We start from the raw sequence: 280539 nt of genomic DNA, 5'->3' as shown, positions 1-280539 counted from the left end.
TAACTGGCAGCAAACTTCCCCTTCAGAAGAAAAATGGCTTTTCTCTGATAGCCTCTTTGGTTATGAAAGGGAATGCACACATTAGCATGACCAAGGACATGACAATGAGAGAGCTGAATTGTTCTACGTGTTTGTATGGAAAGAGCTTTGTATTGCCAGGAGGGCAGATTAGAGAGAGGTGAGAGGAGGAAGAAAGAAATGTCAGTTGGCAGAAGGCCAGGGAGCTGAACTTTTCAAAACAGGGGCCAACTAATACTCGATTTTGAGGGATCTGCTTCAGTGCAACTCCCATTTTTACCATAAAATCTTTATGAACTTTCCTACTTCCATGAGTGGTGTCTGATGTAAATGAAGGAGAAGACATAGTGTTATACATTTTGGTTGACTCAGGGCATAGACAAGGGACTAGACATGGGAGTCAAGATGACGCGAATTTGACAATCCAGAGAAGCAGGAAATTAGGGCAATAAATGACTAAGAGGACGAAATGCTCCTCTGGGAATCCTGAGAGATGTCTGAGGGATGCTGTGTCACTTGTACTTTGTCAGACAAGCAGAACCACTGTATGGGATTGACTATAAGGATTACATCGCAGACAATTGTGGGAGCTGATGAGGAATTCTAGGAAGACCGTTGCCTCTTTGTCTGCCATGGGCCAGAAGTTTCTGTAGAGCCTCAGGACCAGCAGTTGAAAAGAAAAGCTGGACATAAAAAGGGGAAACCAGGGACAAATTGGAACCCACTATGGCAAAATGAAGCCCTCATCTCTCTCTCTCTCACCACCTCCAACCTCGACAACCTGCAGAAGGAAATGGCACTCTTCTTCACCATGGAGCTGTGCACTCGTCTGGCCTAGGATTTGGAGCCGCTGAAGGAGTTGAGCCAGCTGGAGCTAGAAGACCCCGGGGCTTGGCTGCTGCCTTGAGGGAATAAGATGCACAGTAGATTAGTGACAACGCACCTGAATACTTACAGTGACAGACACCTCCTGCTAAACTTCAATAAATAGTGGTTCGCCACGGGCAGTAGTGAAAGGAATCACTCTCATTTTCACATGGTTTTCCTGGACCTGTGGATCCGAGTGCTACAAGAAATAGCATCATATACTAGTCACCAACTTAGCATATGCCACAACCTGGAAGGCTTTACCTCCGTTCTGCAAGGTGTTGCTACCTGAGTGGCATGAAAACTTGATCTTCAGCATTCTGTCAAGACCAGAGACCTCCGGGTGGTGGGGGAACATGGTCATGAGTCCATTGCTCCACTTCAACTGCTATTAAGTGAGTTCCTTGGTCAGGAGCGTTGCTGTGGGAACACCTTGCTGCAAATCATATTATGTAAGTCCACAGATGGCAGTTTTGGCAAAAGCCCTGAGGGCAAGGAAAACAAATCCATATCTAGGATGTCTCTTCCAATGAGAACAAAGCACTGCTTCTTCCAAGATGGATGTGGTCCAATTCAATCAAACTGCCACCAGGTGGCTGTCTCGTCCTTTGGGGAATGATGTCACATCAGAGGCTCAGAGTTGGCCTCCGCTGTTGGCAGGCTGACAGATCAGTCCTAGTAAGTAGAAGAGCATGTTGCTGAGTTCATCCATAACCTCCATCCCTGACACTATGGCCGCTTTTTTCATAAGCCCATTGGGCAAGGAAATGGTGACTAGGGAAAAACCCTGAATGATATCCACAGAGCAGGGCATCCTGTCCATCTGATGATTTAGATCCTCTTCTTCTAAAGTTGCCTTTTGATGAATAGTCACATGAGGCAAACAGCTTCATGCCCTATTCCCATTCAGAAAACTCTCTCCACACATCTCCTTGTCACCAATTTTCCAGTTGTGTTTCTTCCTGAGTAGACTCTCTGTAGCTGGGTCCTCAGGGGACTCTAAGCCAAGGGTGGGTGACGGCCCAGTGAGGTCAGAAAAATAACCCAGAGACCGCAATCAAGTCATAGGTTAACTGGGGGAAATTACACTCAGGAATTTCAGGAACAGCCAACTAGACAAAGCACCTGCTGCTGGGATCCACATGCAACGAGCTACATGTAGCAACTTAGCCTAGCAACTACCCGTAGCCTCCTGCACAGCCCATGTTCCAAGAAAATCAAGCCTTGTTATCCAGACACTCTTTGTTACAAAGGAAAAGCCCCAGGTTGGCCACCTCCGGGGCCTCTGACCTTGAACACCAAACTATGCATTCTCCTATACATTCTGCTTTATGGGAGGACAGGGTTTCTACATTCTCAAGATAGTGACTAGCAGGGACATTCAGGATGTGTTTGCACAAACAAGTCTTCCAGCACATACCACAAAGACCCAAACATTCAGTCCATAACACTGGTCATCTAGTCAAACCACTAGCCACTGTCTATGAATCAATATAAAGCCATATCCTGGGCCATCTCTCCTTCCAGGAAAAAATGAGTAACCAGATGTATTCCTTGGAGCACCGTACAACAGAATATCCCTTCGCTGCTATACTTTAGAGTCACCTCAGTGTGGGCCAGTAGTAGTGAGCTATCTGCTTTTGGGATGTGCCAGCGTATCCTGCAAATCCATAAACCAAGCCTGAATCATTTCCTTCCTCTGTCATTAGTCACAGGGAACTCCCCAGGAGGCCATATGTATGACTCAGGAAAGAGGAAATAAGAAAGCAAGAGTAAGGTCCGTAGGCATTTGTGCCACCTGCTCATTCAACTCCCTATGCATTCAGGACCTGCACGAGCTGTACTGAATGCCAACTTTATGGTTCGATGGCCCACCCAAAACCGGGTTTATAATAGGCGGCTCAAGTCATCCAGCGGCCCATGGCCAAGCATTGAGTCTCAACTAAGGCCCAGTAGCAAGCCATAAGCTGTTTCTCAAAAGAAGAATTCAACCGTCTACAAAATAGGGCAGAGCTTTGCTCCAAAATTCTAAGAGGAAAAATGCGGTGTAATTCACCTGTATGGGCCTGCCCAAGTTCTGCCAACGTCTCAGGCTACGCAGACACTTCCAGGACCGTCAGATACACTAGGTCACATGGTGGAGCACTTGACCCAGCAACCTGCACCTGTTGCAGAGCCTTCTCTTTTTCTGGATGATATTTTGGCCCATTTCTGTAATCACCTGAATATACACCTGATATACAATCACTTCTAATTTTTTCTCCACAGACTTAGAACTTAAGTGAGGAAAGCGGGCTATTTGTTATGTGTTCCTCAGATTCTCTAACATGTGTGGGGACTCTAACTATTCTTATTGAAATATTTAAGGAAGGAAAGGGTGGCCCCCTAAGGCTGGCATTCTGCAGGGCACCCAGGAACTGACATGTGTGACATAAAGGTCCTACAAACGGAGGAAGCAGCCAAACAGTGATGACCAGAAGACCACTTCTCTGACACCAGAACAATTTGTTACCAAGTAAAAAAAATTCAGTTAATCATCTCTTTGGTTGTTTCCACTGCACTAAGCATGCAGTTTGATGGATAGACCAGTCATTTTGGTCCTACAGACTGTAAATAACAATCCCATGCTTCCATGAAAAGGAAGGCCTGCAGTGAAATGGAGAATCATTTGGACTACGTGAACATTATAGTTCCAAACTATTTGCTTCTTATCATATTTACTTTGTATTCTTTCAGGTCAAACCGAACAAAAATGCTAATTTAACCCAGTCTGAAAAACAAAGAGGACAGAGATTTCCCTTGAAATGGGATCGTTCTTATTCTTGTCATCTCCGCCTCGGACATAGACATTTAATATTTAAATGTTATTCCCTGTGAGACCTGGACTTTCAGCATTTTGTGGCTATGATAGAATTCAAATTTCAGATCCTACCTTGTGTGAAAATATCATTTCAAAGTGTGTGCCCCAGGAGAATAATAATAAACCTGAGTGTTGGCATTTTTAAAATGAACTTTTTTCAGAGGTCTCTTAAAATATAGCTTATTCTCTCTGCTTCCTAGACACCAGAAGTTAAGCCATGATGCCTTTCATTTTCTCCCATATTCAGTCTGAATCTGTTATCAAATTACTTATTGTAAGCAGAATGAGTAGTTGCAAAATGAAGGAAGATTATTGTGTCTGCATTTAATACATTAATTACTATATATTATAAATGCTAACCTTGCCCTTTTATTCTAATTTAAAATGTTACATTAATTATCTCTAATTATAATTTGACTATTAAAAACATGCCCGTTGTTTTTTTTGTTATTAGTATAATCCTGAAAACACCTGTCAACAATCTACTAAATTCTAAGGTTATAGTGATTAATAGTAACAAATCATATGAAATCACTTTTTATCCTCAAGCAGTCTGAATAAATTAGGCCATTAAAATATCTTAGTTTAAACGCTACATTGTTCTAGCATGTTTCACAAGGTTGCATCAATTGTCATTTTGCATCCCATAATTCACACTATGTGCCAAATGCAAGATTTAACCATATAGTGTCCAGTACTGTCTGTGTCCTGGCAAGGCTTTGTGGCATGTCCTTCATAAAAACATTTCTAAAATTATGGAAACAATAGTTTTAAGATTTTCTTCAAAAAAAGAGAGAGGTGGAAAACAAACCATAAGAGATTCTTAAAGAACCACCTCACACCAGTCAAAATGGCTAAAATCAACAAGTCAGGAAACAACAAATGTTGGCGAGGATGCAGATAAAGGGGATCCCTCTTACACCGTTGGTGGAGATGCAAGCTGGTGCATCCACTCTGGAAAACAGTGTGGAGGGTCCTCAAAAAGTTGAAAATAGAGCTACCCTATGATCCAGCAATTGCACTACTAGGTATTTCTCCAAAGGATACAAACGTTGTGATCTGAAGAGGCACCTGCACCCCAATGTTTATAGCAGCAATGTCCACAATAGCCAAACTACAGAAAAAGCCCAGATGTGCATCCACAGATGCATGGATAAAGAAGATGTGGTGTGTATATACAATGGAATATTACTCAGCCATCAAAAGAAATGAAATCTTACCATTTGCAACAATGTGGATGGAACTGGAGGATATTATGCTAAGCAAAATAAGTCAATCAGAGAAAGATAATCATCATATGGCTTCACTCATACATGGAATTTAAGAAACAAAACAAAGGATCATAGGGGAAGGGAGGGAAAAATAAAATGATGAAATCAGTGAAGGAGACAAACCATAAGAGACTCTTAACTATAGGAAACAAACTGAGGGTTGCTGGAGGGGAGGTGGGTGGTGAGATAGGGTAACTGGGTGATGGGAATTCCGGAAGGCATGTGATGTAATGAGCACTAGTGTTATATGCAATTGATCAGTAACTGAACTCTACATCTGAAACTAATGACACACTATATGTTAATTAGTTGAATTTAAATAAAATAAGATAATTAATTAATTAATTAATGAGACCTTGCAAAGTTTTAAAAAAGAGACTCTTACAGATGGAGGACAAACTGAGGGTTGATGGAGGGAGGTGGGGGGGGATGGGCTAGATGAGTGATGGCCATTAAGGAGGGCTCTTGTTATGATGAGCACTGGGTGTTTTACGTAAGTGATAAATCACTGAATTCTACTCCGCGAAACCAATATTGCACCATATGTCGACTAAGTAGAATTTAAATAAAACTTTGAAGAAAAAAAAAAGGATTTTCTTTAAAGATGATTTTCTTGTTTGGATCCTTCCAGACTTTTTACATGGTGTCTATGGAATAGTATTCAAATGACTTCCTGAAAGAGAATTGACTTTAAGCAAATACACACTGTAAGCTCTATGTTCTGATGTGCTAGAATGACCATCTAATTTCTGCGTTAATTAGAGTTGGCTCTTTTGCGGTGGACTATTTATATGACTAAAAATGTAATTAACAGAAAGGTAGAAACATTAAGGAAACCATTATCAGACCTCTATTGAGCTTTTTGTTTTCTAAGTTTGTTATGGTCTGTTTTTATGAATTAAGACCTTCTGCCTTGATTGAATCTATTAGCATATTCCAAAAAAAATCTGAGTTTTACATCAGGAAACCAGAAATGGCAAGTATTTTAAAGCCTTTTACTACTGTCTCATCAGCATATGTGGCAACAGGAGATCTCCCAAATTTGAAGACAAGTCTGAAAATGAATTTGCATTCAATCAACCAATAAAATAAAAGTGCAATAACCAAAATAAATTGTCAGAAAATGTAACCCACCTTAACCAATATTCTGAAAAAAATGGCTGAGAAATTTGAGTACACCCAAATTCTTGTCATAACTTCAGAAGCAGAGAACTGTTAAAATTACTGTATTATATACCCAAAAATAATATAACACTGCATGTTAACTAATTGGAACTAAAATAAAAACTTCAAGTAAATACATACATACATATGTACATACATACACAAAAAGTATAAAGAGTTACTCATACAAAAAATATATCACACACCTACAATTCTATTTGTAGTATGACCAGTTGCATGGTTAAAGAACAAATTAGTGGAAGAGTGAGTGGGACTACTGCCCAGAAAAAGCAAAGGACCAGACCCCTTGTAGATACTTCCTCAGAGTAGAGAGGGATTCATCAGGATCTCATAATCCAAAGACACCAGACGGTAGAATCACTCAGCCACCTCCCTGGCTCCAATTCCATGCTGGTACCACCTCCACAGGTAATTTGGCTTCCCAAGTAAATTTCCAACAGAAACACTGCTGAGCCACAGAGATAACATTCTGGTCCCCTTAGAGTTATTTATTCAACAAATACTAATTGAGCAACTTCTAGGTACCAAACACCCTGCCAAGCACTGGCCAATATGGTAGTAAACTATTGCCCTGTGGACCAGAAGTCTAGCCAAGGAGAAGACACTAAACAAATTAACACAAATAAATGTATAATTATATATTTTATTAAGTACTATGAAGGAAAGATAAGAAACAATAACTAGAGGGATTTAACTTGATTGGAGGGTCAGGAAGGGACTCTGTGCAGAAGAGGTATTTAAGTTGATATTTGAAGCATGCAGTAACTGGGGGAAAGGTTGAGAAAGAACAGCACCTGCAGAGTCTGGACCAGCAGGTTGGAGAACCTGGAGGCAAGAAGGGCTTGGAGCCTGTGAGGATCTCGATCTGAGAAAACACTAGTGTGAATAAAGTGAAGTGGGATGGAAGAGAGTGGTGGTGGAGGCGAAGCTGGAGAGGGAGCAGGGCTCAGACCAGACAGGGCCAAACTCCTCAGAGTTTAGACTTCATCCTGATAGTAGCCAGACACAGAAGGATTTAAATACTGAGAGGGACATGATCTAAATGATACTCCTTAAAGATCACTCCGGTCGTCCTGTGGAAGAAGAACTAGAGGAGAGTGAGAATGGGGGTGGGGAAACAAACTGGGAGCTCTTATGGAGGTCCAGAAGAAAGGTGAAGACTGTGAGCTGGAATGCAGAGAAGTCATCGCCAATCATAAATTACTAAAATGACATTTCAATTAACCATCAGTCTCTTCTGATTTTGATCACAGGGTTTCCATGGCCAGCTCTAGCTACAATGCCAAATACAGATTCCGCACCTGGTTGACAGCTGCCCTCTTGTTCTGCTTCACCCAGAAGCAGAGACTAAGTGACCTCCCTAGATGCCATCCTTATCCCCTCTCACCCCAGATGCAACATTTGAACAAGACAAGTCCTTCAGTACATGAGCCTTGGGAACAGGGATGTATGAAGAATGTGAATTAGCGAGTTTGAGGAACATAGCCCCCCCCTTTTGTAGTTATACCAAGAGACTAGCGCAATGTTAAGAGTTCAAGAGTTCAATCTCCATTAGAAAACCTCTGCCCCAACAGGGCATTCTCAACTGATAACAGTAGTTACTGAGCGCTCACAGTGTGCCAACCCCTGTTCTAAGCACTTTACTTGAATCCACTCATCTCCATGCATTGAAACATTGGAGTGTCCCAGGGCTCAACCCTCAGCCCTCTATCTGGATTCATGCCCTAAATGAGCTCATCCATTTCCATGGTTTCAAATGCCATCTATATGCTGACAGTTCCCCAGTTTCTATCTCCTCTCGCTCTTGAACTCTAGATGGCTCTACAGCTGTCTCCTCAACATCTCCACTAGGCTGGCTAATTGTTATGCATCTTCCCAGACTGAACTCCTGATTCCTCCCCTCCAAAGGTAAAATATATCCGTTAGCATTCCCCACCTAAGTAAATGGCAATCCATTTTTCCTATTGGAAACCTTTTGTGGAGACAGATGAGGTCGGTCTGCCCTAGCTATTTTTGTTCCATCTTCTCACCAGGCGGGCACACAGGGCAGAGAAAGGGCCTTGTAATGGGTGCTCCTATCTTTGGAGGCTGGTACCCTTTGGAAGTGCACACTGCTATGTCTTTCTTTCAGGAGGCGTGCTTGAGGTCTTCCACTCCCTCCACTCCAACAGCAGTTTCTGGAAGTAGACCTCACAAAGACTCTTCCTATTGCAGATCTCTCATCTTAGGTAGTGACCCCACTACCACCTTCTACAGAATTCTTTCCAGTCAAACTCAGGCTGCGCCCATTTTAGCCCTTTCTCCTTGCTCTGTGGTCAGGGGCATCTCCAGCCAGTCTCTCCTTGACATTCCCCAAAGAGAGCCAAAGCACCCATTTCTGCTTGGGAGCAGTGATAAATCTCACCATTCTGTGACTCATATGTGAGAACAGAAAAAAAGTATCTTTATTTTCTGGGACTGATCTCAGCTCCCTCTCCATCCCAATTCCCAGTGGTGGTGAAAGAATCCTGATCAGGATTTCCCTAAACTCCAGTGGTTACTTCTAACCTCCGCTCCCCAGAGACTCAACTGTAACGGAGAAGGTGGATCAAGGCCCTCAGGCCAGCCCTTTGCCCTTTCCTCACCCAACGCCCTCTGCCCCACCCCCACTCCTTCTAAACTCTAAGCTCAGGCCTCCAAATTTGGGAGTTTTATTATTTAAAGGGAAGCTTTTGGAATTTAGAAGGCATGTCCTTTTCAACAAAGCCTGGCTTTCAATCACTGTCTTACTGTAGATTTAACAAATCTACTGTAAGTCGAATGAATTGGACAATGACAAATCAGCTATGTGAAAGCACGAAACTCTTTGTTTTTGTATCTGAACACATTATTCTTTGACAACCTTCCACTCCCACTTGACAGTAAGAAAACTAAATTTAGTCCAATCCACCAAATTTGGCCCAGTCCAGAAGTGTCTTTTGATCCATTTGATATACGGTCTCAGTCAACATCATCCAAGTCCCTTTCCAGCTCCTTTTACTCCTTCCCTTTGACTCTACAGCCTGGGGAAAAGGTAAGGCTGCAAACCAGCCACTGCCCCACTCACTTCTGCAGGTGGGTCCTGGGCACAGAAGCTCAAGTAGCCTTGCCACGCCACGTGGTGGGAACCCAGATAGTCTCCATCCCTCTCAGCTGCACCACTCCATGGTTTTTTCATGTCCACTTTGACAAGACACATCCGTCAGCCCCTTGTCTTCACGGGAGCTCCTGGAAGAAGCAGGCACCAGCTTCATGTTCTAAAATCACCTTTTGGGTCCCCTGGGACACTCTCAAGACCCCCTGCAGCTGGTGGAGGATGCAGAGAGGGAGAGCAGGGCAAGTATCCTCCACACCCCCACAAAAAGGAGAAAGGAGAAGGGAACAGGTGCCCAACGTAACACCTCATGAACTCTGCCCTCTCTACGAGAGTCCCTTCTCCTCTTCAAGATGGCTCTACATTCTCCCCTCCAGGCCAGAAGAAGTTGAACCGGTTCCGGGATCACAGTCGTTTTGGCTCAAACATGACAAGCTGTCATTGGGTGTGGCCTTGGCTAATGCAAAGGTGAGTAGTCACAAGAGAAAGAAAGCTGACCTCCCGGTCCGATGTTTTAAATTATTTCCACACGTAATTACTTCATAAATGATGCCTCTACAACTTGATCTTTGAAGGTCGAGCTTGTGATTTATCTCTTGTTGCCCAAAAGGTGTAGCACACCAAAGCCTAATTAATACTTTGGAATACTGAACATCGATATATGAACCGGCGCTTTGAAAAGCTCCTCACCATCACTCCCTCATATTTCTTCTGCTTCTTTGGTCCCAAGTCCTTACAGAGAAGAGTCCACCAATGCCTCCTGCCCCCAAGTCAGGAGTAATATAACCTGGGGGTTAAGGTGCACAGGCGCTGGATTCAGACCAACCGGAACACAAGCCTGGCTCTCTAGGAACAACCAATCAATCAAGAATTGAAAAGATGGGATCCTTGGGTGGCTCAGTGGTTAAAGCGTCTGCCTTTAACCTGGAGTCCCAGGATCGAGTCCCATGTCAGGCTCTGTGCATGGTGCCTGTTTCTCCCTCTGCCTGTGTCTCCTCCTCTCTCTCTCTCTCTCTCTTTCTTTCTCTGTCTCTTATGAATAAATAAGTAAATAAATAAATAAATAAATAATCTTTTAAAAAAAGAATTAAAAGAAGCCAAGAATTGGGTCAAGTCTAAGGAGTTAGGGTTGGGTTCCAGTTCTTATTTTATTAGGAAAGATTATCTGTTTATCTTCAGGTCAATCAAAATGAAGATCTTTGAAGCTTTTACCCTTTTATGTTGTTGCCACATACTGACTAACAGGAATATAATGCAATATCAGAAAGGGAGACAGAACATGAAGACTCCTAACTCTGGGAAACGAACTAGAGGTGGTAGAAAGGGAGGTGGGCGGGGGGTGGGGGTGAATGGGTGACGGGCACTGAGGGTAGCACTTGATGGGATGAGCACTGGGTGTTATTCTATATGTTGGCAAATTGAACACCAATAAAAAATAAATTTAAAAAAAATTTTTTTAAAAAGAATGCTCTATCGCTGTCTCCTCCCTCTCAACATACACACGCATGCACACACACAAGAGTTGTACACACAGAGACAGTATTCCCCAGTTATTTTAAAGGTCAGTGAGACAGTATATGTACAAAGTTTTGTAATCTGTAATAGGCTTTGAAAGCATAAGTTGACTTTTGTATAGAATGACAATTTTTATTACATCTCTTGAACCACACTCATGGAGTGTAGGATTCTCCCCTTTGCAACAACATACTAGACATGACTATGGCAACTGGCATCATGAAGACATGGATTTGAACTGTCACTCACTAGCTGGAACCCTGAGCAATGTTCTTAAACTCACTGAGGCTCAATTACACCATCTGTAAAATGGAGATAATAATACTTCAGAGGAGTGTGGTCAGGATTAATGTATATTTAGGGGCATCTGGGTGGCTTAGTCTGTTAAGCATCTAACTTCCACACCCACAACCTTTATAAGTAAGGTTGTAAGCCCTGGGGTCCTGAGATTGAGCCCTACATCGGGCTCCCTGCTGAGTGGGAAGGCTACTTCTACTTCTCCCTCTGCCCTCTTCCCCCCACCACCACTGCTTGTGCTTGCTTGCTATCTCTCTCTCTCTCTCTCTCTCTCTCTCTCTCTCTCTCTCTCTCCCTCTCAAGTAAATAAAATATTTTTTTGGGACACCTGGGTGGCTCAGCAGTTGAGCGTCTGCCTTGGCTTAGGGCATGATCCTGGAGTCCCCAAGGTTGAGTCCCACATCGGGCTCCCTGCATGGAGCTTCTCCCTCGGCCTGTGTCTCTGCCTCTCTCTCTCTGTGTGTCTCTCATGAATAAATAAATAAAATTTTAAAAATAAATAAATAAATAAGAATTTTTAAGAAGATTAATGTATTTTAAAGTACTTAATGAATAAGTAAAGAGTTCAGTAAAGAGCCCATTATTACTTTTTACTACTTTGAATTTTTTTTTGCTACTTTTTTTTACTTCTGCCAATATCATACTTTGCTTCTCTTGGACCATTACTCAATAGTCCAGAAGAATATACATTCCTAGGAAGCTGGGCACTCTGCTTGGTGAGCATCCTTCACACAAGTGTTGTAGGAGGCTTAATTGGTAAATATCAAAAACCTCTCTAAACCTGAAGCATCATCCCTTATCTTGGAAAGCCATTAGAAGCTAAACAAGAAGCAGAGGTGATTATATCACACCATCTCACAAGGGGTCCTAGCATCATGAGCAACCTTTGCTCAAGTATTTGGCAGTTCCCAACCTTACTATATATACCCACTGCATCGTACATGATGAATTACGTGTGTAAGGGCTTTGGCACAGATGAAATATGCTGCAGGTTGTATACAATTCCCCCTTCTCCAGCTCTCTCATCCTCAAAGGCTCACAAAAATGCCTGAGTCCCATGTCCTTGGATGACCTCATTATATAGATCACCTTAAGTTTCCTCTAATTTCTAGTGAGTAATTCATTTTAAAACTTCGGTAACTATTATTAATTACAAATTACTTGTGACACACCCCACAATGGACATACATCAATTGAGAACTGCTGCTCCTGGTGAGGGCTACTGGAATTAGTTAAAAACATTGATGCAAAGTGATAGCTATTAGGATTTGCAGTAACCTAACCTATCCTATCGTCTATTTTCAGTTATATGTTATATTTTATGATTATTCATTTAAAAAAATCTCTACTTCATTACTTATGTTTGTTCTTCAATGATCCAAAGTGTTTAAAAAGACAGCATGTTTTAGAAATGGTTTGTTACATTTTGTTATCTCAAATATTCCTCATGTAGCTGCTCATGGCCATTTTGAATGTCATAAATTAACTGCCACCCAGCTTTTATTAAACAGTTTTCAATAATGCAAGACTTATAAGGCATCTCCGGTTGAAACATGTTTCAATTTTTTTCTTCATGCAGTATAATTAAGATTGAAATATATTTGCTCACCAGCATGTGCACTCCTGTACAGTTCATATTTGTGAGTATTTGTAGAATAATTAGATGGGAAGTAAATAAAATTAAAGATACTTATTATAAATGTTTACCTTCAAGATACATATTAAACTGTCTGTAGATTTGGTCCTCATCTCAATGGGCAACCAACAGATGGAGTGCTCTGTTTGTCACATTATTTTGGAGCTTCTAAATGGGCCTAGTGGGAATTCCATCACTTACACCAGCTGTACAGGTGACCTCCTTGACTTCCACTTGCCAGATTCAGAATATATGAGGCAGTTTTAAGCATGATTTTAAAATACAACATATGCAAATATGGCCATACTTGACATATTTACTCTGGTGCAAAAAAAAAAATTCTGTTTTAGCCCCTTTCTGATTTAGCCCCTGGAATTATGGGATATATGGTTTTCCATCTTCTGAGTCTTTTTGCAAAAAGTTATTTAATGATCTTCTTGATTGGGAGAAACTTTAAGGTGTTTTTTTTAAATAAATACAGAAGAGAAATATGATTTCTGTGGGAAAACTGCATAAAGAGTTCTTATTTTCTTATCAAACAGAATTAAATGATTAAAATGTAGAATTTAAAAGACATCTGCTCAACCTGGAAATATCTTCTTTCCCAATGCCTAAAAGTTCTCCCTTAATGATGTATTATTTGCAGTTTAGCAATCTCTGTTCAGCCCCCTTTTTATAAAATGCAAAAAGCAGAACCAAGTTTGAAATCCACTTTCACTTGCTGCAATGGGTCTTGCATTCCCCTACAGCATACTGCTTCCCTTGGAGAACAATCAGTTACAAAGTACAGTTGACCCTTGAAAACTACACGGGTTAGAGGTGCCAATGGCCTCACACAGTCAAAAATTATACATGGATTATATACATCCTCCAAAATTATACATCCCCCAAAACTTAACTACTAATGGCCTACTGTTGATCAGAAGTCTTACAAATAACATAAACCATCATTAACCATATTTTGTATGTCGTATGAATTATATAATGTATGATTACAATAAAGTAAGCTAAAGAAAATGTTATCAAGGAATCATAAGGAAGAGAAAATACATTCACAGCACTGTACTGCTTTTTTAAATCCTCATATAAGTCGACCTGCACCGTTCAAACCCATGTTGTTGGAGGGTCACCTGTAACCATGAAGGAGTTTTCTTCCTAAGTGAGAGGCAAAAAAAAAGTACATGAAAACACTGAGCAAAAAGAGCTGAGAACATAGGGACAGGGCAAAGGGCATAGGTAAAGAAGCTGGGAGGAACAACATCTGCGTCAGTTGGCCTCGGCTGGCCATGACTTGAATCTGACCTCCAGTAAGAACTCCATTTACAACGTCCCCTAGCAGTAACCTATTCCGCCTTAAAGATCTCCTGTCTGAAATTCCACTTCAATGTTCCCTGTTTACATAAGGTATGACAACATAGCAGATTGCGCTGAATTAGAAATGGAACATCTAGCTATTTTCATTCTCTACCTTATCAAGTGTGTTGTAAAAAAAAAAAAAAACCCCTTTCAAACCACTGCAGTAGCAGTGAGCACCTCTAGCATCAGAGGGTATATCATTTCCCACTAAAAGAAAAATAGCTCCTTGAATAAATGACTCATTCCAAGTCTAGAGCCAAAGGTGCATCAAGATGAGTCTGGGTATGGGGCATTTGGGTGGCGCAGTCGGTTAGGCATCTGCTGTCGGCTCAGGTCATGATCCCAGAGTCCCAGGATAGAGCCCCGTGTCAGGCTCCCTTGTGCATCGGGGAGTCTGCTTCTCCCTCTGCCCCTCAACCTGCTCCTGCTCTCTCTCTTGCTTGCTCGCTCTCTCTCAAGTAAATAAAGTCTTTCAAATAAATAAAATAAAACACATATGAATGCTATGGACAAATAAAAAGGAGGAGGAAGGAATCCCTCGGTGGCGCAGCGGTTTAGCGCCTGCCTTTGGCCCAGGGCGCGATCCTGGAGACCCAGGTTCGAATCCCACGTCGGGCTCCCGGTGCATGGAGCCTGCTTCTCCCTCTGCCTATGTCTCTGCCTATGTCTCTGCCTCTCTCTCTCTCTCTCTCTCTCTCTCTCTCTCTCTGTGTGTGACTATCATAAATAAATAAAAATAAAAAATAAAAGAGCAAAATTGTTCTTTATAAAAAAAAAAAAGAGGAGGAAACCATCCTTGACTAAAATAAATTGAGCACTGGGTGTTGTATGTAAGTGTTAAATCACTAAATTATACACCTGAAACTAATATTACACTGTCATTAACTGGAATTTGAACAAAAACTTGAGATAGATGATAGATAGATAGATAGATAGATAGATAGATAGATAGATAGATAAATTTAGCAGACTGACTAGCAGACTGACAATCAAATGCATTGTTTGGTCCTTGCTGAGAGATCCTGTTTCAAACAAACTTAACTCTAAGAAAACATGGGGCGAGCTTGCATATGGACTGGGCACACATGATATTGAGGTATTACTGTTAATTTTGTTGAGTGTAATAATGGCTTGGTGGTTATATTTAAAAAACAAAACAGAATTAACAGGGATTCAAACAGAAGAATTTTCATATGAAATAACTAATTTCAGGAATTTGTTTTATAATTTGTTTACAAAAAAAACAGTGGAGTCAAGGAAATAGATAAAATTGGCCAACTCTTTATATTTATTGAATCTGAGTGATAGATGCATGGAGGTTGACTATGTCCTTTATCTTTTTATTTAAAAGCTTTATATATATTTAAATTTTTAATTTTATTTAAATTATCTTTAAAGTTAAATTGTTTTAAATTTATTAAATTATGTGAAAATTTTAAATTTTATATAAGGCTTTTTATTCATTGCATTATTATACCTGGACCTACATGACAGCAAAATAATGAGTTGAGATGAAAAAGGCTTTGTGGTAGCCAGCCCTCAAGATGACCACCATTGACAACTCTTCACATCCCTGCCTAGCCCCCTTCTACAATGTTTCAGGGTTGGTCTGGGAGACCAACAGAAACCAGTGTGAATGATGGTATGTGACTTCTAATGCTAGATAATAAAAGACATTCATGCTTCAGCTTTATTCCCTTGGATCACTCACTTTAGGGGATGTCAGAAGCCATGTCGTGATGATATTTAAGCAGTTGCATTGAGAGGTTTACAAGGCACAGAACTGAGGCCTTCTGCCAGCAGCCAATACCTCCTGCCAGCTATATGACTGAGCCCTCTTAGAAACAGATCTTCCAAGCCCAGGTAAGCCTTTGACAACTACAGTACTGGCCATATCTTGACTTCAACCTCATGGGAGACCTCAAGCCAGAAGAGCCCAGTTAAGCCACTCTAAATTAGTCAGAATTCAATCAAAGAAGTAAAACCAGTAGGCAATATATGGATTTATTACAAGGAATTGCTTATGAAATCATAAGGGCCAGCTTAGCAAGTCAGAAGTCCACAGAGCAGGCAATGGAAGGAAGGATCACAAGCAGGCTGGAACCCCAGGGACAAACACCAAAGCTGTCCACAAGCAGTCATGAAGAGATGATTACAAGCAAGCAAGCAAAGCACACAAGGTGGAACTCCAGGGACACAGGCAGAGCTGTTGACCACAGACAGGAGTCTCTTTCTCTCTCTCTCTCTCCCCACCCACCTCCCTCTGGCCTAAACCCTCTTCTGAGAGCTTCCAATCATTTAAGTCATGCCTGCCACAGATAATCTCCCTTCCAAAGGGATAAATTAGGTCTACCCAACCTAATCTCCCTTACTTAAAGTCAACTATTTAGGGACTTTAATTACATCTCCAAAATCTTTTCTTTTTTTTTAGATTTTATTTATTTATTCGTGAGAAACACAGAGGGAGGCAGAGACACAGGCAGAGGGAGAAGTAGGCTCCCCATGGGGAGCCTGATCTGGATCTCAATCCCAGGACCCAAGCCAAAGGCAGACGCACAACCACTGAGCCACCCAAGTGCCCCTGCAAAATCTTTTCCCAGCAGCACCAAGATTAGTGTTTGATTGAATAATGGGGGAGATATGTGAGCTACAAGCTTGTTGCTGCTGCTCTTCTACCCTCCAGCTCTCACAAGACACCACTCCAGTCACCCACACTATCTGGAAACATGATAGAAAGGAAATTCTGGGGAATATTGCATAGTCTAGCCAAGCTGACATATCCCAAATTCCTGACCCACAGAAACTATAAAAGATAATAAATATCTGTCACTGTTGTAAGCCTTTGGGTTTTAGGTAATTTGTTACACAGCTGTAGAGACCTAATACACATTTGCCTGAACCGATTATCTGGGATCAAGTATAACAACTAATTAAAAGCTCTTGCCTGAAGTCACTTGAGTTCTATTAGATTTGTACTTAATTCAGGGAGTACCTGGGTGGCTCAGTGGTTGGGCATCTTTTTTTGGCTCAGGGTGTGACCCTGGGGTCCTGGGATCGAGTCCCACATCGGGCTTCCCACAGTGAGCCTGCCTCTCCCTCTGACTGTGTCTCTTCCTCTTTCTGTGTGTCTGTCATGAATAAATAAATAAAATCTTTAAAAAAAAAAGATTTGTACTTAATTCAAATAGTGATTGTGAGTATAGAATATGTGTGTATAGGTGTGGCTGGGGTGTGCTTATTTATGGATGTGGTTGGTTTTAGATACAGCCTTCCTCAGAATCAGACTAGCAGAATAACAAAGTACAGGAAGACATTTTGATTGTCTCTCAAACAACCCATGGGTCTTAGAAATGTGCTGGGGAATAAGGTAAAAAAGACATACAAACTTCAGTTAACCCGACTTCCCTGACCTACAAGGCCTCAACCCTGAAACTGATCCTCTAACCTTAGATGAGATATGAAAGGGAACAGTAGTCATAGTCAGACACACCTGGGGTCTTGTCCCGACTCCATCTCTTACCAGTTGTGTGACCTCATCCACTTTACATAACCTTCTCGTTATAAACTGAATTGTATTCCATCAAAATTCATATGTTGAAGCCCTAACCCTATTCATGATGCCCTATGTGTTATTTTCTGTTTAGTGAAGAAGAGAGCTCTTATTGCAGGAGGTGGTGCTCCAGAGATAGAATTGGCCCTGCGGTTAACTGAATATTCACAAACATTGAGTGGCATGGAATCCTACTGCGTTCGTGCTTTTGCAGATGCTATGGAAGTCATTCCATCTACACTAGCTGAAAATGCTGGCCTGAATCCCATTTCTACAGTAACAGAACTAAGAAACCGACATGCCCAAGGAGAAAAAACTACCGGCATAAATGTCCGAAAGGGTGGTATTTCCAACATTTTGGAGGAACTGGTTGTCCAGACTTTGTTGGTTTCAGTCAGTGCACTGACTCTAGCAACTGAAACCATCCGGAGCAATCTGAAAATTGATGATGTGGTAAATACTCGGTAATCGGATTAACACCGGTCAACTGGTGCTGCTGTGGCCTCTAACAGTTCATCTGGAGTGGAAGATCACCTTGGTGTTCTTGCTGTTTGGAAGATTTGTTTCCTTTATGAATCCCTAGGCCTGGTCTTCCAGTTGGCACTTGCTTGAAAAATTGTATTGATACAACTTGGTTAAAATATTAAATGTTTAATTTCAAAATAAATAAATAAATAAAATAAAATTGATGTGTCTGTATTTGAAAATAAAAACTTTATTTTTATTTTTTTTTTGAAAATAGAAACTTTAAAGGGGTAATTAAGGTTAAATGAGGTAGGGATGGTGGAGGGGCAAGACGGCGGAAGAGTAGGGTCCCCAAGTCACCTGTCCCCACCAAATTACCTAGATAACCTTCAAATCATCCTGAAAATCTACGCATTTGGCCTGAGATTTAAAGAGAGACCAGCTGAAATGCTACAGTGAGAAGAGTTCGTGCTTCTATCAAGGTAGGAAGACGGGGAAAAAGAAATAAAGAAACAAAAAGGCCTCCGAGGGGGAGGGGCCCCGCGAGGAGCAGGGCTGAGGCCGGGGCGAGTGTCCCCAGGAAGGAGAGCCCCGTCCCGGAGAAGCAGGAGCTGCACCAACCTTCCCGGGCGGAAAGGGGCTCGCAGGGAGTTAGAGCAGGACCCAGGGGGGCGGGGATGCCCTCGGGCTCCCGGGGACACTAACAGACACCTGTGCCCCGGGAGAGTGTGCCGAGCTCCCTAAGGGCTGCAGCGCGCGCAGGGCTGGACCCAGGGCAGCTCGGAGGGGCTCGGGCGCGGCTCCACGGAGGGGGCTGCCGGGCGGGAGCCCGAATCCACCAGCGCAGGCCCCGGAGCACAGGGCGCCGGGACACAGCCCAGGATCCGGCCTCCCCCGGGACAGGCAGAGGCCGGGAGGGCCCAGGACAGCAAGGACGCTCCTGCCCCGAGCTGAGCAGATCAGCGGCCCCGCCCAGAGCCTCCAGGAGAGCTCTGGAGTCACTGCGGGAGCTGACTCCAGGACTGCAGAGCTGCCACCGCCACTGGGGTTGTTCCTCCTGGGGCCTCAAGGGGTAAACAACCCCCACTGAGCCCTGCACCAGGCAGGGGGCAGAGCAGCTCCCCCAAGTGCTAACAGCTGAAAATCAGCACAACAGGCCCCTCCCCCAGAAGACCAGCTAGAGGGACAAGTTCTAGGGGAAGTCAAGGGACATAAAGTATAGAGAATCAGAAGATACTCCCCCGTGTTTTTTTTTTTTCTTTTTGATTTCTGATTGCTTCCCCCACCCCTTTTTTTTTCACCTTTCTTTCTTTTTCTTTCTCTTTTTCTTCTCTTTTTTCCTTTTTTTCTTCCTTTTTTCTTTTTCCTTTTTCTCTTTTCTTTCCTTCTCTCTCTCTCTCTCTTTCTCCTTTTCCCAATACAACTTGTTTTTGGCCACTCTGCACTGAGCAAAATGACTAGAAGGAAAACCTCACCTCAAAAGAAAGAATCAGAAACAATCCTCTCTCCCACAGAGTTACAAAATCTGGATTACAATTCAATGTCAGAAAGCCAATTCAGAAGCACTATTATACAGCCACTGGTGGCTCTAGAAAAAAGCATAAAGGACTCAAGAGACTTCATGACTGCAGAAGTTATATCCAATCAGGCAGAAATTAAAAATCAATTGAATGAGATGCAATCCAAACTAGAAGTCCTAACGACGAGGGTTAACGAGGTGGAAGAACGAGTGAGTGACATAGAAGACAAGTTGATGGCAAAGAGGGAAACTGAGGAAAAAAAAGACAGACAATTAAAAGACCATGAAGACAGATTAAGGGAAATAAACGACAGCCTGAGGAAGAAAAACCTACATTTAATTGGGGTTCCCGAGGGCGCCGAAAGGGACAGAGGGCCAGAATATGTATTTGAACAAATCCTAGCTGAAAACTTTCCCAATCTGGGAAGGGAAACAGGCATTCAGATCCAGGAAATAGAGAGATCCCCCCCTAAAATCAATAAAAACCGTTCAACACCTCGACATCTAATAGTGAAGCTTGCAAATTCCAAAGATAAAGAGAAGATCCTTAAAGCAGCCAGAGACAAGAAATCCCTGACTTTTATGGGGAGGAATATTAGGGTAACAGCAGATCTCTCCACAGAGAACTGGCAGGCCAGAAAGGGCTGGCAGGATATATTCAGGGTCCTAAATGAGAAGAACATGCAACCAAGAATACTTTATCCAGCAAGGCTCTCATTCAAAATGGAAGGAGAGATAAAGAGCTTCCAAGACAGGCAGGAACTGAAAGAATATGTGACCTCCAAACCAGCTCTGCAAGAAATTTTAAGGGGGACTCTTAAAATTCCCCTTTAAGAAGAAGTTCAGTGGAACAATCCACAAAAACAAGGACTAAATAGATATCATGATGACACTAAACTCATATCTGTCAATAGTAACTCTGAACGTGAACAGGCTTAATGACCCCATCAAAAGGTGCAGGGTTTCAGACTGGATAAAAAAGCAGGACCCATCTATTTGCTGTCTACAAGAGACTCATTTTAGACAGAAGGACACCTACAACCTGAAAATAAAAGGTTGGAGAACCATTTACCATTCAAATGGTTCTCAAAAGAAAGCAGGGGTAGCCATCCTTATATCAGATAAATTAATATTTACCCCAAGGACTGTAGTGAGAGATGAAGAGGGACACTATCTCATACTTAAAGGATCTATCCAACAAGAGGACTTAACAATCCTCAATATATATGCCCCGAATGTGGGAGCTGCCAAATATTTAAACCAATTAATAACCAAAGTGAAGAAATACTTAGACAATAATACACTTATACTTGGTGACTTCAATCTAGCTCTTTCTACCCTCGATAGGTCTTCTAAGCACAACATCTCCAAAGAAACGAGAGCTTTAAATGATACACTGGACCAGATAGATTTCACAGATATCTACAGAACTTTACATCCAAACTCAACTGAATACACATTCTTCTCAAGTGCACATGGAACTTTCTCCAGAATAGACCACATACTGGGTCACAAATCGGGTCTGAACCGATACCAAAAGTTTGGGATCGTCCCCTGCATATTCTCAGACCATAACGCCTTGAAATTAGAACTCAATCACAACAAGAAGTTTGGAAGGACCTCAAACACATGGAGGTTAAGGACCATCCTGCTAAAAGATGAAAGGGTCAACCAGGAAATTAAGGAAGAATTAAAAAGATTCATGGAAACTAATGAGAATGAAGATACAACCGTTCAAAATCTTTGGGATGCAGCAAAAGCAGTCCTGAGGGGGAAATACATCCCAATACAAGCATCCATTCAAAAACTGGAAAGGACTCAAATACAAAAGCTAACCTTACACGTAAAGGAGCTAGAGAAAAAACAGCAGATGGACCTGACGCCCAGCAGAAGAAAAGAGTTAATTAAAATTCGAGCAGAACTCAACGAAATTGAGACCAGAAGAACTGTGGAACAGATCAACAGAACCAGGAGTTGGTTCTTTGAAAGAATTAATAAGATAGATAAACCATTAGCCAACCTTATTAAGAAGAAGAGAGAGAAGACTCAAATTAATAAAATCATGAATGAGAAAGGAGAGATCCCTACCAACACCAAGGAAATACAAACGATTTTAAAAACATATTATGAACAGCTCTACGCCAATAAATTAGGCAATCTAGAAGAAATGGACGCATTCCTGGAAAGCCACAAACTACCAAAACTGGAACAGGAAGAAATAGAAAACCTGAACAGGCCAATAACCAGGGAGGAAATTGAAGCAGTCATCAAAAACCTCCCAAGACACAAGAGTCCAGGGCCAGATGGCTTCCCAGGGGAATTCTATCAAATGTTTAAAGAAGAAATCATACCTATTCTACTAAAGCTGTTTGGAAAGATAGAAAGAGATGGAGTACTTCCAAATTCGTTCTATGAGGCCAGCATCACCTTAATTCCAAAACCAGACAAAGACCCCACCAAAAAGGAGAATTACAGACCAATATCCCTGATGAACATGGATGCAAAAATTCTCAACAAGATACTAGCCAATAGGATCCAACAACACATTAAGAAAATTATTCACCATGACCAAGTAGGATTCATCGCCGGGACACAAGGCTGGTTCAACACTCGTAAAACAATCAATGTGATTCATCATATCAGCAAGAGAAAAACCAAGAACCATATGATCCTCTCATTAGATGCAGAGAAAGCATCTGACAAAATACAGCATCCATTCCTGATCAAAACTCTTCAGAGTGTAGGGATAGAGGGAACTTTCCTTGACATCTTAAAAGCCATCTACGAAAAGCCCACAGCAAATATCATTCTCAATGGGGAAGCACTGGGAGCCTTTCCCCTAAGATCAGGAAGAAGACAGGGATGTCCACTCTCACCACTGCTATTCAACATAGTACTGGAAGTCCTAGCCTCAGCAATCAGACAACAAAAAGACATTAAAGGCATTCAAATTGGCAAAGAAGAAGTCAAACTCTCCCTCTTCACCGATGACATGATACTCTACATAGAAAACCCAAAAGCCTCCACCCCAAGATTGCTAGAACTCATACAGCAATTTGGTAGCGTGGCAGGATACAAAATCAATGCCCAGAAATCAATGGCATTTCTAGACACTAACAATGAGACTGAAGAAAGAGAAATTAAGGAGTCAATCCCATTTACAATTCCACCCAAAAGCGTAAGATACCTAGGAATAAACCTAACCAAAGAGGTAAAGGATCTATACCCTAAAAACTATAGAACACTTCTGAAAGAAATTGAGGAAGACACCAAGAGATGGAAAAATATTCCATGCTCATGGATTGGCAGAATTAATATTGTGAAAATGTCAATATCACCCAGGGCAATTTACACGTTTAATGCAATCCCTATCAAAATACCATGGACTTTCTTCAGAGAGTTAGAACAAATTATTTTAAGATTTGTGTGGAATCAGAAAAGACCCCAAATAGCCAGGGGAATTTTAAAAAAGAAAACCATATCTGGGGGCATCACAATGCCAGATTTCAGGTTGTACTACAGAGCTATGATCATCAAGACAGTGTGGTGCTGGCACAAAAACAGACACATAGATCAATGGAACAGAATAGAGAACCCAGAAGTAGACCCTGAACTTTATGGTCAACTAATATTCGATAAAGAAGGAAAGACAATCCACTGGAAGAAAGACAGTCTCTTCAATAAATGGTGCTGGGAAAATTGGACATCCACATGCAGAAGAATGAAACTAGACCACTCTCTTGCACCATACACAAAGATAAACTCAAAATGGATGAAAGATCTAAATGTGAGACAAGATTCCATCAAAATCCTAGAGGAGAACACAGGCAACACCCCTTTTGAACTTGGCCACAGTAACTTCTTGCAAGATACATCCACGAAAGCAAAAGAAACAAAAGCAAAAATGAACTATTGGGACTTCATCAAGATAAGAAGCTTTTGCACAGCAAAGGATACAGTCAACAAAACTCAAAGACAACCTACAGAATGGGAGAAGATATTTGCAAATAACATATCAGATAAAGGGCGAGTTTCCAAAATCTATAAAGAACTTATTAAACTCAACAGCAAAGAAACAAACAATCCAATCATGAAATGGGCAAAAGACATGAAGAGAAATCTCACAGAGGAAGACATAGACATGGCCAACATGCACATGAGAAAATGCTCTGCATCACTTGCCATCAGGGAAATACAAATCAAAACCACAATGAGATACCACCTCACACCAGTGAGAATGGGGAAAATTAACAAGGCAGGAAACAACAAATGTTGGAGAGGATGCGGAGAAAAGGGAACCCTCTTGCACTGTTGGTGGGAATGTGAACTGGTGCAGCCACTCTGGAAAACTGTGTGGAGGTTCCTCAAAGAGTTAAAAATAGACCTGCCCTATGACCCAGCAATTGCACTGTTAGGGATTTACCCCAAAGATTCAGATGCAATGAAACGCCGGGACACCTGCACCCCGATGTTTCTAGCAGCCATGTCCACAATAGCCAAACTGTGGAAGGAGCCTCGGTGCCCATCGAAAGATGAATGGATAAAGAAGATGTGGTTTATGTATACAATGGAATATTCCTCAGCCATTAGAAACGACAAATACCCACCATTTGCTTCAACGTGGATGGAACTGGAGGGTATTATGCTGAGTGAAGTAAGTCAATCGGAGAAGGACAAACAGTGTATGTTCTCATTCATTTGGGGAATATGAATAATAGTGAAAGGGAATATAAGGGAAGGGAGAGGAAATGTGTGGGAGATATCAGAAAGGGAGACAGAACATAAAGACTCCTAACTCTGGGAAAGGAACTAGGGGTGGTGGAAGGGGAGGAGGGCGGGGGGTGGGGGTGAATGGGTGACGGGCACTGAGGGGGGCACTTGACGGGATGAGCACTGGGTGTTATTCTGTATGTTGGTAAATTGAACACCAATAAAAAATTAATTTATTAAAAAAAAAAGGTTAAATGAGGTGGGGATGCCTGGGTGGTTCAGAGGTTGAGTGTCTGCCTTTGGCCCAGGGCCTGATCCTTGAGCCGCAGGATCGAGTCCTGTGTTGGGCTCCCTGCATGGAGCCTGCTTCTCTGCCTGCTTCTCTCCCTGCATGGAGCCTGCTTCTCAAGACAGTGTGGTGCTGGCACACCTCTGCCTGTGTCTCTGCCTCTCTCTGTGTCTCTCATGAATAAATAAATACAACCTAAAAATTAAAAAAAAAAAGGTTAAATGAGGTACTAGGATGGTACCTAATCCAATAGAAGCAGCGACCTTATAAGAGGAGAAAGAGATGGCAGGGGAACTTGCACCATGGAAAGACTATGTTGAGGACACAGCAAGAAGGCAGCCACCTGTGAGCTAAGGAGAAAGGCCTCAAGAGAAATGAAACCTGCCAACACCCCGACCTTGGCCTACCAGTCTCCAGAACGGGCGAGAAGATTTACTTCTGTTGTTCAAGCCACCTGGTCAGTGGTATTTTGCTAAGGCAGCCCTAGCAAGCTAACACACTTCCTGAGCCTCGCATTCTGCATCTGTAAAATATGAATATTTTGAGCTCCCAGGATCCAGACCTGCCTTTAGGTGTCAGCGTCTTTGGGGGGTTAAAAAGAGACAGGACGCTTGGTCAAGAAGAATCTTAGATTTTCCTGAAGGATGAGGTTCCAGCATTGGGAGTCAGTTCACACCAGACTCAGAGGCTTTATAAACCAGAATGTTACCATATTTTCCCAGTCGTCTCTGAGAAAACAGCCCCTGCAAACAACCCACATAACAAGGGTCTATCTTGTCTGTGGGCTGTATTTGCTATGATAGTTCATGATTTAAGTAAGAACCAACCTGGGTTCTCCATTGTTCTCTAAAGAAGGCACTTACCTGTGTTTTCATATTCATGAACCTGGTTCCTATTAGAGAAATGAGAGAAGGAGGAGAAGGAGTTTGTTAGGAAATAGGAAGGGTTAGCTAAACAAGTCACTCGGAGCAACAGGAAGATACAAGGACTCTCCATTCTGTGAATAGCTGGACCTTCACAGCCACACAAAGCCATCCTGTTGCCATCCTTTTTTCTTTTTTTTTCTATTGCCATCCTTAGGGGAAACCGGAGAAAGCAGAAAGACAAACTTTCCATCTGTCAGGTTCACTCCCAAATTGAGTCTCATATTAAAATTCCTCAAAAATAAAATAAAATAAAATTCCTCATGATTAATAACTATTTAATATTAATAGCTATTTAATAGCCTCAAGAGGTTATTATGAGGATTTCTATAATACCTTCTAAGGTCCCAAAATATAGGAGGTGCTCAATAAATGCTCAGTCCCTTCTTCCCTCAGTGCACCAATATCAATTCCTTGTGCAAGTTTTTATATCTTTCAGACTTCTCCTGTATGTGCCAACACACACACACACACACACACACACACCCCTGTTAGCCTGGTTTTTCTGAAGAATACAAATAAAAGAAGGCTCCACCAGCAAGTTCTATGAGGTGAGGGATTTTCAAGGGGTATGTCATTTCCCCACAAAGGAACTCACCAGAAGTTGTCTTCTCTTCTTGGAGACCTAAATGGGTCGTCCAGGTCCACAGGGATGTGATTTATCCCTCACCGTCTACTTCACAACGCCTCTTCAGGAACAGAGAAGCCATTAAACCTGGATTCAAATCATATGGTTCAAACCCAAAATGACTTTAACATTTGTTCCTTTCAGAGACCTGCTTGACAGAGTTTTATAAGCACCATTTATATCGGGCAGGATCTCAGAGTTTATATCTTCTCCCTTTTTCCTCCTGGCAAGAGAAAGGAAGAATTTTGAGAACAATATATATTTATTCAGCCCAGGAAAAAGAGGGGGAACAGGAATGTATTTATGTCACTTAAAACACACACACACACACACACACACACACACACGCACACATTTAAACCAAGCGCTCAGTACACAAAGAGATGCCTCCAGAAACTGAAAAGGGATAAACCTGAGCACATTTAATGTCAGAATCTGGCAAAGAGTTCTAAAGGTTGGTTTCCAAATCTCTGCCCTAGAATCCTTTCTTTCTCTCAGCACACGGATCCCAGGGAGCCAGTGGACCAAAGAAGGTGGATGGATAATTGGGCAGCAGCACAACTCATTTCTCAGTTGGCAACCTTTTAAAGCCTTTTAAATCCTAAACAGCAACTGGCCTTTCCATTCCTCCTTTTCCTCCTTCTGGCTGATGCCTGCAACAGACTTTGCTGCCTCTGCTCTGATGGGCCTAAAAACTCTGTCCACTGCCTCTGTAAGGAAAGCACCGATGCAAACCATCTGAACATAAACAAGCAGCTATTTACTAGCACAGAGTGTTTTCCTGGTATCCAAGTCCTCAGCTTGCGCTGCAATAAGGGAAGTTGTTCATCTTGTGAAAGGTGGTGAAATAGAACAGTCCTTCCTTTGGTCAGCAAGTATTCAAAGACAGCAGAACCCATAACCAAGCCTCCAGCAGCTCCACACGGGGGCAGAACCGTGGTGCTACACACACCAAGCAGGAATCCCCAAGCTCATAAGGATTTACAGCAGGCTCTTTGTACAGTTGTTTTTTGAGGGAGCAGATCTTAGCAACACCGAGGTGAAAGATATGGTATTTAAAACATTAATTCTCAATTCTGGTTGCACCTGAGAATCAATCACCTGGGGAGATTTTTTTAAATAGGAATGCCTGGGTTCCACCCCAGAGATTTTGCACTCTTTATTTTTTTTTTTTTGTATTTTTTTAATTGGAGTTCGATTTGCCAACATATAGCATAACACCCAGTGCTCATCCTGCCAAGTGCCCTCCTCAGTGCCCATCACCCATTCACCCCCACCCCCCGCCCTCCTCCCCTTCCACCACCCCTAGTTCGTTTCCCAGAGTTAGGAGTCTCTCATGTTCTGTCACCCTCACTGATATTTCCCACTCATTTTCTCTCCTTTCCTCTTTAATCCCCTTCACTATTTTTTATATTCCCTGTATGAGTGAAGCCATATAATGATCATCCTTCTCCGATTGACTTACTTCACTCAGCATAATACCCTCCAGTTCCATCCACGTTGAAGCAAATGGTGGGTATTTGTCATTTCTAATGGCTGAGGAATATTCCATTGCGTACATAGACCACAGCTTCTTTATCCATTCATCTTTCGATGGACACCGAGGCTCCTTCCACAGTTTGGCTATTGTGGACATTGCTGCTAAAAACATCGGGGTGCAGGTGTCCCGGCGTTTTACTGCATCTGTACCTTTGGGATAAATCCCCAGCAGTGCAATTGCTGGGTCGTAGGGCAGGTCTATTTTTAACTCTTTGAGGAACCTCCACACAGTCCTCCAGAGTGGCTGCACCAGTTCACATTCCCACCAACAGTGTAAGAGGGTTCCCTTTTCTCCGCATCCTCTCCAACATTTGTGGTTTCCTGCCTTGTTAATTTTCCCCATTCTCACTGGTGTGACGTGGGATCTCACTGTGGTTTTGATTTGTATTTCCCTGATGGCCAGTGATGCAGAGCATTTTCGCATGTGCGTGTTGGCCATGTCTATGTCTTCCTCTGTGAGATTTCTCTTCATGTCTTTTGCCCATTTCATGATTAGATTGTTTATTTCTTTGCTGTTGAGTTTAATAAGTTCTTTATAGATCTTGGATACTAGCCCTTTATCTGATACGTCATTTGAAAATATCCTTTCCCATCCTGTAGGTTGTCTTTTAGTTTTGTTGACTGTTTCCTTTGCTGTGCAGAAGCTTTTTATCTTGATGAAGTCCCAATAGTTCATTTTTGTTTTTGTTTCCCTTGCCTTCATAGATGTATCTTGCAAGAAGTTGCTGTGGCCAAGTTCAAAAAGGGTGTTGCCTGTGTTCTTCTCTAGGATTTTGAGTATCCACTGGAAAAAGGACAGTCTCTTCAATAAATGGTGCTGGGGGGATCCCTGGGTGGCGCAGCGGTTTAGCGCCTGCCTTTGGCCCAGGGCGCGATCCTGGAGACCCGGGATCGAATCCCACGTCGGGCTCCCGGTGCATGGAGCCTGCTTCTCCCTCTGCCTGTGTCTCTGCCTCTCTCTCTCTCTCTGTGTGTGTGACTATCATAAATAAATAAAAATTAAAAAAAAATAAATGGTGCTGGGAAAATTGGACAGCCACGTGCAGAAGAATGAAACTAGGCCATTCTCTTACACCAGACACAAAGATAAACTCAAAATGCATGAAAGATCTAAATGTGAGATTTTACACTCTTAAAAAAAAACTTCACCAGGAATTCTGATGTGCAGCCAGTATTGGGAATCACTCACTTACAAGGGGGAGAAAACTTAGAAATAAAGACCAGAAATCAGAACCCTGTTTTCAGAAAGGAACATTCCAGAGAGGATTGACCTGACAGTTGAAGATCAGCAGGACCTGGACAACACAGACAAAGCAACCTGCATTACCTCCATGACCTGCAATAGCTCTGTACTGGAAAGTTCAGTTTTTGTATCAAAACCATGTATTTATATATGTATACACGAAACTTATATACATATATGTGTTTGTTATATTGCATATACAATGTATACATATATGTGTATATAACAATGACCATAGTAAGGTCATTGTTTAGTAGAGCATTCAGCTGAGCCAAAACAGGAATGCAAAGTCTAGTTCCTCACTACTCAAAACATAGTCCTTAGACCAGCAGCAAAGGCATCACCTGGGAGCATGTTGAAATGGACATTCTGACCCAGCAATTGTACTACTGAGTATTTACCCCAAAGATACTGATGTAGTGAAACGCCGGGACACCTGCACCCCAATGTTTACAGCAGCCATGTCCACAATAGCCAAACTGTGGAAGGAGCCTCAGTGTCCATCGACAGATGGATGGATAAAGAAGCTGTGGTCTATGTATACAATGGGATATTCCTCAGCCATCAGAAAAGATGGATGCCCACCATTTGCTTCGACGTGGATGGAACTGGAGGGTATTATGCTGAGTAAAAAATGTCAATCTGAGAAAGACAACTATCATATGGTTTCATTCACATGGGGAATATAAGAAACAGTGAAAGGGATTATAGGGGAAAGGAGGGAAACTGAGTGGGGAAAATTAGAGAGGAAAACAAGCCATGAGAGACCCCTAACTCTGGGAAACAAACAAAGGGTTGCAGAGGGGAGGAGCCTGGAGGATAGGGTAACTGGATGTCAGGCACTGAGGAGGGCACATGATGAGATGAGCACTGGGGATTGTACTATATGTTGACAAATTGAATTTAAATAAAGTATTTTGAAAAAAGAAATGGACATTCTCAGCCCTACCCCAGTCCTGCAGCATTGGAATCTGCATTTTTTTAAGATTTTATTTATTCATGAGAGACACACAGAAAGAGACAGACATATAGGCAGAGAGAGATGTAGGCTCCCTACAAGGAGCGGGATGCAGGACTCGATTCCAGGACCCCGGGATCACAACCTGAACCAAAGGCAGACGTTCAACCACTGAGCCACCAAGGTGCCCCCAGAATCTGCATTTTTAGCAAGCTACTGTCAGGTAATAAATTTGCTCATTAAGGTTTGAGGAACAATAGTCTTGCTATTTTCGGAACTGTCAAGTTAGTGATCCCCCCAGAGACTTGTTTTTATGAAGTGATAGGAATGATTGATGGGAAGGTTGCTTTATTTGTTTCATTTCTGGTTTGGTTTAATTTGCTAAAGAATAAGGATTTTACAGTCCTCAGAAAGTTAAAAAATAGAACTACCCTACAACTCAGCAATTGCACTGCTAGTATTTACCCAAAGGATACAAAAATACTGAGTCAAAGGGGCCCGTGCATCCTGATGTTTATACCAGCATTGTCAACAATAGCCAAATCATGGAAAGAGCCCAAATGTCCGTTGACTGATGAATGGATAAAGATGTGGTGTGTGTGTGTATATACATATATACACAATGGACTATTTCTCCGCCACAAAAAAGAACGAAATCTTGCCATTTGCAACAATGTGAATGGAGCTACAGAGTATCATGCTAAGCAAAATAAGTCAGAAAAAGACAAATATATGATTTCATTCATATGTGAAAATTAAGAAATGAAACAGATGAAAATAGGGGAGGAAAAAAAGGCAAACCAGAAAACAGACTCTTAACTATAGAGAACAAACTGAGAGTTGCTGGAGGGGACACGGGTAGGGGATGGGCTAGACGGGTGATGGGGATTAAGGAGGGCACTAATGATGAGCTCTAGGTGCTGTATGTAAGTGATGAATCACTAAATTCTACACCTGAAATTAATATTAAACTGTATGTTAACAAAATAAAATAAAATAAAATCTTGAACCAAACCATAAAAAGGGGGGTGGTGGTTAGTACCAGGGTATTTGAAAAGAAAGGAGGAGACAAGTCAAAGGGCTCTAAGACCAATAGAAAAACGATGATGATGATGATGATGAAGTCAACAGGCAAAGGAGTACTTTTCCTAAAAGACTCAGTGAGAACCTGAACCCAGATGACAAACCAAGACAGAGGAAAGAGAAGTCTCCCACTGCTCTCCACAACCCAGCACTGTGCTAACACAGCCAGGGTCGCTGGGTGAAAAGCACTGATGGAGAGTGGCCTTGCCACATACATGGGCATTTTCAAGACATGTATCAAGCTCAGGGGCAATGGTAAGTCTCCTTGTCAAGGCAGCCACAGTACCAGCAGAACGCCTAGAATAGTTCCTAAGTGCATGTGCCTGGCACATACCAGGCATCCAACAAATATCTGCTGAATGGATAAGTGGATGCGAGACGCCACCAGGAGACTTTAGGAATAATTAGAGGGAGAGAATCTGAAGGGAAACTGAGTACTACAGAAACAGAGATGGCACAAAGAATCATCAAAGTGCAAAGACGAATTTATGTGACCTTATTTGTGCCCATAGTGCAGTGTGTCATTATGACACCCAGGGGGTGTCATATCAAGAGGTTCTTGCAGTAGGTGGACACTCACCTGACCATTACTGCAAAACTCATCGTCCCCAAAACTTGTTATTCTGAAAACTGGTACAGAAAAAAAATAATAAAACATTTTAATGCCTCCCTGTTCTCCATGTGCAAGTAGCCAAATAGCCAGTGAACGTTCTTAGTAAGAAAATCCCAGTGTTAGGAAAACTAGATATCCACAGGCAAAAGAATAAAATTGGACCCCTATCTTATCTTACATTTACAAAAATTAACTCGAAATGGATTGGAGACTAAAATCATAAAGCCTCTAAAAGAAAACAGGGAAAAGGCTTTTGAAATCAGTCTTGGCAATGATTTTTTTGGATATGAGACCATAAGCACAAGAAACAAAAACAAAACAAAACAGGTGGGATTACATCAAACCAAAAAGCTTCTGCGCAGCAAAGAAGGCATCAATGGGATGAAAAGACAACCCATGGAATGAGAGACATTATTTGTAAGCCATGTATCTGATAAGGGCTTAATCCCCCAGATATATATAAGGAACTACTACAACTCAATAGCAAAACCAAAAAAATCCAATTTTCAAATGAGCAAAAGACCTGACATTTTTCAAATGAAGATATATAAATGCCCAACAAGTACATGAAAAAAACTGTTCAACATCACTAATCATCAGGGAAATGCAAATCAAAACCACAATGAGGTACCACCCCACATCTGTTAGAATGGCCAGCATCAAAAAGATAAGAGATAACAAATGCTACCTTGTATGTGGAGAAAAAGGAGCCCTTGTACACTGTTACTGGGAATGTGAATTGGTGCAGCCACTATGGAAAACAATATGGAGGTTTCTCAAGAAATTAAAAATAGAACTACCATATGATCCAGGAACCCCATTTCCAGGTATTAATCCAAAGGGAAAAAAATCAATATTTCAAAGAGACATCAGTACTTCCATGTTCATAGCAGCATTATTCATAAAAGTCAAGGCATGGAAACTATCTAGTATCCGTCAACGGATGAATGAATAAAATGTGGTATAAATATACAATGGAATAGTCTTCAGCCTTGGGGGAAAAAAAAGAAATCCTGCCATTTGCACAGATGAAAAGTGAGGGCATTATGCTAAGTGAAGTAAGTCAGACAGAGAAAGACAAATACTCTCACATATATGTGGAATCTAAAAAAAAGAGAGAGAGAACTCATAGAAACAGAGAGCAGATTGGTGGTTGCCAGGGGCAGGTGGAATGGGAGAAAGCGGTCAAAGGGTCAAACCTCCAGTTCGAAGATGAAAATGTTCTGGGGATGTGTGGTGACTACAGTTAACAATACTGTTCTGGGGATCCCTGGGGGGCGCAGCGGTTTGGCGCCTGCCTTTGGCCCAGGGCGCGATCCTGGAGACCCGGGATCGAATCCCACGTTGGGCTCCCGGTGCATGGAGCCTGCTTCTCCCTCTGCCTGTGTCTCTGCCTCTCTCTCTCTGTATGACTATCATAAATAAATTTTAAAAAATTAACAATACTGTTCTGTATACTTGATAGTTGCTAAAAGGGTAGATTTTAAAAGTTCTCACCACACACACACACACACACACACACACATACACACCATACACAAAACAGCAGTTATGTGAGGTGATGGGGTATCTAACCTTGTTTTGGTAATTATTTCACAATGTATATGTATATCAAATCATCTTGTACACTTTAAACCTATACAATGTTACATGTCAATTGTATCTCAGTTAAACTGGGGAAAAAACAAAATCTCAGCTAGTAGGTAATAAAAATAACAAAATATCACCAGGTGGAAACTCCTAATGAAATGAAGGATTTAAGCCAGCAGTCATCAAGCTTAACTGCACTTGGGAATCACCTTTGGGAGCTTTAAACATCCTGATGAAGACTGGACCCCATCCCCAGAGATCCTGATTTAATTTGCCTGGTGAAGGGCCTAGAAATGACATTGAGGAGGGTTAAAATCTCCTCCCATGATTCTAATGAGCAACCAAGGTTGAGGCTATTGATACAGGCAATAAGCATCAAGGCCACTGAAACTATCAGATAGAAGGCCAACGTCTACAATATATAGGTCAGTTAGATAACAGCAGAAACCACTGGTTGATCCTGCCACCACAAAGAGACGTGCTGCAAATGGAAGTACCCAACACCTACTATGAAGTATTCTCTTCAAAAAGTCAATCTGGATCTGATCAAGCCTCTTAATTTAACTGTCCCTTATCTAAGAAATATAAGAGACCTACGGGAAATAAAGGACACCCTCAGGATGCAATCAGCAAAACCTAGAATGTGGGAAAGTCTACGGGACAAATAACCCACTTTCTTCAACAAATAAATTATAAGAAAATAATATAGGACAAGAAATCTACAGATTAAAAGAGTCATAAAAGACATATCAGCCAATGCACTATGGTGGACCTGATTTGGATTTTGATTTGAACAAGCCAAGAATGGAAAAAAACTATGAGACAATCAAAGAAGTCTGGATATTGCTAGATATTTGATGATATTAAGACATTTGTGTTGGGGCAGTCGGACTCTTGGTTTCAGCTCTGGTCCTGATTTCAGGGTCATGACATTGAGCACCATGTCAGGCTACCTGCTTGGGATTCTCTCTCCTTCTTCTTCTTCTGCCCCTCCCACTCATGCTTGCTCGCTCGCTCTCTCTCTCTCTCTCTCTCTAAAAATAAATAGATCTTGAAAAAAAGAACTTTGTGTTAAATTTTTAGGTCAGTAACTTTGTCTGTAAAAGGCCAGATAGTGTTTTAGGCTTTGTGGATCTACAGTCTGTTGCAACTACTCAACTATGTCACTGCAGCTTATAACAGCGATAAACAATATATAACAAATGGCTGTGGCTGTATTCCAATAAAAGATTATTTACAAAAACAGACAACAGTATGGATTTTGTCAACCTCTGTTTTAGAGGTATATTCAGAAGACCCTATGGATGAAAATATATGATGGATGGAGTTTGGCTCTAAACCTTCCACTGGAGAGGAGGGGAATGTGAATGAGCAGTACAAATGAAACAAGGTTGGTTGTTAATAATTAGCTGAGGATGAGTACATGGGAGTTCATTATATCAGTGGTTCTCAAAGCATGGTCCCTGGACCATCAGGGTCAGCATCATCTGGAAACTTGTTATAAACGCAAATTTCAGACTCCACCTAAGACTTACTGAATCAGAAACTCTGGGGGTGGACCCCAGCTACCTGTTTTAACAAGCCCTCCTGATGATTCTAATGCACACTAATGTTACACTCTCTCTCTTTGTTTGAAATTTTGCACAGCAAAAAGTATTTTTCATCTGATTCCCAAAGTGGCCATACCAGACAAGCAGTCCCTTTTGGGAAATAACAATAGCTTTAGATAGAGTATGATACATTGCTGAAGCAGGGGAATTTAAAAATTCAAATGAAACAACCTCTTTCGAAATCCTCATTAGATCTATTAGTTAACTCAAAACAAATGACTAGCACACACACATTTTTGTATAGTCCTGGACTTTTTTTTTTAGTAGTAGTAGTAGTATTACTACATTTAACCCACTAAAAGTTTATTTTTTTATGTACCATCCGCTAAACATCTTCATCAACTTTTTAGGGAAAAAATAAGTTCTTTGATCTAGAAACACCTCTATTATCAAGAACATACTATGTTTCCATATATATACAGATCTCAAATCATGATGTCAAACACCTGAAACTAATGTCATTTGACAATTACATCTTCATAAAAAAAATATTTTTCCTAGTACTCTACTTTGTTTTATCAGATACTATTTTCCAGATTTTGTGACATTTTAACAATGATTTACAGTATTTATTATTATGATGTCTTGAATTAATTTGAATTGAAAAATGTGCCAGATTTCTCAACCTCATCACCAACAGATTTTTTTTAACCTTCCATTATAAGCCAGTAAATAGCTTGCTGTTGTCTTGGAAATTAAGTATATGGAGCATTTCTCCATTATTCTTTAAAATGTATACTAGCTATTATAGAATGAAAATGCTTTCTGTGTGGCAAAACACTCTGTATGTTGTCATTTTGTTGTATAAATTCATTACTTATTCTCATCCTTTCGTAAGTGAGCCCTTCCTTGTCAGCACCTAGCTATATCAATTACTATTTCTAAAACTATTGACGGTGACAAGGAATCTAGAGGAGCCATCCAAAACATGTTGTATCTAGTATAATGTGAGCAGAGGTTACATCATTTCTATTTCTTGGTTTGATTTTCCTAAACATCTTTAGTCCATGAGAATTGAAATATGTTACCAAAAGCTGTCATTTTTATGTTATACAGTCATATCTTAAACAGCCTATTCCTTACAGAATAACTGATCCAGGCATATTATATCCAACCTGCACAAGATACAGATCCTACCCTAAAGATAAACTAAGTTATTTTATCAGTTAAGATGATCTGGTTACAAGAAATAGAAACTGTCTGGCTAACTTAAGTAGGAAAAAAAAAAGAATGTGGGAAGAAGATAGGGTAACTCACACAATGGAACAAAATATGGAACAGACTCGGGACCAGCAGAGACTAGAGCAACCCCAGAAAAACAGAAGCAAGACCCACCTGAAATGGTCAGTTTGGGGAGTGCTGCAGACATCAGTAGTGTCAGCCATGTGAGGCCTTTATATCACTCTTCTCATGAATGTAAATACCTTCCAGCCACCTGGCTTAGGTCAGGAGTCATCATGTCCCTGATTGACAGTCCCATCAAAGCAAAACTGGGATGCTGTTAAGAAGAAGGATAGCAGATGGGAGGCAAAAATGATAAATCTCTACTGAAATTAATTTTAAAACATGGGCAAAATACCACATAAAGCATGTCAATTATAGGAATGGCTTCAAGACACAAAAGTTAGCATGTCTTTAATTCTGGTCATGGTCATATAAATGAACATACACACACATACACACACACACACACATCCACCCAAAAGTATAAATAAAAATTATGAAAAGTACATAAGTGTGAATCATATTCAGCCTAAAAATATAAGGGGTTCATTCAATTCATTCATCTACAAGTATTTAGGCATTATGCTAGATACTAAGGATACAGCACCAAAAAAGGTGTTTTTAATTCCTGCCTCATGAAACTTTTATTTTTAGTCGGAGAGAGACTAACAAGAGATAAAATAAACAAGTAAATTATGTAGCATCTTAGAAGGTGTTATGGAAAAAAATAAACAAGAGAAGACTGATAGCACGTAAGGAGTACCAGGTCAAGCTTGCAAATGTAAAGAGATTGATTAGGGAAGGCCTCACTGAGGTGACCATGGAGCAAAGACCTGTAGGCAGAGAGTAAGTCAGGCAGGCAGGTATCTGGAGGAAAACCTTCCAGGAAGAAGGAGCAGTAGGGTGCAAGGCATTGAGGCAGGTGTATAGCTGAGGTGGTCAAGGACCATGAAGAGGCCAGTGTGGCTGGAGCCCCTGAAGTGAGCAGTGGGAGAGGGACTGGATGTGAGGTCAGAGAGTGGCCAGGTCACAACAGGCCTTGTAGACCACTGGAAGCCTCTGATTTTTTTCTCTAAATGAGATGGGGAAACCACACCAGAGACTTTTTTTTTTTATTTAAATTCAATTTAATTAACATACCATATATTATTAGTTTCAGAGATAGAATTTAGTGATTCATCAGTCTTATATAACACCCAGTGCTCATTACATCACGTGTCCTCCTTAGCGCCCATCACCCAGTTATCCCATTGCCCCACCCACCTCCCTTCTGGCAACCCTCAGTTTGTTTCCTTAGAGTTAAACCTCTCTTATGGTTTGTCTCTCTCTCTCTGCTTTCATCATATTTTCCTTATTTTCCCCTATGTTCATCTACTTTATTTCTTAAATTCCACATATGAGTAAGATCATATGATATTTGTCTTTCTCTGACTGACTTAGTTCACTTAGCATAATACCCTCCAGTTCCAACCACATCATTGCAAATGGGAAGATTTCATTCTTTTTGATGGCTGAGTAATATTCCATTGTGTATATTAGACCACATCTCTTTTATCCAACCATCTGTCAATGGATATCTGGGTTCTTTCCATATTTTGGCTACTTCGGACATTGCTGCCATAAACATGGGGGCACCTATGCCCCCAACGAATCTCTATATTTGTATCCTTTGGATAAATACCTAATAGTGCAATTTCTGGCTTATAAGGCAGCTCTATTTTTAACTTTTTGAGGAACCTTCATACTGTCATCCAGAGCGGCTGCACCAGTTTGCATTCCCACCAACAGTGTAAGTGGGATCTCCTTTCTCTGTATCCTCACCAATATCTGTTGTTTCCTGAGTTGTTAATTTTAGCCATTCTGACTGCACACCACACAGAATTAATGCCCCAACTAAGAACTCATCCTTCCCTTGAATCATCTTTCTATTCCAAAATCTATTAAATATCAACACATTCTTTTCCCCCTGGCTCTCAAGGCCTATCTGCACATTTACTAGATGACTAGAGATTTCTGCAATATTGGGCAGCCCTGGGGGGCTCAGCAGTTTAGCGCCGCCTTCAGCCCAGGGCGTGATCCTGGAGTCCCGGGATTGAGTCCCACGTTGGGCTCCCTGCATGGAGCCTGTTTCTCCCTCTGTCTGTGTTTGTGTCTCTGCCTGTGTGTGTGTGTGTGTGTGTGTGTGTCATGAATAAATAAATAAAATCTTTAAAAAAAAAGATTTCTGGGATCCCTGGGTGGTGCAGCGGTTTGGCGCCTGCCTTTGGCCCAGGGCGCGATCCTGGAGACCCAGGATCGAATCCCACGTCGGGCTCCCGGTGCATGGAGCCTGCTTCTCCCTCTGCCTGTGTCTCTGCCTCTCTCTCTCTCTCTGTGTGACTATCATAAATAAATAAAAATTTAAAAAAAAAGATTTCTGCAATATCTAGGCATTGTCTAACTCCCATAACATTACTACTCATCTGTATCAGTCAGTGTCCAACCAGAAGATAGAAACTACACAGTAATTTTAATAAGCAAAGTTTAACAGAAGATTCAATAATGGGGCATAAGCTAGTAAGAAGTAAAGGAAACTCTAAAGAATATAAGAATTGCAGATAAAAGGAGTAGTTACTACCCCTCGGGCTGAGATAGAGTACCCAAGGAAGAGCTCGCCTCCTCCTAGTGCTGAGATCCATACTTTATCTGGGAGAGCTCCATCATAGCTCACTGGATAGTTGCTGACTTGGCAATACTGATGGAACTTGTTGGAAACCCATCCTCCAGATTGCAAGAGAAAGCCTTTGACAGAGAAATACCATGCCTTAGAACTTGCTGCAAAGCTGCCTAAGGGGCTACCAGAGGAAAGCTGCTAGATGTAGGATGCTGCTGGTCGCAAGTGGTAAAGAAAGTCATGCCTTCCACTGCCAGCCTATGAGGGAGAAGTCACAGAGCAGGAGTTTGCCAAGAGAACACACTTGAACCAGGACCAAAACAAAACTAGACAAAACTCTCTGCACCGGTATCCCTCTAGCACCCTCTACCGACAAAGCTAACATCATGCCAGCTGGCAATGGAGAAATATTTCAAGAGCCCAACTCTATTTTCATAGAGCAGGCTGTAATGGATAGACTTGAAGCTAAGAGGCAATGAATTGATAACCGGCACGCCAGCTTTTTTTATTTGGATGCAATCTTCACAGCATAAACTGCTGATGAACTGCAATATTACACTTTTGGAATTGTTGCTACTTTCTAATGCAAGATATACTCCTACCCAAAAAAAAAATCCAAAGACATGCCCAAGGGTGAAGCTCCAGGTTCTGAAAAACAAAATGCAGTCTATTTATTCTTAAAATTCTACACTTAGAAAATGCCTGAATATCTATTTAGGGCATTGGAAAGTCCCCTTGTTAAATAATACCTAGTGTAGGCCTGGGTGCATGTGGTTCTATATAATCAAAAAAGTAATTGATTTTATTCCACTTTAAATACTTGCCTCTTAGTATGTGCCTTTGTTTTTTCTTCCTGAGATAAGCACACAATCGTTGTCATCTTCCTTCTACTTGGATGCATTATGCAATAAATGGCCCAGTAGATGGAGGGCCTCCGATGATGGAGGGAGCACGGGCTCTTTATCGGCCGGGACCTGGTCTTAAATTCTGAATCCACCATTTTCTGGTTATGTGGCTTTCAGAAGATCCCTTAATCTCTATGAACTTTAGTTTCCTCATCTCTAACTGTGACAATAGTACCCACTTGGCAGGGTTTGAAAAGACTATTTGGAGCAACTGGTAGACTACTTGCCCCAGAGAAGTACCCTTTTTTTTTTTTTTAGAAGTATCTATTTTTTTTAATTTTTATTTATTTATGATAGTCACAGAGAGAGAGAGAGAGAGAGAGAGAGAGAGAGAGGCAAAGACACAGGCAGAGGGAGAAGACACATGCACCGGGAGCTGAACGTGGGACTCGATCCCGGGTCTCCAAGATCGCGCCCTGGGCTAAAGGCAGGCGCCAAACCGCTGCGCCACCCAGGAATCCCTAGAAGTATCTATTTTAAAAGATAGCCTGGATCTGTGAATTTCACTGTTCTTTTATCTGTTCGGAATTTTATTCAACTGCCCATGGTGAAAATTGTAAGCATGCCAAGTTAATTTAAACTTTCATTCCAAAGACAGCCACAAAAGCACAAAATAAAATTTTGTAAAATGTTCCACTAATTACCATAGAACTTCCAAACAATATCCAGTGTTGTTGGGGAAAAAAACATTAATTGGCACAGACATCAAAGGTTAATAGAGATTCTCAGAAACATTACCTCCCCCTTTGCTGCCTTTCCTGACTTTTGTCATTCTTTATGAGGAGAGACCATTTTTTCAAAAGTATAATTTTCTGGGCAGCCCAGGTGGCTCAGCGGTTTAGTGCTGTCTTCAGCCCAGGGTGTGATCCTGGAGACGCAGGATCGAGTCCCACAAAGGGCTCCCTGCATGGAGCCTGCTTCTCCCTCTGCCTGTGTCTCTGCCTCTCTCTCTCTCTCTCTCTCTCTCTCTCTCTCTCTCTGTCTCTCATGAATAAATAAATTAAAAATCTTTTAAAAAAATCTAAAAAACAAAAAGTATAATTTTCTTTCCTCTTAAAAGTATCTTGCTATAATAATTCTATTCTCACTTCAAAAGTTCAAATAACTACTTATAGGAATATGAGGCATAAGCTTAGATAGAATGCAGCTGTGGATGACAGTTCGCCAAACAGAATGAGAAAGGATCATGAAAATAAAGGTCCAACATGAGATCCTTACACTTCGGTTAGAAACACCAGAATGATCTCAGACTCAAGGTTCCCATCACAGTAAACTAATTTCTAGAACTTTCATGTAGTTTAATCTCAATTTCCAAAAATCACTGTGCACTTTCTAGACCATATGTTCCCTTGGTTCATTGCGTATCACCAATGTTTTTCATATTCAAATTATACCTGTTGCCAATTTTTTTTTCTACTTTTTGAAAGCAGATGTAGCCAGAGAGGAAAGTAGCTCTTCCTTGGCAAGAGGGTTCTGAAGTTTCCTGTAAGCCTACTGAATTCTCAACACAAGACCAGACAAATAAGAATATAATGGAACCCAGGTGTTAGACTAATTACTAATCTAACCATAAATGAAGAAAAGGGAAATATTAATCCTTGATGCAAGTTGTTGTGTTAATACAGAATCCATCATAATGAAGTAATGACCTCACTGGGCTCAGAGGTTAACTGTATGAATGGTGCTGTATTGACCGAATGTTAATAAGTTGTGTGTGTGGCAGCAGGTAAGCAGGATATAGCAGAAGGAAGCTATTGTGGGAGCTACGTAATTACCATGGAAGTCGTGTCTTGGGTAACGAACACAATTCACATCACATCTTCTCGGTCACAGCACAATTCTCCAGCCCTGTTTATAGTAATCTGTGGGATTATTTGACAGCAGGATGACATTTTGACTTTGCAACAAATTTTTCTCATAGAAAGCACAATTACCCACTGATATTGTGATATGCAATTAGACACAGCCATGCTGGGCAACTTAGATTTTTTAAACATACAAGTAAGTAGTGGATATGTTGTTCATTAGCACACAAGATTCTTCAGTCCTTGTACATAGCCTTCTTGGCTAAATGTCTCGGTCATATACAATGGATGCATTCTGGAATTTTTTAATTGCCTATTATTTAAATTAGAAGTTTCAAAATTTTAAATATAGAAGAGCCCTGGCAGCTAAAACTAATATCTGTGATGGATCAGAGCTTTATTGTATGCAGAGACTGTGTTTCAAGGAACATTATTTGGCTCATATTCTATCTAAACCCATTTAACCAAAAAATCCATATTGTAAAGGAATTTTATTATAGTGTAAAATGCAATACACTGGAAATATGTATGAATTCTTATGAGTCCAGTTGTTTTATTTAAACTCACTGAGGCATCAGTAATGCACCACACTGAGTATGTGAAAGAGAGAAAACCTCTTTTTTTAACCTTTCCAGATTTTGCCAAATTCAGAAAGGGAATTCTTTCTCTAGAGGGTACGTGTGTGTGTTTGTGTGTGTGTGTGTGTGCATGCGCACGTACAAATACATTCATATTTGTCTACATGTAGCCATCTCTCAATTAACTGCATGCAAAATGACCAAGTTTTTATCTTTCACTGATTTCCCCTGCCATTATTTAGAGCCACCTTCCTCTTTCCTCCAAGTATATTCAGGAGAAATCAGTATTTTTAACATTAGCCCAAACAAAACACAATTGAGTGGAAGAGTAGTTTAAAGTAATTATTTGTTATATAGCACAATCAAATAAATTAAGCTTCCATAATGTGCTTAAAATCACAAAAAAATAAGATAAATATCATATATACCTTCTGTGGTATATACGATATTTAAAATATACTCAGGAAACATTGGAAACTCTATAATTCTATTACAGATTATGAACTGTCATTAGTCAAGCAAAATAAGAGAATCACACTAACCTCTTAAGGTGATATTATCTGATTGCCAGAGATTAGCAGAAATCCAGTAGTCCCCCCTTAACGGTGGGAGATGTTTCAAGACCCCCAGTGGATGCCTAAAAGCACAGATAGCACTGAACCCTCTGTGTACTGTGTTTTTTTCCTCTACATACTTACCTATGGTAAAGTTTAATTTGTAAATTAAGCACAGAGATTACCAATAGCTAATAATAAAATACAACAATAATAGCAATATGCTGTATTAATTTGTGTTTCTCCCTCTGTCAAATATCTTCTTGTACTATACTAACACTTCTTGTGATGCTGTGAGATGGCCAAATGGCTATGTGATGGGTTGCAGTGAGGCGGATGATGTAGGCATGCACCACAGCGCCAGGCTACTATTCACCTCTGACAATACATCAGAAGGAGGCTCATCTCCTGTGGTTGACCGCAGGTAACTAAAGGCAAAACCACAGACTAGGGGGGACCACTGTACTAAGCTTCTACAGTATTATTCACCTATATCAGGGGATCATGTAACCACTTCACGAGGTTTATTGTGAAAATATAATGAGATAAAGCAGGGATCAGCAAACTATGAAGCATGAGCCAAATCTGGTCAACCACCTGCTTTTTTACATCCCACCACATAAGAAGAGTTTTTACATTTTTAAGTCGTTTTTAGAAAGCAAGAGAATAAAGATACTTCACGACATGTGAAAATTATGTAAAATTCAAATTTCGGGGTCCATAAATACAGTGGTATTGGAACATAGCTACTACTCACTCATTTTCATTTTGTCGGCTTTTGGACCTGCGTGGCTGCTTTCACACTGCCACGGCCGGGTTGAGTAACTCAAGCAGAGCCTGCGTGTGACCCTCAACACCTAAACTGTTTATCCTTTGACCCTTAGTAGAAGAAATCTGCTGATCTCTGAAATAAGAATGAAAATCATTTAGCACAATGCCAAGCATGTTGCAGGGGCTCAATAAGTGATATTTCTATATGTAAGCGCAGCCTTAGTATATTCATATATAGGGACTAACAATTTTTGGTCCCCCGAGTGCTGCTCATGGCTACAGTGTTGTAGTATGGAGAGACACACTGAGCCACACTGGGCCACTAAAAGGCTTTCTACATCCCGCCCCACCTCCCCAGGACTTGCTTCCAAACACCTTCTGCTCTGCAGAGAGGTTAGAGGGGCATCTTCTGTGTGTCTCATCTGTGGCTTTCAATGCTGTTTAGAATATTGCTCAGAAACATTCCCTCCCTCCTCCACCATCTCCACAGATGGAGTATACTTTGGGAATGACCAAAGGACTTGCTTTGGAATAGAATATGAGCAGCCATATCATAATCTACTGGAGTCCTCATTTTCAGAATATTCATTCTAGACCTCAGTTACCAGAGAAGCAAAAACCATTAGAAGTAGAGGCAACCCACTAACAAACTGGCCACCTAAAAAATTAGTTTGAAATTTCAAATTTTCATAGCCACTGGGGTGACTCCTGCCCATCAGATCAGAACCTTCCAATGAAACAGTGTTTCTGCCTGTTTGGACCCAAGATCTACCCAGCCAGCCCATATATCCGCAGCCCAAACAGTTGTTGAAGTTCCATTTTTGGTCTACATAATACTGAAATGGATGATTCACAAATATTAAGCCTCAGTAAAATTTATTCTTTCTGCCAGCCACATGGAAAAGAAAAGTTCTGGTGCAAACATAAAATGCAGTCAGCTGGGGTTACAGCTCATTTGTGCATGGGATCAGCTTCAGATTTTCATCTAGACTAGATTGTTTTCAAATTCATATGTTTAAAAGTGAGGAAAGAAAGAAATTGGATTTATAGTCATTTCAGCAGTAAAAGGTCTATGAGCCACATTGATACCCTGTCTTGAGACCCCTAATCTCTCTGCTACTAAGTAATTTGGAAGGAAAAAAATGGATGAATGTGTTATTATTTATTGGCCCACTGAGGATTTGGGCTGGGTAAAATATCTTCCAGAAGGAGACCCCAAACATTACTCCATGGGTTTCCTATGAGGCAGGGCATATGCTTCTCACCATCATTCTCTAACAGCATAAAGAAAGGATTTGTGTCATCAAAAAAGAACAGGGAATCCTATTTAGAAAGGACCTTGCCTCTGAAGATTCCACACCAGTAGAATTCTTGGCTCAATTATGTAATGAAATTATCCAAATGCTTTTCTACTAACACAATCCACTCTGCCCAGACTTTCTTCATCCCTGGTTCATTACTTTAATAATGTTTTTAACTTTCAAAAAAATTTCTTGGTTTTGAAAAGCTTCTTATGTAAATATTCAAAGCCAATTCAAGTCCTATTTTAAAGTTATCTCTTGGGGAGAGGAGGACCTGCTTCTTTGCCAAGGGCACTTTGATTGCTATTTTCTATTTACAAGAAAGGGTGTATTTCCATGTCTTAGCACTTAGACAGGCATAAATGAATAAATTAGCATTTCCCTACATTTAAATCTTATAATCTAAACTATTGGACAGCTGACTCCAATTGACTTATTATTGTGCAGAGTTCTGTCTGCCAAATGAAGCCAAATGTTAAGGTAAAGGACAAGTTACTAACCAAAAAATGGTATGTCGGCACCCTGGTTTGTTTGTTTTTTGTTTGTTTTTGTTTTTGTTTGTTTTTTGTTTGTTTTTTTGCCAGGTATCTTTTTATTTATTTTTTTAATAAATCTATTTTTATTATTGGTGTTCAATTTGCCAACATATAGAATAACACCCAGTGCTCATCCCATCAAGTGCCTACCTCAGTGCCCGTCACCCAGTCACCCCAACCCCCCGCCCACCTCCCCACGAGAGACTCCTAACTCTGGGAAACGAACTAGGGGTGGTGGAAGGGGAGGTTGCCGCCCTAGTTTTTGAGTTCAGAACACTTCCTGTGGCCCATGATTGAGTACTGGGTGATCCTGATTTTCTTCTTTTTTTTTTCTTCTTTAAAAAAAAAGATTTATTTATTTATTCATGAGAGACACAGACTTAGAGAGAGAGGCAGAGGGAAAAGCAGACTTCTCACAGGGAGCCCAGTGAAGGACTTGATCCGGGATCCCAGGATCACAACCTGAGCCAAAGGCAGCACCCAACTGCTGAGCCACCCAGGCATCCCAATCCTAATTTTCTTCTGCTGCATGCTTTAAACATGTTTATTTGGTGTGCACAGTCCATTCTTGGCCATCTATTTGAGGTCTTGGGCTTCCATAGATTGTGAAGTTGGTTTTGGCTCTAGTTTATCTCATTATCCAAAAGCCAGCTATACTTAGGTACATTAGGCAGTACCCAGAAGTCTCAGTGATGTTTCTGTGGTTTCTGAGAGTAAAACCCATCATCCCTCACATCACACCCTTCACCTATAAGTACAACCTCTGCAGCCTAAATATTTATGTGCTTTGATAGACATCATCCATCCTCATCCATATATAGACTTATTTTTCTTACTAAACACTCAAAAAATTAGACTTCCCAGCACTCTTGCAGTTAGAAGGGGCCATACAACTGGTTCCGGCCAATAAAATGTGAGAAGTGATTTGTGTCACTTGCAGGCTGAGGTGGTGGCAAGACACTATGCAATTTTTCAGCCTCCCTCCAGTCTGTCTCTTGCCCAGCTGGGGCAGAGACATTCCAGACAGTGGAGCTGCTATCAGGCTGGTCTCTGAGTGATTATATGGGCAGAGCTCTGCTACTACCCTACTCCACACTCTGTACCCTACTCAAATTAGATGTGTAGCTTAAGCAAGAAAGGAAGCTTTATGGTGTAGGCTCCTGAGATTCTGGACCAATATGTTCCTGTAGCAGAGCAGAGCCTAGCCTGACTAACAAGGTAGTAGTTGTCTCAATTAAGTGATGTACATCTCAGAGGAATTCCTTCTTCATGACTTCTATGCTATTGTTGCTTGATTCTCATGGAAAAAGTCATCTTCACTTACTCCCTCCCACTCAAGACCAGAGATTGACTCCAAAGGATAAATAAGACTTGGAAAGATGAAGAAAGGGAAGAGAGCACTCCACACCACAGAAACTGGTTGAGTTATTCTGACCACTGCAGGAAATAGTATGACTTAGTAAACACATTTCCTTGCTGAAAATTGTCGATGAAAATGAAAGATGCCCAGTTCCAACTCAGTCCTCCAAGTGACAGGACCTGGATGAACAATCACAAACCACAGGCCGATGTTCTCCATGGATTTGTTCATTAGAAAGAGTTTCTCCCATGGCATCTGGGTGGCTCAGTTTGTTAAGTGTCCAACTCTTGATTTCAGCTCATGTCTCAATCTCAGGGTCATGAGTTCAAGCCCCATGTTGGGCCCCACACTGGGTGTAAAATCTACTTAAAATATATATATTAAAAAAAAAGAATGAGTTCCTCCCTTCCTACACATGACTATATCAAGACATGTGATTATGTCAAACCAGCTTCTTGAGTATCTGTGTGAATGCATAGCACCCAAAGGGAGTTGGGCTAGACCAAGATCAGTTTTCCACCTGAAAAGACCTGTCCCTGTGCCCTCACCACAAAAATTTCTGACAGTTTTGAAAGTGGAACTAGCTTCAATAGTGGTTGTTGGAGAGGGAGGGAGTCTTAAGGGAGGAGTTAGTGTGTCTTCGCAATTTGTCTGTTTATGTATCTGTACATGGTGGGTGGGTGTGAGCATATGTGTCATGAAAACATCACTTACACTTGCCATTGTCCCAAGGAGGACGATAGCATGAAAGATAACATAACTTCTGAATTCCCTTAGGGAAAAAAAAGTATTCAATATAATATTTTTTAAGTAGAAAAGTGTTATATTGGATAGAAATATAGAATTATGAATAGAAAAAATACATTTTTTAGTATTCTAGTTCAATGCCAACACTACTGAAAGCACCTTATATGAATTCCTTATAACAACCATGTGAGATGTAGGAAGAATTATCTTTATTTTATAAATTTGTAAAACTGAGACACAGAGTGATTAAATAAGATCTCACAGCAAGTGGTGGAGCCAAGATTTCAATACAGCAGTCTGACTCCAAAGCTCATGCTGGTGTGGAGATTGATACACACATACTCTGAGTTTCATTAATACATATGAACAATTGAGTTTCCTTTTAGTAACATCAAAACTCTGGAAATCATCTTCCTTGGGCTATGGCCAGCTTCTCTCCATCAGGCAAAGTCCTGAGTCTTCCAACTTACTAAGGGCTTCTGCTATTTCTATCATGTGCTGAATATTTTGGAGGAACATTAAATGGTTTTTACAATTAATGATCTTTAAGTCTTCTTGAAAAATTTTTTATTATGAAATTTTCAAACATCCTGAAAAGAGAGGAATAGAACAGTGAACTCCTATATCCCCATCATCATCTATCTCTTCACAATCCATTTACCCCCCCTTTGGGTAAATTCTGGCTTCTGCCTCCACCATGCCTTTGAAGCTCATCAAGTTTCCAATGACCTCCTTTGAATCACAATCCAAGGGATGTTTTCCAACTTGTTTTCATTCTTTGAGAACTTTCTCTACTCCTGGTACAATCCTGAGCACTTTTTATACATTATTTCATTTAATCTTCAAAACACTATTGAAATAAGTACTATTATGATCCCCATTTTCAAAATGAGGAAACAGGATGGCAAACATTCTTCATTTTGAGGAATGAAAATGAGGCATAGAGGGAATAAGTAAATTTAACTTGGATCACCCTCTCTCCACCCTAGTCCAGGTTTGGGGTCCATCCTTCATGCTCCCATGGCACTCTGGACTTCAGAGGCAGAAACTGTAAGTTTACTCAATATCCTTTCCTCCCTTCTTTCTAAAGAACTCCAATTCTCTTCAGTGTACAATGTGTCCAGTTAAAAATACTCATTGCCTCAGACTACTTTGAGCCAGAAGAGATCACATGACCTACGTTGGTCAATGATATGTCAGTAGCATTCTGTTGGGTGGGGATCCTGGAAAGCTATGATTTTCCTAATAAAAATAGACAGACTTAGCTGGCCCCGCCCTTGTCATTTACCCTTTCCCTGTCTTCCTGCCCAGAACATGGTCAGAGCACCCAGAAATAGAACAATCATCTTGCATATATGAGGATGAAAGTTAGACACAGAGGATGGAAGAGCAGGAGTTAGATAGAGCCTGGTGTTGCATAGCTTACTTGAGCATTTGGACCAGTCCCGGACTGCCTTCCCCTGGACTTCTTGTTACAAGAGAAAAATACACGTCCATTGGGTTAAGCTACCATTGTTGGGTTTCTGTTATATGTATTCAAACACAGTTCTGGCTAATAAACTCTCCCTTTCTCTTATCACTTATCACATTTAATAATTTGCAATTACCTATAGTCTGAGTCCACCAGCAACTAAGATTCACAAACACATGGCTCTTTTTATCAGACTCCTCTTTGCCTTATCTCTCATCCTCTTGGCCCGCTTTTTAGTTAGTCCAGCTTTGGCCATGGCAACTAGCAGATGAAAACTGACAGAACATTCTCTTCACTTTCTATTGGTGGAAGGGGATTTCTTTGCCTCTGCTAGACGACTCCAAGAGTCACTCAACCATTCTGATTCTTACATAAACTTAGAAGTGGAGGGAGTAAACACCCTCAGAGATGATCCTTATTCAAGGGATTGAATATTGCCCACTTCCATAATTCAAAGGGGCAATGTTGAGGGGCCTCCTTATGGTTCTTGGGAAGCCCTAGAGGGACTGGACCCTAATTGTCCACGGTGATAAGCCAGCTTGGGAACACTGAATTTCTTTATTTTATTATTTCCAGTTCCCATTCTCATTTATTTCCCAAACTAAAGCTTCCTACCAAGCCTTTGTCAGCCTCTGCTCTTAGAGGGAACACGAGCTAAGACAGCTGTGACTTTCTATCTTATCAACACCTAGTGTGGTGCCCAGCTCTATTTTTCAGTGAAATATTTGTTCATTGATGCATAACTGAACGTACTTCTTTTGCAATTATAGTTCTTTGTGAAAATTGCTTTTGATTTCATTAAAACACTATAATCATTTGAAATGTTAGGGGTAGGGATCCCTGGGTGGCGCAGCGGTTTGGCGCCTGCCTTTGGCCTGGGGCGCGATCCTGGAGACCCAGGATCGAATCCCACGTCGGGCTCCCGGTGCATGGAGCCTGCTTCTCCCTCTGCCTGTGTCTCTGTCTCTCTCTCTCTCTCTCTCTCTCTCTCTGACTATCATAAATAAATAAAAAAATAAAATAAAATAAATTTTAAAAAAAGAAATGTTAGGGGTAGAGTTTAATGTCTGCTAACTTCTACATAAAATACGAGCCACAGGGGCACCTGGGTGGCTCAGTGGTTGTGTGTCTGCCTTAGGCTCAGGTCATGATCCCGCGGCCCTGGGATCTACTCCTGCATCGGGCTCCCTCGGGGAGCCGCCTTCTCCCCCTGCCTCTCTGTGTGTCTCTCAGGAGTAAATAAAATCTTCAAAAAATAAAATAAAACAAAACAAAACAAAATACTAGCCACAGAGGAGAGAGAGAAACATAACAGCAAAATCTACCCAGATTTCAACCAGTGAGGTTTCACAACGTATTATGATCAACCAGGTGGGAATCCCTGAATTACTGATATTATTGTCCTAAACACAATGACTCTTACGCTCTAAGCCTTGGCCTATTGATAATTTGAACATTTAAGCAGATAAAAATCTTAAAATATCACCAAAATAAAGAGATTTATTTAGGAAATCAGCAATAGCCATGACTATACAATCATGTTTTCCCAAACAATGTGACCCCAGGCTCAAAATAAATCTTCAAATCTGAAACAGCTATAATATATGCCAACCAGTCGTTTTACATTATCATACAATCAAAAGAAAAGTAACTAGTTTTTAGGATAATAAAAAATGTTAGGAATAAAGCATTATTAGAAAATACTGAGCAGCATTCTGCTACCATGGGCTTTGTTTTTAGATCAATGATTTAATAAAAATTCATGTGTCCCCTTCTATTTATTTTTAAAAAGAGATAAAAACCTACCACAGTAAAATGCCCCTGGGTCTATGCACAGTCCCTTAGAATAAAAAAATATATATATTATCAAAGGATGACTATAGCCTCAGCTCATCCAAAGAGCTCCTCCTACTGTTTTTTCAGAATATAAAAGGCGTCCGAAGAGAAGAGCTTTCACGGAAGAACCAGAGCATGATCAGGAGTAGGAAGCAAGAGAGTTAACACTTCCAAGTCAGAGCTGGGTCTCCGATGCCCTGAGCAAGAGGAGCCAGAGGCCACACTCTGACACCAAAGGGCTCCCCGAGATTCTCAGGGCTCTCCTTCCCCATAAACTGCCTTGGCCAGGAACTGTGCTTACTTGCAACTTTGCAGGGGCTTTCTGGCAATAATAGCTTAAGTCACAAACTTCAACTCTATTCAGATAGTAGCTTGGAATATAGTGGGAGAGAATTTTTGAGTAAGGAATTGCTTCTCCTTGTCTTTAAACACTCCTTCAAGGGAAATCTCTTTACACACAAACCATCTTGAAGAGGAAACCAAAGGTTCACCTAGGGCATAAAGAAATTTTTTTTCAATGGGTGGTTATAATAGTTTCTAACTTAAATTAGAATTATTTTTTAATTACTTTTTAACTAATTTTTAATTACTTAAGTAATCTTGGATACTTTTGGTGAATGGGCAATAGATTTTGTTTTTCAATCCATGGACATGAGGTCACACACCCGAGCCATGAAGAATAAACTATAAATGTGGCAAATAATAAAAGCTGGAAGGCTACACACCAAACTTAATATTGCTATATGTGAGGAAGTGATAAACTGGGGAAAGAGTGGGGAATTTTTTTCTTCTTACTTGATATAATTCTTCACTGTTTGGATCTTTTTTTTTTCTTTTTAAGATTTTATTTTTTTTAAGATTTTATTTTTAAATAGTTTCTATACTGCATGGGGCTCAAACTTACAACCCCAAGATCAAGAGTTGCACGCTCTACCAACTGAGCCAGCCAGGCATCCCTGTTGTTTGGACTTTTTACAAGAAGAATGCTTTTATGTGTAACTTCTGAATTTTTGTTTTGGTTTGGTTTTTTGTTTGTTTGTTTGCTTCTGAATTTTTAAAGGATTTGTTTGTTTGTTTGTTTGAGAGAGAATGAAAGCATGGGGAGCGGGTGTCAGTGGGGCAGAGAGAGAAGCAGACTATGTGGGGCTCAATGCCAGGACTCTGGGATCATGACCTGAGCCACCCAGGCTCCCCAGAAGTTTTATTTTTTTTTAAGATCATCTGCAATAATATTATTATCTGTGGTCTACTTAGCCATCTAGGCAATAACCCATGTTCTCTGTTTGGTCACTTTGTTCAGTCATTCCGCACTAGTTCCCTTAAGGCACCAACTCCCAAATCAGGCACTACAGGAGCTTCAAAGACCATTCTTGCAATTACAGACATTGTGGAGTGCTGGTTACATGCCAGGAACTGTCCCAGAATTTTATCAGAACTATTTAATCTTCACCCAAATTTGTCAGTACTAGGATTACACCCATTCTTCAATGAGGAAACAAGACACAGAGAGATTAAGATGGGATGAGCACTGGGTGTTATGCTATATGTTGGCAAATTGAACTCCAATAAAAAATAAATTTAAAAATATGTATATAAGAGCTCCCTCCAGTGCCTTGAACATGCCAAGTTTGCTATTGCCTCAGGGCCTTTGCACTTGCTGTTTCCAGTGCTAGGGATGCTCTTCTCCCTTATTTCTTATAATTGACTCCATCTTGTTAAATAACACCCCCGCAGAGAGGCCTTTTCTTTCTTACCCACACCCCTCATTCTCAACCACATTACCTAGTTTATCTTCTTCATAGACTTTACGTAAACTTTGTTGTCTTTATTCCCACTGGATAGTAAGCTCTAAAAGAGCTAGGACTTCATCCATCATATTCACCATATCCTAGTGCCAAAAATGATCCCTAGCACAAAATAGGTGCTCAAGAAGTATCTGTCAAAGAAACAAATACAGGTATAGGAAAAAGATTTTTGGTTAACTGAATCTAGTGATGATATTATCCCACTACTAGAGTTACAGGTGTTAAAAACTTCTCTTAGACAATTGATTACAGAGTCCTGAATCACTCAAGTTGCCCTTAACAAGTTTATATCAGATTTGTGACTTACTAGTGGTGCTGGAAGAGACTGCAGTCATTAAGCCTCAGGTTCAATTCTTTTTGTTTTGCATCCTCAATTTCTTAATGTAGGGAATTTTAATGTTTATAGATGAACTGACCTGTATCTTCCTGGCACAGTGTACTTATATGAAACAAAGATATCAAGGCAGAAAGCCTGAAAATGGTGCCAATTTGGATCAAGACACAAATTATTCTATTTATATTGTCAGATAGGTGCCTCGTTCCCCTAGGAAACTATCCAGAGTAGTAATGTCATGAGCCACTTTTATATAAAAAACACCCAGGTGGACATTCTCTGCAATTCCTAGTGAGTTCATAGTTCCATTGCAAGCACGTTTCCAGAAATGTCCACTATTTTTCAATATTAAAGTAAATCTCATAAGGAGGACAAGGATTAGGTGTTGTCAGTATAAAGAGAAAATAATCATTCTTAATCATGACTTCATTATGTGAAAAAATTACTTCCTTTCATTGGATTTTGGTTTAAACTGTTGTACTGAAATTGGCTTCTGAAAAGTTGTCTCAGGTAACTTATTTACAGTCATGATGTGGAAAAACACAATTTGCCACCAGTATCCTATTATTTCTACACTGCTCGGTTATTTGTGACCTGAATAAATAAGGTCTGCTGGTTTAATAGGATGAGAAGGCTGCAAAGATATGTAGAAGCAAAGATAAAACCTCTTGCCTATTCTCTCCAAGTAGATGAATTTGGTTAGAGGGAGGTCATGACAGTCAGAGGTCATAGGTCATGATAGTTCCCAAAGCAGGGCTGTGTGCCCAGAGCCCTGCTTCAAAGGGATACAGAGGGACTGGCTTACATAAGGTGACTCGGGAGGAAAAATCTATTTTTTAGTCTAGGCATCTGAATGCCTCAGAAAAATATATTTCAAGATGGGATTATCTGGATTATATTTCATCATTTTTACATTTCCTTTTGCATATCTAATCACAACTGAATATTTCATTTCCAGCTCCTCTATTAATGGTACAACTCTGAATTAATTTCATTTTCCCTGTTGGTAGCCTGCTCCTTTGCTTGATAAGGCTTTAACAGATTCTTAGAAAAGGGTGCCAGACTCAGGTGAAATACCACATCTCTAGAGAAGAAACACTATGGATTACTCTGGCTTAGTGAGAGCTTTCCAGCCACCAAAATTACTGAAAAGCACCTGCAATTCTTCATTCTTCAAACTCCAAATCCTTTGACGGATCCCCTGATACAGATATCCACATCCTTCATTTGCTTTCGTTCGTCTAACAAATGACATGAAGATATGATGCACTGATTGAGGTGAAATTGAGTGTGTGTGCACTTGTGTGTGAAAAGGAAAACATCTGTTTTCCCAGGGTGTGTCAAAGATGTATGACTCTTAATGACTTCTATCTAGGATTTACTCATAATCAAATGTTGAAATTTCTCATCTTCGAGTATCTGAGCCATACTAAATTAATGGAAGAAAAAGGTAATTGTTCACTAGGGGAACAAAACAGAATGCCACATTAAGAAATCATTGGGAACTCTGTTATCCGCTAACACCACCCTACCCTAAAAATTGGAAGAATGAGATCACAGGAATTAAAGTTACATCCCCATCCAAACTAACAGCATTTTTACTCCCTAACTGAATTGTAGAGTCTTCTATGATAAGGTCTGTGGCATACCTCTGGATCCTAACTCAATGCCCTACAGACAGGAGCTAAATACATTTGGAGAAGATGATGAGAATAATGAACCAATTTCCTTAATTCCTACTATGAAATATATTCCTTATATGTAGTCATCAGACCCATGTTTCTCAAAACATGTTCCACAAAAGGTACAGCATGTCTTGCAATATTAAGGGTGTTCTATTAAAGATAGAGGGAGAAAAGGCTCATTAGCCAATCAAGATTAGGAAATCTGAGTTGTACAAAGCTAAATGCTTCACTGCCACAGAATTTCTTAAGAAGCTTTAGAACATCTTCGTGTATTGTGAACTCTAAAAGACGATTAAGGTTTGCAACATTTCCAAAAATTATTTCATAAGGAAAACTGAAGAAACTTTGAAAGGCACCAGTGTCTTTCAGAACCAAGTTTGGGAAACGCTCCATTAGACGAATGTTAAATGAATACACTATTTGCAAGAATAGTGTCCATAGACATTGTGTCCTTTCCCACAGCTTCAGTGTTTTTGTTTTGTTTTGTTTTTATCTGTAAACAGATGAAAATAACACCTACCTCACAGAGTTGTCATGAAATCAGGGATCCCTGGGTGGCGCAGCGGTTTGGCGCCTGCCTTTGGCCCGGTGCGCGATCCTGGAGACCCGGGATCGGGTCCCATGTCGGGCTCCCGGTGCATGGAGCCTGCTTCTCCCTCTGCCTCTGTGTGTGTGTGTGTGTGTGTGTGTGTGTGTGTGTGTGTGCCTATCATAAATAAATATAAAAAAATAAAAAGCTTTAAAATGAAATCAAACATGTGAGCTGCCAAAAATTACAACACAGACCCACAATGAATGCTCCTTCTCTGTCTGTATAGCAGTTTTGTGGCGAAAATAAAATTATCCCAAATTTAACTAACCTAACACACTTTTGAGGACAGAACTATAGCACGTGACACTCCATTCTCTGGTTTAGGAGTCAAGGCAGACCTGCCATGGCCATCTCCCACCCAAATGGGATCTTTGCTTCCTTCACCTGGTAAAGCTCCACCAGCCAGCACCCTGGCTAATTAGACCTCTGATCATTCCCACAATCACACATACTTGCATACCAAGCATTCAAGCTTAACCCAGAAGCACAGTGCTTCCAATTCCCAAAATAGGCTAAAAAATACATTTCTTAGCCAAGGATCTTGGACAAAAGAAATAGATCATTTATGGCAATGCGAGTGCGCAACAGCACACTGGCACTCTGTTTAGTTTCTGATCTGCTTTAGCAACACTGCATGGTGAGGTCGACTATAATAAATATTTCAATAAAATCTAAGTTGCACAAAGCATTGCAAAAAGGAGTCTTTTGTGACTCAAAATTTATCAGTGATACTTTGGCACCCTCTGCTGCTGAGATTTTCCAACAGCTCAGATTGTTCAATACCATCTTTTCCTTTCCCTTTTTTTGTTGTTTGTTTGTTTTCTGTCTTCTTTTAAGAACATGCAGCACTTTGCTTTGGTTCCAATTTTTTACACATAAATTAGTAAAAATCAACAGTAGAATGGTAATCAGAATGCACAGAATTGTGCTTCAATCATCACCTCAAAGAGGTATTCTGGTCAAAAAAAAGTTCCTATTGAGCTATATCATCAGGGCATATATTACTGCTGTGTAAATTGTAAAATTAAAATATTTCATAAAAGGCATTTTGCATAGGCATTCTGCTAGCATGGATATAGGTTCCAATTTTTACTAATTATAGATATGATTTACTCCACATTTTACAAGGCCTATTTCTGACAGTTGCCAGATTTAACAAATAAAAGTATGTCCCATGCACTTGCGTAGGATATACTCATACTAAATACTCAATACAAAAAAAATTACTAAATTCTTGAGCAAAAAAGCATCCACTGTTAATCTGAAATTCAAATGTAACTGGGTTTTCTGTATTTTATCTGGCAAACTTACCTATTTTTACATGCACTCTGAATTTTATAATTGAAATTCTTTTCTCTTGTAATAATCAGAGTTTGCCCTACCAAAATAATGAATAAAAGCAAGACATCTCTTTCTCTGTTTTCTATTTCTTCCCTCACATTTTGTGAGACACCAGATAGGTTTTAATATATCAAAGCTTAAAGTAAGACTGAATTAGCTGGGTGAGCTAGGCATGAGATTAAAAAACTTTTTTTTTTCTTTAAAAAAAAAGTTGTTTAGGGACGCCTGGGTGGCTCAGCAGTTGAGCGTCTGCTTTCAGCTCAGGGCATGATCCTGGAGTTCCGGGATCGAGTCCCACATCAGTCTCCCTGCATGGAGTCTGCTTCTCCCTCTACCTGTGTCTCTGCCTCTCTCCCTGTGTCTCTCATAAATAAGTAAATAAAATCTTAAAAATCATTAAAAAGAAGTTATTTAATTAATGAATGGATTGAATGAGAGAAATCCTGAGTTCCCAGGCTTCCTTTCAGCAGCAACAGAGATACTACATAAAATATATTTTAAGGTTTTTGTTTGTTTGTTTCATTCTTAGAATGGCAAATTTGAAAATAAGGGCACCTAGATGCATCATGCTTTTAAGACGGTGAATCTCAATCAAGCCGGCAGAGTGGAGTCGAGTCTCCTGCGGAAGTTTTAAAACTCAAGGATCCCCAGGCTCCACCTGCAGGCCAATTAAATCGGAATCCCTGAGGTTGGAATTCCAAGGAACCTGATGACTTAAAAGCAGCCCAGAAAAAAAAAAAAAAAAAAAAAAAAAAAAAGCAGCCCAGGCAATTTTAATATGCAGCCAGGGTGGCCAACCACTCTCCTGAGGCCATCAAGTCCCTTTGGGGAATGCTTCTGCTTTTGATGGGCCTGTGAATCAATACAGGTTGACTCAGTAGAATGCGGGATTTCTAACTAGCTCTCAGTTGACGTGCCAGGCAAGGGACCACACTTTGAGGAGCAAGATTTTGAGAGAGGCCAGAAAAGAAAAGGCAATTTGTTTCAATATGGAGTCATGACGTCTGTTTGAATTGAAAATGCGGATTACTAACAACCAGATTACTATAATGGTAACTGCCACAGAAATGAAGGAGGGGTGGGACAGTGAAAGAAAACTTCTCTTAACAGCTCTGCAGTGGGTGACTGTCGTCTCCTGTTATGTTACGGTTTAATGTCACAGCATCCTTCACAGGCCAAAAGGAGTTAACATTTGCTCCCTGGACACTTTTTCAGAAACCATATGAGATTTGCATTAGATCATTTTATATGCATCATCTCAAACATGCAGTAATGCAAAGCATACACGCTTAGAAAGTCTTGGAATTTAGTTCATAGTTCATTTCCATTGGACCTTTTTTAACCATTTTAGTCTGTCGGAGCTTAAAGCAGCAAGATGCAGATTGTGCAACCATGTGAAGCTGATCAAATCAACCCTTGAAAGTGTAATTGGTAAATCTCCTCATGTGCTTTTGAAAAATTAATCAAGACAGGTTTGGTGAACCTTCGCTGAGAGAGTCTCTTTAGGACAAATGACTTGGCTCTCAATGTATTGTCATAAAGGAAGACTCCAGCTGCGAATCCCAAGGTGACCCATTTATCTCGCTTGGATGGAGCATAATGACTTCTTAAGCACTGCAAATAATTCTGCTGGTTTAAAATCAATTTGGTTAATACAATTAAATGAAACTATTTGATCCTTCAGGTTCAAAAACCATCTATTTGACTCAGACCTTAATATTTTAATATGGAAACAGCCACCATAATCTTTCAATGCCTTCTAATAATGTTCTATAGGGATATGTTGTAGAAAGCAGCGCACAGAGTGTTGTCTTTAAAATCTCTCCCAAATTAGTCATGAGAATCGAATCGGTATTAAAATATTTATTCCTCAAGCACTCTAAAGCAATCAAAGCTAATGCCTATCTAAGGCCTTTTGCATGTGTTCACCAGAGAAAGCAGAAGAGCTACAAATGGTGCCCCAGGTTCCACTAGATGGTCAAGCTCCCCATCCCACCACCGTCAAAGCTACGAGGCCTACTTGGAGCACACAGGGATGGTCAATGAGATTTTTAGTTCTCATTTTAACGACTCGGTTGATGGTATGTAACACAGGTGACCACTCCGCCTCTTGGAACTCTCTTCTGTTTTTCTTATAGGACACCCTTCCTTCTCGTCTCTCTGACCACAGTTGTTCCATCACCTTTCTCTGACAAAACCTTAAATGCTGGTATTCCTCAGTTTCTTATCCTCTGCCCCTTCCCTTTCCGTTTACTTATCCCCCCTCTCTTTATGGCTTCAACTATCACTCATAACTCCATCTGTAGCTCCAGACCTCCAAAGCTGAGACCCATCCATGCTGTTCATTAGGGGAGCTACTAGTTACAAGTGGCTAATAAACATAATTAAAATTAAATAAAATTTCAACTTCCATTCCTCAGTCATACTAGCCACATTTCAATACTCAACCACGTATGTCTAGCGTACGCCATATCAGGTGGTTCAGATAAAGAACATATCCATCTTCACAGAGAGTTCTATTGGACAGTGATACCTAGATGACAACAGCCAGTAATACAAGTGCCAGGCTCTCTGCAGGTCTGTCATAGGTAAAATAATTTAATCCTCACAGTGAACTTCTGAGGTACATACATTAGTCAACATTACAGAGACAGGAAGTAGAATGTTGGTTGCAGGGAGTGGTCAGGGAATGGAGATTGAGGAGTTATTGTGAGAGTTATATTGAGTCTAGTATTTCAGTTCTGCAGGATGAAAATAGTTCTGGAGATGGAGGGTGGTGTTGTTGGCACAACAGTACAAATGTACTGAATGCCACTGAACCGTATGCTTAAAATGGTTAAGATGGGGAATTTTATGTGTATGGTGGCACAATAAGAACAAACAGTACAGATTTGGTATGCACTGCAGGAAACGGGTATTGAGGTTCCTCACTATCACAGAGAACTTGCACCAGCACTAAGACTACTCAAAGAGAATCCAATTAAAATGGGAACTTTTAGGACACAGTTAAAAGGGGGTACACCTGGGTGGCTCAGTCCATTAAGCATCTGCCTTCTCATGTCAGGTCATGATCCCAGGGTCCTGGTATCATGCCAGCGCACCCTGCTGGGTGGGGAGTCTGCTTCTCCCTCTTCTCTGACCCTCCCACCAGTTGTGCACTCGCTCTCTCTCGTTCTCACTCTCTCTGGCTCTTGCTCTCACTCTCACTCTCACTTTCAAGTAAATAAAGAAAATCTTAAAAAAAAAAAAAAAAGATGTGCCTGGAACTACAGCTTGAAAAGTGAAACTAATTTAATGGAAATAAATTTATCATATATTTAGCAAAATCCAGGTTAACACTGCCAACTATTTGTTCAAACTCAGAACGAACACTCTTTGGTTATTTGATATAACAATTTTGAAAAAATTATGAAGAATAACAGTAACTGAATGGGGTTTTTGGTTCTTAGAGTCCACACATATGTGAGATCATACAGTATTTGTCTTTCTTGGTCTGATTTATTTCACTTAGTGTAATGCCCTCTGGGTGCATATGTGTTGTCACAAATGGCAAGATTTCACTCTTTTTTATGGCTGAGTAATATTCATATATGTGTGTATGTATATATATATGTATATATACATTCAGTACACACACACGCACACACACACACACACACATTTTCCCGATATATACAGATTTACATTCCCACCAACAGTGCCTAATGTTTCCCTACTCTCCACATCCTAACACTTGTTATTTCTGACGTCTTTGATAATAGCCATTCTCCCTGGTAAGAAGTGGACATATCATTGTAGCTTTGATTTGCTTTGCCCTGATGATGAGCGATATCAAGCATCTTTTCAGGTACCTATTTGCCATGTGTATAGCTTCTTTGGAAAAATATCTACTCAGATCTTCTGCCTATTTTAAAATTTTTAATCTGATTGTGGGTTTTTTTTTGCTGTTGAGTTATAGGAGTTCTTTATATATTTTGAATGTTAACCTTATATTTTGTTTTCTCTCAGGTTGCTTTTTTACATTGTTGATGGTTTCTTTTTACTTTGATGTGCATCGTATTTTTTAGCCCTTTTTTTAACATTTTATTTATTTATTCATGAGAGACACAGAGAGAGAGAGAGAGAGAGGAAGAAGCAGGCTCCATGCAGGGACCCCAATGCAGGACTCGATACCCAGACCCTGGGATGACGCCCTGAGCCAAAGGCAGACCCTCAGCCGCTGAGCCACCCAGGCGTCCCTTTTTGAACCTTATAAATCTCATACGTGAAAATATAGTTTCATAGTTTACACATGTCTTATTATGAACAAGGTCATGTTAAGATTTATGTTTTAAGAGGCACTCATTTGTATTTTCTATTAATGTCATTTGCTCACTTTACTCTTGAGTTGGTTTTTTATATAAATGTAAAAAATTTATAGTCATCATTTTATTGTGACTGATATCAAATCTTTGTGATATATTGTTGAAAATATGATCTTTTATTTAACTTTATTTTTTGAAGATTTTTTAAATGCCATTAAGGATATCAATATTATTTTTTATGGTTTCATGATTTTTGTGTTGCCTTCTGCTCTCCCATACTAAGATAATAAAAAAATTTTCCCATGTCCTGGTATTTTTATGGCTTTCTTTTCTATTAACATCTTCAATATCTCGGGATTTATTTTGGTATAGGAATGATATAGGGATTTAACTCAATTTTTTTCAGATATCTCCAGTTTTCCCCAGACCATTTACAGAATATTTCATTCTTTCCCGCTGTTTACCTTTTTGATTTGGTACTCAGGTCACATAGCTTCTCCTCTCCCTGGGAACTGGGTGCAAGTTTCCTTGGTGACCAGGCACATTGTTCAACATTATCCCTTTCTGTAGACCTTCTCCCATCACCCCTGCTCTATTCTAAGGCCTTCACACAAAAGATCTCCTCTTGTCTGGAAGTCTCCTTCCTCAACCCTTGCTACCCCTCCTCACCCTCAGGCCTCAGTTATATGTCACTTTCTCTGAGCTGGGTGCCATCTTACATATTCCCAAATCACCCCATATTTTTTCCTTTTGGATCGCCCCCAGTGATAAGAGTCCAATCCGTGTTGGTCACTTCAGTGTTCCTACTACCTGCATCAGTACATAATAAACAGTGAATACTTGATAAATATTTACTGAATGAGTGCAATGTTTATTTTTCCCCAGATTGACTCTCTTCCTCATGCAGTGGTTACAGAATGAGGGGCAGCTGTGGTTCCCTCAGTGAGCCCTGAGTCCAGCACTGTGACTCTTCTGAGGCTTCTCAGGGCCTGGTGCTGGTAAGTGGCCACTCTAGCAGCCAGCCTGGCCCCTCCGGGCATGTCTGGCTTTGACCCTACAGATCAGATACGGAGGGTGCGTGTAGCTTTGGCCTTTGCACTAGGGCTCTGTGACTCACTAATTCTCAGAAAAAGAAGCATATAGCAGGGGACAAGGCTCAGTTTGAACTTTTTCCCTTTTATTTTACTACCTTAGATGTGAAGCAATATGAATGCAGTTAGACTCAGAGAAGCTGCCACTGACCACTTAGAAGGTTGCATGATTTTTTTTCCTTTTTTTTTAATTTTTTTAAATTTTTATTTATTTATGACAGTCACACAGAGAGAGAGAGAGAGGCAGAGACACAGGCAGAGGGAAAAGCAGGCTCCATGCACCGGGAGCCCGATGTGGGACTCGATCCCAGGTCTCCAGGATCGCGCCCTGGGCCAAAGGCAGGCGCTAAACCGCTGCACCACCCAGGGATCCCCTTTTTTTTTTTCCTTTTAACTTAGCGTTAGTACCTGTTGAATGAACACTATTGTCCTTATAAAATCCCAGATATTCTACTGGGTGATTTCTGTAGAACCAAATCCTGCTGTTTGAGATCCTAACACTCACGTTGTAAAAGTTAGAAGTAGAAATTCACAGGGAAGAAAAAGAAGAGAAAAGTACAGGTTATTAGCAGAATGCTTGGCTTTTGCTTCTCAAATATTTTAAATTCAGAAATAAGTTTAAAAATTCAAGTGCAACATTATCATCAACATAAATTAACATTTAATTAATTATGCACTCAGGGTATTGCTCTGAAGTAGGTTTAATTAGCAAATAACTAGGATTTGGTAATATGTTGGCTGGATATCTCTATCCCCTTGAGAAGGGGAGGTTGATTCGTTGATATAGCGTGGTCTGACTGCTGCAGACTAAGATTATCCTGTTCCATTCTTGTCTGCCCTTCCTTCTCTCTCCCAAGGGCAGAAAGGAACAAAACAATGGTTTCCTAATTGTTTAGCATTCAATTTTCTGCTCAGCAAAGACTGTGTGGTTACACCAGTTCTCATATAATTTCTTTTAAAAGAAAGGTTATTGCCTTTAGAATTCAGTGCATACTAATCTTTAACTCATTTCTCCCTTAAAAAAAAAAAGACGTTATTGTGGAAAATTTTCAACAATTACCAAGTACAACAGAATAGTATAATGAATATCCTTGGACCCATCACTCGGGTTTAATGATTATCAACACTCTGCCATTTTCTTTCATCTGTACCTCCGCTGACTCTCCACCTGCCCAAATATTAACTGTACAGCTTTGGCAATGGGTGTATCTATGTAGCCCACGTCAAAATGAAAATATAGGACGTTTCCACCACCCCAGAAAATTACTTCCATTTCCCCATTAATTCTTTGTCCTCTCCCCAAACCTCCAGGCAACCACAGTTCCGACGTGTTTTTTTTTTCAAAAACATACTGGTTTTTGGCCATTCTATAATTTCATATGCACAAAACCATCAAATATGTACTGTTTTGTATCTTATGCTTCTTTTAATTCGCAAAATGTCTGTGAGCTCCATTCATCTTATTACATGTATCAGTAATACATTCCTTTCTATCGCTGAGAAGTGCAATGATGTGAATATATCACAATTTTCTTACTCATTCTCTTACTGAGAGACAGTTGTTTCCTTTTTTTAGGTATTATAAATAAGGCTGCTGACATTCTTGTGCAAATCTATTTGTGGATTTGTTTGCATTTCTCTTAAGTAAAATATTTAGCATGAAATAAGAGAGTCAAAGGATAGGTATATATTTAACTTTATTTAAAACTGCTAAGCCTGGGATCCCTGGGTGGCGCAGCGGTTTGGCGCCTGCATTTGGCCCAGGGCGCGATCCTGGAGACCCGGGATCGAATCCCACATCAGGCTCCCGGTGCATGGAGCCTGCTTCTCCCTCTGCCTGTGTCTCTGCCTCTCTCTCTCTCTCTCTGTGACTATCATAAGTAAATAAAAAAATTAAAAAAAAAAAATTTTAAAAAAAAAAATAAAATAAAACTGCTAAGCCTTTTTCCAAAGTGATTGTACTATTTTCCATTCCTACCAGTACTATATGAAAGTTCCATTTGCTTTGTATCCTAACAAATATTGTTAAATTTTTGCTTCTCTAGAGGGTGTGTAGTGGTTTCTCTCTGTGGTTTTAATTTCCATTTATTTTTTGATGACTAATGATATTAGACATTTTTCACATATTTTTTGGCCAATTATGTATCTTCCTTTGTAAAGTGTCTGTTCAAATTTTTTGTCTTCTTTTTTATTTGGTTATCTTTTTATCATTGAATTATAGAAAGGCTTTATATTTTCATGTGAGAGTCCTTGTCAGACAAATGAATATTTTCTTCCAGTATGATGTCTGCCTATTTATTTTCTTAATATTTTCAGTGGGCAAAAGTCTTTAATTTTGAATTAAGTCTAATTTAGCAAGTAGAAACACTTTATGGTTTTTAGTTCCTGTATCTTTAACCCAGTTTGATTCAATTTGAGTTAATTTTTGCTTATAGTGTTAGATAAAGGTCCAATCATTAGTTTGCATGTGGATATCTAGTTTTCCCAAAAGCACCTACAGGTCATCTTTGCCCCCATTATATGGTCTTGGCACCCTTGTCAAAAATCGTTTGAGCATATACCTCAGAGTTTATTTCTGGGGTCCTTATTCTATCCCATTAGTCTGTAAGACCTCAGTTTGGTTTGTTTTTTCCTATATTGTTTTGGCTATTCAGATTCCCTTGAAATTCTATATGCATTTTAAGATAGGGTTTTCTACATCTTGAAAAAAGAATCTTTTTAGACATTGCACTAAAGCTGTATATTGCTTTGGTTAGCATTGACATCTCAACAATATTAAGTTCTTCCAATCCGTGAATCTGGGATGTGCTTCCATTTTTTTTTTACATTTTTTTTATTTCAATCCAATTTGCCAACATATGGTGTAACACTCAGTGCTCATCCCATCAAGTGCCCTCCTCAGTGCCTGTCACCCAGTTACCCCAACCCCCACCCACCTCCCCGTGCTTTCATTTAGTTAGGTCCTCTTTAGTATCTTTCAGCAATGATTTGTTGTTTTCATTATACAAGTCTTACCTGCTCGGGTAAGTTAATTCCTGACTATTTTATTCTTTTTGATACTATTGTAAATGGAATTATTTCTTTAAATTTCCTTTTCAGATTGCTCACTCTTAGTGTATTGAAATGCATCTGAATTTTTTAGAAGGTTTTATTTACTCACAAGAGACACAGAGAGAGAAGCAGAGACACAGGCAGAGGGAGAAGCAGGCCCCATGCAGGGAGCCCGATGTGGGACTCGATCCCAGGACCCCAGGATCACGACCTAAGCCAAAGGCTCAACGGCTGAGCCACCCAGATGACCCGAAAAGCACCTGATTTTTGTGTGCCGACTTGATAGCCTACTACTTTAATGAATTTGCATATTACTTCTAATAGTATGTGTGCGTGCATGTATGTATGTGTAATCTTGAGGGTTTTTATATTCAAAATCATACCATCTGCAAACAAAGATAATTTTATTTCTTCTTTCCAGTTTGGATGTCTTTTCTTTCTTTTTCTTGCCTATTGCTCTGGTGAGGACTGCCAGTAATATGTTAAATAGAAGTGGGAAAAACAAGCAAGCATTCTGCCTTCCTGATTCCTGACTGTAAGAGAAGAGTGTTCAGTCTTTCACTATTGAGTATGATGGTCACTGTGGGCTTTCCATATATGGCTTTTATTATGATGAGGTAGTTTTGTTCTATTCCTAGTTTGTTGAATGTTTTTTATCCTGAAAGAGTAGTGAATTTTGTCAAATGCTCTCTCTGCATCAATTGAGATGACCATGTGGGCTTTTTCCCTTTATTTTGTTGATTTGGGGAGGAGGGGCAAGATGGCGGAAGAGTAGGGTCCCCAAGTCACCTGTCCCCACCAAATTACCTAGATAACCTTCAAATCATCCTGAAAATCTACGAATTCGGCCTGAGATTTAAAGAGAGACCAGCTGGAACGCTACAGTGAGAAGAGTCCGCGCTTCTATCAAGGTAGGAAGACGGGGAAAAAGAAATAAAGGAACAAAAGGCCTCCGAGGGGGAGGGGCCCCGCGAGGAGCCGGGCTGAGGCCGGGGCGAGTGTCCCCAGGACAGGAGAGCCCCGTCCCGGAGGAGCAGGAGCTGCACCAACCTTCCCGGGCGGAAAGGGGCCCGCAGGGAGTTGGAGCAGGACCCAGGAGGGCGGGGATGCCCTCGGGCTCCCGGGGACACTAACAGACACCTGCGAGCGCAGGAGAGTGCTCCGAGCTCCCTAAGGGCTGCAGCGCGCACGGCGGGACCCGGGAGCAGCTCGGAGGGGCTCGGGCGGCGGCTCCGCGGAGGGGGCTGCGGGGCGGGAGCGCGAATCCAACAGCGCAGGCCCCGGAGCACAGGGCGCCGGGACACAGCCCAGGATCCGGCCTCCCCCCGGGACAGGCAGAGGCCGGGAGGGCCCAGGACAGCAAGGACGCTCCTGCCCCGAGCTGAGCAGATCAGCGGCCCCGCCCCGGAGCCTCCAGGCCCTGCGGACGGAGAGCTCTGGACCTACTGCGGGAGCTGACTCCAGGGCTGCAGAGCTGGCCCCGCCACTGCAGCTGTGCCTCCTGGGGCCTCACGGGGTGAACAACCCCCACTGAGCCCTGCAGCAGGCAGGGGCAGAGCAGCTCCCCCAAGAGCTAACACCTGAAAATCAGCACAGCAGGCCCCTCCCCCAGACCAGCTAGATGGACCAGTTCCAGGGGAAGTCAAGGGACTTACAGTATACAGAATCAGAGGATACTCCCCCGTGTTTTTTTTTTTTATTTCTGATTGCTTCCCCCACCCCCACCCCCGTTTTTTTCACCTTTCTTTCTTTTTCTTTCTCTTTTTCTTCTCTTTTTTCCTTTTTTTCTTCTTTTTCTTTTTTCTTTTTCTCTTTTCTTTCCTTCTCTCTCTTTTTCTCCTTTTCCCAATACAACTTGTTTTTGGCCACTCTGCACTGAGCAAAATGACTAGAAGGAAAACCTCACCTCAAAAGAAAGAAACAGGCCTCTCTCCCACAGAGTTGCAAAATCTGGATTACAATTCAATGTCAGAAAGCCAATTCAGAAGCACTATTATACAGCTACTGGTGGCTCTAGAAAAAAGCATTAAGGACTCACGAGACTTCATGACTGCAGAATTTAGATCCAATCAGGCAGAAATTAAAAATCAATTGAATGAGATGCAATCCAAACTAGAAGTCCTAACGACGAGGGTTAACGAGGTGGAAGAACGAGTGAGTGACATAGACGACAAGTTAATGGCAAAGAGGGAAACTGAGGAAAAAAGAGACAGACAATTAAAAGACCATGAAGACAGATTAAGGGAAATAAATGACAGCCTAAGGAAGAAAAACCTACGTTTAATTGGGGTTCCCGAGGGCGCCGAAAGGGACAGAGGGCCAGAATATGTATTTGAACAAATCCTAGCTGAAAACTTTCCCAATCTGGGAAGGGAAACAGGCATTCAGATCCAGGAAATAGAGAGATCCCCCCCTAAAATCAATAAAAACCGTTCAACACCTCGACATCTAATAGTGAAGCTTGCAAATTCCAAAGATAAAGAGAAGATCCTTAAAGCAGCAAGAGACAAGAAGTCCCTGACTTTCATGGGGAGGAATATTAGGGTAACAGCAGACCTCTCCACAGAGACGTGGCAGGCCAGAAAGGGCTGGCAGGATATATTCAGGGTCCTAAATGAGAAGAACATGCAACCAAGAATACTTTATCCAGCAAGGCTCTCATTCAAAATGGAAGGAGAGATAAAGAGCTTCCAAGACAGGCAGGAACTGAAAGAATATGTGACCTCCAAACCAGCTCTGCAAGAAATTTTAAGGGGGACTCTTAAAATTCCCCTTTAAGAAGAAGTTCAGTGGAACAACCCCCAAAAACAAGGACTAAATAGATATCATGATGACACTAAACTCATATCTGTCAATAGTAACTCTGAACGTGAACAGGCTTAATGACCCCATCAAAAGGCGCAGAGTTTCAGACTGGATAAAAAAGCAGGACCCATCTATTTGCTGTCTACAAGAGACTCATTTTAGACAGGACACCTACAACCTGAAAATAAAAGGTTGGAGAACCATTTACCATTCAAATGGTTCTCAAAAGAAAGCAGGGGTAGCCATCCTTATATCAGATAAACTAAAATTTACCCCGAAGACTGTAGTGAGAGACGAAGAGGGACACTATATCATACTTAAAGGATCTATCCAGCAAGAGGACTTAACAATCCTCAATATATATGCCCCGAATGTGGGAGCTGCCAAATACTTAAACGAATTATTAACCAAAGTGAAGAAATACTTAGACAATAATACACTTATACTTGGTGACTTCAATCTAGCTCTTTCTACCCTCGATAGGTCTTCTAAGCACAACATCTCCAAAGAAACGAGAGCTTTAAATGATACACTGGACCGGATGGATTTCACAGATATCTACAGAACTTTACATCCAAACTCAACTGAATACACATTCTTCTCAAGTGCACATGGAACTTTCTCCGGAATAGACCACATACTGGGTCACAAATCGGGTCTGAACCGATACCAAAAGATTGGGATCGTCCCCTGCATATTCTCAGACCATAACGCCTTGAAATTAGAACTCAATCACAACAAGAAGTTTGGAAGGACCTCAAACACGTGGAGGTTAAGGACCATCCTGCTAAAAGATGAAAGGGTCAACCAGGAAATTAAGGAAGAATTAAAAAGATTCATGGAAACTAATGAGAATGAAGATACAACCGTTCAAAATCTTTGGGATGCAGCAAAAGCAGTCCTGAGGGGGAAATACATCCCAATACAAGGATCCATTCAAAAACTGGAAAGAACTCAAATACAAAAGCTAACCTTACACATAAAGGAGCTAGAGAAAAAACAGCAAATGGACCCGACGCCCAGCAGAAGAAGAGAGTTAATTAAAATTCGAGCAGAACTCAACGAAATTGAGACCAGAAGAACTGTGGAACAGATCAACAGAACCAGGAGTTGGTTCTTTGAAAGAATTAATAAGATAGATAAACCATTAGCCAACCTTATTAAGAAGAAGAGAGAGAAGACTCAAATTAATAAAATCATGAATGAGAAAGGAGAGATCCCTACCAACACCAAGGAAATACAAACAATTTTAAAAACATATTATGAACAGCTCTACGCCAATAAATTAGGCAATCTAGAAGAAATGGACGCATTCCTGGAAAGCCACAAACTACCAAAACTGGAACAGGAAGAAATAGAAAACCTGAACAGGCCAATAACCAGGGAGGAAATTCAAGAAGTCATCAAAAACCTCCCAAGACACAAGAGTCCAGGGCCAGATGGCTTCCCAGGGGAATTCTATCAAACGTTTAAAGAAGAAATCATACCTATTCTGCTAAAGCTGTTTGGAAAGATAGAAAGAGATGGAGTACTTCCAAATTCATTCTATGAGGCCAGCATCACCTTAATTCCAAAACCAGACAAAGACCCCACCAAAAAGGAGAATTATTTTGTTGATTTGGTGTATTACATTGATCAATTTTCACCTGTTGGACTATCCTGGCATTCCAGGACCAAATCCCATCTGGTCATGGTATGTGTTCCTTTTAATATGCTGCTGAATTCAGTTTGCTAGTATTTTTCTGAAGATCTTTTCATCGATGCTCATAAGGGATTTTGGTCTATATTTTTCTTTTATTATAATGTCTTTGTCCAGCTTTGGTATCAGGATAATTCTGCCTCAGAAGAGGTTGGAGAGTATACTCTCCTCTTAAATTTTTTTGGAAAAGTTTGAGAAGTATTGGTATTAGCTCTTCTTTAAATGTTTGATGGAATTCACTAGTGAAGTCAATACGTCCAGGGTTTTACTTTGAAGATTTTTTTAAAAGATTTTAATTATTTATTTATTTATTTATTTATTTGAGAGAGAGTGCATGCAGGAGAGAAAGCATGAGTGGGGGGTGGGATTCAGGGAGCGGGGCGGGGGGGGGAGAGGGGAGGAAGCAGGCTCCCCGCTGAGCAGGGAGCCCCAGGCAGGGCTCCATCCCAGGATCCCAGGATCATGACCTGAGCCGAAGGCAGACCCTTAACTGACTGAGCCACCCAGGGACCCCTGTCTGAAGATTTTTTGTTACAGATTCAATCTCCCTACTAGTTTAGGTCTAATCAGATGTTTCTATTATTTATGGTTTGGTGTTGCATTTCTAGGAATTTGTCCATTTCACCTAGGTGATCCAATACGTGTGTGTACATTTGTCCACAGTCCTCTCATAATCTTTTTTATTCCTGTAGTTTGTTAGTAATATTTTCACTTTCTGATTTTAGTAATTTGAAGTCTCTCTTATTTTCTCAGTCCATCTAGCTGAAGGTTTGTCAATCTTGTTGACCTTTTGGTTTTATTAATTTTTTCTATTATTTTTCTATTCTCTATTTCACTGGTCTCTTATCTAATTTTACTATTTCCTTCCTTCTGCTAACTTTGGGTCTAGTTTCTTTATCTAGTTCCTTATGTTGTAAAGCTAGGTTGCCGATTTGAGATTTTTCTTGTTTTTTAACATAAATGTTTATAGCTGTAAACATAAGCACTGCTTATTCTCTACCCTATAATTTTTGTTATTTTGTGGTTTTGTTTTCATTTGCCTTAAGTATTTTCTAATTTCCCTGTGACTTCTTCTTTGATCCATTGGTTGTGTGCGTGTTCTTTAATTTTCACGAATTTGTAAATTTTCAATTGTCCTTCTGCTATTGATTTCTACTTTCATCCCTTTCATTCTACTTTATATGATATCTTTTAAAATATATTGATATACTAGTCTGTGGCCTAACATAGAGTCTACCTTGGAAAATACCTCACGTCGCTTGAGAAGAAGGTGCATGCTGTTGGTTAGTGTTCTGTGTATGTCTGTTAGATCCAGTTGGTTTATTTTGTGGTTCAAGTCCTCTGTTTACTTGATTATCTTCTATCTGGCTGTTCTATCCATTATTGAGAGTGCGGCAGTGAAGTTTCCAACTATTATTGTAGAACTATTTCTCCCTTTAACTATGTCTCTTTTGCTTCACCTATTTTGGTGGTCTGTTAATAGACATGTAAATGTTATATCTTCCTGCTCTACTGAAGCTTTTATTAATATACAATATCCTTCTTTGTCTCTTGTAAACTTTTTTTTAATGATTTTTTATTTATTCATGAGAGACACAAGGAGAGGCAGGGACACAGGCAGAGGGAGAGGCAGGCTTAGAAGGAGCCTGATATAGGACTCGATCCCAGGACTCCAGGATCACAACCTGAACCAAAGGCAGATGCTTAACCACTGAGCCACCCGAGTGTCTCTCTTATAAACTTTTTTGATTTACAGTCTATTTTGTCTGTTAGTATAGCCAACCCTGCTCTCTTTTGGTTACTATTTGCATAGAATTCCTTTTCCACCATTTCACTTTTAATCTATTTGTGTTTGCATCCTAGCTGAGGCTTTTGTAAACATCTTATAGTTGGGCTATTTTTTTTTAAATCCATTTTGCCAGTATCTTGCCAATCTTTTGATTGGAGAGCTTAATCCACTTACATTTAAAATAATAACTGAGGGGCGCCTGGGTGACTCAAACTATACAACTCTTGATTTCGGTTCAGGTCATAATCTCAGGGTCATGGGATTGGGCCCCGCCTGGAGGTCCATGCTCAGCATGGAGTCTGCTTGCCATTCTCTCTCTGCCCCTCCCCCCACTCATGCTATTTCTCTCTAAAATAAATAAATACAATCTGTTAAAATAATAATTACTGATAAGAGGAAATTTACCTGAGGCATCTTGCTACATATTTTTCTAATTAAAATATGCGTTTCTGTCTCCCACGTACAGCACTACTCTTTATTTTTTTGTAATGAAACATTTAAATTCCTTTTTCATGTCCTTTTGTGTATATCATATAGCTATTTTGCTGTAGTTACCGTGGGGATTATATTTAGCATCATAAAGTTTTAACACTCTTTATTTTGAATTTATACCAGTTTAACTTCAACAACATACAAAAATTCCACTCCTTTAAAACTGTCTTTATCTTTTTCAGTTGCTGGTGCCACAGAATTACACATTTATTCATTGTGTGACCCAAACACAAACTAATAACTTTTTTAATGTATTAGTATCTAATATTATATAGAAAAGAAAATGTGGAGTTACAAACCATTATTTCTTCAAATATTCTCTCTGCCTCTCTCTCTCTTCTCTTTCTGGGACTTCCACCATGCATATGTTGGCCAACTTGATTTTATCTCTCAGAATGTATCTTATGCTCTGTTCCATTTTCTTCAATCTTTTTTCTTTCGGTTCCTTAGACTCAATAATTTTCCTTTTCTTCAAGTTTACGGATTCTTTCTTCTGCCTGCCCAAATCTGCCTTTGAATCCCTCAAGTGGATTTTTGTCATTTCTTATTGTACTTTCTAGGTCTTTTTGGTTTTTTTCTCTTTATTGATATTTCCATTTTGTTTGTACATCATTTCTTGACTTTCTCCACATTTGCCTTTAGTTCTTTGAGCATCTTTAAGAGAGTTGTTTTAAACTCTTTGTCTGCTAAATCCACCATCAGGTTTTTCCAGGGCAAGTTTCTGTTAGTTTATTTTCTCCTTGGAATGGGCCATACTTTCTTGTGTATATCTTGTGTATCCTTTGTATGCCTTGTGATTTTGGGGGTTGAAAACTAGACATTCGAATCTAATAATGTGGTAACTCTGGAAATCAGATTCTTCTGCTTCCCCAGAGCTAGCTGTTGTTTTGGGTTTTAGTTTTTGGTTTTGCTTTCAATTGGTACAGGCTGTCTCTGTGTCAAGGATCAGCCTGTGGTGTAAACTCGGGGCTTGTATTTTACTGAGCCTGTGCCTTTCCCCAGACATGCCTGATGACTTCCTAACTCCCCCTGTATATGCCATTGTTTTCCATTTGGGTGGGGTTTGTTTTTAAGATTTTATTTATTTATTTATTTGAGAGAGCGAGCACAACAAGGCTCAAGCAGGGGGAGTGGCAGAGGGACAGAGAAAAGCAGGCTCCCTGCTCAGGGCTCTATCCCAGTTCCCTGGGATCACGACCTGAGCTGAAGGCAGGTGCTTAACTGACTGAGCCCCCCAGGCGCTCCTGCCATTGTTTTTCAATGGTCTAGTTTTCAATGTCTGATACCAAAGGGGAAAATGAAGGACCAAAAAACAAAAACAAGAACAAAAAAAGGCACCAGCCCTTTAAAGACCCTGAAAGTCACTTCAGCCGGATGGAAAGTAGTTTGCAAAAATGGAAGGGAGGTACAACAATGTCACCACCTCTCTTTGAACCTCTATGTTTAGAAGCAGCAATCAGAGCAAGTCCCAAATACATGGAAGACAGGGTGTTTTTTGCCCATGCTGGCTCCACAGTCTGTGCACAAGCTACTCCAGGAACACACATACAGCCGTCTGCCACAGGGCAGAGTGCTCCGAGATGGGGCTACTGTACTAGGCTAAGAGCTGCAACTGACCAAAAACGACAATTTACCACCTAAGCCTTTCCCTCCAAGTTAGGAGCCTTCAGGCTCAAGTTTCAGAATGTTTATATAAGACTCTGCCAGTGTAATTTTGTCTAGGTGGGGAGACATATTTCTGTTGTTTCCTACTCTGCTGTCTTCCCAGAATCCTCAAACCTTGTTGTTTTTTTTTTTTTAATTTTTATTTATGATAGTCACACAGAGAGAGAGAGAGAGGCAGAGACATAGGCAGAGGGAGAAGCAGGCTCCATGCACCGGGAGCCCGACGTGGGATTCGATCCAGGGTCTCCAGGATCGCGCCCTGGGCCAAAGGCAGGCGCCAAACCGCTGCGCCACCCAGGGATCCCTCAAACCTTGTTTTTAATGTTTAGTAAGTTATCAAGCTTGGGTATCACTTTACAATTTAATCAAATTTTAGCTCACAAGAAATAATCCTGCCAACTTCCTTGTCTTTAAACCCTTAATAAGCCACATGTATACACAGGCATCACTGTCTTTCAGTCTGGACATAGGCCAGGAGACATTTGCCAGGGACAGGTGGAAGATGCAGCTCTCAGTTAAGGGGAATAGATAAGATGACGTGTTTTCTGAATCTAAAACTCAGACACAGGGCCTGACAAAAGATTTGAGAATGATTATACGAAAAATCTTATACATACATAAAAATTAACCTCAATTACATTATAAATTTAATGCACTGCCTTTACAAAAGAAAAATCTAATCAGGACTGTCCTCAGAAAATTAAGTTACGTATATAGTCCCCACATATATGTTGAAAGAAGAGGGAGAAGGGAGGCATTGATCATAGAATGAATCATTCCCAATTTTCATTCTTTGCATTTTTTACCATAACATCTCAATAAACATCCTATAATAAAATCAGTACATTTTTCTTTACGTTTAATGTAAATACCAACAGTAGTCACCTTCATATATCAACAGTAGTCAACTTCATATAAGGACACATTTCACAGTTTTCATAACCAAATTTTAATATATAACAAAAACAACTCACAATCTTAAAAAAAACACACAAATAAAAAACACAAGTATAACACAGAAAATACAAAAATGCAATTTATTTGCCTTATTTATCAAATGGTTAACTATAAAGTTACAATTTTTGCCTTGGAGTTTAAGGCAGTTTCCCTTTTACCACAGTTACTTCTTCTGATTGTATGCTAGAATCAGTATCTTCTGTGTTTTATCTCTATTTAATTGATCATTTATATTTTATATGTTTGTCCACTTAAGAACCATATTTTCTTCATGATCACAGAAGCCCCATAATATAAAATGTCATTGTCTTCATATATTTGAGTAATACCGATCACGATTTTGAAAGTCTCTATGTGCATATCTTGCATAAGTCTTGTTATGTGGGATCCTTCCAAAAGGTTCCTGGTCATTGAAACAAGATTCAAAAACTTCATCAACAGCCTTTTGGGCTACTTCTTTGCTGATATTCCTAACAGCCAGGATAGAAAGAATGGCTCTGTCTCGCACACAAGTCTAAGGAAAAAGAAAAGTATGTGGCTTTAATTTTATGTGGCAATTTCATCATGAAATAATGACATTTTATATAATGTCTGACCATAATCATAATTTTTTTTAAAGATTTTATTTATTCATGAGAGAGACATACAGAGAGAGCGAGAGAGAGACAGAGGGAGAAGCAGGCTCGGCTCCATGCAGGGAGCCCAACATGGGACTCGATCCTGGCTCCCCAGGATCAGGCCCTGGGCTGAAGGCAGGCGCTAAACCACTGAGCCACCCGAGCCGCCCCATAATCAGAATTAAATCCCTTTCGAACCCCCTTCCACTGTTGGTGGGAATGCAAGCTGGTGCAGCCAATCTGGAAAACAGTATGGAGATTCCTCAAAAAGCTGAAAATAGAGCTACCCTACAACCCAGCAATTGCACTACTAGGTATTTACCCCCAAAATACAAATGTAGTGATCTGAAGGGACACCTGCACCTCAATGTTTATAGCAGCAATGTCCACAATAGCTAAACTATGGAAAGTACCCAGATGTCCACAGACAGGTGAATGCATAAAGATGTAGGATTTATATACAATGGAATATGACTCAGCCATCAAAAAAATATATATAATCTTGCCATTTTGCAATGTCATGGATGGAACTAGAGGGTGTTATGCTAAGCAAAATAAGTCAATCAGAGAAAGTTACCATATGATCTCATTCATCTGTGGAATTTAAGAAACAAAACAGAGGATCACAGGGAAAGAGAAGGAAAAATAAAATAAGATGAAATCAGAGAGGGAGACAAACCACAAGAGACTCTTAATCATAGGAAATAAACTAAGGGTCACTGGAGGGGAGGGGGAAGGGGGATAGGGTAACTGGGTGATGGGCATGTGATGTGATGAGCACTGGGTATTATATAAGACTGATGAATCACTGAGCTCTACCTGTGAAACCAGTAATACACTATATGTTAATTAATATGTAAATTTAAATTTTAAAAAATAAATGGAAAAAAGAATTAATTCCCTTCCATATTATTTTATTAATTTCTGTCATTCTAAGTAGAAGTAGAAACATAACTCTTAAATTATAGAATATTTTTAACTCAATCTAAAATTATTTAGGTATAAGTAAGACCTCCATTTTTTTCATCTTCTCCAGATGTTATTCTCTGAAGTTGTAGGCAGTCCAACAAACAGTAACTCCCAATTTGCAAAAATCGAACAAACACACAAAACCCTACAAATAAGGTTCTGGTTGGATTTTTAATAAAATTTAAATAGATTTAAAATATACTTTACTTCTATGCCTTTTTCTTCCTTTACTTTCCAGTTGACTAATACTAGATAACCTTTCCTGCATGGAGGCTTTAGGAAGCTACACATACATATACACAAAATCTGAGGGTGTTTTGATTTTTCAGGAGAAAAAAAATCAACTTTTTTTTTTCCTGAGTGTTCTCTGCATAGGTATTAAATTGTCTACCTAAGAAAATAAATTATCTAGTTACATAGTAATTGGCTAGAATCTCTCAGTATTCTAAATATGTTAAGAAACAGAAGGTCTTATCATTCCAATTCTTGGAGAGCTTTAAATCCATTTATTTCTCCACAAGCCCAAACTAAAGTTAAAAAGAAGGACATCTAACCTTTTCATGAAAAATAATCTGTCATTCATTCATTTTCTACATGTGTTCCCTGCTTCACTTCACCCTAGGCAGCATGCCTGAGCTGGAGATGCTCACTACTATTAGAATATAAATCAGTGCTTCTCGACCTAAATTACACTAAACATTGATTTTAAAAATAAACCCCAGGCATAAAAGAGTGAGAAAGAGAGGATGAGCCATGAGGAATTATGACAGCAATTGCCACTAAGAGGAAATTTCTCCCTTCCAGGGGGGGAAAAAAAAAAAGATGGTAAAAAGTTGTCTCCTGGAGCTACAAGTTTGGGAGGCACCACAGTTCAGGCTTACTTCTTTCCAAATGTAATATAAGTTTCTGCTAAAACTATGTGAGTCTACCATATTTTACCATCGGTTATGGTAACTGATGTTTGTATCTTTGGGGTACATGCTGTACAAAAGCAGGGACTCCATTCTCTCAGACTGTTCTCTCTCAACTGAGCCCCTACTACCTCCACATAGTTTCCAACCTGTTGCTAGTTCTATTCATTTTCCTTTTTTTAAGATTTTATATATTTATTTGACAGAGACAGAGAGGGAGAGAAAGCACAGCAAGGGGAGCAGTGGCAGAGGCAGAAGTAGGCTCCCCACTGAGCAGGAAGCCTGACATGGGGCTTGATCCCAGGGCCCTGGGACCATGACCTGAACCAAAGGCAGATACTTAACCAAATGAGCCACCCAGGCACCCCTGTTCTATTCACTTTCTGCTGCTGCTACCCAAGGGAAAAAGAGGAGAGACTTATCATAGTCAAGTCTGTGCTAATTCAAAGCTTTGCTATTATGTCGTACAGCCTTTAAAGTTTAAAGGCACATTAGTATGCAGCCATAACCTGTGCTGCAGGGTAGTCTCTGTTCTGAAAAGTACTACTTCTTTGTCTCGGGAATACTGTGGGAGTCGCAGAATAGAAGTCCAGGACTGCGGGGATCAAAGTTAGACAGGCTGTGATTTTGTGTCCACTCTTCATCCACCTGCTTCCAAAAGGATCCCAAGAACAAGATCATATAGTTCTTTTCACTATTAAAGTCTCTCACTGAGTCACACAGCTTGCCTGTAATTAAAAAGTAGAACTAAATTCCATCTGTTTGGCATAAACAGTATATATTCTGAATTGTTTCCACAGTAGTTCTTTCACATTTCAAATACCAAATGTACTTCTCTTTATGCATTATTTCCACTCACAGCACTCTGGAGGGTAAGTGATTTCATATGTTAGTTTTACCTGATGATGTCGTTTCAATCCAAAATGCAACCTGAAAATTTCATTTACAAGTGAGCAGTCTCCACTAAGGTTAGCAGCTCGAACCTATCACAAAGACAGAGAGGCAAACAGAAAGAAAGAAAGTGCTTGTGCTCTGTAAAAACTCTGTAAAAGAATTTAAAATTAACATGCCTTTCTGAGAATAGAGTATCCACAGGACTTTTTTTTTTTTAAAGATTTATTTATTTATCATAGACAGAGAGAGAGAGAGAGAGAGAGAGAGAGAGAGAGAGAGAGAGAGAGGCAGAGACACAGGAGGAGGGAGAAGCAGTCTCCATGCCGGGAGCCTGACGTGGGACTCGATCCCGGGACTCCAGAATCGCGCCCTGGGCCAAAGGCAGGCGCTAAACTGCTGAGCCACCCAGGGATCCCCTCCACAGGACTTTTTTTAAAGGATGTTTTAAACTTTGACATAAGACTACATTAAGAAAAAGAGCTGAAAAAAAAAAAAAAAGAAAAAGAGCTGATATCCATGGGCTAGACAATGCAAAATAAACTGTGGGTTGGGACAGGGTCAATCATTTATCAAAGGGAATCTTCAAAACTTTACACTGTAACCTTGTTGAAAGAACTAATTTCTTTTGAAACCAAAAGTCAGAAAGTTGGACCTCAGAGTGGAAAAGTCCATGTTCTCTATGAGATACAAACATTTCTAGAAATTACCAAAAGGACTGCAAGAAAGCATTCTTCCAAAGATCTACAAACTGAATTTCAACGTAAGCTTAAAATTAAACACATCAGTATCCAAGACATTTTAAGAATAGAAACCTCCTGCCCTTAGCCCAAAATACTGAAACTCTCCTGGAACCTTCTTAAACCTCTGTAAATTCATGCTTTCCTCCAGGGCCTCAATTGTCCTATGAAAAATTAAGTTCTTGAAACTTAACCAAGAACATTCCAAGAACAAGAACATTCCAAACTGGTCAGGCAGGACAGCCTGAAGTTAGGATATATTTTCTAATTCACTATATTTTTAAGGTAAATTTTAGCTTCGATAGATGAAAAAAATGTCTTAGAACTACCTACATAGATGCTACTGCCAAACGGGCCACATTTTTTGCTGACATACTGCAAACAGAATGGCCCACTTCCTGTTACTTCTACAATAACATGGTCTCATTCCTCTGAGGAGTGGAAGGCACTTAACACACTGTAACTAGCTAACAGGCATTAATTCTCATAACACTCGAGAGAATTCTATTTAAAAACTCAGGTTTCAGTCTACTCTCCAAATAATATGAGTTATAATTAAATGCAGTGGGGCTGCTTATTAGTTTCAAGGGAAAGAGAAAATAACCCAAGTTATAAAGTATAAGCTTAAATTTATATTAGTTTTTTTTTTTTTACTTCTCAGCACACGCACTCTTCAACTAATGAAATGCAAGTATTAAATACATATGTCTAAGAGCATAAATATACTGCACTTCTGAGAGCAATCCAAAGTGCTTAACAATAAAAAACTTTTTATATGTTTTTGAGACTACATGTTTTACTCTAGAGCAAGCAAGGAGCTTTGCCTACAGAAGGCAGACAGCAGGCTGGTTAAGAACCCTGGTTGTGGGACGCCTGGGTGGCTCAGTCAGTTAAATGTCTGCCTTTGACTCAGGTCATGATCCCGGGGTCCTGGGATTGAGTCCCTCATCAGGCTCCCCACTCAATAGGGATCCTGCTTCTTCCTTTCCTCCTCACTTGTGCTGTCACTATCTGTCTCTTTCTCCCTCAAATAAACAAAATCTTAAAAAAAAAAAAAAAAAGAACCCTGGTTGTAATCCTGCCTCTGCCACTTATTAACCATGGACCTCAATAAATGTCTCCCTTTCAACATGTAGACCATGAGATCATAGCGTCTACCTGGATGGACTGTTGAGAAGACTCAGTAAGAATCCACAAAAGGAACAGTGTTTGGCATACAGTCCCCAGCCAGTGTTAACCAGCATTAGTTTTTACATTTATAGTTTACTCCACAGGAAAATTGCTTATTTGGTTAAATGGTTAAAAATGGTTATCATAGGGACGCCTGCATGGCTCCGTGGTTGAGCATCTGCCTTTCACTCAGGGCGTGGTCCCAGAGTCCCAGGATCGAGTCTCACATCAGGCTCCCTGCATGGAGCCTGCTTCTCCCTCTGCCTGTGTCTCTGCCTCTCTGTGTGTGAGTGTCTCTCATGAATAAATAAATAAATTTTTTTAAAAAAATGGTTATCATATTACTTTATATATATTTTTGTATTATATATATCATGCTATACTATATATATTATATACCAAAAATGGTTATTTAATTAAAAATGGTTATTATAAAGTCATTACTATTATTAGGATTTAAAGGTTATAATTAAGACAATTCTAAGAAGATACTTAAAATATCTCTTGTTGTATTGCAAAGGTGTATTCAGGAGTTAAAAATGGAAATCTAAGGGGCAGCCCAGGTGGCTTAGCGCCGCCTTCAACCCAGGGCCTGACCCTGGAGTCCCAGGATCAAGTCCCATGTCGGGCTCCCTGCATGGAACCTGCTTCTCCCTCTGCCTGTGTCTCTGCCTCTTTCTCTGCATGTCTCTCATGAATAAACAAATAAAATCTTAAAAAAAAAAAAAAGGAAATCTAAGGGTAACATGGAACTATGACAGAAGAAGAGGAGTATGTTTAAGTAAATCATACTTCAATTAAGTTTTGTTTTGTTTTTTTAAGATTTATTTTTTAGGGACGCCTGAATGGCTCAGTGGTTTAGCACCTGCCTTCAGCCCAGGGCGTGATCTTGGAGTCCCAAGATTGAATCCCGCATCGGGCTCCCTGCATGGAGGCTGCCTCTCTCTCTGTCTCTCATGAATATTTGAGGGGGGGATGAGGGGCAAAGGAAGAGTCTTAAGCATTATATTTCAATTAAATGTTCAAACTTAAGAGTGTTCCAGGAGAAAAAAGTATCTTTTACAATAAAACTCACCTCTGAGCAGGCCAAATGTCTGACATCAGTGAACCAGTTGACATGAGCACGACAGTGATCGAACGCATGAACGAGCTCGTGGGTGACCACTCTGTTCATATGGGCCTGATTACGGATGTTGTTCTGGCACAAAACAATCTAGGAGGCACCAAAATAAGAGAAGTTCCATTATTTCTAACATCTACTCTATTTTGTAAATCCCATCTTCTCTATCTCATCCACCCACCTTCTCCTCCAACCCCCCACACCTATCCATCCATCAAGGCCTGGTCCTAACATACATGCTCCAACAAACCTTCCCAGTGACCAACTTCTCCCTCTTCTCTCTGAACTACAATAGCACTTAAATGCCATCCTCAGTGGGCTGCTGGACTCCACAGCATCATATTAGGAGTGGGCTTTGGAATGAAGTGGATTCAAACTCCAGCCCCACTCCTTACTAACTCGGTGACCTTGGGCAAGTTTCTTAACCTCTCTGTGCCTTGGTTTCCTCAACCATAAAAAGGAGATAATTAGAGTACCTACCTCATACAATTGTGAGAATTAAATGAGAATACATGTAAACTGCTTCTTAATCAAGTTTCTGAATGAGCAATGAATCAACAATGAATGACCACCACTGTCTCATTCTACTAGAATTGCCAGGGAAAATCCTCAGAAAGACCTTCAGAAAGAAGTGCAAAAAGCCAACAGCACACTGAGCAGGACCCTATAAGAATAATAAAGACATGAGGGATCCTAATAACAATAGTTACCACTTGTGGTGTACTTACTATGTGCCAGACACCAGGGTATGTGCCAGATATTTTATATACATTCATCCAACATTCATCTTTCAACTAATATTTCTTACAACCTACTAGTAGATTCAGAGTCTATTTATAATTTATTATCTGTAATTATAATTTAATAATGTATGATCTTCTAATGGCACTAGAAATTAATCAAATATTTACCAAAATGTTTAAAGACATGCAATGACAGTTGTCACGAAGAAAAACCCAGGATGTCATGAGTGCATACAATGAGAATGCCTGATATGGTCTAAAGGATTGGAAAAGGCATCTCTGCAGAAGGAATGTTTAAATTGGGATCTCATCGATGAGAACGAGTTAAATTTGAGAGGTGGGGAAGGGAGCATTTCAGACCAAGCAACCTGTGCAAAGGCCAGGGGCACTGAAGGAATAGAATGTCTGAGACGCTGAAAACAGGCCTGCACTGCTGTAGCACAGAACTGTAAGTGACAGGCACGAAATAAGGCTGGTGAGGTTGGCTAGAGCCCAATCATCTTATCCTGAGAATAGTGGGTAGTCACTGAAAAGGAAGAGTGGAACAGGGGAATCCTTTTGTTTGTTTTTACCCTTTTGACTATAGTTGGAAAAATAAGCAGAAGATGACCAAAACTGGATGTAGAGAGAGACTAGCTCAAGACTAAGGAGGTGTTCTAGGCAAGAGATAATGGTATCTGAGCAGGGATAGTAGGTAACCTCAAAAAATATTTAGGTAGTAAGTTGGACAAAAGTTGGTGATGGATATGGAATATGGGAAGGGAATCAGAGGTGCAAGGATGATCTCTACATTTCTGCCTTGGGTAATAGGATAGATAGTGGTACCATTCACTGAGATACGCAAAACTACAACACCAGGTTGGGTGGGGACAAGGGATGGTATAAACCATCAGTTTGAACTTGGACAAATTTGTGAGGTCTCAGGGGCCTCACAATTAGGTATTAGGTAGGTATTAAGTGGGCATTTGAATATACAGATGTGAAGCTAAAAAAGAGAGCTCTGACCTAGGAAAATAAATGAGATCCCCTTGGCAGAGAATAGAGGAAAAAAAGAAGGGGATTTAACACAAGGATTAAGAGATTTCAACATTTAACAGCTGACACAGGAAGGTGAGCTAGCACAGGAGTAACCAGCAGAGTGTCGTATACTGGAAATGAGGGGAAGAAAGTGTCTGGTATTATCACCACTGAAATCAAGTGTATGCAAACTATATGACCCAGCAATTCTGCTCCTAGACATATACTCAGGAGTAACTTTTGCACATGTGCACCAGGAGAAAAGGTGAAAAATACTCACAGCAGCATTGTTCATAATAACAGTCAGAAACAATATTAAATACAGTAAACTGCAGTACAGGCATACAGTGGAATAGTATACAGCAATCCAACTACATAAAGGTGTTGTACAACAAAATAGAAGAATCTCACCACACTCAACAAAATAATTGTTACAGAAGACTATATACCATATGATTTCACAAAACCACAAAGTATCACATAGAGCTCAAAGTATTCCACGTATAAAACTTCAAAGCAAGGCAACTAAATAACATGTTGTTTGACTGTACACAGAGATGTTAAACCATTCAGAAAAGCGGGAAATGATTATCACAAGAGTCAGACTAAGAAAGGGAGAGAAAATGTAGTCCAAGAGGGGCACACAATCTTCTGAAGTCCTGGCAGTATTCTATTTCTCAAATCTGGGTGGCAGTTAGACAGGGATTCGTTTCATTACTATAACCAAAAGCATACATACAGGTTTCTTACTCTTGTGTATGAATGAGACACCTCATAATACAAATATAACTTAAGGGGATCCCTGGATGGCGCAGCGGTTTAGCGCCTGCCTTTGGCCCAGGGCGCGATCCCGGAGACCCGGGATCAAATCCCACGTCGGGCTCCCGGTGCATGGAGCCTGCTTCTCCCTCTGCCTGTGTCTCTGCCTCTCTCTCTCTCTCTGTGACTATCATAAATAAATAAAAATAAAAAAAAAATAGTAAAAAATAAATAAATAAATAAATAAATAAAATAAAAAAAAAAACAAATATAACTTAAGAAAATAAAAAGAGGGATCCCTGGGTGGCGCAGCGGTTTGGCGCCTGCCTTTGGCCCGGGGCGTGATCCTGGAGACCCGGGATCGAATCCCACGTCGGGCTCCCGGTGCATGGAGCCTGCTTCTCCCTCTGCCTGTGTCTCTGCGCCTCTCTCTCTCTCTCTGTGACTATCATAAGTGAATAAAAAAAAAAAAAAAAAAAAAAAATTTAAAAAAAAGAAAATAAAAAGAGATGGACAGCCCTGGGTGGCTCAGTGGTTTAGCACCTGCCTTCAGCCCAGGGCAGGATCCTAGAGATCAAGTCCCGCATCAGGCTCCCTGCGTGGAGCCTGCTTCTCCCTCTGCCTGTGTCTCTGCCTCCCTGTCTCTGTGTGTGTGTGTGTGTGTCTCATGCATAAATAAATAAAAATCTTAAAAAAAAAGAAAGAAAATAAAAGGAGAGAGTGCCCAACTATGCTCAACACTGCTGAGAAGATAAAAGTTCAAAATGTCCACTCTATTTAACCCCAAGGGGGAAATGAATTCACCTAGACCCATTTTGAAAGCTATACGTATTATTATTATCAGCTTCCAAATGAGAAAACTGAGAATAATGCAAATAACTTGCCCAAGCCCCACAGCTAATAAGCAGGGGAACTAGATTTGAACGCAACTCTACCAGACTCCAAAACCGAGACCTTTCACTCTTATGCTCTTATGCCATGTTTCTTTTTCTCATGATTACTGTGAAGCAGCTATAAGTAACCAAAATACATGTACAATTCCCCAGGAAGAAACAACTAAGTATCATTAAACAGGGTTATATGTTCAAGATGGAAAGAGTTACTTATGAAAACTTCATCCACCCTCATCACAGGTCCTAGTTCTTCTACCAACTCCAAGATGCTGTCAAAACCCTCCAATTACTTAAAACTAATATTTATTGAACACTTAACTAGGCTTACTATGATAACCACCTTACACAAAGTATCTCATTTAATTCTCATAACTATAAGTATAGATAGATATACTATAAGATATAAGATAGATATACTATAGATAGATCATTACCCATATTTTCCAGATGAGAAACTTATTCCCCTAATCAAAAATATTTAAACATATATCCCTTCTCACCAGGGAAAGGTAAAACTCTTTAGTTCAGTATTCAAAGCCTCCCACCATATGGCTTACCTTTCTTTCCAATTCTATTTCCCCATATTCCCCACACATTCCTGCCCCCCAGCTACACTAAACAACGTGCCACTCCCCAAATACGCCTTGTCCTTTCCCAACACACCACCTTTGCTCATGCTACCCCTTCTTCGGGCAACAGTCTTCATCTTCTTTGCCCCTGAAGAAGCTTTATATGCACTTGCTGAATCTGTGGGTATTTTGCAATCATATCACTGTCCCATTATGGTAACCACATCCCCTACAATAGTTTAACCTGCCTCAAACTTTATGACTGTCTTATCTCCCCTGTGAGAACATAAGCTCCTTAAGAGTGAGAACCGTAACTAATTCATTTTAGTGGCCGAAAAGAATGGCCAACGTGCCAAGGTGTTAGCAATTATCGGGAAAGAGAACAACTTGGCAAAAATGCCTACCTGAGATGTCGAAGCATCAAAACCTCCACTGACATTGCCATTACAGTCTTCACAAGAAAAGTGTCTTTCTTTGTTAACAGCACTAAAAGGCAAGAATGGATTAAAGAAACAGCGTCCAAATCAGTGTGCATGTGGTTCAGGGGGAAAAGCCCTGGGCGAGGAATCAGGAGCTCCACATAATCAACACCCCCTCCACCACTAACACATAAGAAACCTTGGGAAACCTTCACGACTAAGTTTTCTCATCTGTGAAATAAGGAAATCATCTCTGCAAAATCTGTCCTAGATCAACTTCCATGACATGATCCCATAATGCATTTGGTCCACTGATTAAGACCGCATTAGAAATATGCTAGAGTTGCTACCCTCAGGCCAGGAGTTTAAGAAGTGGACCTCAGAGGTCAACCTCCTCTAATCTCCTCAAAGTTAAACAACACCTGGAAGGCTCCTACCTAACAAGCTGAGATTTCTTCTCCATGAAGGACAATGCTGAGGCTGGAAGAACGGGAAAGCCAGGTTCGGTAATTATTTATAAGACTTTACATGTGGTCTTTACTAAACACTGGAGGTAATGGTAGAGCCAGAGACTTAAGAGTTAGGGCAGAAGATGTAGGAAGAGAACACCACCTGCCTGGAAAGAATAGCCCATCACCACCTACCATATGGAAAAGGGTTTGTGGCCTAAAGTGAAAAACTGCAAGTAGCTCCAGTTTGGGGTTTTCATGTTTTTAGCAACCAGAACAGAGACGAGCAGTATAAAAAAGATTACTTACCAACCTGAGTGCTTCATGGCATCAAGCAGAAGTTTGACATAAGGATCTAAAAAGATATTGATCCAATTAAGTATGCTAATTAGAAAAATAGCACCAATTAAATTACCCAAAAAGCAGTATATTATCAAAAAGTAACACACAAATCTTAATGAAGTAATACTATCTTAAAATTGTTAAAAATGGATATGAAAAGACCAGCTTAAGTCAACATAAAAACAAGTCTTTAATGCAATAAAACACTGATACAAATATCAAGATGGGCACTATTAAACATCTTCAATAATATAAAAAATGATTTTAAAGCCCATTTTTAGTTACATGATCGAAAACATTGTATTAAAGCATATACCGAAATAATGCGGGAATTTGGGGTCACATCCGTAGAAACGAACTGCAGCACGGTACCCAGATTAGAAGAAGGTAGTTAAGTAGCCCCACTGGCATCTTTCCTGGTCAGACCACAAGCTAACAGTAGACCTTCCTAAGTACCACACTCTAAATAGGAACTGCCAACTGAAGCTCTTCGATGGGGAGAAGGCAACTAGAACAGTACAGGCCTTCGATCAGTAAGAAGAAAGGAGCTGTGGATTTGGAAAGGAGAATAAAAAACTTAACTAGGACCACAATGGCTTCAAGTATTTGAAGGAGTGCCATGTGGGAATAAATCCCATCAATATTTTTTTAAAAGGCAGAACGAGGACCAAAGAGTAGAAGTCACAGAACAAAAAAGGATTTTTCCAACAATTAAAAGGTGTTAATAAAATAGACAAATAGCCGGGGCACCTGGGCCACTCAGCGGTTGAGCATCTGCCTTCAGCTCAGGTCTCAATCCCAGGGTCCTGGGACTGAGTCCCGCATCGGGCTCCCCGCAGGGACCCTGCTTCTCCCTCTGCCTGTGTCTCTGCCTCGCTCTGTGTCTCTCATGAATAAATAAGTAAAATTAAAAACAAACAACTACCTGCTGCCCAACTTCTCTAGTCTCAGGGACATTGCACTAGAGATTTGTTAACTCCTTAAGAGTCTTAAACCTACCTGTCCTAAAGCAAGGTTACTTCATAGCTGCCAATCACAGTTCAAAAGTTAAGCACCCAAAGATTTTCCAATCTTCTTGAGGTTACCTGCATACTGGGGAATCAAGGGAGTGGGGAGGAGGAGCGGGGTTATGGGAATGATGAGATTGTATCCCCGTGGAAATGTGTATGGAACGCCTCCTAGGTTCTGGTGTGGGGAAATTCAAAGATGAGTAAGGACCAGGACTGTGCCTTTTAGAGGTTTGAAGTGGAACTCAGTGGAAAGAGCATGGGCTGCAGTTAGACATGGGTTCAAATTTGTATCCCTTCCCTTATCGGGTGTGGAAGACTCGCTTAACTTCCTGATCCCCTCCATCCCTATCTGCACACACAAAGAGGGAAGGGTCGGGGGATAAAAATTTCTCTCTTCGGGTTGTGAGAAGTAGGTTTTATGAATGTAAAGTGTGAGCATATATGGTGAGCATATATCCTGACACCTGATATACACTAAAAAAATGCTTAGTACTAATAATTATTTTACTGTTAACACTCTTAGGAGGGGGCAGGATAATAAAGCAGTAACCTATACCTATCTTTCTCATCTCTCACTAATTTTTTTTTTTTACTCACCTGTTTTTTGCTTTCAACACTTAAAAAAAACACCCAACTTTGATTCCTTTTCTTTTTCTATGTTTTGGTTTATATCATATAGCCAAATGTATTATGGCCCAGGACTCCAGGGACAGACCTGAAGGCTCAACCACTGAGCCCCCCAGGCGACCCGGGCAGCAGGGAGTCGAGCTCCTGTTTAACCCACAGCAGAGGTTCTGGACCCTCTGGAGATCCGGCCTCTTCGAGACTATGGCGGAGTTAGGAACTTTCTCCCCAGAAAAATGCATTCTGGTGCGCACACACGATTTTATAGTCCGTTTCCGAGGTTTCTACCCTCGGCAGCCCGGCAGGCGTAGGAAGGTTAAGAACGCCTCACAATCAATCAATCAATCAATAAAATAAAAATGAATTTAAAAAATCAAATAATTAAATAAAATTTAAATAAAATAACGCCTCCCAGCCAAGGGCAGCTGGCAGCACGCGGCTGCTCGGAAGCCGCCCCCCCCCCGGACCCGGGTCGCCCCGACCGCCGCTGCCCCCTCGCTGCCCCCTCGCTGCCCCCTCGCTGCCCGGGCTGCGCGAGCGCGGAGGCCTCCCGCCCGCCCTCCGGCCCGACCCGGGGCCCACCCGCCGCCGCCGCCCCGCTCCTACTTGTCTGCAGCGTCTTCAGGAGCAGCCGCTGGCACCCCTGGTCGTTGGAGAAGACGCTGGAGAGGAGCCCTTGCCCGGACCCGCCCTGGGCCCGCCGCTCGGGGAACACCTGGCACGCGACGCGCTGCTGCTGCTGCTGCGGCTGCGGCTGCTGCTGCTGCTGCTGCTGCGGGCCCCCCGCCGCGCCCGCCATGCCGCCCGGGCCTGGCCGCTCTGGCCCCCCCCCCGCGGCGGCCGGCACGAGCCCTGGGACCGCCAAGCGCCCTCCCGCCCCCAGCCGCCCAGATCCTCCGCCGCCCGGCGGGCCGGGCCGCAGAGCGCCGCTGAGGACGTTGGGGCCGCGGGGCCTCGGAGCCCAGCAGCACGCGGGGAGGGGCGGGGCGGGGCGAGCGGCGGGGGGAGCGGCGGGGGGAGGCGCCGGCAAGAACAGGGCGCGGGGCTGCGGACCTGCGGGCCGCCGCCGTTGCCGCCGCCGCTGCCGCCGCCGTTGCCGCCGCCCCTCAGCGGGGCGATCCGGACCCTCCGCCCTCAGTACTGTCCAGGAGCCCCTCGCGCCCTGACGATCTCGGGCGCCCCCACCCCTTTTCCACCAGCAGGCCGATGGCCATCTCCCCACCTATCTCCTGACGTCCCAAGCCGTGGAAACAGCAGTACTTTTCAGAAACGTTTGAAAGCTGCAATTACAATTACTGGGTATATCAAAACCCTCCAAATGTGAGACCCAACTACTTTTTTCCTGCCTGCCCTGGGCCCGTTGGCCCATCCTACTCTCTTGCCACCCCAAGTAACTTTCTGCTAACAAAGTACAACCAGTTTACTTCTAACTCCAACCCTTAACTCGCTACCATCTTTAAGCCCCTTTCCTCAGTCCTTAGGATCCAGGTCCTGATCAAGTCTACCTACCCCAAAGGGCATTGCCAAACACCTTAATCAAAATTATTCTCTCCTGGGACGCCTGGGTCAGCGGTCGACCGTTTGCCTTTGGCTCAGGGCGTGATCCTGGGTCCCAGGATCCAGTCCCACGTCGGGCTCCCTGCATGGAGCCTGCTTCTCCCTCTGCCTATGTCCCTGCCTCCTTCTCTCTCTTGAATAAGTAAATCTTTTAAAAAAAAATTATCCTCTCCTGATCTCCAAATGTACAAAGCATTTTACATCTGTTATCATTCTCATCACAGCCACCCAGGTTTTAACTAATTTGTGTTTCTCTTTTGCCATTAAAAAAATTTTTATGATTTATTTGAGAGAGAAAGCATAAGCAAGGGAAAGGGCAGGGGGGAAGGGGACCCAACATGGGGCTTGATCCCAGGAACCTAAGATCATGACCTGAGCCAAAAGCAGATAGTCAACTGACTGAGCCACCCAGACCCGTTTTTCTCACTAAATTACTCAGTTTAGCTCACATGTTTATTCAGCACCTACTCTGAGGGACCAAGCATAATGGCAGAGACTGAGGAAGCAATAAGAGAACTGATGAGGTTAAGGAGTAACAAATGATTCATGTGAGAAACATATAAAAATAATATAGGCTCAAGAGACCTTGAAGATTATGAACAGTGCTTTATGTCATGGGTGCTTAATAAATATCTAGATTGAATGGAAATCAAAACCACAATGAAATATGACCTCACACTTGTTAGAATGGCTATTATTATCAAAAAGATGAGAGCTAACAAGTGTTGGTGAATACATGGAGAACAGAATCCCCTCGTGCACTATTGATGGAAATGTAAATTGGTAAACCCACTATGAAAAACAGAATACAGATTACTCAAAAAATTAAAAATAGAACTACCATATGATCCAGTAATTCCACTTCTGGGTATTTATCCAAAGAAAACAAAAGCACTAACTTGAAAAGAAATGTGCATCTCATATTCACTGCACTATTGTTTATAACAGCCAAGATATGGAAGCAATCTGGGTGTCCATCAATGAATGAATGAAGAAATCGTGGTGTGAATAATCAATGGAGTATTTTTCAGTCATAAAAAAAGAATGAAATCTTGCCATTTGCAGCAACATGAACTTTGTATTGACTGGGAAGTGATAAAAGTACTAATTTGTAGCAGATCTATTTAGTCAAGGATACATGTTGTAATCACAAGGACAGCCATCAAAAGAATAGCATAAAAGGGCAAAACTAGTGCACTAAGAAAAGGGAGAAATTAAAAAAAAAAGGGGGGGGAGAAATGAAAAATAAACAAATTGGATGACATGCTAAGATTATACATCATTTGAAATCTATACATACAAACACCTCCTATGTACAGATTGCTAGTGTTATAATAGTTTTAATAAGCCACTTTTTATTGAGCTCACCTTGGAAACATTATTTCTAATCTCCACTACGACCCTGTAAAATTATTATCACTATTTTGCTGATTTAAAAAAAAAAAAAAGTGGGCTCAGCCAATATTGAGTAATTTATCCAGGACCACACAGCTAACTTTCAGTCTAGTTAGGGAACTAAAACATAAACAGAAAACGATACTATTACAAGTTACTGAAATGAGTCTGCAATACTCAGGAAAAGGCTAGAGAAGATGGGGCCTGTAAGCACATGAAATACTATTGAAATATTATTCAGCTACAGGAATAAGCAAAGAAGCGCAGGGCAGCCCGGGCGGCTCAGCAGTTTAGCGCCACCTTCAGCCCAGGGCGTGACCGCGTGACCCCGGGGTCCCAGGATCGAGCCCCACGTCGGGCTCCCTGCGTGGAGCCTGCTTCCCCCTCTGCCTGTGTCTCTGCCTCTCTCTCTCTCTGGTCTCTCATGAATAAATAAATAAAATCTTAAAAATAACTAAACTAAGTATATTCATAAAAATTAAGCTCCAGAACAGCATGACCAGTATTTCCACTGTGAAATTTCAGATCCACATGCGCAGGAAGGGGCAGGAAGGGCCCGGAAGGCTACCCCGGCGATCACGCTGCGGACCAGATCTGGGTGTCCCGTTTTCTTTTGGCGTCTCTTCGTTTTCTTTTTTTTTTTTTTTTCTCTTCGTTTTCTAAAGCAAAACACAGTCGCTTTTTTATTGGAAGCTGTTTATCTCGCAGCAACACACGAAGCTGCATATCCTCTCGAAGGTCTTTCCATCTTTCGGCTTCTGCTGCGGTGGGAGCTGGATCCGCCAACGCGCCCCAGGGTCACCCGCAGGCGCCCCCGCAGCGCCCGCCACCCCCTCACCGCGTGGCCCCGCCCACCTCCCCCGGTGAGTTTACAGCCTTTCGGCAGCTTTCCCGCCATTCTGAACGCGGGGAAACATCAAACCAGCCGCCGTCGCCCTCCGCGCTCAGAGGCCCCATCGGCCGCCGTCAGACAGGAACCCTACTTCCGGAAGGAGCCTGCCCTCCCCACCGGAAGTGGAAGAGAGACGGCGCGCGGCATTCTGGGAAGACCTACGGAAGCCGGGCTGCTCGGGGCGGGGGTTGCTGGCTGTTACCGGGGCAACTAGAAGCGATTGGCGGTTTTCCGCAGTTTGAAGCGGTTAAGCGCCAGAGGCTGAGATGCTCGGAGGTCTTTGGGGTGAGCGAAAAGGGCCTGAGGCCTAAGAGAAGACTGTCCTATCAGGAGGACAGTTATCCGGTCGTGCCCGCGGCGGGAACGCCTGTCCTGGGTCGCGCCCACCTGGCTCTTGCGCGTTGCCCTGCAAGTAAGTGTGGCCCAGGGGCTCCTGCCGCTTCTCTGATCTTCTTCCGCCTTTTAGAAAACCTAAGTTGGCAATTGCGATATTACATTGCAGTGTGTTCTGACAGCAAAGTACATTTTTTTTACAGTTGAGGAAAATTACAAAAGAAAAAAGAAAACTCACCAGTCATCCCAACTGCCTAGCAGGGACTTAAATTTTTCATGTATAATCTATCACTTTTTTTCCCCAGCACAAATATATTTTTTTTACACAGTTGAGTTTATTTGGGAACGATCATTTTATATCCTGCTTTGTATCATATATATCATATATGTGTATGTGTATGTATGTATGTATCATATATAGGATATAATTGCTGTTAAAATCTTAGCAACAAGGAAGGCCTGGAGGATCTTTTTTATTATTATTATTATTATTGGAGTTCGACTTGCCAACATATAGCATAACACCCAGTGCTCATCCCGTCAAGTGCCCCCCTCAGTGTCCGTCACCCATTCACCCCCACCCCCCGCCCTTCTCCCCTTCCACCACCCCTTAGTTCGTTTCCCAGAGTTAGGAGTCTTCATGTTCTGTCTCCCTTTCTGATATTTCCCACACATTTCTTCTCCCTTCCCTTCTATTCCCTTTCACTATTATTTATATTCCCCAAATGAATGAGAACATACACTGTCTTCTCCGATTGACTTACTTCACTCAGCATAATACCCTCCAGTTCGATCCAGGTTGAAGCAAATGGTGGGTATTTGTCATTTCTAATGGCTGAGGAATATTCCATTGTATACATAGACCACATCTTCTTTATCCATCCGAGGCTCCTTCCACAGTTTGGCTATTGTGGACATGGCTGCTAGAAACATCGGGGTGCAGGTGTCCCAGTGTTTCATTGCATCTGTATCTTTGGGGTAAATCCCTAACAGTGCAATTGCTGGGTCGTGGGGCAGGTCTATTTTTAACTCTTTGAGGAACCTCCACACAGTTTTCCAGAGTGGCTGCACCAGTTCACATTCCCACCAACAGTGTAAGAGGGTTCCCTTTTCTCCACATCCTCTTCAACATTTGTGGTTTCCTGCCTTGTTAATTTTCCCCATTCTCATTGGTGTGAGGTGGGATCTCATTGTGGTTTTGATTTGTATTTCCGTGATAGGCCTGGAGGATCTTAATGTAGGTCTGTAGTAAATTGAAGAGACAGAGATGAAATGGACACAGCACATGAAGACAATTCTTTCAAGAAGTTTGACAGAAAGGAAAAGAGAAAGGCCAGAGAAGAATGGCAAGTTTTAAAAGTTGGAGTTTTTCTTGAAGAAGAGGACATTCGGTGACATTTATTAATACAAGCGTAAAGATCAGTAATCAGAGCTGAAAAATACTGCCAAGAAAGAGAATAACTGATTGGATGATTCCCTGAAGAAATAGGATAGGATAAGATCCACACATCAAGAACATAAAATTAGCTTAGGAGGTGGAACTGGGTAGGAGGATGTCAAGGTGGATTATGGGTGTTAGTAATTTTAAGACTATTACAAGTTGGCAAGAGTAATAAAGATAGATAGATAGATAAATAGATAAATAGATAGATAGAGCCAATAATAGGTATGCTTAGCCACATTAGTAGTAATATAAATGGAATATTAAATACCTATTAAATTGACCTAGATTTAAAAGCAAACAATATGTGTGTTGGGCAGGGGATCAGTTAAAGAGACACTGCAGGTGGGAATAGAAACTGGACTTCTCTCCCCTCCCCCAGGGATTTTAGAACCATATATATATCCCTGAAATGTGTGCATACTTTGACTAAGCAAGTATACTTCTAGGAAGTAATCAAAACTCACACATGTATTAAGCTGGGTGGAGTTAATTTCAGCTTGTCCACCAACGAAAGATGAGTGAAATATATTATACCCATACTTCTTAGAGACATGGATAACATGGATTCAGATAAGAGAAATTCACTTATATTAGTTTCAGTAAGAGGATCTTCAGATTTTATGGGAAGGGAACGTGGAGTTGCCACCTGATTGACTACCTTGATACACAATCAGGGGGATGCTTTAAACCATTAAAAATTATTTAAAAGACTATTTAATGATAAAGAAAGATATGTAAAATACATTGTTACGAGAGAAAAGTAGGGTATGATATATGGATTATTACCACATGATGGGTTTTTTTGCTTTTTAGGTATTCTGCTTATCTCTATTATACATAATGTATATTTTATAAGGACATATAAAAGTCATTCTTTTAAAGATGTGAATAGCTTTATAAGAGGGAGGAAGATGGGGAAGCACTCTCCTGATAATCTTGAAATGGATGATGGCTCTCTGTAAAGTAGGAAATCAAAAGAAATTAGATGCTTTAACAAGCTGTAAGAACTGTTTTTTTAAATGTATTTCATAGATGCATATTTATCAGTGTCCCACCAGTCTCACAAAGGATTGTGCTCAAAAAGAGATGTACACCATAGTAGGAGAAAGTGATCAGAACAGGCAAAAGGTAACTGGAAAACAAAATAAAATCAAACAAAGGCAAGAGTTTGTTAATACCCCCAAAAATCATGCTGACAGATCCTTCATAATTGCAAGAAGAGTATACACAAATTAGTCTCTGATGTTCCTCACAACTAAAACAGAAGGAAAACATTGTTCAAAATTTCACATGATCTGTAAGGGATTTTTTTTTTAGATTTATTTATTTATTTATGATAGAGAGAGGGAGAGGCAGAGACACAGGAGGAGGGAAAATCAGGCTCCATGCCGGGAGCCCAACGTGGGACTCGATCCGGGGACTCCAGGATCGTGCCCTGGGCCAGGCGCCAAACCGCCGAGCCACCAAGGGATCCCCTGTAAGAGATTTTTTTAAGCTGCTTAAGAGAAATATAGTTTGATATAGAAACCTGAGAAAAATTGCTCCCAAGGTCTTTATAAGGGAATAATATGAGATTTGTCTATTACTATTGTGTTTATTCTATTTTGATAGAATTTAGAAACCTTTGGGATCTCTGGGTGGCTCAGCGGTCTCTGCCTCTCTCTCTCTCTGTGTCTATCACAAATAAATAGAAATAAATCTTTAAAAAAAATCTAAGAAAGGTTATTCTCCTATTTATTAACTACAAGCTCTCATTAAGTACTGTGAGAAATAAAAAAAAGTACTGTGAGAAATAGAAACACATGTCAGACAAAGTCCCTGCCCTCATCTTTTGTGAAAGAATAATATATAAGGGATCCCTGGGTGGCGCAGCGGTTTGGCACCTACCTTTGGCCCAGGGCGCGATCCTAGAGACCGGAGATCGAGTCCCACGTTGGGCTCCCAGTGCATGGAGCCTGCTTCTCCCTCTGCCTGTGTCTCTGCCTCTCTCTCTCTCTCTCTCTCTCTCTCTCTCTCTCTCTCTCTCTCACTGTGTGACTATCATAAATAAATAAAAATTTAAAAAAAAGAAAAAGAAATTAAAAAAAGAATGATCAGTTTAAAAAAAAGAATAATATATAAGAGCATGTTTACAATATATAATGAAAACCTAATAAGACAAATAATTAGCATGATGAGTACTAGAATAACTAATATGAATAACTATAAATCAAGGCAACGTGAAGTTTGGTACAGATTTTTTTAATTTTTAAGAGTTAGGGCATAGTTCACCCAATAAAAGACTCAGTTCTCAGGGCCAGATAAAGCAAGAAGAGATAAGCACAGAGACCTTGAACCTGAAAATTCTATGTGAGAGCCCTGGATGGAGAATTTGAGGGATACTAGGTCTAGATTAGGGGCTCACCTCAGCCAGGTGAGGAAGGGATCTAATGGCAAGTAATAGAATCCTATTACATATTAACTATGTAAAATTGGTCAGGTAATGTAAGTTCTTTGGACTTCAATTTTTTTTTATCTCTTAGAGGAGGAGAAAGACTGTCTGACAAGATGATCTCTTAATATCTCTTCTAATACTAACATCTTGTGATTACATAGGCCAGAGAATGCAAACTCATTTCCTTCATAATGTTTCATAAATGATTAAATGAATTTGATGTAAGAAAAATGAGGAGTGGTAGAGATTAGAGTGGTAGCTTAGATGTCCCATCTAAAACTCCAGCCAATCCTTGCATGAGTGAGGACCCAATGTTGTCATGTTTTCTGAATTTTCATAAGAAACAAGAATACCGTATTTTTAGGAATATTATATAAAAGAAACAAAACACCTCTGCTGGCTGGATACAGTTCATGGATCACTAATTTTCAACCTCTGCTATAGATAAAAGGGCCTAAACAAGAATAATAAGTGTTTAAATGAAAAGAACTAAATATTAAGAAAGAAGAAAGAATCAAAGAGAATACCAGGATTTCCCCTAGGTAATGAGGGGGAGGCAGTAACATTAAGATAAATACTAAAATCAATAGAAGGTTTGGAGGGAAGGTGCTTGGCTGTGAGTTTTTTGAATACAGGACAAACTTCTCAGTCATAGATGTCCACAGCACATGAATCAAGTTAAGCTGTTGAGTTTGAGAAATCTATGAGATTTATCAGGGCAAAAAGGTGCAGGAAATATAAGACAGGAGTTTGGGGGGAGAGGATAAAACAGGAGTTAAAGATGTAAGATTCATTCTCTCAAAGTTTCATTAAACATATATCACAATATGTATTTGTTATTTCTTAAGACTATAAATTCTATGAGGGCAGAAACCAGGTATGTGTTTTTCACCACTTAGCCAGCACCTAGCATAACGCATGGTAGGTGCTTAATGTATGTTGAATAAATACTAAATATACCATGTGCTTCACAGTATACAAGGTACAGGGTTGAATTAGAAAATGTTCTCAAAGAAGCTGATAGGCTAGAAAATGACTTACTTATATATAATTAAGTTTGAAAGTACTTCCATTTTTTTTAAAGGCACCATGGGTTTCAGAAGAGAAAAGTATTTTAAAAGAAGTTACACTGGGGCTTTGATAATGGATAGTTAAGATGGCTCATGCAGATGTTGGGAGGAACTGATCAGAAGCATGTACATTAAAGGTACATACTTTTCTTCTAAAAGTAGAGAAGTGTTTGCGACTGCCAAATAGGGAATGGAGAAATAGTTTGAAGCCAGAACCTTGAGAATCATTCAAATGTAAAGAAGGTAAGGAAGGAGAACCAGCAAAGTAAACAGAGAAGAGGTTATCAGAAAGCCAAGCAAAACATCAGGAGAGTGAGTTACATAGAACCTAAAATCCCTGTTTCAAGAGAAAGCAGTCAATCAGTATTGTCAAATACTATAGAGACAGCAGGCCATCAAGAAAGAGGGTCTAAGGCCGTTGGATTTAGTGACAAGGAAATCATTGATGACTTTCAACTAAACAACTTCTTTATAGTTGACCAGTTACTAAAAGGAGAGGAGCGTAAAAGACTATTAGAATTAAGATACTTTTGATTTGCTGAGGGAGGAAGGGAATGGAGTTACTTAGGAGCAGGGGGAAAACCTAGAAGAGGAGAGGATTAGGTTGCAAAAAAAAGGATAAATTCACAAAGCAAGATTTTAGAGGATCTAAACAGTAGTAAGTACAAGAAAAGAGAGAAGAGTCATGGCATTTTAATTCTAACAAAGATTACTCAGTAGGGGCACCTGGGTAACTCAGTGGTTGAGCGTCTGCCTTTGGCTCAGGGCATGACCCGGGGGTCCTGGGATCGAGTCCCCACGTTGGGCTTCCTGCATGGAGCCTGCTTCTCCCTCTGCCTACGTCTCTGCCTCTCTCTCTGTGTGTGTGTGTGTCTCTCATGAATAAATAAATAAGATCTTTAAAAAAACAAAACAAAACAAGTAGCAAAGAATGTATTAGTTAATCTCTCAAAATATTTTCCCTACTTACCTAGTTTCTTTTTATCTTTATGGCTCCAAAGTAACTTTTGATATACTGAAAAATAGTAATAGAACTTTAGCTTCATAATATTTCTTAATGCTTCCTAAAAATCCCCTTTTTGTAAGTAAATAGGTATTTTATAGTATGAAACTCCTTCATTTTTTTTGTTACGCCACATCCATTCAAGAAACCACTCCTCCCCAACTATAACTTGTGTAGTTCATGTGGGGTTGATTCCCAAATCCCCACCCAGCCCCCACTCCTATGCTTGATCCCAGATCTGGCCAATGACAATCATCACTGATACTTTCACGTGTACTATAAGGAAAAAGACCATCTTTCTCTGACATTGCAGGTGCTAAAGGCCAGGTGAGCTTGGAGCTGATAGGCTACCTTTGCCACCACATGGAGGCTTGTTTAAAATTAAAGCTAAAAAAGCCAACATGGAAGATAGAAACCAAATCCTGATGATATTGTTTGAGCCCAGCGATCCAGACATGCCTCAAGACTAGTTTTACCACTGGACTTTTCAGTTAAATGAGCCAATAAACTTTCTTTTGTGCTTAAACTTGGGTTTTATCTGGACTTTTTCATTTACTACTGAAAACATCCTAATACAGGTATACTTCATTAAGTCAGCATTATTTCTGTTTCTTCTATGCCTCATTTTTTTAAGATTTTATTTATTTGACAGAGAAAGAGCACAAGCAGGGAGAGCAGCAGGGAGAGGGAGAGGGAGAAGCTGGCTCCCCGCTGAGCAGGAAGCCCAAGGCAGGGCTGGATCTCCGCATGACCTGAGCCAAAAGCAGACGCTTAGCCAACTGAACACCCAGACGCCCCTGTATGCTTATTCTAAATTTGTTACTCTAGAATGTATGTGTAATATATTCCACAGTTCTCACTAAATTAATCCACAAATTTACTACAATCCCAATCTTAATCCCAATGGTATTTTTTTTAATTTATTTATAATAGTCACACACAGAGAGAGAGGCAGAGACACAGGCAGAGGGAGAAGCAGGCTCCAAGCACCGGGAGCCTGACGTGTGGGATTCGATCCCGGGTCTCCAGGATCGCGCCCTGGGCCAAAGGCAGGCGCCAAACCACTGCGCCACCCAGGGATCCCCCAATGGTATTTTAATAGCTCTTCGTTGTTGTTGTTGTTTGCCTATTCTGGAGCTAGGTAGAGTTACTCCAGAGTTCACTGAAAGAAAAAAAACATTAAAATACCAAGAAAAATAGGAGGATATACTCAGATACCGAAACATACTATAAAACAAGAATAATAAATATAGGGTGGTAATAGAGTACACATCAATAGTTATGGAACAGAATCCAAAGCCTGAGTGTACATAGTTAATAAACATAAATATTTGCCATATTTAATGTATGATAAACCAAGAGATGCTTAGCTCAATAAAATATTTAATATTTTAAGGACAATGAGCCAGATTTGAGGGAGAAAAATAATCAGATCTCTACTTTATTCATCATTCCAGAATAAATTCCAAATGGATTCAGGACTTAAATATGAAAATTGAAGCCAGATTGATTCTCAATTATATATTGGTTGGTTTATAATTGATATAATCTTTTGCAATATCTGCTAAATTTTTAAATATTAATACCTTTGACACAGCTTTTCAATTCTAGGAATTTATCCTATAGAAACAAAATATGTGTATAAAGATAAGTACGATAATGGAGCACTGGAATATCAAAAATAGTATATACAATGGAATAATTAAGTTTTGGAATACCTCTACCATGCAACCTCAAAGGAACAATATCACAACCAAGGAAGTGAAAATCAGGTCTTGGGGCGGAAGGCAAAAAAACTCCTTATTTTTTATATATAAAACATAAAAATGCATAAAGAATGCATAAATACATAGTTCATATGTGGTATTAAAATTTCATGGAGAGATGATTATGAAAAAAAAATGTCTAACCCGGCTTCTTGGGACAATGGGAAAAAAGACTGAGAAAATCTGATCTATTTAATTCATTACAATGCAACTGTTTTGTTTTTTGTTGTTGTTGTTGTTGTTTTACAAGGCAACTGTTTTTTGTGTGTTGTTTTTTTTTTTTTTTTTTTTTTTTTTTTTTTAGTTTTTTACAAGGCAACTGTTAAAAAGAATGAGGTAGATGTGATACCCAAGATGCGTGATGTTTTAGAAAAACAAAGTGTGTACTTTTTGGTGGTGAAAAAGGAGCTTCTTAAACAGGACTCCAAAGCCTAACATCATTAAAGCTTAGGTTAAACTACACAAAATTTAAAATTCCTGCATGAAAAAAAAAGCCTACCCACCACCCTCTCCACACAAACACACATACACACATTGTAATTAAAGATGAAACAATAACCCAAGAGAAAATATTTGCAAAATACATGACAAAAGTATATGCCATTAATATAAAAAGCTCTTACATGTCAATAAAAAAAGTTTAACACCCTAACAAACACACCTGGTAAAGACCATGAACAAGCAAATCACACACACAAACACACAGACACACACAGCAAATAAGCATATGAATATTTTTATTCTTTATTTTTTTTTTATTCATGAGTGACACAGAGAAGCAGGCTCCTCACGGGGAGCCCAACACAGGACTCAATCCCAGGACCCCAGGCTCATGACCTGAGCCAAAGGCAGACGCTCAACCACTGAGCCACCCAGGAACCCAGAAATTATTTTTATTCTTAAGAAATAAAAATAATCCCAACGATGAGATAACATGTTTTCATTGGATTAGCCAGGTTTACAAAGGTTGGTATTGGCAGAGATAGGAGATAGGGCTCTGTCAGAGTATAAATAGGTTCAGCCCTTCTGAGTTACAGTCTAGCAACATGTGTCGAAATGTTAAATATGAATACCTTTGAATCAGCAGTGATACTTCTAGGAATATATCCAACGTAATCATCAGATAAACCAGAAAAGATGCATGTGTAAGAATGTTCATTACAATATTGGTTAAAAATTGGAACCAACTTAAAGTTATATAAATAAAAGTCTAAATGTACTTTTTGAGTGAAAAGAGCTTTCATGTTCATTGTAATACTCTTTATATAAATTATGTATAAGTACACATAGAAACTATTTTAAATGTTAACGTAAATTTCTGTAGGATTTCAAATAAGTTTCAAGCTCATGCAAAAATCAGAGAATAGTATGAACTCCTATGTACCTCCCTATTCATCATCAACTCCTATTTCATCTATATTCCCACTCACTGCCTCACTCAACCCAATTTTTGAAGCAAATTCAAAACATTTTATCTACAGTTTAATATATATGTCTAACAGATAAAGGTGATTCTAAAACAATCTCAATGCCATCATCATACCTAAAAAACTCCTAACAATTCCTTTATGAAATCAGTTATATCCAGTCAATATTCAATTTTTTATGCTTACACATTGTTTTACGGTTAGATTGAGGTCCATACATTATAATTCATTCATATATTTCCTAGTCTATAGATCTCCCTCCCTTTCTTTCTTTCCCTCTCTCTCCTTCCTCCCTCTCTCAGTTTACTTAGGTAAGTAATTGGGTTGTTGGAGCTTAGGAGTTTTAAAAGTAGACCTGACCCTAACATTTACAGACCTGAGACAGCAGTACAAATAGAGCCCCAAATACCTTGCATCTGAACACTTAAGTGCTATCATTCCAGCTAACAGTTTAATGTGCTCTATGTTCCTGCCTTGACAAATCCTCTTAATGACCTGTAAGGCCAAGTGAAGATTCAGAATCCTCAGATTGTTGGAATTCCTCACTGGATTGTGTTTGCACAGGAGAGCTGCTGCCACGTGGCCCACAGGCTGGCCCATTCTCTTTCCACCCCTGCCTGGCTCCATCTCCTTCTCAAGGACACTCCTGCCCACATGTCCGAGCTCAATCCACAGGGTCTGCAGACACCCACCACTGGCTGCACAGTTCAAACTTGGGAAGGTAAACCAAAGAACAGGCCCATGCAGGTCCTGAAATCAGGCATAGGTTGCATAAACTGGGAAGCTCTGAACCTGGTCTGGAAGGAAAGACACTAAGTGGGAAGTCCATGAAATTTCTCACCCCATCCGGAACAGTATAGCTAGAGGAGGGCCAGAGCAGGGGCCCTTGTCTGGGTCTAAGGACAATGCTGCAAGAAAGTTCCCCGTAGTCTAGATTTTGCTGATCACATCCCCAAGATGTTATTAAATATGTTTCTTTGTTCCCTCTATTTCCTGTAAATTGATAATTATATTGAGCACAATCAGATTCAGGTTCAATGTTTTTGGCAAGAATATTTTTATATGTGAGTGTTAGGTTCATCCATCGGGAGACACATAAAATCTGCTCTTTCTTTTTAATTGGAGTATAATTAAGATAAAATATAATGCACAAATCTTAAGTGTTCAGTTCAATTAGTTTTAACAATTAGGTATACCCATGTTTATCTTGATTCCAAAACAAGATAGAGAATATTTCCATCACCCCAGAAAGTTTTCTCATGAGTCTACATTTAGCTCCCCTCCACCTGCTGAGCCTGGGGCTACTGAGGAATAAGGCTGCTATGAACATTCCTGTACACATTATCTTGTTGGCATTTTCATTCTTCTGGGTAAATTCTTAGGGGTGAAAATGATTGTTTAGCTTTAAAAGAAACTATCAAACCATTCTTCAAAGTGGCTTATTACCAGTTTACATGTCCAGCAACAATGTACGAAAGTTCCAGTTGCTTTTTGTGCATTAGCAACTGTTGACTATCATGACCTAGACATATTGATTAGGGTTTACGAAATGGTGTTATTCTAGTATTTATATATTTGCTGAAATGTTTCTATAAATAGAAAATTCCCTTCAAATACATTTGGTTTTCCTGAAATACAGTTCATATAGGAAAGTCAGGAGTAATGCTTAGTTCTTTATTTACCAATTTTCAAAATAATGTTCTCTCACATCCATCAAAGACTGACAGTGAGAAGGGGTTTTTGTCTCAGAACTATTATAAACTCATGAATTTAAATATATTTGTTGTGCTGAATCTATTTCAGTTATCATTTTTGTTAGTGCTCAAATTGTCTTATCTTTAGCCAATGAAGAGCTCTTCAGATTAGCTTCTGAGTTCTTTGACACAAGGCTCGAAGTCTTTGATAACTTCCTTCCCTTCTAAATGACAAGTTGTTCCAGACTTGTCTTCAATATTTCCTGTAGAAGATACGGAACCAGCCATTTCTCCAAGGAATCCTAGTGCTCTTTAATGGGAAATGGTATTTTGGAGGCCACAATCTGGCAAGGGTGTTTATTGCTAGTGAGTGTTCATGATTTCTAGATCTTTACAGTGGGTAAAGCTAAGAAAAGTGTTGTTCAGGCTCCCCACGGGGAGCCTGCTTCTCCCTCTGCCTGTGTCTCTGCCTCCCTCTCTGTGTCTGTCATGAATAAATAAATAAAATCTTTAAAAAAAATAAAATAGCTATGTTAGTGGGAGTGAAGTGATATCTCATTGGGCGTTTGATTTGCATTTCCCTAATACTAATGATGTAGAGCATCTTTTCATGTGGTTATTGGCCATTTGTATATGTTCTTTGGAGAAATGTCTATTCAAATCCTTCACCCATATATCAGTTGGGTTATTTGTCTTTCAGTTATTATATGAGGTTTTTTAAAATATGTTCTGGATACAAGTCCCTTATCAATGTGGGATTTGTTTTTTGTTTTGTTTTGTTTTTTTTCAGTATGGGATTTGAACATGTTCTCTCCCATTCTGTTTTCATTTTCTTTATGATGTACTTTTTTGGTTGAAGTCTAAATTATCTACTTATTCTTTTGTTGCTATGTTTTTGGCATCATGTCTGAGAAGGTTTTACCTAACCCAAGGCCACAAAGATTTATTCTGATATTTTATTCTAAAACTTTTACAAGTTCAGTTCTTACAGTTAGGTTCATGATTCACATTTATGAATTTTATGTACAGCAATCTAACTTCATTCTTTTGCACGTGAATATCCAGCTGCCCTAGAGCTATTTGTTGACAAAACTATTCTATTCTTTCCCTGATTTAATTGTGTTGGACCCCTTGTTGAAAGTCAGTTGACCATAAATATAATAGTTTATTTCTGGATTCTCAATTTTGTTCCATCCATCTATATATCTCTTCTTAGGCCAGTACCACACTGTCTTGATTACTATAACTTTGCAGTACGTATGAACTCAGGAAGTGTGAGTCCTCCAATTTTCTTCTTCCTTTTCAAGATAATTTAGTTACTCTTAATCCCTTGCGTTTCTGTATGAATTATCAGTTTCTGAGAGAAAACCAACAAGGATTTTGATAGGGATTGCATTGAATATGTAGGTCAGTTGGAGAATATTGTCATCCATCTTAACAATATTAAATCTTCAATGCATGAATTTTAGATGTCTTTCTGTTTACTTATATCTTATTTAATTTAACGGTATTTTGTAGTTTTCAGAGTATAAGTTTTATACTTTTGTTAAATTTCTTTCCAAATATTCTTTTTGGTGTTCTTGTAAAGGGAATTGTTTTTTAATTTTAAATTCCTCCTTGCTTTTTTTAACTTACCTACCACTAGACCTGAGGATCATTCCATGGTAGTAAATACACATATTCTTCATTTGTCTTTACAACTGCAATTATTTTCTTAGCTTATGGTTTAAATTTTTCACAAGTATTATATATTTGTATAATTGAACAAAGTTATTATTTATTCTGAAATAAATAAAATATTATACCAATCAGATAATTACCTTCATCACTGGCTAAGAGATATGGCAAAATAACATCTGAGAGATGCCAATAATTACCTGACAATTCACATCTTCTAAGGGAACTTGTTTTTTTCTACAGATTTTCTTTCCTTAAAAGGCCATTTACTGGACCACAATACTACCTACTGTCACAATCATTGATTGGGCCAGGGAATGTGGCAGTGTATCAGTCCCCCTTTTCCCTTCTTCTATTCTAATGGAAAAATTTATGTGTTTAGATATCTGTGTCCAGATGCATCATGACACCTCCTCCTTAACCTTAAGGGAATCAGTCTTTATCAGTTTAAGTCAGTTGTGATGACTGCCATTTCCCTTGCCAACTCTGCTAATGAGATGCCAAGGGGAAGTCTGCTGAATGCCTTTTATGAAAGTTTTTCCTTGTTCTTAGAAAGTTAGGAACAGTTGACTTTCTGTCTCCTAGTCTTGTCAACCCCTGAAGCTGTGACAGCTAACTTGGAATCATGAAAGAAGCCAACATGCTTCTTTCATGATTCCAGAGGAAAAGCCAACACACTGAGGATGACAGAACAAAAAGATAGAAGGAAACTGGTTCCTTGATGAGGTCACCAAGGACATGCCCTGTCTCCATTTTATTGTTACATAATTTAGCAAATGTTTAAAGGATTTTAAACTGGATTTTCTATTACTTTCAGCCAAGAGAATCACAACTGATAAAAGTACATTCCTGACTCAAGTGTAACCAAGCCCTAGGCTGACTAGTTGGACACAGAAAAATGTAAAGTATCAATCAATTGATGCCAAGCATAGAGCTAAGGCCTACACATTTCTGCTTAAATCCAGAGGTACTGTTCAGCTCTGGTCTCTCTGAGGCCTAATCCCAGGATGTCTCCCATGTGTAGCATGCCAGGAAATTTTGTCCCCCTTGTTGCAAGCACTTTAGCTTGAGTGTCTATTTCTTGTAACCAAGTGAGTCTAATTAGAGCAATTTGGTGGAAAAGTTAGTACCTTGGAAAATATCCCACTTCCTCAAAAAAAGATATAGACTTTATTACCTCTAGCCTTAAAAGGATAATAGATGCATTACATCTGTAAAATTCTCTTATCTAAACACAAAGCAATTGCAAAAATCAGAAAATTTCACATGTAGACACTGCTATTATCTAATATGTCATCCATACTCAAATCTTGCTAATTTTCACAGTAGTATCCTTTAGAGAAATATTTTTTCCCATTCCAGAACCACATATTTCATGTAGTTTTCATGTCTCTTTATCCTTTTTTTTTTCGTTTTTTTTTTAAGATTTATTTATTTATTTATTTATGATAGAGAAAGAGAGAGAGAGAGGCAGAGACACAGGAGGAGGGAGAAGCAGGCTCCATGCCGGGAGCCCGACGTGGGACTCAATCCTGGGACTCCAGGATCGCGCCCTGGGCCAAAGGCAGGCGCTAAACCACTGAGCCACCCAGGGATCCCTTTTTTTTTTTTCATTTTTTAATAACATCTTTATGTAGGTTTTTTTTTCCCCCTTTTTTTACTTTAAGTAGGCTCCATGCCTAGCGTGGATCCCAATGCAGGGCTTGAACTCACAACCCTGAGAACTAGACCTAAGCTGAAATCAAGAGTTGGGTGCATAACTGACTGAGCCACCCAGGCACTCCTCTTTGTTTTTTAATATAGTAACATGTCTCTTTAGTCTCTTTTACTCTGAAACCATTCCTCAGCCTGTCTTTGTCTTTCACAACTGACATTTTTGAAGAATATAGGACCACTGTTTTGTTCCCATTGCTTCCTCATGAGTCTATTCAGATTTTACATTTGGGGCAGAAACAGTACACAAGCAATATATGGCCATCACTTCAAGAGACCTCAGCTTGTATCATTTGTGATGATGTTTTTGATCTTGATCTCTCAAGAGAAAGTGGTTTTGGTTAAATTTATCTTGTTTTTCTGTTTTTATTTAATAAATAACTATAAACATATACTTTGAGACTATATAAATATCCTGTTCCCCAATAAATTTTCTACAACAAACTTTAGCATCTACTGAAGATTCTTGCCTAAATAAATTATTACTATGCTAAATGCATAAATGGTGATTTTCTAACTCTTATCATTCCTCCTACATTTATTACTTGGCATTCTGCCGTAAAGAGCCTTCCTTCTCCCTCTGCCATTTGCTTGCTTGTTTTCAGTGTCAGTATAAACTCACGGATTCTTTTTTGTTCAGTGAGATAAAATCCATTCACATCACTACTCATTTTGATACTGAAATCATCCCTGGTTTGGCCAGAGGAGGCCCATCAACTGGTTTCTTCATTCTTTACTTCCTGGCATAGCAAATGCTCTAGGCCTGTGTTGTATTTCCTTGCCCTAGCCATAGAACAGCCAACATTTCAAGAAGCCCTCTGTTTCTTTTAGAAGAGAATAATTCTTAGAAACCAAGATTTAGGGACACCTGGGTGGCTCAGTGGTTGAGTGTCTGCCTTTGGCTCAGGTCGTGATCTGGGGTCCTGGGATCAAGTCCCATATCAGGCTTCCCACAGGGAAACCAAGATTTGGGAACCAGGTCTCTTCATTGCTACACACTCTTTCAGCAAACATACCAGGAAGTAGTTTTTGTTTTTTGTTTTGTAGGGGGGGGGGGGAGCCTGAATTTTTGCCAGTCCAGCACCATAGGTTCTTCCTTTCCCTATTCCATATTTGTACATCCTCTCTCCAAAAGTGAGAACTCTGGCTCCCAGCAACATCAGTATGGTTTCTTATTTGCTCAGTACTATAATACACACAAAAGAATTCCAAAATTGCTACATCTGTACCACTAACAGCAATAAACCTCTTAAGTAGAGTTCTAGATTTCTTTGCAGGTTTTCTTTTTTTGTATTTACACTGAGGGTATACATGTGGTCAAGGTACTACATTCAAACATTACTTGAATAAGTTATTTTTTATTCTATATGATTCTACATTTGTTATGCAGTTTAGTTTCCTTGTTTTTCCTTGTTTCTGTTTGTATTTGGTTTTAGGATTTCTCCCCCAAACTTGTTGATTTTAGTTTACTTTATAAATATGTAAAATATTAGCATGGTTCCAAAAGTCAAAGCTATACACAAATGCTTATCCAGAGAAGTGTCATTCTCTCCTGTATCCCTTCCGTTCTGTCCCCTCTCCCCTGTTGGCAAATTTTATTAGTTTCTGGTCTATTCTTCCAGTATATATTTTTGCAAAAAATGAACAGATACTTGTATATTATTTCCCGTATTTCTTACCCAAATAGTAGCATACTATATACTCTTCCGCTCTTTGCTTTTTCTACTGAGCAGTAAATCCTGAAAATTACTCCATAAAAGCTGCCTAGTACTTTATTATGTGTATATTACTCTATTATATATATATATATATATATATATATATATATATTCAGTCTCTCTCCTATGTGTACATATTTAGATTATCTCCAACATTTTGCAGTTACAAATCCACACGTGTAGTTTTGTATTGTTGAAGATGTTTCTTCAGGATAAATTCCTGCAGAATTTGGTCAAAGGGTAAATTCATAGGCAGCCTTCTTAGATATTGCCAAATTCCCTTCTACAGGGATATTATATCATTTTGCTTCATCCCAGCAATAGATGAGAATGCCTGGTTTTCCACAACCTAACCAACAGAATTCAGTGTTTTTTAAACCACTAGTGACACTCGTTTAAAAAAAAAATGCAATCATAACCACCATACATATCCCAAAATTGGTGCTTTTCCCAAAAGAATTTTAGGTGGAAGTCCATATAACTATAAGCATCCCTTGCTTTTATTGTTTTTATCAAGTGGATTTTCTATTTGGACTTTGCTGCCCCTCCTTTTTTGCTTTTTGTTGTTGTTGAGACACAGAGGGAGAAGCAGACTCCTCACAGGGAGCCTGATATAGGACTTGATCCTGGATCCTGGGATCAGGCCCTGAGTCGAAGGCAGACGCTCAACCACTGAGCCACCCAGGCGTCCCAAGAACATAATTATCCACTTTGGGAAACTTTAGCACAAAGAAACAAGAGATGTATACGGGGAGGGACCAACAGATACCAGACATTTCTTGGATCTGACCAAATGCATGCTGCAAATCGCAAGAGGCTCAGGGCCGTTGCGGGAATACAGGGTGCATGCCTTTAGACTTCACTTTGTTCTTATCATCCTCAGAGTCCCAGGCAGGAAAAAGCACATCTGTCAGTGGGCAAAGATTGTGTAACTAGCCACAAAGTTCCTCCTTAAAGGAGTCAAGCAGCTCACCAAGGTCTTCCTCTTCCACCTTCTCAAAGCCCACTTGCCTGGCTGGCTGGCTGTCAAGGTCCAAGCTATGGACCTATGGAGGGGGGAAGAAACCACCCCACCAGCTCTAACACTTCATCTGAACACTTTCCCCACCTATGCCACACCTCTACTGTCTTTCCTTTGCTCTTTCTCTTACACTTCACCCCTCCTTCCCTTGGCTGCTTCAAACTGATCATCCACAAATACTTCGTGGTCCTCTCCTTTCCCAGCCTGACAAAGGTTGCATGGCATATTAGAAAGCATGGGCTTTGGACTAAGAAAGGGTAGTTTTGCCCCTTGGCTCTGTACTAATGAGCTTTATGACCTTGGACACATTATGAGACTCCTAGGTCGCTTTTTCCTCATCTGTAAATGGAGAAAATAAGATCTACTTTGTAGAGTTGTTATAGGATTAATAACGATGGTTTTAGTGTCTGACACATTAGTAGCTCGATAAATAATAACTAGTACATAAAAAGCCCATGTAAGGAAGGCCAGAAAGGTACCTTTATTCCTTGTTTTCTTTCCATCTTCTAACCTGTGCTTCCTCACTTTAAGGAGTAAGTGATTTTAAAGTTTTCCAGGGTGGCTCGGTCAGTTAAGTGTCTGCCTTTGGCTCAGGTCATGATCCCAGGGTCCTGAGATCCAGCCCCACATGGAGCTCCCTGCTCAGTGGGGAGTCTGCTTCTCCCTCTCCCTCTGCCCATCACCCCTGCTCATGCTCACTCTCAGATAAATAAATAAAATCTAAAAAAAAAAAATTTAACATATTTTCCAATACTAAAATTCTATTTTTAATGGGAAAAAATAACCATGTATATTAAAGGCCTATTATGTATAGAGAAGATCATATACAACAAATTCTGGTCAATACAGATAAATGAAAATCTGCTGAGAAAATGATCTTTAGATTTTCTTTTTCTTCCTTCATATATTATTGCCAGTGCTGTCACTACATGGTAAGAGCCTATATATGTGTCTGTATGTGTAATGTTTATGCCTTAAAAACTCAGTTTCAATACTTCCTTATTCTCTAAACCTGTACCGTCTAATATGGTCACCACTAGTCATGTATGGCCACTAAGAATTTGAAATGTGACTAGTCCCAGTTGAGGATGTGCTATAAGCATAATCTTCACACTAGATTCCTAACACTTAATTTGACCCAAAAAAGGAATGGAAAATATGTCATTGACATTATTCTATTGATTACATATTGAAGTAATATTCTAGATAGATTATATAAAACATATTAAAATTAATTTCACCTTTTCTTTTTACCTTTTTGGATGTGGCTATTAGAATTTCCTACGTGGCTCACATTATAGTTCCTTTGAACAGGACTGCTCTAAACAAATGAGAAGTCTATATAACATTAATAATTTCCAAAACAGGGATCCCTGGGTGGCGCAGCGGTTTAGCGCCTGCCTTTGGCCCAGGGTGCGATCCTGGAGACCCGGGATCGAGTCCCACATCGGGCTCCCGGTGCATGGAGCCTGCTTCTCCCTCTGCTTGTGTCTCTGCCTCTGTGTGTGTGTGTGTGTGACTATCATAAATAAATAAAAAATTAAAAAAAATAATTTCCAAAACAGTATTGTCATTAATTTTTAGTAAATTTAATTTACTAAGGACCATGAAAGTTTTTTCCTGTGCATATCCTTTGGGGAATAAAATCAATACCCATTCTTAGTGACTTTTACATTTTAATTTTTTGGAGTGATTCTCAAATCACTAGGTATCAGTAGCTATCTGGTGAAGACTGACTTGTCATACTCAACAGTGTGGCCTCATTTTAAGGAGCCCATCAGTAAAACATCAGGCTGAGGTGATTCATTCAGCTTCATTATCTAGGAAATTCATATCATTAAAACTGAATTAGCTCAGTGCAACCCAGCTAAGTGCTCTCCCAGGTTCTGTGACAGCCTTTGGTGGGAGATGACAAGGCTATCACTAGGAAGCCTCCTTTCACCCTGCTCATCTCCTCCGAACATTATCATCTGCAAAGAATTTTAACCTGGGTCCATAAGATGTGCTTTGGTGCATCCATGAACCACTTGAAATTGTATTCAGTTTTGTGTGTATATGAATTCTATATAGAAAATCTGTAGCTCACCTCAGTTTCTCAAAGGGGCCTATGGCCGTCAAAAAGTAAAGGACCACGGACATCAGAAATTAAGTACTGCCCTACCTACTGTATTAGTTTCATAATGCTGCAGTAACAAATGACCATAAACTTAGTGAACTTAAGGGCAGCCTGGGTGGCTCAGCAGTTTAGCACCAACTTCGCCCCAGGGTGTGATCCTGGAGAACTGGGATCAAGTCCCATGTCCGGCTCCCTGAGTGGAGCCTGCTTCTCCCTCTGCCTGTCTCTCTCTCTCTCTCTCTCTCTCTCTCTCTCAATCTGTGTCACTCATGAATTAAAAAAAAAACTTAGTGAACTTAAAATTAATTTATTATGTCACAGTTCTGTAGGTCAGAAGTCTGACATGGTCTCCCCAGGCTCAAGTCAGTGTATGGCAGGGCTGCATCCCTTTTGGAAGCTCTAGGGGCAGCTTGTTTCCTTACTCATTCAGGCTGTTGAAAGAATTCTGTTTCTTGCAGTTGTACAACTGAGGTCCCCATGTCCTTGCTGTTTGCCATCTGAGTGCTGTTCTCCATTTCTAGAGTTTGCCCACATCCCTTGGCTCATGGTCGCCTTCCTCCATCTTCAAAGCCAAGGTTTCAGCCCTTCTCAAGCTTCAAGTCTCCTTCCTCTCCTTCAGTCACATCTCTCTAACTCCTTTTCCTCCCTTCCTCTCCACTTTTAAAGGCTCATGTGATTATGTTGTGATTACATTAAGCCCATCTGGATAATCCAGGATAATCTCCCTATTTTAAGGTTCATGACTTTAATTCCCTCTGCAAAGGATTTTTTCACTATATGATTTAACATCCTCACAGATGCCAGGGATTAGGGGGCCGCTGTTCTACCCATCACACCTTTCCACCCACATTTGTGCTACTTGCTCCATTCTGAGCATAGAGAAGGTGAGGCTGGTTGACTAGCCCCTCTTGTTCCTTAGCAAAAAGTGTGTGAGGCCATATTTGTCCTCAACAGCTTCCTCAGTTTTCCTTCTGTTACTCATTACTGAAGTGCCACGAGGCCCCCCACTTAAAGACTCAGTGTACTTGGGCCTCAACAGCATCCCCCTTCTCCTCTTCCTCAGGCCAGACTGTGATCTCCATCTCTCTACCTTTCCTGCTTTAAAATAATAATAATAATAATAATAATAAGTCCCACAGTACTGTCTGGAAAGGATCTGATAAAATAAGCCTCTCTAAATTGCTAAAGACTGATAGGTCATAATCCTTCTCTAATAATCTTAGATATATTAACAAAATTAAAACTTATAGAAAATGTGTTACTACATTTCTATAAATTGCAAGTATGCTGTGTCCAAGGCTTATTAAATATGTCCACTCACACATGTCTTCTGTTTTCTTATCATTATCAATCAACTCCACTCACTAGGTTTTATTGTGGGGACTATCATTCATCCCTCTCCTTTCTAAGAGATTCACCTTTTGTGCCAGACCTTCAGCACCAGCCAGCTCACAGGTCTCTAAGAGAATATCAGTCTGCCTATCAGTAAACGTACAGACACTACAGAGGAAAAGGTTAGGCTTTCTAGGCCTCGACCACCTTTAACTGTCCCCTTTGTAAAGGCAATCTGACCTAGATATTTTTTTCATAGCATCCTTGTCTTTTAGAGAAATAATCAAATGTAAAAAGGTATTTAGAATTACTGTCTTCATCGGTATAGATGATTTTTTATTTATTTATTTTTTTTATTTACGATAGTCACACAGAGAGAGAGAGGCAGAGACACAGGCAGAGGGATAAGCACGCTCCATGCACCGGGAACCCGACGTGGGACTCGATCCCGGGTCTCCAGGATCGCGCCCTGGGCCAAAGGCAGGCGCCAAACTACTGCGCCACCCAGGGATCCCTAGATGATTTTTTTTATATTTAGTTTAAGACAAGATGTAGCAGCCAATCTAAAAAGCCATGAAGAAAAACATTCAGATAGCAAACCGTGGCTTCCTTACAAGCTCCCTCTCTCTCCCTCTCCCCTTGCCTCTCTCTCTCTCTCTCTCACAGGCACACAAACTATTTCTTCTATGTGTGGTTGCAATGAAGAAAATTAAAAGAGTAAAACTGTTTCTGGAGACCCTGGCCCAGTCAGTGAAGTGTCTGCCTTCAGCTCAGGTCATGATCCCAGGGTCCTGGCATTGAGCCCTGCATCATGGGGTTCCCTGCTTAGCAGGGAGCTTACTTCTCCCTCTCCCCCTACTCATGATCTCTCTCTCTCTCTCTCTCTCTCTCTCTCTCTCTCTCAAATGGAGTCTTTTTAAAATATTTTTTTTTAAAAAGAGTAAAACTGTTGTTTCTAGGTATCCCTTTCATTAAACCATTTCCGTGACTCTAGAGACAAGATGTCAAGGCCTCTTCAGCACAACACTTCCTCATCTACTAGAGTTCACTGTCGTAGAAAGAGGGACATCACACTTTAACACAGCAGTTTTTATGTGGGGCTTTTTCTTTATAAGATCTGAAAAATAAAACCCCATTTCTCCTTACACACTGCCCCCACTCCCTTCATTTTTTATCATCAGGTAATGTATAGAATCCTTCTTCCAATCCTTATATCTCAACCCTGATATGTACCCCATCCCTCACCCCACACCCTAGGTGTGATCCAAAGGTGATTCACAGGGAACCTAACAAAGCTGCAACCTCTGGACCCCTCACTTGCAGGCCTCTGGGAGTTGCTGGAGGTTGTAGAAGGATCTTGGTAGGGATGCAAAGCCAGGTTGCAATCAGAAAGGATTTCTGTGTGAAATTCTGAAAAATTGCCTAAAAATACATCAAAAGAAAGTATTCTGAATCTCTAAAACATCAGGAGTTGGTTGTGATTTATTTTTTCATCCTGGGATCCCTGGGTGGTGCAGCAGTTTAGCACCTGCCTTTGGCCCAGGGCCTGATCCTGGAGACCCGGGATCGAATCCCATGTCGGACTCCCGGTGCATGGAGCCTGCTTCTCCCTCTGCCTGTGTCTCTGCCTCTCTCTCTGTCTCTCTCTCTGTGTGATTATCATAAATAAATTTAAAAAAATTATTTTTTCATCCTAAATGGGTATCTAAATGGCAATTAGATACAATTTTATACATAATTTTACATGCTTTTTTTCTTAAACAGCCCCTCAAATTGTAAATGCTTCAGCCCCACAAAACCTGGTTCTGCCTCTGATTACCTCATACAGTTCCTCATGGCATTCCCAGATCTCAACCCACTCTTCATTCCTAATCCCCACCCCCATGATCAAATGGGATTTATTCCAGGGAGGCAAGAATGGTTCAACATCTGTTAATCAATGTGATATGCCACATTAACAAAATAATGTGGATAAAGTATAAAAATCTTATGATCGTCTCACCAGAAAAAGCATTTGACAAAATTCAAATAACAGTTTTATTCATGATAAAAGTTCTTAACCAAATGGGTAGAGAGGTCATAAACTTCAACATAGTAAAGGCTATCTATGACAAGCCCACAGCTAACATTATACTTAGTGGTAAAAAAGTAAAACCTTTTCCCCAAGATCATGAACAAGTAAAGGTGCCCGTCTTGAAACTTATATTCAACATAGTACTGGAATTCCTAGCTGAGCAATTACGCAAGAAAAAGAAATAAAAGGCATCCAAATCAGAAAGGAAGAAGTAAAATTATCTCTATTTGAAAGTCACATGATATTCTATATAGAAAACCCTAACAACTCCATCAAAAAAAACTTAGAATTAAGTCAGTAAAGTTGCAGAATACAAAATCAATATACAAAAATCAGTTGTGTTTCTATACACTAATAACAAACCATAAGAAAGAGAAATTAAGAAAATAATCCCATTTACAATTGCATCAAGAATACCTATACATAAATTTAACCAAAAAGATGAAAAATCTGAGTGCTAAAAACACCGATGAAAGAAATTGAAAAAGAAACAAATGGAAAGATATTCCATGCTTATGGATTAGAAGAATTAATATTGTTAAAATGTCTATACTACCCAAAGCAATCTACAGATTCAATGCAATGCAATGCCAAAATTCCATTGGCCTTTTTCACAGAAACAGAAAAAAGAATACTAAAATCTGCATGAAACAGGGGAGCCCTGGTGGCTCAGCGGTTTAGCGCCGCCTTCAGCCCAGGGCCTGATCCTGGAGACCCAGGATCAAGTCCCATGTCAGGCTCCCTGCATGGAGCCTGCTTCTCCCTCTGCCTGTGTCTCTCTGCCTCTCTCTCTGTCTCTCTCATGAATAAATAAAATATTTTTAAATAAATAAGTAAGTAAATAAATAAATAAATAAATAAATAAATAAAATCTGCATGAAACACAAAAGACCTGAATAGCCAAAGCAATCTTGAAAAGGAAGAACAAAGGTGAAGGTACCATACTTCCTGGTTTCAAGCCATAGTACAAAGTACCTAGTAATCAAAATAGTATGGTATTGGCATAAAAGCAGACATACAGATCAATGCAATAGAATGGAGAATTCCAGAAAGAAACATGGTCAAGTAATTTATGACAAAAGAACCAGGAATAGGGGCGCCTGGGTGGCTCAGTTGAGCATCTGCCTTTGGCTCAGGTCATGATCCCAGGGTCCTAAGATCGAGTCCCACATCAGGCTCCCCTGCATGGGGCCTGCTTCTCCCTCTTCCTATGTCTCTGCCTCTCTCTCTCTCTTGTCTGTCTCTCATTAATAAATAAATAAAATCTTAAAAAAAAAAAAGAACCAAGAATACACAATGGGGAAAGGATAGTCTCTTTAATAAATGGTGTTGGGAAAACTGGACAGTCACATGCCAAAGAATGAAGCTGGACCACTTTCTTACACCATACACAGAAATCAAATCAAAATGGATTTCAAACTTGAGTGTAAAACCTGAAACTACAAAACTCCTAAAAGAAAGCCTAGAGAATAAGCTCCTTGACATCAGTTTCGGCAATGATGTCTTTGGATTTGACAGCAAAAACAAGGACAACAGAAGTGAAAATAATCCAAGTGGGACCTCATCAAACGAAAAGGTTCCTGCAAAGGAAGCCATCAACAAAATAAAAAGGCATCCCATGGAATGAGAAAAAATATTTGCAAACCACTTGTCTAACAAAGGGTTGATATCCAAAATATATATTATAAATATATAATATATTATAAGATAATATATGTTTTATATATTACATAATATATATAATATATCCAAAGTATATAAAGAATTCATACAACTGGGTAGCAAAAAACAAACAAACAAACAAAAACATTTTTAATGGGCAGAGAGTGTGCCTGGGTGGCTCAGTCAGTTAAGTGTCTGCCTTCAGCTCAGGTCATGATCCCAGGGTCCTGGGATTGAGTCCCGCATCAGGCTCCCTGCTCAGCGAGGAGTCGGCTTCTCCCTCTGCCCCTCATCCCCGCCTACAGGTGATTTCTCAAGTAAATAAATCCAAAGGAAAATTTTAAATGGGCAGGGAAACTGAATAGACATTTTCCAGGAAAGATATATGAATGGCCAAGAAAGATGCTCAGCATCACTAGTCATCAGAAAAATGCAAATCAAAACCACAATGAGAGTCACCTCACACTTGTTAGAATGGTATCATCAAAAAGACAAGAGCTAACAAGAAGGATGTTAACATGTTGATGAGGATGGAAACACTGTGCACTGCTGATGAGAATGTAAGTGGTGCAGCCACTGTAAAAACAGTATGGAGGGTCCCCAAAAAATTAAAAATAGAACTATCGTGTGATCCAGCAAGTACACGTGTGGGTATATATCTGAGGGAAACAAAGTCACGATCTCAAAGAAATATCAGCACCCTCATGTTCATTGCAGCATTATTCACAATAGCCAAGACATAGAAACAACCTAAGTGTTGTGGATAGATGAATAAAGAAATTATGATATATATACACACACACACACATAGTGGACTATTATGTAGTCATAGAAAGAAGAAAAATCTGTTATTTGCAACAACATGGGTGGACCCTGAGGGCATTATACTAAGTGAAATAAGTCAGAGAGAGAAAAACATACCATTTAATCTCACTTATATTTGGAATCTTAAAAACAAACCCATAAAAAGAAAGATCAGACTGGTGGTTGCCAGAGGTGAGGGGATGGGATGAGAGGTGGGGAAATTAGGTGGTGATCAAAAGGTACAAATTTCCAGTAATAAATAAGTTCTGGGGATGTAATGTACAGCATGATTGTAGTTAACAATACCGTAGTGTATATTTGAAAGTTGCTAAGAGGGTAGCTCTTAAAAATTCTTAACACGGGACAAAAAAATGTGTCACTGTGGGAGGTGATGGATTTTAACTAGGCTTATGGTCATCATTTCATAGCATCTACATATATCAAATCATTATGTTCCAAACTTCAACATAAGGTGGGCCACTGGGTGGCTCAGTCGGTTAAGCATCTGCCTTGGGCTCAGGTTATGATCCCCAGGTCCTGGGATCAAGTTCCACAGGAATCCACTTCTCCCACTACCACTCCCTCATCTGTGATCTATCTTGTGCTCTCTCAAATACATAAATAAAATCTTTTTAAAAAGTAACATAAGGTCATATGCCAATTATATTGCTATAAAACTGGAAAAAATAAAAATATAAATAATAAATACTACTCAAACCCATTCCTTCCTCAGTATTCTCATTTCCACCATCTTAGGCATGCATCACTGTTCAGTGAATTATTATAGTAGCCTGCTAATTAGTTCTCTGCCTCCTTCTTACTGCTACCCAAATTATTTTAAAAACTTAAATCTAAAAAAAAATAAAATAAAAAATAAAAACTTAAATCTGATCTTGTAACTCTGCTGCTTAAAACATTCAGTGGTTCTCCAGATCACTCTCCTTCACCTCCTAGAGCATAAAACTCACATTCCTTAGTGTTAGGATCTGCCCACCACACCATTTAACCTCTTCACCCTCCTTTCTCGCTACTCCCACCACCATCATCCTAATTCATTCATTCATTCATTCATTCATTCATTCACTCGAGGATTTATGAAGCAACTATTAGGCACCTTACACCATATGCCACAGCCATATTTGCAGTACTTGGACACCCAATGAAATGCCACCTTGGATGAGCTTTCCAACTGCCTGGGCCTCCCCCTCCCAACTCTACCCTCACCCAATCTACCGATAAAACTCCCTATTCTGCAAAACACTCACCAGGGGCTACCTTCTGTCTTTCAAGCCCTTACAGACTTCCAAGTAGAGGTGGCCATTCTGCATCTCTGTCCTCACAGCATGCATGCTACGCCCTTCCACTGTTATCACACGCTACATTGCCATCTGTCTTTACCATTACACTTCTAACCCTTTAAGGACAAGGCTTATACATGTCCAATTCATCTTCGTACCTAACAGCACTATTATAGAGGCTAATAGTAAAAATTCAATAAAATTTTGTTGGACAATTTCTAAAATATTTTCCAACTTTAAAATTCTGTGATTCAGGCACAGGCTAAGATCAAAAATTAATAATTGGGGGATCCCTGGGTGGCTCAGCGGTTTAGCGCCTGCCTTTGGCCCAGGGCGCGATCCTGGAGACCCGGGATCGAGTCCCACGTTGGGCTCCCGGCATGGAGCCTGCTTCTCCCTCCTCCTGTGTCTCAGCCTCTCTCTTTCTATCTATCATAAATAAATAAATAAATATTTTTTAAAAAATTAATAATTGAGAGTGTGTCAGCTATTCACACCCCATTTCACATAAAATTGTAAATTTGGATTTTCTGAGGCAGCAGGCAGCAACCACAGATACTGTGCCAGTGCCAGGACTCTACTAGCTCACCTTTGAGCCCTATCTGCCTTATGCATGTTAAGTAAACCGGCTGTTAACTCCCTTCCTGATGTGATCTTTATTTCTGTAATCCTAAAGCAGGGCCAAGGATTCCTAGGGTGTCGTGCCACCCGTGGCCACAAGGGAGAAACAGGAAGACCCGATTCGTGTTCACACCCTCCGGCCACCAGATGGACCCCAAACACCAGTTTAATGGAAGCAAAGGCTTAATTTAGATCAGGTGCACTTGAATTTAGGTCCGTTTTCCTTTATTCCCTCTTCCTGAAAAGTAAAAACCTCACCCACATGTGACTAGCCAAAAACCTGGAAATTGTCTAGAGATATAAGTTACTTTGCTTAGGGAGAGGAAATAGAGGGAAAAAAGAGAACCACTAAGATATTTTTTTTAAATAGTTAGAATGAGAGGTCCTCTTCAAGCCCAAATAGAAGAACCAGCAATTTGTGGATTGAGGATTAGATGAGTCCAAAGAATTGTAATGAATTTTTTAGGTGTGTTAACGATGTTTTGTTAAGAAAATAACATAATGAGGGCACTTGGGTGGCTCAGTCGGTTAAGTGACTGCAATCTTGGGGTCCTGGGATCAGGCCCCACATCGTCGGGCTCCCTGCTCAGCTTCTCCCTCTGCCTCTGCTGCTCCCCGTGCTTGTACTCTCTCTCTCTGTCAAATAAATAAATCTTAAAAAAAAAGAAATTAAGAAAGAAAGAAAAGGAAAAAATATATAATTAAAAGCAAAACTAACTAAAAGTCCCCCCCAAAAGTCCTAGGAGATAGATGGGTAGTGAATCCTAACCATGATCATCAAATTATATTCTTGAGAGCCTTGTGAAGGAAGACAGTCGCTGCAGGAGACAGTTTTGCTGGGCCAAGAAAACATCTAAGCCACGTCCTGCTCCCAGCCCTTGTGGACAGGCATGGGGGCAGGGGAGTGGCAGGTGGGATGCAGAAAGCAAATCCTCCAAATCTGCTTTATCTTGAAGGGCAGCAAACTCAGGAGATTTTACTTGCTGGTTCTAGACAGACCTCTGGAATTTATATTCTCCATGATTGCTTTCAGGTCCTCCCATTAAAAATGAGAGGTATTTATTTGCTCCACATAAGACATTTCCATCAAAAATCATGATTCAGGCAGCCCAGGTGGCCCTGCAGTTTAGTGCCGCCTTCAGCCCAGGGCCTGATCCTGGAGACCCGGGATCGAGTCCCACGTCGGGCTCCCTGCATGGAGCCTGCTTCTCCCTCTGCCTGTGTCTCTGCCTCTCTCTCTCTCTCTCTCTCTCTGTGTGTGTGTGTGTGTCTAATGAATAAATTTTTAAAAATCTTAAAAAAAAATCATGATTCACACCCAGACAGTAGGAAAAGACTGCATTAGGGGTACATGGTACTTTCATTCAGAAGAACTAAGCAGGAGAAGTTGTCTTTAGGGAACTTCATCCTTATTTTCATTTTGTAGCACCAAGAAGAAATAATTCCATGCCCTGCTTTGCTTCAACTGGTGCTGTTTCTCCTGTGCTAAAAGAAAACTGTTTGGGGGTACCTCACCTCCAAACCTCACCTCCTCACCCACCTCATTCTCCAGTCCGTTGAGAATCTGACTCTTGATTTTGGCTCAGATCATGATCTCAGGGTCCTGAAATTGAGCCCCACAAAGGACTCTGCTCAGCACAGAGTCTGCTTGAGATTCTTTTCCCTCTGTCCCTTGCCCCACTCAAAAAAACATGCTCTTCCTCTCTCTCTTTCCCTCTCCAAAATAAATAAATACATCTTTTTTAAGAGAGAGAGATGGGCAGCCCCGGTGACTCAGCAGTTTAGAGCCACCTTCAGCCTAGGGCATGATCGTGGGGACCCAGGATCAGGTCTGCATCAGGCTCCCTGCATGGAGCCTGCCTCTCCCTCTGCCTGTGTCTCTGCGTCTCTGTGTGTGTGTGTGTCTCATGAATAAATAAAATCTTAAAAAAGAGAGAGAACTGCTTGTAAGGAATCTGATTATAGGAGGTATTTTCAACCAAAAAATAAGTGTTAGTGTCCAACCACCAACAAAATGTATATGACATCCCCTGACTCCCCTGCCTAAAGTTGTCCCCATATGTCCTCCCTAAGTTGGACAGTTAGTATTTCATTTGGTTTTGTTTGCTTGTTTGTTTTGCTTGTTTATTGATTATCCTCTCCATTAGACCTTAAACTCCATGAGGACAGGGCCTGGGTCTATTCTGTTCACCCCCTCGGCTCTTACCAAAATGGCACAAAGTAGGTGGTTAGCAAATAGTTATTGAATGAAAAAATGAGTGAAGAGAAAGTTAGTGTCATCCAAATTCTACAAACAGAATCCTGGCTGGTTTGTATGTTGAACATTCTTTTAGGAGTGAACAGGACTATTAAGACTATTGCTCTTTTTCAATAGAGTCCAATTATAATTACTGTTCATTTACCTGTGTTCTCCTGGAAGCACTACTTAAGCCAATTACTAGCATTAAAACACAGAAATGTGACATTTCACTGTTGAGATGGCAATCCATTTAAAATATGTCCTAATTTTACTCTCTTGTTAGAAGGTTCTGACAAATCTCTTTATAAAAACGAAGTCCTGGGCGGCCCGGGGGGCTCAGCGGTTTAGCGCCGCCTTCTGCCCAGGGTGTGATCATGGGGACCCGGGATCGAGTCCCACGTCGGGCTCCCTGCATGGAGCCTCCTTCTCCCTCTGCCTGTGTCTCTGCCTCTCTCTGTGTGTCTCTCTCTGTGTGTCTCATGAATAAGTAAATAAAATCTTAAAAAAAAAAGTCCTAATTGAGCCTAATCACAGTAGAGCCATTCGTATACTGCCAAGCTGGACTGAGGAGTAAGCTGGTCCCGAGCTGAGTTCTACCTTGCCTGCTTACAGCCGTGTCTCCGGCCTGGGGTAGCTTTCTGGAGCTTGCTCTTCCCCACCTAGTAAGGCCTCCCTCAGGACTGTGCCTGGCCCATGCTGGGCCCAAGGAATTATTCAATTCCCCTACTTTCACCTTTCCCCACCATCCCAGAGGGGCCACGCTACTCAAGACACCTCAGACCTCCTCATCCAGGCCTAGCAACTTCCAGCTTGAGAAGGGAGATTATAGGCCCCTCCCCAACCACCCCAACTCAAACTTCCTCTCCAGTCTCCATATTTATTATGCTTCAACTTCAGATGGACACCCAACACACACTCTCTCTACCTCCTCCCTACTTAACAGAGAACTGCACTGGCCCCCTGCCACCCCCACGAAGTCTCCAATAACAGCTTTTTACTTTGTTGTCAATATGGCCCAGTGTTCAAGGGTAAATGGGTTATACAGGCCAAGGTTTCCCCAATCCTGTCATCAAGGGGCTGCAGTTAGGAGCATACATACGGCATGCAGCCACACACTTGGCAGAACAGAGGCAAATTTTGACATTCAGAAACTCCTACAAATCGATTAGGAAAATCAATTAGGAAAAAGCAAACTACCCAATAGAATAGTGAAGAACAAAACCAGCAAAAGAATGCAAAAGGTCAGTACCCCTGTGAAAATATGCTCAGGCCTACTCACAACTAAAACAAATCAAAACAACCAGACAGGGCAGCCCCGGTGGCGCAGCGGTTTAGTGCCGCATGCAGCCCGGGGTGTGATCCTGGAGACCCAGGATGGAGTCCCACATCGGGCTCCCTGCATGGAGCCTGCTTCTCTCTCTGCCTGTGTCTCTGCCTCTCTTTCGCTCTCTCTGAGTAAATAAATAAATAAATCTTTAAAAAAAAAAAAAAACCAGACACCATTTTCACCTATGAGATCAACAAAAATAAAAACCCATAATACCTGGTGTTGGCAGAAGTGGGGAGAAACAGGCAGTCATACACACTATTGACAGAAGTATAACTTGGACAGTTAACAATATTGAAAATTTAAATACAAAATTCAACTACATTAACTCCTGTTTATCAAAAGTTACCCATTTAAAAACTGAAAAGATAATCGGGGTGCCTTGCTGGCTCAGCCAGTAAAGTGCAGGACTCTTGATCTCAGGGTTGTGAATTCAATCCCCAGGTTGCATGTGGAGCTTACTTACAAATGGGGTCTTTGAAGGGTGCCTGGGTGGCTCAGTCAGTTAAGCGTGTGACTCTTGATTTCAGCTCAGATATCAATCTCACAGTCGTGGGTTCAGACCCCACGTTGGACTCCATGCTTGGTGTGGAGCCTACTAATAAAAGGGAGGGAGTCCTTGAAAAATAAAAGTAAAAGGATAATCAATATATTATTTGACTCATAATGGACCAGTAGAAGCACAATGAATAACGAAAACCTATAAGTCAACAAGGAGAGGACAAACACTCCCACAGGACAAAAAAAGGGGGGGGGATGCCTGGGTGGCTCAGTGGTTGAGCGTCTGCCTTCAGCTCAGGTTGTGACCCTGGGGTCCAAGGACCAAGTCCTGCATCACACTCTCCACAGGAAGTCTGCTTCTCCCTCTGCCTGTGTCTCTGCCTCTCTCGGTGAGTATCTCATGAATAAATAAAATCTTTAAAAAAAAAATAGGCAAAAGCAATTTACATAAGAGAAAACATGCATAGCCACAAAATACACAAAAAGGTGCCCAATCTCACTAGTAACCAGCGAAATGTAAATGAAAACTACAGTTCACATCTATTAAATTCACAACAATTAAAAGGTTGGGCAATGGCAAATGTTGGTGAGCACGTGGGGTAACTAAAGGCAGAAAAGAATGTGAAAGCACCTTGAAGAACAACTTCTAAAATCATCGCAGATTCTCCAAGAATCAGCCATTCCCTCCGAGGCTAATAAATACCCTAGAGAAGTCCCCACATACTGACAACTGAGAGATACACACAAAAATGTTCATAGTAGGGGCTTCCAGCTGGCTCAGTGGGTACAGCACAGGACTCTTGATCTTGGGTCGTAAGTTTGAGCCCCACGTTGGGAGTAGAGATTACTTAAAAATACAATCTTTAAAAAAAAAAAAAAAGAATCGGGGCACCTGGGGGCTCTGTCGGTCAAGCCTTTGCCTTCAGCTCAGGTCATGATCCCAGGGTCCTGGGATCAAGCCCCACATCAGGCTCCCTGCTCAGAAGGGAGCCTGCTTCTCCCTCTCCTGCTACTCCTCCTGCTTGTGCACACACACACTCTCTCTCTCTCTGTGAAATAAATTTTTTAAAAAAATTATAAAGAATGTTCATAGCAGCATTGTTTGTTAACAGAAAAAACTGATACACCTGTAATGTCCATTAACCATAAAATAGCTACAGAAGTTTTGGTATATTCATATAATTTGAAGCTATTTGGTACTGAAAATAAATTAACTCAAAAATGGTATCAACGCGGAAGAATGTCACAAATATAATACTGAGGAAAAGATGCAAGTCTCAGAAAAATACGTACAGAAAAGTACCATTAATGCAAAATGTAAGAACATTCAAATCTTTGCATGAAAATGGTAAATACCAGTTCAGGATCCTGGCATTCTTTCAGTGAGATAGGAGGGATGACAGCCAAGGTTGGAGGAAGGAGCATTTACCTGTGTTGACAGTGCCGTTTTTTTAGGCTCTTTTTATTCTTTATGACTTTTTCTTTGTGTATGTTTTACGTAGTACAGAATAAAAAAAAATTTTAAGTGTAATGTATACATACTTTCCCCTGATTCCACTGCTAGGAATTTATGTTACATGTGTATTAGCTTATGTCCAAGTGTGCAACAATATATACAAAGATGCTCTTTGTAGCAAATTATAAGGGGGGAAAATGGAAGCATACATAATGTGGGAATATTGTATACAATACCCAATGAAACACCACAGCTAGACGATCATTATAAAGAATGAGCTAGGCCTGTATGTCAAGGTACATATTTAAGGGGAAAAAATCATGAGACTAGACCATTTGTGGAAAAATATTAGATTAGCTGTACACACACGTATATATGTATAACAGAACATTTCTGGGTCACAAGAAACCATTAACTTCAGTCATCTCAGGGGAATAAGAATGGAGAATGAGAGGGAACTTCTACATCTTATACCCTTCAGAATGATTTGCATCTTTATTTCTACCACTAGTGTGTATTACCTCTATAAATAGGTAAATTGGTGGAAAAAAATTCAAAAAATAGAATAAAATTAGGATGCTGGTTTACCGAGATTTTCTTTATTTATTCATGAGAGATACAGAAAGAGAGAGACAGAGAGAGAAGCAGGCTCCATGCAGGGAACCCAACTCGGGACCGATCCCAGGATTACGCTGTGGGCCAAAGGCAGGCGCCAAACTGCTGAGCCACCCAGGGAACCTCCCGAGATTTTTTTTTTTAATGCTTCTTTTTTTAATTTTTTTATTTATTTATGATAGTCAGAGAGAAAGAGAGAGAGGCAGAGACATAGGCAGAAGGAGAAGCAGGCTCCATGCACTGGGAGCCCGACGTGGGATTCGATCCCGGGTCTCCAGGATCGCGCCCTGGGCCAAAGGCAGGCGCCAAACCGCTGCGCCACCCAGGGATCCCCCTCCCGAGATTTTATTTTCACAGCAAAAGTCATATGAAATTATTTTAATCCTTTTTAATGCTTATCTTTTGGGGAATCTGACAACACTCAAATGAATCCTAATGGTGGCTGCCTTGTACAGGACAATTAGTGCTGCAGTTAGAGAAAATTATTTGTGGTTCTTTCACAGCTTTCTGTAACTATCTGCAGAGCATGTCACCTTCTTTGCTTTATCTCAAATCAACATTCTAAAAATCACAGTTTTTTTTTTTAACATCAAAAAGCTTGTTTTTCAAGAAACACGTTCAAAAAGGAAGCACATTGGCTGAGCAGGCCAGCACACCCCAGCCAAGGTAGTTCCCGAGCCTTGGGGACACTGTCTCGGCCTCGGAGCGGCACTGGTCCCGCTCAGCGGGTCCACAAGCCCGGCCGCTAACGCTCGGGCACAGCCGCCCTGCTGGCATCACCACCAGAGATGAGCTCCGCCCGGGGTCCACAGAGCTTTCTTGGGCTCCAGCCTGGCCTCTGAAGTCAGGAAGTCTGTGGCTGAAAAGGAAAAGAAGCTGAGCGTAAAAAATTCTCTGAGTGCTTCTGGGTTGTCCCAGAAGCAAAGTGCCATTTCCCCAGCTGCCCTGGGGGCCGGGAGTGGGAGCCAAGCCAGGCAATGGAGCCTCAGAACCTCCCCCAGTCCACTGAAACCAGGACTCTGTGTTTTGTGTCTATTTTATTTGACTGTCAGGTAAAATCTATTTCCAAAAATAAGAAGCTAAAAAGAAAAGTTTGGAAATCTTTGACCCAGACGGTACTGGTGGCCAGGTGGTTCTCCCACATAACAAAACTTTTTACAACCATTCTTCTATTTTCATCAGCTATAGGGGTGGGGAAGGGCCTCATAAATACCTGCCCTCCGGAACCTTCCAGGCTGCTGGAATGATCAAGTCAGGTAATAGCCATCTTCAGCTAAGAGGCCCTTAGAAAACAAATTTATTATTTCCTTCCTCTATTAATGGAGGGTATATCCGGTTCAAATAATTAGTCATGCAAGCAAGACCTGCAGGTTTCTTTTAGGAGGAAAAGGAGAAGCAGCAGCAGCGGCAGAACAAGGAAAGAACGTGGGGGGGGGGGCTGAAGGGGGGTAAGAAGAAAAACAACAGCAACGACAGCCCAGTCGTCATTTTTGAAGAGCAAATGACTCTGCTCAGGTGCCTGCCACCTAAGGAAATGAGGGAGGCGGCGAGGAGGGAAGGAGGGGACGCACCTGCCCGGGCCAAGCACCGCGGCCCCGCGCTCCCCGCGCTTCCCCTCCGGGAGGACCCGGCGCAGGCGGCGGCGTCCGCGGTCACGGATGCGGAGCTCGGGCGCGGGGCACTGCGGGGCCCACCTGCTCCCGAACCGGCCCCGAGAGGGCCTCGCCCCCCGCCCCGGCACCCCGTCCCCCTCGCCCCGCCCCCGGCCCAAGGGCCAGCCCTTTTCGTCACTTCTCTCCCCCGAATACACGGCCACCGCTTTATCCGCCCCTTCTAAGGACCTCCTCCCCTCACTTTCCGTTTCTACTTTTTCTCCGAGCCTCGGCCGCGGCCCGCGGAGATCCCCTCACTTTCCGTTTCTACTTTTTCTCCGAGCCTCGGCCGCGGCCCGCGGAGACCTCCCGCTGGCTCGGTGGGTGCTCCCGCTCCGCCGGGACCGCCCCGTGCCCCGCACCCCCGGGGGCCCACCCCACCCCGCCCCACCCCGCCTGCCCGCCTCCCCCCGGGGCCCCGCCCCACCTGCCCGCCCCCCCGGGGCCCCGCCCCGCCTGCCCGCCTCCCCCCGGGGGCCCCACCTCACCTGCCCGCCTCCCCCCGGGGGCCCGCCCTGCCCACCCCCCCGGGGGCCCCGCCCCGACTGCCCACCTCCTCCCGGGGGCCCGCCCTGCCCACCCCCCCCCGGGGGCCCCGCCCCGCCTGCCCGCCTCCCCCCGGGGGCCCCGCCCCGCCTGCCCGCCTCCCCCCCGGGGGCCCCACCTCACCTGCCCGCCTCCCCCCGGGGGGCCCGCCCTGCCCACCCCCCCGGGGGCCCCGCCCCGCCTGCCCGCCTCCTCCCGGGGGCCCCGCCCCCCCTGCCCACCCCCCCCGGGGGCCCCGCCCCGCCCCGCCTGCCCACCTCCCCCCGGGGGCCCGCCCTGCCCGCCTCCCCCCGGGGGCCCGCCCTGCCCACCCCCCCCGGGGGCCGCGCCCCGCCTGCCCGCCCCCCGCGCGGTCCCCGGCTGCCCGCTCTCCCACCCCCCGTGCCCGCGGCTGACCCCTCGGGCCGCTCCCCGCCCTGCGCAGGTGCCCAGGTCGTCGCTTGGCGGCACGACAGCCCGGCGCCCCCGTGCCCGCCGCCCGCCTCCTCCCCGCCGCGCTGTCCCACCCGCAGCCCGCAGGACTCCTCACCCGCGCCGGCCGCCCGGAGCCCGCCGGGAGACGGACCAGGCCCCTCGCCCTCCCCGGGTCCCTACCCGTCGCCCCGCCGTATTAGCCCCTGAAGGCGGAGGCCAGCAGGTCGCGGCGTCTCCCGACGGGCGGGAGGCCCTGGGCGCTGCACACCTGTGCCGACCTGCTGTCTCCCACTTTGACCTCGAGCCGCCGGGGCTGACGACGGGCAGGCAGGGGCCTCGGGGCCGCGAGGGGGCCGCTGCCCCCGGGAGGAGCGGGGGGGGGGGGTCGGCCCGCCGGCTCGGGGCTGATCGGACGGCCGGGCCCTTCCCGGGTTTCCCCCACCGCGACACATCCCGGGGTCGCTGCGGGGAGGGGCCCCTAAGCCGCGAGCCCGCCCCCTCGAGGGCGAAAGCACCCGGCGCAGCTCGGCCCGCCCCGGGGACAGAAAGAAGACGCGGCACCTTTAAGTCCGCGGCCGGGAGAAAAACAAGCTGTGATTTATATAAGCGGGAAAATCATGTGATTTGCGGGAACGCCGCCTGCTCCCCGGCCCCCTCCCCGCGTCGCTCCAGCCCCTCCCCAGGGGCCCGGCCGCGGGGCTCCCGGCCGCCTCCGTCCCGGCGCCCGCGGCCCCTCCCGCCCTTCCCGCCCCTCCGCGCCCCCCCGCGCCCCCCCTCCACCTCCCCCCGCCTCCGAAGTGTGCAGGGAGAAACTGAGGCCTCCCCCCAACGGGGGCGGGGGCCCACGGCTGGCCTTGCGTCCCCGGAACACCCGAGCGGGAGCAGGGGGCCCCGGGGGCCAGGGGGGCGGAGGGCGATTTGAGACATAATTTGTTGGGGACGCAGGATGGGAATCTGGCGTGTCTGAGAGCCGCCAGGGTAGCCCCGGGGACCTAGCTTGGGGGACCCCACGTGGCCTCTTCAGGGCCAAGGAAAGGAACCACAAGACTCGGAAGCCCCAAGGACAGGCACAGATCCTTGAGATACAAGGGCCCGGGCCCACACCCACGCGGGGTAACGCCGACAGCTTCTGAAGGAGAGGAAACGTCCAGGCCTCCTGGGGAGGGGGGCACGGCAGCCATCCCGGCTCCCGAAGGCCACACAAGCCCCCAGGAGGTGCTCACCTCCAAAACCAAGCCCGGGAGAAGGGGGGCCTTCTGGGGGAGAGCCGAGGTCCCCCTCAGTGCAGCCCCCGTTTCCATAACCAGGAAGACGGCGGCTCTGAAACCCTGTCCGAGATGAGGTTTAAATTCCATTTTATTTTCCTCGTCGGTCATCGGCTGGGCTGGGGCATGAGCGTCGTGGTCGTGCTGTCACACGGAGGAAAACCACAGCACGGCTGAGGCTGCCTCCTCTCGCTGCCACCCCGGCCACGGCCACCTGGGCTGGGCATCCCAGAGCCAGGCCCGAGAGAGCACCCTGGCCCTCCTCCCGTCTCCCTTCCTCCCCAGATGGAGGGTCTTTATGCCGAGGCACCTTCCAGAACAGTGCCTCAGTGCCCCGGTCACAGCAGCAGCAAGAAGGTCCTTCCTGAAGGAGAAAGCACAAGGGAGGCAAACATCCTTGTTAGTCTTCCAATCCCGAAGAAGAAAAATACAAGGTTACTTGAGGATTCAAGAGAAGAGACTGCAGGAGTTCAGTTATTCAGTGAGCGCCTTGGGCCTGGGGGGGTGCTGGCCAAGGGAGACCCCGTGGGGACAGGACAGACCCCAGCCCCCCGCCCAAGGCCTTCCCCTCCTCGCCCAGCATCACTGTGGCCCTTCCCCCGCCCGCACCCAGCTCAGGGTGCCCCCACGTCCAGCTGCGTGTGCCTCCCGAGTTGGCCAAGAGCTGCTGCTGTCGGGAGGCGCTGACTCTCTGGTGACTGGGTGGTGGGGATGAGAAGGAACTGAAGGCCCGTCCAGAAAATGAGATCAAAGTTGGCAGCCTCCCGGGCCGCTCCCAAAATTTAGAATTTAGTTCAGGCCCCACCTCACTCAGTGCCACTTGCTTTCTCTGTCTCCCTTTGCCCTTTTTCTGCTCGGGGCCGGCTGCCCCCCTCTCAGTCGGCCCTTCCCGAAGCTTCCAGAGCCCGGGGCCTGCGCATTCTCGGAGCCTCCCTGGCCAGCCCAGGTGGCTTCTTCCTGAGGCAGCCTCTCAGCTCCTGCAGGAGCCTGAGCCCTCTGCCGCCCGCCGGTGCAGATGCCCATCGGGGACTCTGGGCCAGGAGGCTCCCGGTTCACCCCCAACCACAGGCCTGAGGACCTCGACCTCCCAACCCCCTCCCAGGCCCCAGCAGCCCCTGCCCTAGTACGGTCCCTTCCTGAGTTGTGCTGTTCCTGGCTTCCCCTCGTCCACGCACAAGCACGGCCTGATAACGTGCGAGGGGAAACCTGGCAACAAGCCTGCAGTGCACGAACGTGTCAGATGAACAAACAGAAATTATGGCTCTAAACCGAAAACCCCCTGGAAGCCACAAACCCTGTTACTTTCAGAGAAGCCGGATCAGACCTCTGGGTTTTCTTAAAAAGGCCCTGAGGAGTGCCACGGGGAAGGGGGGAATCAGCTCCTCTGGACACTCTTTCAGGAAACAGGGCCTCAGAAGAGAAAAGGCATCCCAGCCCCTGCCAAATTCCATTCTGTTTCAGATTAGCCTTCCAGTAAAATGGGGGGGCCACTGGGGGAGGCTATACTAGCTGGTGTCTGAGATCCTCCAGCACCCAAGCTCTGGGGCTCTAGTTCCCCCAAACAACCTTTCCGAACACTCCCCGTTCTCCTGAGTAGAAAATGCATTTGTACTCCCAGGCCTGAGTCTGCAGCTGAAGCTCAGAATTAGGCTTTCACTGCAGCTTTTTCAGGCCCGTTTCCTCTTTCTCCTTTCCCTGAAAGGGCCCCTAGTCTTTCCCAAGCTGCCAGAGAAGGGAACACACAGCTCCCCCGGAGCAGAGGGGCCCGCCAGAGGGAAAGCTGGCCCGGGCCCAGCACAGACCCGCCTGGGACTCTGTAGGGACATTCCTCCCTCCCAATGGGCAGGGAGCTTCTGGAACTTCTAAAGAGCATATCCTCTGGCCAGCCCAGGCCCCGTGGCAGCCTGCACCCTAGTTTACAAGCTTTTAGTGGCTTGTAACACATTTGGCAAACGTTCCTCAAATGGGAGGCAAGCCAGGCCCGTTTCCCCGGGACCCACTGATGAAGGGTTACTGGGCTGGGACAGAAATGAGGTCCAGCCAGACCAGCCCTGAGCCTCAGTTCCCTGGGCCAAGACTGGAGAGGACCAGAGGGAAGTGTCCTCGGTCGGCCCCACCGCCACCCGCGCGGGCTGGTCCCGGGCTCTCGGGGTGCATCACTAGTTCCAGGCAGGGCTCCACCCCAGCCCACACTCGGCCCAGGACCCAGCAGGCGAACTCTGGGCTTCCCGGCAGCATGAGGCTCCCTTTCCATGCCAGGCTTCTCTGGGGCCTGTGGGTGGGAGCAACCGGCCCTCCCGCTGGGCTCCTCTGGCTGGGAGGCCCGAGAAGCCTCCATCTCCATCGGAGCCGATGCTAGCCCCAAAATCTCCAGACGATTTTGAAAGAGAATGGTGTTTTGAAAGCTCAAGAGGTATTCTGGGCTTGGCTTCGGTTCTAGTTCCATCACCACCTCTCAAAAAGTGGTACCCTTCCCCATGAGTACAGAAACCCCAGAGGCAGTGAGTTGAGCTGAGGGGACCCCAGAGAATTACCTGGGGTAATTCCCAAATTACCCAGCTGGGACCTGGCTAGATCTTGCCACCAGGTCCCCCAAGAAGATGAGATCCACAACCATGCCTTCCTTCGGGCTGTCTACCTGGACTGCCTGCCACCTAATATTCAAGAAAATTACTTGGGCCCCACCCCACTAATAGTAGGGACCCCATAATTGTGTCCCCTCAACCTCGCAGTCCTACTCCGGCTGCTACCACCATCTCTGTGCCCGGGATTCACAGAGGGCTTGTGCTTCCTCTGGGGACCTCTGGCTTGGATTCCCTGCTTTCCTTCCTCCCTTCATCTGCATCTCACCTCCTGCAGCCACTGTCCCTCCCTCCCTCAGGCACCACCCCCTTGCTCCCTTCCTGACCCCCTCAGCTACCCCTGGACCCCCAGAAGGCTTATGGACGCAGAAGCAGACACTCAAAGTTTGGGGTAATGGAGGGGGACCACAGTAAGCACATTGGAATCCACGAGGAGATCTTCCTATCCTGCAACTTCATCAACCTTTCCCCTGCCCCGAAATATTCCTCACTCTGTCCTAAGTCCCAACTACTCCGTCTCCTCCAGCCTCTCTCTTCTCCTCCAGACCCTTCTATCCACCTCCAAGTCCCCGTGGGTGTCTACTGCAGAACCATTTGTCTTGCCTTCAGCCTGGCCAGAGGGCCACCCTCCCCTCACTGGAGTGGCTTCCCCATCAGGGCCCATCAGAGCGTCAGCCTCAAAAAAGAGGCAGGCACCTCCTCCAGAAGGGAGCTACCCCTCCCCTGGGACGGTAAAGCGCAGCACTGTTTTCCATGTGACACTTTCTTCCCATCCACCCGCCACCACCGCCCCCTTACATCTGGTACCCCTGACAGTCAAGAAATCTACCCCGAAGCACTCCGGTTCTGTCTCTCCCTGTTGTGTTCTCTGGTTTTTGTTCCCCTACTCTTCTGTGGGCGTGGAGCGCTGCTAACCTGCACCTCTGTCGTAGCTGAAAGGGACCGTCCTGTGACCAATAAGGCAGTGTAAGGTGGAGAGCAAAGGGCAAATACCGCATGATTCCCACTTACATGATGCACCTCGAGTGGTCAAGCTCCCAGAGATAGAAAGGAGAATAACGGTTGCCAGGGGTTGGGGGGATGGGAGTTATGGCTTTAGAGGGTGTGGAGTTGCAGTTTGGGAAGATGAAAAAGTCTTTGAAGACGGGGAGTGATGATGGCTGCGCAACAGTGTGCACGTCCTTTTTTTGTTTTTGTTTTTGTTTTTTTTTGTTGTTGTTGTTGTTTTAATTCATGGGAGAAACAGAGAGAGAGAGAGGCAGAGACACAGGCAGAGGGAGAAGCAGGCTCCATGCAGGGAGCCCAACGTGGGACTCGATCCCAGAACCCTGGGATCAGGCCCTGAGCCAAAGGCAGACGCTCAACCGCTCAGCCACCCAGGTGTCCCGAGTGTGCACGTCCTTAATGCCACACGCAGAGCTTACACATGGCGGGAAACTTTCGGTTATGTACATTTTACCACAATAAAGAAGTAGGGTCAGCAGCATTCACTCTGACCCCACAAGAGATCTGCAGCTAAATGGACAACTGGGAGGCTTTTCCTCTGCTGCCTTGGGTCACAGCTGCTCTAGGGACACCTGTCGCAGAGCTCCAGAGCTAAGGGGGGGGGCGCTCACCCGCTCCCAGACTCCGGGCATGGTCACCCCTGCTGCCCCTGCCCGTCTTACTGTACGCATATGCTCCCTCCTCAAATTGGGGAAAACAGAAGAACCACAAGGGGGTCACCATTGGAACCGGAGCCCTTGGTTCCAGACCCAGTTCGGTTGTTCACTAGCTGTGCCCTCTTGAGCGAGTTCTTGAATCTATCCCAGGATCTTTATAAAGAAAATGGAGAAGAGCATAGCCGGCCTTGAGTGAGATAGAGGATGCGAGCACACTTCCAGAAGCATGTGCAGGCTGGTCTCATCGTCTCTCATTTCACTTCGTCAGACTAAAAACATCTCCAACATAAGAAGGAAGTTGCTACCTAAAAGTTAGGAGGTACACAAATAAACCTAAAGTAATACTTCGAGCTCCAGTCAACGTCCCCAAATCATCGTCCTCATCCTACGTGCAGTGAAGCAAATCCCTCATAGGCCTCTCCACCACTAAACCCCGTTTGGTTGAGACATTTATTTGCTCTGTGATCAGCTTTAATTCAGAGCCAGCCTCCAGCGTTGCCCACGCCTGGGTGAAGCATGAAGGGGGTTCCAAGGAGGAGTCCAGCTGGGTGGGGAGCATGAGAGAAGCCAGGGGGGAAAGGCGTGGCCCGTGAGCACCCCTTCAAAAACGGCACCTTCTAAGAATATTCAGAGCACCCTAATACCTTGGCGTGGCTGTCGGAAGACTAACGGAAGGGGGCCGGTGCAAGGAGCATGGCTACAGACCCCATAAGAGATCTTATTTTTTTTGAGTAATCTCTACACCCCACATGGGGCTCAAACCTACGACCCGGAGATCAAGAGTCGCAAGCTCCACGGACTGAGCCCGCCGGGATCCCCCAGGGCTTCTTTCTATTTTTTTATTTATTTATGATAGTCAGAGAGAGAGAGAGAGAGAGAGAGAGAGAGAGAGGCAGAGACACAGGCAGAGGGAGAAGCAGGCTCCATGCACCGGGAGCCCGACGTGGGACTCGATCCCGGGTCTCCAGGATCGCGCCCTGGGCCAAAGGCAGGCGCCAAGCCGCTGCGCCACCCAGGGATCCCCCAGCGCTTCTTTCTAATAGAAGTGTCTCTCTCCCCCAAGTCCCCAGGTCCCCAGGCCCAGGCAAGTCCCCCCCCCCCGCCCCCCTGCTGCTCCTCTCGGCCTCCCCTTCCCTTTGCGGGGAGACTCAGCACCCTCCCCTCCTCCACAGAACGTCGCACGGGGGCCCAGGACGCGGGCCCATGCCTGGCCGCCCACCCCCTCCGCAGGCCCGGCTCAGCCCAGATGGAAGTCATCTGGTGACGGCCTCACACTGAGTTCACCAAGGATTACGTCATGCTCGTCCACACCCACTCCCGCGGGCCTCCCCGCGCCCCTCCCGTCCGCCCTCCGAGCATGGAAGCACGGGGGGGGGGGGCGCGACCAGAGCCCAGGGCCCGGACCTCGGCCAGCGCAGGGGCCCAGGGGGCCGGGCCAGGGACGCCCTCCGCCGCCGGTCCTTGCACCGCCCCGCAGAGGCACCTGGCCGTCGCGGCGGGCGCGGGGTTGTGGGGAGGCCTCCGGCCACTAGGAGCTCCAGAAGGTTCTCTCCGGGCCTCCCCTTGTCTTAGCGCCCAGGCCGAGCCGCCAGGGGACACCCACCCAGGGGCACCCAGCGGATAAAGGAGGCTGCAGATAGGGCCTCGTCTCCACTGCCCTCCCTTCCCCCCAGAGCCCGCTGCTCCCCTTTAAGGCACCTGACCACGCCTGCCCGGGCCCTGGGGCAGCAGGGGGGGCAGCTCTGGAAGCGGAGGGAACCCGGGAACCCTCCCCGCTCTTCAGGGGCCCGACGTGGAGACTGGCTCCTCGCAAGAAACCCTGACACTAGCACAACCCCGGGGTCTGAGGGGCAGGTGGGGGGGCAGGCCCGGCGCAGCCCCGGGGTCTGAGGGGCAGGTAGCGGGGGGGGGCAGGCCCGGTGCAGCCCCGGGGTCTGAGGGGCAGGTGGGGGGGGGGGCAGGCCCGGCGCAGCCCCGGGGTCTGAGGGGCAGGTGAGGGGGCAGCCCCGGGGTCTGAGGGGCAGGTGGGGGGGGCAGGCCCGGCGCAGCCCGAGGTGTCTGAGGGGCAGGTGGGGGGGCAGGCCCGGCGCAGCCCCGGGGTCTGAGGGGCAGGTGGGGGGGGCAGGCCCGGCGCAGCCCCGGGGTCTGAGGGGCAGGTGGGGGGGGGGGGCAGGCCCGGCGCAGCCCCGGGGTCTGAGGGGCAGGTGGGGGGGGGGCAGGCCCGGCGCAGCCCCGGGGTCTGAGGGGCAGGTGGGGGGGGCAGGCCCGGCGCAGCCCCGGGGTCTGAGGGGCAGGTGGGGGGGGGCAGGCCCCGTGCAGCCCCAGGGTCTGAGGGGCAGGTGGGGGGGGCAGGCCCGGCGCAGCCCGAGGTGTCTGAGGGGCAGGTGGGGGGGCAGGCCCGGCGCAGCCCCGGGGTCTGAGGGGCAGGTGGGGGGGGCAGGCCCGGCGCAGCCCCGGGGTCTGAGGGGCAGGTGGGGGGGCAGGCCCGGCGCAGCCCCGGGGTCTGAGGGGCAGGTGGGGGGGGCAGGCCCGGCGCAGCCCCGGGGTCTGAGGGGCAGGTGGGGGGGGCAGGCCCGGCGCAGCCCCGGGGTCTGAGGGGCAGGTGGGGGGGCAGGCCCGGCGCAGCCCCGGGGTCTGAGGGGCAGGTGGGGGGGGGGCAGGCCCCGTGCAGCCCCAGGGTCTGAGGGGCAGGTGGGGGGGCAGGCCCGGCGCAGCCCCGGGGTCTGAGGGGCAGGTGGGGGGGGCAGGCCCGGCGCAGCCCGAGGTGTCTGAGGGGCAGGTGGGGGGGCAGGCCCGGCGCAGCCCCGGGGTCTGAGGGGCAGGTGGGGGGGGCAGGCCCGGCGCAGCCCCGGGGTCTGAGGGGCAGGTGGGGGGGCAGCCCCGGGGTCTGAGGGGCAGGTGTGTGTGAGGGGAGCAGGCCCACGCCCCGGCCTCCCCTAGGGCCTCGGGGGCCCCCCGGCGCCGGGCCTCGGGCCTTTGCCCCCACAGGCTGCCCGCGGCCCTGCCGGCCACCCTGGGCGCCCACGCACACGGGCGCCCCGCGGAGCCCAGGCCGCGCCAGCGTGGAGACGGCCCAGGACGTGCCGGAACAAAGGCCGAGGACGTGGGGCGCCGGCGGGGCTGAGGCCTAATTACCGCGGAGCCGCTCCCGCCGCACCTGGGGCGCAGTAAACAGCGCGGGCCCCCGCGAGCCCGGGGGGGGGGGGGGGGGGGGGGGGAGTCGAGAGACAGGGAGGCGACAAACCACAATTTGAATCATTTGGAGAGAAGCTATAAATATAATAATGAGTCATTTGTAAAATAGAACTTCATCCAAAAGCCTGGAAAAAAAAAAAAAGCCGGGAAAGAAGTTCTTTGCTATTTCAGGCTAAATGGTGGGGGGGCCTGCCAGAGCCTGGGCCACGTCTGGGGGCACTGCCCTCGCCGCCCGCCCCCCGGGCCTCGGGGCTCCGCGGTAGGAGCGCGGCCGCCCCGAGCCCCTCCCGCCCGGGCGAGCGGCCGAGCCCCTGTGGGCGCAGGGAGGCCTGGGCTTCAGGACGCTCCCCGGGGCGTGCTCCGAGCTCGGCCTGGGCTCGGCCTGGGGGGGGCGCTGTCCTGCTGGGCCGGGGTGGGGGGGCGGGGCTCGCGCTCTGGCCTCCATCGGGCCTCAGGGCCGCCAGCCGCTCGGTGCCCTCTCGGGCTGTCACCTGTCTCCTGGGTGGGTTTAATAAGCCTACCTTCCTCAAAGGGAGGCCGAGAAGCTGAAATGCATATGTAAACCCTCAGTCATGGTAGCTCAGAAGGTTCTTGTTTCGGGGCGCCTGGGGGCCTCAGGCGTTGGGCATCTGCCTGCCGCTCAGGGCGTGACCCCGGGGTCCCGGGATCGAGTCCCGCGTCGGGCTCCCTGCATGGAGCCTGCTTCTCCCTCTGCCTGTGTCTTTGCCTCTCTCTGTGTGTCTCTCATTCTCTCATGAATAAACAAAATCTTAAAAAAAAAAAAAAAAAAAGGCACCGGGGTGGCTCAGCGGTTTAGCGCGGCCTTTGGCCCAGGGCCTGGTCCTGGAGACCCAGGATGGAGTCCCACGTCTGGCTCCCTGCATGGAGCCTGCTTCTCCCTCTGCCTGGTTCTCTCTCTTTCTATGTCTCTCATGAAGAAATAAAATCTTAAAAAAAAAAAAAAAAGTTCTTTTTTCCCACTGAGCACTTGGTGCAACAGTGGAGCACAGGTCAGAGGCGCCAAGACGTTCCTGGTCCAGCCCGGAGTGATGGTGGATAAGCCAAGGTCAGGTCCCCCCGCTTGTCCTGCAGTCGTTTCATCACAACAACTTGCTTGGTGACCTGAGCAAACTCCTTCATCTCTGTGGCCAGAGCATCCCCTTTATCCCTCCGTTCTCTCTGAAAGCTCTGGAAGCTCTGCCTCGGCCTCAACTGCAGATGGGGTGGAGGGTGGAGGGTAGCGCCCGGCCTGATCAGAGCCAGAAGCCCAGGGGCACTCAAGCCCTGGGCGCACACCAAGCACTATGCCCACCTCCCCTGCTCTCTTCCCTCTTCTCGCTAGGTCTCCCCCTCTTGGTCTTCCACCCCCAGACACAGCTGGGAGGCGATGATGAGGTTAGGGTGGAGGCTCGAAGCCTCTGTCTCACCCACGCTGCTGGCTCCTGGTCCCTTGCTGGTGACAGTGGCCTTAACAACCCTGGGCTTCTTCCTCCCACGGCGGCCTGATACCCAGGGAGGCCAGAGAGGTCGACAGGAATAGTCTCCGTGTCATTATTCTGCCTTCTGCTGCCTCAGAAGCCAGAGCACCAGAGCCAGCCCTTGCCCGGAGGTAAGGGAGGACATTCCTGGTAGCAGGAAACTTCCAGACAACTCCTCTCTCACTAAGAGGGCATGCCTTTGCGCCTGCTGTCCCCACCCTCTGGAGTGAATTTCCTCCTCTCTTGGCCTGGGTAACTGTATTTTCTCTCCAATAATTGCTTCATATACCTGTCAGTGTTCATGTCCTCCTGAATGCCTTGCCAAGTTTTCTGTTTTTAGTTAGAATTAAAGAATCTTAAAGAAGATTCTTCTTCTTTCTCTCTTAACTCTCCTGAAGTCTGTAGCTCCCCCTCCACAGAAATGTCAGTCTTTCTCATTCTTTCTCTCTCCTTACAAGTTTGCTTGTTTGTTTGCTTGTTCATTTGGGTTTTTTTAAATTTCTTTTTCTTTTTTTAAAAGATTTAAAAAAAATAAAAAATAAAAGATTTTATTTCTTTATTCATTAGAGACACAGAGAGAGAGGTAGAGACACAGGCAGCAAGAGAATCAGGCTCCATTCAGGAAGCCTGATGTGGGACTTGATCCCAGGACTCCAGGATTATGCCCTGAACCAAAGGCAGAGGCTCAACCACTGAGCCACCCAGGCATCCACATTTGTTTGTTTTTAATGAAAAAAATCTGGTGGTTTATCCTACAGAATTTCCCAACTCTGGATTTTTTTTTTTTTTTACTAAGACCAAGCAGTGTCACTTAATGTTTTTCTGTCCCTTATCTATCCTGTAAATTGCTAGTTAGATCTAGAGGCCATAATCAAGTTTGACTATTATGACCACTTTTTGTTTCTGCATTTTTGTCAAGGTTATTTCATACAGGTGTTGAAGTGTATCTCTCTCGATGTGTGTGACATCTGGTTGTCTCCCTTTTTGCCATATTGTCAGCTGTTGTTCATGATTACCAAGATCCACTATACATTAGAGGTTTCAAAATTGTGATATTCTAGTTATCTTAGTCAGCCGTTGTTCATGATTACCAATATCAAGATAACCAAGTTATCTTACTTCTCCTTCATTTATTATGGAGCACCTCATTTCTTAATTGCCTGGTTCAGACCCAGACTTCAATCTAGTATAATTTTCCTTCTACTTGAAGGATTTTGTCAACATTACGTGTAGTGCAAGTCTCCTGGTTATGAATTCTTTCACATTTTACCTGAAAATGTTTTCATTTCACTTTAATTTCTGAAAGATATTTTGGTTGGGTATAGAATTCTAGGGTGACATTTTTTTCTTTCAGTACTTTAAAGATGTTGCTCCATTGACTCCTGACTTTCATTATTTTTTTCAAATTTTTATTTATTTATTCATGAGAGACACAGAGAGAGAGAGAGGCAGAGACACAGGGAGCCATGCAGGGAGCCCGATGTGGGACTTGATCCCAGGTCTCCAGGATCAGGCCCCGGGGGGAAGGCCGCACTAAACCGCTGAGCCACCTGGGCTGCCCTGACTTTCATTATTTTTAAAAGAAGTCTGCTGTCATTTTTATCTTTGTTCCTTTATACATGGTGTCTTCCCCCCCCCCCCCGGCTGCTTGTAAGATATTCTATTCAGTACTGCTTTTAAGCCATCTGATTATGATACACCTTTGTATAGTTTGGTTTCTTTTGCTAGGGGTTCATTGACCTTCTTGGATCCGTGGGTTTACAGTTTTCATCAAATGTGGAATATATTTGGTCATTTAAAAATTTTATTTAAGTAATCTCTACACCCAATGTGGGGCTCAAACTCATGACCTTGAGATCAAGAGTCACACACTTTTCCAACTGAGCCAGCCAGGGTCCCTGGCCATTATTTTTTTAAATATATTTTTTTGCCCTCATTTTCCTGAGACTCCAATTACACATATGTTAGGCCCCACAAGTTTTCTCAGAGATCCCTGATGTTCTATTCTTTTCTTTTTTCCCCCTTTCCCCTTTATGGACAGTCTCTATAACTATGTCTTCACATTTACTAGTATTTTTTTCCTCAGTGTCTAATCCCATCCAAGGTATTTTTGCCCTTCATATTATATTTTTCATCTCTAAAAGTTTTGTTTTTTTTAATAAATTTATTTTTTCATCTCTAAAAGTTTGATTGGATCTTTTTTATACCTGCCATGCTTTTACTTAACATAATTAATCTCTCGTTCTTGAACATCATATGATTTTTGTCTACTAATGTCCTTATTCTAACATCTATGTCATTTCTGGGTCTACTTCCATTGATTGATTTCTTTTCTTTGTTATAGGTCATATTTTCCTGTTTATTTGCATACCTGGTGATTTTAGACTGAACGGCAAACATTGAAAATTTTCCCTTGTTAGATAGTGGACATTTTTGTATTCCTATAAATACCCTTGAGCTTTGTTTTGGGGCACAGTTAAGTTACTTGAAAACAGTTTGATACTTTCAAGGCTTGCTTTTAAGTTTTGTTAGTTGTGACCAGCATATTCATTAGTCTAGAGCTAATTTTGCCCCACTATCAAGGTAAACCTCTTCTGAGTACTCTTTCTGATGTCTTGTGATGTATGAGGTTTGCCATTCTGACTAGTAGAAACACAAACTATTTTTTGCCTTGTGTGCATTCCAGAGATTATTTCCTCTGCTCCTTTTTCGTGGTTCCTTCCCCAGATTCAGGTGTTTTCCTCACTCACATGCTCTGACCAGTATTCAGCTAAGGACTCAAGGGAACCCTCTGCAGTTTTCTGAATATCTCTGTTTCTGTCTCTTCTTTTTTTTAAGATTTTATTTATTTATTCATGAGAGACACACAGAGAGAGGCAGAGACACAGGCAGAGGGAGAAGCAGGCTCCATGCAGGGAGCCCAATGCGAGACTCAATCCCAGGACCCCAGGACCACTCCCTGGGCCAAAGGCAGATGCTCAACTACTGAGCCACCCACGGATCCCTTTGTCTCTTTCTCTGTTTCTCTTTCTCTCTCCTCTTCTTCTTCCCCTTTTCATGTCTCACTCTTCTCTGGTATTCCACTCTGAAAACTAGTTGCTGCCTTGGCCTCCCTAGACTCCCTGGTCCATCTCCTCAACTCTGAGAGATTGCTGGGGTCTACCTGGCTTCCCCCTCTTTGTGTCACAGCCTGGGAACTCTCTCAAGAAAGAAGGTTGAAGCAATCACGGGGCTCACCCTGGTTGTTTTCCCTCTCTTGAGGATCATTGTCCTGTGCTGTCTGGCATGTCTGAAACAATTGTTTTACATATTTTGTACAACTTTTTCATTGCTTCAGGTGGTAGGGTAAATTCCATCCGTTATTCCATCTTGGCCAGATACTGAAGATGGCCTGGTTAACTTCCACTTAAGTTTATATATTCAGGCCAGGATCCTACTCCCAGAAGATTTCCCTATACCCTACCATCATCTCCACCACTCCAACTTGTATGCCCTTCCTTAGTGAGCTTATAATACCCTACTTGTGGGTGTGATTATTGTTCATGAGTTTCTCTGCAGAATCACTATGTTCCTCTCTAGTCTGTGAGCTCATTTGGGGTAGGTTTGTGCCTACACATCCTTGTAGCCTCCCTGATGTTTGCCATACAGTAGGTGCTGAATTAACTATTTAGGAGACTGAATAAAGAGAAATCCATGGTCACTTGGCAATCACCAGCCAGAACTAAACAACAATATGGCCATACCTATAACTGTTGTGTGCTGTTAGACTTGCTGTAAACAGTGGGCACTAACCCTGACAGCTGTCCTCTGGGCACTTCTCTTTTCCTGAGCTGAACTGGCAGTGTCCAGAACCCTCCCAAGAATGTGGTTTTAAATATCCTGACCTTGGCAATTCCAAGGCCTTTGATGATGTGTGGAGTTGAGACACATGAGTCACCCAACGTGCCAGAAAAGTATAATTGCTTCACCGAGGCTCTCAGAACACTCCCTGTCCTGAGGTGTGGTGGAAGGAAGAAAATAAACATGAGAAGCCCAGTAAACACTCTCTCCAACCTGTGACACATTCCTCACCCCTACGGATGTGTCCAGAACTCTCTGCTTCCTTAAGAGGCAGTGACAGAGGATCCCAGGCATATTCACTGCCAGCTCAGTGGGGCTATGGCTACCCCAGTAGGTGCAAAGCAGGATCAAGCAGAAACAAGGATCAGGAAGCAGGAATCCAGGCCAGATCCACGGTCTACACACTTCCCAAATCCATGCTGGCTCTGGAAACCCGTGCTTTTCAGATCTAGTAGACAAGGCTCTGTGACACTCCCATGCTGTGCCTACATGGTGCTAGTGACCGTGAAGACAGAAGTGCTGCTGCCAGTCCTTAAGGAATTTAATATTTCCCTAACTGCAGTGTCTCCCAAAGTGGGATTCCCTCGTCACCTGTCTGTGAATCATTGAGGACATTTGTTAAAAATGCTTATTCCTGAGCCCAATACCAAATAAAAGGAGTCATATTTGGGGGGGGAATGAAACCCCAAAATTGATACTTCTGATAAAATGCTTATGTACATAAGAAGTGTCAGAATTGTGGCTTTCATGTTTTATGAATCACAAAACTATGTTTTATGAAACATAAAACTTCTATGGCCTTCATAGAAGAAGGTTGATTCCCTGTGTTTGGGGACCTGAGAGTCAGAAAGTCTCTAGACTTAAGAGTTTCTTACGGCACTATATGTCCCTTGGTAGGCTTCCAGTCTGTTTTGCCCGCGGTGTCTTCCATAAGCCAGTATATAAAACCAGAGATCTCGCCGAGACTAGTCTGGGTCTAGAGTCTGGTATGCAACAGGCCTTCCAGATGTTCAGCCTGACATTTAGTCTTAGACTATATCTTAGAACAACTGGGGAGAAACCTTAAATATGGTCCTTGCCTTTAGGCTATATCCCGCCTACATCTCTGGGGGGGGTGGTAGATCCCTGTGTCTTGGAGGTAGTAAAAAAACAGGAGGTGTTTAGGAAAGGGCTAGAGAGCAGAATTAATCCATATCCCAGTCTTATCTCATGCCATGTATTCCCCCCCCTTTTCTGCTTATAGTAACATACCTTGGGGCAAAATTTTTGGGATTTTCCAGTCCTGCCAGTTTCCAGAATCTCAGCCACAGCCACAATAGGTGCATGATCTGCATCCCAAGATATAATATGATACCGGATAACTAGCTGTAACAGATCACCCATGTCTCAGCCCAAGATACAGGGGTTCTTACTGCTTTTCTTTTTTTTTTAATTTTTATTTATTTATGATAGTCACGCACAGAGAGAGAGAGAGAGAGAGGCAGAGACACAGGCAGAGGGAGAAGCAGGCTCCATGCACCGGGAGCCCGATGTGGGATTCGATCCTGGGTCTCCAAGATCGCGCCCTGGGCCAAAGGCAGGCGCCAAACCACTGCGCCACCCAGGGATCCCCTCTTACTGCTTTTCAACTTGCCTCCTTGGTTAAATTAATTCCATTTTGGTGGGCGGGGGAGGGGGGAGTCCTGCCTCTTGAAATCCCTCCACACTCATGGTACTAATTTCTCTACTAGTTAGGTCTCTTAGGTCACAATAAACAAAAATCCAACTCAACTGGCTCAAGGAGTAAAGAGAATTTATTTGCTCACATTACTCTAAACTCCTGAGGAAGAGCTGCCCCTGAGCAAGGCTTGATCCAAGAGTTCACACAATGTCACCAAGGACTCAGTTCCCCCCTTTGCCACACAGCCTTTCACGGTGGTTTTGTCACAGTGCGGTTTCATATAGTGGCCTTCCAGCAGCTCCAGGTTCTCCCACTGCAGTCGTAAAGTGGCGCCCGCAATCCCAGACTCACATCTTCATACTAGTAACTGCTTTACAGGTTCTGAGACTCCTGTTCTCCCCTTCATTTGAAATGGGTCAAGTGCCCATCCCTGAGCCAGCCACTCTGACCAGTGCACTGATTAGCTGGGGGGTGACTGGGGACAAGAGTCAATCCTCCCTGAATCCCTGGGCTGGGAATAAGTGAAATCCTCTAAGGGGAAGCCATGTACTGTGGCAGGCGTATGGAATGGCCACTGAGTAGACAACAAATAAATTTAGGAGCCACATGTAGAGGGAAACAGACACCTAAATGCTATTATCAAAATGAAGTTAGGACTATAACAGAAGTGAGGACAACATTAACCAGAGGAATAAAAGAAGGTGCACCGACGTCTGCCTGGAGAAATGTAGACAGGCTTTCTCAAAGGAGGAATAGCAGCTTTCCAGATACACAGGGAGGCAAAGGGTGGAGGAGGGCATCCCAGGCCAAGAAACAAAGCATAGATGAGGGTACAGAGGCTGAGAAAGTGAGGCACATTCAGGGCACTCTGAGTCCTGCTGGAGGGGTGGCTGGGATGGAGAGGAATGCCCGCCAATGGAGCCGGCCCGGCAGGCAAGTACTAAGCCCCCGGCCACACCGTGGGTTCACAGAGTCACCAGGTAGGTGACAGGGAGCTTCTAAAGAGATTTGAACAGAGGAAGGACATGAGACTTTTGTTCTAGAACAAGGATCCTGGCCACAGAGTGCAGGACGTGTTAGAGAGGTACAAGGTCCCAGACCTGGTCCCACCCATCTCCCCCTCTCAGTGACTGGCATCGTCACTCTCCATCCGTGGGAGTCACTGGTGTTGCTCACCTAACAGGTGCAATTCCCCCACTGCCAGTCACACACCAGGACTGCATTCCCCTGCCCCTTTGAAATGAGGGGAGGCCATGGGACTTGTTTTGGCTAAAGAACACAGAGAGGGGACACCTGGGTGGCTCAGCGGTTTGGTGCCTGCCTTCAGCCTGGGCGTGATCCTGGAGACCTGGGATCGAGTCCCACATCGGAGCTTGCTTCTCTCTCTGCCTCTCTCTCTGCCTGTGTCTCTGCCTCTCTCAGTATCCCTCATTAATAAATAAATAAAATCTTAAAAAACAAAAAGAAGAACACAGTTCATTGTAAGGGATTTGCCGCATCCCCTTTTGCTGCCTCAAGTGACCATGGAAGCATGCACTGAGACACAGCCTCTGTCACACTCATCCTGGATGACAAACTCTCTTGCCAATCTGTGAGGGACACATGGCAAGAATCAGAAGTGAACCTTCGTCCTATTAAGCTACTGAGATTGGGGGCGTGTTTGTTGCTTTGACATAACCTAACCTGTGCTAAGTGATGCGCCACCCATTTGTGGAGCCAGAAACCCGGCCACCATCACAGGCTCCTCCCGTGCTCTCACTTCCCACCTCCGTGTCCTCTTGGATCTACCTCCGTGTATCTCTCCAACTCATCCAGTTCTCTCTATCTCCACTGCCACTGCCCTGGTCTCGTACATCATCCTCTTGCCTGGTCAACTGTCACTGTCCCCCAACTGCTCTCTTCCTCTAATCTTGTGCAATCCGTTTATTTTTTCCCATATTTAAATCAAAGTGATTTTACTAAAATTCCAGTTCCGTCCCAACACTCTCCTGCTTTAAGTCCTTCAGGTTTCCGATTTCCTTTAGGATAAAGTCAGTACTTGCTCAGAAGGCTTGCCAGATTCTGCATGATTTGGCCACTGTCTACCTCCAATCCCTCTCTCTTCTCTTGCTCCTTCACGCTTGAAATAAACCGACCTCCCTTCAGTGTCTTAAATTTGCTCTGATCTTCTTGAGCTTTCACACTGGCTTTTCCCTTGGTCTGAAACCTCTAGGCTTAGCCAATTCCTAGCCCGGCCTCAGGTTCCAGCTTAGTTGTCACTTGTTCCTGAAAGCTTTCCCTGAGCCTCTGGTTCTGAATTAGATCCTCTTCTGCAAACTCCTTTGTGCTTAGAGCGCCTTGAACTTTTCATAGGCCATCATTTGTCTGGTATCACTGATACCTACTAAGGGGTAAAGAGGTCATCATCCTGGTCCTCGAGCAATGACCATCTGTTCTAAGGGGGTGACAGCAGAGGCAAACCAGGAAGAGAGCGACTCGCTGGTTTCAGGACTGGGTGAGAAAGGGAGGCCAGTGTCACGGTGAGGAGTTCAGATCGTATCTAGGTGGCAGGAGCTGCAGCAAGTGTTAGGAGCTGCACACTACATGTCCCGGGGCCCGCCCGTGGTTGGGCAGCAGACATGCACCCCCCCGCCCCCTCAGGCCCACACATCTCTGCTCTCTGGCCTGCGAGCCGGCAGGGAGCCCACGTGAGGCCTGACCCCAGGACCCCTGGATCATGGCCTGAGCCACCCAGGCGCCCTGTAGTTTGTCTTCAATGACAAGCCTCTTCTGCAACCCAGTTGCTCTCAAATGTGTGCAAAAGCCTAAGTCCGCATCACCTGTGGATTTGATTAAAGCGTGCTCACCTTGCTGCACTGGCCCTGGCTGCTGCATTCTTCGGGCCTTATCTCATGCACACCCCGCCCTTCGTTCTCATCCTCACACTAGTAAGTTGATGGCCTTGCACTTGCACGGCCTAGGAGGACAGACGCGAGGCAGGCAGGCCTCATTTTCTAGCACTGCGCTTGACTGCACTTCACAGATACTGCTTTTTTTACACATTGAAGGTTTGTGGCAACCCCATATCGAGTGAGTCCGTTGGTGTCATTTTTCCACTTCATGTCTCTGGTCTCACATGTTGGTTTCTCATGCTAATCTGTGATCAGCGATCTTTGATGTCCTATTGTAATTGCTTGGGGGTGCCACAAGCTGCACCCATGTAAGATGGCAAGCTTAATGAATGAAAGGGGTGTGTGTTTTGACTGCTCCACTGATTGGCCCTTCCCCTGTCTCTCTCCCTCTCCCTCCAGCCTCCCCATTCCTTGAGACATAACAGTATTAAAATTAGACCAGTGAATTACCCTGCAATGGCCTCTAAAGTGTTCAAGTGAAAGGAAAAGCTGCATATCTCGCATTTTAAATCAAAAGCTAGAAATGACTAAGCTTAGGGGTGCCTGGGTGGTTCAGTCAGTTAAGCAGTTGCCTTCAGCTCAGTCATGATCCCAGGGTCCTGGGATGGAGCGCCACACTGGGCTCCCTGCTCAGCGAGGACCTGCTCCTCCCCACCCCTCCTTCTCTCATAAATAAATAAATAAATAAATAAATAGATAGATAGATAAATAAATAAATAAAAATAGAATCTTAAAAAAGAAAGGAGGGGGGGCAGAAATGACTAAGCTTAGTAAGGAAGTCATGCCAAAAGCTAAGACGGGCTGAAAGCTAGCCTCGTGCACCAAACATTTAGCTGAGTCGTGAACGCAAAGGAAAAGTCCCTGAAGGAAATTAAAAGTGATGCTCCAGTGAATATACGAATGGTAGGAAAGTGAAACAGCCTCATCACTGATATGGAGAAAGTTTAGTGGTTCAGCTAGACGATCAAACCAGCCACAACATTCCCTTCATCCAAAGCATAATCTAGAGCAATTCTAAATTGTAAACCTCTTCAATTCCATGAAAGCTGAAGGAGGTGAGGGAGCTGCAGAAGAAAAGTTTGAAGCTAGCCGAGGTTGGTTCATGAGCTTTAAGGAAAGAGGTCGTCTCCATAACATACAAGTACAAGGCGAAACAGCAAGTGATGACGTAGAAGCTGCAGCAAGTTTTCCAGAAGATCTGGCTAAGATCATGAAGGCAGCTACACTAAACAACAGATTTTCAATATACATCAAATAACCTTTCTCAGATGATGCCATCTAGGACTTTCATAGCTAGTGAGAAGTCAATGAGGAGCTTCAAAGCTTCAAAGGACAGACCGACCGTCCTGTTGGGGCTAATGCAGCTGGTGACTAAGTTGAAGCCAACACTCACTGACCATTCTGAAAATCCTAGGGCCCTTATGAATTACGCCAACTCTACTCTACCCATGCTCTGTAAAAGGGAAAACAAAGCCTGGATGACAGCACATCTGTTTACAACATGGTTTATTGGCTATTTTAAGTCCACTGTTGAGACCTACTTCTCAGGAAAAAACAGATTCCTTTCAAAATATTACTGCTCATCGGCAATGCACCTGGCCACCCAAGAGCTCTGATGGAGATGGCCAACAAGGCTGTTGGACAACATTGTTCCCATGCCTGCTAACACAAATCCATTCTGCAAATCAAGGAGTAATTACTTAAAGTCTTATTTTAAAAATGCATTTTTTTAAAATTTTATTTATTTATGATAGTCACACAGAGATAGAGAGAGAGGCAGAGACATAGGCAGAGGGAGAAGCAGGCTCCATGCACCCGGAGCCCGACATGGGATTCGATCCTGGGGCTCCAGGATCGCGCCCTGGGCCGAAGGCAGGCGCCAAACAGCTGCGCCACCCAGGAATCCCCTAAAAAATACATTTTGAAAGGCTATATAGCTCCCATAGATAGTGATTCCTCTGATGGACCTGGGCCAAGTAAATTTAAAACCTTCTGGGAGGATTAATCATTCTAGATGTCATTAAGAACATTCATGATTCATGAGAAGAGGTCAAAATATCAACACGAACAGGAGTTTGGAAGAAGTCGATTCAAACTCTCAAGGATGACTTCAAGGGGTTCAAGACTTTGGTGGAGGAAGTCACTACAGCTGTGGTGGAAATAGCAAGAGAACTAGAATAAGAAGTGGGACTGAATCATTGCAATCTCATGGCATAACTTCCCTGAATGAGTAGTTGCTTCTTATGGATGAGCAAAGAAAGTGGTTTCTTGAGATCAAATCAACTCCTGGTGAAGATGCTGTGAAGACTGTTGAATAACATAGCTGAAGAGACTTAGAATATCACATAAGCTTAGTTGATCAAGGAGCAGCAGGGTTGAGAGGATTGACTCAGGTTTTGAAAGCAGTTCTACTGCGGGTAAAATGCTAGCGAGCGGCATCACATGCTACAGAGAAATCATTCATGAAAGGAAGAGTCAAATGACGCAACAAACCTTATTACTGTCTCATTCTAAGAAATTACCATAGCCTGGGAAGGAAAGCAAAAAGACGTGGCCAGAGAGGCAGCTGCAGAGAGGTATCGGAGGGAGACCTGTCCTAGAAACCAGGACAGAAGAGGGCTCAGGAGCAGGAAGTAGGGGGGACACAGCAAAGAAGGAACTGGATGGAATGCACCCATTGGCTTCTGGTCACTGAGAAGTCACTGGTGACCCTCCAGTTTCAGTATAATTAGGGGTAACAGGCAACCAATGAAACTCATTAGATAAACGCCCTGCCTCCCGCCATTTGGAGGGACAATCCTGATGTCCCTCACTGGGTCCTCAGCAGGATTGAGCCCCAGTAGAACAAGTTCAGAAGTAAACCTTTTCAGTAAAAGGACTTGTCTTCCTCTCCTGTTTCATCCTCTCCACTCTGTCTCCCCTGCAACCTGGGGTCTGCTCCCACATAGACTATTAGCATTCGAGTCCTCTCTCAGGCTCTGATTTCAGGGAGATCCAAATTAGGACAGACTAGTTGCATTTCTCATCTCTTTCTGTTTTTCAGGGATGGAATGAGACTTCCCCGTACATCTCACCAGCTGGAGCCAGCCTGTGTGCCCGTGTGTAAACTAATTGTAACCACAAGGGAAGGGGATTATTATGACAGCCTTAGGCCAGTATTGATCCATTGCCTGGGGCTGGGCATACCATCCACTGAGAATGATTCTGGCTCCATCTCTAAACCATCACGGTTCTATGACTAATGAGTGTGGGGGCCCCGCACAAGAGTGGGGACATCTTAACCCCTGCACATAGTCTGCCTAGACCAACCACAACTACGGACATTCAGTTCAGGCCTCCGCTCTGCAGGGCACCATGCTGAGTGCTGGGGACCAAAATGCAAAGACCATAAAACAGAATTCCTTACCCAAAGGGCTGTATCATCCCAACATGTTACCTACATGGGACGATAATGCAAAACTACAGAGAATTGCACAGTTGATTCCAAGTCAGAGAGGAAGCATTATTAGTCAGGATAGACCAGGTTATGCCGAAGAAACAAATAACCCCTCAGATTTATTTGCCCCACACTAGGTAGCCCTCACGGTGGATGGGAGGTTCTATTCCATGGCCTCGTGCTCAAGCCAGAACCCAGCTTGATGGAGCAGCTGATATCTGGATATTGCTGAGCCAGAGGGAAAGACAGCTCCAAAGGGTTTTGAATTAGCAATTGAATTCTTGGCCCAGAAGTGAAATGTCTGACTTCCACTTCCACCTCATTGGCTAAAACTGGTCACATGGCCCCATCCAACCTCAGAAAGCCAGGAAGTGAGATCCTACCAGAAGATATGCCAGAAGGCAGGGAGGCAGAGATATCTGGTGAGCGGCGTAAAGACTTCCAGAAAGCATGAAGACGGATGACATTTGAACCGAGCTTTGAAAAACACTTTAGTTTTCAATAAACGAAGTTAGGGTCAAGGGAGAGGAGCTGCCGAATAGAGAGCCGCATCAAGGAAGTCAGGGAGACCAGGGAGGGCCTGACCCGTGTGACCAGAGCCCGGCCTCACGCAGGGGTGAGCACGGGCCAGCACAGGAGCCGGGCAGGAGGGCTGAGTTTACGCCGTGAAGGGCTCTGAACAACAACAAGGATTTTAGACTCTGATAGATGATTGGCAATAGGGAGCTACCGGGAGGTTTTTAAGCAAGCAGATAACACGATCTGATTTGTGTTTGAGGGCGATAACGTGGTGGCAGAGTGGCCAGGAGACTGGAAGGGAGAGACCGAAGTCTGGGAGGACAGGGAGGCCCTGGTAACAGGCGGTCCAGGCAGGGCTGGGGCCGAGGAAGAAACAGATGGGAAAAGCACTTTCCATCTACAAAGGATCATTGCCTTTTTTTTTTTAATGAAAATATTCAAACATATACAAGAGGAGAGAAAACAGTTTAACAAACACCCATCGACCACCACCCAGCTTTAATAGTTCTACCAAGGGACCAGTTTTGCTTCCTCGAGGCCCCCCTCCCACTGCTTGGTTGGTCCCCTGACACGGGACTCAATCCCGGGACTCCAGGATCAGGCTCTGGGCCAAAGGCAGGCGCCAAACCGCTGAGCCACCCAGGGATGCCTCCCCCACCCCCACCCCCGGCATTATTTTAAAGCAAACCTCGATTGCCCTATCGCTTAATCTGTCATCTCTCTTGTATGGGTTCCAAGAGAGGAAGGCTTCTGAACCCCAACCACAATACCTATTGTCACACCTGAAAAATCAACAGCAATCACTTAAACGTGATCAAATATCCAGCCATCAGCACAATTTCCTTACTGGTCTCTTATTTTTTCCCCGGGTGGTTTGTGTGAATCTGGATCCCCACGGGGTCTACACGGCCCTTTCAGTCCTCTTTCTCCCTCCTGTCATTTACTCATGGAAGATTCTGGGTCATCTCTCCTCGGGAATTTCCCAAATTCTGGATTTTGCCAACGGTCTCCCCTGCTGCCACTTGACATGCTTGCCTTCCTCCTCCATTTCCGGCAAGCTGGTGGCTGGATCTGCAATGTCCCTCCTTTGAACAGAAGCAGAGGGAGGAGAAGGGGAGGGGCGGGGGGCCCATCACTGACCAACACTACCGTTTGCAGGGCCCCGTGCGGATTGTGCAGGAGCGTGATCTCCTTGAACCTTCACCACAGCTCTTTGAGGTGAGTGCTCATCATCGCTGTTTGTCAGACAAGGAAACGGGGATGGAGGAGGTGAAGCAACCTGCTCAAGCTCACAAACCAGAAAAAGAAGGAGCTGGGTGGGAACCTAGCTCTGTCTGGCCCCAAAGCCCCTTCTCTTTCCACTGCTGCGGAGCTTCCGGAGAAGGGACTTGGCCCAGGAGCCGCAACGCCCGGAGGGAAGCCAAGCTATCCTGACTCCTGAGACGCCTTCGACGGTACCGACAGGCCTTGCCGCTCCGCGTGTGGGGGGCACCTCGCGTCCAGCACAAGGACAGTAGATGATGCAGCATTGTCCCCATTTCACAGGCGGGGAAACCAAAGTCCAAAGAGAGTAGATGGCCCACCCTGGGCGCTGCAGGTGGTGCACAGAGCCGAGATGCACCCCCGGTGCGTTGGACAGCGGAGCCCAAGCCCTGCGGGCCCTCCTGGCCGAGGCCTGCAAGCCTCCTGGTGGCCCTGGTGGCATGGGGTTGGGGGCGAGATGGGAATGAGCCGGCTGGCCTTTCTGGCTGAGTCTAGAAAATGAGCTGTGGCTGCCGGGCCCGGGCGGATCTGCTTCTTCCTAGCACAACCCCCCAAAGCGAGAGGGGCACAGACGGGCCCCATCAATCTCGGCGGCAGGGACGCAGCGGGGCAGGAGCCCAGGAGGACGGCACGCACGGGGGGACCCAGGGACGGCTCCCTGGGCCAGGCCGCCCTGCAGCAGCTCTTCCTCCCAAAGCCGCGTGGACAATCGCAGAGGAAAACCAGGACATTCCCCCCCACCAGGATATTTTGTATGCTTTGCACTTGCTGCTGTGTTTCCTTCATCTAAAAGCTCTAAAATTTCAAATGAAAAGGTACAATGAAAGCAGCAGCAGGATAAATAGCCCCAGTGATCTGAGCCGAAACCCTGGAAGCTTTATTCACATCTTTAGAAAAACTCTGAAGGCTCCTAGTAGCAGCTGCAGTACAAAGCCTCACACTTTAATTCTAAGGCTGCCAGAAATAGGTCTGTCAGGCCTGAAATATCACTGCATTTCATTACTCTGAACTGTGCATTACCATCTCTGCCTCATTACCAGCTGGGGGGAACTCTCCGGGCCCACTCAGGGGAGAGCTGGGCGCCTGGGAGCCCAGGGGAGGGGGAGAGGCTGGCCTGGGGCCGGACCGGGGCGCTGGCGGGGAGACCGCAGGGCCTGCGAGCACCGGGCCTCGAGGGAGGCCCACAGAAGCGAGGCTCCTGCCGCTGCCATGTCCCCAGCGGGCAGGCACTCGGGAGAGAGATGTCACCGGCCGGCGGCGAGACCCGAAGAGACAGGGAGGAGGCCGGGCTGCTGGGGTGGCGGGGAGGACAGTCGCCGGGCAGAGACCAGGGGCCTGCAGGGTGGCCTTGGCGCCCAGGGGCAGGTAGGAAGCAGGCCAAGGCAAATTAGGGCGCCCGGGCCTGGGGGTCTGCAGCCACAGGCCCAAAGCAGCCAGTGGAAAAGCCTGGAAGGACACGGGGCCGCAGGGCTGGAGGTCAGGAGGCCGGAGCGACCTGCACGTGTATAATAGAACCGACACCCGGGCAGCCCTGAATAATTCAGGAGGCGCTGTGATCTCCTTACGGTGTGTGTCCTGGGTACAAAGGCAAGGGCCGCCTGCGCCTGGCCGCTGAAAGGGCATGACAGATGGGCCGCTGCTGGCCACCACCCGGTCACGCTTTGCACGGTGATTGGTTTTCAAAGGAGGACAGGGTTTGTGAATGGAGTCAGCTTGTTGCTTGCGGTCTTCAAGTGGGCGCTGCTGGGTCGCGTGGCCACCCGGGCCCCCCTGTGAATGGGGCGACACCACTGGGTGGCGAACAAGCCAGAGGCGACTCCCCACCCCTCCCCCGTCTCCGCTGAGGCTGAGTGAGGGGGCCGGGAAGAGTGCCCCTCACCCTTCTCTCCACTGACAGATTTAACCCCCACGCGTCCTCCTCCTGCAGCATCCAATTCGGCTGCATGAAGCAAACAACAACAACAACAACAACAACACTTGACAGAGGATGGGGTTTATTTTCCCCTCACGTGAAGCAGCCTGAAGATCATCAGCACCGTAATCTGTAAGCTCCACCACCGTCAGAGACCCAGGCCTCTGCGTCCCGGGGCTCAGCCTCCCTGGCCCTCACCCGCCCCTCCTGGCCCCACACGGCGGCGCTCCCGCCCCAACACCCTGTCCCCAAGGCAGCCACCAGGACAGAAGAAGGTGGGAGGAGGGAACCCAGGGCAGGGCCATGCCAGCCAGCTTTTGCAATTTCCCAGAAGCGGCCACGCAAAAGTGCACACTCAGGAGACAATGACTTAGTTCGACGGTTTCACGTAGCTGCAAGGGAGCCTGGAAGCATACTGCTGGTTGTCTAGGGCCATGCGTCTGGAGGCAGACAATTCCGCACGGTTCTAGTCCACTCCTTCGTGTCTCACAAGTGAACCACTGACTGTCCTTTCTTCCAGATTTCATTTCCAGGATAGCGAACATCCATGGAAGGTATTCCGCACCACCCTCCACAGCAAGGGGCAGGCATGCCGCCCATTATAAAAGATTTGGTTTCCCCAAGTTTGAGTCCATCTCCTGAAATGCAACCCACGTGCGTCCAGGCATCTGTGAAGCCCTGTGAGGACCGAGGCTGCCACGGTTCCACTGCCTTGCTGTGAACAACAAAATGTCCCTAGTCTCAGACTCAGGAGCCTCGGCTCCTGCCAGCAGCTACGACATGGGCTTGTTAGCTTATGAATAGGATAATATCACAGACATTCATAATTCTTGACAGGGTCCAGCTAAGAATCGGGGTTTCTGTGGCGATAGTGACTAAAAATCTGCCATACATCCCTTCCTAGCCACCTGAACTGTCCACATGAGTGTTTTCAGGTGCCCCTGCCCCTCCCACAACCGGAAGAAGCAGTCTCGGGGTGAACTTCAGCACCTTCCAGAATTCCAGCAGGTCCTGAAATGCCCAAAGACAGGGGAGCTGCCGCACCTCCTCACCTCCTCAGCTCTGAGTGTTCGCTCCGGGCCCCACAGACTGCCTGGCCCCCATCTAGTCTGTCCCCAGGTTAGAGGAGGGTGCTGAGACCTCCTCTGGCTTCTGCATCTGCAGTGACGTGGTGACCTTCTCCTTAGTTCCCTGAACCAAACGGCACCCCTTCTCTTTCCCCACTCCATCTCCTCTCCTCCTCATCCTCCACTTTCCCACCAAGGTCTCCTGGGTCAGCTCCCCCTAGAGCTACAAGCCTCAGTTGGCCTGTTCCAGCACCTGTCCCCCTGCCCTGAGATGGTCCTCCTCTGGGCCAGGAGGTTGGGGCCCAGCCCAGTCACGTGCACTATACCCATCCTCTCCTCTGCTCAGGGTGCTCATGTGTGGGGAGCAAAAACAACTCCAGCTCATTCTGCTCCCCCGCCCCAGTCCCTCTTGTCTTCATCCTGCAAACAAGAACTCCAAAGTCACCCTAACTCCCCTTCCCCTTACCCCACTCCACTATCCACTGAGCCCCACCTCTGACTTTCTCTGGCGTCTGTCCCTCTGGCCAAACTCCACTACCCTGTTTCAGACCCCATTACTTCTCGCCTGGAGTCCCGGCTCCAAAGAGCTGCCCAAGTGACCTAAGAACTAAATGGGCTCATAGCCCTCACCACCCGCTGAATGAAGTTTAAACTCCTAACTCTGGAACCTAAGACCTGATTGTTCTATTTATCCAACCTGTCTCTCTCCTGTCATCTCCTTCACACCCCCATGTTCCAGCCACACTGGGTGACTCTGAAGATTCCCAAAAATGCTCTGCTCTCAAGGTACACCTTCTGGGAGTGTCTTCTCTCCTCCCCCTGCCCCTTTCCTGGGCACCTACCACTTCCTATCCATCTTTCAAGCCCCAACTCAAGCATGACCTCAGGAGCTGCCCCAGTGTTCCAGCACAATCCAAGGGCCCGGGCTCTGCCCCTAAGTGCTGCCCCAAAGTGTGTACACACGTTATCTCTATAAAGGCATGTCTCCCAATTATTCGTTCGCATTACCTGTCTCTTCCTCCAGACCATAAGATCTTGGAGAGCAAGGATCAGAACTATTCATCTTTGTGACTCAGCCAGGCTCAATAATTCCTGCCAACTGAATAAATGGAGTGTCCCTCATTCCACTCATCTCCAATCCCAAGGCTAGCTCGATGGTGAGCTGTGAGCAAGTAACATAGTCCAAACCAGAAGTTGCTTCCCTGAGGATTTCAGGCCAGAAGATGATTCCAGGATGGCAGAAAAGGAGAGTGAGGCTGGGAGAAGTGAATGGGGTCTGTCCCTCATGAGACGGAGGAATGGATGCCAAGTAATGAGGGACACAGGGAAGGGTCAGGTCCTAAAGGAAATGGAGACCTGGGGCCGGTCACGGGGAGCAGCATGTACATCTTCTTTCTGGGATGTGCGTGGTGGGGGTGTGGGGGGAGGGAGGAAGACCCAGGGCAGCCCTCAGGGTCCAGATTTGTACCAGATGCTACCAGAGACAGCAAGCAGACCCAGGAGGAATCCCTTAATATCGCTTTCAGGAAATCCAGGGCTCAAGGTGTTTCCTAGGCCCCCAGGACAGGAAGCTCAGCCTAGTGCCAGGGACTCTGTCCCCTGGGTCAGTGCCAAGGAGAGAGACCCTACACGGTAAGATCTGGATTACATATTAAAAGTCTTCCAAAAAAAAGTCTTCCAGTCTAAAATTCAAGGAGCTATTCCCAGATTGGATCTTGGAACAGAAAAAGGAGATGAGTGGAAAAACACGAAAATCCAAGTAAAGTACATTGTCTGGTTAATGGTAATGTACCAATGCTAATTTCTTCATTGTGGCAAATGCACCATGGTGACCTCACGTATTAACTGTGGGGGAAGCTGCATGAAGAGTACATGAGAAGTCTTTATGCTATCTTTGCAACTTTGCTGCAAGTCTAAAATTATTCCAGATAAGCTAAAATAAAACACAACACACAAGGTCTTTAAAACCGAAGCTCGAGATTTAAGAGGCAGGAAGAGAAAAAAAAAAGCATGAATTTATATGGAGGGTAAAGGAGCAAGAAGAGAGGATATGTGTTTAATTCTTAGCAATCTGAAGACTTTTATTATAGTCATTTAGCCGCTCAAATATTTACTGAGCAGCTACTATGCGCCAAGCATTGTTCTCAGGGCCAGGGATATGCCAGTAAACAAAACGGCCAAATCCCCGCTGGACCTTCTATTTCAGTGGGTTGGGAGCTTAATTTTATCTAATCCCACTCCACCCTCCAGGCTCCAGCACAGGAGCAGAGGAAGCGGGGCCTGTTCCTGGTCCGGTCAGGGTGCAGGAAGGGCTCTGCCTGACCTGAGAGGTCAGCAGCCCAAGGTGGCTCCGGGGAGGGTGTTCAGTTGGGCTAGCTCCGTTGGGACTTCTGACTCCTCATGGCACTAGGTGCCTGGGCTCTCGAGTTCCTAAAATAGGGGAAATGGTGAGAAACCAGCTCTGCCCCAGAGATAGCCGCTGGTGCTCAATGGGCAGGATCGGGTATTTAAAGCGCCCATATTAATAGGATTGTAAATATTTACATTCAGGCCAAGAACTGGGTTAGATCTTTCTTCTGTGGTCCTGCACACCCTCCTCTCTCCGCGTCAAAGAATCCTCAGAACTGGAGCAGCAACTCCAAGTTTGCAGGCTCACCCCGCGCAGGGCGCCAGACGGGGTGGTGGCCGGCGGGGACCACCAGCTGCGGGACACCGCCGAGGTCAAGCCCACGCACCCACCGGGCGCTCAGGAGTCTGGCCACAGCGGTGGGGAGGTCGGCGCTGCATCCCGCCGGGCCCCCCACCCCTCACCCCCCGCGGCAGACTCCGCTGGGGGGGCAGGGACTGGTCCTCTCCCGGTGGAGGGGGGTGGCCAGGGGCTGGTGGCCAGGACTGGTCCTCTCCCGGTGGTTGTGGGGGGCGCGCAGGGACTGGTCCTCTCCCGGTGGGGGCGGGGGGCGGGGTGGGGGTGCAGGGACCGCGCTGCGCTCTGCAGACGGCCCCCGCGGGGCTGCGCGGGGGGGGGGGGGGGAGGGGAGGGGAGGCGAGGAGGAGGAAGAGGAGAGCCGGCCGCGCCCCCCTGGCCCGGGCCCAGCGCCCTCGGGGAGTCGTGGCTGCGGAGGAACGCGGAGCGGGGGCGGCGGGGGCTCCGGGGCGCACCTCGCCCCAGCCCCCGCGGGGCCGCAGCCATCCGGGGGGCAGTTAGGGGTCTGCCGGGGACGCTCGGGGGGCCCCACGCTGCAGGGCGCAACGTGAAGCCAGAGGCGCCCGAGGAACCTTTGGGAAGAGTTACCTCACCCCCACCCCCACCCCCACCCCGCCCCGCCCCGCCCCGCACCGCCCCGCCTCAGTTTCCTCCTCCGTCCAGCCAGACGGTTGCTCTCCCAGGCCCCGGCACCTCGGAAATTCTGGGCTGCTGAGATTCCATCCCGCGTGTACTGCTGCGGTTTTGCTTTTAGTTTTTCAGGGACATTTTTAGTGCTACCCTTTATGATGTGCCAGGAGTGAATTTGACACCAGATGGCTTTTTTTTTTTTTTTAAATAAGAAAGAAGACAAAGGGAGGGAGAAAAATATTTTCCAACTGGCAGTGCTGACAGCATTTTGGAAGAGAATCCAGGGAGGCAAAGAGGAGCTGTTTCAGCTTGATTTTTCCTCCTCCCGCACACTCCGCCACCCCGGCCTCCACCATAAATGGGGTAGATCATACCAGAGCTTTTTATAGATGAGGCAAAGGGATCATCACCACAGGAAACCCCACCCGAGTTGGTACTGCTTTGTCCTCTCTGGCTCTCCCAGAAGACTGACCCCCGGAGCCACAGGGTCATGCATCCAGCTACAGGCAGGACCCTGGCAGGGGCTGACTCCGGTGTTAATTAGAACAGAGAGACACCTGGCAAATCAGAAGTAAGATCCCCTGCCTGGGGAGCATTATGGAAAAATGGCCAATATGGCAGTGTCTTTTCTGGAATTCCTGTTCTCTTGATCCCAACTCCCTCCCTTCACACAGGGAGGAGGGGAACTGGTCCTTGCTCAGAATGGCCTCCAGCTCAGTTCTCAGTGTTGTGGCAAGAAGGGAAATTCCTAGAATGAGCCAATTTGGCAGCATGTACAATGGTGTCAACCCAAGATGCTGCAGTCAGGCTGCTTGGGTTCAAATCTTGGCTGCACCACTTACTGGTGGTTTGACAAGGACACGTGACTTCACCTCCCCATGCCTTAGTGTCTTCAACTGTGAAGTAGAATAAAGTCCCCACCTTCTAGGATTGTTGTACGGATTTAATGAGATAATACAAGAAAAATGCTGTGGCCTGCCTCTTCAACAGACCAACATGGTAAGCAATCAACATTTATCTTATTTGTTCAGCTACAGGACCCCCAAACCTAGGACCTTGTGCCGGGTAGGCTCCTGAAGAGCAAACTGTGGCAATGTCACCTCTGGGCAAAGGACTCCGAATCTGGCTGACTGGTACCTCCGTCCTCCTCCTTCACATCCCCAGGAGACTAGAGGAAGGCAGCAGAGAATGAGCAGAAATCACGTGTCAGGCTCCAACTGGATGAATTACCCCTACAGGGGCCTGGAGCAGGGGGCTCAGTAAGAAATAGGCCACCCTTGCTTGGCCCTAGGAGAAGAAGAAGCAGTGGGCCAGAAGAGAGGGCTACTGGTGCTAGGTTGGCAGGTTGTGACCAATGCAGTAGGGGGCTTGGGATGGCCACCCATGGTCTAGAACCCTACGGGTGTTCTTGATTTTCTGCTGATAAAGTGTTTTCTAATTGTTTTGGATGCAATATACTTGAATCCTTGACCAGGAAGCTCCTGGAGGCCAGGTCTTTCTGTTGGGATATCCACCCCATACCACCAACCAGCAGAAGCCACACTTGGAGCAAACACTGGAGGTGCTTATTGACCCAGCAGAGCTGTGTTTTGTGCCCTGAATGTGTCTCCCCACTAGCTTCATATGTTGAGATCCTAAGACCCAGAGTGATGGTATTAGAGGCTGGGCCTTGGGGATGTGATTAAGTCAGGAGCCTCATGAATGGATTAGACACCCCCCGCCCCCCCCCCCAGAGCTCTCCCACTCCTCCTGCCATGTGAGGACAGAAGCCAGCCATGTCTGAAGCAGGCCCGCACCAGACACTGCAGCTGCCAGCACCATGATCTTGGACTTCCCAGCCTGCAGAACTGGGAGACATACACGTCTCACCCAGTCTGTGGCATTCTGTGACAGCAGTCCAACGAAGACTTATTAAGACCAGGGAACAGGCTGGAATTCTGGACCGGATGGGCAAAAGGAAGTCGCTGAGCACTCAGAGACCAGGTCATCCGCTGGCCCCAAATGTCTTTCCTTCAACCCGCAGGCTCTCGCTCCAAATACTCCATTCAAACCGTTCCAGCCTCTAGAAAGTCATTGACACTGAAGTTCCCAGCCTGTCCTGCCACCAGGGAGGTCTCCAGCTACTCTGTCACTCCTGGCCCACACGAGTCTCCAAGGCCAGCTTTACTGCCGCCTTTTCCCTTTCTGGAACGGACGCTCAACTCCTGACTGCTGGCCTGAAACATTTTCAGGAAATCTCTTTTTTTTTATTTTTTTAAATTTTTATTTATTTATGATAGTCACAGAGAGAGAGAGAGAGGCAGAGACACAGGCAGAGGGAGAAGCAGGCTCCATGCACCGGGAGCCCGACGTGGGATTCGATCCCGGGTCTCCAGGATCGCGCCCTGGGCCAAAGGCAGGCGCTAAACTGCTGCGCCACCCAGGGATCCCCATTTTTGGGAAATCTCTACGTTGTTATTCACATGGCTGGCTCATTCTCCCTTCGGGTCTCGTCTTCAGAGGGGACATCCTTGACTACCATCTCTCAGAATTAACCACCACCACCCCTACAATTACCTTACATCATCTTATCCTGTTTGTTATTTGTGTGCTCATGGTCTGAAGGTTTGGCTATGGCAAGGGAGCTTGCCTTCTGCTCCTCGTTACATTCTCGCCCCTTTCATGGTGCCCAGGATACAGCAATGTCTGCTTAATGAGTGGTGACCACTTCCCTGGGCTGTTCCCCTTCTCTCTAGCCCTTTCGGTCAATTCTCAGCTTTGTTTGAGACAGGAAGAAAGCCCAAGCAGGGGAGCAGCAGGCAGAGGGAGAGGGAGAAGCAGGCTCAGTCTCAGGACCCCGGGATCATGACCTGAGCAGAAGGCAGACGCTTAGCCGGCTGAGCCACCCAGCACCCCCTCACATCAACCCTCCTCTATTAGGTAATTCTTCTGTCTCCAAAAGATCCATCGGCCTCCTTTATTTTGAAATCCTATTAATGCTACCCTGTTAGCTATCAGCCTATTTCCCCCTCGATCACCCCCCCAAATGCCCAGGAAGATGCTTGGTATTTATGTGAGAGTTAGGGCCCTTGGTTGAAAGCCACAGAAAACCGACGCAAAGTGACTTAGACCATGGGCAAGTGCCTCGTTTTCCAGAGGCAGAGAGGGCTAATCCCACCTTCTGTAAAGTCCAGGCCCCACTCAAACTTGCAGCCTGTGGCCCTGTCAGGAGCCCCGGCCTAGTGGGGCTCCTGGGCCAGGCTACACCCCACGCCAGGGCCTGAACCACCTGCTGGGAGAGGGAGAAGCACCCCGACGGGCCGCTGCCACCCATCGGTGTTCCTCTCCTGGGGCGGAGGGGGGCTCCTTCCCTGGGAGGGCAGGGTACGTCCAGGAGCAAAATCAGGGCTCACAGCAACAGAAAAAAGGCGGCGGAAGGCCTGGAGATGCCAGCGGGTCTGGGAGGCGGGCTGTTGGAGCTCAGGCAGGCGGCCCACGAGCGCACCCCAGCTCCGCGGCCCGTGGCGGGCACCCGGGCACGGCCCGTACACACTGGACTGGACTCAAGGGACCACCGTCCTTCGTGAAACTCTCTCCCTCCGGGGCGCCGGGGGGCTCTGTGGTCCAGTCGGCCTGCAGCCCAGGGCGTGACCCCGGGGTCCTGGGATCGTGTCCCGCATCAGGCTCTCTACGTGGAGCCTGCTTCTCCCTCTGCCAGGTCTCTGCCTCTCTCTGTGTGTCTCTCATGAATACATAAATAAATACTTTAAAATAATAATAAAATAAAATAAAGTCCTCTCCTTCCTCTCCGGGGGCCGTGCATCTAGATGACGGGCCTCTCCCACCGGCTGCCTTCCCTTCAGGAGCCTTGAGCAGGTGCACAGCTGTTTCGTCCCCCTCCCCTCCCACCCTCGGGGACACGCTGCTCTGTGGCTCTGTTCCTGAGCAGCTCCCCCTCCTCCATCATCACTCAGACCTGCCCCATCCCCCAAGTCCTGAGAGTCAGAACTTCCTGCAGGGACCTTAGACTCCTTTCCTTCTTCCTCTTCTTTCCCTGCTCCCACTGCCCCCACTGCTCCCACTGCCCCCACTGCTCCACCTGCACCTGAAGAACGTGATCCAGTCCCTGGCCCACAATCAACATCTCACTAGAGGTTCTCAATCTTGTCTTATCCTCTTCTGCCTCGTGGTGAATAGCCCACCTCAAGGCCAGACACTCTGCTGCCTCTTTCTCTGGTTCTAGAATATTCCCCCATCCTCACCTCTTTCCCACTCTTCCTGTGAGCTGGAGCTTACTTCCCACTGCTCACCACCTCCATCCTTGTCCCATGCTATACTCACCACTGATTCTCAGTGTCTCACCTCGACTAGACCTCCCTGGGGCCCAGGAATCCTTGTCACATCTGAGGGATCTCCAGTCAAATTCCCAGAGCAGCTCCTCAAAGTTCTGGAAGCTCCTCTCCGCCCCCTGCTCACCTTTCTCCTACAGATAACCCACTCCCTCTTTGTCAGAGCAGCAAGAGTGTTGGGCACAGACATCACTATCACCTACCTCAAGAGGCAGCTCTGACTTCTGGTCATAAGATGGTGGAGTAAAACTCTTTCCATCTCCTTCTTTCCTCAAAAATCACCCCCCTCCCTCAAAAATGACATGGAGAATAAGGAATAGAAACCCAAACTCCATCTTTAGCTAAACTAGGAGGCACTTAAAATCCCAAATCACATCATATGAAAACAGAAGGTGGATGCAAAAGTGGCAAATGACTAAGAAAGGCAGGCCCAAAATGTCCAGAGGCACATACCCATAAGAAGCAAGCTGATGAGGTGGGTGCCTGGGTGGCTTGGGTGGTGAAGTGTCTGCCTTCTGCTCAGGTCATGATCCCCAGGTCCTGGGATCAAGACCCGCACCAGGCTCTCTGCTCAGCTTCTCCCTCTCCTGCTCTCCCTGCTTGTCCTCTTTCTTTCTGTCAAATAAATAAAGAAAAATCAAAAAAAAAAAAAAAAAGGGAGAAGAAGCAGCAGCAAGCTGACTCTTCTTTCAGAACCCCAGAGAAGCTTGGGAATTGGACGTTGCAAGTAAACTAGAAGATGGGGGTCTAAAAACTGGGGGCCTGTTCAAAGATCTATTTAAAGAGCAATTCGACAGTCAGGAAAGTCAGCCGTATCCAACATCATCAAATGATTTATTGTGTCCCCTTCCCCACTCATGCAGGAAACAGGAAGCTGGATTCGGGAGATACTGAACCTTCCTGGGGGAGGCGGTGGAGAAGAAGGAAGGGCAGCAAAGACTCAGTGGAAGTCAGCGTTCTGAACTGTGTCACTCAGCACACTTGCCACACACTGCTCCCCCCTTCCCAGGCTCCACCGAGCTCTAGGACTCTGAGCAGGTGGGCTTTTAACCTTCAAGCTGGAGACTAAAGGACTCTATTCTAGAAAAACCAAACTGTGCCACTGATACTGACAGGTGGGGCTCCTCAGTGAGAGACCAGCCAGCCACCTCCCTGGCCTCAGGGAGCCCACACTGAGAGTTTCTGACTACGTCACTGCCTCCTTCTCAAATATGAATGGATGGCCAAGGAAGACCAGACCTCTGTGGAAAGTCTCCAATGTGATACATACCAAAACAGAACATGTGAAATCCGGGAAACCTGGGTGGCTCAGTGGTTGAGCGTCTGCCTGTGACTTAGGGCCTAATCCCAGGGTCCTGGGATTGAATCCCTCATCAGGCCCCCTGCAGGGTGCCTACTTCTCCTTCTGCCTATGTCTCTGCCTCTCTCTCTCTCTCTCTCTCTCTCTCTCTGTCTCGCATGAATAAATAAATGAAAACCTTTTTTTTTAAGTGAAATCAGAGGAAACAAACAATATAGGAGGAAGACTATTTCAAATTCATATCCTCAGAGAGAAGATACTGCATGCATACAGAGAACCAAGAACATGAAACCATTCAAAAGAAAAGAAAAGAAAAAACAGGGAACATGAAAGCACTCTTGAAAATTAAAAAAAAAAATGTTGGTAACAACATACTTAGTAAATGGATTGGAATAGAACATTGACAAAATCTCCCAGAAAACAGAAAAAAGAGATGGCCAAAGAGAGAAATCATAAGAAAATTAAAGGATCAAGGGAATTGGGTGGCTCAGTCAGTCAAGCATCTGCCTTCAGCTCAGGTCACGATCCCAGCGTCCTGGGATCGAGCCCCACATTGGGCTCCTTGTTTGGTAGAGAGCCTGTTTCTCCCTCACCCTCTGCTGCTCCCCCTGCTTGTGCTTTTTCTTCTGTATCAAATAAATAAATAAAATCTTAAAAAAGAAAGAGAAAGAAAGAAAGAAAGAAAGAAAGAAAGAAAGAAAGAAAGAAAAAATTAAAGGATCAATCCAAGAGATCCAGTATCCAAATAATAGAAGTTGCAGACATTTCAAAGAAATAATAAAGAAATCAGTGGTTGAACATCTACCTTTGGCTCAAGTCATGATCCCAGGGTCCTGGGATTGAATCCCACATCAGGCTCCTCAAAGGGAGCCTGCTTCTCCCTCTGCCTTTGTCTCTGCCTCTCTCTCAGTGTCTCTCATGAATAAATAAATAAATCTTTAAAAAATCAAGAAATTCCCAGAAGTAAATACATAAATTGCTAAAAGAGAGGTTCTTAAACTTTAGCATGCACAAAAATACCTGGAGGGATTGTTAAAACATAGATTATATATATAAATATATATTAATATAGAATATTATTCAGCCATAAAAAAGAAGGAAATCTTGCCATCTGTGACATGGATGCACCTTGACGGCATTACGCTAAATGAAAGAAGTCAGAGGAAGACAAATGCTGTATGATCTTTATACATGGAATCTAAAAAACAAGCAAACAAAAAAACCAAGCTCACAGACACAGAAAACAGGCTGCTGTTTGCCAAAGGCTGGGAGTGGGGCAGCCCTGGTGGCTCAGCGGTTTAACACGGCCTTCAGCCCAGAGCATGATCCTGGAGTCCCAGGATCGAGTCCCACATCGGGCTCCTTGCATGGGGCCTGCTTCTCCCTCTGCCTGTCTCTCTCGCTCTCTCTCTCATGAATAAATAAAGTCTTTAAAAAATAAAAATAATTTAAAAAAAGACAAAGGCTGGGGGTGGAAGTAAGCCAAGTGGGTAAAGGGAGTCAAGAGGTACAAACTTCCAGTTATAAGTAAGTCACAGGGACACGTTGTGCAGGGTGGTGACTACAGCTAATAGTACTGTATCACATATTTGCAAGTTGCTAAGAGAGTAGATCTTAAAGGTTCTCATCATCAGAAATAAATGTGTAACTCTGTATGGCAGCAAATGTTAACTCGACTTCATGTAGTGATCATTTCAGAGTGTATACAAATACAAATATAAAATCATTATCTTGTACACCTGAAACTAACATAATGTAATATGTCAAATATCTCTCAATAAAATAACAACAATAACAAAACACAGTTTGCTGGGACCTAACCAGAGCTTCTATCCATTAGATGTGAGGTGGGGCTCACAATCCACATAGATGGCTAACGTGTTCCCACTGATGCTACCAATCTGGGGACCACACTTTGAAAACCACTGTTAGATTAAAGAGTCCCATCGAGTGCCATAAAAAATGACCCACACTGTGATATTTTAATATATCAGGGATAAAAGAGAAAATCCTAAAAGTGGGGGCGGGATGGGGGAGAGAGGTGAATTCAAAGTCCATGAGACGTCTCAGCTGCAAAATTGTAGAAACTGCACGCAAAGGAGCAACATCCTCAAAATTCTGCAGGAAAATGATTTTCAACCTAAAATTCTATACCCAGCCAAACTATGAATCAAAAGCGAGGGTGGGACAAAACCACTTCAGGTATGCAAAAGTCTCTGAAATGTTATACCTCCCAGGCACTCTCAGAAGAAGCTACTGGAGCATGTGTTTCATCCAAACAAGGAAGTTAACAGAGAAAGACACAGAGTCCTTGAAAGAGGAAAAGGGCAAAGGGAATTCTTAACTACTGGCAACGGAAAGGGAAAGTCCGAGGGTGACAGATGTGCTACAGACCTCGAGAGCAATGCATCCAGAGAAAAGTGGAAGGATGCGGCGCCCCGGGACACATGTCTCCAAGGAAAAACAAAACAGAACCGGTAAGATTATGTGACAGGTTTGGCCATATGCAAAATTACTGAGAAGGCGTTTTACAGAACTGTTGAAGGGTGTGGGAAGACAGAACCAGAGATTCAAAGAAAACCAAGCACAGAAAAAAACGAGGCAATTAACTCCAGGAAAAACAAGAAAGTTGTACATGAAAGGAAATGTAAACAGAGCATGCAACAAAAAGTTATATTAGAAGAGGAAATATAACCAGAATACTTGTCTCAAAAGTAAACAACATTTTCAAAGTCAATAATGCAATCACTGAACATGGATTGAACCATAAATTATGATATAGACATAAAGGGGGTGGGGTAGGGAAGCGGGGAGCAGGAATCAAAATCCGCATCTACCGAAACAAGAAGTCAACCAATTAGCTCGATGAATCCAGAATGGCAGTGCATATATTATTTAGAAATAAGGAAGGAAATACCAGTAGAAACAGCTGAAACAGTTGAAAGTGGTTGCCCCAAGGGAGTAGGATAAAGATTGGGAAAAAGGCCAGGGGACTTCTGTTTTTGTTACAGCCCTTCAGAACTATTTGATTTTCTAAGCTGTGTGTATGTAGGATCTTGATAAAAATAAATATTGATTTTATAAAGCAACTATAAAAGGAGGTGTCACATCCTCCACTACGGCACTCCTGCAGGACTCTGTGTGGACTCCAAGGGGCACCTTCCCAGGCGGCATTATTTATCAGCTCAGCCCTCTTCCTCTCCCAAATACAATCTCCCCATCTCCTGTTTTGTCAGCCAGCAAACTGAGGGGCCGTGTGCCGACCCTACTTCACTGGCAGCTTCCAGGATATGCCCCTGGGACTTTGCATGCACTGTGCCCTCTACCTGGAAGGCTATTCATTCTTTCTTCTCCACTCTCAGCGCAACAGATTAAGGATGGTTTATACTTTGGGCCTCAGCTTACATAACACTTTTTTAGCTAGCCTCCTCCTCCCCCTAATCTGGGCTAAGCCCTCCTCCTCTCCACAGCCTCTCTTCCCCATTGATGCCCTCCGCACTGCGAATGCCCCCCCTGTGCTTGGCTTTCCCGCTAGACTGTAAACTCTAGGAGGGCGGGAATCCTGTCTTACTCACTGAAGCCCAGAGACAGTCTGATGATTACACAAGTCGATGAGTATGCAAGTGGTTAAGGATCACATTCAGGAAGGGCTCAATAAATATTTGAACGAGTGAATTAATGATTCACAAAAAAATGCAGGCCTCTCCCTGCATTCAACACGAGGCTCCCTTCCGCCAATGCCCTTCTCCCACTGTGCTCCTTCCTCCAAGGTCCCATCTCCCAAGCCCAGTGGCTGTGGCCCATACCTCTCCTTCCAAGCCATTCGCTCCCCACCTCAACCCCAAAAAGAAGCCAAAGCCTCTTGGTGTGACCAGGGTCAGCTCCAGTACAGGGCTTTCTAACTATGAGTTGCCACTAGGATGGAGTGAGCAGTCTAGGGACCGCCCGCCCAGCCCAGGAGCAAGCTATTCCCTCTTGGTCTCCCTGTCCCCCCCACCCAAAGTACAGCTCTCCGAGGCCTGGAACCCAGGCTAACCAGAGGGAACACGCTTAGTCCTGGGCTTGGCCTAACAGGATACCTGTGCCGGCCCGGAGCTAAGAGATCGGCCCTACCGGGTCTTCGCAGGCCCGAGCGGAGATCCCAGGCCTCGGGGCTGCCTCGGGCACTCCCTGCTAGTGCCTCCCAGAAGGAAAGATATTCACCCGGCCTGGGGACGCCAAGCAGGAGCCAGACACATAGTAGGTGCTGGAAGGTAAACCCCTGCCAGGTGGCACTCCCCGGGCTCCAGAAGCCAAAGCCGACCTGGCCCACGCTAGGTTTGGGGAGAAGGGCCCAGAATCGGCAGCGCTGATTCTGAAAGCCTCGAGGTCGCCAGACTGGGTCAGGGGCGTCCTGCCCCCCCACCCCCACGCCATGCCATGTGACCTCAGAGGGCCATGGGAGGGTGTGTGGGACCCAAGTTGTGCTCCTGGGGTGGAGGATGTGGGACCCAAGCTGTGCCCCTGGGGGGGGAGGGCCGGTGAGGGGCTGTGGAGGGAGGGGCCGCACCTGGGCCCCAATGACTGGATGGCTGGGGCTGGGGCGCAGGAGCGGCCCCCTCTTTCCTTTCCCACCCACCCTACTGGCTGTTGGGGGCCTGCCGCAAGCAGGGAGGGTGGGAAGTGAGGGAGGCAGGACACTGGGCTTCATCTAAGGAACCTGTACATGCGGCCCAGAAGCTCGATCTGCTCCAGTGGCTTCCCCATTCGGAGAAAGGTGGAGCTGGTGATTAGTGGCTGCAGGGGGGCGCAGGTCCCGGGGCCACCTAGGACTGAGTGATAAGAAAGGGGGGGCTATGCCCCAGAGGACCCTGGATTGAGGGAGGCGGGAAGCTAGGCCAGGCCTGCCAGCACCACCCCAAATAGTCCCATTTGTCTTCATCTCACACTCTCTTGCTCACTGACCAAGGGACAAAGAGGTCTAGGGGCTGCCCTGGCGCAGGCCTGTCCCCCTAACAAGCCCTCTGGGGCCCTTTCCGAATGCCTGGGCCAGGTGTGTCTGTTGGTGTCACCAAGCCCCTGTTGGCTTCCATCTAGCTGCCGAAGCTCCGGGTAGTCCTAGGCTCCTCAGGGCTAGATCCACTCTGGGTCCTGGAGTCCCACTTCCTGGGTGGTAGAGAAAGTGCCAGGAGGCTGGCATCCTGCCTCCCAGCCTTCGCGGCTCAGTGCCCAAGGAGGAAGATGCCTACTGGGACTGGCTTCCCACAGAGCCTACTGCGTGCACTAGGCTTGCAGAAAGGCAGTGCCTGCCCTCAAGGAACTTATGCTGGAGGGAGGGGGGTAGGCAGTCCAGAAAACCAGAATGAAAACAGCACAAAGCAGCATCTAACACAGACATGAGAGGATTTGAGGAAGAAGGGGCAACTGAAACATATTTGAAAGGGTGAGTCGTCATCCACAGAGAAGCAAGGCATCCAGGCAGAAAGAACCATGTGTGCAAAGGTATGGAGGCAAAAGGTGTCAAAGAATCACAGGTGCTTGGTTCCTCTGGACGAAAGCATGGGTGGGTGTGTGGAAGGTGATGAGATCGGCATCTTCTAGGAGAGCCAGGATTGGAATTTGGGACCTAGAGAAGGAAAGAGGTTGGTTAGGAGCCTGCCACCAGCCTCTACCTCAGGGAAGGGAAAGAAGGCAAGGCCTCACTAACAGAACTTGGGAGGGGAAGAGTCCTTGGTCCTCAGGACTGGTTGGGGGTGGACATGAGTGGGGAGGAAGAGTCTTGGGTGACCTCAGGTTTCTGGCTCGGAGAACTGAGCAGATGCAGAAGGAACAGGTCTGGAGGAGAGGGGGTGATGGTGAGAGTAATATTTACTCATCACTTCCACCATTTCAGGCACTAACTCTTCACATCCCGTCTCCTTTAAGTCCTGCAGTAACCTATGAGGTCAGTACTAGTGTTATCCCCTTTGATATGAGGAAGGCCGTCAAGAGGCTAAGTGCGTGGCAGGGTCGGGAAGATGCGCACGCCTGCACCTTGCAGAACACATCTTCCCCAGTGAGGTGTCCCAGGAGCTCCACAGAGAAGCGATACCCACTGCCATTAGCTCCTCCCCAGCGCCCCCACCCCAGGGTCTGACACCCCCACCAACTGGTAACTGGTTCTCCCTCCCTCCACCCAACCCACCCCACCCCACGCCGCTGCCCACCGCCTCAGAACCTTGCCCTGAGCAGCAGGACAGGACCAAACAAGCCTCGTGGCAGGAGGGCGCGGGGCTCTGGACGCCTGGCACTGAGACCCCACCGTCCCAGTTACAATACAAAACGGAACTGAGACTCTGCAGGAACAATTAGAGAAACCAAGAAAATGGATGTGTTCCGTTTGTCATAAAAATAAACCTTTTTTTAAAAATGGAACATTTCAGTGACATCGGAAGGTCATGAAAGGTCTCCCTGGGCCCAACCCTGTGTTTATTTTCTGCAGTGGAAGGGGCAGGGCTCTGGAAAGCATGATCTCCCTGAGAGGAAGCGCCTCCAGCTCCGTTTCCCTTTCCCAAAGCCTGGCGTCAGGATTACTGGGTCCAGTTCACAGTGGCCACAACAGACAGACAGGGACAGCTGCTCCTTCGAGCCCCACCCTCGCCACCCCAGTGTTCCGGCACTTGGTGGGAGTGGGGAAGGGGGGTGCTTCTGTCTTCATATGCCTCTCACCAACCCTCCAGGTGAGGTAAAGGGGTGAAGCAGGTAGGTGAGCTCTCTTGGGAGAGCTGTCAGGCCCAGAGAGCCCTGGCTGCAACTGTCACCCTTAATCTCCCCCAAAGCCTACCCAAAGTCACACAGCCAGCAACTGGCCAGGGGCCTAGAGGCAGGAGGTTAATGAAGAGGCTGTTTTAGGCAGAGGTGGGAATGGCCACTTGCCTCCCACACTCCCCACCCCCTTAACAGAGAGCTTTCTCCGGTGGAAACCTATCATCTGGGGGCAGAGCAGTAAGAGGCCAACGGCCTACCGGTGTTTGGGGGTTCCAGGCTCTAGTAAAGCTGGCACTACCTTTTAATTTCTGGAGGCAGAAAGGTTCCCACCAGTCCTCTCAGGGACCTTCCCTCATCTATCGGCCCCACCCTGGATTCTATTTGCACCCCTGTGCCTCTCTCTAGTCTTGGAAAGGTTTCTATTTTCATTCTTTCTTTTCTTTTCTTTTCTTTTTTTTTAAGATTTTATTTATTTACTTGAGAGAGTGAGAGCACAAAGGGAGAAAGAAAAGCAGATTCCCTGCTGAGCAGGGAGCCTAACACAGGGGCTGCATGACTTGAGCTGCAGGCAGATGCTTAACCCACCGAGCCACCCAGGCGCCCCTATCTATTTTATTATATATAAGACCCTCTTTGACCTCAGAAAAATGGGTACTTAAATGTCATCTCCTCCGCATCTTTTAGGGACAAGTAGACCCTACACAGAGAATGCTTCTACGACAGGAGATGAAAGCAGTATTATTCCAACTCTAAGTCACTACCTGGTAGTGGGTCATGAAATCAACTTAGGGGATCATGGCCAACATCTTGAAAACATGAAGTACAGTAGAAATTATCAAGGGGCGCCCGGGTGGCTCAGTCAGTTAAGTCCACCTCTTGATTTCGGCTCAGGTCATGATCCCATGGGCTGTGAGGTTGAGGCCACTGAGCGAGGAGTCTGCTTGAAGAGTCTCTCCCGCTGCACCTCCCCCGACACACACGCACTCACGCACGTTCACCCTCCCTCCCTCTCTCTTTCTCTCCCTCGAATAAATGAATAAATCTTTTTTTAAAAAGAAAAGAAAATATCAGAGTGCATGTACACAGCAGGGGAAGTGCTGTTCCACGAAACTTGTTTCAGTTCTCTTACAATATTAAATGTGTTTTTTTGCTATGGTTCTCTGAACTCCTGTGCAAAAGAGCACTGGTTAAGACACAGAATCAAGACTTATACAGCAGGCGTGTAAGGCTACCTGCCCTGTGGCAAGTACCATGCTAGATACAAGAGACACACTAATAAATAATACATAATTCATTAGTCTCAATAATCTCAACCCATCTTCTGGCTGGGAAGCTGTTAAGCAAACTGCCAGTGGCAAGGCAAAATGTTAAGTGCTCTAAGAGAGTGTGTAGGAGGCCTGATGCGAGAGTGGGTATCTGGGAGGGCTTCCCAAGGAGGTGGTGCAATTAGAGTTCTTAGCAAGAAAAGACAGTGACTAGGTTCTAGTATTTCCTCCTATTTCCTGTACATAGGAAAAGAACTCTGGAAAAGGTTCAAGAGTTCTAGTCTTAAAAGTCTAAAGACAAATTCTCATCCTGCCTCCTCCTCTTAATAAGTTTGTAAGAAACCTTAGGGTAAGTCAATTAACCTTTCCAGACCCTGTCTCCTCATGGACAAAATGTGCATAAAACTGCTCTGTCAGCCTCAAAGAAATGAGAGATTAAATGAGACAGAAGAGTGTAGGTGAAACTACTTTGTAAACTATGAAGGGGGGAGGGATGGTCTCTATGGATGAGAAACAGAAGCCCAGAGAGATGGAGTGTCCTACCCACCAGTACACAGCTGGAGGTAGCACATCTCTCTCAACCCTCTATTCTCAGCTCCTGCCTGCACCCTTCCTCCTCCCATCCCAACCGAACTACCTTGCTGAAGGGGGGCAGGGTGGCCTCAAAAGCGGCCCCCCACCATAACCTGACTATTCAAGATTTATCTTTAAGAACCCTACTGATTTGGGATCCCCGGGTGGCGCAGCGGTTTGGCGCCTGCCTTTGGCCCAGGGCGCGATCCTGGAGACCCCGGATCGAATCCCATGTCGGGCTCCCGGTGCATGGAGCCTGCTTCTCCCTCTGCCTGTGTCTCTGCCTCTCTCTCTCTCTCTGTGTGACTATCATAAATAAATAAAAATTAAAAAAAAAAGAACCCTACTGATTTAGTGATCTTTTAATAATGATGGGAGATAAATATGTAAGAATGCATCCCTGGGGCACCTGGGTGGCTCAGTGGGTTAAGTGTCCCATTAAGTGTTTGACTCCTGATTTTGGCTCAGGTCAAGATCTCAGGGTTGTAAGACCAAGCCGCCCCCACTCCACCCCCCCCCCACAGTCAGGCTCTACACTGGGCATGGAGTCTGCTTGTCCTTCTCCCTCTGCTTCTCACCCTGCTCATGTGCTCACGCGTGCACTCTCTCCCCTTCCTTCTCAAATAAATAAAATCTTAAAAAAAGAAAAAAGAACTCCTCCCTTTCCTTTTCCGTTAATGAATTAAGACCTACCCAAACTCAGTTTTTAATGTTACATAAGCATCATTCAGATCTTCTGTAACAGTTTTCATTTTGGGAAAAAAGCATTTCCATTAATATGGTGTTATATAAAAGGGTTTTGTGTATGTGTGTGTGTAGGAACAGAAGAACCAGGCACCGTTGAGCACTATTAAGGCACACAGGCTGCTACACATCACAACCTCAGGTGTACTCCTGAAGGAGGGACCATGGCGGGGCAGCTATTTGATGGTACCTTGAGATTTAAGATGTGACCTACTTGTCCTCCCACCCCCCTCCCACCCCCACCCGCCATGAGGCCTGGTGCAGGCTGGGCAATAGGAAGTGCAGAGGGAAGGCCATCATCTGCTCCAACTTGCCAGAGACCAGAGAAGTCCAGACCTTCTGGAAGCCCCTTCCTTGGTATGTGAGTTCCATTAAATCATAGACTATTAGGGTTGGGAGTAGCTCAGACATCACCTAGTGCAGTCTCACTCTACATCACTCTGGCCGACCTAGTCCCCCTCCTCCGAAGGCAGCCTCTGTCACCTGTGGACAGATGTAGCTCGCTGGAAGGGGCCTGATACTGGGCTGAAACTTGCCTTTCTGGAGCTCTCACTTCTTGGGAGGGAAGGTGTGTGTGTATGCTCCTCACCGAAGGCCATGACGGTCCAGGGGAGGGGGCCTGAGGCCTAAGAGCAAAGAGGTGGGGCAGCATTGAGCCCCTGGAGCAAGAGCGTTTCCCTTAGAGACCTCTATCCATCTAACCTGAGGCTGGGACTACAGGAGAAGGGTGGGGGGACAGCATGTGAGCCCCGAATGGGAACGAGCGAGCGAGCGGCTTTGGGCAAAGCCCTGCAACTCAAGCCTCATTTGAACTGTAGGGGTCAGACCTCCCGAGGTCATCTCCAGTTCTGATACTCCGGGGTCCCGAGTCCGGCGCCCCCCGCTCCCCGCCCCAAATCCCTTTCGGGATTCAGTGGTTGTACTTTGATGTGAAACTGTGCGTCCACGATTCGAGGGCCAAGCAGGAGGTAGGAAAACTGCCCCGAGCCCTCCCATCCTGGCCGGACCTGGGTGAGGATCCGCGGCTTCCCTGGTCACCCGAAGGGCAGAGCCAGCGCACCTTACGCGAGGAGAGACGCCCAGACGCGAGCACACCCGCCCCGAGGAGGGAAGCCTGCGCGCCGAGGGTCCTTTTAAGTAGTTGGGGAGGGGGCGTGGCCGAGGGCCGGGAGGCCGCGGCCGCGCGGGGGGCGGGGCGGGGGCGGGGCCGCAGCGCCTGGAATGTTGTTGGGTCCTCGCACCGCATAGTAAGGAGGGGCCACGCCCCTTTTCTCCGCGAGGGCCAATCGGAGCGCCGGAGCGGTTTCAAGTCTCCCCCGCCAGCCTGCCCGCCCGCCACCCCACCCCCCCTCGGGGATTCGCTTTTTCCGTAACAAAATAGCAAAGCTCCGGATGTTCTGCGGCCCCGGCCGCTAGCAGGTGGAGGGGCCCGGGGCCTAGGACGGGGCCGCGGAGAGGGAGGCGCTGGCGGGCCGCGGAGACGCGGCGTCCGGAGCCGCGAGGCGCGCGGGGGTGGGCGCCGCGGCCGCGGGTTGTTTATCCGGAGTACGGAGGGGAGGGGGGGGCCTGGAAACCGCCCCGTGTCCCATTTCCTCCTCTTGTTTTCGCTCCGGATTCTCCATGTTGGACCCAAACTGAGGAGCCCGGAGCTGCTGCCGGGGGATCGGGGCCGGGGGCACCCGGGGAGCCGCTGCCCGGGCCGCCCGCCCTCCGTACAGGCCGCCTCCCTTCCCGGCCCGGGGAGGACGCGAGGGCGGGGATGTGAGCTGCTGTGGGAGCGCGAGCGTCGGAGCCGGAGCCGCAGCCGCAGCCGCAGCCGCAGCCGCAGCCGCAGCCGGAGCGGGCCCCCGCCCAGGCCCCCAGCCCAGCCCCGCCTGCGCGCCCGCCGGTCCCCCGCGCAGCCAGCCCGGGCCCGCGGGGTTGTTAGATGGAACACGGCTCCATCATCACCCAGGCGCGGAGGGAAGACGCCCTGGTGCTCGCCAAGCAAGGTAGGGGCAGCAACTTCCCAAAACTTTGCGTCGCCCCCGGCCGGGTGGGGGGCTGGCCCCGCCCGGGAGCCGCGGCCGGTCCCCGACCTCGCACGACCCCGACCCGACCCCCCGCCCGCGCGCGCCCGCGGCCCGGTCCGCGCCCAGACCCCGCGGGGGCCGCGCGGGGCCCGGCTCCTGGCGGCCGGGGGGAGGGGCGCCCCCCGCGCAGCTGTCACCCCGGCCCGCGCCGCCGCCCCCGGCGGGCAGCTCCGCCGAGCGGCGCCCGTCCCCGCGCGAGGTGGGAGGCGGGCGGCGGGCGGCGGGCGGGAGGCGGCGCGGGGCCCTCCGGCTGCGGGCGGCGACCGCGTCCCGCGGGACTCGGGGCCAAGTTCACCGCCCGGAGGCGGGGGCGGCCGCGGGGGAGGGGCCGGGCGGGGGCCGCGGGGCCCTGGGCCGCGTCCTGCCGCCGTGGCGGAGCCTGCGAGCCCGACCCCGAGGCCCGGCGGGCCCCTCCCCGCCCCGGCGCGCCTCCCCGGGGCCGCGGCTGCACACAGAGCCGCGTTTGTTTAGCGCGGAGCCGTGTCCCTGGTTACATAATGCGCCGGATGGCATCGGCCCCGGCGTGGTCCCGAGCCGCGCAGCGCAAAAGTGCGAGTGCTCCGTGGGCAGCGGCGCGCGCCCCCGCCTTCCGAGGCCCGGGAGCCGCGCGGGGGGGCGCGGACGGCAGCGGCCCGGCCGAGGCCCCAGGCCGGAATCTCCCGGAGCTAGGTCGCTGCAAGCCCCGAAACTCTTTTCCCCTCCCCCACGTTCCCCCTCGAGCCTTGAGGAATGTGTCCAAAATAGCGGACAGAATTTCCGTGGGGAGTAAGGACTAGTGTTGGGTGTTTTGTGGTTTTTGTTTGTTTGGGTTGCGGGGGGCTGTTTCTGGAGAACTCACCCCCCTCTCCCCAGACAGGGGAGAGCAGGCTCCTCGTACCAAATCCGGAGCCTTCCTGCCCTTCGCTGGCCCACCCAGGATAGGATGCGCAGGGTCAGTACCGCAGTTGAACATACTGAGGCCTAGACCCTGGTAGGGGGGGGTCAGCTGGGGCTCCTCCTCACTGTGGCCCACATCCCCCTATTTGGAAACATTAGTCAGCAGGTCGCTTATTCCTGGGGTTCACTTCCCAAGTAGCTCCCCCAACTTGCCTAGGGGCAAGGCAGCTGTGGTGTCAGCCTTTCCCATTCCTGGAGTGGAGTGGGTGGAGGGGCAGCGGATGCTTCCTGCGTTGCTGGCCCCTTCTTAAATAAGCTTGCCCTGAGGAGGGGGGAGCCTTGCCTAATCAGATCCCAGCCCCCCCAAAAAGCCCTTGCTCTCCTGGCTGCATCACTGACTAGGCCTTGTGACCCCAGGGGCAACCTCACCTCTGCTGGCTGCCCAGCTGTGCTGAGGCCTGAACGGGGAGGCTTCCTGTGTTGAGAACTTGACTCCTGCCTGTTCCCAATCTCAGCCCAGGAAAAGACTCCAGGAGGCAGCCAGAAGTGAGGAGATTGAGGTGTGGAAGATTCCAGAGGGGTCCCTGTTAGTGATGAGTGGGAAGAAGGGAAGAACGATCGCGTGCTTCCCTGCTCTGGTCTGCCTGTCGCAAAGGCTCTGGAGGGTGTCGTCCTGGCGAGGGACTCACACCAGGAGTGAGAGCAGGACTGCTGAAGGGGCATCTCACATATCAGCTGGAAGTTTCAGCCAGCAGGGCTAGTGGCAGGGGAACAGAATAGATGACAGCAGGAAGCAGAGCAGCTGGCTTCTTGACAGTGCTCAGTCGCCGATGTTGGTTGGATTTTCTTGGAGTTCCGCTTTTTGTTTTCTTTTTTGTGTGTGGTTTGTCCTTCAGACTTATCCCTGGAGGAATCTGAATTCTCAAGCCAGCAGCCATGGGTCTCTCTCTCTCTCTCTCCCTCTCTCCCCCTCTCTCCCCCTCTCTCCCCCCTCTCCCCCCTCTCCCCCTCTCCCCCTCTCCCCCTCTCCCCCTCTCCCTCTCTCCCTGGCTCCCCGTCTCTGCCTCCCTCCCTCCATGTAATTTGATTGCATTCCAGAGAAGACATACTATTTTCCCGGGCCACTTGGACACCCAGCAACCAGCAAGCCAACTTTCTGAGTCTCATTATTTACAAATCCTGCATCCCTTTTTTTTTTTTTTTTAAAAAAGCAGGGGTGGGGAGTAGATGTTTTAATGATCTCCTTTAGGAGTTAGTTCCTTGCTGCTGTGCCACCCCCCTACCTCCAGCATCCCATCTCTATGCCCTGTCTCCCTTTGGAAAAAGGGGAAGGGGTGTGAGGCAGTTTATTAAGAAGTAAATTTCTAGAAAAAGCCAAATTTTTCCTAGTCTGGGTGACTTTTAGTGAAGTAGTTTGCCATTGCAGGGTTGTTCCTTTGTTTTTGTTTTTGTTTTGTTTTTTTCCTTTTTAGCATCCTGTTCTTGGAGCTTTAAGGCTGTCTGGGTGTGTTGATGATTCAAAAGTAATTACAGTAAGGGAAGTAAAACAAAGTTACTGAAAGCATTGATGATAAAAGGACCAAAATTGGATCATCTTCCCAGACAGATGGGTGAAATGGCTTCCTGGTACAGCAAGGACAGGCTTGTGTGTAACATCAAAAGTAGAAAAGAAAAGTTAATATCAGTTTGGCCAGAAAATGGCCATTTATTAGAGCCCCATACGAGGGCGTAACCCCATTGCTGGGAGGTGGTGCCAGAGCTTTGGAGTTGGATGGGGGGAGCTGAGAAAACAGGACCAACCCTGTAACCTCCCGGTGTGAGGTGAGAGGGTGGAGGCAGCCTCTTCCAGAGCTCATTGTGACCCGCGGGTCCTGGGGGGGGCAGGGGGCAGAACCCTTTTTGTTTTCCGTGAGACCCAATGACCCTTCCTCTCTCAGGGAGAGAGGAATCCTGCTGCCCTGAGTTGGCTTCTTATATGTCAGACTGCACAGGTGCCAGTGGCTGACCATCCCTAAGAGGGTGAAGGTGAGTTTTTCTAGCTCTTGCTTTCTCTCCATCAGGGAGAAACTCTGCCTTATTTTCTCATGAAAAAGCTCAGACATTTTTCATTGTCGTTGTAGGTCAGCCCTTCACCTGAAAAGCTTAGAACAGGTGTTGTTGGGGCTCCCTTCCTTAGTTCACCCTTTGTGGGCGCAGGGGGGGGGGTGCTTATAGCTGGCCCTCCCTCCCCCTGCCCAGACTCTGGCTGGGTCTTGGCCCCCATATGGCTCTGAGTCCCCTCAAGTCTCCTTTGGGGTTTTTCCTCCATCTTGGAAGGGGGTAGGGCCTGGGGGTGACCCAGAGGCTGTTTTTGCTCCCTCGGGGAGAGCCCCAGAGAGAGCTGCTAACTCCGCCCCAAAGTTGGTAAATTTCCTAACATCCCAAGCAGCTTGTGCTTCTGCTGCTGCCTCTGACTTGCAGAGCTCTCAGGGGAGCAGGACTTTGCAAGCGCCTGAACCAGCCTTTGGAGCTGGCACAGGGGGTGGCGGGGGCGGGGGGGGGGGGAGTCCTGTCTCCTCCCTCCTCAGCTGTCGGGGTTTACAGTGAGGCGGGTTCATCCTCTGTGGGAACATCCACATCCGTTATGATCGTGGACTTTGCCAGAACGGTGACTGCCGGCGAGGGCCCATCACCCAAAGCCAAGGTGAATGGTGCCTTTCTGTGGAGGACTGCAGGAAGGAAACGGGAAAGACAGACGATCTGTAAATGCACACGTACTTAGGTACAGATGTATATCCCTTCCCCTTCTCCGCCTTCTTCCTGCCAGCTTTTGGGTAATTTAGGCTTGTGTCTTTATCCCCATCTTGAGAGGTTTGCTGTTTGATTGGCTGAAATGGGAAGGGGTGGGGGGGCCCAGGCAAAGTGTTCATTGTTACTTCAGAGAATTGTTCCAGGAACAGTTAGTTGCTTCAGGCCTGGTGCACATCCCGACTTTTCCTATTCATGGCGAGACTTAACAGATCATTTTAGTGTTTGGAGTGACTTATCTGTGAAATAGAAATGTTGATTTTTCCTCTCCGTAATGTCTAGTACTTAGGAGGTGATTGAGAACTGTCCCTTCTTTTTTTACGCAGCTAGACCACCACTCTGTTCCTCCTTCCCCCCAAGGACACGGTGCAAACAGCACAGGGTCATGTGGCTTTTATTGTTAAAGACAGGTGCCTGGGGGTCAGAGGGGACACTGATGTGTGGGAGCTTGGGCCTTCTGGAAGGATCAGCCTCTGAGGCTTGCAAACAGCCTTGCTGCGCAGACCCTTTCTGTGTGCCAGTGTGACTCGGGATGGGATTTTATCTGCACTAATGCGAGTAGCATGTGCCTTGGGGCATTTACGGCCCTGCCTGGTGCTGGGGCATCTGGGCACCGGTGGGAGGAGGCCAGGGGGCCGTGCACCTCCTGTGAAGAGTCTCTGAAGCCTAAACCTTCTAAAGCAGTTGCTCAGCCTTTCAGAAATGGATATAATGAACATGAACGCTTGAGCCAACTCTGTGCTGCACGCTCACCCTGGCTGTGTTTGCTTTGAGAGTTAATGGGCCCAAGGAGATTCACATTTCTTTTAGGGAATTCTAGTAACAAGGAGAGAGATTAAAAAACTGGGGTTTTGAAGAGAAATTGATGTTCTTAAGCTATGTCTTTGCTGCTTTGGTTTCGGGGTGCAACATTGAGAAAGCACAAAAGCGGCATTAAATTGTTTTTTATCCTGTCTCGGGCCAGCTTGCTTGCGAAGCACTGAATTAACTCACTTGTCTTGGGGTCAGGGCTGGGTGTGGCCCTGACATGATCCCCTCCCTCTTCTGAAATGGAGGCATAGTTCCCAACTGGGATGTAGATGAGCTCATTAACGTGTAACTCTTATAAAGGAACTGGTAGAAATCAAAGTGGAGAAGTTGACTTAGAACTGGAAGCTTCTCCGGACCAGAGGCCAACTAGAACAGGGTTTCTTTGTCCAGCAAAATGCCCAGCCCTCTCAGGTCTGTGTGCCTGCACCAGGTCTCTTACTACAGAATGGGTACTCCAGGGAGCACCCAGCCTCCCTCCAGGCAGGAGCTGCGGATGTCTTGTTTTATGGGTCAGCTATTCTAGGGGTTGGCCTTGAACCTGATCTTTGAGTAGACCTCCTGACATTTCCTTTCCCTTCGCAGGTGCTCCTAGTCCTCCCCTCTGCCCCCTATAATCATACTTTGCCCTTATTCTCTTTTTATTCTATACTTTTTTTTTTTAACTCTCTCGATGTATGACTAGCTTTTGCATTCTGTAGAATTTGCTCTCCCCCACCCGCACTGTTCTCAGGGAACAAGTGTGGCCCCATTCCCAGTGAGAGCCAAGCAGATTCATGGGAAGGCTCAAATCGTAGAACACAGGCCTGTGGTAATGCCTTCCCAGTATGATGGATCCCAGCTCCTCTGTTCCCAAAGCAGAATGGGGCTGGGGCCCCTCCTCCACAGGAACAGGGCCCTGCAAGAGGGGACAGCAGCCTTGGGTCTTTTGACTCAGTGATAGAGCAAGTACTCCTAGAAAGGAGAACCAGACCCTGGGGTACAAGTCCTCTGGGACTGACAGAAACACAGCCAGTGAGATGTGGTGGGGAAAGGGACCAAAGGGACACTGGCTGAAGCACTCTTCAGTCCCGGAAGGGTTAGTCAAGGACCACTAGCAACCTTTAGGCATTGGCCCGCAGCCAGGGACACACATCAGGATCTCCTGTGACACTTACTAAAAATATAGGCCCCACCTGGGTGCTGCTGAATCAGACCGGAGCAGGTGGGCCAGGCATGTGTATGTTCCAAACGCTCCCTATGATTCTGACAAGTGTCCCTGGAGAAGAGCCAGGTAAACACAGCAGTGGCCCCAACTGCCTGCTTAGCCCGGAGCAGAAAGCGTCCCCTGGAGGGATCCAGTTTAGCTGTTTGTTAAAGATCCTGTGGCTCCTAAAGGGGACTCCTGAAGTTTTCTGAGTGTGAACAGAGTACCGATTCTCCCCCAGGAGAGATCACAGACTATTTATAGAGCACTTACCATAGGCCGGATACTCTTCCTAGCTTTATATATCTAGTATCTCACTTAATCCTTACAGTGACCTGTGAGATAGTAATTAATCCCTGCTTCCCAGATGAGGAAAACCTCTGCTGAGAGCTGAAGTACCTTGTCCAAGGCTACACGGCTAGCTAGTGTCAGCCAGGACCTGGACTCCAGAGTCAAGCCTTAACTAGGACCTACACTGCCTCTCATTGGCATTGTGCATTCCACTTTTTAATAGTGCAAGCTCCAGGTAAGCTGAAACCACCTTGTAAGGGACCCTATAATGTAGACCTTCTTCTTTTTTTTTTTTTAAGATTTATTTATTTATTTATGATAGAGAGAGAGAGAGAGAGAGAGAGAGAGAGAGAGAGAGAGAGAGAGAGAAGCAGAGGAGGAGGGAGAAGCAGGCTCCATTCCAGGAGCTCAACATGGGACTCGATCCCGGGACTCCAGGATCGCGCCCTGGGCTAAAGGCAGGCGCTAAACCGCTGAGCCACCCAGGGATCCCCTAATATAGACCTTCTCCCACTGGCCTGTGACGAAACTGAGCCACAGAGAGGTTGTGCCTTAGGCAAGACCACAGCGCTGTTTGAGAGGCTGAAGGTGGGGCAAGAGCTAGTTTCTTGACTTCTGGCTCACTGCTTTCTCAAGTGGACACACCTACACTGGTTGGCTGATCCAGGTGAAGCTGAGAGGTGTGGTAGGAGCAGGTGAGCTTCCGTGGAGGTAGGACAGACTCCCTGGCTGACTTCTTCCAGTCCTTCTGCAGAGACCAGCCACTGGAGGAAGAAGGAACTGGTTGGCCAACCTCAGTGAGAGAGAGAGTGTGTGAGTGTGTGATGGAGACAGACTGTGATTCGTTTTTGTGGAGTCCCAGAGAAGGTCAGTTCCTAGGTTTGGCCCTGCTACCACCTCTGCACATCCTCTGGAATGAGAAGAAATCTCTATGACCAGTGTGAACATTTGGAGATTGAGACTGAGGGTAGGCTAGTGCTACCTCAGTAGCAAGTACCCTGTGCTTAATGACAGGCCAGGCCCTAAGCTCCTATAATTCCCAAAGCTCTGTGGAGTAGGTATTTAGTCTTCCCATTTTACAGATGAAGAGCCTGAGGCCCAAGGCCACACACCTCTGTGGTAGAGTCAGGATTGAAACCCAAGTCCACAGCACTTTGTGTAAGCACTCTATTGTTGGAGTGAGAGGTGGTTGAGGGTCCCTTTGTCCTGTGCCTTCACCACTCTCTTTCTGCATCTCACTCGTGCGGGAGTCACCAAAAGCGGGCCTATGGGAGTCACCAAAAGCGGGCCTACGTAGCCGGAGGGGGAAGAGGTACTGGATTCTTCCTGGCTTTCTAACAAATCAGGCATTCCAGGAGTCAGCCAGAGCCAAAGCAAGGGCCTCAACAGCCACCAAGAAGGTGTCTGTGTCCTGCTTGACAGGTTTCTCTTAGCCTCCCAGCCTCAAGGGACCTGTTCGGCACCTCCTTCTGGGGAGAGGGAGGCTCGAGGTGGGATGGGGTGGTTTCCAACTGCCCGCCCCGCCCCCCTGCAATGACGTCTCTGCCCTAGCTGGCATGCTGGGGCGAGGCCTCCGGCAGAGGCAGGAGCAGGATCCAGCCCTCTGGGCTCTCCTGGCTGGCATCTCTGGTCTGTGTCAGCTGCCACTCTGGGCCATTGATCGCTCCCTGACATCCACGGAGAGCCCACTGGGCCTGGGGGCCGAGCCTGCTGCTGACACGTGTGAGGAAGCGGCCCCTCCATCCCTAGTCCAGGACCTGTTGTTGCTTCTGGGCACACCAGCCCCACCCCAGCACGTTTTTGAAGTAGGATTTTAAAGTCTATTAGAGCCGCCTAGGAGGGCGTTTGGGCAATAACTTGTATAAAGGCTGAGTGATAGGGTATCTTGATCATGTTTTAGAAGTTGCCCAGAATCCCCTGGTCCCAAAGCAAATCCTTCTGAAGGGAATGTCCCTAAAATCAAGGCTGGTGTTGAGATGAGGGGACCAGATTGCCGAAGGGGGCTGGGAAAAGGCAGGGGCGGGCAGCTTGTGACCCCAGCCGCACCCTGCAGGTGGCCTTTAGGCCCTGGGACTGAAAAAAGCCCATCTTTCTTAGAAGCAGGAGAAGCAGGGAGCCCTCCTGCCCAGAGATGGGGCTAACGGAGACCCGGCCCGGGGAGAAGGGCCTGGATGCTGGCGGCGGGGAGCACGCACAGCGCGCCGTGGGAGCCAGACAGCCTGGCTGAACTGCCCTTCGGAGCCTGGGGAACGGGGCTGAGCTGAGTGGGGCCCGCGCCCTGCGCCCCAGGGAGCAGCACCAGCGGGGGGCCTGTGCGGGCGGCCTGCCCCCCCCCCCGCTGCCCACCTGTGCCCGGGGCGCCCCTCCGTCCACCTGGCGCGGGCGGCCTGTGCTCACCGCGGGCCTGGGAGGCCGCCTCTGCGGGGAGCCCCCGTCAGACGTGTCTTGGCCGCCGGGCCCAGGCCCCAGGCAGCTGGCCAGGAAGGGCCGGAAATGCTCCAAATACTCTCCTTCCTGCGCCGGCTGGGGGAGGGAGGCCCCTCGGAGAGGCCATTTTATAGTGATGGCCACGCCGGAGCCTCTGCTCGGGGGATGGGAAATGGAGGGAAGGCCGCCCCAGGAGGGAACCGAGGAGGCGGCCTTGCCCGCGGGTCGCCCGGCCTGCGGGCCTGCCTGCCCCTCCCAGGCAGACCCGAGGACTTCCTTTGCTGGGACGCGAGGCTGTGGCGTTGGCAACAGTGGTGTCTGAACCTGACCTTCAGAACAAGGTTAAAAATAGTGTCGTCCCGGAAAGGCAGCCCTCGGTCTGCGGGTGCCCACGCCGCCGGTCCTCGTACGGGCTCCTACACAGGCAAGTGGCGGCGGTGGCAGGAGGGGAGGCGGCCCTGTGCCTGCGGAGGGTAGCCGGGTGTTTGCCAGCCCGAGACGCGGCTTCCTAGTGGATGCGAGAGGAGGGGCTGTTCCCACCCGTGGAACCGCTCACGATCACACTCCTCCGGCCCCCTGCGCTCATCCTCTCTCCTCCAGCTGCACATGCTGGGGAGGGGGGGGTCCCCTGCCGCTGGCCTCCTCCAGCCTCATCCGGCCAGGTCCCGGTGTTGCTAACTAGTGGTCCTCTCCCCTCAGATAGTTAAAACGAGCCCAGCACTTAGCTTTCATCGCACAGCACGTCACTGTTTGCCCCTCCACTGGGGAGTCAGGCCGGGGTGTCATCGCAAGTAGTGGAGGAGGACAGTGGGGCTCACAGAGGCTGCGGTCAGGTGAGCCCCAGCCCCGCCCTGCTCTGGGAAGCCTCCCAGCAGGGACCTGGGGGAGCGGCCTGGCTTCCTGGTTCTCAGCTACCCGGACCTGACCCGTAAGCCAGAGCTCCCCTCACGAGGTCTGGCTGGTCCTCGCCAGATGTTGGGAGCCGAGAGAGCAGGTGCACGTCAGCAGCTGGCGAGGAGAGGAGGGGCGTCCACAAAGCGCGGTAGCAGGAGGGCTGAAGGAGGGGAGCAGCTGGTTCGGGGCTCCATGGCACCCAGTGGAACCCTGCCCTCCCTGGTTGGGAGACCATACGCAGCCTGTAAATCCTCTTGTGCCCGGTGCTCCTGTCCTGGGAGGGGGGCCGGTGCGCCTCTGCATCACACATGGAGCGGAGGGGTCAGGGGTGCCCCGCACCTGGCTGTCGGACACGACACTGGAGGAGCCCTCTGAAAGGCTCTTTGACACCAGTTTCAGATCCCACGCTGACGAATGTTCCCGCTCACCCTTAAAGCCACCGAACAAAGCAGGTCTTTGGCCAAAGCTCCTGTCTCCAGTCCCTACCCTTCTCCCTCCCCCATTGTCCTCTTGATTTCCCAGAGGTACCTGTCAGAGCAGGGGCAGGGTGGGATGGGGTGAAGCCAGCCCTGGAGTGGAATCCCAGAGCCTTGAACTGCTTTACCCCCTTGTACCTTTCATGGCCCACCCAGGAGGACAGCTGGGAAGGGTGTTGGGCCCCAAATTCATCCTTTACCTTCCTAGCCTAGAGAGGAGCAAACATTCTGAGAGACTGAGCGTCCCCCCACCGCCGCCCGAGTGTTGTAGGAATAAAGATACATGATCCCCCAGAGCCGTCAGGGCCGGGGGGGGGGGGGGGGGCGGGGGGGGCGGGGGGGGGCAGTGGGTCAGACTCCTGGCGGATCTGGGTTCAGATTCCATGTGCTCTCTCTCTGCATTGGTTTCTCTTCTGTGAAATGGGGAGTCCGTGCCTATGGATGGGTCTGTAGTGAGGATTATGTGGGGCAACGATGGCACGTGTCCTCGTACAGGGCTGGCGCATCCTCAGTTCACAGTAAACATGACTGAGGCCCAGAAGGACCGAGTGGCCCATGCTCGGCACCTTCCTGCCGCAGAAAGGAGGCTTCCCTGTTTCCAACCCCCTGGGCTGTTGCCCCCCGGTGAAGGCTTCCACAGGTCCTGGCTCTGTAGAAACGACAGGCCCTGGGCCACTCAGTGGTCACAGCCACCGAGCAGCTGCTCTGCGCGGGCCCTGGCTGCTGAATGTGCCCGGCCAAGGCCGTTGCAGGCCCCGCGGGGAGGCAGCTGTGCTGTGGGGAGGCAGCAGAGGCCGTGATGGATGCTCAGAGGCAGCGTCCATAAAGGAAGGGGCACAGACAGCCCGGGAAGGACTGAGGACGTGTGCGGTGTTGACCTTGCTGCCGTGGCCCGCGGTCCCTCCGCAGGCCCACACTCTGTGCTCCAGAGGGGTCAAGGCATTTGTGGTCTCTGAGGCCCCGGGGCCTGCTGGTGACTTCGTGTTTTTGAGAAGACCCGCGTCACCTGCTGAGTCCAAACCGAGCGCGAACACCCCCCCCCCCCCCCCCCCCCCCCCCCCCCCCCCCCCCCCCCGTCTCCGGCTGAACCGCCTCTGCCTGTTGGGCCTCCCGCAGTGGGCACCGCGAGGCCTCCCTGTGGCCCCGGCCAGCTGCCCCTGTCACCCCCCTGCCTCTCGGGATTACTCAGCCTCCACAGCGCCTGTCACCGAGATGCCGAGAGCATTCTTGACGGCCTCTCTTCAGGAAAGGCTCAGGCTGTGTGGCCTTTTAAAAAGGCTCCGTGCCCGGGTTAAGCCTCTGATTGTGGTTCTGCATGGAGAAACCATAAACCAAAGGAAAAGGGGTGGTTCAGCTTTGGTCTTGGAGCTTTGTGTCAGCGTCTGCCTGAGTCCCCCGCCCGGGGTTGAACGTGGGCCCCACGGGCAGGCCGGGATGCCGCCCTGATCGCTGCGGAGACGGGGAGAGTCGGGGAGGTCCAGGGGCGCCCCGTCCTGCTCTCGGGTGCTGGGCTCCACTCTAAGGCTGGGCTCTCGGGCACGGGGGCCTTCGGGGGGCGGGGGCCGGGCAGCTCCTGCATCGAAGGCACCAGCCCCAGGCCCTGGCAACCTGGGCTCTTCCCTCCAGGCCAAGGGCTCAAGAGTGACACCGGGTCCGCGGGCTGAGGCTGGGACAGCCTGGTCACTCACTCGGGGTCCTGCCAGTGTTGGGGGGCTTGCCCCCCCCCCCCACCCACCCCCCGGGGAGTGCGAGAGCTCTGAGGCGGAAGGCGGCCTGCACCTGCAGGAAGCCTGGCTTCAGTGGAGTCAGAGCGAGCAGGCCATCCTGGGCAGCGCTGAGCCCCCGCCGCCGCCCAGTGGCCATGTCGTCACCCTGGTTGGGGGATGGGGCTTGGCTCTCCCCTCCCCGGGGTGCAGGCGGCTGCACCGAGGGCCAGCAGCCTCTCCTCCCGGAGGCCACCACGTTGCGCATGCCGCCTTTGTGGAGAGAGCGCTCAGGAAAGTCGCCCTTGCTGCCAGTTCTGTTTGCCTCCACAACGCTCCCCAGGACAGGGGTTTCCAGATCCCCTCTGTTTCCTGCAGCGGGGTTAGCCCCACGGGGGGGTGAGTCGGCAGCACCATCCCCGAGGCCCCTCCCGCCCCACAGCCCGGGGCTGGGCCTTCCCGCAGCGGCCCCGCGGCGCCACCTCCCGGCCACGGTGCCCTCACCACCTCCTGCACTCGCCCGGGCAGCTCCTGTAAGCAGGAGGCACCAAAAAGTGCTCTGAAGCCCACTTCCCATCGATCTGTGATGCCCGTGGCTGTGCGTGCCGGCCTGACCTTTCTGGGGCTGCCTTGCCAAGCCTCCCGTTCAGATGGCCTTGTGTTTCCAAAGCCTGGATTAGCAGGGCAGGAGCGCACAGCTGCAGCCTAGAAGCAGGGCCCTCAGCCTAGGTGCCTCCCAGGGGCTTGGCCTGCCCGCGGTTTATGGGTCAGGCCTCGTGCCCGTGCACTCGGGGTGCCCGTGCGGCCGGGTTGGTGAGGGAGAGTGTGGCCGCCTCCCTGCAGCTGCTGCTGTGTCAGTTCTCTCACCTGTTGCCCTGGCCTGGCCTCTGTTCTGCTGCCACTGACCCAGCACCTGGGGAGCAGAACCGCAGCCCCACTAACGAAGGGGCCTTAGGTCTCTCCCTTTTCTAGAGCAGCTAGTTTTGCAAACTGGGGTCTGTTGGGGGGCATTTTCGCCTTGGTCAGCGTCACTGTTGAGGGTACCTTCACTGTGCTGCTATGGGGGGCAGCACGGCAGGACCCCCGGCTCCGGGACCTGGCCCCCTCATCGAGTGCCTCTCCCCTGCCTTGGAATGAAGTCCAACTTCTCTGCATCTCATTTCCCAAGCCAGCGAGCCTGCTGTTTCCTCTTTAGAGACATGTCGGTCTGTCATCTGCGGGACGAGCGGATGTGCTATGTCCCGGCAGGGCTTACAGTTCGGAGGGGATGTGTGCACAGGGTCCCTTTGGACAGAGTCGCCCTGTAGCTAATGGCTCATCTTCCGTCTGCTCTAGGCCTGGTCTCCAAGTCCTCTCCTAAGAAACCTCGTGGACGGAACATCTTCAAGGCCTTTTTCTGCTGTTTTCGTGCCCAGCATGTTGGCCAGTCAAGCTCTTCCACTGAGCTCTCCGCATACAAGGAGGAAGCCAACACCATTGCTAAGGTAGCTAGATGAGGCTGGTGCGGTGCCAGCAAGGGCGCCCCTGCAGCCACGGCGTAGTTTGCCCTGAAGTCTCAAAGTCTCTGGCTCAGAGGCCCTTCCTCTGTCTTTCCCAAAGCAGTCCATCTCCTTTCTCCTGGCTTCCCTTTGCCATGTGGGCCATTTGGCCCTCCCTGGAGTTTCTGAGAGCCCCTTCGGGCCAGAACCTTCCAGGTTCCAGGAACTTTGCAAGGCGCTTTGCATATATTATCTCAGGTTATCTGTAAGGGCAGCCCCGCTGGGAGGTTCACGGGATATTCCCACTTACACACCTGGAAACTGAGCCAGAGGCTTTGTGTAGCCCCAAAGACTTACTGGCTCCTAAAGAGTCCAAGCTCTATGGTCTCCGGCTGCAGCTCCTATGTTTGTTGTCTGTACCATCCAAAGCTGTCTTCCAAGTTACCTGACTTCCCGGGAAGCAAGGAATTGAAGTTCCGCCACACCCTGGACACCCTCTTCCAGCCCTCCCAACTGGGGGGGGGGGTGTCATAGAATAATGCGGATAATGGATGTCTTTGAGCCTCAGGCTGAACAGAAGGTCTCTCTGCATCTCAAGGGTGGGGACAGCCCAGACCAAAACCCCACCTGCCTCTTAAGGCCCTTGAGTACTTCTCTCAGAAAGATCAAGGCCTTGCTGTCCTTTTCCTCTCTCATAACCAGACTGAAGACGTGTATGTATCAGTGTGTTATCCAGTAGGGGAAAATGGGTTAATAAAGTGCAGTCTGACAGTATTACTTAGCAATTGATTTTTACAGAGTTCACAATAACATGGAAAAGTATCGAGTTGCAACATTAAATCGAAAAGCAGAATATGAAATTACCTATCGCGGGTAGAAGCCGCTGAAGCAGACCTGAAAGAAATACACTAAAATGCCAACATTAACTCTTCCTAAACGCTGGGATTTTCATTTTTTTTCAGGGCTTCCATTAAGGGCACGAATCAAAAAAAAAAAAAAAAAAAAAAGGACACGAATCACTTTGTACAGCCCTCACATTTTTATTACTAGCAAAATGCCAGGGAAGCCTTCTGACCTCTCTGTACTCCGCCTCTCCTCACGTTCCAGACCCCACGGTGTGGGTTCACACTGGCTTACATGATGTTTTGTAGGGGACCAGCACCCTCCCCCCACTGTGTATCTCCCCACCCCAAAAGAGGGTACAGAAAACATGTGTTCTCTAAGGGAAGCTTGGGCTCCAGGACTCAGCAAGAGGCTGAACCACCACGCTGAGGAGTTCCAATTTTGCTTCTGCCTCTGATTCCGTGTCCCTGAGTCAGCCACTGGGGTGCCCTGTTGCTCAGTTTGTCCAACCTAGAGGAAGTGGCAACTGAGGAATGGAGACACTGCCTTCTTCATCAAATCTAGTGATGAAAGGCAGCACTGCCCCCCCCCTTACCTGTCCAGCTCTTAGGAAGAGTCACTTACAGGGCGCCTGGCTGGCTCCGTCAGTAGAGCGTGAGACTTTTGGCCTTAGGGTCATGAGTTCAAGACCCATGTTGGGCATAGAGCTTACTTTAATAAAAATGTCACTTTTTTATGTCAGGCCCTTCCACGGGGCTGGGGTCTTGGGGAGAAAATCACCCTCCAGGCCTGAGGTGGAAGCAGTGGGCTTTAGCTGGGATGGCGTTGGCTGCCTGGCACTGACTGCCTCCTCTTCTCCCACAGTCGGATCTGCTCCACTGCCTCCAGTACCAGTTTTATCAGGTATGTGAATCGAACAAGGTACATGCTCAGAAGCCCCAGACCCCGTGATCACTTAGGGTGGTGCCCTCATTCCTTAGTGCCTGGCTGCCACCACCTTGGGGAGCCATTTGTCCCAGATACTTGCTGAGGGCCCATTCTGTGCAAGGCATTAGATTTCGGGGGGACAGCTGACCTCTGTCCCACGCCAGCCCTGGCCTGCCTCTCAACATGCAGGTCACTACATAGTCCAGTGGGAGGCTGGAGCCGAGCCATTTCTGTCTCTTCCTCTAGCTCTCAGCCTTCAGATGGCGCCTCATCTGGGTTGAAGTTGGGGGTTTTCTGTACCTTGCGATGAGCCCAGTTCTTCCCAGAGTTCTGAGGAGAACACTTGGGCTTTCTTGGTGGCTGACCTCAGCAACCTGGCTCTGGTTTCAGATCCCGGGGACCTGCCTGCTCCCAGAGGTGACAGAGGAAGATCAAGGAAGGATCTGCGTGGTCATTGACTTGGATGAAACCCTTGTGCATAGCTCCTTTAAGGTAACTCCACATCTGGAGTTCTTCCTCCGTGCATCTGCAGCTGGCTTGTGTGTCTAACTGCAGGTGCTTGCAGGGCGCCTATGGCATTTTGGCCCTGCTGGCACAACAGGTACTCAGAGGCCGCACTAAAGAACGTGGATTAGGAATCCCCGTTCCCCTCGGCCGCTGCCGACAGTCTTGGGCTGCCCCTGGTCATGCAGCCCAGAGAGCCACTGGGGCTCTGAACAGGGCAGCCCTGTTGGAGGGTCTGAACCAGCCTTGGACCTTGCCCGCCCCCCCTTCGCGTATGGTCAGGGTGTTGGTTAACTCAGGAAGGCCCTGGGACTCTCAGGTAGAATCAGGGGTGGTGGTAAGCAGGGAAAGCCAGGAGGGGATACTGTGCTCCTTAATGGGGTGGTGGGGGGAGCTTCCTGGGGTCCCCGAGATCTGTCCCTCCTGGCTCCTCCCAGGGGACAGTGCAGTGGCTGTGGCAGGAGCTTCTTGTCTCCTTCCCACCGTGCTGACCTCATTGACTTTTCTGCCTTCCAGCCAATCAACAATGCCGACTTCGTAGTGCCTGTAGAGATTGAGGGGACCACCCACCAGGTGAGCTGCCTGCCAGGCCTCAGCCAGCCCAGAGGCCTGCGGTCCTCTGCCCCCTCCGATCTGCTCCATCAGTTTGTCTCTTTCCTGCAATTTCAGCCTCTCCTTTATTGGTACCTCTCACACTCAGGGCTTTATGATCTTAAAAAAAAAAAAAAAATCAGCCTCTCATCCCCTTCTAGCTGCTTTTTTTTTTTTTTTTTGCTTTGCAGCCAAGCTGTGTTTAAAATCAAATGTCACTCAATAAGAGAAATAGCTGTCATTTACTGAATACCACCCCCTGGCCAGGGGGGCCAGTGCTAAGTGATGGCGTTCTCACTAATCTGGAGGAGTTGCTGTCTCTGCCTGTTCCGGCAAGGAAGCCAGGGCTAGCTGTCTACTCTCCTCCTGGCCCACCCACTCGGTCTAGCTAGTGACTTTCTTCCTCCCCAGCCCTGGCATCTCTTCCTCTGTGAAGCGTCTCCACTTCCCCTCCCCTTAGGTCCCTGCACTGGATTCTGCCCCAGGAAATGCTATCAAAGAGCACTTCAATCCAAGTAAGCTCAGGCTCTGGCCCTGCATAACCGGCTCAGTCTGGGATCCTGTGGTGGTGACTGTGAGAAAACATTTACTCCAAAGGCTTGCCCAGAAGGCCTGCCAACTGGCCCGGGAGTTGAGGACATCAGGAACAATGCTCTGGTAGCCCTGATACCTGTTGGCATGGCCTGGTCAAATAGAAAAGTTACTTATAGGGAGGGTGAGGATGGAGGTTCCCCTGAGGAGTCACCACGATCCTGTGTCCCTTAGAACTTTATTTTTTTTTTTAAGATTTATTCATGAGAGACACAGAGGGAGAGAGAAGGAGACAGGCAGAGGGAGAAGCAGGCTCCATGCAGGGAGGCTGATGTGGGACTCGATCCTGGGACTCCAGGATCACGCCCTGGGCGGAAGGCAGGCACTAAACCACTGAGCCACCCGGGCATCCCTCCCTTAGAAGTTTAGTTCCCAACACCACCGCCTCCCTACTGAGGCCCAGCACCTGCTCAGGACCAGGCTTGGCCCTTGGACTGCCCAGGTCTGCGCAGCTGCCCCTCACAGTCCAGTTGAGGGTATGGAGATGTATGAAGCCTGCAGAGAGAAGATGAAGGCATATTTTCAAACAGGCCAATATGCACTGTGAACTCCTGGCTTGACAGGGAGAAGCATGCATCTTGAAAAAGGGCTGAGATTAACATTGGGGGGTGGCTCCCTTCAGAAGGTGGGTTTTCAGCAAAGAGTGGGGAGGAGATGCCAAGCTTGATGAACAGCCAGGAAGAGGGGGAGGGACCTGTTAAAGGTTGAAGAAGTGGCAGATGCAAGGGAGCCAAGTTGTGGCTACTTGGAACAGAGGGTTCCTGCTGCAGAGCCACCAGGGGCCTGGGGACTTGGTGGCCATAAGGCCACCTCCAAGGAGGGAGAGAGGCATGGCAGGTGCTCATTGAGCAGGGAGTCACATGGATGAGAAGCTTTGAAGGAATGCCTCTACTCCCATGGAGGCTGGTGCGCAGGAAAGATCCTGGAGACAGTAGCATGCGGAGTGAGGAGAGGCAGGCCCATGAACCTTTTAGGCCAACTATACAAGGTCCTGAAAGGTGGACGTGAGTGTTAGGGATGGCTGGCTGGGCAACACAGACCGGTGTGGCACATGAGAGCAAGACGTGCAAGGTGTCCGACCTGCAGTCACTGAGGGAGTCACTTCTCCCTGGCACATTTCAGAGAAGCCGAGTGAGGACGTGAGGTTTCACAAGTGCCAGTGACCTTGCCTGTTGGTGACCCGGACAGACTGCCCCTCCAGAGCCAAGGACAGGAAGCTCCCACAGAGGCTGTGGCTGGATTCAAGTAATCCAGGATAGGCTGTTTCCGTCTGTGAGGCCTATTCTTGATTACTTGTTTCTGGAGGCAGCTGATGGTCCGCCGCCTGAAACAGAGATGGCTTCTGGGACCCGGGCGTGTGCGTTTCTTCCTTTGGGGGGTCGGGGTGGGGCGCCCAGCCCGCAGAAGCCTGGTGAGGTGACACCAGTGCCCCAGCCTGTGGGCAGAAGGTGTCCAGCCAGACGGCCCCAGAGGTTGGGGTGTAGGGGCCGCAGAGTGAGGTGCCCACCTGCCGGCTGCCGTTGGTGGACACAGTGATGGTGACCGTGTCTGGGGCTGCCCCCCTACCCCACGGCCCCAGCAAGCCTCTCTGCCCTCCCTCAGGTGTATGTGCTCAAGAGGCCTTATGTGGATGAGTTCCTGCGACGGATGGGGGAACTCTTTGAATGTGTGCTCTTCACTGCCAGCCTGGCCAAGGTACCTGCGGCGGGAGGGGAGGCGGTGCGGGTGCGGGTGCAGGTGCGGCAGCTCCGGGCGGTGGGGCCTCGGGCGGCACCCCTCGAGGAAGGGGCGGGCGGGGCGTCAGCGCCCAGCACCCCTCTCCTCCTCTCCTCTCCTCCCAGTACGCCGACCCGGTGACCGACCTGCTGGACAGGTGTGGGGTGTTCCGGGCCCGCCTGTTCCGGGAGTCCTGCGTGTTCCACCAGGGCTGCTACGTCAAGGACCTCAGCCGCCTGGGAAGGGACCTGAGGAAAACCCTCATTCTGGACAACTCGCCCGCCTCCTACATCTTCCACCCGGAGAATGCAGTGAGTGGTCGCGCCTGTCCGCGGGCGGGGCTGGAGAGGAGGGCGGGGCCTGCGGGAGGTGGGGAGGGCGGGGCCTGTTGGAGGGGCGGGGCCTGCTGGATGGTGGGGACGGGGCTGGAGGGGAGGGCGGGGCCTGCTGGATGGTGGGGACGGGGCTGGAGGGGAGGGCGGGGCCTGCGGGAGGTGGGGAGGGCGGGGTCTGTTGGAGGGAGCTGGAGAGGAGCTGATGAGGGCGGGGCCTGCGGGAGGTGGCGGGGAAGGCACCCCCAGGGGAAGGCGTGCCGCACACGCGCTTGCACACACACACACACACACACACACACACACACTCACGGCACCCTGCCGGCCTCCTGGGGAAGAGGCGGTCAGATTGACGCCACCCCTTCCTTGCCGCAGGTGCCTGTGCAGTCGTGGTTCGATGACATGGCAGACACGGAGCTGCTGAACTTGATCCCCATCTTTGAGGAGTTGAGCGGAGCAGAGGATGTCTACACCAGCCTGGGGCAGCTGCGGGCCCCTTAGCCTTCCCCGCTCCAAGCGATGGCCATCCCAGGAGGGGACCTTCCAACACTGTGCCTTTATGACCAGCCTGACGGAGCGGAAGCTGAGCCTCTCACCCAACGGGGCCTGGGGATAGAAGTGGCCGCACAGGGTTTTAGGACGGGATAGATGCGAGGTGGGCACATGTCAGACCCAGACCCACAGCTTGTCTGCTCCTGAGTTGGGTTCCCAAACGTGAGTGTGTGTGTGTGTGTGTGTCCACGTGACTGTGTGTGTCTGTGTGTCTCACCCTGAGTGCTGGCCCCACGATAGAAGTGTCTCAGGTGGAGAGAGAAACTGAAAGATGGAGACTCCCCAAGTTAGCATGTCTCCTCTCCAGTCACCCTGAGAGCCCCTGAGCTCGATCCAGAGAGGACTCTTGAAGGCTCTGTTGCCAAAGCCATGGCCTTTCCTTGGTGTCAGAAGGCTCGTGCCAAGGAGGAAGGGTGAATCAGAGGCTGCCTTCCGGTGTCCCACGCACACACCTCTGAAACCTTTCTCCAGCCAGCTACCGCAGACAGAAGACAACATGTCTGGAAAGATGAAAGCTTGTTTCCAGAACCAGTGGCGCCTGCAGCCATCAGGTCCACCTGCCTCCAGCCGAGTGCCTGGCATGGGCCCTCTCTGTCTCCCCGAGATGTGGGCGCCGGGCCTGCCTTCCTCGTCACCTAGCCATAGCCTCGAACCTGTGGGGAAAGAGGTCTTCTCCCCGCCCTGGAGGAGGACAAGTAACTTTTCCGTTCTTTAGACTCTTTTAAAATTCTCTTTCTAAACACAGAGCGTTGGGCCTGTTTTGTTTCTGACCAAGCTGCAGTCCAGGGCCTGAGATGAATGTGGGAAGCCTTGGGGGTACAGGGAGGAAGGAAACCCCCAAACCATGAATGTGTGTCCCCTTGGCTTGTAGATCAGCTGAGCTCGGGACTGTGTCCCTCCGTCTGCTCTTCAGGGATTCTCTGCTGGTGCTGGTGTGAGGACTTCTGTTCCAAAGTCCGGGAAGGGCGCCCCAGCCCGGCCCCTCCTGTGTCCAGGGCAGGGCTCTTTCCTGTTGTGTCTTCCCCGGGGCCTGGCAGTGCCTCTCATTCTGCTCCTGGCTTGTCCCTCCTGGCTGTTGCTTTGTCGCTCCAGGGCCTCTGAGGCGTTCCTGCTCTTCCCGGGAACGGCGTTCTCATCTTCTGTTTGCCAGCGTAATGCATATGCTGCCGCCTCCTGTCGCAGGTGCGAGCGAGCCCGGCACACACCTGCGCTTCACGTGGCTCTCGCTTCCAGAGTTTCTTAGTAGCGAATTCTTTAAAACAGAGCCACGAAACAGAAGTTTCCTGAGGATGGAAAAGGAGAAGTGCTGCTGTAGTTGGGAGCACAAGGGCCCCCCACAAGGGAGCCCCACCTCAGCATCACTGCCTTAATTATGGCTCCCCTGGGGCTGGCTGAGGTCCTCGCTCCTCCCTCCCTCCAACTCTCCCTCCCTCCAAGGCAGGAGGCACTTCCTTTCCCCATCTCTGCTTTCACTGAGGGCAAGGGTCACAGAGCATTTGTGAGTTGTTTCAGGTGAGGACACCCCCACTCAGGACTCCCCCTGTTATCCTTTTCAGTGTCCACACACGGGGTCAGCCTGAGGAATTGACCTGTTCTGAGCAGACCAGGTGGTGGAGCAGCAGCTTGGTGTTCTGAGTGGTGGGCCGACTAGAATCTTCCTCTAGCACTGTGGAACCACCTCCCCTACTTGTCCCAAGGTTGTGTGGCCTTGCGTTTCCCAGTGGTGTCACAGTGGAAGAGAGTCCCCGAAGCACGTGTGGTCACTGGGGTCCCGCAGGCAGGGGAAGAGGGCTCCGGCGCTAGCCAGGAACAATGCCGCCTGCGGGAGAGTGACAGCTTCGGATCCTAGGGTCCTGGCTAGGCCTCTGTCCTCACACTGGAAGGGGCCTCTCTCCAACCCCCACCCTGAGGGTTAGTCCTGGACCACATCCGCCCTCCGGGCCCAGCCAAGTTTTTCTGACCAAATAAGCAATAAGAGGCTCTAAGCTGATCCAGTTCCTAGGACCCTTTGTGCCCTCTTTGGGTCTCCGTGATTTTCCAGGTGAAGGGAGAGCCCGTGCCACCCCCTTTCCAATCAGGCTCGTCCGAAAGCCCTGGGTGGGCCTCGTGCCCAGAGCCCAGGATAGCTGGGCGGGCTTGCCCACTGCCCCCGCATGAAACCCCTGCCCTCTAGGCCTTGTTCCCAGCAGAACCGTGCCCTGCCCTGCCGGTCGACAGGTCCTCGACAGGAATATCCTCTTCCCTTTTTCCCCCTTCTCCTGCCTTCTGCAGAGAAGGAGCTTGGCCAAATAAACCTAAACCGGGTCCGTCCGTGTGGACCGGAGCCAGCCTGAAGTCATTATATGCTGTCTGGTTTCCAGTTTCATAGTGTTAGGGGCAAGTGATGATTGCAGACTTGCTCCTCAGAGGAACCTGGCCAGACTCCGTTTTGGAGGAGGGCACGATTGGGAGGGAAGCAGTTTAGCCCAGGATCTGTTCTGGGGCTCCCCACTGGCCCTCGCCGTTGAAGGCTGTCTTCAGCAGGTGGGGGGCCACTGTGCCTGGTCAGCCCCAATTCACGCCATGCCCGCCACGTTCGGGTCTGTAAGGTGCCTCTTCGGGGACACAGTGTGTCTCTCTGATTGGGCTTCTAAATCCAAAGCCTGATGTTCGTGTCCCTCTCATAGGGGGAGCTTTGGACACAGGACCAGTCTGGAAACAGTCAAGGTGAGAGTTTCCACTCTGCACATTGTAGAGGGGATGCTCTGCAGGCCCGTGGGGCCTTTACCCTAAGAGAGGTTCAGCACATTTGCCTCCAGTTAACTTGGGACCTTCTGTTTCGTTCCCTCCCACCTCCCAAAGATTTTGACCATTTTGTAAGTGTATAAACTCACCTCTGTTATTAACAGTGGCCCAGAAGCATCTTTGTGCTAAAAGCATGGGAAGTCTATACAGGCAGCCCTTCCTTGGGAGATGGATCCCGTTCAGATCTGCCCCTGCCCCGTTCCCCAAGCCTCATTCAGGAGGGCAGCCCCCACCCACGGAAGGCTGTCCTGAACCCCATGTCCCAGCCAGGCCAAGTGTCTGTGGAAGGTAAGCCTGTTTGCCCCTTCAGCTCTTCAGTCTGTCACCACTGTTGTTCCTCAGTCACTTTTTGTAAAAATGGGGTTGGTTTTGTCTCTTTTTTTTTTTTTCTTTTCTTTTTAAACGCCAATAAATACTTGCATTCAAGCAGGGGAGAGAAGGCAGGGGTGTGACCCCCTGGGGCAGACCCTCCTCTCTGGGCCCCAAGAGCTTTGCTTATAGTCCCCCCCCACATTTGACACATTCCATGTCCTGCCGCTTTCCCCCTCAAGAAGCCATTTGGAAGGCAGGGGGTCTGCTTCCCACTGTGACTGGGCTATGGGACACTGACTACCTTGCTTACGGATTCATGGTTTGATAAATTTGTTGTATTCAAAAACTTGAAATGTAGGACGCCATTAAGTGTCTGTTTATATTTTTGGAATATTTGTATTACTTACAATTAATTAATAAAAGCGAGTTTAAAAAACCCATCCAGGAATGGGAGCTGCTTCCTGATCCTGGTGTCGTTCATTCGGGAGTCACCGGCACACTCTTCTTCCCATGCATCCAACCCCTTGTGTCACGGCAAAGCTGCGCACCCAGGCTGGGCAGGCCATTGCTCTGGCCGCCGTGTGGAAGCAGCTCCGTTGCCATCCAGGTGCTTGATAAGCATACACTTGGTGTCCTACTGACTTCTGGGAATGAACCAGGAGCCCCGAGGGACTAGGAGTCTTCTGTGCCCCTTACTGCTTCTCCCAGACTGGGATCCCCGGAACCTAGAATCGATGGTTCTTGGCACATAGTAGGCACTCAGATTCTGGTTGGACTGTTGTATGGACCCCAAGGGAAGCCCTAAAGAGCAAAACAGGATGACCTAATATAACACATCCTGGCCCTCCCCTAGACCTCTCTGCCTCTGAGAAATGCCCAGAAGCTTCTCAGGGAGGCACTTGCCAGCTCAGGCACTCAGGAGCTCCAGCTCAGGCTCCAGCCCCTGCCTCCTGTCATCAGCATAATGCATCCATATCTACAATATGGCAAATTTCATATCCTCCCACCCTCTTTCCCTGCATTATTGATGGGCTATGCACTTTTAAAAAAATCAATTAGATCAGGGTGTGGAGCTGGAGTCCAAAGAAAAGGGAGGCCTTTAAAAGTCCGCTCTTCTTGTTTCTGCCGTTTTGAATAGGAGCAGATAAAGCTTCCCCTCTGGTTTGAATAAGTCAAGCCCAGGGCTAGGTTGGCCGTGATTGGCCAGCACTGGGAAAATGAGGTTAAGATGCAAACACAAGCAAATATAACCCGGAGTCTGTGCGGCCATTGCTAAGCTAAGGCAGCAGGAGCTGGCGCCTCCCGTCCCGGGTGGTTCTCGGATACCGCCTGGAAACCTGGTGGGAGCCCGGCCGGAGAGCAGGCAAGGTAAGGTCGGCTTGGTGCCGGCTTGGTGCGTGGGTGCACGTCACTAGAGCAATCCTACTGAACTCGGAAGGAAGAGCAGATTGAAATTTCTGTGCCTTTGTTTTCTTGCATGAGGCTTTTAAAAGATTCAACCAGGAGTTTGTAACCAGTTGTGCAAACGTCCCGCTGAGCAGTGAAAGCCCTTTTTTAGGAACCACTGAACAGATAGGGCACCTTTTCAAAAGCTGGGAAATAAGGAGACTGCCTCATCCGCCTAGCTCAGAAAGATGGAGTTTGGGGCAAGGCACGGGTCAGAAGGGGCCTGGGCTTGGAGTCCACTCACGGGGCTCTCTGGAAGAGTGAAGGGCCACTAGCTGCTTGCCTGGGGTTTCAAACCCGCATCCCACCCTGCGGTGCGGTTTCTGCGGTGCCGGTGCCGAATTAACAGACTTGGGGAAGAGGGACGATGAAGCTGAGCTTTGGGGGACTTCAGTGTCACAAACGCAATCATTTTCTGGGTCCTCCAGTGTGGCAGGAAGTCCCTGCTTTGAGCATGTCCTCTCCTTGGTTGGTGGGCCCTGGCCCCGGAGCTCCTTCCCCATCCATGGCTAAGTCCCTGCTGGGAAATAGGACGGCTTTTGGCCTCTGAGAGTCACGGCCCGAGGTAATGCCAGTTGGTTTGCTTTTACCAGGTTGAAACTTTTCGGTTTTCAAGAAATGAATTCATTGGCCCTCATCCCCTTCCCCTCCTTGGGTCACGGCATTTGCCTTCAGTGAATGAAATCTAGGGTCTGAAAAAAAACCTGAACAAATATTTCCTGGCAGCACAGGGCAGGCGGGTGGGGCAGCAGGAGTCAGCAAATTAAATCCTCAACCACTGGCTGCTCCGAGTGGCCGCCCTGCTTTGGTCTTGCTACAGCAGTACACAAAGGGAGTCTGGCTTTTTGTTTTGCCAAAGCCCATGTTAGATAATGGCACAAACTCTCCAAACCTGGCTTCGTCCACTGAGGGTGGAAGGGCCAGACATGCTCCTCAACGAGAGCGAGATGCCCCACACGGCCCCACACGGCCTTTCTGGGTGGGTTGTGCTTTTGGGTTTGTTTGTTTGTTTTTCTTTATGCAAATCCATCTTTTTTCCTTTGCCTCTTGAGAGCATTCATCAGTTATAGGTATTATCCGAATGCAAGCTCCTTGAGAGCAAGAACCAGGCGGGCATTTCACGTATATACGAGGCCCCAGGTGAGCTCGGATGTGTGTAAACACCGATAATCCCAGAGGTGCCTTGAATCCAGACGGTACCCCCTCGGCCCGCACTTCACGGCTTCCTCCTCCTCCCACCCCGCCCTGTGGGCGGCCGTGGGAGGGGACAGGGAGGGCCTGGGTGGGGGGACACCCAGCCCTTCCCCCTGGCATCCCCAACTCCGCAGTTGGGGGACAAATGCAGGATGGGCTGTTTGAGTATAGGATAGCTTACCTGAAAGGGAAAAGTCTGGAAAGGCAAAGCCCAGAGGAGAAGTCAACACGCTGACTGAGCAGAGAACCTGGCAATCGAGGACTCTGGGCAGAGCCGACGGATGACAGAGAAGGCCGCAGTCACACTTGTGTATGACACTTGGGGATGTGTCACACTTGGGAACGTTCGGGCCTCAGCTCAGCGTAGGAAGGGCCGCAGAACCTCAGCGAACCCAAAGCGCAGGGTTTAGGGCCAGACATGGATTTGGCTGCCGTGCGTGACGCCGGGCAGGTTACTGAACCTCTCGAGCCTCAACCCGCCTACGATGTGAGATGAAAATGTACTCAGTTCATAGAATCAGATGACAAAGTGACGCCACCAGGGCCTGCCGCATTTACCAGCCCTTAGCAGGTGACTGGGCTGCCACCAGGGCTCCTGACTCACTCGGGCGCACGTGGGAACCTGGGCAGGTCATTGCCCCGTCGCCGCGGAGCCGTGCAGGCGCCCCGAGGACGCTGCAGGGTGGCCCACAGGAGATAGGACAGGACTTAGGGGAAAGCCGCAGGGATGCCGGCGCCACCGGCGTCACCTCCCTGGCTGTGTCGGTGTTGCAGGCCCAGGAACGCGAGCGCCATGTCTCTGAGCAGCGCCTTCAGGGCTGTGGGCAACGACCCTGGGCTCATCACCTGGAGGATAGAGGTGAGCTGGCTGGGGCGGCCTCCTCCGCACTCGGGCCGGCCGGCGCTGGTCGCCCGGTCGCCCCGGCACGCCCTCAGTCTCCTGCCTTTGGGAACGGCCAGGGGCGGCATCGGGGTCACCTTCTCCTACCCTTGACCCTGTCTGGGTACCCGAAGCAGGTGGTGGCAGGTGGAGGAAAGGCTTTCAGCCTGGAGAGCGGGGCTCCAAGCGAAAGTCAGCTTGCCATCTGCTCAGTGAGTCTGCACTTGCAGGGAATGCCCTGGAGAAATGGGTGGGGCCCCCGCCCCCCCCTGCCCCCCCTGGCCGTTTCTGTCAGAAGAGGGAACCTTCTCCCGCAGGGCAGTCGGACCCCTGCAGTGGGAGGGGCGGGGTTACTGCGGAGATGGGGCACCGTGCCCGCCTCCCCCCTCCGGCCAGAGCCCCTGGGGCTCCCCCAGTCCCCTGCCAGCATCCGCTTCCCCTGGAAGGAGCCCCTGCCAGCATCCGCTTCTCCTGCTGAGGCCCAGGGAGGGGCGGCTTCAGGAAACCCTTAAGGTTCCCTGTTTATTTAGAAATAGGTACTAAGTCACATATACCAGCTACATGTGTGGTATATTTAACATTTTTACATGTAGCACACACACTGTACGTAGAATATACACAGGTGTGACTGCAGGTTTAGGTCCCTTGGAGAGAGTGATGAAAATCCGTATCAGGCCATGTGACTGGCTCTCCTGGGACAAGCCGCATGTGCAGGTGACACCTCAAGCTCCCTCCTGCACCCAAGTCCAGGCGCAGAGCCCCACGCACTGCCCCCCCCACGTGTCACAGCCCCCAGCGCCCCCAGGTCAGGGCGCAGCACAGTGCTGGAGGTGAGGCTGCGGGAGGTGAGGCCAGCAGGTGGGGGGCCGCCAGGGTGAGGACAGGGCACCGTGCGGCAGAGCTCAGCGGAAGCCGGAGGGGTGGCCCCGCTAATCCTGTGGCCAGCCACCCTGTGGGGCCCTGGGGACCCCCAGCCCACCTGTCCCCGCCGCCTGAACCAGACGATGGAGACGACAGGGAGGCTGGCAGGTGGGAACTGGAATGCGGACGCTGCACCCCCCTTGTCATTCCAGAAACTGGAGCTGGCGCTGGTACCCCTGAGCGCCCACGGGAACTTCTACGAGGGGGACTGCTACGTCATCCTCTCGGTGAGCACCAAGCCCCCGGGCCCCGCAGCCCCTGCCCTGGGAGCCGCCGGCCCCTGGGTTCTTCCTCGGTGTGGAACAGAGCGGGCGTCGGTCTGACTCTCAGAGGCCACTCTTAGGGGATGGGCCTCAGCCTGAACCTCAGCGTAGCCTGCAAGCAGCATTTACCCCTCCCGGGCCCAGACCCCACATTAAAGTGCCATGGAGGGGGCCCCCCTGGGTGGCTCCGTTATTGAGTGTCTGCCTCCGGCCCGGGGCGTGATCCGAGGGTCCGGGGATCGAGGCCCGCATCAGGCTCCCCATGTGGAGCCTGCTTCTCCTCCCCCTGCCTGTGTCTCTGCCTCTGTGTGTGTTTCTCATGAATAAATAAATAAAATCTTTAAAAAAAAAAAAAAAAAGCAAAGAAAAAACAGTAAAGTGCTGTGGAGGAAGGCCAGATAAATACCAGGCCGGCCTCCAGGGCTCGTCCTAGCTGAGGAGACACTGGCCGCGGATCGGGGCGGGGGGAGCACGGTAAGGCCGCAGCCCAGCTTGGGAAAGGCCCTCCCCGGGCTCACGCAGCTGGATGGCTGCAAGCTGTCGCTGTCCCCGAACGTGGGAGGACCGTGAGGGCTGCCCAGCCCGCCCACCCGGCCCGGCAGGCTGTGTTCTTCCCACGGCGAGGGCCGGCACCCGGGGCTGAGCCGGCCCCTGACCCCGTCTCCGTGGACGCCCAGACACGGAGAGCGGGCAGTCTCCTGTCCCAGGACATCCACTTCTGGATCGGCAAGGACTCCTCCCAGGATGAGCAGACGTGCGCGGCCATCTACAGCACGCAGCTCGATGACTACCTGGGGGGCAGCCCCGTGCAGCACCGCGAGGTCCAGTACCACGAGTCTGACACCTTCCACGGCTACTTCAAGCAGGGCATCATGTGAGTAGTGGCACCGGAGCCAGGGCCCGGATGGCAGGCTGCCAAACAGGAAAGCACGAGGGCCAAGTATAGGAAGAGCCAGGGAAATACAAATCCAAAAAAAAAACCACACAAAAAGGCTTTGGCACCTGCTATCAGAGTAGGGCGGATTAGAGAGCTGGGTGGAGGCGCTGTGGCAAGGCTTCGGGGAAACAGCTCGCATGCCCCACTGGTGGCAGCGAGGACAGCGCGGCAGCCTGAGGAGCAGCCTGCTGCCACTGAGGCGGATCCCACCCCTGGGTGTGCAACTCAAGGGCTCCCCGTGCACCCAGGTCCGCGAGGGCGCATGAAGCAGAGTTCACAGCAGCGTCACGAGTGGTGGCGCGAAGCTGTAGGCAACGTGAGTGCCCATCTCTGGGACAGGGGACAGGAAAAAATACTGCCATGAGTATGGGCAGCAGCCGCACGCAGGGGACCAGACACGGGTGCCCTGTGGACAGGTCTTTAAAACACAGGTACTTGGCAAAGTGAGGGACAGACTTGAAACACACGACAATGCCAGTTTCTGTCATTTGGGGATTTTTTGTTTTGTTTTTAAATACATGCCCGCAAAACAACGAGACACATTTAGCAGAATGAAAATAAAAGACAGCTGTCCGGCTGCAGGCAGAGCTGTGCGGAGCGGAGGGCGAGGGCGGGCACGCGCCCGCAAAGGCGCCCGCAAACCTGCAAACAGGACAGGGGGCCTGAAAGGCCGGGGTGGTGGCGTCCCGGGAACTGAGGAGTCTAATTGCCTTGAGGCTTTGCGCTTGAGATCGGAAACCAAGAGAGAAGCCCGGTGAGCCCGGGACTCCCAGGCTGGTCCCAGGCTAGCGCCCTGCACAGTGGCACTGGCACTGACCGAGGACCCGCCGGGCACAGCGCCCCACAGGCTTCGCGTGTCCTTCAGTGCAGGACACCTGGGATGGAAGCGGGGTTGGCGTAAACTCCAGGGGTGCAGGGCCGATTCCCAGGGGGCTGCTCTCACGGCCACCGTGTCACGAATGCTTCTGCTGCTGCCCCACTCGTGCCCCTCTCCTTGTCACACGCTGATCTCCAGACAGTTGCTGGGACAAGACAAGCTTGTGCTATGGGGCCCTCCACGCTGCTGCGCCCTCTGGAACCCCCGTGGTCTGTTTGTCGGTTCCTAGTCCTCTTCATATGTCAGCTTGACAGTCCCTCCTTCAGCGAGGACGGCCCTGACCACCCTGTCACCGCCACCTCTGTGGGCCTCCTTTCCCACCATCGCCCCTACGGGCAGGGGCTGCACCTGCCTAATTGCCAAGGGTCACCCGGGCCTAGCCCATCCGTAACTGGGTGCCCTTTGCATGTCCCCTCAGCTACAAGAAGGGGGGCGTGGCCTCTGGGATGAAGCACGTGGAGACCAACACCTACGACGTGAGGCGGCTGTTACACGTCAAGGGGAAAAGCCACATCAGGGCCACCGAGGTAAGTCCCGCCCACTGTCTGCTGGGCCCGGGGCTCCAGCCCTGGCGCCTGAGGAGTCCCCCCCAACCAACACCTGCTTCTCCCCTGCAGGTGGAGGTGAGCTGGGACAGCTTTAACCGGGGTGACGTCTTCTTGCTGGACCTTGGGAAGGTCATCATCCAGTGGAATGGCCCAGAGAGCAACAGCAGAGAGCGCCTGAAGGTGTGGCTCTTCCCAGGCTCGTCACCTTCCCCTCCGCCTCGGGCCTGGTCGCCTGGTTGCCTGGTCGCGGGGCTTGTGCTCTCTCAGTTCTCTCAGTTGCCTGTTGTGTCTTCTTTCCTCCCCGCGGGGTCTTCTGGGAGCTGCGGAGACAGACCCCTGCCTCTGAGTGGAATCTGTTTCGGGGACAGGCAAAGTGCATGAGTCTGTGGCTCACCCCGGGGGTTTTGTTTGTTTTTAAGATTTTATTTATTTATTCATGAGAGACACAGGGAGAGAGGCAGAGACACAGGCAGAGGGAGAAGCAGGCTCTGTGCAGGAAGCCTGATGCGGGACTCGATCCCAGGACTCCAGGATCACGCCCTGAGCCAAAGGCAGATGCTCAACCGCTGAGCCACCCAGGGATCCCTCACCCTGGGGTCCTAAGCCCCAGAATAACTCCTGTGTCTGGGGCCCAGCAGGGACTGAGTGCCTCCTTGGGCTTCTTGACAGGCCATGCTTCTGGCAAAGGACATTCGGGACAGGGAGCGAGGAGGCCGTGCTGAAATCGGCGTGATCGAGGGGGACAAGGAGGCAGCAAGTCCGGAGCTGGTGAAGGTCCTGCAGGACACCCTCGGCCGGCGCTCCATCATCAAGCCAGCTGTGCCCGATGAGCTCATAGATCAGCAGCAGAAATCAAGCATCGTGCTGTATCAGTGAGTAACTAAACCTGGCTGCTGCTTGGAAGCTGGGACAGGGGGATGGCGTCCCCTAGAAAACCAAGCACCTGTGCCTGCCTCCTGGTTAGGGCATCTGGCTTTCTTTTAACCCTTTTCAAATGCAGCTTTTAGAAGGAGCTCGGTGTTCCCCGCTCAAGGGGGGCAGCTACAGTCCCTCCTTGTCAGCAGCCCTCCCCGGTCTCTTGAGGAGACCCTTCCTTTACCTGGGTCCATACCCACCTGGGGAAGTGGAGGAGATGGTGTTTGGGAGACAGGCGCATCGAAATCCCCTCTCGAGAACACAGGCCACTGCATTCCTGTCTGCATTCAAGCTGCACCTGCCCGAGGAGGTCAAACGTTACCCAGAGGCGCCACCCGAAAACAAAGCGGGCAAAATAGCCAAAGGACTACAAGACGCTTTGTAGAAGACCAGGCCCAGGGCTAATTCCTCCCCTTTTCCAGTGTGTCAGATGCTGCTGGGCAGCTGGCGGTCACCGAGGTAGCAGCAAGGCCACTGGTGCAGGACCTCCTGAACCATGACGTGAGTGGAGCTTGGCAGGGCGGGCCTTCCGGGGCCAGACCTGGCTTCTGGGACCTTCCTGAGGGTGCCGAGCGCCAGTAACCACTTCTGTCCCTGGCTGCTTCAGGACTGCTACATCTTAGACCAGAGCGGAACCAAGATCTATGTGTGGAAAGGAAGAGGAGCCACAAAGATCGAGAAGCAGATGGCCATGTCGAAAGCCCTGGTAGGAGCCCCAGGCCCGGCACCACCCTGTCCCAAACGGCCCGTCCGCAGCGCTTCAGAGGTGTCCAGAGAGCCAGACGGGGCGCTCGAGCTCCTGGCATCACAGTTACACACTCGGCTTGAGTCAGACGACCTGGGAGTGAATCCGGGGTTAACATACATCTCCTGGGGTGGTTCTGAGGATTCGGGAACATTTGTAAGGCGCTTAGAACAACATCTGGCCCCTACACCTACTCAGTAAACACGGCTGCTGCTATGGGAGGGGATAGCACGGTCCACAGCCCTGTCCTCCGGGAACTTACAATGTCTTCCAGACCCGTGTAGACGAACCCAGGGGGATGCACTTACAAAGCAAAACGGGACACGAAATCAGTGGGGTATGTGCATGCTGCAGGAACACAGTAGAGAGGATCTTGCAAAAATACAAGAAAAGTAGTCAAAATCATGACAGGCCAACCAAGAGATGCGAAAATGGCCCCTCAGTCCTTAGCTTGAGGCAGGTAACTGGGTCCCTAGACGTCAGCGAGTTGGCATTTGACTCTGACTTTCAGAAGGGAGCAATCCTCCCCGCCCCGCACCCCCGGCTTCAAGGGGTGAGTCATCAGGCGGGCAGAGCACCAGCGCCCGCCCCCACTGACCTGCCTTGGGGGACGGGGGGGTCTGCAGAGCTTCATCCAGATGAAGGGCTACCCTGGCAGCACCAACGTGGAGACCATCAACGACGGTGCTGAGTCGGCCATGTTCAAGCAATTGTTCCAGAAGTGGTCCGTGAAGGACCAGGCCGTGGGCCTGGGGAAGACGTTTGGTGTTGGCAAGATCGGTGAGGCTGCTCCCCAGGCCGCCTTCCGCCTTCCCGCTGCTGGGGCTCTAGAAGGGCAGCCGCGGATGCTTTCCACTCACTTGGCTTCTCCCAACCCCTTCCCTGCAGCTAAAGTTTTCCAGGATAAATTTGACGTGACTGTGCTGCACACCAAGCCAGAGGTAGCTGCCCAGGAAAGAATGGTGGATGATGGCAATGGAAAGGTTGAGGTAATTCAGTGATTCACACCCCAGGCCCGCAGCCCCGGCTCTCCCAGCTGTTCCACTGGAGAGGAGGGAGCCGGGGACTCTGGTGTGCTCGGCTTTCCTTCCCCCGCTGGCGACCTCAGCAGTAGTCCCTTAGAGGTGTCCGCAGTGTGCAAAGCAGTCCCACCGTCCCTCGGGGAAGTGGAAGGCTGCTACCCTCGTGTGCTATCAATAGCTCACCCGGCAGATATATTCAAATCAGCTCAGAGCCCTGATGGGGATGCACCTGAGCAAGAATGATCCAGTTCTTCTCGGGATTCAAATCATGCAAATGGGATAAGCACCCCGCCGCTGGGCGAGAGCCAGAGAGGGAGGGTGTACTTGGGGTGGCTGTTGGTGCCTTACCCACCTGGATTCTCTGCTAAGCGTGGCCCAGTTCCCTTCAGGCAGCTGGAACCCCATCTCTGGGAAACTGTGTCTCCTTCTGTGTCCAGGTCTGGAGAATTGAGAACCTGGAGCTGGTCCCCGTGGAGCGTCAGTGGTACGGCTTCTTTTACGGGGGAGACTGCTACCTGGTTCTGTACACATATGAGATGAGCAGGAAGCCACATTATGTCTTGTACATCTGGCAGGTAGGCCTGAAGCAGGCTCTTAGCTTTGGATCTTGACGCCTCCTCCGGCCACCGAGTGGGGGCAAGGGGTAGCAGGACCATCCCTCCCCTGTAACCCCTGCAGGGCCGCCACGCCTCCAAGGATGAGCTAGCGGCCTCGGCCTACCAGGCAGTGGAGGTGGATCGGCAATTTGACGGGGCGCCCGTACAGGTCCGCGTTACCATGGGGAAGGAGCCACGCCACTTCATGGCCATCTTCAAAGGGAGGCTGGTGATCTTTGAGGTGAGAACCCTCACACAAAATGACATCATGAGTGGGATCACTCAGACGAATAAGGCAACAGGAGGCCCCCATCTAGTGGGGAGGGATGGAGACCAGGCCTTGGGGGAGATGCAGCTTAATCTAGACGTTCTAATGCATCCCAGCTGCCTCAGGGCAAGACCAAACCACTGCCCAATGAGCCTTCAAGGTCCTTTCCTAACCTGACCCATAGTACCTCTGCGGGTGTGTTACCCTCAGAGCCCTAACTTATTGCACTCTAGTGAGGTGGGTCTCCTCACTAGACCTTACGTGGGCCGCATCATGCGCCCCCACCCCCCGGACGTGCTGCTCCGAATCCAAGTCCCACTTCTCCCGTGACGCCCGGGCTGAAGCACTAGCAGGAATGTTTAATGTCGTATGCTTGACATCACACAAGCCTGCGGTCAAGTCCTAGCCTTGCCACCTGTTAACCGGGTTGCTTAGGCTGTTTTCCCATCTCTACTGCAGAATAATAAATACCTATTTCAGGAGCACCTGGGTGGCTCAGTTAAGTGTCCGGCTCCTGATTTCAGCCCAGGTCATGATCTCGGGGTTGTGAGATTGAGCCCCCCCCCACCCCCCCACCCCCCCCCGCCCCCCCCCCCCCCGCATGAGGCTCTGCACTCAGCAGGGAGTCTGCTTGTGATTCCCTTTCTCTCTGCCCCCTCCTCCTGTTCATGTGCTCATGTGCACACATCACATACTGTCTCTCTCAAATAAATAACTCTTTAAAAATAAATAAATAGGGCAGCCGGGGGGCTCAGTGGTTTAGTGCCGCCTTCAGCCCTGGACGTGATCCTGGAGACCAAGGATCAAGTCCCACGTTGGCTCCCTGCATGGAGCCTGCTCCTCCCTCTGCCTCTGTGAGTGTGTGTGTGTGTGTGTGTGTGTGTGTGCGATGAATAAACAAATAAAATATTTTTAAAAAATAAAAATAAAAATAAATAAATACCTATTTCACAGTTATTCTGAGGCTCAATAGGCAAGGCACCTGCCACAGAGTCTAGCATAAAATAAAAGTCTCAGAATGAGAGCTGATATTATTGGTGCCATAATTCCAGCTTACCTCACCTCTCCCGGTTGGCATGGAAGTTCCTCGAGGGCAGAAGCAGCGTTAAATTCCTCCATAATCTCTCCAATGGCTTAGCAGGAGCTCTGTTCACCTGGTGCTCCTTAGAACCAGATTCAGCTTTTCTCCTTATCGCTAGGGTGGGACTTCCAGAACGGGAAATGCTGAGCCCGATCCTCCAGTAAGACTCTTCCAGATTCAAGGAAATGAGAAATCTAACACCAAAGCGGTGGAGGTTCCGGCCTATGCCTCCTCCCTAAACTCCAATGATGTCTTTCTGCTGCGGACCCAGGGAGAGCACTACCTGTGGTACGGCAAGGTAAGACGACCGGGCCTGGCGGTCACACCAGCCCCTTGGAGCCCAGCCCTGTGCCCACCTGCCTGTCAGCAAGGGCAAAGCCACTAAAACGTAGGCTGGAGCAGTCCTCAAAAAGATGAGCCTTTTCCTAAAGGATCTTCAAAGGAACTGCTGGTGTTCCCCACAATTAGAAACCCACTGACACCATTGCCCACACCCAAGAGACTCCATAAATCACACAGATGGAGGCCAGATAAGTCGATCTTTCCAGCCTGGTGGATTGCATAGGACAGGCTTCAACCTCGAACACAAGCACTAAAAATATGATTTTGTCAATTCAGAGGCCTCTACGTTAAAAAGCCCTAAAACCGTTTTTACAAAAGAGAACTGAACAGGAAAAGTGCTCAGTACCACAGTCCTCAGGGCAATGCAGGTGAAAACCAGAGATGCCCCCACAAGCCTCGCAGAAGGGCTAAAAAAAATTGGCAGTATCAGTTGCATCCTACTGTGTGCAGAACAACAGGAACTCGTGCGCATTGCTGGTGGGGACGCAAATACAGACTTTGGGAAACGATTGGACGGTTTCCTTATAGAGCACACACCTGTGAGGCAGCAATCCCACGCCATGTGAGATAAAAAACTACCTTGACACAAATACAGACAGCACCTTTATTCATAATCACCAAAAATGGGAACCAATTCAACTGATGACTGAAAAAGCAGCGGTATATTCATACAGTAGGATGCTACTCAGTGCACAGAGAAGAAAAGCTGTTGATCCTCACGGCAAGGTTGAATCCCAGGGACTGTGCCGAGTGGAGGCAGTCAGTGGCAAAGGCTGTATGTGCGTGACTCCATTTATAACATGCTGGAAAAGGCAAAGCTGTAGTGACAGGGAACACGGTGGCGGTTGCCAGAGGTGAAGGATTTGGGGAGGGTCTGGCCACAGCGGGGTAGCCCCAGGGAATGTTCTGCAGGGCCCAGGCAATGCTCTGTGTCTTCATTTTGATGGTGGTAATGTGATTCTACGTGTTTGTCAAGACTCGTAGAACCCAAAAAGTGGATTTTCTTGAATGTAATTGAAAGAATACATTTACATTTTTTCTCTTAAAAAAAATCAAAAGTAGGTGCTACAGTTCCAACTGACGCTTGTGCTCTCCTCACCCTGCTCTCAGGGGTCCAGTGGGGATGAGCGGGCAATGGCTAAGGAGCTGGCCAGCTTTCTCTGCGAGGGCACCGAGGACACGGTGGCCGAGGGCCAGGAGCCAGCTGAGTTCTGGGACCTGCTGGGAGGGAAGACTGCCTACGCCAATGACAAAAGGTATGGGACACGAAGGCCCCTCGGGGCTCCCCCTGCCGCCCAGGCTTGTGAACTGTGCAAGTCTGAGATGCCTTTCAGTTTTATTTTATTTTTATTTATTTATTTATTTATTTATTTATTTATTTATTTATTTATTTATTTATTTTGCCTTTCGGTTTTAAAAACGTGGTTTCTTTTTTTTTAATAAAAAAATAAATAAAATAATAAAAAATAAAATATAAAATAAAATAAAATAATAAAATAAAATCGTGGTTTCTTCATGAACCACTGAACTCTACTCCTGAAACCAATATCAAACTGTATGTCAACTAACTAGAATTTAAACTTAACAAAAAAACATGATTTCTAAGTAGCTCAGTTCCTCTAAATAGACTGTATTGCAGACTACAGCAGGAAATCCTGGATGTGCAGCCTCGTCTCTTTGAATGTTCCAATAAGACTGGGCGCTTCCTCGTCACTGAGATCACAGACTTCACCCAGGATGACCTGAACCCAGGTGATGTGATGCTTCTGGATACCTGGGATCAGGTAAGACACAGCCAGAGAGCTTGAACAAGTGACAAAGAGACAAAGACACCCCCCGTCTGCCCCTGCCAAATGTAGCCCTGGACCATCCCCAAGTCAACCAAACACCCGTCCATGGTAACCAGAGGAAGACCCCACTTTTCACCAAGGATGGAGAGAACAGATGTCGTTTAAAAGTGACCACCTTGGGAAGTTCCCCACCTTACCTTGGGAAAAGCAGTCCATCATATCATCCCACACGTTTTTTTCTTAGGATCGACAGCAGCAGGCTCCACACTCAGATGCAGGCCTCCTAGGGAATACAGGGCTGTAAAGGGGATATCTTCAAGGCAGCCCCTCCCCAACAGCCTTTTTTCTTCAGCTCAGAAAACATACTCAGCACTTCCTCTGTGCCAGTTAGTGTGCTAGGTGCAGTGTCACCCAGGTGAGGGGCCCTTGATCGCAGAGTTTACAGGCTAAAGGAGGAGCTGGACATAGAAACACCATTTTACTATGATGGAGCTATGGGGCCATGGGGGCACAAATTAGGAGCACCCAACACCGTCTGGGGGTTCAGAGAAGACTTCCTGGAGGAGATGGCTCCCAGGCTGAATCTCAGGATCAGTGGGCATTAATCAGGTAGGGAGAGCATCCTGGGCAAAGGAAACAGCACCAGTAGGATCCCTGGGTGGCGCAGCGGTTTGGCGCCTGCCTTTGGCCCAGGGCGCGATCCTGGAGACCCAGGATCGAATCCCACATTGGGCTCCCGGTGCATGGAGCCTGCTTCTCCATCTGCCTGTGTCTCTGCCTCTCTCTCTCTCTCTCTCTCTCTCTCTCTCTCTCTGTCTCTCTGTGACTATCATAAATAAATAAAAATTAAAAAAAAAAAAAAGAAAAGAAACAGCCAGTAAAAAGCAAGGCATGGAATAGTCTAGTATACAGGGAACTACCGCAGAATCATGAGACCATGAGATAGAGTAAAGGAGTTAGAGACGAAGCTAAGAAGTAGGAAAGGGCCTTACCTACCTTGCCAAGTTTGAATTTTATCCTGGAAAGCTACTGGAATTGAAGCAGATGAGTGACATGGTCACTGTGCTTTCAATGGATTACTTGGCAAAGTGTAAGACAGGAGGGATGGGGGGAAAGGACAGAGAATGTGTGCTGGGAGGCCAGTCAGGGGAGCATCGTAACCGTCCAGTAAGAGTCAGCAGGGGCTGCACAGGGGAGGGGGGCGGTGGGGGAGGGATGCACAGGAGGCAGACGGCGGCCTTGCTCACTCGCTGGATACAGGCGCATATAGGGACTGCCGGGCACTGCCCTAGGTGACCGGGGGGATGCCATTCACCAAGAACGGAGACAGACACAGTCCAGAAAAGCAGAGCTACGCTGGGGAGATGTTCTATGTGAGGTTCCTAGAGGCAGCCATGAGGGGACGTCCTGCAAGAAGTTGGGTTCAGGAAGCTGAAGTTCAGCGAGCGCTCGGGACTAGAAATGTAGATTTAGGAGATACAGGTGTAATTAAAATCACAAATACCGGGGACCCCTGGGTGGCTCAGTGGTTGAGCGTCTGCCTTCAGCCCAGGTGTGATCCTGGACTCCAGGGATCGAGTCCCATGTCGGGCTCCCTGCAGGGAGCCTGCCTTTCCCTCTGCATCTCTGCCTCTCTCTCTCATGAATAAATAAAATCTTTAAAAAAAAAAAATCACAAATATCCAGCTCAGTCTGGGAAAGCTTTTCTGCTGAATGGATGAGGCTGGGTAAGTGCCATGAGGCTGTGATGCACTGAGGGCGAAGGAACAGGACTCGGTCCTAGATGCAAACCCATTCATCCTGCATCTCTCCTGCGACAGGTGTTCCTGTGGATTGGGGCTGAGGCCAACGCCACGGAGAAGGAGAGAGCCCTCGCTACGGCCCAGGAGTACCTGCACACTCACCCCAGTGGCCGGGACGCTGACACAGCCATCCTGATCATAAAACAGGGCTTTGAGCCTCCCATCTTCACGGGCTGGTTCTTGGCCTGGGACCCTCATATGTGGAGCGTAAGAACAAGTGCAGAGAACGGGGGAGACCTGCCTACGGCCCAGGGGCTCAGCACGAATAGCTCAGTGGGAAGGGGGTACTGACTCAGGGGCTGGGTGAATCCAGGACCACGTTTCCCTCGCCCCCTCTCCACTCCCGCTTTTGGCTTTCCATCTCTTTTCCACCCACCACGGCTCTTAAGTCCGGTTAGAGAATTCACGGCTCAGGTCAGGCACAAGCAGCGTGGGGAAGTGATAAACGGTCTACGGCTGATCCACACACCTCTCCTTTTTGAGCTTTACAGCCACCCCGACGGCTGGGGCAAACGTCGTTTCCCGTGTTAAAAATTAGGAAGCTCAGAGGAGAGAGGATTGGTCTAAAGTCACATTTGACCCGTAGGAAGGAGCCAGGGTTTTCTGACTCCTAGTCAACTGCTGTGTCTCCTTCGGTCTCGCATGGAGGATTGGGGAACACCAGCAAAGGGTTTTTACTAATCTGAGGGTGTTTCCTAATCCACACCGTGTGTCGGTCCCGTCCAGCCTGGCATGGGCCCAAAAGGGACTTTCATTCCTGCTTATCCCTGTGTCTTCCGATTCTCTGGCTTCTTTGCTGTCCTCAAGGGTAGGTTAGTCCTGAGATGTCCCTCCCCACCTACGCAGCACCTCGTCCTGTTTTCTCTTTGTTTCAGGCAGGGAAATCATACGAACAGTTAAAAGAAGAGCTGGGAGATGCTGCTGCAATCACAAGAATCACGGCCGTGAGTTGGGTTTGCTTGTGGAGAAGCAAGCCACAGGGGCAACCGTAAATGCTCCATCTTAGCATCACTCTAGTGGTCTACTTTGATTTAAGATCGTTTTAATCAATAGGAAAGCAGGTCTGAAAGCCAAGTTCCTCATTTTACAGCCTTCTAGAACCTAGAATGACTTTCTGGTTAAAAAAAAAAAAAACATTTTTAAATATAAATATTGGGAGTTTTGACCTATGAATCGCCCAGTAGTACGGACTGAGCCCCTAGCCCCTAATGTGATAGAATTAGGAGGCCGGGCTTTTAGGAAGTAAGTAGGTCATGAGTGTGGAGCCCTCAGGAATGGGATTAGTGCCCTCAAAGGAAGAGCTATGAGGGTTTGCTCTCTCGCCCTCTGCCGTGTGAGGACACAATGGGAAAAAGCCATCCACAGGCCAGGAAGCAGGCTCTCACCAGACCCAGGATTTGCAGACACCTTTATCTTGAACTACGAGAAATAAATGTTTGTTGTTTAAGGTAAAAAACAAACAAAAACTACAAAACCAAAAACTAATTTTATTATTCTATCATTCAGGACAGATTAAGTTGACTGGCAGCATTTTTCATAAATAATAAGCTTCTAACCCAAATGACATGCTTACCAGTTTCTGACAGTGAAGTCCATAAAAACTCAGGCCATCACCCCTAGTTTAAGGGTGAAAAGAAGTGGAACCTCCGGCCAGGAATCCAACAGCTCTTTAACATCAGGATGAGCGCATGGTAGCGGGTGTCCAAACCATCTACAGTCCTCCCCTCTGTGCTCTACATATTCAAAGTTCCAGAGCTAATGGCGATGTCGTATCTTTAAAACGCATTTAAAAACAGTGTGACTTCAATCTGAAGTCATTTAAAGGCTGGAAATGTAGAGAATAAATACAAGTGCCAAAAGAAAGTATGTGATCACAGCATTTAAATGAGATTTCAGCACAGTGTGAAGCCAAACTGGCTACATAGGAATCTACCCTGGACTCAGGAATCAGCTCTCCCAAGGAGGACCCCAAATCTGAATATTTTAGATTTCCAGATGATGCTGTCACGCAGCCAGCTTTAGGGACCACTGTTCTAAAAGATAACCACAAAGGGTGCCACGCTATAAGCCAAAATATTAAATATTATACACACGGAACTTCAACTGCACAGGCCCTGAACGGTCTTTTATCCTGTCTACATTCTTATCTTATATAGGACATGAGGAATGCAACCCTCTCCCTGAATTCTGAGCTGAAGTATTACCCTATAGAAGTTCTGCTGAAAAACCAGAATCAGGAGCTGCCTGAGGACGTGAACCCTGCCAAAAAGGAGGTGAGTGGCTAAAGGAACTGTCAGGAGAGTGGCGCGCTCCGTGAGCAAGGCACCTGTACGCGGCCTAGGACAGCCCTGGGACACCGTAGGCCCCTCAGCGCACCTCTGAGCTTCCCAGTAGCTCCAGACAAAAGCCCAGGACTCCTCCTCCCACATCTGTCCGTCAGCCTCTGTCCACTCCTCCCCGTCCCTCCGCTGCCCAGCAATCCTGGACTATTACAAGTGTCCCCCACTGCCCCCCCGCCCAGTAACCACCAATAGGCTTTTTATAACAGACAACGCTGTTGTGTAGAGAACACCTCAGATGGCTTCCCAAGGCAACAGAAGAATCCAGAATCCTTTCTGTGGCCGCCGTGGCTCTTCACAACCTGGCCCGCGCTCACCCGACTCCATCTCCTACCCCGCTGCCCTCTTCATTCTGCTGCCTCTAGCCAGGGGCTCCCTTTCGGTCTCAAAAGCGCTCATCCCAGCCTTTGACCTTTCACACTTGCTACTTCCCCCGAGAAACCTTTCTTCTCTCAGGTCATCACAGGGCCAGCGCCCCCTCGCTGTTGGGTCTCCCTGAGAACAGCCACCTCCCGGGAAGGCCCCGCCTGACCGCCCTCGAACACTGCTTAGGAGCAAGGACCTTCTCCGTCTTGCTCACCACCATTCTCTGCTTTCAGGACCTAAAACGAGTGCCTGGCAGATAGAGGCCCTCTTACGTTTTGGCTGAATGATTTAACACTTTAATGTTGAAGGAATTCACTTATTTTCCCCTTGAAGGAATTGATGTGGGAAGGGTCTCTGGGGTTTCCACCATGTCCTATCTAGCCAGCTCTTACGGATCTGGACTGCAACTTTCTTGACAACAGAGGCCATCTCTTAAGAATTTTACTCAGAATATTCAGTAAGCATCAATAAATAAATGTTAGGAGAATTTTATGCTCTGAACAAGATCCACTTGATTTTGCATTTGAAAATGTGTGGATTGGGGCGCCTGGGTGGTTCAGTGGCTTAAGTGCCTCTTGGTTTCTGCTCAGGTCATGATCTCAGGTTCCTGGGATCGAGCCCCATGTCGGGCTCCCCATAAGGGAGCCTGCTTGTCTTCCTCTCTCTCTGCCCCTGCCATTCTTGCACACTCTCTCTCATAAATTAAAACAAAACAAAAAAAAAGTCTGGATAAAAATGGTTGGTATGGGCATGAGGCAAGGAAAACCAGCACTCGATTTAGTTCTCCATTCAGCCAAAACCTAATGTCTAGAATTCATCACATATAACCCAGTTCTTGTTCTTCCGGCAAAAAAATTGGTGCTGGGTGGGACCCTGAGAACAGCAAACCCAGTTGGCTTCTGCTCAGGCCAAAATGAGAGTCCACAACCCAAGAACCCTCCAATGAATAATTTAAGTCCACTACAGACTTTCTGAAAAATTCATTCTTCTTCTCTCTTCAAAGACACTCTCTTGGCTCTCCCCTCCCCACCTCTGTTGCCATTGGTGGGTGCCATATTGTCCTCCTAACTAGAGACTTTGTCTTCTCTCTTAGAATTACCTCTCTGAACAGGATTTTATTTCTGTGTTTGGCATCACAAGAGGGCAATTTGCTGCTCTGCCTGGCTGGAAGCAGCTCCAAATGAAGAAAGAAAAGGGGCTTTTCTAAGGCAAGAAGCTCCATGCCTATCACGAGACCACAGAAGACAGCTGATCGTGCCAGTAACAGGAAAGAATTTATCTACCAATTTTGCCTAATAATTGCTACTTAGATACAAGGAGGTCTGCAAATCACAGCATGTTCTCCATCCTCATCCCTGCATTCCTTAGTTGTTATATACCTAATATGTTAACTACCTACTTTTCAATTTTTGTGGCCTTTGGGCTTAAAGTCTCAGCAGAAGCACTACAGTTGCATGAATCCAGAGCAGTCAGAGGAAAAAGAAAATAACTAAGTTTAAAGTATTTAATAATGGGACAAAGATGTGAGTTTGTTTTAAATTGTAAGATCATGAGCAGCCCGGGTGGCTCAGCGGTTTAGCACCACCTTCAGCCTAGGGCATGATCCTGGAGACCCCGGATCGAGTCCCACGTTGGGCTCCCTGCATGGAGCCTGCTTCTCCCTCTGCCTGTGTCTCTGCCTCTCTCTCTGTACCTCTCATGAATAAATAAATAAATAAATAGTAAGATCACTATATCCAGAATCTATTTGACCCACCAATCACTGAAGCTATTTCCATATATACCCCAGGGGCAAAATCAAAATGCCGAGAGCTGTACGTGCCAGAGATTTTTTTACTTTTCAAATAAAGATGTCTATATGAGCAAACGGGAGTTCTCTTCAGTATCTGGGGTTTGCCTGTTAATGGTATTTTGTTACGTTGGGAGAAACGTCTCTGTACTGGGGTAGTTAAGAGGCCCTGCTGAGTGAGTTCTCTGGATAACTGGGCCACCGGTGAGACCTGCTTCTGGCACAACAATGCCAAAATGTGCCTCACAGCTGTCCAGGAAACCTCAGGCCCCACCCACCTCCACCCCGTCATCCAAAAGAGAAACAAGGCCATGTGTTATTAATTTCAGTCATGAGGCCAGAACCAGCGTGTACACTGCAGAGAGCATCGAAGCATGCTACAGACATCAACAAATGAACCACATTTTCCAGACAACTCGAAGTTTGAGTCAACAATTCCCAAGGAATCCGTGTGGCCCAAGTAACGTAACCGGGGAAGTTCCAGGAGAGCAGCACAGCCCGAAGCACCCCAACGTGAAAGCAGAATAGGAGTGCTGGGTCACAGAGAAACTGAGGTAGAAATTTTAGGGGTACCATGATAAATCGGGAAGCAACAGCACAACTGCTCATGCCTGCTCTCTCAGACCCCGTCGGCCACCTCCATACGGCCTGCCTGATGTTTCCTACAACTGGTCACAAGGCGCAAAAGAGCTAAACCCGGCATTACACAAGCAAGGAAGAGATTCTACTCTCTTTATTATATAGCAATTTTATTTAATGACTCTTCCCACTGAGGATATCATTGCATTATAAACTCCAATGAAAAACAAATTCTGGGTTTGTAGAGGCTGAGGAAATAACTTCTCGGAATGATGTCCAGAGAAAGAATAAACATCTCCTGGGCCAAGTCTCCGAAACCTATTCGGTTTCTGCTGCCTCTTCACCTTCTCCACATTCAAACCGCACAAAGTCTACTACGGACACCCCTTGAGGCTGCACATACTGTCCCAACGTGATGGAGGGATCCAGCAAGTATGGCTGGGACAGCATCTTGGTTTCTGCCTCTCCCCCAGGCTCATCATCCAAAGAGCCAACAGAGAGAGGGGCCATGCCCACCACATGCTGCCCAAGGCGGCGGCCAAGGTCTTCCAGGCTTGCTTTGCGCTCAGATGTCTCGCAGACCACCAGGGCCCCATACTTCCCGAGCTCCAGGTTGTGGAGGGAGGGGCTGTGCATTGCTCCATGGACATAGGAGCCAACATAGAACCCAGCTGGCACCTTCACCCATGCAGCTCGTTTAAGAGTCATGTTTTCTCCCAGTTTCCCTATAAAAAAGCAAAAACAAGTAACACACTTCCAGAAATGACGCATGTCATAGTACCAAAATATGCATAGAGGTGGCTGAGTCTGGGAGACGGTGCTCTGCATTTACACTGTGGATACGCTGTAAGATGGAGAGATACCGTTTGCAGTTTAAAGAAGAAAAAGGTATGTGGGAGGAGAGGGTATGGGTAGGAGAAATAATGAACATCTTTATGGAACACCAACAACGTGCCACACTGGTATTTAAAAACACAGGCTGTGATGTCACACAGAGCCTGGACTCACGTGTCTGCTCTGCACCTTACTGGCAGTAAGTGACTTAATGACATAACCCCACTTATGAATTTATCAAGCTTTCTTTCCTCCTCCATAACATGGAGATGGTATCACTTAAAATAACCCGAAAGCAGGGTTTTTAGGAGACAAAGTAACATATGTAAGAGGACTCATTACATTATCTAGCACATGGTGGCACTCAAATGCTGGCAATTGTTACTATGTTAATCTTAGGCTTAGAGGGCAGCCCGGGTGGCTCAGCAGTTCAGCGCTGCCTTTGGCCCAGGGCGTGATCCTAGAGACCTGGGATCGAGTCCCGCATCGGGCTCCCTACATGGAGCCTGCTTCTCCCTCTGCCTGTGTCTCTGCCTCTGTCTCTCAAAGCTAAATTCTTCTCACGAATACTTTAAAAAAACAAAACAAATTCCAGTTTTCCCGATCTCAGGATGCCATCCTCTCTAACATAGGTCCAAATAAGCCAAAAGGTAGGAAAGGGGTTAGGGGACCCCAAAAGGGATCTGGGTAAATATCCCTGCATAGTTATATCTAAAAAATCCAGATATCCAGAAATCAAAAGAAATCTTAAAACGACTCAAAGCATCTAAACAATTGTTAATTCTCAGAAAATGACAAGGCTGCAATACCCAGCTCTTCCAGAATTTCTTAATAAGTCTCATTCACAGCTGTCTGCCTGGTTTCTCAGCTATGACTCACTCAAACATCATACATACTTCACAATAATCTGATAAAAACAGAATTGATGTCTTGACTGGAAACATCAGATGAGCAATAAATTCCCAGTAAGCTCCCACCCAGTCCTACTTCCCTCCTTCCATCAAGGACACGTAGGAAGAGAGCAAAATCCCCAGTAGTTGTGGCACAATGATCCGGAATGTGGTTCCTGTAGCCAGGGGTTCTGAATGAATAAACATTCACAAATTCAGGATGAGATTTTTCTAAAAAGAGATCAAATCCTACACATGAAGCTCCAAATATTCCTGGGTCCCTTTATAAAGAAGGTGGGATGACTTGTGCTGTACTATGTCTCCCACAGCGTACAGGGTGGTGTCAACTGGAAGGTCAAAGGCAATCCCTGCCTAAAGACATGCTTTGCTTGGTCAGCCTGCAGAGTGCTGAGAATGATTTTAATTAGCTACAAACATCTAAAAACTGAAGTTTTTACACATAAAGCTAAATTCTTTTAAAGGAATTTAAAAATCTGACAATGCTGGGACCCCAAAGTAACAACTGGCTAGAGCTTGGTAACCATTTCTTTCAGCAGAGGGTGAGCTTTTCAGGGTGCCCACTGCTCACTTGTGTCTAACGCACCACACAGCCCACTCCTCACGTTCATACTGTCCGATCCTTGCGGGTACATGAGCCTGCAATTCTTTGACCTAGGTGCGGAGGATTATCAAAGATCCCAGGAGGGCCGGTTCCTAACTCCCAGTTCCCCCCATCCTTACAAATACTCACCTATTGCTAAGGCTAGCTGATCCTTGAGGCAGCCTTCTTTGTCAGGCCCAGCCGGAAGTTCAGAGAGCTCAGAGGAATTCAAGAAGCCCTAAGTGCACAAAGGAACCAAACAAATCAGTTCTGTCCTACTTGAATTACCAAGAGAGTAGGCAAAAAGTATATTTCTCAAAAAAAGGTTTAAGACCATCAAGTATACATTTTTTGGGTTTAAGATTTTTCTTTCTTTTTTTTCTTTCTTTCCTTCTTTCTCGTTCTCTCTCTCTCCTTCCTTATTTGAGGGAGCGAGTGAGCAAGCACACGCATGTGCATGCCTGCAGAGGGCGGGGGCAAAGGGAGAGAAAGAGAATCTCAAGCAGGCTCTCCGCTGAGGTGCCCTTAAATGAATGTTTTCATTAAGACAAAGATGTTACATATTGATAACAGCTGCATTTTTATTTTATGAGTATTTTATCCTACCACTACACCGCCCACAATTCCATCTCAATCCCATCATCCTGCCTAACTTCTTGAACTGTAGTTTCCTAGAAATCAGGAACAGTATTTTCAAACAATCATAAAATGTTAGAACTGAAAGACTGGCTGAATAAACAGACCATGACACAGCCATATAATGGAAAACTACACTGTTGGGAAAAAGAAAACAAAGAAAGATGTGCTTGAGCTGCTACAGAGTATTGCCAGGTTACATTAAGTGAAAAAAGCAAATTAAAAGAGTACATCTATAGGGGTGCCTGCATCACACTGTGTACTCAGCGGGGAGTCTGCTGGAGATTCTCTCTCTCCTTCTGCCTTTGTACCTTCCCCCTGTGCACACACATACTCTCTAATAAGTCTTAAAAAAAAAAAAAAAAAGCCTGAGTGGCTCAGTCAGTTGAGTGTCAGCCTTCAGCTCAAGCCATGATCTCAGAGTCCTGGGATCTGGTCCCACATCAGGCTCCCTACTCAGCAGGGAGTCTGCTTCTCTCTCCCTCTGGCCCTCTCTGCTACTTTTGTTCTCTCATGTGTGCTCAACCTATCAAATAAAATATTTACAAAGAATTTTTTAATTAAAAAAAAAAGTATTTATATAAATATGCTGTTTTTGCAAAACGACCTAAAAGATACCCAAAACCAATGAAACTGGTTATCTACAGGAGTGGACAAGAATAAGGTAGAAAGGAGAAGGAGTGAGACATCTGTGCATGCGTGTTACAGCTTTAATTTTCAGAATTTTAATGTTTTATATATTCAAAAACAAAATTAGATTATCGAGAATTTGGAGGTAAAACCAAAATTAACTACACAGAAACATAAGACTCTAACTGTATTTCATATGAATAATGCAACTTCACGGAAGGGGGGAAAAACTAATCCAAGTAACTTTCAATATAGTCCTTTGACCATATAACTACAATGTAAAGACAAAAAGGACACCAAAGAAATCTTGAACTCCTTTATAGGCTTGTTATTTGCAGTGGTCAAGTATAGTCACTAAAACAATTCAGTGTTGTATTAGAACAGTGAGAAAATAAGTAACCACTAAAATTGCTAAGAGCCAGCATACTAGTGAGCAAAGAAGACATAAATATAGAATGGGGGAAGGAAAAGAACCCTGTGTGCAGGATTAGAACTGAAAAACACACACACACACACACACACACACACACACACACTTCCTGCATCTGTCTGCTGAAAGAGCAAGCAGCAATGACGTCTCAGTAGAAATAAGCATATTTAATGCAAGGATCTAGGTTTCTAAAAACTATTCCCCCCGTTAAAAAGGATCAGGACTCCTTGGAAAAGTGGCTAATTCCACAGGTAGGGCAAGGAAAGTATGACATAGGCCCAGAGTATCTCGTTATGCCAAAAAGTAAGAAAATACTTGAAAATAATAAATACATTCCAAAAAGTCAACAGAGCCAGCTTACACTGGCCAAATCCTGGTATAATTTGAGCATCAAATTTAACAATAGATTATAGGGGCGCCTGGGTGGCTTCTGCCTTTGGCTTCTGCCTTTGGCTCAGGTCGTGGTCCCGGGGTGCTGGGATCGGGCCCCATGTCAGGCTCCTTGCTCAGTGGGGAGCTTGCTTCTCCCCTCCCCCTACCACTCCCCTGCTTGTGCACTCTCTCTCTCTTTCTGTCAAATAAATCAATAAAATCTTTAAAAAAAATAGATTATATAATAAATTATAACACACTGTATAAAGTATCCATGAGTTAATGTGTACTAAGTAAAATACTAACATAGGGAGTAATCTTTCTTACAGTAGAATGTCAACTAATAAAACTAATACATGTAAAAGAAATTATAAGACTGAGAAAGATAACCATCATGCAACTCTCACAGTAATAGCAGATCCTGAGAAGAGTCATGGATGGATGCTAATACCTTCAGGTAAAAGTCTTTTGGGGAACTGGACATTACACAGTCTCAATCTCCCATACAGATTACTTGTTCGTTACAAAGAGGAACAGAATAACTTTACAGTGGAGAAACCTGGAAGATTCTGCCCTAACCAAGAAGAGATCAAAATTAACATCATCAGGTGCATGGGGGTGACTCAGTCAGTTGAGGATCCAACTGTTGATTTCCACTCAGGTCATGATCTCGGGGTTGGGGGAATCGAGGCCCAGGTCGGGCTCCACGCTAAGTGCAGAGTCTGCTTGAGATTCTCTCCTCCTCCCTCTGTCCCTCTCCAACTCACTCGGGGACATGCTCAATCTCACTCTCCCGCTCTCTAAAATAAATAAAATTTTGGGGATACCTGGGTGGCTCAGTGATTGATTGGGCATCTGCCTTTGGCTCCAGGCATGATCCCAGTGTCCCAGGATAGAGTCTGGCATCGGGCTCCCAAGAGGGAGTCTGCTTCTCCCTCTGCCTATGTCTCTGCCTCTCTCTCTGTGTCTCTCATTAATAAATAAAATCTTTAAAAATAAATAAATATATAAAATCTTTAAAAATTAACATCACCAACAATGGGACCAACAGTCATTATATGCCTCCTGATGTGATATTCTGAAAAAAATACAGGATAATTTATTTAATATTCATGCTAAAAAACCCACACTCTGAGTCTAACTATGAAGGAGTATCAGACAAACCCAAGTTAAAAGACTTTCTACAATACCGTCCTATACTCTTCAAAAAAATGTCAATGCAAGGTGCTTGGTTGGCTCAGTCAAGGAGAGCATGCAACTCTTGATCTCAGGACTGTAAATTCAAGCCCCACTGTGGGTGTGGAGATTATTTAAAAATAGAAGAATCTTTTTTTTTTTTTTTAAGGTCATTGTGGGGATCCCTGGGTGGCTCAGCAGTTTAGCGCTTGCCTTCAGCCCAGGGTGTGGTCCCGGAGACCCAGGATCAAGTCCCACACTGGGCTCCCTGCATGGAGCCTGCTTCTCCCTCTGCCTGTGTCTCTGCCTCTCTCTCTCTCTCTCCCTCTCTGTGTCTCTCATGAATAAATAAATAAAATCTTTAAAAAAAAAAAAGGTCAATGTAATGAAAGACAAAGAAAGGTTGAGGAACACAGAAAGGAGACTAAAGAGACATGATAAGTAGTTGCAACACACAATACTGGACTGGATTCTGGATCAGAAGTGCTAGCTGACAAAATATGGCATATATACTATATAAAATATTGTATCAGTGTCAAAATTCTTGAATGTGATTAGTGTACTGTAGTTACACAAGAGAATGTTGTTTTTAAGAGATAAATATTCAAGGGAAAAAGGGTCCTGATGTCTGCAACATACTTACAAAAAATTTTTTTAAATAGTGATAAGACGCCCGGCTGACTTAGTTGGTTGAGCATGCAACTCTTGATCCTGGGGTTGAGTTCTAGCCCCACACTGGATGTAGAGATTACTTAAGAATAAAGTAAAATAAAATAAAACAGTAATGATAATATAGGTATGTAAAAAAGTGATAAAGCAAATGAGTCAAAATGCTAACAAACTATGAATCTAAATAAAAGTACAATGTAACTTATCGCCAAACACTGGGAACCTTTTCTGTAAGTTCGAATTTTTTTCAAAATAAAAGTTAAACAAAATTAAAGATCAAAAGGGAAAAAAATAAATAAAGCTAAAGAAAACCAAAATTTCTTGAACTGATAATGAAACACAGAGTAAAGTAAGTGAATGGCTCTGGGTGACAAATAGAGTTCCTTGCAAAGGCAGGATCAGAACCTCGAGGTGTGCCTGGCAGGCTCAGTAGTAGAGCATGTGACTCTTGTTCTTGGGGTCGTGAGTTTGAGCCCCACTTTGAGGGTAGAGTTTACCAAAGAAGGAAGGGAGGGAGGGAGGGAGGGAGGGAGGAAGAATAGAACTTCTAGTTCAAATGGCTCATCTATTCAACACAATTCTAAAAAACAATCTTCACATGGTTTTCCATATAATGACTATTTAATGCCAGTAATAATTTTTTTTAAGATTCTTTTACTTATTTATTCATGAGAGACACACAGAGAGAGGCAGAGACACAGGCTGAGGGAGAAGCAGCCTCCCTGCAGGAAGCCAAAGTGGGACTCAATCCCAGGACCCAGGCTCACAAACTGAGCCTACTCAACCACTGAGTTACCCAGGCGTCCCTAATGTCAGTAATAATTAACATATTCCACAAACTCTCAAGAGAAGGATAAACCGGAGGAAAGAGGTGGTACTAAACACAAAATAACTGTTGACAGTAAGGGTGAATCAAAGGTACACTGATATAATTCCATCCTGCTCCTCCTATGGACAAAAACACGCTTATTCTCCTAAATTCTACCTTCTCCAATAGATGTATTTAGAATTTCTTTCCTTAAAAAAGAAAAAGAAAAAAGAAATAACTCCTTCCCTCAGGCCATTCTAGATTTCTGAATACAAAGCTTCACCTGATTGGGTGCCTGGGTGGCTCAGTTGGTTTAAGTTTCTGACACTTATTTCGGCTCAGGTCATGTTGTGGGATCAAGCCCCACACTGAGCCCCCTATGTGCAGCCCAGCATAGGGCTCTGCATTCAGTGGGGAGTCGGCTTGGGAGTCTCCCTCCCCTCCCTTCGAGGAGCCTGATGTGGGATTCAATCCCAGGACCCCGGGATCACATCCTAAGCCAAAGGTAGATGTTCAACCACTGGAGCCGCCAAGGTGCCCCACGAGTAAGTCTTTAAAAAAGAATAAAGCTTCACCTTATTTGACAGGCTCTACCGCACTGTCCTTCATTCTTTCACTCATCAGATTTAATGAGCCCCAACCAAATGCTAGGCCCACTCCTCTTCCACCAGAGACACAGTAGTGAAAAGACAAAATCTCTGCCTCATGAAGCTCACATTCTTTTGGGGAGATTAAACAACATACGAATAAGTAAAAACATAAAATATAGAATTATAACAGAAATCTTTAAATGAAACAAAATAAGGGAATAGTGCAACAGGAAGGCTACCCGTCTCCAAAGAGATAATATTTATGCAGGAACATGAAGTAAGGGAGTGAGATATGAGAATGTGTGAAAAAAAGGAAATAGCAAAGACCCTGTGAAAGGAGTGTGTGTGTAAATCCAGCACGTTGAGAGATAATCCCAAAACTCACTTTACTGTATGTGGAGAGTTGATCCTTTAGGTTCTGACAATGCAACAAGGTTCCCAGGGCGACTTGCTGGACCAACTGTTGAAATTTTATATTTCTGGAAACAAAATCTGTCTCACAGTTTACCTGGCGGGAACAAATTGATGTTGCTGTATAAGCTGCTTCTGGACAGTTTGTAAAAGTGCCTTAAAATCAGAGTAAACCGAGGTATTACAGAAGAAGCTTCAGACTCAACAAAACAGACATAAATGACCCTCGAATTTTAAGGCTGCAGTTCCTCTCCTAGCTTGAGGCCAGAAACTCAATGAGGTGATTCCTGCTGTGCCAATGAGTTAGCAACTGACCCCCATATTCAAAAGATGGTTCCCTAATGTCCCCAAAGGAGCCATTACACCTTTACCACTTGCCCGTAGCTGTGGGCCATCACTACCTCGTTCTCCAGACTCCTCCAACACCAAACCACTTTTGCAGTCAGCCTGCTTATCTCCTTTTCTCACTCTATACTAACCCACATCTGATTCTTCACCAATTGAGGCCCCTACACCTCCTCTAAAACAACTACACACTATCCATCGACCAATTAATATAATTCCTAGCTTTAAAATCTAACTGTTCCAGGAAACAATCAGTGACGAGGAATAAGGCGACAGGAGACTCCCACTGAGAAGTACAGGTTTGCCTCACTATCTGAACGTACGGCGTTCCTATGAAACCTTTTGTAAGCCAAAATGGCATAAAGTGAAAAATCAATTACCATTAATTTATATGGAAATGGATGTACAAAACAAATTGATGTACGAAATAAATCAACGGAAAGCACAGATGCTCACAAAGTTCAAAGCTATGGCGGCTTGATGCTGAGATGCAGAGAGTAGTTGGGGGCGGGGGGCAACTCCTGCTGCAAGGGTGCCCCCTGCTTCTACAGTGAATCAGTGCAAAACCAACACTAACTGCTATTTTCACTTTTTGCCTTTTTTTTTTTCATAAAAGTGAAAAGTACTCTTTGGATTTAACAAAAAACAAAAACAGGAGTATGATTGTAGGTCTTTTGTAAAAGCAAAGTGCGTCACGTGAACTTTTGAAACGTGGGGGTATCTGTAACATTTCTGACTTTCTAGGCCTTTAATGGCCAACACACCCAGCCACTCCTATACTTAAGTGAACTCACAATAACCGTGGTCTCACCAGTTTTCTCCCAACAACCGTGTGCACTTCGCAAACACCTCTTCTTTAAGGCTACGAAGGGTCTAGCACACAGCTCTCCACCCAAAGGGCAGCTGATTTATCTGGAATCCTGACAGCTCACCTCTACCAACACGGTTGCGTTTCCATCCTGAAGCAGCCCAATCAGGCCTTCTTTAGTCTTCCTGCCGTGGAGTTTGGCAGCTCTGCTCCAGCCTTCCTTCTGGGCCTGCTTGTGCAGCCAGCTCTCTGCCTATAAATTGAAAACAGGGCAGATGACAAAGTCACAGAATTTAGAACTGAACGGGGTTCTAAAATATGTTCAGGTTCGCTAATTCTGTTTCTCGTCAATCCTATAACGGAAACTAAAGCAGTCTATCGTTTACTGGCAGCCTACCACTGAACGCCAAATACCAGGCATTGTGCCTGATGCTTCGGATAAATTTAATCTTCACAACAACCCTATGGAGCAGACAGCAGTATTTTTTTTTTATTATTATGTACAGACAAGAACAACGCGACCCTGAAAGATCAAGGTGTCCAAGATCACAGGGTTAGTGTGAGTCCTGGTGCGTGGGGCTCCCAAGGCTCACACAAGGCCTTGGGCTCCAAGCACCAGCAAACAGCAGAGCAGTGGTGCTTGGAAGAGTGTTACCCACGGGATCCTGGTCAACTGCTTCGGAGTCAAAGGGTGAGGTCGGCACTTACGTGGGCATCCTACCCCGAGGGGCGCCTGGGTGGCCGAGCCTTGGGCTCAGGCCGGGATCCTGGGGTCTGTCAGGCATTGGGGCCCGGGGGAGCCTGTCTCTCTCTCTCTGGGTCTCTCATGAATGAATAAATAAGAATCTTTAAAAATAGGGGCAGCCCAGGTGGCTCGGCAGTTTAGCCCCGGCTTCCGCCCAGGGCGTGACCCTGGAGACCCGGGAGTCCCACGTCGGGCTCCCTGCGTGGAGCCTGCGTCTCTCCTGAATAGATAAAATCTTAAAAAAAAAAAAAAAAGGGGGGGGGATCCCTGGGTGGCGCAGCGGTTTGGCGCCTGCCTTTGGCCCAGGGCGCGATCCTGGAGACCCGGGATCGAGTCCCACGTCAGGCTCCCGGTGCATGGAGCCTGCTTCTCTTTCTTTCTCTCTCTGTGACTATCATAAAAAAATTAAAAAAAAAAAAAAAAAAAAAAAAGAATGCTACCCAGGGTTCTGGGTTAGGGTCCCTGGGCAGCGCGTCCCCGCCCCCGAGGTCGCCGCGGCCCCCCGCCCCCCCACCTGCTTGAGATCCCCGCCGCAAGCCTCCAGAGCCTTCTTGCAGTTTACAAAGGAGTAGCCTGTTCTTCGCCGCAGCTTCACGAGGGCGTCCTTGCTCGAGGCCGACGACCACAGCCCTGGACCCGCGTGGAAGGGGCGCGGCCGAGGCGGCGGCGGCGGGGGCCCGGCCTGCGGGGGAGGAGGAAACGCCTGAGCCGCCGGCGCCGCGGGGAGCGGGATGGGGGGAAGCCCACGGGGGGGGGGGACGGAGAGGGGGGACGGGGAGGGGGATGGGACGGGAACGGGGGATTGGGGATGGGGGGAGGCCGGGCGCCGCGGGAAGCCCGGGCGGGGGAGCGCGCAGGGAGGCCGCCCTAGGAGACCCGGGGCTCCGGGGCGGGGGAGGCGGGGACGGGGGCTGCGTCCCGAGCGCACCGGGAAGTCCCAGGACGAAGGCGCGGGGCCGGAGCCCAGGCCCCTCAACGAGCAGCCCCGCGCGGCCGCGAAGAGGCGCCAGGGCCGCAGGAGCGACATGTCCGCGGCCCGCGCGGGAGGACACCGGCTACGGCGCGGCGGCGGGGCCAGAGCTCGGGCGCCAGCGCCGGGCGCGGACGGCGCCACCTGCCGGCCGGGCGGGCACACGCGCCGCGCCCCCGCCCGCCCACCGCCGCCGCCGCCCCCGCCCGCCCGCGGGTGAATAACGGAGGCCACGGGGCACGGGGGTCGCGAAATAACGCTCCGAGGCACGTGGACACACTTCACGTCCCTTTATTTCCAGTCCTGTTTCACAGTCGTCATCCATTCGGGACTCTCGGCGGACCCGGCCGGTGGGCGGGTGGGTTCAGGAATGTGGCCGAAGGCCGCGGGGCAGGCAGCGGGGGGAGCCCTTTCACCAGACCCTGGGACTAGTCGCTGCCCAAGCAAAGTAAGGGGGTGGCACGTCGACCCGCTGTAGGCCCGCGGCTGCGCCAGGCCTCCGGGCACTAGGAAGGCGTGAGCCACGCCCCTGCCCTTCCCGGTAGTCTAGGGGGGAGAAGCAGGGGACAGACCGGTACCTTGCGAGCCGTGTAGGTCCCTAAGATGACCAGTGAAAGGGTCTCCAGGGAGAGAGAGATCACTTCCAAACAGGAGGCTCCGTAAAAGCTTTCTTCAGGAAAGCGGCTAAGAGTAGTGAAGATTTTGAGAGGTAGAAAGAGCTCTTCCAGGGAGGGGATCATCAAAAAGAATGAAGAAAACAGGGCAATTCGGGTGTGGAAATAGGGAACAAAGAGTAGACATTTGGAATTTGTCCAGAGGTTACAATACATGTAGGAAACCAGTTGAAAATGAAATAGAAGGGTCATTTGGGATCACATGGGATAGAGTGAGTACCAAGCCAAGGAGCTTTACTCTTGCGGTAGGCAGAAGCTGGTCAGAGCTGATTTTGGAGGATCAAATGAGTTTGATAAATGGCTTAAAGGAGAGAGAATGGAGGCCAGGAGTCCAGAGGAAGAGATATGTGGCCCAAGGAGCAAAGAGAGCCCCAAGCCCCACAGTGGGAAGAGAAAAGAGGTAAAGACAAAACACACTAGTAAGGAAGGACCAACAGGGCTTGGAAACCTAAAGAAAACTCAAAGATGAGAAGAACCTAGTACTTGGGGATCATGGCTCCAGCTCCAAAAAAGGATAAAGAAGCTGTAGCCCAAAGGACAGCTCTGCTGCCTGTCCCAGCTTCCGGGCAGGGAGGACTTGGCCCAGTTAGAGCCATGGTCACACCAGATTCTGCCTCCAGAAGCAAGAAGTGGGTGGCCTGAGGTTTCTTCCTTTCTAGCCCCCCAGCAAAAGCCTGAGTTCTTTGGATGCAGAGATGACCTTCCTTCCCTTTAAAAAAAAAAAAAACTCTATTGAGAATCTAGCAGGCAAAAAAAGAGTCCATTCTATATAGAAAAACAACAGCAGGACTGGAAGGGTTCAGGGCCATTCTCTCTGCAGCCACTGTTCTCACCTCCCATTTTCCACCCCTACCCCTAAAAATCCTGGACACCTTTCCTATCTTCGTCCTCTGAGTACAGGAATTGGGATCTTCCTTTGTGCTCTATCCTAGTGCTCTAAGATTCCCAACAAGCAGGCACTTTCCTGCACCCACCCAAGAGTATCTGGGGGAACAGAGAGGGAAGGAGGAAAGGGAAAGGCAAGGGAAACCCATACTCTTCTTCCTCGTGTTTGTGGCTTTGGAGATACAGCAGTTCCTTTCCTAGGAGAAGGGGTTCAGAGGAGCAGAAGGGTGATGTCAAGCAGGTCTTGGTTCCCTGTGCCTGGCCCTATAGATGTTGACATTCTCATCCTCATCCCGCTGGGCCAGCTCCAGTTGGAAATGTTGGGGCAGGAGGTGCTGAAAGAAGCTCTCTGTCCCGTGCTCCTCTCTCATCTTGGAGGCCAGATAGATGGTGCCATGGGGCCCGCACAGATGTTGGAGAGTGCCCAGCAGCAGTGGGAAGGTGGGCTCCAGGTACACGATATCAGCCCCCAGCACCAGGTCATAGTCTCCAGGGAAGACATGCTGGTCAATCCCCCAGGACAAGGCGCGGACCTGGGCCCGGCCTCCAGCCGGCACATTGGCCTGTACGTTGCCCTGGATCTGCTCTAGGGCCAGGGGCAGGTCAGTGATGGTAACATCCCCCCCTGAGAGAGAGGAAGGAGGAGAAATGCAAGTCAGAGGGACCAACCAAGGGGTCTCGGCTCCTACCCAGAAGGTCCAGAGACCTCAGGGCCTAGAGGACAGTGTTTTTACAGCACAAAGTGCGCACCGTGGCTTTTAGTTACCCTAACCACCATCTCACCCACTGTTGTTCTCATTATTCTAAGTTCAACAGCATCAACATTCTCTCTGGGCTAATCTGCAACCTCTCTGCCCAACACACAACCATCAGGTATCAGCAGAAGCCTGGGCAGGACCAAGCTGGAGATGAGCTGTACACCCGGCCCCTACCAACCCAAACCAAACTTTGTGGGTCTGGAAAGCTTCCCAGAAGACATGGCCTCAGCAAGCCTTAAAGGACAAGTAGGAGTTAGTTAGGTGGAGCTTTCCAAGCAGAGAACAGAAAGTACAAAGGCCCGGGGGGGAGAGCATGGCATATTCGAGGAAGACTGACTCTTAGAGGATGTGGAAAGGAGGAGAAAAATGTCAAGACCTGAGAATAGGGATCCCTGGGTGGCGCAGCGGTTTGGCGCCTGCCTTTGGCCCAGGGCGCGATCCTGGAGACCCCGGATCAAATCCCACGTCGGGCTCCCGGTGCATGGAGCCTGCTTCTCCCTCTGCCTATGTCTCTGCCTCCCTCCCTCTCTCTCTCTCTCTCTCTGTGTGTGTGACTATCATAAATAAATAAAATATTTTAAAAAAAAATACCTGAGAATAATAATGACATGCTGAAGAGACTCAGGCTTGATCCTGAGGGTGGTAGGTTTTAACAGATGGAAGCAGATAATCAGATTAGCACCTCAGAATGCTTCATTCATGCAAGAAATATATGTACTGAGCACCTACTAAGTTCTGGCAGTACAGTAGTGAGCAAGACAAAACCTCAGCCTTCCATGAGTTTTATTAGAGAAGTAGAGGCACACTAGGCACTGCAAAACTCATCATAATCAGGACGACCACTACAGAAACAGGAGGTAAAGAAAAAGAAAAAAGAAACAGAAGGTACCAAGAATTCATTCATATTTATTATCTGCCTATATGTCAAGTGCTGAGAATATAGCAGTGAACCAATCAGACAATGCCTCCACTCACAAGGATTATGGTCTAGTGATAAAAAAAAAAGGGGGAGAGGGGAGGGGCAACAAATAAAAGAAAATACACTGTACATCCAATGCTATGGTGAAGCATTAAGCAGAGAAGGGGGATAAGAATTGCTTCGGGGGGGGGGGGGATCCCTGGGTGGCGCAGCGGCTTAGCGCCTGCCTTTGGCCCAGGGTGCGATCCTGGAGACCCGGGATAGAGTCCCGCGTCGGGCTCCCGGTGAATGGAGCCTGCTCCTCCCTCTGCCTGTGTCTCTGCCTCTCTCTCTCTGTGTCTATCATGAATAAATAAATCTTAAAAAATAAAAATAAAAATAAAAAAGAATTGCTTCAGGGACGGGGCAGGGAATGTAATTTTACATTGAGTGGTTAGGAAAAGCCTCACTAAACAGATTGTGTTTGGGCAAAGACCTGAAGGAAATGATGCAGCAAACCATGTGGACCACTCAGGCTAAATGTACCAAATAAGGGACCAACAAGTGCAAAGACCTTGAGGCAGAAGTGTGTCAGCAGGTCTGAAAAAGGTTAGGAAGGCCAGTGGCTGGAGCAGTCTGCTTGAGATGCTCTCTCCCTCCCCCTCCTCTCTAAATAAGTAAAAATCTTTAAAATAAACAAAGGAGAGGCACCTGGGTGGCTCAGTGGTTGTGTGTCTGCCTTTGGCTCAGGTCGTGGTCCCAAGTCCTGGGATCAAGTCCCACATCAGGCTCCCCGCAGGGAGCCTGCTTCTCTCTCTGCCCATGTCTTTGCCTTTCTCTCTGTGTCTCTCATGAATAACTAGAATCTTAAACAAATCAGTAAAAGGATCATTCTGGCTGCTGTGACGAGAAAGGACTGCATGGTGGCGAGGTCAGATGCAAAGAGCCCAGGTAGGAGGCAGCTACAGTGACCCAGGGGAGAGGTGATGTTCAATTGAACCAGGGCAGTAGCCACATCTAAGAAATGTCAAAATCCAAAATGATTTTGAAGGTACAGTTAACAGGATTTGCTGACAGACGGGACATGAAGTACTAGAGAGGGAGATGTTGAGAATGTCTCCCAAGAGGTTTGGCCCAACTAGAAGACTGAATTGTTATGTACTCCGGAGGAGGAAGGCTGTAGGAGGTACAGGACTGGACAAGAAGATCATGAGTTCCTTTCTAAGTGTGACATGCCCATCAGACAACCACATGAAGATATTGGATAGGTAGGTGGTTCCGCCAACAAATCTGTGGAGATGGCAATGGGAGAGTTATGGGGTCATGAGCATAGAAAGGGGATTTAAAGCCATAAGGTGATGGGATTGCTTGGGAGTGAGCGTAGGCAGAAAAGGGAAGGGGTCAAAGGACCACTCTGGGGCCCTGGGGCACTCAAACTTCCGGTTGTCAAAATGAAATGAAACGAACCAAGAGAGGAGATTGGAAAGAATGCCAGTGAGGTAGGCAGAAAGCAAAAGTGTGGTATCCTGGAAATGAAGCATTTCAAGGAGGAGGGAGAGTCAAATGCTGCAAAGTCAAGTCGAGTGGGTTCATAACTGACTCCTGTACTTACCAAGATGGAGCTGGAAATGCAGCTCACCACTTTGCTGCAACTGAGGATGGAAATGGGGAATAGATTGAGGGAAGAAGAGTAAGGCAGGTACTACCAGACGATGAGGATTACTCTTTTGAGTTTTGTTGTAAAGCAGAACAGAGAAATCAGTGGTAACTAAAAGAATATGTAGGACCAGGACACCTGGGTGGCTCAGCGGTTGAGCATCTACCTTCGGTTCAAGTCATGATCCCGGGGTCTGGGATCAAGTTCCGCATTGGGCTCCCTTCCTGGGAACTTGCTTCTCCTTCTGCCTATATCTCTGCCTCTCTGTGTCTCTCATAAATAAATAAAAATCCTTTAAAAAAAAATATGTAGGGCCAAAAGTTTTTTCTAAGAGAAAATATAGTGTATTTATAGATGTATATAGATGTGTGTGTGCCTATATAGAATGTTCCAGAGAAAAGGAAAAGATGATAGTGCAGGGGGGAGGGGGGATGGGGAGGGGGTCTGCTGGAACAATGTCTTTGAGTAGATGAGGTTTGGGGTCTTGTAACAAGTGGAGGGCTTGACCTTAGGGGGGATCACACGGTGTTTATCCATGGTAACAGGAGACAAAGCCCTTGAAACAGACAGTGAGGTGAGTAAACATTCCAATAGGAATGTGTGAGCATTTTCTATAAGAAAATAGAAGCAATCAGAAGAGATGGGGAACAAAGTCATCAGCTGAGGATGAAGACAGGAGAGGAGGCATTTAGAGGTTTGAAGGACAAGAAGGTAAGAAACATGTTTAGGAGAGTGGAGGAATATGTGGACAAGGAAGGTGTAACAGACTAGCTGGGAAGCACTTAAGGACCCACCTAAGGTTCGTCACAAATTCAAAATGAAACCAGTCAGCACGGTGGTTTATATACTAGGAGGGCCTAAGCTAGCCTGGAGGTGACCTTCCCCTGGAAGTGATGTTTGAGCTGAGCGCTGAAGGATGCGTATGAATTAACAAGGTGGCCCAAGGATTCCAGACATACAGTCTGTGGGGAGACTCCATGGATGGAAACATCCAGACTTGAGGCACTGACAGAGAGCACGAGGAGGACAGGAAGGGAGGCAGAGGCACAGAAAGAGGCCAGAGAGGGAGGCAGGACCTTGGAGGCCACGCTAAAGGTATTGGCTTGATCTGGAAAGCACAAGTGGATGATGGGAAGGAAAGGTGATTACAATTGCACTTTGAAAAGATCACTCTGCTGTACAGGAGTGGGCAGAGGTCAATGTGGGGGCAAGAAGTCAAAGCAAGAAGACAACTTTGCCTGGATGTAGTCGGAGAGTGACAGCGGTGGTATGGACTGGGGAGCCATCAGTGTCAATGGAAAAAAAAAAGTGAGATTTAAGAGGTTTTTAGGAGAAAACATCATCAGTAGGACTTGACTAATGGATATGGGAGTGTGAAAAAGGGACACATCAAAGGTGATATCTAGGTTTCCCACTGCGTAGATAGTAGTGTGATTAACTGAGATGGGAAAGCCTGACGGAGAAATAGCCGAGGTGCAGGAAGATCACAAGATCTAAATTCGATGTGCTAACCTTCCTATGGGAAAGCTAGAAGACACTTGTGAAAACTCAGGGAAGAGCGAGCAGTGAGGGGATCCCTGGGTGGTGCAGGGGTTTGGCGCCTGCCTTTGGCCCAGGGAGTCCTGGAGTCCCGGAATGGAGTCCTGCGTCGGGCTCCCGGCATGGAGCCTGCTTCTCCCTCTGCCTGTAACTCTGCCTCTCTCTCTCTCTAACAGGAATGAATAAATAAATCTTTAAAAAAAAAAAAAAAGAAAAGAAAAGAAAGAGCAGTGCCCTGAACCAGAGATGGTAGGAAGAGGAGCAGACAAGTGGGGAAATGTTAAAGACGTATGACCCACAAGTCTGACTGCCAGGATGTGACTGGGAGAGGGCAAGGGGCAAGATGACACCCAGATTTCTTACTTGGCAGCTGAAGAGGGAGCAAAGGAGGTCTTTGAGCAAATGCAGGTAGGTGTTCCCAACCACATTACACGCTTTTCTCCCGTTTTAGCATAACTGCACACCTCTCCTCCACTCATCCTTTGTGGAAAATTGCTTTTTAACACTTCCTTGGTTCTTTATGAGCCTGCTGTGTTTGTTCACCTTCTCATCTGACAGAGCTGCTTCTTGAATTCCCAGGGAGTCAGGGGAGACACAGCCAGAGGACGTCCACTGGCTCTGTGTATACATCACCATAATTCCAGTACTGTAACATCTTCCCCCACCTTCCCCGGCTAGACCATAAGCTCCTCAGGAACAGGAAATGTGTCTTAGTCACTGTTGTATCCCAATACCCGGCATGATAGAAGACTCCAAATAGATATTGATTGAATGAATAGAAAAATGAATGCCTGCCTCTGGGAAGACTTCCCTGAATGTGACCTAGCTGTGTTCTCAGGAACAAAGACATTTGCATTACTAAGGAGATGACATCATAAGGGTTTCAAATGAGTGTTTTGGGTGTGAGGTTTTGCCTGCCCATTAGATTATAAATTGAGAAAGAGTTTCCTTTGTAATTCTGGATTCTCCACCAAAGAAGCAAAATTGTCCTTACTTTTTCCTTTCCCAAGTCTTCGGTGCTTAATTTCTAGCCCCATTAGCCCGACAAAGCACACCCCAGACCTCAAGAACTCCAGCTTATTTCTCCCAAGCATTCAAAAGCATTCGATAAAAACCGAAAATTTCTTTCATGATAAAGTCATAAAGCGCTCCTCAGATTTCGTACATGCAGATTGCTCCCCCTACAGAACGCCCCCAAAGATGCGTTTTTACAAAGTACCATGCTGAAAACAAAGGCGGTTTTAAGGGACAGCATTGTCCATGAAACCACAAAGAGCAAAAAGGTAGGGAAAAAAAAAGCGCAAAAAGATAGAAAAAGCTCCTTTTCCTAAGGCCTGCCGCCAAATCGGACCCCCCGGGTGTTTTCTCGGGCACGGAGGAGGAAGCGCTCGCGCAGGCGCACGCGCACGCACTCGCAGGCACACGTTCGTTCAAGCCACTGGTCCGGTCCCGAACCACTCCCCGCTCCCAAGAAGCGCGGGAGCGACACGTGGCCACCGCCCGGGCCGCCCACGCACCCTGCAGCGCCGCCAGGATCCCCACGATGCCCGTCCCTGCTCCCAGCTCGATCACTTTCTTGCCACGGAAGTCCACATTTTGACTTTCAAAATAGTTGCAGAGGCTCAGAGCCTACGGGGGGACAAAAGGGAGAGAGAGACACCGTGGCGGGGCCGCCTCCCTACAGCGCAGCGAGAGCCCGGGGCCGCTCCGCCCGGCCCCCGCCCCCGCCCGCCCCGCCCGGGACCCCCCGCCCCCGCCCCGCCCGCCCCGCCCGGGACCCCCCCGCCCCCGCCCGGGACCCCCCCCCGCTCCCCCCGCGCCTCACCGCGTCCCACACGCGCGCCGCCACCCCCAGGCGGGCCCCGAAGTTCTGTGTGATGCTCAGCACGTGCCCACAGAAACAGAACCGGCTCTTCTCCGAGTAAGAGTCCGCGAAGAGCCCGACTTCCTGCGGGAACACGGCCTCGGGCTCGGACTCCCGCTCCGGACCAGGGGCCGCCATCCGGCCGAGCGCGCCCCGGCCCCGCCGCCAGCGCCCGCACCCCCGGCCTGCGGCTCCGGGCCCCGCCTCCGGCTTCCTGGAGGTGGGATGAGGAGCCGCCCCTCCCGCTCCCGGCCCCGCTCGGACCGCGCGGGGCGGGCCCGGGGGACGGGGGAGACGAGTGAGGGGCTGGCTATAGGAAGCGGGCCCCGGGGGCCCCTCACCTGCGGGGTGCACAGGTGCCTGCGACTAGGACAGCAGCGCAGACCACGCGGAAGCGCGCTGACGGAAGCGGCCCGGTGCGGGGTCGGGCCTTGGCAGCCCAGCCGGGGACCCGCGCCGCCGAGGCGCCCTCCCGCCCCGCCCCCGCCCCGGCCCCGCCCCGGCCCCGCCCCGCAGGCCGAACGCACTCCTGGGTCTTTAAGAGGCGGGGTCCGCCCCCAACGTGCCGGGGTGCGTCATCATCGTGCGCCTCGGGCCTCGGTCTCCACGTGGGTTCGGAGGAGAACCCGGGACTGGGGATCATGGCGGGAGCGGAGACGGGGGGCGCGGCGGGGGACGGGGCAGGAGCCGAGGTCCCGCAGCCCCAGAAGCGCTACTATCGGCAACGTGCGCACTCCAACCCCATGGCTGACCACACGCTGCGCTAGTGAGTGAGCGGGGCGGGGCGGGGCGGGGCCTGGGAGGGCGGTTGTGCCGGGCCGGCGGGCAGGGTCTCCGTCGGACCGGGGCGGGCCGGCTGGGTGACGTCAGCCTTGGCGGAGGGCGCCGTTGGAGGGGAGGGAGGGGGCGTGGCGTTCCGCCCGGGGTCGGGAAGAGACGGGAACGGAGAATGGAGCGACGCCGGCGGCACCTCGTGGCCGCCCTTCGGCCTCGGTGATCGGATTTACTAAAGAGACAAACATACACAAATCCTGCCCGCACCTCAGTCCGTCGTCTCCCCACAGAGCACATAAGCAGGGCGAGGCCCCCGCCTGTGGGGGAGGGGAGCTCGTTACCCCAGAAGGAGGGCTGCCCCATGCGCTCCTAGACTTGGAGATGGGCAGGTCAGCGTCATGAGCCGCATGATGGCCTGTGATTCACACGGGCGTTAAGGGTGCTTTCCACTGTGTGTCCTGGAGACCACAGGACCCACTGTTACAGGATTTTTGAGAAACATTCTTCCCATTTATACCTCCCACCCTTAAACATCCGCCCCCACACATGTAGAACCGCTTATGCAATGTCCTGACCAACCTTCTCGTGTCCCTCGTGTCCCTCGTGTCTTCTCTCCAATAGCCCCGTGAAGCCTGAGGAGATGGACTGGTCTGAGCTATACCCAGAGTTCTTCGCTCCACTGACTCAAAACAAGACCCACGATGACCCAAAGGATAAGAAAGAAAAGCGAGCCCAGGCTCAAGTGGAGTTTGCAGACATAGGCTGTGGCTATGGTGGCCTGTTAGGTAACACTCTGGCCTTTTCTCAGGGGCAGGGACAGGCAGTGTCTAGCTCCTGCTACCTCAGCAGGTTTGGTGGGGGCCGGGTTGGCCTTTCCCCTTCGACCAGACACCAGCGCTGTGACATCAATGCGGAGAGCCTCTGCCTTCCCTGTACTCTGGGTCTGTGGCCTTTGTCCTGCAGAAGGGAGGGTGTTGTCTCGAATGCCTCTTAGAACGTGGGTTGTCCTGTCTGGCCCCACCCCTGGCCTCAGCCCCTACTTGAGCCATTTCACCTGCGAGGTCCCGGGTCAGTGAGCTGGTCAGCACTAGCGTCAGAGATTAGTCACTGTAGCCAGTGATCCTGAACTGTCCTTCTGAGGGATTCCACCACCTTCCTTCCCCTCCCCCCTCCTTCACCAGAACCCATTGTTTCTGCGGTCTACTCTCGTGTTTTCAAGTTCCTCTTGTATTGTCTGTGTGGTCCCAGCATGTGTCAGGCCACGTCTCTATTTTTAATTTTTATTATTATTTATTTATTTATGATAGAGAGAGAGAGAGGCAGAGGGAGAAGCAGGCTCCATGCACCAGGAGCCCGACGTGGGATTCGATCCCAGGTCTCCAGGATCGCGCCCTGGGCCAAAGGCAGGCACTAAACCGCTGCGCCACCCAGGGATCCCCATGTCTCTATTTTTAGATCTTCCCATAGAGGTAACAGCATGACAGAGAGAGAAAAGCATGGTACCCGGGGGCAGAAAACCTTGGTTCAAGTTCCAGTTCTGCCTCTCAGCCCTGTGACCTTGGGCATTTCCGACCTCGTATCCTCATCTTCTCAACTTAGCGCAGAGCATTAGGAGGACTGAGGCAATGTGTGGAAACACTGAAAACGTCAAAGCACTTGCCACGTACATGTGTTCCCAGGCCCTCCCACTTCCAGTCCAGGTGACAGTCTTGGGATCTCAGCCGGACCCTAACCTTAACCCTCTCCTCCAGCAGAGGACCACCATAGAGGGATCTCTGTCCACACTTGCCCTTCCTGATTTTGGTCGTTGCCAACTGACGCTTCCTTTCCTCTGTCAGCGCCTTTCCACTTCCTGCAAATGTGAGGTTGACGATTCCATTCCCATTTCTGTGTCCAGTGGAACTGTCACCGTTGTTCCCAGATACACTGATTCTGGGCCTGGAGATCCGGGTGAAGGTCTCAGACTACGTACAAGACCGGATTCGGGCCCTTCGAGCTGCTCCTGGAGGTGGCTTCCAGAATATTGCTTGTCTCCGTAGCAATGCCATGAAACACCTTCCCAACTTCTTCCGCAAGGGCCAGGTGGGGAGGGGCCCTGGGGCGGGCTGGAGGGTGGGTGGGGCGTTGAAGCCGGGCTCTCAGCCCCGTCGATGCCTCGATGCATGTCTGTGTGTCTGTCTACAGCTGACGAAGATGTTCTTCCTCTTCCCTGACCCACATTTCAAGCGGACGAAGCACAAGTGGCGAATCATCAGTCCCACGCTGCTGGCAGAATATGCCTACGTGCTTGGAGTCGGGGTGAGCCGGGGCGGGAGGGAGGGCAGGGTGAGCGCGTGCACAGAGGCTTCGGGGGTGCCTTGGGGACCCCTGCTCCGCTGCGTGCAGCGCGCTGTCTAGGGTGCGTTTGCCTACGCAGGGGCTGGTGTATACCATAACTGACGTGCTGGAGCTGCATGACTGGATGTGCACCCATTTCGAAAGGCACCCCCTGTTTGAGCGTGTGCCCCTGGAGGAGCTGGTAAGTAGGGGGCCTGAGGGAAGTGGCGAGGACGCAGGCCTTTCCCAGCACGGTTCTGTATTCTTTGAACCCAGCTCAGTGCCAGAAGGATCAGATGGGGGTCTCAGGGCCAGGGGCCATCTGAAAAGTGGGCAAGGACTTACTGGACCCTTCCTTTCCTCAGAGTGAAGACCCCATTGTGGAACATCTGGGCACGTCAACTGAGGAAGGAAAGAAAGTCTTACGCAACGGAGGCAAGAATTTCCCAGCCATCTTTCGAAGAATACAGGATCCCACCCTCCAGGCAATGACCCCTGGTCCCACCCCTCTTGGCCACTGCTGGCCTGCCTTGCCTTAGCGTGACCCCTGGACCTTCCCAGCTGAGCCTGCCAGGGCCAAGAGGCGACAGTCTTTCAAAGAAGTTGGGGAACTGCCCAGGGCAGAAGCCTGGGAATCACAACTACCCCAACCTCTCACCTTCTTGCCCCTCTACCACCAACAGAAAGCAGAAGAAGCTACGTAGGAAGGTCAGCAGACCTTGGACCAAAAGGGATGTTTGGAAGGGTGTGGGGTCTTGCTCTCCCTTAGCACCCCCTTCTCCTTCTGGGATCTCTCCTCCTCAGCTGGAATAAGGAACGCAGGTCTCCACTGTCCATCTAAACTGCTTGCTAGACTCAAACCGCCTGTCCATTGTGTTTACTTTGCAGTCCTGGGGATAACATGTATACGTGTGCACATGCCCGTGCTGCTGTTTCTCAGGAAAGGCTAGAGCATGTATCACGTGCCTTTTCCCATCCCCCACACCCTCTCCCTGCCTGAGACTTGACTTGGGGAATCTGCTGTCTTTATGGTTGCTGTCTCTGGAGAGCCTTGGGTCGGGGTGGTAGAGACCCTCTCATTTTTCGTGTTGACCTTCGATTCCAGAACTTCAGAGCTAACTGACTGGCACTGAGTCCAGTGGGGGCAGGGTGGGAGAGTGAGGAGCAGAGAACTAACATGTGCAGGATTCGGAGGCTAGAAGCGAAAATGGGCTGCTGACTAGAAATACCCCCCCCCCCCCAAAGAAGACTGAGTCAGCTGGAGATTCAGAGCACTCACCTAGCCTGTGCTCCACCCAGGAGCCCAGAGAAATCTCTAAACTTTTCTAATTTGCATAAGGGTCCTTTGTTTCTGCTCCTCGAGCCCTAAGTTCCCTGTGGCTGGAAGGACAGAGCTTGTTGATCTAAAAGACCACCCCCTCCTCCCAAGGAACAAAGATGAAGGCTTCTGGAGCCATTTTGGCCCATTAACACCCACCGTCTGCTCACTGTTAGGTATAGGAGGGGATGGGGGGGGAGTTGGGGTAGTGCCAGGAAGTTCTTGCCTACAAAGAAAGTGCAGCCCCATAAGCCAAAAATATGGAGATGCTACAGCTGTGGCTCTTCCCTGCCCGATGCGACTGAAGGATGGGGAATTCCTGAGGATGGTCCCAAGAGGGCCTGGCTCCCTAGGGAAGTGGGAATATCAGGGACTGACTGTACCTTAGTAATCCTGAACTTCACCAAAGAGCCTTTACCAGGAAGAGATCTTTAGGCTGCTGGACGAGGGCATCACTGCAGAAGGGGAAACTAAGGCAGACCTCCCTTTACAAGAGGGTCATTGCAACATGAGACCCAGGAGAGCTGCCAGGCAACCCAGCCCCGCCTACTGTGCCTGGGTGCTGATCCCCAGCTCGACCACTCAGGAGAGGGGATTGGCTGAGGAACATAAAGAGGGGGCGTCACCAGTACCTCGCCCAAAGGTTAAATAGGGGTTCAGGCAAGCAAGCAAGATGTTCTGGAGAAGTGCTCTCCTCTGTGGCTTCCCCAAACCAAGCCATGACCCAGGCCCTCAAGCTCGCCTCCAGAGTGTTCCATCGCATCCACTGGGCTCCCAAGCTGGGCTCCTCACTGGGCTCCAGAGGCTCCGACTCAGCACCCCGCAGCTTGGCGGACATCCCAGGCCCCTCCACACCCGTCTTCCTTGCTGAACTTTTCTGCAAGGGCGGTCTGTCGCGGCTACACGAGCTGCAGGTAGTGGGGGAATGTTTCTGGGAATGAATGCTGGGGAAACCGGCTTTGACAACACCAGAAAGCACGGGCTAGTGCAGAGTGGAGGAGGAGGGCCAGCGAGAACAGACGCTGCCCAGGTATTAGGGAAGTTGGGGCTGCTACCCCCCACACCCAGCAGAAGCAGAAGAGTGAGCTCAAAAGGGCCGAAGTCGGCACGGGAGGCAGGACGCAGGGTGCCTTCCCTGCGGGCCGGCTTAAAGCCACAGGCTCTCCTCTTCGATCCCTGGGGGGTGGTTCTGAGCTATTCCACGCCAGGAGCCTTCAGGGATTTCTTCGCCTCGGCTCAGCCCAGGTGACCTAGGAGAGGTCCTGAGTGTCTGCCTTGTGCCAAGTTCCTCCGTTTTGCCCGTCACTGTCGAGCTTCTGGGGATAGGAAGGGGGAGAAAGAAGAGGAGGAGAGGGTTGCAGGTTAGGGTCACGTACTAGCTGGGAGCCCAGCCGGCTCGGTTGGCGCTGGCCGCCGAGGCTGGAAGTCCCCGCGCGGTCTCCAGCGCCCGCTGTGCCCGCTCTCCTAGGTGCAGGGCGTTGCGCGCTTCGGGCCTGTGTGGTTGGCCAGCTTCGGGAAGGTGCGCACCGTGTACGTGGCGGCCCCTGCCCTCGTCGAACAGCTCTTGCGACAGGAGGGGCCCCGGCCCGAGCGCTGCAGCTTCTCGCCCTGGGCAGAGCACCGACGCCACCGCCAGCGGGCTTGCGGGCTGCTCACCGCGTGAGTCCTCGCTGGCCCCGCAGCCCAACCGCCCCGCGCCCTCGCCTGGGGCTGGTCTGGAGACGTCGGGTTGGGGTGCGGAGGGAGGTCCTTCCCCGCCCGTCCGGCGAACTGGGCTTCCCACCCGCCTGGGAAGAGCCCCGCCTTTGTCCCCGGCCCATCTCCCCCTCGCGGGGGTCCAGAATGCTGGAGGTCCGCGGAGGGGAAGGCGCCAGGACCTAGATGGGATGTGAGAGTCCGTGACAGCGGTTACCCAGGAACCAGCTCCCGGGCCAGGAGAGGAGCAACGAGGAAGGGGGATGGGAGCAGGCACAGGCGGGAGCGGGGTTCGGTGCCGCAGGGGGCCGCCCCAGCCTCCCCGCGCCCACACACCGCGTCCGCACCCGCAGGGAAGGCGAGGAATGGCAGAGGCTCCGCAGCCTCCTGGCCCCGCTGCTCCTCCGGCCTCGAGCCGCCGCCCGCTACGCCGCGCCCCTGGCCGACGTGGTCCGCGACCTTGTGCGGCGCCTGCGGCAGCAGCGGGGCCGCGGCGCCGGGCCGCCCGCCCTGGTTCGGGACGTGGCCGCAGAGTTCTACAGGTTTGGACTAGAAGGTAGGTCCCGGGACCGGGCCGGCGTCGGAGGCGCCCGCGGGGTCTCGCCGCGCCCTGACAGCGCCCCCTCCCGCCCAGGCACAGCCGCCGTGCTCCTGGGTTCCCGCCTGGGCTGCCTGGAGGCCCAAGTGCCCCCCGACACCGACGCCTTCATCCGCGCCGTGGGGTCCGTGTTTGTGTCCACGCTGCTGACCATGGCGATGCCCGGCTGGCTTCACCGCCTGGTGCCCGGGCCCTGGGGCCGCCTCTGCCGAGACTGGGACCAGATGTTTGCATTTGGTAAGGCACGGAGTAGAAGCGGGACGGGGGACTGAAGCGGCTCGGGACGGCCAGGCACCCCTGTCCCCTCTACCCCCCAGCCCAGCAACACGTGGAGAGGCGGGAGGCCGAGGTAGCCTTGAGGAGCGAGGGGAAGGCCGCGGAGGATGTGGGATCTGGGGCACACCTGACCTACTTCCTGCTCCGGGAAGAGCTGCCTGCCCCGTCCATCCTGGGCAACGTGACGGAGCTGCTACTGGCTGGCGTGGACACGGTGAGGTTCCTCTCCACGGTGGGAGCCCCACTTCCAGGGCGTAGCCTCCCCGGCCCCAGAGGCCCCCTAGCTGCCGCGGGGGGTGCGCCGTGGCCCTCCGGCCGGCTTGCTAAACACTGGGAGCCCAGCCGGCTACCTCCCATCCTGCTTCTTGCACTAGGTCTGCATCTGCACCCTCAGCACCCCTGAGGCTCTCAACTGCCCTCGCAGGTATCCAACACGCTCTCCTGGGCGCTGTATGAACTCGCTCGGCACCCGGACGTGCAGACTGCGCTCCACTCTGAGATCACAGCTGCCCTGGGCCCTGGCTCCAGTGCCCACCCCTCAGCTGCGGCTCTATCCCAGCTGCCTCTGCTGAAGGCAGTGGTCAAGGAGGTGCTGAGGTGAGGGGACAGGAGAGGGGGAGCTAAAGAGAATGTTGGGAAGGGCTGGGGAAGCAGCGAATGAATGGGAGCTAGGAGAGAGAGCACAGGAAATTGATGATCTGCTCCTGGCCAAGAATGGCTTTGGACATAGGGGGCTTGGGGACAAGACAGAGGCTATAGCTCCCAGCCTCACCTTGCTGTTTTTGCAATCCAGACTATACCCTGTGGTACCTGGAAATTCCCGTGTCCCAGACAAAGACATTCGTGTGGGTGACTATATTATCCCCAAAAATGTGAGTAGAGCGAATGGGCCCTTTGGTTAAGCCATCCCTCACTATCTTGGGCCCCATCCTCTCCTACACTCCATATAAGCCCTTCCCCCTCCCTCTGGCCTGAATGCCTCTCTCGGAGGTAATGGGGCAGTGGAGAAATCATTCCAAAAGTAGCCCCAGAGGGCAGCCCCGGTGGCTCAGCAGTTTAGTGCTGCCTTCAGCCCAGGGTGTGATCCTGGAGACCCCAGATCGAGTCCCACGTTGGGGTCCCAACATGGAGCCTGCTTCTCCCTCTGCCTGTGTCTCTGCCTCTCTCTCTCTCTCTCTCTCTGTGCCTCTCATGAATAAATAAATAAAGTCTTTAAAATAAAGAAAAAGTAGCCCCAGAAAACTTTCCCATCACCAGCCAGAGCCTGCCTTTGCTCCAATCCATATATCCTCTTTTCCATGCCCCGCCCCCATCTGTGGGTCCAAACTGACATGTTTATGTTCCTTCCCTCCCAGACACTGGTCACACTGTGTCATTATGCCACTTCAAGGGATCCTGCCCAGTTCCCAGAGCCAAATTCTTTTCGTCCAGCTCGATGGCTGGGGGAAGGTCCAGCCCCCCACCCATTTGCCTCTCTTCCCTTTGGCTTTGGCAAGCGCAGCTGCATGGGGAGACGCCTGGCAGAGCTTGAGCTGCAAATGGCTTTGGCTCAGGTGAGTGATCTAGACATACCTTCCGCAGACATGAGAGATCCTAACCCTCTAACAAGTGAGTTCTTCTGACAAGTATAGCAAAATTTATGACTTGATAAACCTAATCCTCTGAAATATAGCAATCCAGTTTTAAGTCTTGAGGGTGAGCAAGGGTATTTGGACTTTCTTCCCCCTGCCATGATCCCTTAAGAAATTCTCTAGTGGGGGATCCCTGGGTGGTGCAGCGGTTTGGCGCCTGCCTTTGGCCCAGGGCCCGATCCTGGAGACCCGGGATCGAATCCCACATCAGGCTCCTGGTGCATGGAGCCTGCTTCTCCCTCTGCCTGTGTCTCTGCCTCTCTCTTTCTCTCTCTCTGTGACTATCATAAATAAATAAAAATTTAAAAAAAATTAAAAAAAAAGAAATTCTCTAGTGACTACAGGTACCATTTCAATATCAACCAACCTAAAGCTAATTATACCCTTTACCAATCAAACCTACCATCCCAGACCCCTCCCATAGTGATAGCCTTCTTCCTCCCTTTCCAGATCCTGACTCACTTTGAGGTGCAGCCTGAGCCAGGTGCTGCCCCGATCAGGCCGATGACCCGGACTGTCTTGGTACCCGAGAGGAGCATCAACCTACAGTTTGTGGACAGATAGACCCGTAGGAAGAAGCTACCATAGTCACCCTTCCCCTCATTGGAGGGATTTATTAGGCACAAGACCAAGAGATACGTATTCCCCCAAGACCTATTTGACCAGACAGACTGCTTAGAAGGACCATAGCAAACTGGTCGAGGCAGCCCTGACCAATGTGTGAAGCATGCATTGTCCTGACCCATCAAGCCCTGGGAAAACCATGGTCCCTCGGCCTGCTCAGCCTTTCTCCTGGCCATATCACATGCATCCGGCAAGGGACAACTCAGATTTTAATAATATTGGGTGGCCTGAGAAAGAATTCAACCACTGCCCTTTTGGGGCTTCCCTTTTGGGGTTGTTGGGTAAGCACTTATCACCACCTGAGCTAAGTAAGTGTGCATCTGGTCTGTACCGGGTTGATTTCTCTCCTTGCATGTGAGCTCTTTGAGAGGAAGAAGGAGACCTTATTCAGTCTTTATAACCCCTGCCAAGGCCTACCCCCGACTGGGTGATGCCATACAGGTTCTCCAATTGAATCTGGACCATGTGGCAGAAGGAATACGCGGCTTGCCAGGCCCTATCTACTCTCCTCCTTCATCATCTTGCCCCTAGCAAAGTGAGGCTGCCCTCACCTGGTTTATGATGTTGTGAACATCATGTTCATGACGTTATGATGTTTTGAAACTCCTTGACTCTTTGGTCACTATTCGAGGTTGGCTTGTCCCACCACTTAGTGCCCAGGCAGAGACATCTTTGGGCTTATGTGTACTTATGCCTTCCTTTTATATATGGAATTTTTTAATATTCATAGTTTTGAAATAAAAGAATCAAATGTTCCATCCTTGACTTTTGACTGACTTCTCTTCCACTTCTACTTCCTACAAATTCTGGAGGAATCCTCACCCCAATCCCCTACTTTGAGTGATGTCTGTAACAATGGGAGGTCTAGACACCTGGGAGAGTGGTTTGCATCACAAACCCAACACGTTTCTATCTGTACTGGGAACAGCCAGAGTCTGGCTCCCTGTAAGAGATTAAGGGGGTGGTGGTGAAAAGTAACTCCAAGGGCTAGGCTGTAAAAACAGGTTGGGGAGCTAGGGATTTGCAGAGATGGCCAGAGGCAACTGACTTTGGTGGAAGTGCTTTGGGAACCTGGATTGCCAGGACCAAAGGATATCTGCCCTCTCTGGAAAAGTTGCTCCAAGGTAATTTCCTTCCGAGAAAGACAGGGATACATGCACAGAAGTGAAGTCAGACAGACAGGATGAAAGCGGAGTGTGGGGGTGGCCAGAAGCCCTGGGGCACTGAGGCAGGAGAAGGGAGGGCAGAGGGAGCCTCTGTTTCCCTTGAGTCAGCATTCTCTGGCCCCCCAAGGGGCTGGCCACAGTTCTCCCCTTGTGATGTATATAGATTAACTCATCTTCCATACAAATAAATCTCTCGACACACTCCCTGCAACCCCTCTCCAGCCCAGATTACCCTCCCCATGTCAGGACTTGCCCCCTGCCTCCTGCTCCTCTCCATGCCAATTAGCTGGATGAAGATGGAGACTTCACACTGCCTCCTCCTCCCCCACCATCCTGGCCCCCTACCCTAGACGTGGCTCCCTGACCACAGACACTATTTGCCACCAGGCCTTCTGAGAGTATCTATTTTTGTAAGAGCTACAGAGGGGCACAGTATACCCAAGGTCTTGTGCAGACACGAAGGTCTGCCTTTACTGCTCCACCCCTCCACTCCTCTACTGGATTCTGGGTCCACCCCCACTCCCCTATCACTAAGCTTAACTTGAACCTAAGTGACCTGATTTTTGACAGATCTGAGCTTTGAGGGAGAATAAAGCCCAGCTTCCTCTCACACCCTTTCCCCTGGAATCAGTGATGAGAATTCTGTACACCCACATTCCTCACTGAGCAAGTAGGACTGCTCACTTGAGGAGGGCAGCAGTTCCGTGACCTCTTTCCCAAACAAGAATCTCTTTAAGTTGAAAAAAGGGAATGAGAGGGGACCATACTGATCACTGGTCCCAACCCCCATACGAAGCGAGACCTCCAGTGGTACTGAAAGGGAGGGAAACATTACGGTCTCACTTGGCTCTCGCTTGGCCTAGTTTTAGGACCCAAAGTGGAACTGGAGAGGGTGTATTTGTGTATGTATGTTCTTCGGTATGTCTAAGCTTCCATGGAGGGCCACCATGAGGGACAGTCCAGGGTTGGCACAAGAAACCCCAACCGTGTCAGACCTACCTGTCCTATTTGCCAGGACAGATACTGGTGGTCACTATGATTTGCTGTCTGTCTCCCTTCTGGCCCCTACCCGCTATTTTGTGAATAGCGAAACAGGAAAGTCTAGCCCTTCAGTCTTCCCAAGTGGAGAATGTGGAGGGTTGTCTCTCTGGGGAAACAATCTCCCACTGGAAAAAAAAAATTGGGGGCGCTTGGCCTCTACCCCCTCTCTTTTATCTCCTCAGAGGTTAGAGGGGATACACTTCAATACTTCCAGGTGATTCAAACCCGAGTCTTGCTTCAATGCGAACATTTCCAGGCGAGTCTGGGTGCCAGCACCATGGACAGCAGCCAAGACCCCCTTTTAGAGAAGGAGGGGGAGGACCATTTCTAGGACAAGGATGTGTGACCTTTAGCAGAGAAGCATTTCCCCCAAAACGTCCCCAGAGAGAGGAGGCAGAGCAGAACCTTCCTGAGAAAATGACCGATAATAGGAAAGGCATCTGGATCTGACTTAACAATGTATGAAGTAATTATTTTAATTGCTGATGAATAGTTCACTTAAAAGACACCATCATTCATATAATACACAGCCCCGAGGACTCAGGAGAAAGGGAGCAGGCCTCAGGCTGACCCACATTTTAACCAGTCCTTCCCAAACCCTTGCTCTATGAACAGCCCTCTACACTGCTGCCTCCAAGCACAATACCTTCCAGTTAATACCACTAAACTGGGGCACAGGATCAGACCTGTGGCCCTCAACTGCCATAGGAGCAGCTTAAGCTGGGGTTGGAGATTCAAAACATTGGGACATTCTGTCTGTCTCACTCCAAATGAGTCCAAATTCATTTCACACCACTTCCCTGGGGGAGCACATTACCTGGGAAGGACGACTAGACCCACAAGAACCCCAGAGCACGAAGGATTGTTCCATCCTCCCCCCCAACCCCCAGTGTTGGGGGTGGGGGTTGGAGGAGCTCTCATTTTTGCAAATAACCACCATCCTCATATTCCATATCCCCTCATATTTCCATATCTATAATGACACTCAACACAAATTTTCCAAGGCTCTGTGCAACTCCAGATGAAAAAACACATTCTGGAATTTGTTAACCAGCTACTATTTGAAATAAATGGACCATCAACTAGTCTAGAAATCTTTTTACGCTCTCACTAATTTTCTTTGCAATGGCATTCAACCTGTCCCTCATTTATCCTCATTCCAACCCTCTGAGGTAGACAGGAAAACCACTGGCGGCGGAGAGATCTTTTTCTTTCTAAATCACACAACTTGCAGGTGACAGGTCCACCCCTTAGATACCTCTGAGCACTGCCACCTAGCAGCCAATGTGAATTATTCGCCAGCAAGTGGGAGTTACACCTCCAACTCAGAACCCACTGCTGCATTTGGGATTTGCAATCTCTGCAGAGAAACCTCCCCACACCTCCCAACCCTCCAGAAAAGCCCCAGATGAGAAAGGAGTCTCCACGTGCATATAAATGATTCTTTATGCCCTCCCCCCATGCAATGGGGGGTGGAGCAGGGGGAGGTGCCCCCCCCCCCCCCGCCCTCATGCAGGGAACGGGAGGTCAATGTATACTAGTCTTATTGCCAGCTGCCCTGTGGCCATGGGGTGGGGAATGGAGGGTCTACAACCCCTTTCTTCTGGCATTGGTCCCCCTTCACCAAGTCACCATGGTGGAGCTGGGGGGCTGGAGGCCCTAGGAGCTGAGGTAAGGACGGTTCTCTAGGGAAGAAAAGATGTTCTCCCCACCTGCCCACTGACTGCCCCAGGATGATTGTGAGGAGCTATCGGCGGGGGCTGAAATGTCATCCAGGTGTCTCTACCCAATGGGTAGTAGAGGCCAGACAATGTCTCCAGCTTGAGGCTGCCCACAGAGATCCTCAGTGGCAGGGGCAGGGTGCCCCAAACACCTTGTCCTGGTGGTACCTCCAGCAGCCATGACAGCATATTTCTGGCCAATGCATCGACTCAAGATCCCTGCTCCTGGAATTCAGTTTCACACCGTGGTGACCCTCATGACAACCTCTCGGCCAGAATGGGAACTGGAACGGGCATCTGGTGGCCGCAGCTGTCCAAGGAGGTGCAGGATTGTGTAACCACAGCGCTGAGGCAAGAGCGTCCGCATGCGCCGGGCAGCCGGGGGGCGGCTGGTGGCCCCAGAGGCGGGGCCCGTCCGTGAGGTCCTGGGGCCCAGCTTCCCCGCCATCCCTCCCCCTGCATCTCCTCCTATGTCCTTGGTCTTGTCATAATTCAGGACCTTCCATTGCTGGTTCACTGCCTGCCAGCGCTTGAAGATGCGGTAGACAGAGGAGCCTTCGTGGACGATGAGGCCTGAGCAAAAGGGGTAAGAAATCCAGAGTCACCTGCTGCCCAGACCTAGGCTGGAGGTACTTAAGTGAGTATTTCTCCAGAGTGAGGAGCTAGGGTATGCAAAGGGCCCGAAAAAGCAGGGAAGGGAGGGGCACCAAGATAGCCCTAAAGGCTCCCAATGGTAGAAAATGTGGCTATGGAGCTGAGGGAATGGGCAGGGAAGGTTTGTGTGAGTTGGAGGAAAATGCTTAGCAAGTAAGGGGGAGAGAGGTGCCCTTACCTATGCAGACGACATCCATGAAGCCATACATGCCGTAGCAGATCTGAAAGAGCAGATCCTGCCGTTGCCACTTGGCTGAAGGGCTGAGTGAGGACCAGATGAGCCAGGAGATGCTGGCAACGAGGAAGAGAGAGCCCAGAACTATGGCTGCAATCTGGACCTTCTCAATGACCGTCAGGGAGATGGCCTGCCACTGTGTGGGAGAAAGAGCTCCAAAAGGTCATGGAAAGAGAAGGAGGGCCAGCTGATGAGTGGCCCTCAAGAGGAAGATGCTCCAGAGCCTTCCTGAAACCCTTCAGGCAAGATTAGCAATCTGTCTCATCTATGTCCTGATCAAACCTAGTAGAGAGCCCCCCCCCCTTTTTTAATAGAGCACTTTCACATTGTTTGAGACCATTTGTCTGTCCTGTTTTAGAAAGGCAGGATCAGACAAGTGCTCTGAACCCAGACCATCTAGGTTTGAATTCCAAATCCAAACTCCATCACTTATGGGCTGAGTAACTTTGGGCAAGTTTTTACGCTTCTTTGTGCATCAGGGTCCTCATCTTTAAAATGGAGATAATAATGGCACACAGCTAATAGGATTATTACAAAAATTAAATCAGTTATTATAAACCAAGAGTGTAACACATAGAAAATACTATGTTTGCTACCATCATCATCATCACCATCATATTATCATCTTCTGCTTTTTTACTGTCTCAGTGCCTAGAACAGTGCCTGAAATACAGGTGGCACCCAATAAATGTGAATACATGAAGGAAGGGAAGATTTACAGGCAGACAGGCTGTGGTAACGGTGGGGAGGGTAACTTTGAGGAAAGATTAACTGGATGATGGGCTTCCTGGAGAGTCCCTGAATCTGACTGCTGCCTTTGCCCAGGTCTGGAAGTTCTCTCCCTGTAACCTCACCTGCAGCGGGTTCTTGGTGCTGATCGCCAGGACCTGGTACTTGAAGTAGCAGAGCTCACAGCTCCAGGAGCCCCTCTCGCTGATCCAGCGGATGAGGCAGGGCTGGTGTGTGCAGCGCACGGAGCCGTCGCAGCGGCAGGGGCTCAGGAGCTCCCCCTGGAGGAAGAGTGAGGAGGGTCCCTGTCAGCTGTCACCGCCCGGCTCCAAGAGAGGGAAACCTCTCCAGGTCATTCTCCAACGTTTTTAAAAAAAAAAAAAAACTCAGGACTTTCACCCAAAATAGGGCAAGAGGCTAAGGTCGCAGCAAAAAAGAAAAAAGAGCTCAAGGTAAACTTCCCTGACCAAATAGAGAAGGATAAAAAGAAATGAGGTGGGGTGGGGGGAGGACTGGGTCTCCTCCTTTCCTAAAATTTGGGGAGGATGCTCTCTAAGGCTTCCCAAACGGAAGGCCACCCCTTGGCATCTGGAGGGGCAGGAGGGTCAGGGCTTCTGAGCCATGCCTTCCTCCTCCCTCCCATCGCTACCAACTGTTTCACAGATGTGGTGCAGACCGGGATGGGTTATTGTCCTCCGTCTCCAGGTAGCAAAAAGGGGGAGAGATCCTGGGCGTGGGGACGGAGGGTGTTCCCCTTTAATCGAGGAATGATTTCGCACGATACGGGCACACCCCCGCTCCCCCCCCCCCAGGACTATGGCGGGACAACTTTGTCCATAACATTTAAAGAAAGAGTACTCTCTGGAATGAGATGGAAAGTTACGGAATGGGAAGTGAGGAAAAGTGCCCCACGGAGAGAAGCACTGAGCGAGGCAAGGGCGCCAGCACGGCCCTGCCTTCCGGGGGGCAGAGGCACCCCGGCCACCTGAGTGGAGGCCCCTCGGAAGCGCGGCACAAGGCGGGCGGCCCCCGTCCGTGGGCGACGGGATCCGAAGCCCCCGCGGGAGGAAGCCCCGCCCCCCGCGACCCGCCGCCACCCCCGCCCCAGCGTGCGCTCCCGGGAGCCCCGGCCGGTCCCCCACCGCGCCAGGTGCCGGGGCCCGGCCGGGCCCGCCCCGCCCCCCCGGCCCCGCCCCCCGCCCCAGGTGCGCCCAGGTGCGCCCCCCCCCCCGCGGCCCCGCGCCCGGGCCTGACCTGCTCGGGGCCCTGGAAGCAGATTCGGCACTGGGGGGTCCGCAGCCCGCTGTCCAGGCTGCTGCTGAGCGACAGGGCGTCCAGCGCGCCCGGGGGCGGCGGCGGCGGCGCGGGCGGCGGCGGGGGTCCGGCCCGCGGCTCCTTGTCGCCGGCCAGGCCCCGGGCCCGCGGCTCCGACCCGTAGTACTCCTCTTCGTCGCCGTCGCCGTCCCGGGCCGAGCAGCCGGCGAAGGGCGCCCAGCCGCAGCCGCCCCCCCCGCCCCCCCGGGGCTGCGGCTCGGCCCGGGGCCGCCCCCCGCCCGTCAGCACCAGCAGCTTCAGCTCGTTCAGGAACATGCGGAGCCGGGACTTGAGCATCGTCCGGGCGCCGGGGGCGGGGGCGGGGGGCGGCGGGGGGAAGGGAGGCGCCCGGCCGGGAAGGGGCGCGCGCCGGAGGGCCGAGCGCGGCCGGGGTCTCCGTTCACTGCGGCCGCGGCCGGGGCTCGGCGGCTGGCGGCCCGGGGGCGGCGGGGCGGGCAGCCATGGCCCGGGCAGGGGGCGGGGGGCTCACGGGGCCGCGCCCCACGGGTCCGGGTCCGGCGCGGGCCGGGCCCCCGGGGTGACGCGCCCCGGGCCTCCTGCGGCGGGGCCGCCCCCCATCGCCGTGCTGCTGGGCGCAGGCCCGCGCGGCTTCCCGGCTCCGGCTCGGCTCGGCCCGTGCGCTCGGCGGTGGCAAATGGCGGCTCCTTCCGGCGGCGGCGGCGGCGGCGGAGACCCCCCCGGAGCGGCGGGCGGGCGGGGCGGGCGGGGCGGGCGCCGGGGAGCCGGTGAGGGACGGAGGGAGGGGCGGGGCGGGGAGCGGGCGAGGAGCAGGGGCCGCGGCTGCGCATCCCCGCCCTGCCCCGCACGAGCAGGTGTCCCCGGGGGCGGGGGCGAGTGTGCGAGCCGGGGAGGGCGGGGGGAGGGGAGTGGCCAAGGAAGGGGGGTGTGCACCCGGGTGGGAGAATAGGTGTGGGGCGGGGGTGGGGAGCCGGTGAGGATGGAAGGGGAGCGGTCAAAGACACGGGTGCACAGGGGGGGGCAGGCTGGTGCAACATGGGAGTGTGCAAAAGAGCCATGCAGGGGTCTGAGGTGTGAGGAAGGTAAGAGATGGACTCAAGCAATAAACACTTTATACAAAAGACCGACAAGTGTGCACGGCGTGGGACACTGGAAAACAGATGTGTGTAAGGCATGTAATCGGATTGTGTGGAAAACAGAAGTGTGTAATTGTAACGTGTGAGGGAGGTGAGAGAGCAAGGGAGACAAGACTGCTACGGGGATGAGAGTGTCTTGCCTGGTACTCTCCTGCCCCACCACACTGCATTGAAGTGACTAACACACACACACACACACACACACAGCTCTCTGGTTTTGCTTTTATGGAGGCCTTGACCCTGAGAACCAGTTCTAGCCCCTCATCACATTATTTCTGCCTTACAGATATATCCTCCCTTTCCAACGCTGAGGGAAAAGGGATTCCAGAGGAGCCCTTTGGGTCAAACACACTGGAAAAAAATTAATTAGTGAAAGAGTAATTAACAGGAGAGGGAGGGTATGGAACCAGGGATAGACTGCCAAACTAAGTCTCCTCAATAAAAGTGATTAAGGAGAGTAATGCTTTTATGAGTATTCAAATGTTTTGGGTGGATGGATGAATGAATCAGAAAGGGGGGGGCTGGAACCCAAGGAAACAACACAGAGGAGGACTTCGATTCCAAAGACAGTCGGCTGCGGAAAGTGGAGCTGAAGGGGACCCTGCTTGACAGACTCAGACACTTTGCCTGCCAGAAGGCTTATAAACCAACCAGTCCCGGCAAGAGAGCCAATAAAACAGCGACCTCAGAAGCCCCTTTGCCAGTTTAGACCTTGAGGTTTTTCTTTCTAGTGTTCCAGCTGCCCTTGCCAGCAGGGCCCAGAGCTACAACTATCAGAATGCAAAGAGGGCGAATCAGTACTGACTTGTATTCCATTTTGTCCTAGAACGTGGTTTATAGTCATCTCGAGCCTGAGCTCTTACAACCTCCACTAGATGGTTAAGGAGAATAGAAGTTAAGGTGGAAGGAGCGGCAAATAGAGTCATGAAATGCTTTCGGATTTTAGACAGGTTGTCCCGAACGAGATACTGATCTCTTCCCTCCTTATTCCCATTCCCCTAAAGGGCTAGGAAATAAGGAAAGTCAGAGGAATCTGTCTATTGTCGACCTAGGTGTCTGTGAGCAGAAGCAATTTGGAAAAGTCTGTGTTCTGGGCGGGAGCCAGGACTAAGAAAGCTCGCACCGGGGGAAAGAGGGAAGCAGAACGACCCCAAACAAGGAGTCACGGGGTTTGTGGAAGAGCACAAATCATTCTCATGCAGTGCCGAGGTCCAGGGTGGTGGTGGAAGTAACCTCCCTGCACGCGCTCACTCCTGTATCTGTCCATCTGTACACAATGTGTAAAATACCCACACATACACAAACGCACATATCATTGCCTCTCCCTGTTGCAAAGAACCTTGTAGGTTAAGTGTTCCTGTCTCTTGCTCATTGATAATTTCTCCGCCAGAAAGCACCGTCTTATTTTACGCTCCCTGGAAGAGGTGGAAGTTGGGAAGAGGGGAGGGCATCACCTTGACACTCCTCCGGTTGGGTCACTGCATTAGTGTGCCTTCCGTCAGTCCTTTAGTGCTGGTTGTGCCCTGAGATGGGTATTGTCCCCACCGGGGGCTACGTCTTTCCAAACTGCCCCATCACCCCGTTAAAGGGCCAGCGACTGAGACACCGGAAGAAAAAAAAAAAAAAAACCCGCATGCACACAGGAAGCGAGCACTCGGTAAAAATTTGTTGAATGACTGAATGAATGAAACAAAGACACAAACGAGACCAGGTCTCCCCGCGGCAGTGAGGCCGAAAGGCTCCAGCGCCCGTCCCGCCCCCGGCCTCGTCTCCCGCTCCCTGACCGCCGCGCACAGAGGGAGGCGCGGAGCGTGGAGCGAGCGCCAGAAGCGCTCAGGCGCGGCCTGCAGCTCGGCCGGGGAGCCGGGTGGCCCGGGTTGCCATGGCACCGCCCTGGACTCCACCCTCCCCCGTCTCCCCGCCCCCCCGCCGGGTCTGGCAGTCGGTCACGTGCCCCGCCGCGTAGCCACACCTCTGCTCCTCCGAGCGGAGTCGGGCGGTCACGTGTGATAGCAACAGATCACGTGGCCGTCGTCGCCCCTCGCCCCTCGCCCCTCCCCGCCCCCTTCCCGGCCGAGGCCGCTCTGGCCGCCCCTCTGCGCACGCGCGGCTCGTCACGTGGCCCGAACGTCCGGCTTTCGCCCCGCCCCGCCAGTTCCCGCGCTCCTCTTTGGCAGCTGGTCACATGGTGAGGGTGGGGGTGCGGGGGCCGCTCTAGCTGGCGGCCTGTCTATGGTCGGGCCCGGAGCGTCCAGCTGCCCCGGACAGAGCTCCTGTGTATGGCGCCGCAGGCTCTGGCTCCGGGGCCCCGATAACGGGCCGCCCCCGCAGCACCCGGCGCCGAGTGAGGTGAGCGTGGCGCCTTCCCCGGGACGGGACCGCTGTCGCCCTCGCGTCTGCCTCCGCGGGCAGGTTACGGGAGGGTCGCTCGAGGGCGGGAAGTGCGGCCCGCGCAACTCGTTCCTTTGTGGTCAGCTGGGACGTAATGTTAGGGACGGATGTCGAGCCTTCGATGCAGGGGGTGTGTCGTGCGCGGTCTGCCCAGTGCGGGGCGCGACGGCCCGTCCCCGAGGAAGAGGAATTCTTTCTTTTAGGGCTTCACGTGGCTGGCGGGGTTGGGGTTAGAGCCATTGTGTCAGCTGAGGAGCCAGCCTCACGGAACTGGGGAGAGGGACGGGGTGGTGGAGGGGGGTCTTTGTGATGCCTTGTGGGGGAGTCACCTCGTTGCGGCAGGCTCATACCACCTTAACTCTTGAGGGATTTTCGGTGGCAGGAGGCTTTTGTGATTGTAGGGTCTTCTCTGATCCGAGAATGGCTACTCCTCGGTACGAGCCAGTGGCTGAGATTGGGGTTGGTGCCTATGGGACGGTGTACAAGGCCCGTGATCCGCACAGCGGCCACTTCGTGGCCCTCAAGAGCGTTAGAGTCCCTAATGGAGGAGGTGCCGGAGGGGGCCTTCCCATTAGCACAGTTCGTGAAGTGGCATTGCTGAGGCGGCTGGAGGCTTTTGAGCATCCCAACGTTGTCCGGTGAGAAGGTGGAGGGTGGGGAGTGGGTAGTAAAGGGGAAAAGACAACTTGTAGGTGGGGATTCTGGGGAAATGGGGAAGGCCGTGTCGGGTCCAGAGGGATTGATCAGTGAGTGACCATTTGTTCTGGCCAGGCTGATGGACGTCTGCGCCACTGCCCGAACCGACCGGGAGACCAAAGTGACCCTGGTGTTTGAGCACGTGGACCAAGACCTGAGAACGTACCTGGACAAGGCACCCCCACCGGGCTTGCCAGTGGAGACCATCAAGGTGAGTAGGGTGGGTGGACTCTGAGGAGTAGATTGAGACCTTTGTGGCAGAACCTGCTGTGATTCCAGGTATGGTGCCTAGTTCCCAGGTCCTCTGTTCTTCCCCCTTGTAAACCAGGATCTGATGCGCCAGTTTCTAAGAGGCCTAGATTTCCTTCATGCCAACTGCATCGTTCACCGAGACCTGAAGCCGGAGAACATTCTGGTGACCAGTGGTGGGACAGTCAAGCTGGCTGACTTTGGCCTGGCCAGAATCTACAGCTACCAGATGGCACTTACGCCTGTGGTCAGTAGCAAGAGGGGAGTAGGAGAGGGGTTGACCATAGCAGTTGAGAAGTCAGGCGCTTTGTGACTTTAGTCAAGCAGTTATGGTTCATGGTAACCCATGGGGTCTTCATCCACTTTTCTTATTCCTATTAGGTTGTTACACTCTGGTATCGTGCTCCAGAAGTTCTTCTGCAGTCTACGTATGCAACACCCGTGGACATGTGGAGTGTCGGCTGTATCTTCGCAGAGATGTTTCGTCGCAAGTATGGGACCCAAGCATCCTGAACTATTTTGAGTTTCCCAAACCAAATCTCTTAGTTATAAATCACATCCATTTCCTGCCCATTCTTTCACTTAAGTATTGTTGACTGTTCTGCCCCTAACCAGAAACTCAGAAATGTCCCAAAGTTAGGAACTTCACATCCCTGTATTCCCACACTCTCTGTTTTGAGCCATTACCTACCAGTAATTATTCCACTACTGTATCTTTGGACATGACTGCTAACTGTGTTTTTCCCACCTTAGGCCTCTCTTCTGTGGAAACTCTGAAGCTGACCAGTTAGGCAAAATCTTTGAGTAAGTGACCAGCATGAGGGGAGAAAAAAAAAAACTTCCCATTCCAAATCTTCTTTCTGCTGAGCCCCACATGGCAGTTGGCTCTGCTCCTGGAGATGTGGGCTAGAGAAAGACCCTCTTGACCAGAGCTCTCCTGTTCCCCATAGCCTGATCGGGCTGCCCCCAGAGGATGACTGGCCCCGAGATGTGTCTCTGCCCCGAGGAGCCTTTTCCCCTAGAGGGCCCCGTCCAGTACAGACAGTGGTACCTGAGATGGAGGAGTCTGGAGCACAGCTGCTGCTGGTACTGGGCGTGGGCACGGGCACAGGCTGAGGATGGGGTCAAAGACCGAGCACTAGCATTGCAGTTACTAAGACTTGGTTGGTGGATGGGCTAGTTTTTACTGGTGCCAGTGAACAGGCCATCCACAAAGAGGGATGTAGAAAATAGCCCATCCTAGGTATTGTTGGGGGTGAGCAGAAGTCTTTTTCTTTTCTTTTTTTTTTTTTTTGTTTTGTCTTCATGACCTTTTGATCTTTGCCTCCCCTTCTCAGGAGATGCTGACTTTTAACCCACACAAGCGAATCTCTGCCTTCCGAGCCCTGCAGCACTCTTATCTACAAAAGGCAGAAGGTAACCCAGAGTGAGCAGTGGAACGGCTGCAACAGTAGCAAGAGGAGAGAAGCTGTCTTTTCTCTTCCTTTGAACACTTGAGTGGAGAGCTCCCCAAACTAAGAAGGCAGTCTTGGCCTTCATCTCTGAGGCTGTGGAAACAACTCCCACTTTTTACAGAGAATATTTTGCTGCCTTAATGATAATCCCTTTCCACCTCTCCTTTTGAGGCTTATCCTTCTCCTGCCCCCTCCTCCCCATTTTCATACACCAAGGGGTATGTCCCTTGTTCTCCCCTTTCTATCTTGATATTCGAATCTTTTTTATACAGGAAAAACAAAACAAAGAAATATGGTCTTTTTTTTTTTTTTTTTTTTTATGTTTCTTCCTCTGATGGGTATTGCCATTTGGGGACTTGGAAAAATCATTCGTAAAATCTGAAAAAATTCTCCCTAGGTCTTAGGGCCTATGTAGGCAATTGGAGCCCCTCAACTGGCAAGAGAAGAAAAGGCACTTAAGTTGCTTCTTTGAATACGGAGCTTAAATGGCTTTTATTTTTATATTCACTGAACTTCCCCAAACTGGGTCTTGCTTATTGTAAGAAAGAGTTCTTGGTGGTTTTTTCCCTGATTCTGTCCCTGATTTACCCTTGGAGCCAGGCCACAATGTATCGAGTTGGTCTAGCATGTGGAAGCGAAACAGAGCCAGGAAGGACTCCAACCCCATCCCACTTCATGCGCTCCCAGGAGCTTCCCATATCCACTTAGGGAGAGAGGGAGGAAGTTCTTTATTCCTTACGATCTTGTTCCCACTAAACATGTCAAGGCACACAGCCTGGCTGTTCAGTCATTTTGGGATGTGTGGCAAAGGGCCTTTCCTTTTTCTCAAACAAAAAGGGCTACAGACCCTAGGTTTTCCCTAAGGGAGGAAGAAAAGCTTAGGGAGAACAGAGAGCAAAAGTCAGAAGGGTCCAGAGTCTCATAGAAAGGCACTGGGGTTAGCTCGAGGATCCTTCTGATTCCGAAATCTCATTGCTAACCAAACACCAAGAATCTGTAAAAAAAAAAAAAAAAAAAAAAAAAAAACAAAGGGAAAGAGATTATCAGCGATTCTGAATCTCTGGAGCTAAGACAGAGAAAGGGTATGTATGAGAGAACTGAAGAACATTACCTCTGTAAAGCTAAAGAAGAGTCCAACACCCCCCAGGATTTTCAGTGCTTCATCTGAATGCTTGAGGAACTTTTCTCCACACATCTGGCATGTGGAGCTCCGGCTCTTGCAGATCTAAGGGGAAAAAAGTGTGTGTTTGGAGGATGCAGAGTTGTCAGGCTGCCCTATCCCAACACCTATGGTGAAGGGCCCCGGAAATTATTTTCTCATTTCTTATCAGCATCCTACAGACTGAAATCTCAACTTCACTAATTCTTTAACCTTTGTATCCCCCCCCCTTCCCCTACCAACACACAGCTCCAATGCAAGAGAGCTGCTAGAGAAGTCAAGCACATTCAGACTCTTAAATCTGCCAATTTGGCACTGTCCTTAACTAGCTTTCCTGCCCTCCTGCCCCTGCCCCGCCTCTGCACCAACTCACTGCAGTGCAGAAAGCATAATCCTGTTGATACAGGGTTGTAAGGTTGAACAAGCCACAACAATCAAAACTTCTTTCCAGTTCATCCCTGGTGTTGTTGCTCATGACCCACCAAGAAGCATTGATGACATCTGTCTGGAAAATAGGCAGAGGGAAATTACTGGATGCTGCTAACCTTAAGAATGCCCCCACATCCTGACCTCAGTTAAAGTGCCTCATTTCCCTATCCCAGCAAAGGCAGTCTACATCCCTCAGGAACAAAGTAGTATCATGCAGAAAATGATACAAACCCACCTTGGGTTCTGGAAGTAGTAGGCCCCCTAAAAGGTACAGACTGAAAGGAGGGAGTTGGGAGGATAGAGAAAAGTACTTGAGAGGGCATCCACTTACCTGTTTGCTTCGGTTAATAGCCAGACATGAACAAGAGATTCCAAACTGGAAGATGAAGACCAAACCAAGGATGATCATGTACTGAGAGGAAGAGTTATGGGAAAAAAGGATCCTAGATTCTTTTATGTTGCACCCATAATAACCACCTGATCTCACCCGTTCATAGCACTTACATAGCCATGCTAGTTGAAAACGAAATCCTCAGCTCTTGTTTCATGAAGTGTGGGAAAGGGCAGGGCAGGGAGGCCTGTCCCCCAAGTCCCTCAAGTCTACACTTCCTAGAACATTTCTAGCCAATTCGGCCCCCCCGGAGGCCCAGGTCCCCCATCACTTAAGGTCAGGATACAAAGAAGAGCAGGACTTGGTGGTGGTTGACAGCACCCACCAGTCCAGCCACGGCGATGAGAAGAAGGAAGACCCCCACGGCGATGACTCCTCCGATGATGTGGATGCTGGACACCAGGCCCAGGCCCTTCCCCCACGCAGCCACTCCAATGAGCAACAAGCCCACCAGCTGCAGGAAGCAGAGCGGGTTACATCCCCAGAGAGCCCCAGCGCGCAGCGCGGCCGAGAGTCACACGGGGGTTCTCGAGATCGGGGTGTGTGTGAACTACGGGGAGGAGGTGTATGCGCCCACCGGTCGGCGTGGCTGCGATGGGGGGCAGCAGGATAGTAGAGCCTAAGAATATAAACACGGGGCCTTTGGCTTCCCCATCGCTTCTAATTTGGGAGAAGCCCTCGAGGGAGGGAGGGAGGGAGGGATGGGCCCTCAGGCCCACCGTCTTCAGCTCACCCCCCACCCACACACCCCCTCGGATCACCGGAAGTCTCCCCTCTTCCCACGGAAGTCCCCTGGAATCCCCTCTTCGCCGGAAGCCCTCGGGAATCTTCCCGGAACCCCGGCGCACCCCTCTTCCCGCCGGAAGTCCCCCGGAGGTCCTCCGCGCCCGTCTCCGCCCTGCAGCGCCCCCGCCGCCGCCCCCGCCGCCTCACCATGTAGACCACGTTGAGAGCGCACAGCGCATTCTTGGAGCAGGCGAAGCCACCGCAAACCATCTCCCCAGCTCTGGGGACCCGGCCGGCCCCAAGGACTCGGGGGGAGGGTCCTGGGGACTGTCGTCTTGGGCCCCGGCAGCTTCTGTCTCTTTAAATCGAGTCCCGCCAAGCCCCGTCCTGTGCGCCTGCCCCGTCCCACCCCTGCGCCTGGATTGGCGGGGCTCGGGGCTAATCCGGGGCGCCGGCGCCTGGGCGACCGCCGGCCGGCCCCGCCTCGCGGCTCCTTATTGGGCGAAGCTTAAAGCCGGGGTAGGGCTCGCATCGGCTCTCCTGGGGACCGGAGCCCAAACTTCGAGACCCCGGATTGAAAGCGGAGCTTTGTGTGGCCGCCGGGGGAGGAGGCGCGGGAGAGAACCCGTGGAGGGGGAGAAGGGGCGGCTGCGAGGGCCGCGGCAGGCTCCCCGCGCCCCGCCCCCGCCCCGCGGTGACCTCACGGTGACGCCATCGTTGGTCGTCATCGCATCACACTCGGGAGCACCCGGAGGAACGGACGGCGAGCTGTTTAGCCGGGCCACCGAGGCCCTGGGTTGGGCACAGCAACATCCAGCAAATCGCCACACATTGCAGGTGTGTCCCCTAGTACACATGTTCTCTCCCGTATCCCCCTCCCCGCTGGGTGTGAGTGTGCTAGTGAAATTCGGTGTGAAAAACAGCTGCCTCGAGCCAGGGCATTCCTGAATGTGACAAAGCCACAAGTGCAGGCAGGAGTGTGCTCCGTATCTTCAGAGCAGGCACCTGGTCCGGGGCTTGCAGAGAAAAAAAGTCAAAGGAAGGGGTCTGGAATATGAATAAATACAAGGGGAAGGAGTCGGCTCTGCATTTCCACTCTGCGGAAGGGCACAAGGGCTGAGCAATATACTTATTATTGGATAGATGCTTTTCATGGAGATGGGAAAAGGCCTAATTCCTCCTTCCCCCAAGAGAAACCGTTTCAGTGGGAACCTCCCTTCGACCCCAGAGGAGGACTTGAGCTTGTGTGTACTGCGATTCGATGACGGCAAAGCCCTGCAAGTCTTCGCCAGCCCGCCCGCCTGGGTTACAGCTTCCCCACTTTCTGGCCGTGTGACCCTTGGCCTGCTACCTAAGCTCCGGAGCCTGTTTCCTCATCTGTAAATAGAGCTAAAGAACAGTACAGCCGCCTCTCGTATCAACTCGATTGAATGAGATGATATATGCAGAGTGCTTAGGGCCGTACCCGGCACATTAGTAAACACTCAGTGTTCCCTATTTTAGTCAGGCTATTTTGCAAGTTCCAGCGGGTGATCCCAGCCCCCAATTCCCTTGGGGACCGGGAACTATACACATGGTCGCATAGTTATAATTCCCTTATCCTTCATAAATTAATATCCTTCGTAATTAATAACATATGCAGAAGGGACATTTGGCAGCGCCAGAAAGGTTTGAGTCCTGAAACAGTGATTAGGTCAGATCACCCACTCCGCCGCTACGTACCCCCTGCATCTTCATTCTGTTCGCCAATTCCTCATACACCCTCTTCTCTCCCGGGTCCTACATCGAGGGCAAGACAAGGGTATTAGGGATAAGGCAAACTGGCTGGCAGGCATCTCCGCTGGGTGGTAGAGTAAAAGGGTATCAGTTGGAATCAGAAGACCTAGACTCACAGGGGCGCGTGGCTGGCTCAGTGGAGCATGCAACGCTTGATCTCGGGGTGGTGACTTCAGGCTGCACGCTGAATATAGAGATTACTTAAAAATAAAATCTAAAAAAAAAAAAAAAAGACCTAGATGCATAGATTTGTTTCACCTCTTCCTGGCCTCTCTGAGCTTTGGCTCCCTTTCCTGCACCCCTCGGGCCTGTCATAAAGACCATGTATATTTGAAAGAGTGTCATAAACTATTAAGTGTTATAGACAATTATTATGAAAGTAATTGAGAAAGCCTGGTGGTTTTGTCTGGTTATAGTTACTGTCCTCCTCCATAACCTGTTCTCCGTATAACTATTGGCCTTTTTAAGCAGGAGGTGGTTACAGGGGGCTGGCGGCCTGTGGGAGTGTTATGGAGCAAGATGTAGGTACGCGAACGAGCTCTTTGGATGTGTAGAGTGGGTGGTGAGAACACTTGCGAGCTGGAATGTGGGGCTAGAAGGGTGAGAGACCAAACGTGTATACATTCCTGTCAGAGTTTGACACTGAACATAAATCTGTAGGTCAGCAAGAGTTGGGGATTGCATGTGGGGCCTGGCGTGGCACATTTCCCCAGCACCAACACCCATCTTAATTAGTCACCTCCCACAGGAGGCCCTAGGATGCTTGTTAAGGCCTCTCCATGCACCTGGCTGAGGACTTCTAGCAGGGGCTGGCTGGCAGAGCTGATGGGCCAACGCTAGAGGGGGTGGGAGGTGCAGGAGGTAGTGCTGTCCCAGGCTGTGGGTTTGAAACTCACCAGTCAGGAAGTGAGGCCGACAGACGGAAGGGCGGGCAGGAGCGGGGAGTTCTGGGGCACAGAAGAAGGGGCCTTCTGGTGTTGAGGGACTACGGGGCCATGGGCTTCAGGGCCAGAGGTTGCTGTTAGCCCGGCAAGACAGGTCTGGGCAACATGCATGCCCAGAGGCAGTTGGCTGGAGCTGCCGTGAGAGCAGAAGTCAGACGACACGAGGTGGCCAAGCAGTCTCTTTGCCGCCTCAGGAAGCTGGCAGAGAGGGTGGGTGATCCTGAACTTCGGAACAGCATCCAGGCCTCACTGGACAGACTGCACGGTAAGAGAAGGGTTAGCTCCCAACTTGGGTGTATCAGGGACCCCAGGGACGAGGGGGGGGGCGGGGGATGGTGTGTAGCATAGAAGGGCTTGCTGTGTCATACATCACTTCCCAATCAGCCACTTCCTAGTCCTCTAGATGGAGCTGGGACTCGGGGGAAGAATACATTTGGACAGGATGGAAAAAGATACGGGAGGTGGTGTTCTTCCCTTTTCCCCAACTCTGGTCCTGCTCCCAGGGGATCAAAATACAAGTCCCTGCTGAGCTGACCTTGGCAATGGAGAAGTGGGTGAGCATGGGGAAGAGAAGCCGTGACAGACCTATGGTAGACTCGGACCCTGCCTGGGGAGTCCAGGGCAGGAAGCAGCGTGGGGCAGGAGGTTCTGGGACTGGATAATGTCTTCATTCCCAGGACCCGCAAAGGATCAGTGACCTCTTGTTCTCCAGCTGTAGAGAGAAACACACATTGGAACACACCATGCAGAGAATCTCAGGCTCCCAGGCACACACCACCGCTCAGACTGCATGCTTTGCATAGCCAAAGTGTAAAGAAGTCCCCAGGACTCTTTCGGTCCCCTCTCTTCCCCACGCTCCCATTTCTGTCCCCCCCCCCCCAACACACCTTCCGCTCTACCTCCTTAGTGCCATTAGAGCAAGTGATGACAACACAGGGAGGAAGTGCTGCCATGGCAACACCATCCGCCACATCCTCCTGCCCACCCAGCCTTCAGTCCTGTGGTGGGGCCCTGGCAGGAACAGCTTCTCTCTATCCACAGGGCCCCACCACTAAGGAGCTGGTGGAGCTGAAAGCCGTCTCCGGCCTACTGTCCTCTCATTCACCTCTGGGGTGGCAAAGAACTGACAAAAGCCAGCTACGTGGTTCGTGAAAGGTGTCCGGGAGAAGTGCATCTTTCATCATATCCTGATCTCCCAGCCGCTCCAGTCTTAGCTGTCTCCCTGGGGCGGGGTGCGGGTTCAAGAGACCATTCTTTCTATCGGGGGATACCTCCTGCCGGACCTTGTTGATGGTGGAGGCCACCACACCATAACCGGGGAAGGAAAATTTGGCTCCGGTTCCTAAGGGGACAGTGTGATCCCCTTCGCATTGCCTTTCTGAGGCTAGTGGCCCTCTTGCCTCCCGTCCCCACCCTTTGCCAAGAACAATGGCTGACACCTTTCCTACAGCCTCAGTGGGTGGAAAGGCAGACCTAGGGGGAGTGGCCCATGGGGCCTCTTAGGGAGGAACTCCAAGCCCCACCCCTGTGGAAAAAAAAAAAAAAGGAGGAGGAAGAAGGTTTAGTGCAGGTGGAATCGCTCTGCTTAGCTCTGGAGAAGGAGGGACTGAGGAGGGCTGGAGGCTGAAATCTCCCAGAAGACTCCACTGTTCATAAGTGATTTGTTGCACTCTTCTCTTAAGAGTCAGGATTCCGTTCTCACTGAACATAAAGGAAAACTGAGGCCACCAAAGGAAGGAAGAAAAATTAAGGCAGAAGCAGCAAATCAACCTACACCCTCTGTTTTCCCAAAATTCAGAGAAGGCTCCTGAAGGGTCTCCTGTCCCTGGGAAGATGTCGTCCTGGGGTGGGGTGGAGAGGGGAGTGCTGACCTCAGGACAGGACCCTAGAGGGGTTTCAGGGTATAGGGGTCTCGGGAAAACAAAGGGCATCCAGCATCCTGGCACCCTCCCCACCTCACCCCCTACCAGGCCAAGCACGCTCCCAGCTCCTGCCTCCGAGATCCGCCCACGACAGCACTTATTATAGTCTCAGCTGCGTCAGGAGGGTGGGACGCCAAATTAGGGGAATGCTGAGACTCCCTGGGTCCGGGGAGGGGTCTGTGAAGGCCTCCCACCACTCTGGCCCATCGCTGCTGGGTCTCAGCCTCTGTTCTCCATTGGCCCAACCCCTTCAAGCTTCTCCTCAGGGTAGAGGACAGTGAGTCTTGAACTCCAGGGTCCCTAGAAGGGTGGTGGACTCGGAGCAGACAGACGTTCTCCATTCTATCTCCTCTTTAACCTTCTAAAAAGGCTCCACCCTGAAAACCTCAGGAGACCGAATGGGAACCCGAAAGAGGCTGGCGCCCGCCTCAACTGAAGGGATCCTCATATTCAGGGGTACTAAATACCCCCCACGTGGGTCACCAGATTCGAGGATGTGTCTCCGTCCACCCCCAACCCCCCCGCAGGTCCCCCCCCACCCCACACAGCGATTCTCCTCTCTGCTTATCCCCGCTGATTCTGAGGCACTCTTGGAGCTATGGTTGCTATGGAGACTGGATGCATTTTGGTATGGGGGGTGTCAGTCTGTAGACACACTCCTTCTCCTTCCACCTCAAGCTGGAGCCTTTGACTCACTTCTTGGCCTGGGCTGCAGGAGCCCTCTCCCCTCCTAAGGCACCCCCCTCTTTCCTACTCTGCTAAGTTCCGTGCTTGTCCCCATCCCCAGGGAACACTTTTGCAAGTTCACTTTGGGACAGTTGGGCTCAAGTCGTGGCCCCCGCAATATACTGCGTGTGGGCGTGGGCTGGGGTGGGGTGGGGTGGGCAGGGCGGCCGGGTGATGGGAAAAAGAATGCGCCCAATTACCTGGGGAAGACAAGGGGTCCTGGGGAAGGGATTTCAGGACTCCCCGTTTCCCCATTTCAACTTCCCCAGAACCCGCAGTGACCCCCTGAAATCGCTCCGTTCCTCCTGCGGACTGCCCACCCGCCTACTGCTTTTTACCCCGTCCCTACAGGCCACACCCGGCAGTCGCGCTCCCTAACCGCGGGGTGCTAGGGGAGGGGGCTGGACTGTCGGAGTAGGGGAGTCCGGGTTCTCGGAAATCCAGCCCGGGATTTGGGAGGGAAATCCAGTCCTGGATTTTGCACCGCCTTCTCCGACAGCCGAGCCGGCGGAGAGAAGGTGGGGGGGAGCCTGGGGGGGGGCGGGGGGCCGCCTCCTCCTCAATGTGAGGGGAGCGCCCGGACACAGCGCGCATCCGGACCGAGCCGAGCCCCGGCGAGCCCCCCGGACCCGTCGCCCGGATCTCACGCCCCTTCCTTCCCAGACCCCAGACCCGTGGGTTCCCACCCCCAAGGCTTCCCTCCTTCCTCCCCCGCCGGCGCCCGCGTCTCCATCCCCAGCATCCTCCCCGCGCCCCTGCGAATCCCCCGCACGAGCAGCCCAGGAGCTCCCCGCCTCCCCAGGACCCCCGGCCCGCGGCCCCCGAGCCCCTTCCCCGCCCCTGCCTCCCCCGCACCGGCTCGTCCTCTCCCCCAGCCTCCGCGGGTCCCTCTTCCCTGCCCGCTTCCCTCCCTCTCCCCGGTTTGCCCCCACGACCGTCCTCCCCGCCCTCCTCCGCCCAGCTCGGCGCCCCCACCCAGGCCGGGGCGCAGGGTCCGGCGCGCCTCCGGAGCAGCACCAAGGTCCCGGGGCTCCGCGGGGTGGGGGCGCAGGGCGGGGAGCATGGGGAGGGGGCGCCCCGTGTGATGGGAGGGGGGCGCAGGCGGAGGCGGCGGCGGCGGCGGCGACAGCGGAGCCGGGCCGGGGGCTCAGCGGGGGCCGGGGGCTGGGGGCAGCGGGCAGGGCGGCCCCATGGCCGGGCCCCCCTGAGGCAGTCCGGGGGAGTCCCCTCCCCTCCCCAGCTCGGGGGTCGCGGGGCCCCATGAGCCGGGGCGCGGGCGCGCTTCAGCGCCGGACAACGACCTACCTCATCTCGCTGACCCTGGTCAAGCTCGAGTCGGTGCCGCCGCCGCCGCCGTCTCCGTCCGCGGCCGCCGCCGGCGCCCCCGGGGCCCGAGGTGCCGACACCGGGGACCCGGGCAGCCCCCGGGGCGCGGAGGAGCCGGGCAAGAAGCGGCACGAGCGTCTCTTCCACCGGCAGGATGCGCTGTGGATCAGCACGAGCAGCGCGGGCGCCGGGGGCGCAGAGCCCCCCGCCCCGGCCCCGGCCCCGGCCAGCCCGGCCCGCCCCGTGTCCCCCGCCACCGGCCGCCGCCTGTCCCTCTGGGCCGCCCCGCCGGGGCCCCCGCTGTCCGGGGCGCTGAGCCCGGAGCCCAAGCCCGGGGGCGCCCCCACGCCGCGGCGCCCCTTGCTCAGCAGCCCGAGCTGGGGGGGCCCGGAGCCCGAAGGCCGGGCGGGCGGCGGCGTCCCCGGCTCGTCCTCCCCGCACCCCGGCACCGGCAGTCGGAGGCTCAAGGTGGCGCCGCCCCCGCCGGCTCCCAAGCCTTGCAAGACCGTGACCACGAGTGGCGCCAAAGCCGGCGGGGGCAAGGGCGCGGGCAGCCGCCTGTCATGGCCCGAAAGCGAAGGCAAGCCCAGGGTCAAGGGGTCAAAGAGCAGCGCGGGGACTGCAGCTCCCGCCGCCGCCGCCGCCGCCGCCGCCGCGGGAGGAGGAGCCGCAGCCACGACCTCCGGTGGGGTCGGCGCTGGGTCGGGAGCCCGAGGGAAGCTGTCCCCTCGGAAAGGCAAGAGTAAGACCTTGGACAACAGTGACTTGCACCCGGGACCGCCTGCTGGCTCTCCTCCTCCGCTAACCCTCCCGGCAACCCCGGCTCCAGCCGCCGCTGCCACCGCCGCCTCCGCGCAGCCCACTGGGCCTGCACCTCCAATCACTCTGGAGCCTCCAGCTCCAGGGCTGAAACGGGGCCGGGAGGGGGGCCGAGCATCCACTCGAGATCGCAAGATGCTCAAGTTTATCAGCGGCATCTTCACCAAGAGCACAGGGGGGCCTCCTGGCTCGGGGCCCCCTCCCGGACCCCCGGGCCTGTCTTCTGGCAGCGGGTCCAGGGAGCTGCTGGGCGCAGAGCTCCGCGCCTCCCCTAGTGAGTAGGACCAGGGCCTGAGAACAGGGAGGGGAGGGCAGTGGAATGCTCAGCTTGGGGTGGAGGAGAGGTGTGCAGGACTGAACTAGGGAAGCCTCTCCGCCTCCGGGTGGAGGTGGATGAACCGAATTCACTCCTCCGCCAAGGCCCCGGGGCAAAGACTAAGAGGTTCCGAGCGGGGGTGGGTAGCTACATTGGCGACAGGAGAGGTGACTCGATTTCAGAGGGACCCAGAAAGCTCTGAGATAGCTCAGAAGATAATGCCCTTGGTCAGAGTGACTGTAGGAAATGTCTCGTGGAGGAGCCCCAGACCCCACTCCCAGCCTCAGTTGGACTCCGGGGGCCTGGGAACAGAGCTTTGCCCTTGCCTGAAGGAATACTGAAGGTGGAGGCGATGAGGGAGCCTCAGTTTCTCCCGAGCACTCGGGGCAGGTGGCGTGAGAGTGACCTTGCAGGCAGCTCCTCGCCAGGGATGGGTCTTCCCTGGGCCCAGGCGGGCTGGTGAGGCAGCAGGGAGGGACTCTCGTTTCTTTCCGTGCAGTGAAGGTGGCTTGGGCAGGCTGGGAGCGTGGGGGCTGGAACGTGATGAATACTTGGCTGTGAAGTGAGAGGGGGCGGCTGGGAGCCTCACTCCCCCTGCCCCCGCCCCACGCGGCGCTGAAACCCCGGGGGGCTGCCCACGAGTGACTCAGGGGGACGAACTGCTGCAAAGGCAATTCTTACCCCCGGAGACTTGGGAGGGGGTACCCAGAAGGTACTGGGTTTTTTCCCCCGGGGCGCGGGGTGGGGGTGTCTTTTTTTTTTTTTTTTTTTTTTTCTGGCAGAAAGAGCCTGCAGGGACTCTTGGTGCGGCTCGCACTCCCGGGAGGGGAGGCGGTTCGGGAGCGGGGGCGGCCCCGGGGTTTGGCTCCGGAGCGGGTGGGAGCAGATGGCTCCGGATCCCAGAGTTCCCGCCGCAGCTGCGGCGCCCCGGGAACGTCCGGCCGGTGTAGGGCGCGGGGGCCGCCCGGCGGAAGGAGCATCCCGCCCCCGCCCAGGCCCGCGGCTTCCCGGCCAGCCCGGCCCTCGCCCGCGCTTGTCTGGGAGGGTCTCGTGGGGGAAGTGGGGGAAGGGACGGGAGACGCGGCCGGGGCAAGTCCCAGCTCCCTTGCTGGGGCCGCGGGAGGCGGCAGGGCCACCGCTGGTGACCTTGAGGAGGGGAGGGGATAGCCCTCGCCTCAGTTTCTCTCTTGTGAAATGGAGACTGAGGAAGGCCCGCGCCCTCCCGTCCCAGCCCCTCCTCCCGGGATCTGCCCTGGAATCCGAGTCTGGCGGACCCTCTCCGGTCCTCCCAGAGGGAGCGACCCGCCGCCGTCGGACCCCGTCCCCGGTCCCCGGTCCCCGGTCTGGGGCGCACTTACGTTTGGGGATGTGCTTTAAGGGAGATGCCAACCCAAGTATTTTTGTCTAGCTGGCTCCGTTGCTAAGCAACCACTGAGCGGCAGCAACAGCTGTGGGGAGAGCGGCTGGGATGGGAGGCCTGGGGACCACTCTGGAACCTGGCCTTTCCCCGCAGTCCTCCAGCCCAGGCGGAGTCCTGGGGGGAAAGGGGAGCCGCCAAAGGAGCAGGGTGGCTGAGGGGTGGGGTGCTCCCCGGCCTGGAGCGCTCTCTCTTATGGCTCCTTTCCTATTACAGAGGCGGTGGTCAATAGCCAGGAGTGGACTCTGAGCCGCTCCATTCCTGAACTGCGCCTGGTAGGTCACCCATCCGCTGGTGTGTGGGGACGCTCACCTCCCAGCCGCCGCTCAGCTCTCCCCTCCCCCTCTTCCCTTCCCTCTCGCTGGGAGTGAGGGAGAGTTTTCCAGTACTCCTGAGATCCTACCTCGTAGCACCGTCCTGGGGCTTGGTATATCCAGCAACTTTTTCTTCTTTAGCCTCTTTTGTCCTGTTTGTCCGTGGGCCTCGTCCAGGCTTCTCCTCGCTCCTGGCATCTCCCTCTTAGCCCCTCACGTTCTATTGCTAACACTTTCTAACCAGTGCCTAGGGCTGTGGCATGACTTCCCCCTTCCCTCCACATGGTACTGGGCTGCTGGGAATCTTCAGCCTGTGGTCCACTTTGAGCTTGGGATCATTGCCACACTCCCCTGATCTTCCAGAATGCTCTCTCCTTTTTTTTTTTTTTTTTTTTTACATTTTTTTTTTTACATTACTCTCTCCTGACCAACCATCATCCAGTCCCTGCAGGCCCCTGCTTGAGTGATTTAACACTGCCAGTCTCTCTGAGTTCTCTGGAGTGTTCAGACCCAAGTATTTGGCCTCCTCTTGAGTCTCACAATCTCTGCTCCACAACCTTGTTTTCAGGGTGTGCTGGGCGACGCCAGGAGTGGGAAGTCATCGCTCATCCACCGATTCTTGACCGGTTCCTACCAAGTGCTGGAGAAGACAGAAAGTGAGTCCTCAGGAGCCAGAGTTTAGGAAGCTGGGATCAATGAGTAGGCCGCTATGGAGACCAGAGGAAAGGATGAAGCCACGATTGATCGATCGCTGAAGTACAGGGAGCAGTGGGGAAACATGGAGATCTGTGACCTCTGACCTACTACCACTTCCACCCCTTCCCAACAGGTGAGCAGCACAAGAAAGAGATGCTGGTGGATGGACAGATTCATCTAGTGTTGATCCGAGAAGAAGCTGGGGCACCTGATGCCAAGGTGAGGGGTGAGGTGTTGGGGTAGATGGGCTGGTTGGGGTCAGCACTAGCCATGGGAGGAAGCTCTAGTTTCCAACCTCCGTGGGCATAGTGTCCAGAGGAGTGGACTTGTCTGACCCTCCCTTTTGCTTCCCTCACCCCCCGCAAGTTCTCAGGCTGGGCAGATGCTGTCATCTTGGTCTTCAGCCTGGAGGATGAAAACAGTTTCCAGGCTGTGAGCCATCTCCATGGGCAGCTCAGCTCCCTTCGGGGGGAAGGACGAGGAGGCCTGGCACTGGCATTGGTGGGGACACAAGGTAAGGTGGGCCTGGGGAAGCACTGCCTTCAGGGGAGTTCTTGACATGGCTGCTGAGACACTGTCCAACATAGGCGAGAGCTTGGTAAATGTGGACACGGCCACTTGAATTGCAGTCACCCTCTGGAAGGAGCCTCGTCTCCAAATAAGGGAGCTATTAAGCAAAAAAAACAAAACAAACAAACAAAAAAAAAACCACACACACACACACACACACAAAACAAAAAACTTCCCAGGGTCTGAGCAGAGAAAAGAGAACCCTCCAGAAAGGAAGGGACATCTGTCATAGCAGTCTCCAATCCTCCGAGATGTCACCTACCTTGTGTTCTCACTGCCACTTCCTGTCACCACCATGGCAAACACAGAAAATCTCAGGCTCTAGTGTGGAGAGAAAGCCTTCCATCCTCCCTTGGCTACAGCTGGGTCAGGCTGACACCTTTCGAAGGAACGGATCTACAGAAGAGAAAACACAAACGAAGTGATAGAGAAAATACAGAGGGCAGAGACTTTTGAGTTCTCAAAGTGACTCGGAGGCTCTCAGATGCCACCAGGACCAGGAAGAGCTTTGCCAGGACGCACCAGTACTGAGCTGGCACGACCTTCTGTCTGGATGCCTGTCCTGCAGGAGCCTCCCTCCAGCCGCCACTTGCCTCCTGGCTCCTTGCTGCAGAGTGAACGGTCCACCTGTTCCCCCTTCAGCCTTTTGCGAGGTGAACTCCCACTCAGTTCAGCGTTCAGTGTATTTGCAGGGCAGGGTGATTGTCACTTGTGAGTCTCAGGCATTTCAGACCTTGTCAAGAAGTCCTCATCTCTCGAATATTCTTGGAGGCCTCACCCAGAGCTCACCCAGCCTACGCGTCCCGCTCCTGGGCTAGTGAGCTGGGCCCAGCATTCCGAGAAGGGCAGCTTCTCTCACGGCCTGTCCTTGGTGTGCCCAGCCTGGGACTGGAGCCGAAGGGAAAAGAAAGTAGCAAGAGTGGGGAAGGGGCGCCCTCATCCAATCCCGCTCCTCTCCTGTCCCCTCAGACAGGATTAGTGCTTCCTCCCCTCGAGTGGTGGGCGATGCTCGTGCCAGGGCTCTGTGTGCAGACATGAAGCGCTGCAGCTACTATGAGACGTGTGCAACCTATGGGCTCAACGTGGACCGCGTCTTCCAGGAGGGTGAGTATGGGGCCCGGCACACGTGGGAAGCAGGGGAGCTAGGGGCCTGGGGTGCTCTTAGGGCATCCAGGCCTCTCTGAGTGACAGGAACTTAGCCTGCATGGGAGGGAGGAGGGGCCAGGGAGGTCAGAGGTTTGCTTAATAACCACGTGGTGTTTCTGGGGCAGGAAGAGCTCCGGAGACTACAGGTGGCACAAAGGCCACAGTGACAGAGGAGTTGGGGCCCATGTTATCTCCTGGGGATTTCTCGAAGTTGGGCAACAAAGGGTGGTCTCGGGTATCTGCCTGATTCATGTGTCCTTTCTCTCTCCCTTCCTTCAGTGGCCCAGAAGGTGGTGACCTTACGAAAACAGCAACAGCTTCTGGCTGCCTGTAAGTCCCTGCCCAGCTCCCCAAGCCACTCGGCTGCTTCCACTCCTGTAGCTGGGCAGGTGAGTTGGGGTTTCGGGGTCCACAGAGGGGCTGGTAAGATGCAGCAGAGGGGTTGGTGACCCAAGAACAGGTACAGGGTACCAAGGAGGTTGGGGGTAGGGGGCGAATGGAAATGGCAGTGACACCATTTTTAGAGGGTGCTCTGGACTAGAGATCAACCAGGTGCGAAATGCTGTTTGGAATGTCCTTGAGCAAGTCACTTAAACCTCCCAAGGTTTTAAGAAAACTGTATGGGATAATACTTGCAAAATATAAAGCACTATGGCAGTGAGGAGTCTTACTATTATTATTTTTAAAAGATTTTATTTATTCATGAGAGACACAGAGAGAGAGGCAGAGGGAGAAGCAGGCTCCATGCAGGGAGGCCGATGCGGGACTCGATCCCAGGACCCCGGGATCATGCCCTGAGCCGAAGGCAGACGCTCAACCGCTGAGCCACCCAGGCGTCCCGCAAGAGTTTTATTATTAATGACAATACAGACGATAGCTTGCTGGGGTGGGGGTATCTCAACTGTCCTGCTGACTCCTTCATCCATCCCCAGGCTAGCAATGGGGGCCACACCAGCGACTACTCTTCTTCCCTCCCATCCTCACCCAACGTCGGTCACCGGGAGCTCCGAGCTGAGGCGGCTGCGGTGGCTGGATTGAGCACCCCAGGGTCCCTGCACCGGGCAGCCAAGCGTAGGACCAGCCTTTTCGCGGTACTGGACAGGATGGCTCCCCCATCCTCCAGTTCTCTGTTACCTGCCCATCTTCCCGGTCCCTTGAGCCCACAGTGGGGCCCACTTTCGTTGCCCTCCCTGTCCTTCCATCAGTGTATCCCTCTGCTCATTCTCTGACTGGTGCCAATAACCATTCCAGAATCGTCGGGGCAGTGATTCGGAGAAGCGGAGTTTGGACAGTCGGGGAGAGACAACGGGGAGTGGGCGAGCCATCCCCATCAAACAGGTGGGTGGTCCAGGGGCTGGGGGCAGGGTGGGGGTAGCTGGTCCTTGACTGGCTTTTCTCCCGTGTCTCTTTTCACCCCCCAGAGCTTCCTCCTGAAGCGAAGTGGCAACTCCTTGAACAAAGAATGGAAGAAGAAGTATGTGACCCTGTCCAGTAACGGCTTCCTACTCTACCACCCGAGCATTAATGTGAGTGTCGGGTTGGCTGGGCCGCCCCGGCTGGCCCTGGACACCCTTCCACCTCTACCAGTCGGTGCCTCTGACGGACATTAATGTGGTTTCTGGGAAGCCCCAGACCCCCTCTTCTAAGTTCAGCAAACGTGTTAGGCACCCACTACACACCCATGCTGGAGAGGGGAGAGTAAAGATACGTCCCCAGGAACTTGCAGTCTCATGGGAGAGCATGGAGGAAGGACCTCCCCCTGGTCTGCCATTCAGGGAATCCTCCTGGAGGAGACAGTTTTGGGCCAAACCTGTTGAGCCCTTCCCCTAGAAGTTCATTCTTTTTTTTTTTTAAGATTTTATTTATTTATTTATTTATTTATTTATTTATTTATTTATTTATTTATTTATTTATTTATGAGAGAGAGGTGCAGAGACACAGGTAGAGGGAGAAGCAGGCCCCATGCAGGGATCCCGCATGGGACTCGATCCTGGGTCTCCAGGATCAGGCCCTGAGCTGAAGGCTGCGCTAAACTGCTAGCCACCCGAGCTGCCCTAGAAGCTCATTCCAACACAGTCAGCCCCTAGGGTCCCCTCTCCAGGTCCTCTCTAGCCCATACTATTGGTTGCTTCCCAGTACCACCAAGGACCTCAGCCTTCCCACGTTCTCAACCCCTGTACCCCTCCAGGATTACATCCACAGCACCCATGGCAAGGAGATGGACTTGCTACGAACCACAGTCAAAGTCCCTGGCAAGAGGCCCCCAAGAGCCATCTCTGCGTTTGGCCCCTCAGCCAGCATCAATGGGTTGGTCAAGGACATGAGCACCGTACAGATGGGTGAAGGTCCTGGTGAGTGGGGCTCATGACTGACGGGCCAGAACTGGGGATGAGGAGGGGTAGTAGGGCAGTGGGAGTGGGCTGGATAAGCAGGAAGGTGGGTGATAAAGACGGACTACGTAAGGAGTGGGTCCCAAAGACAGAAGGGCTCACTGAAGCTTTATCTTGTTCCCCTCCCAACAGAAGCCACCACTCCCACCCCAAGCCCAAGCCCCAGCCCCAGTTCCCTGCAGCCACCACCAGACCAGACATCCAAGCACCTGCTGAAACCAGACCGGAATTTGGCCCGTGCCCTCAGCACTGGTCAGTGAGGTCCCACCCTCCACCCCACTGTCTTCCAGATGTGAACGGGATGTGGGTGGGCAATGAACTTGGGGCGGGAGCTTGGAGGCTGGAATCAGTGCACGAGTGGACACACTGAGCCTCTGCCAGGTGCCAGGCACCAAGCTCAGTCATGCTATGATTATCTAGTGGTTAACACGAGTGCGTTCTACAGCTAAATTGCCTGAACTTAAATCTTAGCTTGCCACCGGGCAAGGCACTTGACCTCTCTGTGCCTCAGTTTCTTCCTCTGTAAAATGGAGATAATAGTTTCTACCTCAGAGGTGGCTTTGAAGCTTAAACGGTCAGTATTAGTCAGCCGTCAGTATTTAGAGCGTTTGGAGGTATATATAGTAAACTGTAATGGCAGTCCTTACAGCAACCTTGTCAGGTCAAGATTGTTATCCCCATTCTAGGGATGAAGAAACTGAGGCTCAGAAGATTAAGTGACTTGCTCAAGGTCTCAAGGCCAGTAAGTGGCAGAGCCAGGATGTGAGTGCAGGTCTGACTCTAGACCACTCATCTGCCTACCTCCCCAGGGATGATCAAGGGGGACCTCCTGGAGAGGACTGGGACAAAAGCTAGTTCAGGGGAGGAGACAGGGTTCTGGAGAAATCAGGAAATCTGTGGCAGGGGCAACTGAGGCAGCTGTGTCCCCCTCCCTAAGACTGTACCCCATCTGGAGACCTGAGCCCCCTGAGTCGGGAACCCCCTCCTTCTCCCATGGTGAAGAAGCAGAGGAGGAAAAAATTGACGACACCGTCCAAGACTGAAGGCTCAGCTGGGCAGGCTGAAGGTGAGGCCCCGGCGGGCAGTTCCACTCCCACCCTGGACCCTTACCCCCAACTCCAGATCCCTGGCCCAGCTCCTGCAGGAGGAGGCAAAGTGCCTGAGCTGAGTGCTTGACTATCATGATCACTTTGCACATAACTTAGTGAGAAGTGGATGAAGACCCCGCAGCTCCCGTCCTTCCTCCCGTTCCCAGACAATGCCTTTCCCCCCAGTACTTCCCAGTCCTGCCACTCCCGTTCCCAAGGACTCCCAGCAGTCCTGCTTCCTCTCTTAGTGAGCCTCTAGCTTCTGTTCCTGCCCCCAGCCCCACTTGTCATCCCAGGCCCTGCACCCAGCATCCCCCCACCATGACCCCTGGTGACTCACACCTGACTTTAGCGTCCCCCATGGTGGACTCCTCAGCTCCCAGACTCTGACCACCCAGCCCCTCTTCCCAAGAGCTTCTCATGATCACCAAGCTCCCCCAACCGCCCTTGACCACAGTGATCCCCAGTCCTGCCCCCAGTGACCTCCCCAGGCCCCCGAGACTCCTCTGGAACCCCACGACCCCCTTGTCCCAGGCCCGAGACCCAGCTTCTGTCCCCTTTCCCTGTGTTCACTCGGATCCTGACCGTCCCTTCCCTCCCCAGAGACCTGGCTCCTCACTGGTCATGATAGCTGGTCCCCACGCCCTGCTCTCTGCTGGGTGCTCAGACCCAGGTTCCAGATCTGCACTCTCATGGCTCTTGGCTTCCGCTCTACTCTGCTCCGGGGCCACTGACTTTAGTTCTGCTTTCTCTCCCCATCTGTCTGTCCTGCTTTGTCTCTGGCACTCTGTCACTACTTCTCTCCATCTCTCCATCTGCCTCTCTTTTTCTCCTTTCTTGGTCTCTTTCTCTGTTCTGCTCTCCATTCTATCTCTATCTCCTTCGCTTCGGGAAACCAGCCAAGCGCAAAATGTGGAAACTAAAATCCTTTGGTAGTTTAAGAAATATTTATAAAGCAGGTAACAAGCGGGGAGCTGGGAGGGGCGCTCAGCTGGGGTGCAGAGGGGTGGGGGTGCCCCTGCCTTCCCCTGCATGTGCTCGGGCTTCCTGCTCTCCCCCACCTTCTGCTTCCCCAACCCCTCTGCCCCACTCCCAGGGGCTTGGGATGGACATCAGGGGGGAAGGGTCTGGGGAAGGCCGCCACTGTTTGAGCTCGTCCCTCATGACCCCATCCCATCCCCCCACCCAGAGGAAAACTTCGAATTCTTGATCGTGTCCAGCACTGGTCAGACGTGGCACTTCGAGGCAGCCAGTTTTGAGGAGCGGGATGCCTGGGTCCAGGCCATCGAAAGTCAGATCCTAGCCAGTCTGCAATGCTGCGAGAGCAGCAAGGTCAAGGTAATGGGGCGGGGGGGGGGGGGGGGCGGACGGGGGCGAGCAGAGGCGAGTGTCTGAAGCGCCTGCAGAAGCTCCGTGCCAGCCCCAACCCGACCAACCGTTTCCGCAGCTGCGCACCGACAGCCAAAGCGAGGCGGTGGCCATCCAGGCGATCCGGAACGCCAAGGGGAACTCCATCTGCGTGGACTGCGGGGCCCCGAGTGAGCGCAGGCGGGCAGCGGCGGGGCGGGGCGTGGGGGGCTGGCAGCTGCGGGGGTGCGGGGGGCCCGGGGGCCGACGTCCGCGCTCCCTCCGCAGACCCCACGTGGGCCAGCCTGAACCTGGGCGCGCTCATCTGCATCGAGTGCTCGGGCATCCACCGGAACCTGGGCACGCACCTGTCCCGCGTCCGCTCGCTGGACCTGGACGACTGGCCCCGGGAGCTGACCCTGGTGCTGACGGCCATCGGCAACGACGTGGCCAACCGCGTGTGGGAGAGCGACACGCGGGGCCGCAGCAAACCCACGCGGGACTCTTCGCGGTACGTGGGAGGCAAGGGGCGCTGGGGGCCTCCCCGAGTGGGGGGCGGGGGTCCTGGGTGCGGGTCCCAGAGGCCTCGCTGCAGCCGCCGTGTCGCAGGGAGGAGCGGGAGTCGTGGATCCGCGCCAAGTACGAGCAGCTGCTGTTCCTGGCGCCGCTGGGCGCCCCCGAGGAGCCGCTGGGCCGCCGGCTGTGGGCCGCCGTGCAGGCCCAGGACGTGGCCGCCGTCCTCCTGCTCCTGGCCCACGCGCGGCACGGGCCGCTCGACTCCGGCGTGGAGGACCCGCAGCTTCGCTCCCCCCTGCACCTGGCGGCCGAGCTCGCCCACGTGGTCATCACGCAGCTGCTGCTGTGGGTACGTGGAGGGGGCGGGGCGGGGCCGGGGTTGGGGGCGGGGCCGGCGGGGGCCCTCGCGGCCCCGGGGCCCCGGGCGGGGGTCGGCCGGCGGGCCGCTGGGTGACGCGCCCCCCGCCCCGTCTCGGTCCCCGCAGTACGGCGCCGACGTGGCCGCCCGCGACGCGCAGGGCCGCACCGCGCTCTTCTACGCGCGCCAGGCCGGCAGCCAGCTGTGCGCCGACATCCTCCTGCAGCACGGCTGCCCCGGCGAGGGCGGCAGCGCGGCCACCACCCCCGGCGCGGCCCCCGCCCCCGGCGCCGCCGCCACGCCCAGCCCCCGCCGCCGGAGCAGCGCCGCCAGCATGGGCCGCGCCGACGCCGCCGCCGTGGCGCTGGTGTAGCCCCGGGCGGAGCGCCCCTCCCGCGGCCGGCACGAGCAGGCCGGGCGGACCGCCGGACACACGCGCCGCTCCCGTCCGCACCCCCCGGGCGCACCTGTCCCCCCGAGGCGCGGCCCCCGCGCTCCAGAGGACACGAGTCGCCCCCCGCCCAGCGAGCCTCGGCGACCCACAGCCCGGCCACCGGCCCCACCCGGACCGCTCTGGGTCCCCCGCGGGGTGCGCCCCCTGGGGTGGGCTGGGGGGAGGTCCCAGCGGGAGCGCACACCCAGGCTGGCTCCTGGGGCCGCCGAGGGGGGCTGGCGCGTGCGGGAGCCAGCCCTGGGACTCGGGCCGAGACCGGGGCCCCCACCCCTTCCAAGCTGATCTCACTGCCCAGTGAAGGGGGAAGGGCAGCGAGGGGCAGGACCCCTGCTGCCCAAGGGGGTAGGGGGGTCCCCAACCCTTTCCGTGAAAGGGACCATGAGGAGTGGAAATCAGGACGTCCCCCCACACCCACCCATGGATGGAAGCCGAAGGGCCGGGGGAGCCAAGAGCCTGGGCCCCTCCTCACCACCAGCTCGGGAGGGAGGAGAGATGGAGCCGAGCCGAGCGGGCTAAGGGGACCGGGGAGGGACCTTGTAATTTATTGCTTTGTTCCCCAACGAGGGGGCGGGGGCGGGCAGGGGCTGGGGAGGGCGTTTCAGGGTAGGGGAAGCCAGGGGTGGGCAGAGGGTGGGGTGGGGTGGGGGTGCTCTCGGGTTGTGAGTGTCTGTGACCGTGACTGCGTACCTGTGACTGTGCAGCGCCCGTGGTGATCTGGGGTAGGGGGCACCCCTACAGTGGGACCCCTCCCCCACTCTTCTTCCTGTCCAGCCCCACCCTCCCCCTGGAGCAGCTCCAGACCCGTCCCTCAACCCCGTGATCCTTCCCAGCCAGGGCTAAGAGGATGGGAGCTGGCTGGGAGGGTTTCCAGGCCTCCTTCCCCTTCCCCGGAAAAAGGGGGTGGTGGAGTGGATTTACCTGGCCTAGCCCAGCTTCCTTTAATCAATCCAGCCCTTGGACCGTCTGTGTCAGTGGTTTCCGGTCTTTTTTTTTTTTTTTTTTCCTTCGACTAAAATATTTTGCAAAGAACCAGGTAATTGGGGAGGGGAGAAGGACCGGGGCAGAGGGAAATGCCCCCATCTCCTCTGAGGCAGATGGCGTGAATCTTCTTCAACAGCAATTAAAGAGGAAGTGATTTTGTCTAGGGGGTGAGCTGCTGGTTTGTTCTTGAAGAGGCGGGTCAGGGAATGGACTTGGTCGTGGTGGGGACGTGCAGGGGGGGAGAGGGCCAGCAGAGGGTTTCTCTGCTGGGCTGGTGCCAGGGCAACCAGGTGGTAGGTCAGATACTTCGTCCTGCAGGGAAAGGAAACAGGCAGGTCAGAGCAACAGGGGGTATCCAGGGAGCTGAAGCCAGGATCCCCAAGATGACCCCTTTTCTTTTTTTTTTTTTAATTTTTATTTA

General features: G+C 48.6%; 11 protein-coding genes and 3 long non-coding RNA genes across 25 annotated transcripts; 6 read left to right on the top strand and 8 right to left on the bottom strand.

The window, feature by feature from the left end:
- Positions 1 to 74254: 74254 nt before the first annotated feature.
- Positions 74255 to 88298, bottom strand: ATP23 (ATP23 metallopeptidase and ATP synthase assembly factor homolog). 5 transcript variants are annotated; one of them, XM_055328977.1, is made up of 6 exons: positions 86797 to 87812; positions 85765 to 85810; positions 84992 to 85073; positions 80562 to 80699; positions 77585 to 77668; positions 74255 to 74702 (listed from the first exon to the last, which is right to left on the bottom strand). In XM_055328977.1, the coding sequence occupies exons 2-6, from the start codon at positions 85779 to 85781 to the stop codon at positions 74499 to 74501; spliced, it is 525 nt and encodes a 174-aa protein (XP_055184952.1). In that variant the 5' UTR covers positions 85782 to 85810; positions 86797 to 87812; the 3' UTR covers positions 74255 to 74498. The 5 variants fall into 5 exon arrangements, with proteins under 5 accessions (XP_055184952.1, XP_055184951.1, XP_055184956.1 ...); XM_055328976.1 differs by lacking the exons at positions 77585 to 77668; positions 86797 to 87812 and adding an exon at positions 88038 to 88269; XM_055328981.1 differs by lacking the exons at positions 84992 to 85073; positions 86797 to 87812 and adding an exon at positions 88038 to 88112.
- A 36695-nt stretch (positions 88299 to 124993) lies between these two features.
- Positions 124994 to 127814, bottom strand: LOC129511704 (uncharacterized). 2 transcript variants are annotated; one of them, XR_008664884.1, is made up of 3 exons: positions 127501 to 127814; positions 125834 to 125903; positions 124994 to 125479 (listed from the first exon to the last, which is right to left on the bottom strand). It is a non-coding gene; the product is annotated as an uncharacterized LOC129511704 (long non-coding RNA). The 2 variants fall into 2 exon arrangements; XR_008664883.1 differs by lacking the exon at positions 127501 to 127814 and having other exon boundaries at positions 125834 to 126334.
- Positions 127815 to 128570: 756 nt separating this feature from the next.
- Positions 128571 to 129196, bottom strand: LOC129511705 (uncharacterized). The gene is made up of 2 exons (XR_008664885.1): positions 129107 to 129196; positions 128571 to 128861 (listed from the first exon to the last, which is right to left on the bottom strand). It is a non-coding gene; the product is annotated as an uncharacterized LOC129511705 (long non-coding RNA).
- Positions 129197 to 156183: 26987 nt separating this feature from the next.
- On the bottom strand, positions 156184 to 157444 carry LOC129511706 (uncharacterized). The gene is made up of 3 exons (XR_008664886.1): positions 157399 to 157444; positions 156546 to 156703; positions 156184 to 156431 (listed from the first exon to the last, which is right to left on the bottom strand). It is a non-coding gene; the product is annotated as an uncharacterized LOC129511706 (long non-coding RNA).
- A 16680-nt stretch (positions 157445 to 174124) lies between these two features.
- On the top strand, positions 174125 to 196860 carry CTDSP2 (CTD small phosphatase 2). Its single transcript, XM_055328634.1, has 8 exons — positions 174125 to 174262; positions 187126 to 187274; positions 188976 to 189014; positions 189429 to 189530; positions 190059 to 190115; positions 192327 to 192419; positions 192566 to 192751; positions 193148 to 196860. Exons 1-8 carry the CDS (start codon positions 174199 to 174201, stop codon positions 193271 to 193273), a joined length of 816 nt encoding a protein of 271 aa, XP_055184609.1. The 5' UTR covers positions 174125 to 174198; the 3' UTR covers positions 193274 to 196860.
- An 858-nt stretch (positions 196861 to 197718) lies between these two features.
- AVIL (advillin) lies at positions 197719 to 216609 on the top strand. Its single transcript, XM_055327913.1, has 20 exons — positions 197719 to 197788; positions 199835 to 199919; positions 201014 to 201088; positions 201802 to 201998; positions 203357 to 203465; positions 203556 to 203666; positions 204156 to 204358; positions 204824 to 204902; positions 205009 to 205107; positions 205773 to 205926; positions 206035 to 206135; positions 206606 to 206743; positions 206847 to 207005; positions 208232 to 208411; positions 209566 to 209711; positions 210095 to 210239; positions 212066 to 212254; positions 212923 to 212991; positions 214204 to 214320; positions 215846 to 216609. Exons 2-20 carry the CDS (start codon positions 199854 to 199856, stop codon positions 215957 to 215959), a joined length of 2451 nt encoding a protein of 816 aa, XP_055183888.1. The 5' UTR covers positions 197719 to 197788; positions 199835 to 199853; the 3' UTR covers positions 215960 to 216609.
- A 660-nt stretch (positions 216610 to 217269) lies between these two features.
- On the bottom strand, positions 217270 to 228138 carry TSFM (Ts translation elongation factor, mitochondrial). The gene is made up of 6 exons (XM_055327914.1): positions 227994 to 228138; positions 227580 to 227747; positions 226445 to 226573; positions 225142 to 225264; positions 219596 to 219683; positions 217270 to 217845 (listed from the first exon to the last, which is right to left on the bottom strand). The coding sequence occupies exons 1-6, from the start codon at positions 228090 to 228092 to the stop codon at positions 217439 to 217441; spliced, it is 1014 nt and encodes a 337-aa protein (XP_055183889.1). The 5' UTR covers positions 228093 to 228138; the 3' UTR covers positions 217270 to 217438.
- Positions 228139 to 228310: 172 nt separating this feature from the next.
- On the bottom strand, positions 228311 to 236645 carry EEF1AKMT3 (EEF1A lysine methyltransferase 3). Its single transcript, XM_055327915.1, has 3 exons — positions 236272 to 236645; positions 235964 to 236075; positions 228311 to 230219 (listed from the first exon to the last, which is right to left on the bottom strand). Exons 1-3 carry the CDS (start codon positions 236446 to 236448, stop codon positions 229828 to 229830), a joined length of 681 nt encoding a protein of 226 aa, XP_055183890.1. The 5' UTR covers positions 236449 to 236645; the 3' UTR covers positions 228311 to 229827.
- A 272-nt stretch (positions 236646 to 236917) lies between these two features.
- On the top strand, positions 236918 to 240260 carry METTL1 (methyltransferase 1, tRNA methylguanosine). 2 transcript variants are annotated; one of them, XM_055327912.1, is made up of 6 exons: positions 236918 to 237076; positions 237706 to 237869; positions 239006 to 239166; positions 239269 to 239382; positions 239501 to 239602; positions 239766 to 240260. In XM_055327912.1, exons 1-6 carry the CDS (start codon positions 236952 to 236954, stop codon positions 239937 to 239939), a joined length of 840 nt encoding a protein of 279 aa, XP_055183887.1. In that variant the 5' UTR covers positions 236918 to 236951; the 3' UTR covers positions 239940 to 240260. The 2 variants fall into 2 exon arrangements, with proteins under 2 accessions (XP_055183887.1, XP_055183886.1); XM_055327911.1 differs by having other exon boundaries at positions 238982 to 239166.
- A 195-nt stretch (positions 240261 to 240455) lies between these two features.
- Positions 240456 to 246298, top strand: LOC129511339 (25-hydroxyvitamin D-1 alpha hydroxylase, mitochondrial). Its single transcript, XM_055327910.1, has 9 exons — positions 240456 to 241632; positions 242187 to 242377; positions 242767 to 242969; positions 243048 to 243248; positions 243329 to 243501; positions 243712 to 243884; positions 244081 to 244159; positions 244643 to 244840; positions 245369 to 246298. The coding sequence occupies exons 1-9, from the start codon at positions 241438 to 241440 to the stop codon at positions 245480 to 245482; spliced, it is 1527 nt and encodes a 508-aa protein (XP_055183885.1). The 5' UTR covers positions 240456 to 241437; the 3' UTR covers positions 245483 to 246298.
- Positions 246299 to 248207: 1909 nt separating this feature from the next.
- Positions 248208 to 253087, bottom strand: MARCHF9 (membrane associated ring-CH-type finger 9). The gene is made up of 4 exons (XM_055327803.1): positions 252343 to 253087; positions 251214 to 251369; positions 250303 to 250495; positions 248208 to 250043 (listed from the first exon to the last, which is right to left on the bottom strand). The coding sequence occupies exons 1-4, from the start codon at positions 252697 to 252699 to the stop codon at positions 249709 to 249711; spliced, it is 1041 nt and encodes a 346-aa protein (XP_055183778.1). The 5' UTR covers positions 252700 to 253087; the 3' UTR covers positions 248208 to 249708.
- Positions 253088 to 255674: 2587 nt separating this feature from the next.
- CDK4 (cyclin dependent kinase 4) lies at positions 255675 to 258612 on the top strand. Its single transcript, XM_055328216.1, has 8 exons — positions 255675 to 255866; positions 256310 to 256546; positions 256680 to 256815; positions 256933 to 257100; positions 257235 to 257344; positions 257607 to 257657; positions 257804 to 257939; positions 258191 to 258612. Exons 2-8 carry the CDS (start codon positions 256329 to 256331, stop codon positions 258281 to 258283), a joined length of 912 nt encoding a protein of 303 aa, XP_055184191.1. The 5' UTR covers positions 255675 to 255866; positions 256310 to 256328; the 3' UTR covers positions 258284 to 258612.
- Positions 258613 to 258771: 159 nt separating this feature from the next.
- TSPAN31 (tetraspanin 31) lies at positions 258772 to 261356 on the bottom strand. Of its 2 annotated transcripts, none has more exons than XM_055328219.1 (6): positions 261220 to 261356; positions 260573 to 260905; positions 260227 to 260307; positions 259840 to 259971; positions 259419 to 259532; positions 258772 to 259301 (listed from the first exon to the last, which is right to left on the bottom strand). In XM_055328219.1, the coding sequence occupies exons 3-6, from the start codon at positions 260302 to 260304 to the stop codon at positions 259227 to 259229; spliced, it is 399 nt and encodes a 132-aa protein (XP_055184194.1). In that variant the 5' UTR covers positions 260305 to 260307; positions 260573 to 260905; positions 261220 to 261356; the 3' UTR covers positions 258772 to 259226. The 2 variants fall into 2 exon arrangements, with proteins under 2 accessions (XP_055184194.1, XP_055184192.1); XM_055328217.1 differs by having other exon boundaries at positions 260573 to 260740; positions 261220 to 261353.
- A 413-nt stretch (positions 261357 to 261769) lies between these two features.
- Positions 261770 to 279701, top strand: AGAP2 (ArfGAP with GTPase domain, ankyrin repeat and PH domain 2). Of its 5 annotated transcripts, none has more exons than XM_055328215.1 (19): positions 261770 to 261849; positions 270475 to 270533; positions 271141 to 271228; positions 271402 to 271487; positions 271635 to 271782; positions 272808 to 272942; positions 273264 to 273373; positions 273917 to 274075; positions 274236 to 274322; positions 274406 to 274510; positions 275173 to 275335; positions 275507 to 275626; positions 276312 to 276440; positions 277362 to 277421; positions 277652 to 277800; positions 277910 to 278000; positions 278098 to 278320; positions 278419 to 278674; positions 278811 to 279701. In XM_055328215.1, exons 4-19 carry the CDS (start codon positions 271422 to 271424, stop codon positions 279054 to 279056), a joined length of 2247 nt encoding a protein of 748 aa, XP_055184190.1. In that variant the 5' UTR covers positions 261770 to 261849; positions 270475 to 270533; positions 271141 to 271228; positions 271402 to 271421; the 3' UTR covers positions 279057 to 279701. The 5 variants fall into 5 exon arrangements, with proteins under 5 accessions (XP_055184190.1, XP_055184189.1, XP_055184188.1 ...); XM_055328213.1 differs by lacking the exon at positions 261770 to 261849 and adding an exon at positions 266948 to 268442; XM_055328211.1 differs by lacking the exon at positions 261770 to 261849 and adding an exon at positions 266948 to 268799.
- The last annotated feature ends 838 nt before the right edge of the window (positions 279702 to 280539 follow it).

The sequence above is a fragment of the Nyctereutes procyonoides genome, unplaced genomic scaffold, assembly GCF_905146905.1.
Source record: "Nyctereutes procyonoides isolate TBG_1078 unplaced genomic scaffold, NYPRO_anot_genome, whole genome shotgun sequence".
Taxonomy (NCBI): Eukaryota; Metazoa; Chordata; class Mammalia; order Carnivora; family Canidae; genus Nyctereutes; species Nyctereutes procyonoides.
The sequence above is the reverse complement of the archived record's forward strand: the minus strand, read 5'-3'. Positions and strand labels throughout refer to the sequence as shown.

Bases quoted from the DNA above. Each gene is read 5' to 3' on its own strand.
- LOC129511339 (XM_055327910.1), top strand. From the start codon at position 241,438: ATGACCCAGGCCCTCAAGCTCGCCTCCAGAGTGTTCCATCGCATCCAC. The intron at 241,633-242,186 runs GTAGTGGGGGAA...CCGCTCTCCTAG, and splicing joins CGCGGCTACACGAGCTGCAG to GTGCAGGGCGTTGCGCGCTT. The intron at 242,378-242,766 runs GTGAGTCCTCGC...CCGCACCCGCAG, and splicing joins GCTTGCGGGCTGCTCACCGC to GGAAGGCGAGGAATGGCAGA.
- ATP23 (XM_055328976.1), bottom strand. From the start codon at position 88,230: ATGGCGGGCGCGGCGGGGGGCCCGCAGCAGCAGCAGCAGCAGCAGCCG. The intron at 80,700-84,991 runs GTAGGCATTTTT...GGTGCCTCCTAG, and splicing joins TTGATGCTTCGACATCTCAG to ATTGTTTTGTGCCAGAACAA. The intron at 74,703-80,561 runs GTGAGTTTTATT...CTTTTTCCTTAG, and splicing joins GACATTTGGCCTGCTCAGAG to ACTTGTGTGCGAGACAGAGC.
- EEF1AKMT3 (XM_055327915.1), bottom strand. From the start codon at position 236,448: ATGGCGGCCCCTGGTCCGGAGCGGGAGTCCGAGCCCGAGGCCGTGTTC. The intron at 236,076-236,271 runs GTGAGGCGCGGG...GTCCCCCCGTAG, and splicing joins CGGCGCGCGTGTGGGACGCG to GCTCTGAGCCTCTGCAACTA. The intron at 230,220-235,963 runs GTGCGTGGGCGG...CCTCTCTCTCAG, and splicing joins GATCCTGGCGGCGCTGCAGG to GGGGGGATGTTACCATCACT.
- AVIL (XM_055327913.1), top strand. From the start codon at position 199,854: ATGTCTCTGAGCAGCGCCTTCAGGGCTGTGGGCAACGACCCTGGGCTC. The intron at 201,089-201,801 runs GTGAGCACCAAG...GTGGACGCCCAG, and splicing joins ACTGCTACGTCATCCTCTCG to ACACGGAGAGCGGGCAGTCT. The intron at 208,412-209,565 runs GTAAGACGACCG...CCCTGCTCTCAG, and splicing joins ACTACCTGTGGTACGGCAAG to GGGTCCAGTGGGGATGAGCG.
- MARCHF9 (XM_055327803.1), bottom strand. From the start codon at position 252,699: ATGCTCAAGTCCCGGCTCCGCATGTTCCTGAACGAGCTGAAGCTGCTG. The intron at 250,496-251,213 runs GTGAGGTTACAG...TCTCCCACACAG, and splicing joins GCACCAAGAACCCGCTGCAG to TGGCAGGCCATCTCCCTGAC. The intron at 250,044-250,302 runs GTAAGGGCACCT...CCTTTTGCTCAG, and splicing joins CATGGATGTCGTCTGCATAG to GCCTCATCGTCCACGAAGGC.
- TSFM (XM_055327914.1), bottom strand. From the start codon at position 228,092: ATGTCGCTCCTGCGGCCCTGGCGCCTCTTCGCGGCCGCGCGGGGCTGC. The intron at 226,574-227,579 runs GTGGGGGGGCGG...TTCAATTTATAG, and splicing joins GCGGCGGGGATCTCAAGCAG to GCAGAGAGCTGGCTGCACAA. The intron at 219,684-225,141 runs GTGAGTTTTGGG...TTGTGCACTTAG, and splicing joins AACTCTCCACATACAGTAAA to GGCTTCTTGAATTCCTCTGA.
- AGAP2 (XM_055328211.1), top strand. From the start codon at position 267,641: ATGAGCCGGGGCGCGGGCGCGCTTCAGCGCCGGACAACGACCTACCTC. The intron at 273,374-273,916 runs GTGAGTTGGGGT...ATCCATCCCCAG, and splicing joins CCACTCCTGTAGCTGGGCAG to GCTAGCAATGGGGGCCACAC. The intron at 275,336-275,506 runs GTGAGTGGGGCT...CCCTCCCAACAG, and splicing joins ACAGATGGGTGAAGGTCCTG to AAGCCACCACTCCCACCCCA.
- CDK4 (XM_055328216.1), top strand. From the start codon at position 256,329: ATGGCTACTCCTCGGTACGAGCCAGTGGCTGAGATTGGGGTTGGTGCC. The intron at 256,547-256,679 runs GTGAGAAGGTGG...TGTTCTGGCCAG, and splicing joins GAGCATCCCAACGTTGTCCG to GCTGATGGACGTCTGCGCCA. The intron at 257,101-257,234 runs GTCAGTAGCAAG...TATTCCTATTAG, and splicing joins AGATGGCACTTACGCCTGTG to GTTGTTACACTCTGGTATCG.
- CTDSP2 (XM_055328634.1), top strand. From the start codon at position 174,199: ATGGAACACGGCTCCATCATCACCCAGGCGCGGAGGGAAGACGCCCTG. The intron at 189,015-189,428 runs GTATGTGAATCG...CTCTGGTTTCAG, and splicing joins TCCAGTACCAGTTTTATCAG to ATCCCGGGGACCTGCCTGCT. The intron at 189,531-190,058 runs GTAACTCCACAT...TCTGCCTTCCAG, and splicing joins TTGTGCATAGCTCCTTTAAG to CCAATCAACAATGCCGACTT.
- METTL1 (XM_055327911.1), top strand. From the start codon at position 236,952: ATGGCGGGAGCGGAGACGGGGGGCGCGGCGGGGGACGGGGCAGGAGCC. The intron at 237,077-237,705 runs GTGAGTGAGCGG...TCTCTCCAATAG, and splicing joins GCTGACCACACGCTGCGCTA to CCCCGTGAAGCCTGAGGAGA. The intron at 239,167-239,268 runs GTGGGGAGGGGC...GTCTGTCTACAG, and splicing joins ACTTCTTCCGCAAGGGCCAG to CTGACGAAGATGTTCTTCCT.
- TSPAN31 (XM_055328217.1), bottom strand. From the start codon at position 261,282: ATGGTTTGCGGTGGCTTCGCCTGCTCCAAGAATGCGCTGTGCGCTCTC. The intron at 259,533-259,839 runs GTGAGTTGGTGC...TTTTCCCCTTAG, and splicing joins ATTATGCTTTCTGCACTGCA to ATCTGCAAGAGCCGGAGCTC. The intron at 259,302-259,418 runs GTAATGTTCTTC...TTTTTTTTACAG, and splicing joins TCTTCTTTAGCTTTACAGAG to ATTCTTGGTGTTTGGTTAGC.